At 37.9% G+C, this 267009-nt stretch overlaps 10 protein-coding genes across 20 annotated transcripts; 6 read left to right on the top strand and 4 right to left on the bottom strand.

Annotated features, from left to right (window-relative positions):
• The first annotated feature begins 31649 nt into the window (after nt 1-31649).
• Nucleotides 31650-55260, top strand: Plod (procollagen lysyl hydroxylase). 2 transcript variants are annotated; one of them, XM_069508551.1, is made up of 14 exons: nt 31650-31882; nt 32277-32425; nt 35844-36078; nt 39697-39869; nt 41017-41184; nt 41970-42166; nt 43128-43381; nt 43935-44159; nt 48534-48675; nt 49901-50083; nt 51281-51385; nt 51863-52009; nt 53129-53243; nt 54823-55260. In XM_069508551.1, exons 2-14 carry the CDS (start codon nt 32356-32358, stop codon nt 54990-54992), a joined length of 2184 nt encoding a protein of 727 aa, XP_069364652.1. In that variant the 5' UTR covers nt 31650-31882; nt 32277-32355; the 3' UTR covers nt 54993-55260. The 2 variants fall into 2 exon arrangements, with proteins under 2 accessions (XP_069364652.1, XP_069364653.1); XM_069508552.1 differs by lacking the exon at nt 31650-31882 and adding an exon at nt 31982-32163.
• On the bottom strand, nt 44377-47324 carry LOC117995466 (immunoglobulin domain-containing protein oig-4-like). Its single transcript, XM_034983477.2, has 4 exons — nt 47159-47324; nt 46891-46962; nt 45503-45652; nt 44377-44933 (listed from the first exon to the last, which is right to left on the bottom strand). The coding sequence occupies exons 1-4, from the start codon at nt 47252-47254 to the stop codon at nt 44775-44777; spliced, it is 477 nt and encodes a 158-aa protein (XP_034839368.1). The 5' UTR covers nt 47255-47324; the 3' UTR covers nt 44377-44774.
• LOC117995914 (zinc finger protein 431-like) lies at nt 48560-218639 on the bottom strand. Of its 5 annotated transcripts, none has more exons than XM_069508553.1 (16): nt 218543-218637; nt 216350-216505; nt 212822-212974; nt 212234-212342; nt 211512-211574; nt 210392-210537; nt 209075-209207; nt 205446-205540; nt 204957-205064; nt 204396-204524; nt 203242-203465; nt 202507-202608; nt 201391-201548; nt 199966-200049; nt 197559-197737; nt 189981-192691 (listed from the first exon to the last, which is right to left on the bottom strand). In XM_069508553.1, exons 1-16 carry the CDS (start codon nt 218561-218563, stop codon nt 192602-192604), a joined length of 1950 nt encoding a protein of 649 aa, XP_069364654.1. In that variant the 5' UTR covers nt 218564-218637; the 3' UTR covers nt 189981-192601. The 5 variants fall into 5 exon arrangements, with proteins under 5 accessions (XP_069364657.1, XP_069364656.1, XP_069364654.1 ...); XM_034983935.2 differs by lacking the exon at nt 218543-218637 and adding an exon at nt 216597-216685; XM_069508554.1 differs by lacking the exon at nt 189981-192691 and adding an exon at nt 192726-192794 and having other exon boundaries at nt 218543-218639.
• Nucleotides 58866-73046, bottom strand: LOC117995750 (uncharacterized). 3 transcript variants are annotated; one of them, XM_069508562.1, is made up of 5 exons: nt 72396-73046; nt 68925-68991; nt 67819-68020; nt 65704-66010; nt 60441-60577 (listed from the first exon to the last, which is right to left on the bottom strand). In XM_069508562.1, exons 1-4 carry the CDS (start codon nt 72444-72446, stop codon nt 65716-65718), a joined length of 615 nt encoding a protein of 204 aa, XP_069364663.1. In that variant the 5' UTR covers nt 72447-73046; the 3' UTR covers nt 60441-60577; nt 65704-65715. The 3 variants fall into 3 exon arrangements, with proteins under 3 accessions (XP_034839634.1, XP_069364663.1, XP_034839633.1); XM_034983742.2 differs by lacking the exon at nt 60441-60577 and having other exon boundaries at nt 63236-66010; nt 72396-73045; XM_034983743.2 differs by lacking the exons at nt 65704-66010; nt 67819-68020; nt 68925-68991; nt 72396-73046 and adding an exon at nt 62387-62947 and having other exon boundaries at nt 58866-60577.
• On the top strand, nt 76525-128891 carry SLO2 (slowpoke 2). Of its 2 annotated transcripts, XM_069508546.1 has the most exons (25): nt 76525-77397; nt 97275-97354; nt 99464-99563; nt 100756-100954; nt 103939-104013; nt 104106-104189; nt 104280-104374; nt 105200-105383; nt 105847-106074; nt 106425-106582; nt 106805-107002; nt 107091-107240; nt 107329-107744; nt 110873-111025; nt 111291-111444; nt 112620-112700; nt 115682-115759; nt 119246-119596; nt 120486-120620; nt 121507-121618; nt 121681-121881; nt 122118-122327; nt 123402-123521; nt 126735-126940; nt 127585-128891. In XM_069508546.1, the coding sequence occupies exons 1-25, from the start codon at nt 77192-77194 to the stop codon at nt 128195-128197; spliced, it is 4587 nt and encodes a 1528-aa protein (XP_069364647.1). In that variant the 5' UTR covers nt 76525-77191; the 3' UTR covers nt 128198-128891. The 2 variants fall into 2 exon arrangements, with proteins under 2 accessions (XP_069364647.1, XP_069364648.1); XM_069508547.1 differs by lacking the exon at nt 112620-112700.
• LOC117995574 (uncharacterized) lies at nt 148565-151814 on the top strand. The gene is made up of 2 exons (XM_069508787.1): nt 148565-149161; nt 150496-151814. Exons 1-2 carry the CDS (start codon nt 148868-148870, stop codon nt 151132-151134), a joined length of 933 nt encoding a protein of 310 aa, XP_069364888.1. The 5' UTR covers nt 148565-148867; the 3' UTR covers nt 151135-151814.
• LOC117995912 (uncharacterized) lies at nt 177322-180355 on the top strand. Its single transcript, XM_034983932.2, has 2 exons — nt 177322-177619; nt 179415-180355. The coding sequence occupies exons 1-2, from the start codon at nt 177352-177354 to the stop codon at nt 180092-180094; spliced, it is 948 nt and encodes a 315-aa protein (XP_034839823.1). The 5' UTR covers nt 177322-177351; the 3' UTR covers nt 180095-180355.
• Nucleotides 177931-180840, bottom strand: LOC117995911 (uncharacterized). Its single transcript, XM_034983930.2, has 2 exons — nt 180370-180840; nt 177931-179043 (listed from the first exon to the last, which is right to left on the bottom strand). The coding sequence occupies exons 1-2, from the start codon at nt 180666-180668 to the stop codon at nt 178155-178157; spliced, it is 1188 nt and encodes a 395-aa protein (XP_034839821.1). The 5' UTR covers nt 180669-180840; the 3' UTR covers nt 177931-178154.
• A 445-nt stretch (nt 218640-219084) lies between the features above and the next one.
• LOC117995748 (tetratricopeptide repeat protein 39B-like) lies at nt 219085-247479 on the top strand. 3 transcript variants are annotated; one of them, XM_069508549.1, is made up of 16 exons: nt 219085-219200; nt 223711-223902; nt 224310-224651; nt 225192-225335; nt 226094-226119; nt 227654-227755; nt 228044-228227; nt 228955-229112; nt 235104-235269; nt 238780-238941; nt 240134-240297; nt 241248-241406; nt 242562-242748; nt 243351-243544; nt 244789-244908; nt 245632-247479. In XM_069508549.1, exons 2-16 carry the CDS (start codon nt 223882-223884, stop codon nt 246416-246418), a joined length of 2916 nt encoding a protein of 971 aa, XP_069364650.1. In that variant the 5' UTR covers nt 219085-219200; nt 223711-223881; the 3' UTR covers nt 246419-247479. The 3 variants fall into 3 exon arrangements, with proteins under 3 accessions (XP_069364650.1, XP_034839630.2, XP_069364651.1); XM_034983739.2 differs by lacking the exon at nt 223711-223902 and having other exon boundaries at nt 219095-219200; XM_069508550.1 differs by lacking the exons at nt 219085-219200; nt 223711-223902 and adding an exon at nt 220349-220432.
• A 2125-nt stretch (nt 247480-249604) lies between these two features.
• On the top strand, nt 249605-253682 carry LOC117995626 (insulin-like growth factor 2 mRNA-binding protein 2). The gene is made up of 3 exons (XM_034983614.1): nt 249605-249927; nt 250538-250595; nt 253571-253682. The coding sequence occupies exons 1-3, from the start codon at nt 249723-249725 to the stop codon at nt 253680-253682; spliced, it is 375 nt and encodes a 124-aa protein (XP_034839505.1). The 5' UTR covers nt 249605-249722.
• Nucleotides 253683-267009: the final 13327 nt, after the last annotated feature.

Raw genomic sequence — 267009 nt, 5'->3', positions numbered from 1 at the left:
TAATGAGTTTATTGGAGTTTTCCAAAAAAATATTACAATCAAACTGAAGGGTTCCCAAATTTCGGAAGACGGGAAAGAGATACGTATTTTCGTTTTTTTTTAGTCAAAGGCCTTGAAATTTCCTATGGCAGCTTCAACTTCTTGTCAGCTGGATATGTCGCAGCAAACAAATTAAAATTATTATTAACTAGCTGCCCCAGCGAACTTCGTACCGCCTAACAGTATTCTTTTTCAGGATTTTTTAAAAAAAATCTCTGCGTAAGAACCATCCTTCAAGGAATATTATAGAAAAGAATTAGCGAATTCCGCTGTTCTCGAGATTTGCGATCAGCAACACATTCAGCGATTCATTTTTTAATATAGAAGATAAATTATTTGATATTAATCTTCTGACAAAAGCTATAGTACTAGACCAAATTTCCATATATCAAAAAGCATTCAAGACTTGACAAAGGTAACACGCCTTAAAATATCAGGAATAATTTAATGGCGTCCTGACGGATGGTGTTAAGATATTTTCATTTGGCTACGCGACTGCGACTTAAGAAATATGACAAAAGAACAATAATAAGTATTAAAAAAAAATGGGACCAACACATTTGAAGACAAGCAGGTTTCAAAGGATGAAACTAAGTTTGATAGTGACACAGATAGTGGGTCAATCAGTAGCTGCAGCTATCACAGAACTGTTGTGGAAAATGGAGAACTCAGGAGCCAGACAACGGCGGCTAGAGCGAATTTGATTGAAACTATGTATATATTATAATGATATTTCAAAAGAAGAAACTAAGTTTGACAGCACAGATAGTGAGTCAATCAGTAGCTGTACCTATCACAGAACTGTTGTGGGAAATGGAGAACGCAGGAGACAGACAACGGCGGCTAGAGCGAATTTGAATCAAACAATGTATTTATACTTAACGATATTTCTAAAGAAACCAAATTTGACAGCACAGATAGTGAGTCAATCAGTAGCTGTAGCTATCACAGAACTGTTGTGGGAAATGGAGAACTCAGGAGCCAGACAACGGCGGCTAGAGCGAATTTGATTGAAACTATGTATATATAATGATATCTCAAAAGAAGAAACTAAGTTTGACAGCACAGAGAGTGAGTCAATCAGTAGCTGTAGCTATCACAGAACTGTTGTGGGAAATGGAGAATGCAGGAGCCAGACAACGGCGGCTAGAGCGAATTTGATTGAAACAATGTATTTATACTAAACGATATTTCTAAAGAAGAAACTAAGTTTGACAGCACAGATAGTGAGTCAATCAGTAGCTGTAGCTATCACAGAACTATTGTGGGAATGGAGAACTCAGGAGCCAGACAACGGCGGCTAGAGCGATTTTTATTGAAACTATGTATATATACTTAACGATATTTCTAAAGAAGAAACTAAGTTTGACAGCACAGATAGTGAGTCAATCAGTAGCTGTAGCTATCACAGAACTGTTGTGGGAATGGAGAACTCAGGAGCCAGACAACGGCGGCTAGAGCGAATTTTATTGAAACTATGTATATATACTTGACGATACTTCTAAAGAAGAAACTAAGTTTGACAGCATAGATAGTGAGTCAATCAGTAGCTGTAGCTATCAGAACTGTTGTGGGAAATGGAGAACCCAGGAGCCAGACAACGGGCTAGAGCAAATTTGATTGTATATATAACGCTTTTAATGCATTAGATAGCCAAAAGACGAAAAAATGTATTGAATAAATCTCGGCAAACTTTGCTTGGTGGAAAAAAAATGTTGTCTACATTGAACAAACATTAAAAAAGAAGAATGCCTCCGCTGTTTGAAGCTTTAATACTGTTACGAGCTAGGGGTTCGTATTGAAATGCCAGTTTCCGAACAAGAACGTTTATTTACACACTGTACACTAAAAGTACACAAACACTTAGTACTAGCACTAATTAGCACTAAACACTTGTACTGACCACAAGAAACACTTAGGATCACTCTTACTTGTCACTCACTTCGATCGCTCTTAGAATTCAATCGTACTGAACTGAACTTCTTCGGGCCGGTCTGAGGCGTCGCTTATATACAGTTTCCCCACCACCGATCGAACATCCCTTTTTATTTCCGAATAAAAGGTGAACAGCCGTAATGGCCTCTAAAGATGCAGTACCGCAAAACCAAAACGCAGCAGTGCCACCGCAAGCTCAAGAACCTCTACAGCCACCTAAGGCTAGGAAGAAGCCGTTTCCGAGACCCAAAAACAAGGTCGATAAGACTGGACTACCCACACCTTTACACTTAACGAAATCTGAATCAAGTCTTACAAACGACCCTCTTTGGAAAGACTCTTTCATAATAGATGGTGAAGCCGGCGTAACCAATGAAGACGCCGTTAAAGAGTTTGAGGCGGACGCCGCAGGTTTTGTCAACATTGTAGATTTAGAATACAAAGCAATCTCAGATGTGGACAAAGCATATCCAAAAGCTATTGCCCCATCCCTCCACGCATACTACCATACAGTTATTTACTGGTACAAGATCGCGCTCATCGCGCAGAGACATGGAACAGCAAGTATGGATCAGGAGCGATTGATCCACTTCGTACGTGGATACGGAGGACTGAAGATTGCAGCAGGTGCAGCGGAATACCTTGAAGGGCTTGGCGATTTTAAAGATGCCACCGGAGTAAAACATATACTCCATGCCCCAGAGCCTTACCTCCAAGGCCACTTTGGCCAAGCGACGGCTCTGACTCATCTGAGCTACGAGATGCTTCCGGCGCCTGCAATCTTCCTTCAACGCGTGTTGGAAGATTTGCGCAAGACAACACTACGAGAAGACGAACCAGGATGGTTGCCTCACGCAATCCGTCCTGTGGCACGGAGAATACCGCCACAACAGCAGCAGGCAGAACCGGAGCCCCGGCCACGAAGAAGAAGAGCCGAGGAGTTGGCCCCTGAAGAGCGAAACCCTGACATGAGGGCTAGCGAAGAGGACCTACAACCGGTGCCCTTACCAGCTGATGTGAATCTACCTACCGTCAACCTTTTAGGATGGGGTTTGCCTAGAACGCTGGCACAAAACCAGCTTTCCGAACTACAAGGCGCCCTGCCCGATATAGAGGATTATGCCCTAGTGAATCATACATACCAAGTTCACAGAGGCATTTTTGAGCTGGTCTATCGGCGCTTAGCCGAGGTCAAAGGATATAAACTTTGTGACCCACCAGCCTCAGCGGGAGGAAGTATGGCGCAACAGGCGACCTGGCGTCCCTGTGCTCCAGCCTACGGGCGCTTCCAGCGCTCGGTCGAGACCGTAGGTCAAGTGGTATCACGAACCGAAATTCCAGTTCGTATAACCACGGCAGCTAAAGTGTTTGCATACCGCCAAGTGCGCCGTGAATTTGAAGACCCGGATGACGAAGACATTGTTATCAATAGTTGGAGTTGTTTCGAGTTTGATAGATACCGCGACGTGCCGGAGAATTGGCGCGCTAACCGCAACACACGCATACAACGAGGCACTGAAGGGCTAATCACCTATGCCCCCTTCAAGACTCAAGTGTCCTCTCGCGTAGATACCGCCGTTGAATATCTAAACAATGAGGTAGGTATTTGTCTCAAAGAACATAAACAGGCAGGTAGGCACTCCAAGCTTCGACGCTTCCAGTTATTTGTAACACTATCCCCTCCTTAGTTGTGCTCGTCCCGAGCACCACTGGTCCCTCGATAAGGTGCTAGGCGATCCACATGGACAATCTTCGGCCGTTTCCTGTCTCCTTGTTTAATGCGGTAGGTAACGTCATTAATCCTGGTGACCACCTTGTACGGACCTTCCCACCGTGCTTGTAACTTTGGAGATTTGCCCTATGCAACCACACAGAATCGCCTTCCTTAAAGCCACTTGTATTGGCATTCCGATCATAGCGTGTTTACAGTTTCTCGCTGGTCTTTAGGCTCTGCTCACGAACATGTTCATGAATCTCGTTCAACTGTTTTTGCAAGTCTGCGACATAGTCAACAGTTGGCTTCGGAGAATCAGGGGGTGTGCCAGTAAGTAAATCAACTGGTAGGCGTAGCTCTCTTCCAAAGTTAACCTTAGCGGGAGTAAATCCAGTAGTTTCATGTACCGCAGAACGATAAGACATCAAAAATAGAGGGATGTATTGATCCCAATCTCGTTGATGTTCTTCTACAACCTTAGCCAAGTGATTTTCCAACGTTTGGTTGAATCTCTCGACCATGCCGTCCGACTGCGGGTGTGCTCCGAGTCTTATGTATCCCAAGCAATTGGCACATTTCCTGGAATAGAGCTGACTCGAAGTTTCTTCCTTGGTCGCTGTGCAATTCCAGTGGCACTCCAAATCGGCAAACAACCTCCTGAATCAGTTTCTTGGCCACGGTCTTAGCTTCCTGGTTTGGGGTTGCAAATACTTCTGGCCATTTGCTAAAATAATCCTGTACCACCACAATGTATCGATTTCCGTCTTCAGTTTGTGGGAATGGTCCTGCGACGTCGATGGCGATTCTCTCCCAAGGAGCTCCGACATTGTATAGCTGGAGTTTTCCTTTTAAACGGGTTCGAGGTCCCTTTACTGAGGCACACGTAGAACATTTTCTGCACCAATCTTCAACGTCTTCACGGCAGCGCACCCAGTAGAAGCGTTCTCGTGCCTTCACTAAGGTTTTCTTAACGCCGAGGTGTCCTCCAGAGGTACCATCGTGCAACTGTCTCAACAGTGAGGCTACCTTACTCCTAGGAACCACCATCTGCAGAGTCTGTTCTTTCCCATTTGGTGATTCCCATTTTCTGTACAGGACTTCGTCCTCCAAGACGAGGCTGTCCCACTGAGCCCAATATGCCTTAGTAGTTGGGCTTGCGGCAGAGACATCGCTCCATTGTGGTTTTTGTCCTCGAATTTTCCATTCCAAGATGAGCTTCAAGTCCGTGTCTTCATTTTGTGATTTACTTATTTCTTCCTTGCTCCAAGATTCATCCAATCCTTGTGTTCTCAGTAACTTTACTTGATCCTTTGACTCCTGCCTTAAGCAGTGATGGCAATCTGGATCACATGGTCTCCTTGACAGGGCGTCTGCATTAGCGTGTGATCTTCCACTCCGATGTTCTATCACGAAATTAAACTCTTGAAGTTGTTCGATCCATCTTGCTACTTGCCCTTCGGGATTTTTAAACCGCAGGAGCCATGTGAGGGCTGCGTGATCGGTAACACAAATGGCAGACTCAGACAGTTGAACCATCAGAAGATATTCATTACCACAATTTTTCTTAAATGTCTATATCTTCAGACACTAAAGTGTGTTTTGAGAGGCAAAACCAGGTTGAGGTGCACTTTGATATGGAGAAACCACTTTCGCTACCGACAGAGGACATTATGAGTTTCTTAGGATGCCATTCGGATTAAAAAATGCACCTATAGTGTTCGTCCACATTGCCAGACTAGCGCGGTTGCGAGGACGGGCGCATTATTTCCACAGAACAGTACCGGCCAAGTTAACAAGCGACTTAATGCACGGGTGGCAGGGGCATTAAACCAGTTTTGTCGCTCGGCGTTTGCGCGTCTGCTAATGTAAGTTAGGTAAACTGACGGTAAATACCGAACGGTTTATTAGTGCTATTCAATCTAAAACGGCTATATGGCAAAGTAAACGTCAACACCACAGTAATCGCACAATAACGAGAAAATTATGGAGCAAAATAAAAGAACAATTTACTGGAAGTGAAGGTAAACTTTAATATCATCATCGTGTGCCTTCTTCGAAACGAAGTTTGGAGGTCATCATGCGAAAAGCTTCTCTATTAAAAGCCCCCTCTTAATTTTGGGTAACTAAGCCCTGTCCACCCCCTTATATCGGCCAACCATTTGCGTCTTTGGCGACCTGGAGCCCTTTTGCCTTCAATTCTTCCATCCAAAACTAATCTTGTGAATAGGAACTAAACATGTGAATAGGAACTAACTCAGTCCATAAAACACGGATTCGTGAACAATGGATGCAATGGTGCTCTTTCCCATGCGAATACTGTAAGCCAATGCTGAAGCCTGTTCCTGATGACAAACACCTGAAACAATATAGATAAAAATTTAATGCTATTGTTACAGAAAAACAATTGCGTAAGTGGAACGAAAGTGAGGGATCAGTTTCGTAAGGAAAACAAAAATTCTCTTCGCCACGTTCTGGTGACGGTGGCGACGAAATTGCGAGTACGTGGTCATACTTTCAATTTAGGCAATTTATAAACAATAATATTATTACACCAGAGGTCATGACGGGAAATCTAAATGACAGTGATTCAGAATCTCTCAACGAGTTAAGTAATGCTGAGCAACATAACCTCACTGACGTAATGAGTCCGGGTACATCGACCAACAGCAGTCACACAAACGCGTGAAAGCGTAAGTGAGATAAAGTAAAACGACCGGACTGTGCAAACACCTGTTTATTACTGAAATATTGCAGTTGCACTCGCGCGCCAGCGGCGGTGCGTCTTCGGTGTCGTAGTAGGTACATAGACAGTTGTGCATATACATCATTCCTCCGCCTTAATTTGCAAACCTAATAAATTAATAATTAAATTACAATTTGAATTAAAACTTATAATCTATCTTACGTCTGGGACGTAACTGCTTGCGAGGCGTGGGTGTGAGCGACGGTGCCATCACCGCTGCGGGCGGGGACACCGTGCCCGCCTCCCGGCTCTCCTCGGGCGGTGCCGGCGCCGCCGGGCTCTGTGGCATCTCAGGATGCGAGGGACTATCAGCGCGTGGGGGCACGCTCGCTGACCCTTGCTCACACTCGTCCTCTTCTACATTATCCTCTAAATTACTATCCTCCTCCCTCGCCACCGCCTCGTCTCCTCCGCGGCTCGCCGCACACTGCTGAGCGTGTGTGTGCTCAACAGAATCGTTAGATGATAGTCTAGGGGCAGGTGGAGAAGAAAGGGGGCAATATGTTGACATCACGTCACCTAATTCCTGGGAAGTATCTCCGGTATATCTTATAAGTTGGTCTATATGTCGGATAATATAACTAGAATTATCATTTACTTTTTGCAATTTATCCATTCTATTTCCTATTAGATCTATTATTGTACATAATTCCCAACTTTCCTTTCTTGCCCCGTAACTTCTAGCCCAAACTATATCTCCCCTTTCAAAAAATCTTTTCCTTTCACAATTAGAATTCAAATTATATTTTATTTTGTCACTCGGTAACATTAAATCCAATCTCGTTCGTAGGTTACGGCCGAACATCAACTTAGCTGGCGTTTCTCCGGTTGTACAGTGTACAGTATTTCTGTAGTTGAACAAGTATGCTAATAATTTTTCGTGTACAATATGCTGAGAAGACGACTCGCTCAATATACATTTTAACATTTTTTACAAGTGCGTACAGAGTTTTCCGCTTGCCCGTTACTCGCAGGATGGTAAATAGGTGACGTCATGTACTTGATACCATTGTTGGAACAAAACATATTAAATTCTTTACAGTTTATCTTAGCGTCGTTGTCCGAGACCACACAGTTCACAATTCCAAATGTGGAAAAAATATATTTCAATTTAGAAATTAGAGCTTGCGATGACGTTCCATTATGCATGTACAAACATTCCAACCATTTGCTGTATGCATCAACAACAACTAGGTATACGCGCTGGCCTATAGTCATATAGTCGATGTGAATAAGCTGCCAGGGCCCCGAAGCGGCCGGCCACGGCGCCGGTGGCTCCAGGGGCGGCGCGGAACGCAAGCTAGCACACAATCTGCACCCGCCTATCCAACGCTGCAGATCTGTATCCAAATTTGGCCACCAGAATCGTTCCCGCGCATTATTCTTACTTTTAATGATTCCGAGGTGGGTACTGTGCAATTCTGTTAATACGCGCGGCCTCAACGCCATTGGAATTACGACCCTATGTCCACGCAGTAGAATTCCTTGTTCGAATTGAAGGTCCGCCTTGCATTGAAAAAAAGGTAAAATAGATTTACAGTGTATTTTTCTCGGCCAGCCTTCCGACATGTATTTGCGTACCGTTTGAATGGTTTTATCCTCTTTAGTTGCTTTAATTATATCTTCTACCTTGACTGCGGGCACGGCGGCGTCTATAAATTTCATTGACACATACGAATCAAATTCCCTATCACTTTCGCCTAAAGTCTCTTTTAACGATGCACGAGAGAAAAAATCTGCAACAACATTATTCTCACTGGACGTATATTGCACTACATAATTATATGTCGAAAGAATGATCGCATATCTTTGCAAACGTAGCGCCGTAGTTACCGAAATGCCATTTTTGTTATTAAAAATCGACACTAACGGACGATGATCTGTCTTTAATATGAAAGGTTGGCTGAGGCCGTACAGATATTGATGAAACTTTTTTACTCCAAATATTATGGCCGTAGCTTCTTTATGAATTTGGCTATAATTTCGCTCACTCGCTCCTAGCGACCGAGACGCAAAGGCTATGGGTCGTTCCCGACCTTCGTGGTCGCGTTGAGCGAGTACCGCGCCCAGTCCCGCCGGGCCGGCGTCCACGATCAACACGAGCTGCGCGCCCGGCTCGAAGTGCGCTAGGACGAGCTCCGATGCCAGCTCGCGTTGTACGTGACGCACGGCCGCGCGCTGACGCTCCGTCCACTTCCACTCCGCGCCGGCGCGCAATAACTCATGCAGTGGTTCCATCACGGCGGACGCGTTCGGAATGAAACTCCTATAATAATTAACTATACCGAGGAATCTTTTTACCCCCGCGACGTTGGTCGGCTCCGGCGCATTTAATATAGCCTTCACCTTATCTACGCTAGTCTGAAGCCCGCTACTATTAATAGTGAACCCGAGATAAGTAACACTAGATTTAAAAAATTCGCATTTCTCTTTTCGTAAGCGCAATCCCGCATCATCTAGCCTACTCAAAACTTTTTGTAGTCGTTCTAAATGGACTTTTTTATTTGGTCCCGTTATACAGATGTCATCGAGCCAACAACTGACCCCTTCGATGCCCGATAGGAGTGCTTCCATTGATTTTTGAAAAATGGCTGGGGCATTTGCCAAACCATAAACCAACCTTGTATATTGAAAAAGTCCTTTTGAAGTATTAATTGTTGTTAGACTACGCGATGAGTCACTGAGCACAAATTGATTGTAAGCATTTTTTAAATCCAATTTAGAATAGTGCTTCCCCCCACCTAATTTTGCGAATACCTCCTCGATTCGAGGCAAAGGATATTTGTCAATTATTAAGTCTTTATTTAAAGTAACAGAAAAATCCCCAGCTATTCTCACCGTACCGTTTTCTTTCAAAACAGGTACGATTGGCGTTGCGTATTCGGAGTTACTAACTGGCACTAGAATGCCTAAGCCTACTAACCTCTCTAATTCCTTTTCGACCTTTTCCTTTAATGCGAATGGAACCGTACGCGCTTTAAAAAAATTTGGAGTTGTATTTTCTTTTAACACTAAATTAACCTTGAAATTGTTAAAAGTACCTAATTCATCGCGCCATAAATCAGAGAATTGTTCCAACAATGATTGTACTTCCGTATCGTCACATAAGTTGTTTACTTTCACTGTTAAAGCCAGATTAAAAGCAGACATGAAATCTCGGCCTAATAATGGCGGACCACCATCTTTAACAACAAAAAATTTAATCCTTTTGGTCTCGCCATTATACTGTACATTTGTTTCAAAATATCCTAATGGTGAGATTTTATGTCCGTTATATAAACACATTCTCAGGGCACATGGGTTTAATGCGAAACTTGTAAACTTTTCGTAGTATAATTTAGTGTTAAAAGAAAATACAACTCCAAAATTTTTTAAAGTCATCATCAGTAAGAAAATGGCATCAGATTATAGAGATGAGCTTATAGAATGTACTTTAAAAAAAATGGTATCAATTTGTGACCAGTCGGAGAAATGTGGCGACTACCATTTCTTTATGAGTCTTCCGTGGAAAAGAAAACAGAAAATAAATGAAGAGAAAGATGAAGGTTCTCTTCATTTCTTTTCTAATGTTTTCTTTTCGACGGGACATACAAACATGAGGACTAATCACTTTCGGCTCCTCAATAATTTCAAGCATCATTGGTTCAACCTTCTGGTCCAACTGTTCTTCTGCATTTGACTTGCTTGTAGAAACATTGCTAGGTGTGATGGTTATGCAGACTTGTATTGTCATTTTGTTTATTTGGCGTTGCCGTCGCTGAACTATGTCAAGGGTTTAAATTATCACCCCCAAATATAATTAAGGGCGGTAGATTGAGCAATATCTATATATAGAAGGGCAAGGCAGCCTGCGACTGGCCTGAGGGGTTATACCAAGATACTAGTGTTTCATTATAACCTCCCTGGGCCATCAGCCTGCTCAAGAGCGCTGCTCTTCACCGAGTGGAGACTGAGTCACCTGACGACCCTGGCAGTGGTGAACACCGGCCGGCGAGAACTAGTGCACGTTCGGGGCATCCCGAACATTTTATATAAAATTTAAAGTCCTGACTGACTGACTCAACGCACAGCCTAAGCCTCTGGTCCTAAAGACATGAAATTTGGAGGGTATATTCTCTGTAAAGAGTAGGTATCCACTAAGAAATTTTTCGAAATGGGGGATGAAAGTTTGTAAGAAAGTCCGTCATTTTTCAAGTTATTTGCACGAAAATTGATATTTGGGTTTTCGGTCACAAATGAATAAATAGGTTTCAGGATTTTTGGAAATGCGCCCTTAAGGGTAGTAAAATAGGGGATGAAAGTTTGTGTTGCAAAGTTTTAATTATTGTTAACTTGAAAGTAAGTAAGTAGGTTCTTTATAGGATGAAGGTATCACCTAATAAACGGTTTTCAGACAATCCCCCCTAAGAGGGTGAAATGGGGGTGGAAGGTTATATAAAAGTCCTATGTTTTTGAAGTTACAGACGTGAAAGTCGACTTTTAGGTTTAGGTATTGAGAATTTTCACGCCTGATTTTGCTTTGGTGGTCAAGAGGCTGAACTTTCAACGGATGAAAGTAAATTTGACAAAACAGATAGTGAGTAAATTAGCTATCAGAACGGTTGTGGGAAATAGAGAAGACAAGAGACAGACAACGGTGGATGGAATGAATTGTCTTGAAACTATATAATATAATGTTTTTGATGCATTAAATAGCCAAACATGAATAAAAAAATCCATTTCACTGATGAATCACAAAAAAAATTAAATTGGGCTCGGCACGCTTTGATTGGTTGGAAAAAAGTTGCCGTCTAAATTGAAAAGACATTAAAAAAGAAGAATGGCACCACTGTTATAAGACCACCTTCTTAGCTTTGATGAATTTCTGTAATCTATAGAAGCTTTCAATGTGATTCAGTTAATTTTTTTGAGATTTTACTGATAATAATGAAATGTTATAGAAAATAACTGTTTGAAGAAGAATCATCATCAGGTGACGTGAAATACCTTTTGACAAGTCATCTAACTTTAATAGATTTCTGCAATCTATAGAAATTATTATACACATATGTCTCGAGCCGATACTTTCCAACAAACCAGCAGGAAGCGACTCAGAAACCAGCTCGAAAAGATTACGCCAATTTGAAGGCATATAGACCTATTGTGGAAAGTGAGATAGGCTACTTTTAATCCGGAAAATCAAGAGTGCCTGCGGGATTTTTAACAACCTAAATCTACGCGGACGAAGTCGCGGGCATTAGCTAGTAAAAAAATAAAAATAAAGTTTCGTTTTTGTATTTAATTCTTAGCCTGAGAACCTAATTAATTTTCAAATTCAAAGTGTAGCCAAAAATAATTTGTTCATCAGTCAGAAGTTGCCAGTGAAGCGTAACGCCCAAGTTGCGACCCACAATCACACTTTCACTCAATCACATTTTTTTTATTTTTTTTTCAATACTATGTAGATTTAACAATCCCGGAGGTACATTCAACTTAAAAGTACACTTTTTGTACCTTTTTCAACCGTGACGTGAAGCAAATCAGAGGAGGTAACGGTAAAATAAGGCTATTTATACTGAGAAGGGTACTTTCATTCAACAAAATAATATTCTTACTTTGAATGTGGTAAAAACCTATCAAAAAAATATATATACTAACTACAAACTAACAGAACAGCTTTTCCCAAATTATTAATAAACTAGCTTATGCTTGCGACTTCGTCCGCGTGGACTACACAAATTTCAAACCCCTATTTCACCCCCTTAGAGGTTGAATTTTCAAAAATCCTTTCTTAGCGGATGCGTACGTCATAATAGCTATCTGCATGCCAAATTTAAGCCCGATCCGTTCAGTAGTTTGAGCTGTGCGTTGATAGATCAGTCAGTCAGTCACCTTTGCCTTTTATATATTTAGATTTGTGGACCTGCCACGACGGCAATATGCTAATCATCCAGCTGTAGTGATAGACGTGATTATTACTACACATCACTATGTGGTGTATGGACTGTTTTCGCCCATATTGTCGTTGCACAAGCGATGATGATGAAGGTATTTACGTTCAAACAGAGCATACTCAAGTTCAGACTTGTGAGAAATATGAAGAGTGAAGACCCTTTTTCTCTGGGGATTTTGATGATTTCTTTCAGGATGACGTACAGTGTAGTATGACTGCTGATCCTGCTGATTGGAGTATCCTTCAATTTAGTTTAACATAAAATATCTGATGTTGGACCGCTGGAAATTGAGATGTCCTTAACTAATGCCGATGTAAAGCGTGGAGGCGGTGGAAATGATCCCCAACCTTCGACGTGTAACACAAGAGATATCCCTTCAGGTAGTAGATAGAGACGATGCAGATATTATAATCAGAAACGTCAAAATATATACAAGTACGGACTCTTTTAATTTACGTGTACCAGTATTACCACAATCAAATATTGATAATTTGAAGCGATTAAAGCTTCTGTATCTTCGAAAGTTATCATATTATTTTGATGCCGACACCGATATTCAACAGAATTGGGAAGTTAGTGCTTTACGAAATAATCAATATGTAATCGACATACTTGTCGATGCGACTGCATAGCGTTAAAAGCAAAGAGAAGATAAAGCTTCTCAACATATAAGGCCCCTTCATGTGACGTTAGTACACACTATGAACGGCTGCAAGTATCAAGTTTTTTGGCGTGATAATTTTTCTCAATTATTTATATAATAATAGGGGTTAAAGTATGAAATTGCCGTTTTATTGTAATAGGTACTTCGAATTGACATAGAACCTTCATGGTTTGAGATTTTTGAGTGAAACTTTTTTCATACGGTCCAATGTAGTTCTTCTTTTAAAAAATGTGCAACATTCGATTATCAACTATCAGTTGTTTTTTTTATTCAGCTTAGACAATAAAGATGGATACTTCGAGAATTCGTGTGATTTTTGAATACGAGTTCCGACGCGGAACTAACGCGGCAGAAACAGCTCGCAATATTAATGTTGCGTTTGGAGAGGGGACTGCTAATGAACGCACTGTGCGATTTTGGTTTAAACGCTTTCGTGATGGAAACTTGAAGAACGAACCACGTGGAAGACCGCCCACACAGGTGAATAACAATGATTTGAAAGAGATGGTGGAAGCCGATCCGAGCCAAACTACCCAGGAATTAGCGGCATGGTTTAACTTTACCTTACCAACAATATTGACTCATTTGCGTCAAATCAATAAAATAAAAAAATATGAAAAATGGGTGCCTCATGATTTGACTGATCTGCAGAAAGAAACGCGTGTTGAAACTTGCGTTGCCTTGTTGGATCGATACAGAAATGAAGGAATATTGGATCGAATTGTGACATGTGATGAAAAATGGATTCTTTACGATAATCGTAAGCGGAAAATGCAATGGCTGACCCCAGGTCAAACGCCGCTACAGTGTCCTAAAGCAAAGCTTACCAATAAAAAGGTAATGGTAACTGTTTGGTGGTCTCAGCGTGGTGTTATTCACTATAGCTTTCTCCGATCTGGTCAAGCAATAACGGCAGATGTCTACTGCGCCGAACTCCGAACAATGATAGCGAAACTAGCAGTGAAACAGCCCCGACTTATGAATCGATCTTCACCATTATTGCTCCATGATAACGTGAGACCTCATACAGCACGAGAAACCGTTTTAACTCTACAGGAACTGCAATTAGAAACCATTCGTCACCCTCCGTATTCGCCAGACCTTGCTCCAACGGACTACCATTTGTTTCAAGATTTGGACAATTTTCTGCGTGATAAAAAGTTTTCTTCTCAGGAGGCAGTGCAAAATGCTTTCACACAGTTTGTCGAATCTATGTAGATCACCAGACTTCTATCGCAAAGGCATAAATGAGCTTCCTATTAGATGTCAGCAATGTATAGATAATAATGGTAATTATTTTGATTAAATAAATATGTTAAATTTAAAAAAAACGAATTTTTATTTTTCAGTACAAATCGGCGATTTCATACTTTAACCCCTATGAAACATCCCCTAACATGAGTTATTTAAAAAGATGCTTACGTAAAATAAAAATTCTGTGCCTATAATTTCATAGCTGTCCAAGTTTCGAAGACACTCGATCATCAATCCAATAGGTCCCCACGACGCTCGAGTAAATCCCTATGTAGCATCTTGGGCTTCCCTACAACCATTTGACCAACAACCCATGAGATGACTCCGGCCACGATCCAAATTAAGGTGATCATTTCGATGTAATTAGTACCCATAACTTACAAATTTTTCGATTACGCATAAAGTTCTATCAACTTCAAATAATTTTTAACATCAGAATTTATTGAGTCCTTTTAAACCCATTTGAATAGATAAAACGCGGTCCGTTAAAGGGTTTGATGTAGTTTGCTATAGTCAACTTTCTCTGACTTCTATACTCTCACTTTTTCATTAGCTACAGTAATCAATTTGCGGCATATCAGAGCGCGGCATCGCCACAGTCGGGCGACAAGTATCGGCGAAGCAAGATGCGCCGAACGCATATACCGCTACTGTCTATCTGGACTATATATTTGATCCTCGGTCCGATTCCAATAATAGCAGAGAAACATTGTGTAGAATACGAGCGCCAGTACTGTGCGGCCAGAGAGGTCTACGATTTCGGTAAACTATTTTTTTATCTTTTATATATTTTTAAACACAATTTAAATATGATAAAGTATTTTTTATATTTTGAGATTTTTTTTTAAATGTACTTAATTGTTTACTGAAATTGTTTTGGGCTTTGCGACTAGACTTTAATGCGATTATTTATTGCTAATGCGAAAATAAAATGTTTTTAACAAATATTTTATCTACTCCACCTGTTCGCCCCGACATTCAAGATCTCCAGATTCAAGATTCCAACATCTTGAATAATTATCGTCATATTTTAACAAATTAACACAAAACAATATTACACTTTATTCGCATGCGGTGATTACCTTTAATTAGCTCGTCATTTTATCTAAGAACTTTCGTATTTTTAATTTTGTGTTTGATGTAGATGATTAGCTGTTGGTGATCCTAATAAATGAAAAAATAATAAAAAAAAATTAAACTATACATATCCTTCCCCTTTAATCACTCTATCTATTGACGAAAACCGCATTTAAATGCTTGCGTACTTTAAAAGATCTAAGACAGAAGGACAGACGGCGGTAAGCGACTTTTTATATACGATTATTTAGAGATGTATCCGTAGATCTAGACCAGGGATGGCGAACCAATGGCACGCGTGCCATTGCTGGCACGCGACGAAATAATTTCGGCACGTCACTGATTACGAGTTTAAAGAATAAAGTATAAATTATGATTATGATGTAGCATAATACCTATGAATCTTTGAAAAGCAAACGCGCGCGAGCGTTCGGGTCCGGTGCGCGGGGTGGAGGCGGGGCGTAGTTGCTATGCTAGCGCGGGGAATGCGGCGGTGGCGCGGGGCGCGGGAACGCAGCGCGGGGGCTTGACTTGAGTAAATAATAACAAACGAGGCGCAGTGCCCGCGCAAATTGTTTGTTTACGCAAAAAATAGTTGAATTTCATTGTGAAAGTGAACTTTAAAGTTTATTTAAGTTATTATTTGCTGTAATTTAATATGGCTAGTTCAGCAAAGAAACTAAAAGTGCAAAATAGCAAGGATACTAGAGAATTTCAGACTTGGTGGACTGATAAATTCGGCGTGATTAATAAAGGTGACAAAGCAGTGTGTGTTTTATGTTCTGGCACCATGGTATGTAGAACATCTTCCGTTAAACGGCATTTTGAAACAAATCACAAATCCATTTGTCAAAAAAAGCGAAGCAGAGCAAAAGGAATTAATTGCGAGTGCTTTGAAAGACAGAAACAAACAGTCAACATCAATAAATAAATTTGTTGGCAAAAATTGTCATACAAGTGCGGCAAGTTACACGGCTGCAAATGTCATTGCTCGGCATAGTAAACCCTTTCAAGAAGGCGAGTTTTTAAAGGAAGCCTGGTTAGCATGCGCGCCTTCTCTTTTTGCTGATTTCGAGAATAAAAATAAGATAATTCAGCGCATCAAAGATACTCCTTTGTCCAGAAACACAATAAAGGAAAGAATCTTAAAATTGGCTGAAAATGTTACAGAGCAACAAAAGCTTGACATTCACTCTGCTTCATTTATATCGCTATGCCTCGACGAAAGCACTGACGTCACAAAATCTGCACGTTTAGCTGTTTTTGCTCGATACTGCGTAGGAAACGTCATTAAGGAGGAATTAATTGCGATAAAATCGTTACCAACAACTACAAAGGGCGCAGATATTTGTACGGCAGTTAAAAATTCGATAGTTGAAAAAGAAATTGATATAAAAAAAGTTGTTTCTGTAACAACTGATGGTGCTCCGAGTATGGTGGGTAAAAAAATTGGTTTCATAAGTTTATTTCAAACTGAAGTAGGACATTCGATTCTTGAATTCCACTGCATCATTCACCAACAAGCCTTATGCGCTAAGAGCGGTTTAACATCTCTTGATAATGTTATGGCAGTAGTTACGAAAATAGTCAACCTCATCTCTGCTCAGGCTTTAAACAAGCGAAAGTTCGACGCTTTGTTGGATGAAGTCAACTCCGTGTATAATGGCTTACTCATGTATAATAATGTTCGGTGGCTGAGTCGTGGGTCTGTACTTGAAAGATTTGTTGAATGCTTGGAAGAAATCAGACTGTTTCTGCAAAATGAGGGAAAAATTGAACAATACCCACAGCTTTTGGACGTCATGTGGCTTTCAAAATTGATGTTTTTTACAGACATATGCCAACACTTAAATACGTTAAATGTGAAGCTTCAAGGCACAAACAAAACAATAATCGTCATGATCGATCTCATTCGCGCCTTTGAGGCTAAACTGCAAGTTTTCAGAAACGATATTATCGCAAAAAACTACAAGTATTTTCCATACTTGAAAAAATATATCAATGAATCTGATATACATGAGACAACAAATGCAGAAAATATTACTGAGGAATTTATCTCTGTGATTGATTCTTCAATTAAGGAATTTTCAACAAGATTTTCTCAGTTCAAAGAATTATCAGAAACGGTCAAGTTTATTATGTACCCAGATGTAACGACCTTTCATACACTGAACTTCTCCCAGTTCGATTGGTTGGAAATTGAAGATTTTGAAATGCAGCTGATTGATTTCCAATCTAGTTCAATTTGGATACAAAAATTCATAGACATGAGAAAAGAATTAGAGTTAATTGAAACAGAAAGATTGACCAGTAATATAAGTAAAGATGCCAATAATAAAATTTTAGAAACCTGGAATGCGTTGCCAGAAACATTTAATTGTTTAAAGAAGCTGGCTCACGCTATTCTAACTGTATTTTCATCAACATATGCCTGCGAGTCATTGTTTTCAGAGATGAATAACATCAAAGACTCTGTTAGAAATAGACTGACTGATGAATCAAGTTCAGCATGCATTCTGCTAAAAGTAACATCGTACAACCCTAATATAAGTCAATTATCGTCCAATCTGCAACAACAGAAGTCGCACTAATTTTTAATTGCTCTTGTAATTGTATTTTTGGTAAATATAGAGCTTTGAGTTGATATTGTTTTTTTACATTATTTTTCCACTGATCACAAAGTCAAGAATATTTGATGGCACGGCTGCGACGTCATTAAATATTATTCCAGAAAATTGGCACGTATACGCATAAAGGTTCGCCATCCCTGATCTAGACAAATAAAGAATTCAAATTACATACATAATCAGGACAGCAAAAATATAAAGCAGCTTAGGAAGTCATCCAAGAAAACACCGGTTCAATAAAACATAACACAAATATTTAGACATTATTAATTGTAAAATATATATTATTTTTGCAGATAATTTCAATTATTGCGAGTGTTGTGGCCTAGAAACAATTAGGCAGTTAGTCTATTGCTGGTTCTGACTTTCTCAAACGCATCTGTCAAAACTAAATAGGGTCTTGGACTGTAGTAATAAAATGAAGTGATTTTTAGGGTTCCGTATCTTAAAAGGAAAAATGGAACCCTTTTAGGATTACAAAACGGCCTGACAATGCGATTGACCGAATATTTAAATGAGATGAATGCGCTGTCAGACCCTCAATATGCGTATCGCGCGGGACGATCCACAACTGGAATGGTGCGTGAGATACTTTCGAAGTGTTGAAGGCGCCTGAGAGGAAACAAGAAGTCGCAATACTTTTTTGCGACCTTTATAAAGCGGTTGATGTATTAGCGGATCATAAAATCTTAAAAATGAAATTTGCGCACTACGGAATAGACTGTCCTGCCTTAGACTTACTGGTAGACTTCATGAAAGATAAAAAACAGACTTGTAGGCAAAGCCGGATCCTTAGAGTCAGATAGCCTAACTTCCTACAATGGCGTTCCGCAAGGATCCTCTCTATCGAACCTCGCCTTCACTCTCTTACGAACCGATTTCCCTGCTTGGTATAGCAAACGTTAATATATTTAATACGCTGATGACATAGCTATTGTAATCATCGCGCTAACGTTGGACCACAAAGAGAATGGGTTAAAAAAAACATTCCAGACAAATGGTCTCGCTCTTAACGTCTCAAAGACCCAATTCATGCGTTTAACTTAGCTGGTCGAAACCGTCGACCTTTGTATGAGACCATTCAGGGCCAAAAAGTACAACTTTTTTAAGCTTTCAAGTTGATGACGGTCTAAGATGGTACGCACATATCGGCGACGAACGCGGGTCTGAGCCAGCGCTACCACGTTCCTTGCGAGCGGCGGGCGGCGCCCAGAAGATAACAGTACATGAACATGGAGTATTTAGAAATTATTTTTTACTTATTACTATTACAAAATCAGCTCTAGATCTCAACACTTTAAACAATGAGTAAACAAATAACTATGGAGAGGCCTTATTCTCCTATAGCAGAATAGCTTATACAAATATCTATCATATTATCGACACATTCATATCAAATAGTATGTTGTCTCTTTTTAACCAACCGACACCTGCATATGCAAAGAAAGGCAAACACATGTTTGTTGGGTACTTTTTGTCACAACATCATGTGTGACGTCATGAGCCTACCGTCGCGTGCCCGGCTTGTGACAGCGACGCCATTTTACGCGCCTAGATCTGCTGTCAAAAGATTGTTTGACTCCGAGGTTTACTCCTAACAATTTTGTGACTTTGGTCCCGTTTTGGTGATAAATGCAACAAGAAACTAGATATAGTACTGCTAATTAATGAAAAAAACATGGTTTCGTGTTGTGTTAAGCAGTGTGGTGCAAGAAAAAACAAAAATCAACCTCAATTGACCCTTCACAGGTTAGTAAAGAGATTTTACCGATTATGGCCAAAGTCTAGGTTTTTGTGTAATTTATTGATACATGATGATGATCTATTGTATAATTACTAAGACCTGTTTTAATCCTATGGCTTGTAATACCAGTATTTCCTTTATTTTGATTTGTTTTGTTTTTCTTTTTGTTTATATAGCGGATAGTGATGTGACGTTGAAGTTTATATATCGGATATTATTTTCCAATACTGGTTTTTAACTCAACAGATTTCCTGTAAATGAAATTTTGAAGAAGAAATGGTTAGAGTCTATTGGCTCTGAAAATATAAACCCACGGCATAAAAATTGGTATGTCTGCTCGATGCACTTCGACGTAACTTGTATTAACAAAACTCTTGATGTGACAAGATTACGTGACGGTGCAGTGCCTTCTTTTTCACCTGTGGTAGGTATTTTATTTCTCAACTAAGTAATTAAGCTCGATTTTTCCAAAAATGAAAAGGTAAAAAGTGGTTAATTTTTCCTTCAAGAATATTTATGTTCTTTTTCACTGCATATATTCGTTATCACAATACTTTGTATATGTAGTCTATTTTACGGTATATTTATATACTAACAATATATAGAATGTCGGCGAAGCTAAGCCCAAATGCCTAGGGTGTCTCGGACACGCACCTGAGACGATGGCACCCCTTAGTTCCCCGGTGCTCATGACTGCCGACGATGACACCGTCACCAGGATCGCAGACAGGGTAGGAGAGAAGATCCTCAAGCGGGTGAGCTTCAGGGAGCCTCTTGAAGACACACTTGAGGTTGTACTGCGACGAGTGCTTGGCAGCCATCAGTTGCCAAGTCCACATGGCCTCATGCAGCACTCATGTCCACCTCCCAGCTTCTCCCTTTCCTTCTCCTCCTCCCCCTCCTCCTCCACCCTTCCCGCTGGCACCCCTTGCCCCAGCGAGACAATCAGCCGCTTTTGGATTTGATGAAGTAATTAGAGAACTCAAAGAGCGGTTTAAGTCTCGCGATGTCAAGCGGGAAGAACACTGAAAAATCAAGTTCTCAGAAATTAGAATTATATGTGGTAAATCAGTTGAAGAACATGATAAAAATTTAGAAAATTTTATGAATGCTGTTAATAAATAAAAACAAATGTCAATTTTCACAGAAATCAATTAATATTTTAGGATATACTATTATAGATAATACTATTCAACCAGATAATGATAGATTGCAGCCATTAATAAACTTACCTCCGCCACATGATAAGCAATCACTAAAGCGGACCTTGGGAATGTTTGCACACTATGCTAAATGGATTCCGAAATTTTCAGAGAAAATTTATAAATTGTCAAAAGCAGAAAGATTTCCATTACCAAATAATTTAGTCAAATCATTTGAAGGACTTAAATCAGATATTTTGAAATCAATGGTGGTGGTTACGTAACGATTAGCGACTCTGAGTACGGCAATTCGTGTCAGACCCATTTGAAACAAGATAGTGTTGGTACATTCGAATTTTAAAGATACTAATTGTCTTCAATACCAAATGAGAGCCTGGAAAATCCTGCCAATGTTTGGAAGTACCTTTAAGTATCGACAACTATTTTCTTGTTTGCCGTCCCGATACGCGGAAGAAAGGCACAAAAACATCCTAAATGTTTCACGATAGAGCACTACAACACGTATAATGACAAAGTGTACGCTCATAGCTCTAAAGAAGCTTCGCAAGTGGTTGGAAAGGTGCAACGTGGTCATCGTCCTGCGTCTAGTCTTGGTTTGATTGAGTGTCTTATCAAGGAGTAACAAACATTTTTGTGAAAAAGGAGTAAAGTCTTCAGCCAAAGTGTATCAAGAGATTGTCTTAAAACGTGTTATGAAACCTCTCAGTAATACATTTTTTTTAAATACACCATGGACTTTTCAACCAAACTGCACCTGGTCACAAGGCACGAATTACCAAAGCCTGGCTCGAAACTAACGTTCCACCAGACTTTATAAGAGCTGAAGACTGGCCCTCATCTAGCCCAGATCACTTTTTGGACTAGAAATTATCGTCAGTTTTAGAGGACATGGCCTGCTCTAATCCACATGGTGACATTGAGTCTCTCAAGAAATCTCTAAAGCAAGCAGTAGCAAATTTTCCATGAAAGCAGCGCAGCGCGTAAATTCATAGATTCGAGATCAGTCAAAGGCCTGTATTAAAGGCCAAAGGTCGCCATTTCTCTATAAAGGAAAGTTCTCTTAAATAGTTCATACTATTCTTTTTTTCTTTAAGTTGTTGAATCATAGTTTTACTTCTATCAAAGGGTTCGCTATTAACTCTAGACGAAGCGGAAAATTCGTTAGGGGCTATGGTATTATTCGTTACAAAAAACTTTTTGACTATTGTAAAATGATGCCAATACATGAAAGAATAAAATATTTATTATTAATCGAAAACTTCTTTGATACCAACATTCAAAAACTTTATGAGCATTCAAAATTAACGCGTAGTGTAGCGAGAGGTAAATTAATCATTCCTCGAAGTAACAACGTGTACGGCAGGCACACCCTAGAATGTTAATAAACAGCTACTGTACAATTTGAAGCAAGAAATTAGCATAAAAAACAAAGAGAAATCTCAAGCAACTATTTTTTACAAAATTGAAACGGTATAAAATTGGACCAACCTGTATACAAATCTATTAAAACTGGTTTTGGTCAGTCGTAGCTCCACAAGTTACCCATATTTTACTCCGGTCGTTGTAGTTTAGTATTTATTATGCGCTGGTAAAATGTTATTCAAATCTACCCACATAGAATATGTTATTTTTATACATACACATTAATACTTGTGTAGGTATTTCATTCATTGTATATATCATGTGTTAAATAGTAGGTACAATTAGGGTTATGTTATTATTAGACTAGATTTAGGGTTTTTTTAGGTAGTTATTTAGATAGATTTGTATGTATTACAATATACAGTATTACAATACTGTTACTATTAAGGGTTGTTTAGAAGTAATAAATATTATAATATCTCGAGCGTGCACAAGGAACTCCGGTGCACGGATAAACCCGACCAGGTTTTTGCTGCATCGAAATGAAGTTTGTAATCTAGTATTTAAAAATGTATGTTTGTTTTAAATAAAAAATAAATAAAAAATATTTTTCCCACTCACTTTTATTTGGAAGGAGTTTAGGTGCTGCATTCCATCTTTTTATTGGATTACTCCTACCACTACCAGTATTAGTGTTTTTATTTATACTAATAGTATCAGATTTAGATGTGGTAGGGGCTACTAAAGGGATATCTGGTCTGGTTCTAGATATTATAGTTGAAGCAGTCGATTTTGGTGGTTGGAAATCCTTTTTGCCGTATTTTTTCATATTAAATTCTCGTAACTTGTCAAGGCGTGCCTTCTCTCTCGCAATGCGCTTCTCTCTTAGCTTATTAAGGCGATCTAACATATCGTCATCCATTTTACAGTCTAATATCTGAAAATAAATAAATAATTTTCACCGAAAAATCAGGCAGCCAAGCCAGCTATATAAGATGTTTCACAATTTTCTTTACGGCTTACGCCGTGCGGCCATGGCAGTTTGAAAAAAAAAACATCAGAACGAAACCCAGCTAACTACTGACCAATCGAATGAATTTAGGCTCATTACCAATTGCCCTGGGTGATGGAAGTGGTGAACGGCTGCCCTAAAAGAGATTTTAGTTAACTCAGGATTGTTCATAGTAACCGGGTTCCATTGAGTAACATGATGGACTATTTCAAGATCACGGCAGCATTGCTGAATAACTGTCATGTTCTGATAGGCAACAACGTGCATGCACGTGCTCCCCTTGGTATAATTCATGAACGGGTCAAAACAGTTTAGCATAACTTACTATCGCAAACAATTAGAGCTCATTTCGAGGCTATCGGAACCAATATGCCTCAATTCGATGAGTTTCCAGACTCACAGAAGAGTTACACAAGTAACACAGTCACTAAATCGGCCATAATCAATTATACAGAGTATATTAATTTTTTGTATGACTTATATCAGAACAGATAATGACCCTACAGCTTTCGGGCCATAATGACAATTGCTTCAGATCATTAGTTTTAGCCATATCTATCATTATTTTAAGTTTCCCAGCACTTTCAGAAATCAATAAAATGTATGAAAATGAGGAATCATCGAACCTGTATACCTATGCTCAGAGCAATCCTACAACTTTGGTGCCATATTAACTATTGCTCTAAATGACTAGTACCAATTTTTTTCGTTGGCCGGCACTTTCAGAAAAGGCCAAAAAATAATGATCTGTAATCTAGAAAAAATACATTTTCATTTGTAACAGAACTTATGGCCAGACTAAGTAGTTGATGCCTAGGGACTATCTTTTTTAGGATAGGTCTACTACTACTGTACCCTGTAAACTATTTTCAATCTAAACAGAAGCCCAAAAACCAAGTTTTAAAAATGACGGACTTTCATCTCCTATTTAGCCCATTAATATTTCTTAATTTTTAAGAGAAAGCCCAAACACAACAAGAGTTTCAGGGATATAACTCAAAAAATGAAGGACTTTCATACTAACTTTCATCCCCTATTTAACCCCTTTGGGGGTGGGATTTTAAAAACATGTGAAATGTACGTACTTCTTTATTTTTAACCGAAAGCCAAAATACCAACCAACCAAGTTTCGTGTGTACAAGGAAATTATTCAGAGGACTTAGGTCAGGGCAGTCGGCTTGTGATCAACATGAGTTTTTAACCAAAAACTTTTAAAAAATTATGGATCTCCTGGTGCAAGAAAAAAATTCGGTTCCGTTCGCTGTTTAATGTATAGTGTCTAAAGAAGTATATAAAAGAGGAAGTGTGTATGTCTCATGCCCACATTTTAATATGGTTAGAAGCTAAAATAAGAGCTGAGCAAATACATAGATGATGTCATTCACGCAGAATTGCCGGACCAAGAAGTTAATCCAGAGCTATTTGATGTTATACAAACCCACATGGTATACGGATCATGTGGCCCTTACAATACTCAAAACGCGTGTATGAAGAACAGTATTTGTAGTAAAAGATTTCCGAAATGTTTACTACAGTACAGAAACTGAAAATGGTTATCCGTTTTATAGACGTCTTTCACCTGAAAACAGTGAAATACAATCGACAATCCGATCACGAAATGACTCTGTTGACATCGTTATTGCAGGATAGTTTCATTTCCATCGGTAGGTACATATCAATGTTCAACTTTGTAGCAGAATGATAAAGGACAGGCATATATTTTATTTTTTGTTTTTAAATCACACAAAAGGACAACAACAGATGAAATCTAGACTTCCCAGATAATGCAAGTTAACACGAGCTTATTATAACAAAAATATTGAATACTAGCCGTTGCCCGCGAGTTTGTCCGCGTAAAATTTTTGATCTCATGAAAAACCAGTAAAATTTCTGGTTTTGTCATGAGATCAGGAATTTTCCCGCTGCAAAAGGCCTCAATTACCTACTAACTCAGTCTCACCTTAAGGCACGGAACCTTTCATATAACCTTTGAACCCCCATTTCACCCCTTTAGAAGTGGATTTTTTTAGCAGATACTTACCCCTTAAAAAGACCTTCAAAATTTCAAGTTAGCAGTAATTGAAATTTTCCCTTACAAACTTTCAACTCCTATTTTACCACCCTTTAGGGTGGATTTTCCAAAATAACGTATAGATTTTTATTATTTACAGCAAGTAACCTAAATTTCGATTTTTACGTCGCTAACTTCAAAAACATAGGAATTTCATATAACCTTCTAACCACCTCTCCATTTCAACCCTTAGGAAGGGATTTTCTCAATTCCGTTTCTTAGCTGACACGTACGTCCTAGAAAGAACTTACCTTCCAAATTTCAAGTCTGTAAGCTTCATAATTTCTGATATTTCGTGATTAGTCAGTCGGTCAGTCAGTGAGTGAGTGGTATTTCGCTTTTATATTTCACTAGTTTATTAATTAATTTGGGTTTGAAAACTTTGAAACCCAAAAATGGTCGGGTTTACAATGCAGAACTTTTCGCGAGAGCTTTTCGACATTGTATTGGTATTCTGCAATATAGAAACATTCATTCGTCCCTCAGAGTGAAGGGGATCATTTCATGGAAGATTATGTAAGAGACTTCCAACGACGTTGCCCAGATGCAAACATAAGTGCTCATTTAGACAACTTTAGTGTTTAGCCACAGCGCACGCAAAGTTCACGCAGAACTAACATTCATACTTCACACAATAGGAAAGCAACAAAATGCAGATTTACTATTTTATGAATGTCAACACTAAATTCAGTATTCTAGGGAAAATATTGTTACATTGACAAGACGTCTAGATTGATTGACTCATTAGTTTATTTATTCATTTGGGTTTGAAACCCAAAAATAGTGGGGCTTATAACACTGAGTTTATGAACAGCCACACAAAAGAACATTGACAAAATATAAAATAAGTTTTTTAGTTATTTAATGCATGCCATAACTAGCTTCAATATTATGGAAAAAGTATTAAATATTGAAGTTAATATTATGCATACACTTGCAGCACCAGAAAAGTCAAGCGAACAATGTTGATTGTTTATAATTTGAACAGAGAATATGGAACGAACATAAATTTTGACCAAGTTAAATTTCCTTTTTTCAATATTAAAAGCGAGCAATCGAAGCAGGCGGGCACGGGATGTTAAGTGATTACCTTCGCCCATGAACATTTGCAGCACCAGAACTGCCAGTGCATTGTTAGCCTTTGATGAATTTGATGATATTTTTTAGACACTCCAGGTGATACCGGCAAGACATTTTTGATAAATCTTTGAGTGGCCTAAGAAGGTTTAAACTTGTTTGTACTTGTAATGAGTCTTGTTTTGATTGACTCACTAGTTTATTTATTAATTCCAACGATATTACCCAGTTTGCACAACCAGCTATTCATAGGCGGCAATATTTTCACTCTTATTAGGATTTGAAATCCAAAATCGTAGGGTTTACAACGCAGAACTCCTCACAAAAGAACTTTTGATGCACAAATGAAACATGGACTTTTTAGTTAATTGTATGCCACGCTAGCTAACAACGCAGAACATTCATACTTTACACAGTAGAAAAACAACAAACAATGTACGTAATGTACCAAAATTGTAGTTACAAAGTAATAATAAATTAAGTTACATTGGAAATGCTTATCTCTAAACAGAGATTTACATATCTCACAAAACAACAATAACAAAATTTGAAATGTTTTTTAGTTATTTAATGCACGCCATACTAGCTTCAACATTATAGAAAAAGTATAGAATATTGAAGCTAATACACATACACTTATTATTTGTTCTTGTAAAAAAAGGAGATCAACAGAATAACCATTTGTCGTCAATGATGATATGAACAGATTTAAAAACCACACTATAGACACAAACGCCTATGACCTGTTTTGTTAAAGGAGCATTGTAGTTGCATTTTTGCTGGTTTGCATGGAGACGAGTCATTCAACTTTATCCACACCACTGCGGCTCACTTAGTTATAATGTTCTCATTTCAAAATAAATTCTAGACCATAAAACCACACTATAAACACAAACGCCTATGACTTGTTTTGTTAGAGGAGTATTGTAGTTGCATTTTTGCTTTGGTTTGCATGGAGACGAGTCATTCAACTTTATCCACACCACTGCGGCTCACTTAGTATAGTGTTCTAATTTCAAAATAAATTCTGGATCATAAAACGAACAGCCGATGACCAATAAAAGCTGCACTATGGACATCCTGACAAGAGACATTAAAAGTGTTGACGAACCTTATATGTAAAAATTATTATCCCATTCTATTTTATTTTTCGATGCACATGTTGACATTTGGTTTACAATGCAGGACAAGTACTCACTTAAAACATCAAAAACAACTGATGAAATATGGACTTATTTTAGCAGGCTATACTGCATTTTTCTCAAACTTATGTACTAATATTGATCATTGTGTAATGATTGTTGATTTTCATATTTGTTCTGTTAATATTATGTTCGTTTGAATGAAATTTAAACATTTTTAACAAGTTTTTAACAACATTGCGTCTGGCGTCTAGGGACCTCTCGATTTCAACCAATTGAAATGTTGACTAAACTGATCTTTTCTTGATGATTGAATGATTTAATTTAGGTTTGCCTATAAATTTCTACAATATGTATTGGTCAATAACAGAAACAAGAGTAAAATAACTCAACATGATTCAATATGGCGCAGCAAGACGCAAACTCGAACCGCTTGTATTATTATAATTAATACAACTCACGAGTACAAGGTATCAAATAAAACAAATCAACGAAAATGGACACGAAAACAAAAAGAAAAAACAACAATAGCTTACTTTCACTCTCAAGGGAGTTTGATAATTTTCACCGTATTCTACAAGGCTGCAACGAACGACGCCATTGTTGGATTCATAGAGTACTTTGTAATATATGAAATAGAGACCAAACTTCGAGCCTTAAATTAGAATTGCATCACAAGCGCCCCTAGATTTAAAATTTGGAACTATGGTGATTGAATCTATATCTACGTATATATGTAATACATAGGTATAGGTACTATATACAATATACGTATAATATAGGTACGTAGGTACTAGGTACCTATATTATCCTACTTTCTTATTATTATTCTAGATTTGGGTTACTTGGCTGATTTTTCAATCGTCAAATTTGATTTTGTGAGTGTTATTAATTGACGATTGGAAAAATCAGCCCTGAATAAAACAAAGTTATTTTTAAAATAATGTAGGTATATTTTCTATACTTAATGAAAACAAAATTGATCATTTACATCGTAAAATGTTTTGCTGATGACATGATTACACTATAATTTACACTAGAAGTAACTTTAATACACTAATTAATATGCACTAAAAGTTTAATACAATGAATAAAATACACTGACTTATCTACTAACAAATCCTGTCTTTAGTGTTCCACGCGCAGAACAAAGACAGTAAACAGTTGCGCTAATATCACTGTAATGAACCTGACCGCATGAACTAAAGCTCAACTTAAAGGTCTCAGGCAAATTTACATTTCGCACGTACCAAAAATCTTAGATTAGGTTATTTAATCCAAAAAATACTACACAACTCACGCGTCCGACATTTTCATTTATTGACTTTTGTTGTTTTTGTCAATGACCAGTGCTGCCAGTGTGATTTGGCAGAAATACAACTAAATAAAGATAAATTCAAAATATATTTTTGTTTTAACTTCTTAGAAAGAAGTACGAAAAAAGCTATACAAAAAATTTATACTTAACTTCTTCTTCTTTTTTTCTTCTATTCGGCTCTTTATACTGTCGTTTTGTGATTCGCAAAAATTCCGCCAATGTAAATTTAGTAGAGAAACAACGTGATAATTGTTATTTTACTTTTTATTTTCTTTTGAATACAAGTTAATTTCTTTTAATAAAAAATTAAATATAAAATAACGCTTTTTATAAAAGCTACCTACCACTTTAGTTGTTTTTTTTGAGCTGGTATAATCATGAAATGAGACATACCGCCATCTATTGACGACATTGGAAAACATACGCAGCACTACTGCCCTCTGAACTTGAATTTTTGAATTACTTGATTATAATACTGCTAAATTAAAAATACTTGTTAAATAAGTAACAATCCAGAATTTTGCGTACTACGTAATTTTGCAGTATAGTACGCAATACATTTCCCTACTTTTTGATCTAAGTTTACGCACCGTTGGATTGCAAAACGAAAGTGGAATGGAATTTGGCTTTGGGAACTGGACTGGGAAGCGGAAGTATTATAGGAGAAGATTAGAGAAGAAGATATTATAGGAACTAGGATGCATATAGGATGCACATAATACCTATCAAAGATGGAACAAAGTTACCATAGACAATACGAATAGGTACTGTAAAGGCGGGTAACATTGGAATAATAGCGAAGGTTTTTAGGATACAAGTTAAAATATCTTAAACGGAAAACTGTTTACGTTTTGCTTCGATATTTTTTTATCTTAATATATAAAAGGAAAAGGTAACTGATTGACTGACTGACTGATATATCAACGCACAGCTCAAACTATTAGACGGATTGGGCTGAAATTTGGCATGCAAATAGCTATTATGACCTAGGCATCCGCTAAGAAAGGATTTTTGAAAATTCAACCCCTGGGGGTGAAATAGGGGTTTGAAATTTGTCTAGTCCACGTGGATGAAGTCGTGAGCATAAGCTAGTTCATTATAAAAGTAAGCCCTTGACTGCGATCACGTGTTAAGCTGTTATAATGCAGTCTAAGATAGTAGTGGGCTAACTGCTCAGATTAAGAATCAAGGTAGATTTGGCATTTAAATAATAATACCTTGTTAGAGCAAGCTAGGTGTATAGAAAAGTGGATATACATATAAACACAGTTTTTTTGTCTTTGTCATAGTTTAGCTTTTTTTGTTGGGCACGTCTTAGTTTGTGCCCAACAAACCTCGAGTTTACGAGTATTTACGAGTATTTACGAGTAATTACGAGTTTTTATTTAGTTTTCTGTTTTAAATTTAGTATTGAAGGTGTGTGGAAGCCATTTATGGTGCATTGCTGTGTAAATGTTGTAGCGAACGCAAATTGTGGGACATAACCTTTCATACGTAAGTATTATTTCTTTTGTTGTTTTGTCCCTTTCGGGTATACGCTTGTGTCGGGTCTACTTGATAGTTAGTCCGAGGCTATCTTGGAAGAAGTATAGTAGTTTTTACTAAACCCGGATACTTACCATACAGTACTACCTAGGATGACTACTATGTCGATGGCTATATTACAGTGCGACAAGGCTATGTTGGCGCGTGGTGAAAATCGAAACTAACGTTGCCGTCAAGTGTCCCCTTTATTCTTGTTTGAATATTCTTCTACAGTGCGACAAGGCACTTGAATGACATTGACAGGGGGGCACTGTTGGTTGGAGAACAAGGCTTAGAATATGCTTAGCGTAGAATATGCGTAGAATAGAATATTCAAACAAGTACGTCATTATTTTTATGCTAGTTTATAATAAAGTATTGTTTATCAAATTCAAAAGTAGGAAAATACCCAATTATTACCATTGTTTAGTAGTCAATATTTGTGTTAAACGTTTTTTATGTGAAAACAAGTAAATTACTAGTGAGAAATACAATGACGCCACGAATTCTCAAAGTTTGTTTTGCAACTAAAGTTGTATTCCATGTATGTATTCTTGAAAAAAATCGGTTACACGATAAGGGACAAAAAATAGGTTAGCTGCGTCTCTGTTTATCACATTAGTAACTTTATCTGTGCTCTCTTTTTAGTGTGAATGAGAAAGCAAACGTTCCTTTATCTAGCTTTATTATTCTTAGCTACGCTATGCTTATTAGGTAGGTACAATCCTAAATGTCGATGGAGCATCCAAGCTGCAGACTATACAAATCATATTCTGTGGATCAAGGATAATAAATAATACTTGGATGAATCTCAGAACAAAGACTGTTAGAAGTAGCCCTATTGTGACACTTACTGTTAGAGCGAGATAGCTAAATGCATTTAAGCTCCTGTTAGAACGTGATAAAATGATTATGTTTTATCCTTATCACCGTGGCCACTTTTTTTTGTTTGTCAAAATGTATTTGTACGTGAGTATTTGACAAACAACGTGAAGTGTAGAAGGAATGTCATTTCACAAGTAAGAAAATCTGCTTGAGCGAGAGGGACTGAAGGGGCCACGCTAGTTGCAAACCTGTGGGATGAATACTATCTCTATGAAATAATATTTATCGTTTGCCGTCCTAAAAAGACTGACCTCCAGGGCCGTAAAAAAAATATTTCGTGTGTATCAAAGAGTATCTAATCTCTCATCACTATGGTGTCATAGATTAAGGATTATCTATGGTGTGTATTTCGTACACACCACAGACCATTTCAATCTGGATTTGAAATTTTGGAGGGATTTTATATATTTTTAATAATAAATCAATAAGTTTTACTATTATGTGAATTTCCTGTTGGATTTGATCAAGTGAATGAATTATATAAAAGTCCCATAAAAAAACTTTTTTGACTTGCAGCAGCAGAGTGTATTGTTTTAAAAAAGTTTAAAATTACGTAAATTACAAGTTATTATTACAGATTGGATCGCTTTGGTGATCGGTAAGTTTATACTTAAATATTACATTCAAAATACAGCTTTTACTGCCATATATATCTATATATATATCAGTGTCAACAGCGCGCCATCGACACCCAGACACTCGACAGTGCTGAAGTTGAAGTGCTGCATAGATTAATTGAAGTGCTGTGAATGTGATCTTATTTAATAACCATGTGTACGGTACAGTGATCTCACTTCTCAGATTGAGTTCAGAGTTCGTCTGCCGGCACGTATTTTATTACGGTCTATTATTACTACGGTCGACGCGTCGGACGTGTGTGTGAGTTATCTCGTTCTCGTAGGCCGTATAGTCGAAAGCTTATCGCCTCGGTTCGGTCGGAAGCTGTAGCACATAGTGGTGATATAAAACATTTTATTACGCTACTGTTTCAGCGCATTCCTAGTTTTATGAGCTACGGCGTCTCGTTCATTGAATTCTGTGTGGAACCCGGCTGCCGAAATATCTAGAAACATGATTGCATTTTTGCAGTTATGCTGCCTTTTTCTTTTATTTGCGAGGAATGCTGAGGGAAATTCAGAAAGTAAGTTTGTTAGAATTTTGTGATGATTTAGCAGGAACATAGTTATATATCTCGACTCTAGTATCATAAGGTCGGATGTGTACTTCCGACCAAACTCACTTTTTTACATAAAGGTAATGAGCATTTCGGGCTCTTTCTGCCAAGCTGACACCAGTATTTCTATCTCTTTTCGTTGCAAAGATAAATACATGCATAATGTCGTATCTGAACACATTCTAAAAATTTGGAGAACCATAATTATATTTTTTGACTTGCGTATGTATGCACCAAAGCAATGGAGAAAAATGATAGATGTATTTTGAGTTCGACCATTATGCTACGAAATTAGTTTATTTGTAATACTAGCTGGTACTGCAGTTACGCACTTCTGCTTCTAAAATATGTAATAATTTTGTTAGGTAAAATCACAACAGATGTTATGCTTCGAATTTTTTGTATTAATATTTGGACTGTAAATCATTTAAGACTTTTTGCCTTGTAATATAAATAATTTTGCAATAAAATTCATGGAAGTAAGTTGAAATAAAGCTTTTTGTTTGTGACTACATTAAAGTTGATGTGATTAATAGGTAAGAGATCCATCCCATTTCACCAAAATTTTGGACTAAACTGCGGGAAAAAAGTAAAGAGCCCGAATAAAGCTGAAGACATTATGAAAAAGTAGACTAGAAAATCTTTTATGACCACGAAAATCACACCATGGTAATCTAAAACTATATTATAATAATACCCCACTAAGCAAAAAACCGTGCATTTATGGTGTTTTTTATGAATCATAGTTCAAATCATCAGTTCAAAAATTTATTGCCCTAGTTTTTAAGGTAGCCTTAAAAAATTAGAGTACCTAATCAATTTTTTTCTTCTTTATCCGTCTTATAATCGACCGAATTTGATATTAATCGAGAGCAGAAATTATAAGGCACCTACAATATGTGATGATAGTGATTCTAACGAAACATACCTAATTATAGGAAGCTTGAGATTATGTTAATTTAAATATAAATGTAGTATAAATTAATTTATTAATTAAACAACTAATAAAAGTGAAAGTAAGAAAATAAAAAGCTTAACTAAAACACGAAAGAAACAGTTTAAAAAAGTATCTGTTAGAAAGAACAGTCGAAACAGAAGCAATGGAATTTTCAAGAAAGCAGAAAGTATTTTTTTATTACCAAAGTGGCAATGCCAGATTTGACTAACAGTAAATCCTTATACCTGCGTAGTTTCTGCACCTTAAAAACGATTCATGATGCTACAAGCAGTGTTGCTAATTTAATGTGGTCTGAAAACATCAGCTGCAGCGGAAGGAATAAAACAGTATCTTGTCTTATTTCATTAATCTACTAGAGAAGAAACAAAGTATTCTTGAAATTGTTGAAGAATTGACTTTGTGGTCTGAAAATTGTGTCGGTCATAATCGGAGCATGATAATCGTTATGGCTTACTTATGATTATTATAAGGATTGCCACACTAAAAAGTGATAAATCACAAGCTTTATGCTAAAATGCAACATGTACCTACGTGGAGTAAGATGTAGTCCACGCACAAATAGAAAAAAAGGGAACAGCTGAAAACAATGCAGATTACTAAACTAAGAGATTGGTCACAGTTTACATGAACATGCGAAGGAAACAAAACTTTTGATAAGTTTGATTTGGCACTACAACATATTTTTAAAGACCACATCCCTTTACAAAGGTGATAGACCTGTTTGTTATATCAAAAAAAAAAATAAGAACGGCGGGGATTTTCAGATTTCGGAATATATTACCTGGCTACAACTAACGCAATAATGCTGGGTGTTAATTTTTTATTAAAACTACTTACTTTAAAGAAGACTTTTTTGTATTTCATTAGTATGTTATAGGTACATATAAACTTAAAAATTCTTCCCCGCTTTCGCCCAATATACGACATAATGAGAAACCATTATCCACTGTAAAATATAACCAACTTTTGCAGTAGGTACCTGCTGACCCCCATTTTTACTTTACGTACCTAATCATTATAAGGAAATTCAGGCTATGTTGGCATGTTTTAGATTTCTATATTGATGTAACCGTCATGTATGCAATTCCACAAAAAATGTTTGGCCCACTGTAGGTTTCTAATTACTTTGTAATTTTTTTTCCAATTTTTGGCCGTTGTTTTTAAGTAATGGGCTTCATTTGTGAATTTGTAAATGTTATTTTCATTCATTCAGAAGTCACAAGGTTTACACGGATGCAATGGTCATACTATCGGGCGAATGCAATTATTATGTTTCAGATCTAACTAATCAGTTTCAGAAAAATCAGATAGGTACATTGTTGCTATCTCACAAAACTCCTAAATGTTTTTTGTGAGATAACTACTGTGATCTTTTGTCCGAATATTACTTATGTATAATCAGTTAAGACGTATTATGATATATTAAGTAATAGATCCGACTTTTATTTCAAATTTGTAATAGTAAAAATTGCAGCCATAAAGTCGGTTTACAACTTATGCACACACTTTTTTAGCACAGTTACGAATATTACCAGCATAAAGTCGCATATCGTCCATTTTGAAGAAATTGTGAGTTTATATTTTATTTATTAATGATAAAGTATTTCCAGTAATGGTTAATGATAGGTACAGTTAAGTGTTAAATATTACAAAAACAACTGAAATTGTATCTCTAGTAGTTTAGAAATTATGACCCGATTTCCCTAGCATTTTTGTTTTGGCTCTCCTGAAAAGTAGCAAAAATCCACATCCGACCTTATGATACTAGAGTCGAGATATATTATTTTGTACTAATTATGTACTTAGTATAACATAATGTTCTTTCTTTAGAGTTTTTGAATTAGGCACCTTAACATGATTTTGATAGCTTTAATAATATATTATGTAAAGAATCCAAGCTAACTAGCTTTTACCTGCAACTTCATCTGCATGGAGTTAAGTTGTAAAGAGTACCTTAAGAAAGTGTTTTAATAGTGCTCTATGCTCTTTAGGGATGATATACCGAACCAGTGATAAATTCTTATGACAATCCAAAAGCACTTGCAAAGGTTTATTATAAATTAGTTTATTATAAATAGTCGCGTCTGGCCTACGATGCAAGCACGAGGTCGCGCAGGTATTGTTCCGCGCAGGTGTACTGTGTACGAATGCAGCACTCATACTAATATCATTTTATACAAAAAATATTTATGTAATGTTTTACTGTATCATAAGTAAATCAATCTGTAAATAAAAGTATGATCGGTTCACTTCTCTCGAGTGCCTCTGTCTTCCATCAACTCCTACTTCCACCCTTCACTAAAGCCTCATTTCAATTACTTTACTACTACTACTTTTGGACTAATGTTGTCATAGCAATCAATTGATAGTTAAGCTAATTTTAGTTGTGTGAAATCAAGAAAAATTATTATTAAATTTTATTTCTAGAACCAGCTGTGAAGGTGTTCACCGTAGCCACAGAAGACAATCATGGCTTGCAAAGATTCCTGCGTTCTGCTAAGATATATGGCATTGACGTTGAGGTCCTGGGCATGGGTCAAAAATGGGTCGGAGGCAACATGAACCACCCGGGGGGTGGTCAGAAAGTCAGAATTCTGAAACAGAAACTCTTCTCAATGCAGAAGCTACCCAACAGGGATTCAATTATCTTGTTCACAGATAGGTATGTTAATTGCTTTAATTATTATTATTACAATACAAGATATAGCTGCAGTCTCAAACAAATATAAATAAGACCAAGGGTTTGTTTCATAACCACCAAATAAAGTTTATCTGGCCATTGTGAAACAACCCCTCATAGTTAAAGTTCCTTTGTTTTTTTGAAAATAATAGCTGTAGAAATGAAATCACTCCAGAATTAATGCAATATATTATGCTTATTAATTCATTTTATTTCAATATTTTATAAAAGTAAACAATAATATTGTACTTATATAGTTTTAAATATTGACATTTGTATTATACATATAAAATTATATTAAGCACAGGTCGCAATATAAAAATTGACAAATTATTTCATTTATATTATTAGAATGTACTTATTTATCGTGTTTACATTTTATCATTAAGCTTCTACCTATTATCTCTTATTCAAAGAAGATCAGGGGTCAACACAGACTGCTGGGTGATCTAAAAAATATTCTTATCTCTTTCATTGCCTTTGTAGAGCTGCAAATAATAATAATAATAATATTTAGTTACACAAGTGTACATTTATGTATAATACTTCGTACATAACAATGATACTCAAATGATATACCTACTTACTAAAACCTTCCTGAAAGTAAGTAGGTATTTAAATTACAATACCTAGTGAAAAATATATCTAAGACGGGTCATTGGTTTTTGAGATAATCGCGAATATACATAGATACTCAGATTAATTATAGAATAATTAATCTAAGCATAGATACATACCTACATATGGGTCAAAAACATAACCTCTTTTTTTAAATCAGTTAAAAATTTGATGTCAACAGTATACTTACCTATTCTTCGCACAGGTGGAAATTTGTAGTATACATAGGACATTACATTATATAACCTATGTTATTTCTGGATAAGGCAGCTTTTTAATGGTGAAAAAATTATTAAAATTGGTTTGGTAACATTTTGGTATGTATAGTCTAACTCTAGAGGTTATCGATAACAAATATGAACAAATCGTTCCTCTTTGTAATGGTAGTATAAACTGTAGATTAATGTGTGTCTGTTTGTTACATAACATGAAATATAACATCCCAGCAAGTTGAGGTTAGGACCGATTTGTAGATGTCCAAAAAATGATGAGCCTCTTAGTATGATACCAATGGGAGATATGAAGATGGATGATATGGGAGATGTTACTTAAGATTGAGTTGAAACGAGACAGATTTACTGTCTCGTTTCAACTCAATCTTAAGTAACGATAAGCGACTCTGAGTACGGCGGTTAAAGAATTTGTTTGAAACCCTAAGGTGACGACAACCCTGCAAACAAATAAACTCGTTAAAAACATCTGCGAAATTGAAGGACATGAAAGTTTGTCAAGTAGCAGAGAGCATGAAAAAATCTATTATGGCACTATTTCGAGAGCCTCAATAGCTCAACGGGTAAAGGAGTGGACTGAAAATCGAAAGGTCGACGGTTCAAACCCTGCTCGTTGCACTATTTTCGTACCTACTCCTAGCACAAGCTTGACGCTTAGCTGGAGAGGAAAGGGGAATATTAGTCATTTAACATAAAATTATTCTTTAAAAAAAAATGAGTTATATCATTTAACAAGAACGCGTTGTAGGTATACAACTATACAATAACGCATGTCTTGTTAGGACGTTGTAGATATGTTTTTATGTAGATAACGAGTTCATACCACGATTAATTTGATGGTTTTATGACTCCCGTCGTGACAACGACCCGTGCATTTGGGTTGAAATATCGACAAAAACGACGACGTATCTTCATTAAAATATGTCCTTAAACCACAAAATAAGCTTAAAATCATTAGTTGTAGATATGTACATAAAATGTAGGTAGGTACATCTTTTAGACACTGTTGAACTTATTTACATAATATGTACTACAAAACCGCCCAAGTGACACAGACAGACTTGCGTACCGAGGGTTCCGTACTACCGTATTTTCTCAACATTTTGCGCGATAAATCAAAAACTATTATGCACAAAAATAATTAAAAATCTGTTTTAAAATGTACAGGTAAAGGTATTATACGCCACTTTCATATGATACCCCACTTGGTATAGTAAACTTTAAAAGTTGAAGATACTAATTATTTCATTAACACATTTTTTTCGTGATGTATCTAGTTACTTAACCATAAATTCACGGTTTTAGGATTTTTCCCTTGACACCTGCTATAAGACCTACCTAGACCTACCTGTCAAATTTCATGATTCTAGGTCAATGGGAAGTACCCTGTAAGTTTCTTGACAGACAGACAGTCAACGAAGTGATCCTATAAGGCCTCCCTTTTCCTTTTGAGGTACGGAACCCTAAAAAAGTATGGAAATATACAATGCAGTTCATGATTGTTACTATACAAGAGATACTTACAGATTGCTGGAGCAATGACTTTCAATTAAGGCCAATAAATCTCGGAACTACATTATATTATTTATTACTCGCTTATTCCCGCGACTTCGTCCGCGTGGACTACTCAAAGTTCAAACCCCTGTTTTACTCCTTTAAGGATTGAATTTTCGAAAATCCTTTCTTAGCGGATGTCTACGTCATAATAGTTATCTGCATGCCAAATTTCAGCCCGAATTCCGATCCGTTCAGTAATTTGAGCTGTGAGTTGATAGATCAGTCAGTCAGTCAGCTTTTCCTTTTATATATTTAGATTAACTGAATAAAGTTACCTACGTGTTGTTCAAATAGGATAGATTTTATGTATGTATTTAAAAATAGTGAAGGCGATAAGAAAGGTCAAATCATATCATTTACATACAAAAAGCTTTCAAAGCAATCATTTACTTATATAACACTAGATGATGCCCGCGACTTCGTCCGCGTGGATATAGGCTGTTGATATCCTCTGGAACTCTCTCTCTGTTGGAACTCTTTGATTTTCCGGGGTCAAAAGTAGCCTATGTCTTTCCCCGGGATGCAAGCTATCTCTGTACCAAATTTCATCAAAACCGGTCAAACAGATAGGCCGTGAAAAGATAGCAGACAGATAGACACATTTTCGCATTTATAATATTAGTATAGATTTTAGTGTAAATCTTTGAATTTGTTAAAAAATTAATATACTTGACAAGTATTTTGGTTTCATCATCATCATGCATAGGGTTGCCAGGCGTCCGGATAAAGCCGGACATAGGTAGGCTTATTGATTGCGTGTCCGGCCAAAATAAACGGCTTGTCTGGCTTTTGTTAGGCTTTTTACATTTCGCAAACGAGCGTGGCCGAGCGCAGGCGACCCGACTGTCGGTCGCTCCCGCAGGCGGCAGTGCCGCCCGACAGCAAGATTTATGACAATAATAAAAAAAGCTTGATTTTACATACAATTTTTTTGTCGTACCTATTAGTACTAAGGCACAAAATGCTCAATAATGTAGGGTGTCCGGCCTTTCTACCCAAATGTCCAGCCAAACTGGTTGGTCTGTCCGGCTATTAGGTTTGGTGACCTGGCAACCCTAATCATGCACATGGTGGATTGAGCTTTATGATTATGATTATTTATACCTAACTATGCCAAGTTGCGTTCAAATCCGTTCAGTGCTTTCATTGCCAGCTGATCGCATTATAATTTGTTTCATGCATGTAATGTTTGCAGCTATGACGTGATATTCCTCTCGAAGTTGGATGACATCGTGGAAAAGTTCAAGAGCATGTCCGTGCGTGTTTTGTTCGCCGCTGAGCCGTTCTGTTGGCCTGACGCAAGCCTGGCGAAGAAATACCCTGACACTACTGTGATCAACCCATACTTGAACTCCGGTGGAATTATAGGTATTACTAGCTTACGCTCGCGACTTCGTCCGCGTGGACTACACAAATTTAAACCCCTATTTATTACCCGTTAGGGGTTGGATTTTCAAAAATCCTTTCTTAGCAGATGCCTACGTCATAATTTCAACACAAGTTTGGTAAATTTTTAGCTGAAATAAAAAAAAAAAATTATATGTAGGTTTAGCACGATTAGAATTCTATACTTTATTTGTAACCACTTCATAACAAACTAACTTATTATAATTTAATTTAATGTAATTACTAACCTAACTAACTCCCGCACAAAATTAAATAGATATAATGTAAATGAGTGAACACTTAATAGGCATATGTACAAACTAGAAATAAGTAGCTAAGTAAAAATGTAAAAGCTCTTTGTGTTCCATAATAAAAAAATAAAAAAAAAACTATCTGCATGCCAAATTTCAGCCCGATCCGTCCAGTAGTTTAAACTGTGCGTTGATAGATCAGTCAGTCAGTCAGTCACCTTTTCCTTTTATATATTTAGATTACTATGTTTTTTATGGTTCCGTACCTCAAACAAAAGGAATCCCTATAGGATCACTTCCTATTCTGTCTGTCCGTATGTCGTGTCTGTCAAGAAACCTATAGCTTCCCGTTAACCTAGAATTATGAAATTAGGCAGGTAGTAAATCTCATAGCACACGAAATCAAATAAGTTATTCAAATTGGGAAGGTATCATTTTTGATTGTCAAATTGTAGAATTAGTAAGATAATAATGTATATGTATTGTAATTTAATAGTTTTAAAATTAAAGCTACGAGGGGCTCTAACCCTTGAACTGCCAATGTCTTAACCACCAGGGCCTCGGCTATCACCGCTCAGTGAATGAAATGAATAAAAAAAACATTCTATTCTATTCTATTCTATTCTATTCAATAGAGGTAATATTGATCTTATTAACAGGCATCGATATAAATGACAAGATATGCCCAAGCGAACAACATTTTTCACAGTTTTGGAACCAAATAAATCAGCGCCACCTCTTAGATACTAATGAACGACCCGTTTGAAATCCAGACGTCACTTAGGTTGCATTGGTGCTAAAGCACCACTGAGTCGGTGCCAGTTTGTTTGTTCAATGGCCCTGTCCATACGAAGTAATATATAAGTCAATGTTTATAGGTTACTTGCCTGAACTGCAGAAAGTATTGGAATTTAAAGAGATTCGCGACCGCGATGACGACCAGCTTTTCTACACCGAAGCCTATTTAAATGACAAGCTGAGGCGCAGCCATCGACTAGCGCTCGACCACAAGGCCCAGATATTCCAAAACCTCAACGGTGCCTTGTGTAAGTGAAATAATCAGTACCCTTATTATGAATGTGAAAGTGTGTTTGTTTGTTGGTTTATTGGTTTGTCCTTCAATCACGTCGAAACGGTACAACGGATTGACGTGATTTTTTGCATGGGTATAGTCAAAGACCTGGAGAGTGACATAGGCTACTTTTATCCCGGAAAATCTACGAGTTCTCACGGGATTTAAAAAACCCTAAATGCACGTGAACGTGAATCAGCTGGTAAGCAAATAATACCGTGTGACCACCTCGTTGTGGAGCTGTGTCAGAGTTAACTAGAGTGATGGACTAAGAGCCAGCACGTGCCACACCTTCGTTACTTTATAAAAGCTGAAAGTTTCACTGCATACTGTCCCCCCCACACAGGGGGAACGATCAGTGACTATGCAGTCTGGATCACAGTGGCTTTGGGAGATAACAGGTAATAAAGGCGTATAAATATATATAAATAGTGGCGTGCAGGTCATAGAGGCATAAATGCACTGCTTACCCCAGTTGTAATAGCTCAATGCAAATTTTACATTATGACCTGCTAGTAAACAGGTTCCTACCTAACTAATGCCTACCCTGGGTTCAAACCCTGCGCACGCCACTGTATAAATATATATATATGTATAAATATAAATAGGCGAAATAGAAAGCTACATTATTCCTGAGTGACATAGGCTATATTATATACACGCGACCGAAGCCACGGGGATCAGCTAGTTTATAATAAAGTAATAAAAAAATTGGAGTCAAATACCCAATTTCATTCTAATCTCAAATTCCCTCCACAGCGGATGTACAGCTAATAACAAATTCGACGGATGAACCCCCATACATCAAAAACTTGCTGACCAATGAACGCCCGCTCATTGTCCACGGCAACGGACCTGCCAAGATAACTTTGAACCAATTCTCCAATTACTTGGCCAATGCCTGGTCGGTTAAAGATGGATGCCTTCTGTGCAAGGAGAAAAGGATTGAACTGAAGGTCAGTATAAGTCCGTACGAAATGACTTCTTATGCGCCATTTTAACCAGACAAAATTCGTAACATAAACAATGAAAATAAATTCAACAAAATATTAAAAAACTTTTTATTAGAAAAGGGCTACTATGCCGTAAATGATTTCCTAAACGACGAACATAAAAATAAATAATAATATCGGTCTCCCTACCAAGGTCTAAGGACCAAATTGCGACACCCAAACTGGGTATCCATAATACTTTGTACATGCTTAATATGATGTAATGAGTTATGGAAATGCAATAAATAAAAATTGAAATTGAAATTGAAATTGAAATTAACTCTAGCTAAGCAAAGCACAGCGCAGCATAGCTCAACGTTGAATGTTACATTACGCACGGTCGACGGCGACTGTTAGATATTTTTAGGGTTCCGTACCTCAAAAGGAAAAACGGAACCCTTATAGGATCACTTTGTTGTCTGTCTGTCTGTCAAGAAACCTACAGGGTACTTCCCGTTGACCTAGATCCATGAAATTTGGCAGGTAGGTGGGTTTTATAGCTGGCTTTAGGGGAAAAATCTGAAAACCGTGAATTCAGGGTTAGATCACACAAAAAAAATTAAATTGTGGTCATGAACTAATAATTAGTATTTTCAATATTCGAAATAAGATAACTATATCAAGTGGGGTATCATATGAAAAGGCTTTACTTGTGCATTCCAAAACAGATTTTTATTTATTTTATGCATCATAGTTTTTGAATTATCGTGCAAAATGTCGAAAAAATACGACAATAGTACGGAACCCGTTTCTTTTTACAATAACAATCCAACGCGTTTACGTAAGAAACCCACATTTTGAAAAATCTCACGTGAGATTGGGGCATGGGGGTTGAATAAAATCTCGCGACATCTCACCAGGGGGGGAGGGAGGGACAGAAAATTCATAAAAACACCACGTAATTTATGGACGCCCCCTTTTCTAGGAAGACGCGCTGCCGACCGTGATGTTGGCGGTATTCATCGAACAAGCGACACCTTTCATGGAGGAATTCCTCCAACAAATTATTGAAATAGACTACCCAAAAAAGAAAATACACCTGTATCTACGCAACAACGTGGAATATCACGAGGCCGACGTCGACAAGTTCTTCCGGGCTATTTCCAAGGAGTATCTTAGTGCTAAGAGGATCAAACCAGCAGATTTCATGTCCGAAGGGGAAGCTAGGAATATTGCAAAGTAAGTTTCTGATACATATAGTCTGATTTTTAATGATTTTAAGCTCAGCTGGTTTAACGACATATATCTCTACACAGTATAAAATAAAGTCGCTTCCCGCATCTGTATGTGTGTATGAACGCGTAGATCTTTTAAACTACGCAACGGATTTTAATGCGGTTTTCATCAATAGATAGAGTGATTCAAGAGGAAGGTTTATAGCTATAGTTTAATTCTCAAAAAATTAGAGATCCCTAGAGAAATTGAAGTAATGTGAATTAGGTCGGAAAGAAATCCTCTCAGTTGAGAGTTTTCGAGGCAATGACACCACATTACATTACATTATTACATTACCTACGTTGCACCCATGCGAAGCCGGTGCGGGTCGCTAGTTAATGTATATAACGGGAACATACCACGATTAATTTTTGTTTTTATTTGTCGATATTTAAACCCAATTGCATGGGTCGCGATCACGACAGGTCTAGCCGTCGTGACCACGTCAGTTCAGTAGTTACAGACTTTGAATAAACTATTATTTGACTTTGAATATACCATTAGTCGTCTTCCCCAGGGACCGTTGCGCCAACAGCGAATGCGACTACGTATTCTCGATAGACAGTGTTTCGCGCGTGGAGCCCTTGACTCTGCGCTACTTACTCTCGACGGGCTATGACGTGGTCGCACCGATGTTGGTCCGAGAGGGCCAATCTTGGTCCAACTTCTGGGGTGCAACCAACACTGCCGGATTCTACGCTCGCTCTTCTGACTACATGGACATCGTTTCCCGGAACATTATGTGAGTAGAAAGAAAGAAAAGAAAAAACGTTTATTCTCTGAAAGGTGTACCACACATCACCAGTAGTTCCTACTTCCTACCTAAGGGTTTAAATTAATGTTAAACTTACTTCCAAAATTAATCCCTTCTTGATTTAGTGAAGAACTTTGATTAGGTGCTATAGACAGACACTTTCGCATTTTTGTATATTAGTACTTATGCATAAAATGAAACAGCATTCATTTGAATGTTAAATGTATTAGTTTTCATTTATTTATAACTTTATTACAATGTAGATACAGTTGTTTTATTTTTATTAAATAGAAATGGATTCGTACAGTACCACCAGCACTTTTGTAAGTTACGCCGATGTATACAGGAAGATTTTTTTGGGTTTTGCACATTTTTTGTTGTTGTATACAAACGAAATTTAACTAACACGTATTTTTTGTTTTTTTATGAGATAGCACGAGTTCCTGTTGTTCTTGTGTTTAAAATCGTAACGTCATGCAATAAGGTCTATATTTCATTGGTGTATATTCGGTCTTAGTTGGTATTAGCTAGAGGTTTTCTGCACAAACCATTTTTGCCGATGCGACTTATAAAAGTGCTAGTACTGTAAAAGATGTGATAGATTCAATCAAAGGCAATAGAGAAATCTGTTTTGAAAGACCTGCGATCAATGGAGTACATATTGTCTGCCGTGCATTCATAGACGCCGGCGTCCATCTGGGTAGCGGGGTCGATTTCAATCTTGGACTTTACGCGATCTTCGTCAATAAGCCATTCGTGAATCTGGAATAATAATAAAGAACATATCTCTAACATTTTCAATCTGTATGAAAAAACCGGCCAAGTGCGAGTTTGACTCGCGCACTGAGAGTTCCGTACTACAATCGTATTTTTTCGACATTTTGCACGATAAATTAAAAATATTATTAATATGCATAAAAATAAAAAAATAATCGGTTTTAGAAATACGAATTAAACCCCTTTCATCTCACTTGGTATAGGTGATATCCCACTTAGTATAGATAGTTATCTTACTTTGATAATAATAATTATTATTTAACAAAATATTTTTTTTTGAGATGTAAACACAAATCAACAATTTTCGGATTTTTTCCTTTACTGCTATAAGACCTACCTACCTGCCTTTCATGATTCTAGGTCAATGGGAAAGTACCCTGTAGGTTTCTTGACAGACAGAAAGACAGACAGCTAGTTAACTATGAAGTTAAAAAAGGCTTAATTTTATCAGTAATTTTTTGCATGAAAGCATCATAAAAGACAAATGTTGAATTTAATTGGATTTTAGACCCTGTATCGATAATACTGTATTGTTGGAGGCATACAGTACTTACGTGCAAGTAATGATGTGCAAATATTTCGGTGCCGTCTTTAAACCAAGTGATGTGCGGACGAGGTGTCCCTTTCGCAGTGCACAGGAAGGCAATTTTGTGACCCAACACGTATTCAAGGTCAAAGTGTGAAGCTAGTAGAATTTTTGCGCCCTAAAAATTTCAAACATTGTTTTAATAGTTCAGTAACTTTATCGGACTAATAATGCAACCCTACATAGTCGATGTTTTTTCTCGTTTCTAATACGCACTGCTAGAATGTGGAATGGCCCTTTCGGCTTCTATAATATTGGTAACTTCAAAGTAATAGTAAATAAGCACCTTTTAGGCAGGCACATTCGTCATCCGTGAGAATACCAGCGATTATCTACGAGATATGTCATAAGCTACCATACAAAACAAAAAACCGGCCAAGTGCGAGTCAGACTCGCGCAATGAGGGTTCCGTACCACAGTCGTATTTTTCGACATTTTGCACGATAATTCAAAAACTATGATGCATAAAAATAAATAAAAATCTGTTTTAGAATGTACAGGTGAAGACCTTTCATATGATACCCCACTTGATATAGTTATCTCACTTCGAAAGTTGAAAATACTAATTATTAGTTCATGACCACAATTTTTTTTTGTGTGATGTAACCACAAATTCATGGTTTTCAGATTTTTCCCCAAATGTCAGCTATAAGATCTACCTACCTGCCAAATTTCATGATTCTAGGTCAACGGGAAGTACCCTGTAGGTTTCTTGACAGACAGACAGACAGACAACAAAGTGATCATATAAGGGTTCCGTTTTTCCTTTTGAGGTACGGAACCCTAAAAAGGAACGTATTTTCATAGACTCGGATCGGATGAGTGCATAACCGTCGTTAGCCTACATCATCTCCTATTTGGTGCCATTACAGTCGAGCGCAAGCCTATATAGTTAAAAGAAATGGGAACTGCCGCTCGTTCATGCTTTCCTTCATCGAAAGCTAAATTATTACGAGGTGGGATATCCAGCCATACTCAGAGTCGCTAATCGTTACTGAAGATTGAGATAAAACGAGACAGATTCATGTGAGAGATATAGCTCTATCTCGTTTTAACTAAACTTAAGTAACGATTAAGCGACTCTGAATACGGAATATAGTGTTGGCAGGCTTCACTTTAGATGAATATGTATTATGTAACATATCTTCCTCTTTTATGTATATTGCACAATGAATTTCAAACATTCGCAAAAGCTTTAATGTACACAGTAATAATTTAGTCCAATGTTATCTACCCTTTTCCGTAGAGAGCATTGTGAAAGGGATAGCTAATAGCCCTAGCTAGGGATAGCATTTAGATCTGTCTTAGTTTAGAGATTGTGTTTTAGAGCACCAATCGACTATTAAAATGACTTACATCGTTGTTATTGTAGTACTGGTCAGATTCCGGGTCCCTGTACTTGCCGGTGATAGGAAGTCCAATTTGTACCTGGCCAGAAAAAAAGGATTGGTAATGACATTAAAAAATGTCCTCTTCCGAGAGCCTAACATGCGCCGCACGAGAAACTTTTGTCTACGCATTTTCTCGTGTTCTTTCATAGAGATAAGACAAGTAAATGCGTAGACAAAATTTTCTCGTGGGGCGCATGTTAGGCGTGCTGGTAACTTTGTTTTTGAGAGATGACCTTAGATTTGGTTCTCGATCTGGTACGAGCGCGCCTCGCTTCGGTCTCCCAAGCTAGGAGCAACAGTGTGGCAATCAGAGCACTTTTCAGCAACATTGTGTCGAGTAAATGTCAGTGTTGAGCAGGTGCAAACCTCGCGGGAGTTTTGTAACAACTGCGCCAGCCGTCGATTGCCTAATGACATAGGTAATCGGGACCCTTGTCTCCCCTTCTGTTATTCGCTGTCATTTCCTTTACGCTTTATACATTGCGCTCTGAATTGCTTGTGGGGTCATTGATACTTAGGATAACCCAAGGACTTGAGATTTTTACTCATTAGACGCTGCTCTTAAGTTATATCACGGAGGTCGAGACAGTCCAAAATCAAATTGTTTTATACCTGGAATCATCATCATCTGTGTCAACCGATAGACGTCCACTGCTGGACTCTCTTGATTGTTTTAGAACGGGTCGAATCTTAGATAATACTCGGTATACTGTTCCACGCTAATGGATATCAACACGCGAGGAAAGTCAAGAAGTTGAGTCAATTTATTCATTCAGAGAGGGGATTAACGATATAAATGACAAGATATGCCCAAGCGAACAAAAATTTTCACGGTTTTGGAACCAAATAAATCAGCGCCACCTCTTAGATACTAATGAACGACCCGTTTGAAATCCAGACGTCACTGAGGTTGCATTGGTGCTAAAGCACCACTGAGGCGGTGCCATTTTGTTTGTTCAATGGCCCTGTCCATACGAAGTAATATATGAGTCAATGGAGGGGGAGAGGCATTGTTGATTGATTCACTTGGTTATATAAAGAAAATTGATTCTTCTATAGATAGCTCAGATGTATCCAAGTAGTTTTCCACTGATGTCTAACAAATCCAACAATTGATAATCAAAATCCATACTAATATTATAAATGCGAAAGTGTGTCTGTTTGTCTGTCTGCCTGTCTGCTAGCTTTTCACGGCCCATCCGTTCAACCGATTTTAATGAAATTAGGTACAGAGATAGCTTGCATACCGGGGAAGGTACTATCATAGGCTACTTTTTATCACGGAAAATCAAAGAGTTCCCACGGGATTTTTAAAAACCTAAATCCACGCGGTTGAAGTCGCGGACATTATCTAGTCTAAATATATAAAAGAAAAAGGTGACTGACTAACTGACTGATCTATCAACGCACAGCTCAAACTACTGGACGGATCGGGCTGAAATTTGGCATGCTATTATGACTTAGACTTCCACTAAGACAGGGTTTTTGAAAATTCAATCCCTAAGGGGATGAAATAGGGGTTTAAAATTTGTGTAGTCCAAGCGGACGAAGTCACGAGCATAAGCTAGTTTTGAATAAATGATTTGACTTTGATGGTATGTTATGCAGCGGAATCTGGAATGTACCATTCATCACCAACTGTTACCTGATGAAAATGTCGCTGTTCCGCAAGGAGTCGGCCAAGGCGGTGTCTTACATAAAGGACGATCTGGATGCAGACATGGCTTTCTGCGCTCATCTCCGTGACCAGGTAATGTCATCTTTTTGTTTCTGTAAGTAATGATTCTTTTTTCAACTAACTAGTAGGTTCTCATTTTTATTAAACAACCTAAAAATTGTATTAATTCGTAAAATTTAACTCCTCACGCGCCATTTTAACTTTATGTGTCAAATTTCGTGTCAAAAGTGCCATTTTAGTTCTTTTGTTAAAGGTGAACCCGTACTTTTGACATGACAGTTGACCCTTAGAGTTAAAATGGCGCGTGAGGGGTCATTTTGTACGGACTATACTTATAAAAATGCGTTCGTATTGCATTCAGAATTCAAAACATTAATAGCCGTTTTCACTAAACTTAGGAGTCGCCTAAATCGGATACCTAAGTATTTAGGAGATGCCTAGAGAAAAAAAAGTTTCATCAACCCTTAGGCGACGACGAACGACGTTAGGTGCCACCTAAAGTTACGACACCGATTCGCCGGTGCTTAACGCTAGGCAACTCCTAAATTGACACCTTACTTGTCAATGTAAGAGCCTCAACAGCTCAACGGGTAAAGGAGTGGACTGAAAACCGAAAGGTCGACGGTTCAAACCCCGCCCGTTGCACTATTGTCGTACCTACTCCTAGCACAAGCTTTACGCTTAGTTGGAGAGGAAAGGGGAATATTAGTCATTTAACATGGCTAATATTCTTTAAAAAAAAACTGTGTGTTTTATTCTTGAAACTACTGCCTGCGACTCGTCTGATTTCATCCGTCCACCTAGTGGGGGGTCTTCCAACGCTGCGCCTTCCGGGGCGAGGTCGCCATTCCGGCACCTCGAGACCCCGACGTCTATCGGTTTTCCGAACTATGTACCCTGCCCATTGCCACTTCAGCAACAACCCGTTGAGCTATATCGGATTCAGGAATAGAATAGAATAGAATATGTTTTTATTCAAGTAGACTTTTTACAAGCGCTTTCGAATAGTCGGGTAGTTTTAATTTACCACTGGTTCGGAATGCCGTTCCTACCGAGAAGAACCAGCAAGAAACTCGGCGGTTGCTCTTTTTAATTTTAATTTTACAATTTACAATGTTATTATACCATACTATACAAGCCATTGCAGCCCCGTGCATTGCTGGAGCGAGTCAAATCCAAACTTTTTTCAAGGCGCGCAAGAACGTGGTGTTTTGAAGTCCGTACAAGAGACCTATGTCCAGCTGTAGACGTCTATCGGTTGTTGATGAAGATATTCTAATTGTAATTGACTGTCTAGGGTATAATGATGCACGTGAGCAATGAGCAGTATCTGGGCCGGCTCGTCAACCCGGAGAGCTTCGACGTCAGCCGCACCAACCCCGACGTCTACCAAGTCATCGACAACCGGGTCGACTGGGAGCGGCGCTACTTGCACCCCCAGTACTACGACATTTTCGCTGAAGGTCACAACCATTCCATGGTAACTTTCTGTTTAACTTTCTTGTGTAGTCCCATAATCTCTAAAATTGACTTTATTGACTTTAAGTTGCTGAGTGCTGACCAAAATTATATAAGGAACACAAAAAAATATTAATTATACAGATAAAAAACAAGTAATAACAATTAAGTAGACCTAGGTCTAGGTCTAGGACTAGGACTAGGCCTACTGAGGACAATGAATGGGCAACCCCTGCACTAGTAAACACTGTATTACAGAGGGTTGCCTTAGGGAATAAACTTAGGGAGTGCGATAGGGGTACTGATTCTGATCACAACATTAGAGTATTCGCCCTACCGTATGAAAAAGACAGACACAGTTCGACACTTTTAAATTTAACTTAGACGTGTCAAACCACATGACTTTGGCTACCAGTCGCGAGCCTATTGTTTAGTTTGTTCACAAACGTAGCTTCCTTGAGTATAGCAGCAACGTATATGTAAAAAAAATTATGTCTGGATGCACGCATTAATAGACGTGAGGGTACAAACAATTCTAGCTTCATAATTATACATAGTGGGGCTGATTCTGTTGTTTTTCGCTAAACTTAATTTAGAGTATCTACATCCTTTTTAACCGACTTCAAAAAAAGGAGGAGGTTCTCAATTCGTTGGAATCTTTTTTTTTATATATATATGTTCCCTGATTACTCGAAGACGCCTGGACCGATTTTGAAAATTCTTTTTTGTTTGAAAGAGTATACTTCAAAGTTGGTCCATTTAAATTTGGTGAAGATCTGATGAACATCTTCGAAGATAGATAATGGAACTCCTCAACGGATAAGAGTAAATTGCTCGCGATCAGTGTAATAGCTTAGTAAACAGTAGATTTTTAACCAGGCATAGCATATTTTAATACCATGGGGCCACTAAAAATTGCGAAATAATTTTTTTTTACAAAAAATAAATAAAAACCGACTTCGATACACAAACACTAAAAATTGAAATATAATTTAATTTATTACCGAATATATTATAAATACAAGAGTTAACATAGTTCCATAATAATATTTTTTGGGGTCGGTGTTGTGCTCAAAATCAGTACCACTGTTCTGTTTAAAATTGCATCTTCCCATCTTCTGAAAGCCAACTCAAGTAAACTAATTGCAATCACCACTTAGTTCATTCGTTTTGTAGTTTCCATGTCAGTAGCTCTAAGTACAATAAATGGATGTTTCAGCCATGCCCTGATGTATATTGGTTCCCCATGACGACTCTCCGTTTCTGCAAGGAATGGATTGAAATTATGGAAGCATTCGGGCAATGGAGCGATGGATCTAACCAGGTAACTAATTATTCTTTAATTAAGCTACTTTTTCCGCGTGGATATGGTAGCCTGTTATGACAAGTTCAGATGGTAATCGGCTTATGCGGGGGGGGGGGGGGGGGGGCAGCTGCAGTGTGTTGATGCCTCAATAGCTCAACGGGTAAAGGAGTGGACTGAAAACCGAAAGGTCGACGGTCATTTAAAAAAAAGAAGTAAACTACAGTCTAACACAATAAAATATAAAACATGAATGATTACTATTTGATTATTATTTACTAATGGAATATATTATGAATATTGTTGTAATGTACAAACTTAATTACGTATTAGAAATAAAGGCTTTTTTATTTTTATTTATTTTATTTTAGATAAGGCTAGCTTGAAGTTTTATTGTAATATTTTCAATTTTTTAAAAAATGACGTCATTTCAATGTTAATGAGATATGGTTCCAGCGCAATAGCAATTTGCGGGACTTATAGTGGCCGTTGTTTTAGGACAAACGTCTGGAGAGCGGCTACGAAGCTGTGCCGACCAGGGACATTCATATGAGCCAAGTGGGACTGGAGAAACATTGGCTGTATATCCTCAAGACGTATGTGCGCCCTCTACAGGAGCTGGTGTTTATCGGCTATTATCACAACGTAAGTTTTACATGTTCTTCTTTTAGAGAGAGAGCCAGCGCGTGCCAGACATGCGTATTGTCCCCAACACTGGGACACGGTAATGTTATCTATACAGTAATGTAACTCTGCCGTATCTTTCAAATAAATACCTACAACAGCGCGGTACGTAAACATGCGATAGGGCTGCCCGCCTCCGGCATTTTAATTACATTTGCTTACTTTGTGTTTAAATATGTACTTGTCATATTAAATATGTACTTTAACTTATTTTTAGTGAAAAAATCGCGCAGTTATTAAAAAACAAAACACCGTCCGTTCGTCACTGCGGCACAGTCGCGACTGGCTGCACCGCGAGCGCACCGCGAGATCGAGGCGCGTAGGTATAGCTTGCGTTTCGCCCGTTTGTTTGAAGTTGGAATACTGCATACAACATTACCGTGACTGGGAAGAACGTTTGTTAGGATCATGGTGGCTTTGTGATATAACAAGTAATAAAGGTGTAAAAATCTTACGTCAAAGTATAAAGTCAATTTTTTTTATATTTCCTTCCGGAATAGTATTACAAACCACGTCATGCATTGCCAGACACTTAGTGTCGTGGCAACCCCCTGCCAGACATCCATAAACTTTTAAACTTTACTATTCCGAGGAAAATATAGGAAAATTAGACTTTGCACTTTGACGTAAGATTTTTCACACTTTCCTCCCAGTGTTGGGGACAGTACGCAGAGAAACTTTTAGCATTTATAAAATAAAGGAAGTCTGCCCGCCATTCTTCCAGGTGTTTGGCGAGCCTCAAAAAAAAAACTACAAATTAAACTTCTTCCAATTTTTATTTAGGTATGTATTGGATATACAGGGGTTAAATAAAATATATCAGAAAGCTCTCAGCACGTAATCTAACTACTTCTGGAAAGGCCTATGTCCATCTCTCTTTACAGACCCGGGCACGCACCGCTAACTTTTCGGGAGTTATGTGCGTTTTTAAATCAAAGCTCAAGCTTAATCAAGCTTTTTTATCATTTACAAAGTCATAGACTATGGCCTAATCCCTTCTCACTCTGAGACGAGACCCGTGCACAGTAGTGGGCCGGTAATGGGTCGATCATGATGATGATGAGATTAAACTGGTTCTAGCCCCCGGTGTCGCTCATGAACTTCGTCGTCCGGTACCGACCTGACGAGCAGCCGTCTCTGCGACCGCATCACGACTCCTCCACCTACACCATCAACCTCGCGCTCAACACTCCAAGTAAGCTTTTCTAAATGAACACAAATTACTGATTTATTAATTACTAGCTTTATTTATTAATTAACAGGACAGCCACGTATTTAAAGAATTGTAGTGCCATGTGTGTAAAAGTCTATAATGCAATTCCTAAATCTGTAACTGCACTACCAGTAAACAAATGCAAAAATGCATTAAAAAAGTGGCTGTCGCAAAATGTATTTTATTCTGTTGGTGAGTTTCTAGAATTTAAGCACAAGAATTAGAATGAATTTGATTAAGTTATTAATATTATTGACTGACATTTATATCTTTGACACAATATGATATTCTTATCTGATGTACTGCCTACTTTGTCAAAACATTTGTACGTCAGGGCTTCCTGACTGGATATGTTGGCAACTCTCTATTGTAAACACCTTGTCTTCCCATATTCACACAAATAAATTATTTCATTTCATTTCATTTAGCTGATGCCCGCGATTTCGTACGCGTGGATTTAGGTTTTTAAAAATCCTGTGGGAACTCCTAAATTTTCCGGGATAAAAATGTCTATGTCCTTCCTCGGATTGCAAGCTACAGCTGCCTCTGTACCAAATTTCGTCAAAATCGGTTGAAAGGTTGGGCCGTGAAAAGCTAGCAAAAAGACAGACAGACATACACACTTTCGCATTTATAATATTAGTATAGGGATTTTACTAAGAAGTGTTTGACTGATGCTTTTACTGCTTGTAAGGCGCGGTGAAAAAGGCAAATAGGCGCGGCTGGTGATGCCAGCTTATAAGTAGGGATGCCAGCCTACAATATTCTTTATATTTTACTAGCTGATCCCCGCGGCTTCGCCCGCGTAGTTTTAGGTTTTTAAAGATCCCGTATAGCCTATGTCACTCAGGAATAATGTAGCTTTCTACTGGTGAAAGAATTTTTAAAATCGGTTCAGTAGTTCTAAAGATTACCCCTACAAACAAAATTAACGGCATTACCTCTTTATCTATAATAGTATAGATATGGATATAGATGAACAAAGCAACATTCTGCATTTAACTCACCTAGCTGATCCCATATCAGTCCGCGACAGATCCGAGATGGAAATCGGGGTATAAGGCGGGGGGCGCCCCGCACACCTGCACGTCACTCGCCATATACATATACTTTCCCACATATTAATTTTCATAGCATGTAAAATGACTGACTTTAATACAAATTTCAATACCTACCTTAATTGAACCCTTTTAAGGATGCAATTTCCAAAAATCCTTTTTAGCGGGCGCCTGCCACCTAAGTCATGAAAATCATACTGACAAAATTTTAACTTTCTAATCCGTTTAGATTTGGGCTGTACCTTGGCAATCAGTCAGTCAGGACAAATCTTTTGGGTATCTTCTACGGATGAGATCTATAGAGCGCACTCTGCCTTAGCTTAGATTTAAGACAGAGTTACAACGAGACAGACCGATATCTCTCACATAAATCTGTCTCGTTTTAACTGAATCTTAAGTCTGAGCAAAGTCAAAGTGCGCTCTATAGATCAGCCTTAGTTAAGGAGATATGGGACACTGATGACGACGCTCACTAACGTCCGTGTTACTGTTTGTCGTTGCAGACGTCGACTATGAAGGCGGTGGGTGTCACTTCATCCGCTACAACTGCTCGGTAAGGGACACCAAACCCGGATGGCTACTCATGCACCCCGGGCGCTTGACGCATTTCCACGAAGGTCTTCGGGTCTCCAACGGCACAAGATACATTATGATCTCGTTCGTCGATCCGTAAGCGACTCGAGTAAAGCCTGCACCGCGAAATTAAACCGCACCATTCGCATTTTAATGGGCACGCTTAAATATCATAGATCAATGTCTTTTTTATAGTCTGATTTTTAACTCCTCGTGGGATTCTGACTTTTTAAGTGTTGCCAGAGTACAAAATAGTTTTACAAAAAAAAAGAGCAAGGGCATAAAATTGTACAGATGTTATATTCAATTTACAAATGAAAATAATAAAGGCTATGAATTCTGAGGATTAAATTTGTAAAGACTTGATATTTAATCTGCTTTAATTTCAAGTGACACGTCTGTAAGAATATCAATGCCGAAACAAGTTAATGTTGGACAAATGAAAATCAACAGGCCAGACCCATACTATTGTGATAAACTTTTTTTTACCTAAAAATGAAATATTTATAATTTCGACACTTGCATACTTATGTTGATTAGATCCCTCAATCGATTGTCGTTACCACGTTAAGGCGTCATCAACGTTTATAGCAAACTACCTAATATCATCGATGATATCTGTCTACTAGACTTAAGTGGCCCAAGGACGATGCTGAACAGGCTTACGATTATTTCATACTAGATGATGCCCGCGACTTCGTCCGCGTGGATTTAGCTTTTTAAAAATCCTGTGGGAACCCTTCATTTTCCGGGATAAAAAGTAGCCTATGTCCTTCCCCGGAATGTAAGCTATCTCTGTACCAAATTTCGTCAAAATCGGTCGAACGGTTGAGCCGTGAAAAGCTAGCAGACAGACAGACAGACACACTTTCGCATTTATAATAGATTTCGGATAAAATCGAACTTCAGTTGCTAACCTTGTTTTTTATATAAAAATTAGCTGCCCCGGCGAACTTAATCGATTCTTTTTCAGGACTTTTTTATTTTTTTCTCTCCGTAAGAACCATCGCGTATTGCATGGAATATTATAAAAAAAGAATTAGCGAAATCGGTTCAGCCGTTCTCGAGATTTGCGATGAGCAACACATTTATTGATTCATTTTTATATTATAGAAAGAAGAAGATAATCTACCCAATCATTCATATAGAATAGTAGCATATCCTTGAGCATATCGCTGTACCCAGTGCATAAATGACAACTGTCAGAATTCCATGAAATTTAAAATCATACCTATTAACCTATAATATAGTCCGTAAAAAATAACTCCTCACGCGCCACTTTAACTGTATGGGTCAACTCTCATGTCAAAAGTACGGTTTACTTTAAAATGAGGACTAAAATCGTACCTTTGACATGAAATTTGACACAAAACGTTAAAATGGCGCGTGAGGAGTTAAACCTTACGCGTTATACACAGTTTTTCTCAAGTGCGTGTTCTATTCTATAGGAAAAAAGTGCGGAAATGTTTTTCGCCGTGCAGACCTGCACAACTTTAGAAATGTAATATTAGAAAGTAATATGAATGAATTGAATATAGAATCATATAAATTTAGTAATCGTCTGTGACAAAATATTCGTGAAAATGGCGTGATGTAGAATTATGACTTGCATACGTAATTATGAATACTTACTTGGGGTTTAAGTATTTAATGAGGAAGTTTCAGAGACAGCTTCAATAAAATTTTCATAGATGTCTCTTGAATATTCCGCATAGGTCGCCACGAAAGGGGAAAAATAATACCTATATCTTTATGATCTATGCTTTAATGTTTAGGTCGTGTCAATCAATGACATAGATAAAGAGTAAGAGCTAGAGTGCACTGCAATTTTCCTTACGTTACTTCGCCACAAAATCTGTGAACTATAATAGAAATAATTAATTAATTTCGCATCCGATTTAAATTTAATAATTTAAAGCATATATGATATAGATATAGGTATTATTTTTCATCTTTAGTGGTGGTAATATATTCAGCGCCATCTATGAAATTTTTCTCGAACGTTGCCTGGAAACCTTCTCATTACCGAGCTAAAGTGAACACTCGGAATATTTCATACTTTAACCCACAATAGGCTACGTAATTCATATTTCACACAAAACGATTATAATTTATAATCGAGTGCGGACTTGCATTTATTTTATACAAGTTTTAGATAATATGTTGAAGTATTTTTCGTAAATGTTATCCATTTTTTATGTTTATATCTAGATTAATTTTATAATAATTAAACTAAAATTGCTATTAAGTACATTAAGTTTTACATTGTTAGTATTTGCTATCTCCTTTTATATGTACACTAATCGATTGTTTGATTCTTCAATATTTGATTAAGATTCAAAACTCTCCTTATTCAATTTAACCAAAGACATTTTACTAACACAATTTGATGTGCATACCTGTATTGAAATAATTAGATGAATAATACATACAGACGTAGTTTTATTTTCTTGTTCCATTGAGTATCCAGAACAACAGGATTTTTCTAGTGAACTAGAGTCAGGAAACTCGGTTAAATATAAGCTAGCCTAGGGACACACAGTACAGTGCGACAACGCTATCTTGACGCGTGGCAAAAATTGGAACTAACGTTGCCGTCAAGTGTCCCCTTTGTTCTTGTTTGAATATGTTCTACAACCAATGTGCCAAAAAAGCCTTGTCACACTATTGGTATACGTATAGTGGTATAAGTCCCGAAAGTTGCTATAGCGCTGGAACCATGTCTCATTAACATCGAATTGACGCCATTTTGACGTCAGCCGAATAAAATATACCATCAGCTCGAAACTTCTAGTGCTGACGGCACTAAATTGGCGGCTACGCGCATTAGCAATTTGCGTGACATATAGAGTTAAAGCGCCCATTACATTATCCAATTTGCAGAGCGCTAGATGAGTTAGCGTGCTAAATTTGTATAGTGTTAAGGCAGTTATACAGCTAGTGACCCAATCTAGTGCGATCGCATGGACTCTGCCGCGCTAGATCATTTCGTATACTAGCTAGCGCACTAAATTGCATGGTGTAAAGCATTCTAGCGTGCTAAACACTAGCTATGCTATGTAATCAATGTCAGTAGTTCTTCAAACTATGAAGATCCCGATCTTAAAAAAATTCTTAAATCAGATGGCTCCAATACGTTCAAGTTCATATTTGACAATTTTTGCCTCAGCAATAAATAATATATTTCTTGACCCAACCTTTTCTGCGTCTTTTTTTACTAATTATCATTAAAGTCGACACCATTGCTAAAGCAATGCCAACTTTCTGGTGTTTTGATGGTGCAATATTTGTTAAGCGCTCTTCGAAAGATGAGGTTTGGACGACGGCCACTACTACAATGAAAGGAACTAACTAGCTTTGCTAGCTAGTGTAGTGTAATGAGTGAGCTCTTTTTAAATCGCGCTGCAGAACTAGATCTAGCGCTCTGCAAATTGGATAATGTAATGGGTGTTTTAAAAACTGACAAAAAAAGTCCTGCCTAGTATAGGGTTAATATAGAAACTTTTTATTAAAACCTCTACGATACTGGCGCCTCTTGTATCAAGCATCTAGATTCTAGCGTTTTCCTCGCTGTAGTGAGATGAAAAGTTGTGTATTTCGCACGGCTGCAGATTACTACGCTAGGATTCTCTACTATCAGGCTACGCTCAGGATTCTCTACTATCAGAATTCTAACCTTAGAATCCTTCGCTGGCTCGGAATTCAATACAAACTCGCGACAAAATAACAATTTTGCACCCTTGCATAACAAATAACTATTAACGAGAATGAGATTATGAATAGAATAGAGAAGCTACAAAATGATAAGAGCCCAGGTCCCGATAATATCCCAAATAATGCAATAAAAATAGCAAAAAAGTATTTGATTACTCACTTAACGTCTCTTATTAACAAAATATTACAAGAACGAAGAGTTCCAAGCACATGGGCGCAATCTAGGATTATTCTATTATATAAGAAAGGAGATCCTACAAATGTGGGCAACTATAGACCTATCGGCTTGCTGTCAACGCTCTACAAATTATTTACTTCATGCATAGAGAAAGGATTGGAGCCCTACATCGAAGAACATCAGCCAGTAGAGCAAGCAGGCTTTTGCAAAGGATTTTGCACAATAGACTGCATATAACCACCACCCACACACACACAGACACATATACACTCACACATACATATGTTGTGAATCACCTACTAGGTATTTTTACTAGTTAATTGACTTTTATATTTTCACATTATTATATTATTGTAAAGCTTGTTTTAATAATTACACTTAAACGTACTGTTATAAATTTATAATTAATAACTATTTTAGTAATCTGTAAAAAATTGTAATCCTATTGGGCCTTATTTTCAGTCTGTTATTATGTCAAATTATATTGTATGTATCGCTGTTGATTGCAAATAAACGAATAAAATAATATACCGTAGAACAAATCATAGAGAAATATGTAGAGTATAACCAGCCTCTCTACATAGGATTTATCGATTACGCCAAAGCATTCGACTCCATTTCTCATAAAAGTATTTGGAACGCACTTAAGGGTTGCAATGTGCCAGAAATATACATAGATTTGAAATATCTATGTGCATCGACCCGCGGCCGCTCAACCGCGCCATCCGCCGCGCGCACTACCCACTGCCCACGCTCCCCGAGATAGCGCTGTACGGCGCTAAGTATTTTAGTAAACGAAACGCGCGCTCGGGGTTTTGGATGATCGAACTCGATGACCGAAACGCTGACCTGTGCACGTTCGGCACTCCGTTTGGCCGTTATCAGTTTTTGCGGTCAAATCTATTTTGAAGTTGTCCCAGTTTGTATTTTTGTTTACAGAGCAGGATAAGTTTCTTTATATAATATGATTGTATCACTTAGCATTAAGGGAATAGGAATAGAATAAATAGCGGTGGAAGAGTTTATAATGTTATTTAATGTTTTTCGATAGTAATTAAATTAGAAGTTTACACTTTGCTTAAAAATGCCGCAGCGAACGCAGCCTGAGACTTGGAAGCATTTTGATAAGTGCGCACGAGTTAAGAAAATCACTATTTGTATTTATTGTAACAAGGACTTCTCTTTTATGGGCAGTAAGTCAAATCTGAAATCACACTTACAACGTATGCACGTACCCTTACAACGAATCTATTGAGACATTTAAAATGTATGCACAGTAATGTGTTCTTAAAACAGAGGTCTGTAATCTGTTCAAACTCTAACGATGGCACTATTGGAATCATTCAGATAGGTATGACTGTATGCTCAGCTAATTAACTGAAGTTAGTAAAAAGATTTAAACTGAAGAGATGAATATAAACACTATTGGAATCAAAACGCAACGCAAAGTAAAGTTAGCACAAGCTGCCAAGGCTCATACTGTTACCATTTGGATATTTTAAGGTTCTGAGGAACTGGCTTCATAGTTTTCTACTGTCTCTTTTGTGTCCTGCGATCGGAAGTTGTTGAAACGTTTGGTAGGATAGCGGTAGTGTTTACCGAAGGCTGATTCCGCATATTTCTTATATCTTTTAAATTCCAATTCTTCCGTTTTCCATTCTTTGTCATTAACGAACGGGAGTACCATCTTTAGCCAATCGGGTACAAACTCATCCATATAAAAGAACCGTCGTCGCCAGACTTTATGGGTATCGCAATAGCTCCCACCGTTTCCTCCGATCCATTTGGGGATACTGAAATTATACAATGAATTATAATTGAATACTTAACTGTTATTTATCAAAATAATATGATAGATGAAATAGCGGCGATAGCAGGTCGAGGATGGCTAGACTCAGCTACAGAATATAGAGTCAAGTGGAAATCCTTGGAGGAGGCTTTTACCCAAAGGGGGGTCCCATACATAATAACAATTTAACATAATACCTACCTATGTAAATTATTTGTAACCATAATTTTATTTTAATCTCACTCGGTTTGAAACAATCCGTTCGCCCTTTGAAATCTGAGTGGAAAGTGGTAATTTTGCTCGCTAGCGCGCAAAGTACGAGTTGAAATTCGAACGTGACGAACTGTGGTCTATGGTTGCGAACCTACTTACTTTTTCTTTCTATTAAAATACCACGTCATAATGAAACGTTCAGCGACGCGGTTCGTCCGTACAGTCCGTACTACTTTTTTTATTTTAAGTACCATTGAATTAAACAGAATACCTACCTACTCCGTTTCAGCTTTATTGAATACACAAGTTTCAGTAGTCAAGTTCAAAATATATAAAAATGAATTACAAAAATGAATTTTAAACTAGAATTCAGTACGCACTCTAAAAAAACTACTTTTACAAAATTTACTTGTATTCAGTTTGCATAAGTTTGGTTTGTTTTGTGATAAAATAAAAGAAAATTATAAATATGAGTGATTCCAGCAGCGATAAAAATATGACTTGAACACCTGCAGAGTTACTGGACGCGGTACATAATGCCGAATTGAGTTTTCTTCCTGACAAATCGCGCGAAAAGTATCTCAAAGCGTACGATGTATTCAACGCATGGCGACATTGTAAAAGTGCAAAAACCTTATCGGAGACGGTTTTGTTATCGTACTTTATTGAATTGGCGAAAACGAAAAAACCAAGTACTCTTTGGAGTATTTTTTCCATGCTAATGCAATGCTTCCAAAGCTACAATAAAAACAAAAAAGAATATTCATTTCGAAAAATATCCCAGGCTGTTGGCGTTTTTAAAAAAAACATCAAGTGGGCACAAACCCAAAAAATCGAAAAAAATTACGGCTTCTAACATTGAAAAATTCCTGAACGAAGCATATAGGTCATATCTCACTTGCATGGATGATCTCAAACAGTATGCATCTAGTTTTAGATTCTAAACAAACAGACCTTGTGAAATTGCTGATTACTCAGAACTTTAGCAATAACATAGAGATGGAGTTTGGTATCGTGAAACATACAAATATCTTGGAATGTCAGAGGCGCTTGGTATTGAGGTAAGGACTATGAAACAGGCAGTGGAGGAACGTTTCTTTGGTTGCCTAAAAAATACTTCTCAATAGTCTTTTATCTGGTGGCAACAAGGTGCGTGCCTTTAATGGTTGGGTCATGCCTTTGCTCATATAGGTACGTACACCTTTGGCATTCTAAAATGGAATCAACTGAACTAAATGCCTTGGATCGAAAGATTCGAAAACTGCTGACTACATATCGTAAAATCGATTTTATTTATTCTCTGTGGTCTGCCCTAAGGGAATTAAGTTAACAAGTGCTTTTATGGAAATGTGCATTGAAATGAAAGTAACTTTTTATTTACACAAAATTAAATTTCGGATATGACAATCAAATCCCCATCCCCCTGTAAAAAAATATGAAATATGTTTTGATGCGTGAGATAACTCGGTACCATTCTTGGTCATTCTCCTTTACTTATCTTTCAGAAAAAAATATTATTCTTAACAGATAAAATTAATAGTATTAAGGACCCGTCGCCGTAAATTTCCTATTGAGCTTGAAATTAAACGCCAAAACTTACAGACTGAGGTGCCTGAGGGTCCAACGATAGGCATTAGTATAAAAGTAGGCAGATAATGGATTCAGATGGGGGTATGGCTTGGCGCTGGACAGGCCTGACGCCAATGCCACTACTGTCATTCCCATTTGGTACCCGTCGATCAAAACCACCAACCCTTCCCTCACATTTTCTTTATTGGGCAAGTTAACTTTGAAAGATACTTCTGCAAACATATTGAAACAATATAATATTGTATAAGGCACCTTTTTTTGGAGTTATGCTGATTCATGAGCCGTGGGTACGGGCAAAATGCTTACGTCGCAAAACTATTGTGTGGAACATATCATAGACCTAATTATCTCGGTCGTTAGCAACGCGCGCCACATACTGTGGGGAAGCGTGAAAAACAACGCAAGAGGTGAGCAATTAGTATCTTATTTACGAACTCTTACGTATAGAACCGACGGTTTGAATCTATATAATACTTTATGAATTCAAAAGAATTGAATTATTCATTCTTTTGAATCTAATAATTGTAATTGTTATTTTCTAAAACGAATGAACTTCTTCATATACACTGAAGGGGCTTTCGACAAAATCAAAATCGACAATGCTCTTGAAAGATACAAAGTGCCAAGAACACTAAGAAACTGGATCGGAGCCCTACTTGAAAATACCTCTTTTTAAGTAGGGGTCCGATCCAATCTACTAGGTAATCCTATGGATTGGAGATAGTAGGCACTATCTGCAACTTTTTACTTACTTTTTACTTTACTTAGTAGATTTAGTTACCAACCTAGTAGTTGACGAACTAGTAACATCAAACTTATTGACAGATGAACAAGAATAACGGATTTTTCACAAAGGTTATGCCGACGACTTGGCGATCCTCATAAGCAGAAAACACAAACTTATTGGAATAATGTAAGATACGCTAAGAGAAATGGCACACAAACAACGAACTAACGGTGAATCCGAAAAAGACTGCGTTAGTTATGTTTATGAATTCATTCAACTCAACACGTTTCAATTAATTTGGATCTAGATCGTCATGTCGGGAAAATATTTATAAGAATCTTAAATAACCATTTAAAATAGCAATCAAATATAAAGAGAAGTGGCTACGAAAACTGACGCCAATATTGAGGATGAAGGAAAATCCTGTGTCCTTACTTAAAATATACCTAGGTAGTAGTTGTATACACCTGCCAGTGTAGGTGAAGCCTCGCTAGTGTACCTACGTGCTTTTTCAAAATTTCGTTCTAAGCTAGGTAACCGTCTTGAAGTGTGACATGGCATAATATGAAATAGTGGTGAAGTGAAATCGTTAAAAATTTGAGATAGGACATGTTTCCAGTTGATATTTGTAATTGTAATGCGCTCGAAAGTACAAAAAATTGTAAAACAAATGCGCTGCCGTACACTTACGTTTCTTTATGCAAACAGTCGGGTCAGTGACCGCTACACTTCGTTGATATTACCTATTAGACTAATAAAATTAATTAGTTGATAAAATCAAGATTCGATTATCTATCATGTTCTAGGCCGAAGGCAGGAATTCATTTCGGGGGTAAAAAACATGAAAATCAAGGTTAATTTTTTTAACGAACCCTTGAGAAAATGTAAGTAGTAATATTTGGCCCGACTTGACGGGGTTCCTGGCCTCTAAAACTTTTGTTTCAGAAAAAGTGGTTTAAATTTCAAATAAGAAAACTATGGTGAGATTAAAGCTAAATAGAAAGCACGAGCGTAGGGAACACAAACTTTTTTGTCATTTTTTTCAGAAAAGATTTTGGTACCTAAAGTCAAGAATGAGTGTAGGTTTTTATACCCTAAAAGGAGCTACTGTCATCAATTAAAATCTAATTATAATTCTTATATCTCTGATATAGAAACTCGAAGACTTAGAAGAGAAGCTGAAACAGAATCAATTCAAGGAGTATTTGGCGCAAAGCAACTATCCGTTGCATAGTTCGCACTCTCACTTAGAAAAAAGGGTAGAACGACCGTATTCCGGCCAAAGGGATTACACGGATGCGACTGATTTTAATTCCATCCCAGTTTATCCTAGTCCAAAGCCCATGAACCAAGCATCAAACAGGAATTTTAACACACCGACGCTAGAAGTCATGCACCATGATAGCCATGATAGCCAGGATGCAACTAATTATAATTCTAACCCAGTTTACACATTATTATATTATTGTAAAGCTTGTTTTAATAATTACACTTAAACGTACTGTTATAAATTTATAATTAATAACTATTTTAGTAATCTGTAAAAAATTGTAATCCTATTGGGCCTTATTTTCAGTCTGTTATTATGTCAAATTATATTGTATGTATCGCTGTTGATTGCAAATAAACGAATAAAATAATATACCGTAGAACAAATCATAGAGAAATATGTAGAGTATAACCAGCCTCTCTACATAGGATTTATCGATTACGCCAAAGCATTCGACTCCATTTCTCATAAAAGTATTTGGAACGCACTTAAGGGTTGCAATGTGCCAGAAATATACATAGATTTGAAATATCTATGTGCATCGACCCGCGGCCGCTCAACCGCGCCATCCGCCGCGCGCACTACCCACTGCCCACGCTCCCCGAGATAGCGCTGTACGGCGCTAAGTATTTTAGTAAACGAAACGCGCGCTCGGGGTTTTGGATGATCGAACTCGATGACCGAAACGCTGACCTGTGCACGTTCGGCACTCCGTTTGGCCGTTATCAGTTTTTGCGGTCAAATCTATTTTGAAGTTGTCCCAGTTTGTATTTTTGTTTACAGAGCAGGATAAGTTTCTTTATATAATATGATTGTATCACTTAGCATTAAGGGAATAGGAATAGAATAAATAGCGGTGGAAGAGTTTATAATGTTATTTAATGTTTTTCGATAGTAATTAAATTAGAATTTTACACTTTGCTTAAAAATGCCGCAGCGAACGCAGCCTGAGACTTGGAAGCATTTTGATAAGTGTGCACGAGTTAAGAAAATCACTATTTGTATTTATTGTAACAAGGACTTCTCTTTTATGGGCAGTAAGTCAAATCTGAAATCACACTTACAACGTATGCACGTACCCTTACAACGAATCTATTGAGACATTTAAAATGTATGCACAGTAATGTGTTCTTAAAACAGAGGTCTGTAATCTGTTCAAACTCTAACGATGGCACTATTGGAATCATTCAGATAGGTATGACTGTATGCTCAGCTAATTAACTGAAGTTAGTAAAAAGATTTAAACTGAAGAGATGAATATAAACACTATTGGAATCAAAACGCAACGCAAAGTAAAGTTAGCACAAGCTGCCAAGGCTCATACTGTTACCATTTGGATATTTTAAGGTTCTGAGGAACTGGCTTCATAGTTTTCTACTGTCTCTTTTGTGTCCTGCGATCGGAAGTTGTTGAAACGTTTGGTAGGATAGCGGTAGTGTTTACCGAAGGCTGATTCCGCATATTTCTTATATCTTTTAAATTCCAATTCTTCCGTTTTCCATTCTTTGTCATTAACGAACGGGAGTACCATCTTTAGCCAATCGGGTACAAACTCATCCATATAAAAGAACCGTCGTCGCCAGACTTTATGGGTATCGCAATAGCTCCCACCGTTTCCTCCGATCCATTTGGGGATACTGAAATTATACAATGAATTATAATTGAATACTTAACTGTTATTTATCAAAATAATATGATAGATGAAATAGCGGCGATAGCAGGTCGAGGATGGCTAGACTCAGCTACAGAATATAGAGTCAAGTGGAAATCCTTGGAGGAGGCTTTTACCCAAAGGGGGTCCCATACATAATAACAATTTAACATAATACCTACCTATGTAAATTATTTGTAACCATAATTTTATTTTAATCTCACTCGGTTTGAAACAATCCGTTCGCCCTTTGAAATCTGAGTGGAAAGTGGTAATTTTGCTCGCTAGCGCGCAAAGTACGAGTTGAAATTCGAACGTGACGAACTGTGGTCTATGGTTGCGAACCTACTTACTTTTTCTTTCTATTAAAATACCACGTCATAATGAAACGTTCAGCGACGCGGTTCGTCCGTACAGTCCGTACTACTTTTTTTATTTTAAGTACCATTGAATTAAACAGAATACCTACCTACTCCGTTTCAGCTTTATTGAATACACAAGTTTCAGTAGTCAAGTTCAAAATATATAAAAATGAATTACAAAAATGAATTTTAAACTAGAATTCAGTACGCACTCTAAAAAAACTACTTTTACAAAATTTACTTGTATTCAGTTTGCATAAGTTTGGTTTGTTTTGTGATAAAATAAAAGAAAATTATAAATATGAGTGATTCCAGCAGCGATAAAAATATGACTTGAACACCTGCAGAGTTACTGGACGCGGTACATAATGCCGAATTGAGTTTTCTTCCTGACAAATCGCGCGAAAAGTATCTCAAAGCGTACGATGTATTCAACGCATGGCGACATTGTAAAAGTGCAAAAACCTTATCGGAGACGGTTTTGTTATCGTACTTTATTGAATTGGCGAAAACGAAAAAACCAAGTACTCTTTGGAGTATTTTTTCCATGCTAATGCAATGCTTCCAAAGCTACAATAAAAACAAAAAAGAATATTCATTTCGAAAAATATCCCAGGCTGTTGGCGTTTTTAAAAAAAACATCAAGTGGGCACAAACCCAAAAAATCGAAAAAAATTACGGCTTCTAACATTGAAAAATTCCTGAACGAAGCATATAGGTCATATCTCACTTGCATGGATGATCTCAAACAGTATGCATCTAGTTTTAGATTCTAAACAAACAGACCTTGTGAAATTGCTGATTACTCAGAACTTTAGCAATAACATAGAGATGGAGTTTGGTATCGTGAAACATACAAATATCTTGGAATGTCAGAGGCGCTTGGTATTGAGGTAAGGACTATGAAACAGGCAGTGGAGGAACGTTTCTTTGGTTGCCTAAAAAATACTTCTCAATAGTCTTTTATCTGGTGGCAACAAGGTGCGTGCCTTTAATGGTTGGGTCATGCCTTTGCTCATATAGGTACGTACACCTTTGGCATTCTAAAATGGAATCAACTGAACTAAATGCCTTGGATCGAAAGATTCGAAAACTGCTGACTACATATCGTAAAATCGATTTTATTTATTCTCTGTGGTCTGCCCTAAGGGAATTAAGTTAACAAGTGCTTTTATGGAAATGTGCATTGAAATGAAAGTAACTTTTTATTTACACAAAATTAAATTTCGGATATGACAATCAAATCCCCATCCCCCTGTAAAAAAATATGAAATATGTTTTGATGCGTGAGATAACTCGGTACCATTCTTGGTCATTCTCCTTTACTTATCTTTCAGAAAAAAATATTATTCTTAACAGATAAAATTAATAGTATTAAGGACCCGTCGCCGTAAATTTCCTATTGAGCTTGAAATTAAACGCCAAAACTTACAGACTGAGGTGCCTGAGGGTCCAACGATAGGCATTAGTATAAAAGTAGGCAGATAATGGATTCAGATGGGGGTATGGCTTGGCGCTGGACAGGCCTGACGCCAATGCCACTACTGTCATTCCCATTTGGTACCCGTCGATCAAAACCACCAACCCTTCCCTCACATTTTCTTTATTGGGCAAGTTAACTTTGAAAGATACTTCTGCAAACATATTGAAACAATATAATATTGTATAAGGCACCTTTTTTTGGAGTTATGCTGATTCATGAGCCGTGGGTACGGGCAAAATGCTTACGTCGCAAAACTATTGTGTGGAACATATCATAGACCTAATTATCTCGGTCGTTAGCAACGCGCGCCACATACTGTGGGGAAGCGTGAAAAACAACGCAAGAGGTGAGCAATTAGTATCTTATTTACGAACTCTTACGTATAGAACCGACGGTTTGAATCTATATAATACTTTATGAATTCAAAAGAATTGAATTATTCATTCTTTTGAATCTAATAATTGTAATTGTTATTTTCTAAAACGAATGAACTTCTTCATATACACTGAAGGGGCTTTCGACAAAATCAAAATCGACAATGCTCTTGAAAGATACAAAGTGCCAAGAACACTAAGAAACTGGATCGGAGCCCTACTTGAAAATACCTCTTTTCAAGTAGGGGTCCGATCCAATCTACTAGGTAATCCTATGGATTGGAGATAGTAGGCACTATCTGCAACTTTTTACTTACTTTTTACTTTACTTTTTACTTTACTTAGTAGATTTAGTTACCAACCTAGTAGTTGACGAACTAGTAACATCAAACTTATTGACAGATGAACAAGAATAACGGATTTTTCACAAAGGTTATGCCGACGACTTGGCGATCCTCATAAGCAGAAAACACAAACTTATTGGAATAATGTAAGATACGCTAAGAGAAATGGCACACAAACAACGAACTAACGGTGAATCCGAAAAAGACTGCGTTAGTTATGTTTATGAATTCATTCAACTCAACACGTTTCAATTAATTTGGATCTAGATCGTCATGTCGGGAAAATATTTATAAGAATCTTAAATAACCATTTAAAATAGCAATCAGATTACTATACCTGTTGTTGGAATAGAAAGATCAAGACCAAGACGAGGTCGCCAAAAATATGTACCGGGAATGGGAGCCTGAAAAACGAAACATATTTTTAAGTTATAAACTTAAAAATATTTTGTTTAAGTATCTAATTTTTGTTTTTGAAGTGAAAACTTCTTTAGTACCAAAAGAAATAGAAAAACTGACATTAAAAAGAGACAAACACACACACACACATCTATTGGATTTAGGCTGCGAGAGAATGAGATATAATACTTTATGCACTGTATATATTTTGTTGTGCTTTTTAGATTTACACAACATAAGCAACCCAAGGATGAAATTAAATGTGTGAAACATTGGAGTGGGGATTGGTGGAGAAAAAAACCTATATTCGTTATAGTTGTCTAAACGCTGCGACGAAACTTAAAGCTGAAGAAATACGATATAAATATTATACGTTTGCGTACGAAACGGTCGTATACTGATGCGATGACAGTTCTGACTATGGCGACAGGATTAAGTTTCAATAACTCGAATATCCTTCAATGTGAACTCTGCTTAAAAGGTAAGCGAACACGAACACATTTTAATAAGAGCAATACAACGAGATCATCTGAAATACAAAAGTATACACAAGATAATAGTAACACTTCTGAGCAGATAACTACAATAGAAATAGTTTCTATTTATCATCTTTAAATAAAAAAGATCAATTTGGAGATTGTATAATAGATTCTACAATAAATGAGGAATCTGACATCCAAGTAGAGAGACTTGAGATTGAAACTGTAGATGTTCAGGAGGAGCAGTCACCTGAAACAGGAGTAGAGGAGAGAACATATAGATGTGAGATGACATTACATCAATGCGAGAGAAAGCCTAAGGATTACGGAGATTATTATCTTTATAAAACTAGAGAAAGTCACAGTGATGATCCCCTCACTGTCGAAGAAGCTGTCAGCAGAAATGACAACGATAAGTGGCAGGAGGCCATTGTTGCTGAACTTAATGCCTTGAAGTAGAACGGCACCTGGAGTTTAGTCAAGCAGGATCAGTCATTACATCAACGCCAGAGAAAGTCTAAGGATTAAGTAGATTATTATCTTTATAAAACCAGAGAAAGACACAGTGATGATCCCCTCTATGTCAAAGAAAGTATCAGCAGAAATGACAACAATAAGTGGCAGGAGGCCATTGTTGCTGAACTTAATGCCTTGAAGTAGAACGGCACCTGGAGTTTAGTCAAGCAGGATCAGTCATTACATCAACGCCAGAGAAAGTCTAAGGATTAAGTAGATTATTATTTATACTATATATAGCTCAATTACCACTGACTCACTCACTCACTCACTCACTCACTCACTCACTCACTCACTGACTGACTCATTGACATAATTGTTCTCCTAGAAAGAGACAGAAAATGATATAATGATGTATGGGAGATATGTTCAGGAGTGGGATTCGAGTAGGGAAAAATTATGACATTTCAGAAAAACAAGATGGCGGCCGACGTGATTTTGTAACTTTTTTGTTTTCCAACCGATTTCGTTACAACTTGCAACAATTGAAGATATTAGTAAACAATTTTTAGAAAAAATGTAAAAAATTGGAAAAACAAGATGGCGGCCGAGATTTTCAAAAAAATGACCTGTAAAATTTTGTATGAAACTTTTTTTTTCACTTGCCGTTTCATATAGAAGACAAAAAATCATTCGGAGGGAAACATGGAGAGAGCTGATGATTGAGGGTTTCGGAGACGGGTGAAGGGCACGCTTGAGGTATTGAAGATAGGTGGGAGGTGCTCGAGCAAATGTCATTCGAAACCTTATCCAATTGCCAAAAATTTGAAAAAAAATTCAAAATTGTGAAAAAAAGATGGCCGCCATACAAATTTCATCGGCGTCCATCTTGGAGGGTATGAAAGATGCAAGAGTGGTTTCTTGGCAAAAGATGATCAAGATCCGAAGGTCTACTCGATGGATGGAAAAAAAATTCAAAATGGCGGAATTTATATTTTCATACAAAATGTATGACTTTTTTTATTTATTCAAAATGGCGATTATAAATCTCGAGAGCTGCTTTAGCAGCTCGAGCAGCGAGCAAAATACTAGTTATCTTTATAAAACCAGAGAAAGACACAGTGATGATCCCCTTTATGTCGAAGAAAGTATCAGCAGAAATGACAACAATGGCAGGAGGCCATTGATGCTGAATTTAATGCATTGAAGAAGAATGGCACCTGGAGTCTAGTCAAGCCGGATCAGTACATTAATAATTTTAACATAGTAGATTCAAAATGGGTATTTAAAATTATAAAGGAACCAGGGGGGAAAGAGAGATACAAGGCTAGACTAGTAAAGCTGTCAGCAGAAATGACAACGATAAGTGGCAGGAGTCCATTGATGCTAAACTTAATGCCTTGAAGAAGAATGGCACCTGGAGTCAAGTCAAGCCGGATAGTAGATTCAAAATGGGTTTTTAAAATTATAAAGGAACCAGGGGGGCAAGAGAGATACAAGGCTAGACTAGGAGCCCCTGAGACTTATAGAACAATTAACCGCAAAGGAACGCCATGCAATTATGCTCTATACTCTATAGAGACAGTCAATCAGCAATACAAATCGCGAAGATCCCTGTTTATCACCAAAGGACAAAACATATAGATGTGGGATGTCATTACATCAGAGAAGCATTGAATGATAACATTGTGAAAGTTGAGTACCTGCAAACTGAAGAGATGGCTGCAGATATTTTGACGAAGGCTTTACCGAGATGTAAGAACGAAGTTGTGTGTAATGTGTAAATTTTTCTCTCCGTAAGAACCATCCTCGTACTTCAAGGAATATTATAAAAAAAGAATTAGCGAAATCGGTTCAGCTGTTCTCGAGATTTGCTATCACCAACACATTTAGCGATTCATTTTTATATATAGAGATTGCTAATTAATTTAATTGTCATATATATATACATATTGTATAAAAACTCTGTAAAAATACATAAATATATTAAAAAAAAGATTATGCAACGTATATGACCGTATAGGGCTGGCAGTTACCTCGGTCATCATTCGGAGTTAGATCATCAGATCGGAGTTAGCGCAGCTAGCGTTCTGGCCCTTGCCTCGATACGGTGGTTTTATGGGCGTACCCAGGGGAGGGCAGGGGGGGCAGCTGGTTCCCCCCTGGATTTTGTTTACGTCCCTACTAAACTACTACTACTTTATCTACTTTTGTCGATAAAAGTTAAGAAAAAGAACTTTTTGTCATTTGCAAAACAATATTTTTACCAATTTTGTTTGTAAATATAATAAAAATTTCTTTTTGTTTTGTTTTTGAACTTATTTACTCACAATAAACTCGAAACATTACATAATAATAATTAATTAATTATGTGAGTCTGACTGGAAATAATAATAATTGTAATTTTCATATTTAAGTATTATTAGAAATAATTAAGGAAAAGTAACATATTAAAATAAATATTTTAAACCAACCTTTACAATTGGGAGAGCGAAAATTAACACACACAATGACTTTTTATCCATTATAAAAAAAATAAGGTGTGACCAAGCAGTTTACTTCGCGTCGCGTTTGCGTTACGATTCGAAATTTAAAGCGGTTAAGTTACATGTACTGTTATCATTGTTATGAATGAACACAATAAATCCTTAATGCCGGGAAGTTGTCAATACAAACTTGTATACTGCACAAGAATGCAATTTCCTGCCACAACGTACCTAGGTAGTTTATTAACTACATACATTGTGGATATATGAAATTCTTCAGTAAAGGCTACTGAATTGCAAGGTTTATGTAGCTTTAGCTGGTTGAAAGAGAGCAAGAGTCACTTTTAGGAGTTAATGTAATCTGCATTCACTATTTAGTGTTTTATATATATGCATATGAACATATATGCACCCTCTAATTACAGCTATCTCCGCCACCGCTCCAAATTTTTCGTAAGCCCGTTTAGTCGCACGGTAGCGCGCTCCAGGTCACCCATACCGCGCACTTTGACTGCGCTCAACGCGCTGCTGAAGGAGTCCCCTCGCTTTGACATATTTGCTGACAAATGGGCTGACCTTATGGGTCAGATCTTGCACTTTTGTGAAAATTTATAATTTTGCTTTTTAAAATATATAATTTTAACAATTTTTGTAAGTATGTTTATGTTACTTTGTACTCGTAGTTTAATAAGTGTAATTGGCTTTATGGCCGTTCTAAATAAATAATAATAATAATAATTAATTAATTATACCCGTTCTAAATAAATAATAATAAGGAAAGAAGGAAAGGAGGAAAGCAAACAAGTTATTGAGATATTAAATCAGGGCATTTGATAAATGGTAGGTATAACTAAAAGCATTTATTGATCTGATTGTCTCTATTGGCAACTAATTTGATTATGCGTTCTGAATTAACATACTTGTAAAACAAAATCATACGTATAAATAAAAATAAGTTTTACATGAAAATAAAATACAAAAACAGACTACAGAGGACAGAGGGCGGGGAGCGACTTTGTTTTATGTTTTATACCATAATATAGAGATACGAATGTTTTCATATGCCATGCTAGCTATCCCCCTCACTTGAAACTAATTACGTAGCGCAGAATGTAAACAAGCTCTGTTCGACATTTACCCTCTCATATCTTGCTATTCAAGTATGTCTGCACTGTGGCAATTAAGACTGAATAAACTAGAAAAAATTCGCTAACGAACTACTTAGTATTATAATCCAAACCCTAGTCTTGATTGCTATGAGAATTTCATAATACCTACCATATGCCTATTCAGGTAATTTCTTTTCTGACCAAAATACTTTTTTCTTTAATCCGGGCCCTACTGAGTACAAATCCTTCGACGGAACAGGCGCTTGGTTAGATAGTAGTTTTGAGTAATGAGGCCATTACATTCGCATGAGCATTAAACATTGACTTTGATGAACTCAAATCAAGTCAAACAAAGAATATGTTTACCAGCACAGCTGGTCCTCGCGGGAGAATCAGAGCCAAACCCTCCAACTGTAACATGTAAAACAATCAACATTCCATTTTTTGTTAATCCAACAGGTAATCATACGTACCAAGAAATCCAAAGCATCAAACTCAATACATCATATTTTGAGATAGTTTGACTGTCTTTCGAAGTGGTAGGTTCAGGTGAAAATCTATCTTTAGGAGAGTTTAGTTTATAGATCATGGTGTCTACACTAGTGAAAGAAGTGTAATCACTTCTCATTTAGTTTTTGAGAATTGTAAAGGTTGGTAGTTTATAACCGACTTTTTATTATTATTATTCAGATACAAGTTAGCCCTTGATTGCAATCTCACCTGGTGGTAAGTGATGATGCAGTCTAAGATGGAAGCGACTTGCAAAAAGAAGGAAATTCTCAATTCCGCGTGTATTTTTTTGGATATGTATTATGTAGGTACCGAGATATTAGATTGTATTTATGACAAAATGAGCCCGAATGTTCAATTATGGAACCATTTTGATAAATGTGTGGGAGAAAACAAACTCGCGACGTGTAGGTATTGTAAAAGAGACTTTTCCTATAGAGCTTCTACTCGTACTTCTAATGTGAGGTCACTTTTGAAACAACCACATAGGCGCGTATTCAAGCTTACTCGTACCGTCGCCATAGACACATATTGGAGCTAGCGATAGTAGTCGTCAGGGAAGCTTGGGACTTGATGATGGGATTGGTACTAGCGGTGGTGCCGTCCGGGGCATTGGTCGGGGAGGCGATGGTGCTGGTGTTGTTGTTGGCCTTGGTGGCTCAACAGCACAAGCCAATATCCGATTCTCTGATATCACTAGTACCAGTGCTGAGACGTTAGCAACTAAAGAACCAGCCCATGATGGCGACATATTTGCCGAAAAAGGTTTTCAAAGGTCAGGAGATAAGAAGATAATAGATAAAGCCCTCGTTAAGGTCGTAGTCAACCTTTCTCAATTGTGAATGATATTGGCTTCAAAGAATTTGTACACAGGTACCCTCAATCCGGGCTACGATTTACCTAGTAGAAATACAATTTCCTCGTCATTGCTGCCTGTTTTTTATGAAGACAAGAAGCAGTATTTCATAAATTTTATTAAATAACAGGCGAGAGTGTGTGCCTGTTGACTGTTGGTCTTCCAGTATAATGGTCCAATACTTATGACTAAATATGATCCTTTTGTTGGTCGAATTAAAACATTTTATTTATTTATTTATTTAATACATGGGAGTTACAGCACATTTCTTTTCTAAAGAGTTAGAATTAAAAACAGTTTTACTATAATGCGACGTACTTGATGGCAGTGACACTGGACTTAGACTTGCGGATGTGACGTATTGTTTCAATTCAGAATATCCGAATGTCGTATGTTCTCTTGTTGATATTGTCATATTATTCATGTTGTCTACATATTATAATTCAAGCAGAATAAAGCCTAATTTGTTAGGTTATTTCATGTTTTATTTATATTATGATTCGAGATTCCCTTTTGCTTATGCTTGTTAAGACATGACAACTACTACTGTAATACAATGTCTCAATGATATTTTCTATACTTTTGGAACTCCTCTTTATATACACAGTGACAGAGGATATTCTTTTCTATCGACTGAATTTACAGAATTTTTAAATTCCTTAGGAATTGCTTGCAGTAGAATAACGCCATACAACCCACGCGGAAATGGACAAGTCGACCGCTTGAATGGAACTTTATGGAAATCCATCCACCTGGCTCTTCGTTCTAAAGATATGCCTATAGAGAATTGGGAGCGAGTCTTGCCAGTGGCGCTGCATTCAATTCGTTCGCTTTTGTGTACGACTATTAACACGACTCCCTATGAACGGCTATTCAGGCACCCTCGAAGGGCCACTACGGGGGAATCTTTACCTACATGGATGGTGCCAGGACCAGTACTCTTTAAAAAAGAAATAAAAACGACCCCTATGTGGAGGAGGTAGAGTTATTATTACAAGAAAAGATGGACGGGAACCAACAGTTTCTAATCGACAAATAGCTCCACTTCCAGTATTATAAACAGCAATCCCGAGAATCAGATGATTTTGAAGAAGAATAAGTCTTTAAAGAATCAGAGATACAAATTGAAGAAAACAATCAATTTACACAAAACCAAGAGACTTCAGAAAATCCTATTACAAAAGAGCCGACAACCACAGATCAGGAACAACAACCGACAGCATCAACCCTTTCCGAAACCCTACTTTTCAGACGAGCCACACGAGAGAGACGTCAACCAACATACCTTCAAGAATATACTCGTACGTGTGTGATTTCAGGGAGGAGGGGTGAATGACGTATTATTTAAATTCAGAATATCAGAATGTCGGCTTTAAGTATTTAAAAGGCTACTAATCTGTTGCCATGTTCCGACTTTCTCTTCAAGGAGTTAGCCAATTTTGGTAGAAACATTCAACCCAGGGCCGTACAAATAAATAATATTATACCAACTCAAGTGGGAATCAACAATAGCGCCCTTTCCGTAGGGTTGGCTAAAATAGGAACCAAAAAGCAGCGACCGTGAGATGAAGAACATCGATCGGTTCTCCGCCCCCGCCCCAATTATTATCTGCGCGCACTTCACGTTAAACTTTCCTTCCTTACTTCACGAGCTTTATTTACCTCATGTATGAAACGTAGTATCTACTCATTTTTGTTTAGCTAACCCCACTAACAAAGATTTACACTCGAAGGTCAAGGCATTCTTCCCTTTAACAAATTGCAAGTTGTCCTATTTATATTAAGTCCGCGTTATTTCGACAAGCTGTGTCCCCATCCGGGGGGGACTATTTGTACCATTACTATCAACGAGTGTAATCCTCTGATTTGAAATTTGTGAATCTCTTCTTTTGTGAAAACAACATACCTAACCTACTCTTAATTTATTTAACACAAATACATAGACTTAAGTAAAAAGTTTTAAGTGGATTTATCAGTAACGCTGTGAAAATCCATTTTGTGAAGTGAAATAGTCATCGCAGTTCGAACGGGCGAAACTGAGCGGCACCACGTTCCGTCACAGCAAACTGCGGTATTCAAACCATTTTCCCTCGCGAGGGTCGCCGCTGAGAGGCCGCGAGCAGTCCGTCAAGGCAGCGTCATTGAGTCGGATCGAAAGCGGACAACGGGCGGGCGCGAGCAGCGAGTGCGGCGGTGGAGCACCCGCCGCCGGCGGCGTCCGCCCCGGCTACGGCTATGAAGCTCTCTCTGCGGCGAGCGACGGAAGCGATCAAGAGCCTGACGAAGCGCCCGAATACGCTCCCTTCGAGATGGAACTGTCAGGTGGCGGGGAATCTGCGGACGGACCGTCATCGCGTGGATCTGCTAAAGTTAACTTTCCACCCGATGTTGAATTGGACCGGCGACCTACGGGGACCTTCGGAGGAATTACTGCTGCCGCTTTTCATAGAAGCCGAGGGCGTTCTATGAGCGCCTGGAGCGACATAAGCCGTTCCAGCATCAGGTTTGAGGAACGGTGAGTAGATATGTTATTGCAGCAATATTGAAGCTTTGTTTTATTTATATTAATGATCGGAAATTCAATAATCTCGCATTCAGTAGACCTCAACATAACAAGACTAGGGTTATAGATACAGGAACATGCGCCGTAGAATTTTTTATTAGGGAGTGCTTCAGAAATAGTGTGTGCTTGTAGAAGTACGTTGATGCCAGTAGAAGGCTACTAAAAAGTAGGATAATACGTTAACTATGGGGTCTACATCGACTTACCACGATAGAAATAAATGTTTATTAGACATGGCGGATAGATCGAATAGAAGGGGCTCAGCCGACGCTGGGACATGCGCACTGTAATGCTTCGACACAGCCGTGCGATGTGAATGTAACTCTACAATCTATCTGCATAATACATCTGTTAGGCATTGTTAAGTCTGAACAACTTTATCTAGAAAGCAAAACAAACAATTACTCATTGGAAATTGACTACACCTAAAAATTGAAATGCAGTGTAAGTTAAATACAGTATGTGACAGCTGAGAAAAATGTTTCAGTTTACATCTTACGGCAGTTTCAATGTCGAAAAGTAGAGACAGCGTAGTGCAAAGAAAAACCGGTCAAGTGCAAGTCAGACTCGCGCACCAAGGGTTCCCAAAAAAATACGACGTAACAGTCGTATTTTTTCGACATTTTGCACGATAAATCAAAAACTACACTCGCCGGCACAATTAGCGGAACACAAAAAAGGAAGAATTAATGTATTTTTTCGTAGCACTGGCCGTTTACATTACTTTTTTTTAATTTTAGGTCTAATTTGAAAACGGAACATTAGTCGACAGTTATTTTTTTCATTCGTTTGTTTTAGTTTTTTATTCATACATCTCTATCGACTGCTTCGGAGTTAATTTTCTGTTTTCGTAATGTTCGTTTTCGCAAATTCGCGTTCATTATTGCAGTTTCATGAGGCGTTTATGTTTTCTCGCATGTTGATCAGTTACGAACATCTAAGTATGCCTGATTTAATGCTATCAGAAATCATTAGGGCAGATGAAATGAGGAAAAATGATCAATCCTACAGATCGATTCAGATAAGTCTTCGTCGATCGTTATCAAGGATTCATAGTAGCATCCAACGGTACAGATTGACGAATTCTCTAGCGAGGAGATGAGGACAAGGCAGGAAGGCATTTTTCCAAAACAATTTTAAAGAGCAAACACGATAACGCATCTCCTTGTCTACTTTTCAAAAGCTTCATCTATGTCGTTCTGCTCTTTTAATTAAGTCTTGTGCCAAAGCAGCGAGTGCTCATAGCTCTTCCCCGTCAAGTGACAAGGAACCTCGACAGACCAAGATCTTCATCCCTCTGTGATGTAAGGACAAGCAATATTGTCCAACAAAGAATTGACACCTATTTTTCGACCAACAATGACTATGATTGCGATCTGGTCGATACCGGAGAAGTTACAACACAGCCACCCAGTTGGCAAAAAGTGCCCTATTCTAGGGGACGAATGTGGGGGAGTGACTCCCCAACACAAGAAACCCAAACTTCGAATGTAGATACATTTTTGTATGATTTCATCAATAATAATTTAAATACCACCTAATTATTAGAGCAGCTACTTCAGATAGTGTCATTTCAAGTAGGCATGTGTACAAAATGACATCAATAACAAGAACAAACCCAACTTGACTTTAGCATTGATTAATTTAGTAAATAAACCGACGGAAGAAGTTGTAATAGGAAAGTCATCTGGTTTCAAGGATCAAGGTGTGGGACAGGGGACGTGTGACGGGATCAGCTAGGGGGCTTGTGGGTGTCGCCGCCAGCGAGAGGGATGGGAAAGGGTGGCCCGTCGGTGGGTAGGGGAGCGGCGGGCATCTCATGGCGACTCGACAACTGGCTCGAAGCTCAAATCACGTTCGGTGTTGCTAGCGCACCACGCGGCTAATCGTAGTTCCACGCGCTCACCATGCGCGCTTACCACGCGCGCTCACCACGCGTACTTTACGGGATGTATTTAACTCTTACAACTTTTAAGCTTTAACCTTCCTCTCAGCTCTCGTAGGTCCGCATAATTGTTTGTCTATTTTACATAATATATTGCTATTTCGGAACTTATTAATTAGCTGGATGGCGAGTTGTTGTTATGGACGACGAATTAGACGACGATATATTTTTCATATATGGACGCAGCGGGTTCGTATTACATTCGCTTTTCGCAATTGTTAATACTTACAGTTAATAAAAATACACTTGATTCTATATTTAAGTAGCCAGTGCACAGAATGCTGCATTATTATATTATTTTATCGGTTTACGTAGTATCTATTTAGTTATAAAAATGTCATAACCACGAGAGATGACATTGAATTTTGTTATTCATTTTGTCTTTTGGTCAAAGTATATCCCCTCCTAGTTCATGTACTAGAATGCTCTGACAGCTAGATCATGATCACTAATATAACTAATTGAGCTACTTGTTTACTAAATTGAAATTTAACGAGGTCAAGTGAAAACACAATCCACGCTATAAATGTCCATTGTGCAGCGACGCGCCATTCCAGATTTTGCGGAGGAAAATGCTTTTTGTGTAATTAAATATGCCCTTTGCCGTGGTTGTTTTGTATAAGGTGCATTCGGGTAGGTAATTACGAAAAGATTTTTGAAGAGTTGACGTTATGTTTATATTTTCATTATTCATCAACCAATCAAAATTGGTGCCGTTACTAATTTGGGTCACTTCACCTATTTAAATATATCTGCATAAAGCTCTATTTCAAAGACTTAAAAAACATCTTCGGAATTGTAAATTAAAGTGTTTTAAAACCTCATTATTTATATTTGTATGTATGCAATAACGAAGTTTGTTCGGGTAGTACTGAATAAATTTAAAAACGGGTTTTTGTACAAAAAGCCACCAAATAAGAGAAGAAGACGAAGAAGAACGGGTGTTTATTTAATTTCGGCATATTGTACATTGGTATTCGTTTTTCGTTTAGATTTACCTACCGCAAAAAATTGCGATATTGGCCTCGGACTAGCTTAAATATATGTTCATAGATATTTGTGAGATATTCAAACCTTTAGTTGAGAGGTAGGTCATTACCTGCAAATAAGAAAATAGGAAAAGATATGATTGCAAATAAGAAAAGTTGTTTGAAAAATAATAAACTTATGTGATTAAGTAATTAAATCATTAAAATCCATCATAAAACATATTCATGGTATACTTAAGTAGGTTAGCTAGTAACTTATAGGTATTAATAATGTTTCACTGTTAGAAAACTTTTCCTCTCACATTAAAACTTATACCGAAAAAATGTCCTGCAGCCTATAGATTCAAACAAGAATCTTCTTTCCACAACCAATAATATATTCGTTATTAAAGACAAAATAATGGTTCTTAACAATCAGTACAAGTAATCCATTCCATCCAAATTATTAGTACCTATCAAATGGACATTTTACCTTCTAATAAAGGTTCCAAAACATATACAAATACAATAAGTGTTAAACACAACACTAGAAATTAGAATGAAGTTAGAATGAAGCGGTGGCGTTTCTATATACATATTATTATGTCGTCATCATCATCAACCGATAGACATACACCACACCAGTGTATTACTTTTACTCTATGCACCACACGCATACGCCACGGTCTTGCGCCGCCTGAATCCAGTGGCTCCCTGTCCGACTCGTCTGATGTCGTCCGTCCACCTAGTGGGAGGGTCTTCAATCTTCATTCTCTAGTCTTGTTTCATTATTATGTAGGTACACAATAATCTAAATAATGTCATCGTGAAGAAATGATATAGGTAACATCAATTTTCTTTGGGTACATCTTGAGAGACGTGCGTTATAAATAGGCGTGGTAACAATCCTGGCACTTTAAATATATAAAAATTTCTTAAAGTCTATTCTACACAACCAATCCAAAAAACGAGTCATAGTACTAACACAGTACACACGTACAATACCCTAAACGAAAACTAGCATAGACCACGTGTGCTCAAAAAAGATAAGCAAATTCATATGAGCATTATTGATTCTTCTAAGTCGGATCACAAAGAAATGAAAATGACGAAATACCTCCAGAGGTAGTAGCCACTATTATGCAACAGTTCAAAATGGGTTTCGTGACACAGTTCTATCAATATAAACTTTGTTTAAAGCTTCTGGTACAAACATTATAAGACACTTGATTTTAAAATCGCGGCGCATCGCAAAGAAATGAAAATGACGAAATACCTCCAGAGGTAAAGCTTATGGTACAAACATTATAAGACACTTGATTTTAAAATCGCGGCGCATCGCAAAGAAATGAAAATGACGAAATACCTCCAGAGGTAGTAGCCACTATTATGCAACAGTTCAAAATGGGTTTCGTGACACAGTTCTATCAATATAAACTTTGTTTAAAGCTTCTGGTACAAACATTATAAGACACTTGATTTTAAAATCGCGGCGCATCGCAAAGAAATGAAAATGACGAAATACCTCCAGAGGTAGTAGCCACTATTATGCAACAGTTCAAAATGGGTTTCGTGACACAGTTCTATCAATATAAACTTTGTTTAAAGCTTCTGGTACAAACATTATAAGACACTTGATTTTAAAATCACGGCGCATCGCAAACAAATGAAAATGACGAAATACCTCCAGAGGTAGTAGCCACTATTATGCAACAGTTCAAAATGGGTTTCGTGACACAGTTCTATCAATATAAACTTTGTTTAAAGCTTCTGGTACAAACATTATAAGACACTTGATTTTAAAATCGCGGCGCATCGCAAAGAAATGAAAATGACGAAATACCTCCAGAGGTAGTAGCCACTATTATGCAACAGTTCATATAACATCTCAAGGCGTAAACAACAAATATTTTTGATTTTTTTTTACATAAAAATAAGAGTAATTTCTGCTGGTAAATATTTTTTCACAGCACAGCTCAAGCCACAAACTACTGGACGGATAAGACTGAAATTCGGCATGCAGATAGCTAGACGTAGGCTAGGCATCCGCTAAGAAATGATTTTAGAAAATTCAAATCCTAAGGGGGTAGAAAGAGGTTGTAAATTTGTGTAGTCCACGCGGACGAAGTCGCGAGCATAAGCTAGTTTGGGATATAAATGCTCGTACTATTTACAAAAGGTACGTTATATGTGTGAGAAGGGATACAGAACGAGACCATAAAATATGTATAAGTCGGGCGCAGGTGGATTATTTGGTCATAAAACGGGAATTGAATTATCGAATCCATTGGGCGCCACAAAATTGGAGCCTAGAAATTCCAAGTTAAATATAGAATATCAAATATAGACTATAAAAGTATCTGTTTTCTGTTGTGACCGCAGAATAAATATATAAATAGGGTCGAAAGTGGTTCACTGGTTATTTCAGTGCTTCTAATTTTTACACATCTATAACACGAACCTTAGAGGAAAATCTAAACTTTTGACAGACAATACAGAGCTGCAGAAGTAATTAGGTAAAAGCAAGATTTATTTTACATTTAGTATAAAAAAATATTGTTTTTTTAAAATAACGAAGGATATCAAATACAATCAATTTATTAGACACGACAAAAATCCAACGATGAAATAAGTTAATACTACACCTAATTATGAAACAATTTTTCCTACCACGAAAGAAATACAGATCGTGAATTGATTCACGGGTCATACCAGTGTTGCTAACTGACCTGACTTCATTAACATAAAAACCAGTGAAATATCTTAACTTGTGTAAGTGACAGAAAGACATTTGAGAATAAACAGTGCTTACTTAAAAACGCATTAAAGGAAACATATAATGTCGATATTTTTCTTCCGATTTCACAATCTTCTTCGTGCTGAGGAAAAACGAAAGAAGCAAACAAGAATAACAAAAAATAGACGAAATATGACTTCAGACACGCTCACGGCCCCCTCGAGGTTACTCGAGCGACCGCTCAGTGAACCCATCGACAGTCTGGATGAAATCGCTCTGCAGATCCCCAGGTGCCTGACAGTTCATACGCTTTACATGTAAACCCTCGCGACGTATTTTTGCTCTATAAACTGTTCAAAATTCGATTATCGTTGGCTTGTCCTGTACACACTTGGAATTCAACCACTTTTTTAAGCTTTTGAGTGCATCTCACCCACCATGCCGCTTTTGGCATCGCCAACCATCACAATAATTCTAAATTTTAGCTACTTCCTTAGTAAATTAATTTATTATATTAACACTTTGCATGACATCTATTTTATTGTTTTGTTACTATAGTAAATGGGTGTGTACTATGACGATTCTTTGCTTAGTTGTTTGTAAGTTTTATTTCATAGTGTAAAATGTTTGAATTAGATCGTAGATGAAGTAGATTCCACAAAGAAATCTCAATACGTTTATTTTATAATAGTGTGCACAACTTACTGCCTTAACAGTTATCACATTCTCTTACCCACTAACAAATTATCCTATCTTTTAAAAGCTACTTTAATTACTGTACCTAACTACCTATTACGAGTACATACTGGGAGTCTGTCTTGACTGGGTTATGGTTTGGTGGAAGTGAAGACTTGATACATTACAGTACAATTAGAATCATTTTAATACCGTGACTATTTATTCTTTGACGATCAAAAAAAAAGAAAATATGTGTAGCTTTGTAAATCGTTTACTAATCCAATATTTTTTCAAATAAGTAGGTACATAGCTATACATTATGTATATGTAGGTACAACGAGTCGTTTCATGTTAGCTAAGTAGCCATTAATCAAAGAGGATGCAATACCCTTAAGTGTCTCGTAAAGTAACCGCGTAAATTAGGTTTCTTGACCCAATTCTTTCATTCGAGAACACCACTCAATCAAGACATAATTCTTGACAAACTAAAAGGAAGAAAGGGCACTGCTCACTGAAAATCTCCAAAAAAAGAACTTCCGGTAGAGATCTGATAATTATTATAGATATATTCTATTGAGAGATGATTACTCTAAAGATACAATAAAATTATAAACTAACAATGTTTCGATTTCACATGAATATGTTTATCAGCCTTTTTTATTATCAGGTTTCAGTTCAGCTCTAAAATGCGACCCCTACAATTTTTAATTGAGAGTAGATCCATAACAATATCTTTAAAAATCTACAGCTTCTTTAAAATTCATCGGCACTGTAATAATCGAAATAACTTTTAACATCACGTAGGTATAAATTTTCTTGTTGTGATCGTTCTTTGTAAAGGATGGATCTCAAGGATGTCACTTTATGAAATTCTTCATCAATCTGATTGCTGCTGCAATCCATCGAAATTTTTCAAAAAGAACAAATTATTTAAATCATTAGCATCCAACAAAATCACACAAACTATAACCTATACCCTATTTGTATTGTTTTGAAACACTATGTGTCGCGTAAAGTAGCTAGCGAGCTACTTTACCTGTGCGCTCGTTTTGGTAAACGCATACAGTAGTGTCGTCCGTCCCTCAAATGTTGTTTATGAATAGCTTTTCTTGACTATGAAACCTCATAATGACGTTTGTGAATACGGGTGTCAGTCTGTGCTAGATAAATCAGTCAGTCAGGATAGATTAAATAGTTTTTGGTTAAGATAACATATTCACCTCAATCTCAGTAGCATTGTAAACTTTCATTTCATTGTGTATTCACTGAAATATCAGTAGGAACAGATTAATTTGCGTTGGCTAGGAGGCTCGTACGATCAAAGTCGCATCATCTGCTCCCTTGACACCTTCTAATACGGTATAAATTACAACCTTAACATCCTAATTCGCCACAGAATCTGTGTAACACGATTAGCCAGCTACGATACTGGTATGAATTTGATTTACGGTTCTTACTTCTTTCATCTTCATGATCAACCCATCGCCGGCCCACTACTGAGAACAGGTCTCCTCTCAGAATGAGAAGGGTCTGGCCCCAGTTCACCACGCTGGCCGTGTGCAAATTGACAGATTTTACACATCTTTGAGAACATTATGAAGAACTCTCAGGCATACCGGTTTCTTCACAACGATTTCCTTCGCAGAGCTGACAAAAGTTCTGTGCGTTCCCGGGATCGAATCCCCGAACCGCCGAATAGGAGGCAGACTCTTTGCCTACTTTTTAATAAACTTAATAAAATAAAGACACAAAAGAGATGTCCCTTTATGTTTACTGAAAAATCTGAGTTAAGAATCTCCTGAATGATAAAAGATCCAAATTCTCATCAGCAGATCTATTCGCCGTCTGCAAAATTTTCCGTCTAATTGAAATAATTACTTAATTCAGTATAGAGATAACAAAAATGTCACAAGAATTTCGTAAAATATTCGATTCTCATAGCCGTGTGGTGTTTAAATGGTGTCATTCTCATAACTAGGTCACAATCATAATAGTGCAAAACACGTTTGTGATGTCCTTCGGGAATGCACGACGTCAAAACATAAAATAATTATAAAATTGAGTTTCAGAAATATGTTAAATAAAGAAGAAACAACCAAGATAACGCCTAGCCACAAGTCAATAAATATACTTAGAATATTTAGAGAGATTTCCTGTCTCTTGCCTATACAAAAATTAAAGCATCAAAATCATTTCTCAGACTCATCATTTCCTTATTTCTATCCTTCAGCTATGATATCAACTTTAAATCGACTGACACCGACAATACAACATCGTTTTCTTGTGTCTGTGTCTTCCATGAAAGAAAAATAAAATTAATGATATACCTATTTACATAATTAAAAACACATTTCTTTTTTTAATATACATATTTTGAAACCATTTCAAATCTTTAAAACAGTAGCGAAATAGTATGGCGATCTGTATATCTGCAAAAATTTAGTATTGACACTCCAAAATTGGAAAATGGTTAATTTTATGCAGTGGGGCCTTAGAAGTAATTTCCCAAGGGACACTAAAAGTCAATTTAACCGATCAACTAGCGGTCAACAACAATTAATTCCAAAAAATGAATGTGCTTAGGCACTCACGCGATATTTTTATCTAAGTTATAAGTTAAAGATCACTTTAAAACCATTGGAATATACAACCAAACCAGCTTCCTATTTCAAATAAATGCATATATTAAATTCATTTCGAGTATGACTGAGTAATAATAATTAGAATCGTATATGTTTGTGAGTGTGAATTAGGTACAAAGGGATTCATAATTCATTATGTTCTCCCTGGTGTTACTAGAGTAGGTAGAGCTGTAGCGACTAGCGAGGCGGAAAAGCCACCGGGCGACCGAAAGAGGCTCAGTCTGGCACGGCCGAGGGTCGCGGCGCCCGCCTTGCCTGAATTCAATTGTGGCGTTTCGTTCGCAATGCGATCGGGTCCTCTCCATAAATACAACTCGTCTATCAATAATTAGATCTTAATGGCTGAATGTTATTACTTTGGTAGCGTTAAGTTTACATATATGATGCAAAAAGAAAATTACTATCATTTAACAATTCAATTAATCACTTTTGTAAAAGCGTAGCAGACGGTTATATACATTTCTATCATTGACAGTTGATCGACCGAAGAATTTGATGCAATGCAAAAATTCAGTGGAGCGCAAAGCGTGATGATTGAACTGAACTGTTTGATAATTGATAATCCCAGTGGTATTTTGATATAACCACGAAGCCAGGAATTGCCATGCCAGGAATAATCTGCAAGTACGGTCAATTAGAATAAAAAAAAGTTCAAAAAAAATCAAGATTGTAAATGCACACGCAATTTCCAAGTAGTATAGTAGTAATAGTAGTAATATAATATTTTCTTTATTACTTCGAAGATATAGTATAGTAATGAAATGCAGAATATGGATGCAACTAACATGTAAATTTAAAAAAAAAAACTATTGAAAATACATGCCAGTCAACTCATCACTAAATACCTCATGATGGACATCACAAATAAAATAGAAGTCATACGGACATGCAGCTGTCCAGTGTCAGGGATGGCCAGTCGACCAACATTACGTCTGCGATACGCAACAGGGCCTGGAGTCCCTACTGCGATAAATATAGGTTTCGGTACGATTCTCGAGGCATGAATTTACTTGCGCATGTGTACATCGTCTACTCGTTCTTGTGAGACTGTACGAAGACGCGCGGCAAGAGTAACCTATGCGGGAGGTATTATTATAAAATATAAATATTGTTTCAACTATGTGCTTCGTTAACAATATATAATCAGAATTAGCTTTGAGAAGATATTTATCTATATTTTCCGACTCTGCAATATTCGAATTAGGTATTTTTGTTTATATCAATTTGAGATTGGGGCACATTTTTCTAACGCTTAATGACATTTTGATTTTTAATAGATTTTCATTAAATAGAAAAACTGTGAATAGTTTTTAGTGATTGAAACATTGGCTTAATTAACAAAATGTTTTATATTATATCGTTATCGAGGGTGCACGAAAGATTCACGGACTAATGAAATCAGAAGCGTCACCCGTCGCGTTGAGTCGAGCGTATTGACAGCAGTTGACAATGAAGAGCTGTAGACTAAACAGCAAGAGAATCCAACATTGTTTTCATTGCGAAAAACTGCTTAAGTGAAAACAACAACAGTAAAAAATACATTGGATGTCGGGGCCCAAACCGTAATAACTATGACAGTGCTTTTGTTGCTGACCAATGGTGTCGCATATGTTAAAAGTGGGAAAATATTTAAAAATATTTTTTCCATATTTAATGTATTTACTTGTAACTTGTCTGGCCCACGCTCTCAACAAAATGGAGGATAAAGTTGAACTTCTTCCAGTGACGAACTAAAACAAATTAATTGCCAACACACAAAAAGTGCTTCTTAAAGTCCTATGTCACTTCTGAATCGCTTTTTCACTTATTAATATTAATATATTACTTCAAATCAAGCAAAAATAACTCGATAGGTATTATTAATAGCATCAATTATCTCGATTTAACATTCAATTTGGAGTTTGTAGAGCTAAGTAGGTTCATTGATTCGATAACCGCATTGAATGTTAGAAGACGAAACTGATTTAGTAATTTGTTTCTACATATTTCGTTTGTTTAGTCTTGTTATATTGGTACTCTCAATAATTCATTTTATAGCCAGTTGTGTAGTGTATGACTTATGAGTGAAATTAACTTTTACCTGTACCACCTATATAGCTAGTTTATAACTTCATGTACCTTTACAGTGAATTATCAATGTCAAAAATTGCAATATTATCATAGAATTAATACATAATTACCATTTCAACTAAAAAAAATTCGAGGGGCATCCATTATCAACTCAAACCTAAATACGCCGAGTACAAGTAAATCGGTTGTACCCAGTACAGACATTTGAAATATCATAGTGACATTATCATGGTATATTAAGCATGGCAGCAATCAGCAGGTATAGCTCGTACAATTGCCTCACAGGATGGGATAGCTACGACAGGATTCCGAGGTAATCTCACTTCTCAAGTAGCCCTTCTTATACTACTATCCCAAATCTCCGTGTTAGGCCGTTTGTGCACTCATCAGTATACGGTTCGTATCCGTGATTCTTCGAAGTTGCTGTCATACAAATACGTACCTACTTATTCGATTCGTATCTTTACGGAATCCGTGACGAGAGCACAAACGCCCTTAGTTTGTATGATACAATTCATTATGTGAAGTAGCTATAACTAGAACATCTTTTCTACTTAAATTATTAAAAAATAATATACAACATGCTTGCTGTGTGGTTGGTATAGAACTTGATTGTTGCTTTCTTTTTGAGTTTAGCACCTCTTAAATTATATACAACATGCTTGCTGTGTGGTTGGTATAGAACTTGATTGTTGCTTTCTTTTTGAGTTTAGCGCCTCTTAAATAATATACAACATGCTTGCTGTGTGGTTGGTATAGAACTTGATTGTTGCTTTCTTTTTGAGTTTAGCGCCTCTTAAATAATATACAACATGCTTGCTGTGTGGTTGGTATAGAACTTGATTGTTGCTTTCTTTTTGAGTTTAGCGCCTCTTAAATAATATACAACATGCTTGCTGTGTGGTTGGTATAGAACTTGATTGTTGCTTTCTTTTTGAGTTTAGCGCCTCTTAAATAATATACAACATGCTTGCTGTGTGGTTGGTATAGAACTTGATTGTTGCTTTCTTTTTGAGTTTAGCGCCTCTTAAATAATATACAACATGCTTGCTGTGTGGTTGGTATAGAACTTGATTGTTGCTTTCTTTTTGAGTTTAGCACCTCTTAAATTTCCGAGTTTTCTCTATATTGATCAGCTCCAAATCTGTTTTCAATTTGGATTAAATCCTAGATTTTGGGGTGCAAATTTATGTTCCTACAACAAATGGCTTTTTTCTTTGCCTGTAGGCCTTCTGTTTTTTATGGTTCCGTACCTGAAGTGTGCCAACGGGACCTCATTACTAACACTCCGCTGTCCGTACGTCCGTGTATCTGTCAGCGGGATGTATCTTATGAAACGTAATACTAGTTGAAATTTTCAGAGAATGTGTATTTCTATTGCCGCGATATCAACAAATAATAGGAATTTCAAAATGAGCAGCATGACAATTAAAAAAAATTAAATGGTTTTATTTCTTGTACGATGGTACGGAAACCGTCGTGTGTGAGTCAAACTCGCACTTGACCGATTTTATTATAATGTTGTTAACATTATTTCCTGTACCTATTGTTTTAAATAAATGTAAATCATGTTGCCTCTGTAAATGAAATCTCATTAAACAGAAGGCTAAAAATGTTAAAAGCGCAATATTTGTGCAGTTTTTATTTCATTTTACGTATAACATTGTCATGAACGAATAATTATTACTTAGTACGTCCATGCCTGAATGAGCTCATAGCTGACATAAGAACAACTCACTGTGCCAAAAGGTTAATATGGATGTGTCGATTGGAGAATAATAGCAAAATCCCTGGAGAAATAGAAAAAAAAGGAAAAATTTAACAATAACTTCTGGATTAAGAAGCAGTCAGCACACAAAACACGAAGTATTTTCGTTGCAACGTCATATTTCAACACAAATGAGCCCAACATAATAATTATACTACAAAATCACCCTCACGCTATTGAAATTTTTAATAGTTCATCTCAAACAGTGTTTTGATTGCTTGAGAGCAAGCGACGACGGCACTTTTGAAACTAATATTACCCAAAGTACCAATTTAAGATGAAGAAAAGAAGAAATACTATTTAGAAAGTGTATTTGAGACAGAAGAACGCATGCAACCTGTTCAAGTGAAAGAAAGTATGTGGAATACTAGCCTCTGAAAATACCACAAAATTCGAAATGCGAACGCTAAAATCAGCGGCGTGCGTAGAGTTAGACGCCACAAGGATCTTTTTTGGGTATTTTCCCTTTTGGCCATGCTTACCTCCTATGTGCACGTGGGCAGACCTAGCCTCGGCCAAACTAGTTTTCGACTGCAGCAATACAAGATATAATGAAATTAAGTGGACAATGGTGAAGCTCATCACTCCTTCCAGTCTCCTATGTTGTTTGTTGCTAGACATAGATAAAGAAAGTCCTCCTGTCCAAAGTCATGGAGCAAATCATAAACGCCCAGCTGCTGGGATATCTTGAGGAGCACCAGCTGATCAGTGATCGTCAATACGGTTTTCGCCACGGCCGATCAGCTGGTGATCTTCTTATTTATCTCACGCACCGCTGGGCGGAAGCCATTGACAGCAAGGGAGAGGCTCTGGCGGTCAGTCTTGATATTGCAAAAGCCTTTGATAGAGTTTGGCATGAGGCACTTCTATCGAAACTACCATCTTACGGACTACCAGTGAAGCTGTGTAATTGGGTCGCCAGTTTCCTTGACGGTCGCAGCATCAAGGTCGCTGTCGACGGTTTTTGCTCGGAACTCAAACCCATCAATGCTGGCGTCCCTCAGGGCTCGGTGCTATCGCCCACACTGTTCATCCTGCATATCAATGACATGTTGCATCACAACAACATCCATTGCTATGCGGATGACAGTACGGGTGATGCCCTGTACAAAGGACATACACAGCTTTCTCGCGCAGTGCTGGAGGAGTGTAGAGCCAAACTTGTGTCTGACATAGAAGCCTGCCTAGGTAAAGTGTCAGAATGGGGCGCACAAAACCTAGTGCAATTTAACCCAACTAAAACACAGGTTTGCGCGTTTTCCGCCAAGAAGTCCCCTTTTACACTGCCTCTTCTCTTTCAGAGCACTCCCCTCACACCTTCCAACAGCATTGGGATCCTTGGAGTCCACATTTCGAGCGAGGTTCAATTCCGCGATCATTTGGAAAGCAAGGCCAAATTAGCCTCCAAAAAGCTTGAGGTGCTCAACAGAGCAAAGCGGTACTTCGCGCCCGAGCATAGGCTCCTACTCTATAAGGCGCAAGTCCGCCCTCACATGGAGTACTGCTCCCACCTTTGGGCTGGAGCACCCCAGTACCAACTCCTTCCATTTGATCGGATCCAAAGGCGGGCTGTTCGACTTGTGGACGATCCCAAACTAACCGGCTCGTTGGAAAGCCTGGAGCACCGCAGAGACGTTAGCTCTCTATGCGTGTTCTATCGCCTGTATAATGGGGAGTGCTCTGAAGAGCTTTTTGACCTCATTCCACCCTCTTTTTTCTACAACCGCACCGCGCGCCACCGTAAGGAATTTCACCCTCACCATCTGGGTGTCTGGTGCACTTCGACCGTCCGCTGCGCCAGATCCTTCTTTCCACGCACGTGCAAACTGTGGAACCAACTCCCATCGGCGGTGTTCCCACTAGATTATAACATGGGGTTATTCAAGGGGCGGACCAACAAATTCCTAAAAGGCCGGCAACGCATCGGCGGCTCCTCTGGTGCTGCAAATGTTCATGGGCGGCGGTAATCACTTAACATCAGGTGACCCGCCTGCTCGCTTGCTCGCTATATCTATTAAAAAAAAAAAAAAAAAAAAAAATAGATAAAGAGATTGAAATCGATGATATTCGTTTTATAGATGTTTTGTAGATATAGACCAGTTATGGTAGTTGTAGAAAAATCAACATACTTAATATTATTATTAAGTCTAAGACTTTGTCCCCGAACTATACCCGGGCAAGGAGGCTCTGTCTCGAGGTCCGTTGTCCTGGTTTTGCCGGGATCTATCGGCGAGGGACATTCACTTACATTGAAACTTTTAGAAATGTCTGCATACAATTTATTAAAACTGAGTATAGACCAATTTTTGTGTTCAAAAAGCAAGGCAAAAGGTGATTGGAAACAGTTTCCTGTTCCCAATCACCTTTGAAGGGTGCTGTTTTAAAAAATTCTAATTAATGAAAATAAGGTGATTAAAGTGTCCATGTAAAGTTTGAATAATGTAGACATGATAATGTTTCATATCCATTCTCTAAGATTGTTTCAAAAAAAAAAAAAGTCGAATGAATTTAGAACCGTCCCGTTGGCTCGAAGCCTATATTGTGAGCCCTAGCTTAGCAAAGGGGAAAGGCAATGTCACGTACACATGACCAAACCCATTGTCTAACTAGTATTTATCACTATAGAAAATTAACTTCATGTTTAATCGTCATAATGTACGAATTCCCGAGGGCGCTTGCCCGTGCTAGCTTTGCACGCCAAGAGCTAATACCGCCAAACAAAAAATACACTTTTTATCGTCGTTAGACATACTGATAAAAGCAGCAGTTAATACCATTTTCCTTTTTTTTAAACTTCACAAGTTTTAATAATGCACAACATGATACGGTGGCCTAGTTTACTTGTTAGTTGCAGATTACTTGTAGGTTTTTATTGATTCTAATGATAGATACGTTGCGAATTTCGAAAGTTATTCTTTTAGGTAATTGAAATCAGGTTGTTAATACATGAAAAGTAGCTGGTTAAAATAATTATAGACTTTCAGTCATTCCGTTAATTTTAAATCTAAAAAATGGTTCGAAAGAAGATGTTGACAAGATTGTATAGTAGCATCGGTAACCCGATAGTAAATAAGACAAAAAGGATCAACATCGGAAAAACTGGATAATTAGGTCAGGTGGGCCCTGTTCGTTCGTTCGGTTCGTGTAGCCGTTTTCAGATATTTTGATTCACAAAAAATGCGAATGTAAAAATATACCTGTTCCAAGTCCGTTAAAAACTGTAAAGAAATTGTAACGATAAAATAATATCGAATCGGTTATCGGTAGGTTATCGGTATGCGACAGTTGCTAAGATAGGAGGCCTCTTAAATGAAACTTTGAATGAAGTCAATTTAGCACTACATTTTTATTGGTCTGAAAGTGCGTCCGACAACCGTGAAATGACAACCGTGTTGGCAAGTGTTCGCAGTTCGATGGAAAAACTGAAGTAAATACAATTATTGGAAATTCACAATGAAGATGACTCTGATGCACGAAGATACTTCTGGACTCTGTCGGAAATAGAGTGTATATATCTGTAAAGATTAACAGAAAAGAAAAATGTTTTGGCAAAAATTTAACTTTGGGCGGTCCACGTGTAACTAAAACTATTGTGTAATTGTAACGACAAAATAATATCGAAGCGGTTGGCGGTAGGTATGCAACATTAGCTAAGATAGGAGGCCTCCAAAATGAAACTTTGAATGAACTCAGTTTAACACTTTATAATTTCTATTGGTCTGAAAGTGCATCCGACAACCGTGAAATGACAACCATAAAGGTTTGAGTGAAAAACTGAAGGGAATCGGAGTAATAATAATTGGAAATTCACACCGTAGGTGACCCTGATGCACGAAGACCTTTACACCTGCACTTTATCGGAAGACAGGTGTAAAGATGAAAAGTAAAGTAAAAAGTGCTGGCAAAAATTTACTTTCAGCAGGTCTGTCGGCATTTCCACGTGTAAGAAACGTGCAGACATACAAGATACCAAGCATGGACCAGCTTATAAAATGCATATGAAGAATTAAGTTTATACAAGAAACTAACTGCGTCTACTGAGGTCATTATTTAGCATAAAGCTGGAAAATGGCATGGTAACTTACCAGCTTATAGCACTCAGCAGCTTACATACATAATATGACATGTCATAATGATCACCCAAATGACAAATTTAGTTGTATATTTTGTATGTCAAAAATAATCTAAACTGTGAAAATGTTAATCAAGTGAGATTGTAGTCAAGGGCTAGCTTTTAACTAAAAAAAAAGTAATAAATTGAAGTACTCACATGATGTTATAGTAAAAAATACTATATTGTTAACTGTGCGTAATTCAAAGAGCAAATCCCCCTTTTGTAATTCAAAATAAAAATACTGAAGATGTACCATATTTTAAGAATAATAATTTACACATAGGATTTTAATGTGAGAACTTTTACACACTAGAAAAATATACAGAAATTTTATAAGCGATCTTGCAAATAAACTGAGAGTTGTGACATCCTTGGAGTTAGCAAAATATGAAGAAAAGGAGATCAAATTATATTATAGGTAACTGGAAGAACACATATTTTATTACTTACTATGGGAAGAATACAAAACAGAATGAAAAAGGCTTCCTTATTAAATCAAAACTAATTTGTGGAATTAGAGCATTCTCGCATAGAATTGGATTATTGAAACTGATATTTTCAAAAGATCAAACAATGGTTATTCTACAAGTATATACCTATGCCTAAACAGAACAGTGACTATCAGAAGAAGAAATAATAAACACATATTACCAACTCTCCATTTTACCAGAAAACATATGTAGATTGCAAAACAATCATAATACAAGAAGACTTCACCTATTCAAGTAGAACGAAATCTTTATCCTGTACGGATCTAACTTTGCTCGTAGATTGTAATGTTTTAAGATATGTTAGATATGTAAGGCACGTCAAAAAATTTATTTGAATCTCTTGGGACGAGACCTAGTTTCCACGACAGAGGATATTTATATCTACGACATGGGTCGATCGCTTGATCCACTAGGTGCTACAGCACCTACACTACAGTGCATTTAATTCATTCGAAATCAAATTCCACACAACTAAGTTATATAGTAGCATAAATAACTCAATAGTCAATAAGACAAAAAGGATCAACTTCGGAAATAATCTGGATAATTGGGTCAGATGACCCGACTCTATCGATCAACCGCTAAAATTTTGCCACAGCGTCAAAGGTCAACAGATTTTCGTATGAGCAACCGTTTTAGGATATATCGATCCACAAAGTTGAAACAGGAGTCTTTATAGACACAAAAATAAAAACATTTAAACATACCTGTACCAAATCGGTTAACAACTATAGTGAAATCTATATATATATATATATATAAAATTTAAGTCCTGACTGACTGACTTATATATCAACGCACAGCCTAAGCCGCTGGTCCTAGAGACATGAAATTTTGAGAGTATGTTCTTTGTAAAGAGTAAATATCCACTAAGAAAGGATTTTGCGAAATTCCATCCACTAAGTGGGTTAAATGGGGGATGAAATTTGATATGAAAGTTCGTTATTTGTGAAGTTACATCGATGAAAATTAGTATTTAAGCTTTCGATTAAAAACAAAAAAATATGTATTTCACGATTTTTGAAAATTCTGCTACCAAGGGGATTAAATAGGGGATGAAAGTTCATATGAATTCCGTCATTTTTTAAGTTTTTGCATGAAAATTGGTATTTGGCCTTTCGGTCACAAATAAAGAAATACGTGTTTCAAGATTTATGGAAATTCAATTTTCACCTTGATTTTCTAAATTCCACCCGAGCGAAGCCGGGGCGGGTCAGCTAGTTGTAACGATAAAATAGAGCAAATCGGTTATCGGTAGGTACCTTGCGACAGTCGCTAATTCAGGAGGCCTCCAAAATCACACTTTGAATGAAGTCAATTTGAACACTTTATAATTATTAATTTCTATGAGTCTGAAAGTGCGTCCGGACTTTACATATATATAAAACATGTTATGATATATCCTTATATATTATGCTCCTTTATGAAAGAAATTCAAATGATATTAGGGAATTCAAATACTAACCGGGAGAAAAAGTTTAAAATATTACAAAAAGTCTTCAAACAATTGAATGCCAAAACGATAACGTTGTGCTACATAAGGGATCTTGAAGAGGGAGTGGAAAAATTGGGTTCTATAAGGGTTCCATTTTTCTATCGTGGTACGGAACCCTAAAAACTAGAAGAAAGTTTAGTTAAGGAAATGAATCAAACACTACAAAATTAGTAGCATAGCACAAGAAAACGGAGTGCGGACCCCACCTATATGGGACAACGCTAAGGCCTCGTTTACGGAGACGCGGGGCGTCGCACGTCGCGTGTGGCGTGGCGTCTCGCGGCGCGTCGAACGTTTTTTTGTTTACGGTGAGACGGCGCGTGAAGCGGCACTTAGCATCGCACGCGTAGTCACAAACATATGGCAATATACGATGTTGTTCATAGAGATGCGAGGCGGGAAGAGTGGCGGTGCCCGCCGCTGTGCCCGCGGCGGGCGCGTCTGCGTTATGCGATTTCCAAATAAAGACTGGCAGAATTACCGCCGCGAGCGCCGCCACGATGAACGCCGCGTGGGACGCGTCGATGCCATCCGCGGGCTCGGCCGCAAAAAACGCTCCATCTCAAACAAACGCGTATAAAATTGCTTCTCCGTAAACGCACTCATACAACGCCATATGTTTAAATTCAGTGCGTGCCGCGCCGCCCATCGCAACGCGCGACGCCCCGCGTCTCCGTAAACGAGGCCTAAGTCGAAGAAGAATAAGTCCAAATTGTAAGCCATAATAGTTATTGTAGGAGAGTTACGTTTCTTCTCAGATGATCGTCAGATTGATAACTAAAAGTTGCACACAAGTCATTTATTCATTGACTCCAACGAAATGCATCTGTTGTTTTGGAGACAATAAATTAAATTCTTAGAATAATTTTAAGACTGACTTGCTGTCAAATATTTTTAAAAATATTTGTGATATTGTTGCAGAGTTCGTGTGGAGTATTACGTGAACGAGAACACTTTTAAAGAAAGACTGCAATTGTATTTTATAAAGAACCAACGTTCGAGTGAGTATTACCTCTAAAATTTTCACCAACCCTGGTAAGATGTGTCTATAGATAGAGCGATTCCTTTTATCGGACATTGCCAAACCCTGATAAATAGTTATAAAACTCATATTATGTTAAAATTTTGCTATAATAAATCCATAATTATGTTTTCAAAGTTACAATTTTTTGTTAATAATAATTTACCCAGTACGGACAGGATGATTCTAAACAATATAACCTTAACATCATTTTTTAAAGAATATTAAGTAATTTCTTACATAAAAATGTAAAAACTTTAGTATTTTAGAAATTATAGTGAAAAGTCCTACATCGCGTTATCGGTTTTTCGTTGTAGTGTATAAGATGCAGTTCAACGAGCGCCAGTCCAGAGAACCGTCTCTTCTCTACACAATAAGCTATGGTTGCTGGCCGTGCCAGTATAAATCAGCCTGCACAAACGAAGAAAACTTACACAATACTGGTGAAAATATAAAGTTTAGGGCATCTAATGAGCTTTAAATCCTACCACTATTGTAGAGAATTTGTCCTCATTTTTAAGGTTTCGTGCCCGAGGGGTGCCAATGAGCCTTTTGAACGCATAAATAAAGAGAAATCGCACAAAACTGGTGAAAAAAATGTTTAGGGCTTCAAATGAGCTTTTAACTCTTTTGTAGAGCTCTGTTCCCCCAAAGGTTGCCAACGTGCCTCTTACTAAGCCTCCGCTGTCCATCCGTCCGTCCGTCTATCTATGTGTCTGTCAGCGGGCTGTATCTCATGAACCATAATAGGTTATGGGCATATAGGAGCCTCGATAGCTCAACGGTTAAAGGAGCGGACTGAAAACCAAAAGGTCACCGGTTCAAACCCCACCCACTCCTAGCACAAGCTTTACGCTTAATTGGAGGGGAAAGGGGAATATTAGTCAGCATGACTTCACACACCTTTTTTTTTTTTTTACACAAATTCAGGTATAATCATAAACTCGAAGCTTGAGTTTTTCCGTATACCGAAGCCGTTAACATTAGGTATCTATACGTCACACATATCTTATTAAAAGCTAAATAACAATACTTATAAACTAACAACATTGAACCAAATGTACGATATTTTAAAACTTATATTTAGTAGGTAAAAACGCAATTATTAAAATTATAAATGAATGTAGGTAGGCAAGTAAAAAGTTCGTTACCGCAAAGCGGAGTACCTAGTTAGGGTGTGGTTATCGTGCTACGAGCGTAAGACGCTCACTCACACTACTTCATGTATGGTATTTTAAATTCTGGTACAGGGTGATTATTTTAGAACATTATGGAGAACTCTCAGGCATGCAGGTTTCCTCACGATGTTTTCCTTCACCGTTAAAGCAAGTGATATTTAATTACTTAAAACGCACATAACTCCAAAAAGTTAGAGATGCATGCCCGGGATGGAACCCCCGACCTCCGATTAGAAAGCGGACGTCTTAGCCACTAGACTATCACAGCTATATAATATATAAAATATAACTAATAAAATGATAGATTTGATAGAATAGATCAAACTTACATGTAGAAAGTTAAAACGACCGCGATAAATTATTATACTGCATTCAATTAGAACAGACACGCGAGGACAGAAATAATTGAAATAATAAATGATTAAATTGCACGTCTATGTAGGCTATTGCTAGGCACTTCCATAGAACTTCATCACATTTGACCCGCTTTATCAAAATTAATCGTAACTTTCTTGAAATACTAGAGTACAAAATAAATATGAAAGAATATTGAAAACACACTTTTTACAACAAGTGAAAGAAATCAGAAAAATATGACATTTTTAAAATCAAGTACATGGGTGATTCTAATTTGATCAAAACATGCAACAACAATGCATCGTTCGGAATTTATTCAACAAGTTTTTCTTTGTTTTTTTTAGTTTTTGATTCATACTTTTGAAAGTGTTTATATTGTAAATCTATAAAAAAGTCATCATTATACAAGATCTAAATCTGTTGCTCGAAAATTGGCTCGTGAATAGGCCATATAGTTCTTTTTCTAATACATAATCATTTTCATAAATAATTGAAAACTAAAAAGTATTAGATCCAATTAGTGAGTTAAAATATTATATTATCTATTGTTCCAGGTTTACGCATTAGGATAGTAAATCTATTTTTCAAGATTCTAGCTTGTGTTCTCTATATATTTCGTGTTTGCGCCGATGGGGATCCCATTTCTGCCTCCTGGTAAGTAAACAAAATATTAGAGTTGAAACTCTACGGCTGTACATATGCTACACGGCGCAAATTTTGAAAGAAAACTTCTTTAGTGCCAATGTTATTTGAAACTCGATGAAACAAAAAAGCGACACTAAAAAGAGACAGACACGTATATACTCATACGATTTAGAATGGATTTAGTCTTGACGATGAAACACTAGACGACGTTCCCTTCATAATGCTATGTGTAGAAATTGACTGAAAAAAAAACATCCAGAGCGCCGGAAATCGGGACATGTGTCTATGCAGTCCGTTTCTATAGTTTAAAATTACCGGTGCTTGTGTCATCATGCTAAAGGGAATCGCCGTCACAAATTGCCGGAGGATCCAAAGATGGTTCTGTCTCTGAAAAATCTTTGAAAAATAGAGAAATTTCTGAAAAAACATTGGAAGCGCTGAGCTTTCTCTTTTCATATTATGTAATTATACTCGTATTACTATATTATAACAGACTGCTAATTGCATTTGATAAAAAATAATCAAACTAGTTTTACGTTTGTGTAAATAAATAAAATAGCTCACAAAGTAGCAACTTTTTAATTTGTAAATCTCACGTTATGATTTTGAAGATCAAACTGCGCGCTTTTGTTCAAAATTCTAGTCACGACTGCGGAGGGCTGTCGGTGCAACATATCATTAGCGTTCTTGTACGTTTAATAGCGAATGAATAAGAATAGAATTTCATTACATCATTATTTGGTCGTTTAAACGTATTAAAAGGGAACTATCGCTATGAAAAATAAATTGCATTTAAATCTCGCACAAACGACAAATTAAACGTATGACCACTGCATTTAGCAACAAAACACAATCAAATTATATGAATTAAAATGATAATAATAATAGTGGAGATTTATGAGGAGCTCTATACCACTTGGATTGTTACAGCCGATCAAAATATTAGAAATGATGGTAATCTCCATTTCGAGAGGCCGCTACGTGTATTACTTATTTAGTTGCGAAATGGCAATGCCCATTTACATTGGCATCGTGAACATAGAAATTTACTTTGCTGTTGTTTTCTGTCAAATCTCGCTTTTTAGCATGAGGCCAGATAAAATACTTTTTTAAATCATAAATATAGATATTCAATCCCTCCCTTCCTTTACAATTTTTGGAGGTCAGTAACAGCACTTTTCAATGCATTTATTTATTTCAGTTATGGATGTAAACCAGGCAATAAGACTGAATTCGAATATTCAGCTAATCTCACCGAAGAGGAGTTTCAGGAGCATCCAATCATCAACTGGGATGGAATAATATGGGTGAACCGGCCTTTGTATCTTTGGGGAGTGCAAGCGGTCTTGGCTATGATCTCATTATCTGAAGCTATTTTGCTTGTTTATCTCGGATACAAGGTGAAAACTTTTAAAACTATCATATACTTTAAGCAATTCTATTAGCCGATTTTTATGACTGGCTAGTGTGAAGATCGATATCTTTCATTCTACTTAGAATTTCAAATTCAAATTAATATTGTTGTGCCGCCATGACATAATATTATATTTCTTTCAAAAAATCAGTTATTTATTTGTTTTCTTGACGTTCAATTTTAATTTGATATCACTGGTTCTGTGACTGGAGAAATTTAAATTGGACGTTATTTTCGGATATGAGTTCCGTCGTGGCGACAACAACCAACCAACCAAGGATCAGACAGCACGTACCTAATATCACTACATGCTTGGACCAGTTTTGCAAATTAACTCACAATGCGTTTTGGGTTGAAATGTCCATCGCTTCCGTTCTCGAGACTTTGATCACAACAATGAGCCCCGTGGCCGAACGAATACGAAAGTCGACAACGATGAATTGAAACCACAGTGGAAGCAGATTCATCTCAAACCACCATATCAGCAGCAGCTTTCAATGTAAGCTTTAAAATGATACTGATTCATTTACATCAAATTGGAAAGGTCTCGGAAAGTGAGTATCGTGTAAAATTCACTAACAACAACAAAATCGCGTCGAAGCTTGCCTTCTGCATGTGATGGAAATTTGATCCTGCTGATATCCTAAAACACGGTTACACTGGTTGAACACAGAGAGGCAGTTAAACCATGTATCAAATGCAAATTTAGCCGAACGAAGCTGCTTATGAGTATATATCTGCCAAATTTCTCATCACAGCCCCTTGAGACTTGGCACAACAATTGTTTATTGCAGAGTTGTATTGTGAAGAATTGCAAATAATGTTGGTTAAGCTCATTGTCAAAATATCGAAACGTGTCAATTGCTCTAGTCCAATCTATCAATCAATCATTTGCTCTTGTTAATCTAATCTTCACGATCAGGCTAAACTACGACAAGAGCAACAACTAGAAACTCTCAGTCACCCACCACACTATTCCAATATCCTTAGATTGTTCCAGCCGATCAAAATATTGGAAATGATTGTAATCTCCATTCCGAGAGGCCGCTACGTGTATTACTTATTCAGTTGCGCAATGGCAGGGCCCGTTTACATTGGAAACGTGAAATGGAAATTCACTTTTCTTTGCTGTTGTTTTCTGATGAATCTCGCTTTATAGCATGAGGCCAGATACTAGACGTAAACAGTGTTGGAGGACCCCTAGACGCCCAGAACTTTTAAAAACATCAAGTCATCTATATATATAAAAGGAAAAGGTGACTGACTGACTGACTGACTGACTGATCTATCAACGCACAGCTCAAACTACTGAACGGATCGGGCTGAAATTTGGCATGCAGATAGCTATTATGACGTAGGCATCCGCTAAGAAAGGATTTTTGAAAATTCAACTCCTAAGGGGGTGAAATAGGGTTTTGAAATTTTGTAGTCCACGCGGACGAAGTCGCGAGCATAAGCTAGTGTAATTATAAAACTAATTCGCAAAAATCTTTGGAGCTGCACTTGATTTTGACAAAAATGTATTGAAGTGTAGCCATTGTGGATATATGACTAAGATTAAATATCACTTGATGACTCATTTGAAAAGCCACACGGGTGAAAAACCCTATTCATGCAACATTTGTAATTACAAATGTGCACAGAGCGGTGCCTTAAAATCTCACATGCGAACTCACTCGGGGGAAAAACCCTATTCAATATATAAATATATAAATATATATAAAAGGAAAAGGTGACTGACTGACTGACTGAATGACTGACTGACTGACTGATCTATCAACGCACAGCTCAAACTACTGGACGGATATAATAGAAAATAATAAAACTGTCGGAAACATATAATGAAAGATACTGTTGGCATCTTCCTGGGAAATCCCTCAGACATATTGTATCCAGTTTTTCTCATCTTGCTAACGACAAATACTTGCACAGGCATAACCAAGTAGCCAGGATAATCCATCAACAACTTGCTCTACAGTATGGCCTTGTAGATACTGAGGTGCCGTACTATAGGTATGACCCAATGTCAGTTCTTGAAAATAGCAGTGCCCTGCTTTACTGGCATCGGTCGGTTATCACAGGTATATTGTACCTAATAGACCTGATATAGTGCCAGTTGACCGTTCAGCGCGTCTAGCAATAATTGTTGATGTTACTATCCCTCATGATGATAACCTAGTGAAAGCAGAAAAGGAAAAAGTATCGAAACGGTTCACGAGATAACAGCCATGTGGAGTATTGACTAAACGATTATTGTACCGATAGTTGTATCAGACCACGGTCTTATTGCGAATAGTTTCGACCAACATCTTAAGAAGTTCAATCGCTTAACTGTTGGATCAGGGGTAAGATACAAAAGGCAGTGGTTCTTGAGACGGCACGCATTGTGAGGAGGTTCCTCACTCTGGAGCCCTGACCACTGGCAGCTTGGATCCTAGCCCGCTGCTAGTGGGATCCCTTTTGTCATATTTTTAATTAAGGCCTTTTTGTTTCTGTTATTTTATATTTCTGTTGTTTATTTTATTTTTTTGTTGTTCTTTCTGTTATTCTATCGTTTGTTGTTTCTGTTACTTTATATTTCTGTTGTATATTTTACTTTATTTTTGTTGTTCTTGTTATTTTATTTTTTGTTGTTTCTGTAACTTTAATTTTTTTTGTTGTTTCTGTTATTTTATTGTTTGTTGTTTTTTTTTAAATATGATAAAAATGAAAGAAATAAATAAATGAGAGACTAAAAAAACATCGTTAATTTTTTTAAACTAAAGTTGCTCTGATCCATTGACACTGTGATATCATTATTTTGCAAGTTTATTGAACGTGTTGCATTTGATAATAATATTAATAATACTTACGTTGCATATTATTCGCATTTTTTTTCAAATAAACTTATTTGAACTTAAAAAATTCAAAGACCGAATTGGTAAAATTTATAATTAAAATTCATAATTAACGTATATTTTTTATCTTAAGGGCAACATCTGGCAACAGGTCCTGTCTTTCCACTTCATACTGGAGATGGTGAACACGGCGCCATTTGCACTTACTGTTAAGTATTAATTGTGTTACGTTAAATTGAATTATTGAAGCAACTGTCTATTAACTAATATTCCTTGATAATGCCCCAAATTCAATTTCAGGTCCCATTCCCGCCTCTTCGCAATTTGTTTATTCCAGTATTCTTAAACTGTTGGCTTGCAAAGAGATCACTTGAAAACATGTTTGTAAGTATCAAATACATTATAACCGAAAAAAGCGATCAGCGAAAATGATAATATCAAAATAACTACTAATAATAACATATTTATTTTCAGAACGATTTACATCGCGCAATGCAAAAGTCTCAGTCGGCTCTATCTCAGCAACTAATGATTCTTTGTGTCACACTGCTATGTCTTGTCTTTACTAGGTAGGAACAATTGTTACATTGAATACGTTCGTTTAACCGTTTTGAAGCGGGCTTTTTTAAAAATCTTCTTCAATATTTTATTCTTCCATATTATTTTATTATGCGTGAGTTGTTCCAAAAAACAAATAATTGAAAATTTGTCAAAAAAGATTGTACCCCATTTAAATGATCTTCTGAACATGCTTGTAAAAGTACCTAATACAACTACGGAACCCTAAAAATGATAAAAATAAAATAAGGTTTCCAAATTATTAAGTATATGTGTATTGTAATTCAACTAGCTTATGTTCGCGTCTTCGTCCACGAACTCGCGACGACCTTCCTTCGACCAAACAAATTTCAAATCCCTATTTCACCCCCTTAGGGGTTAAATTTTCAAGAATCCTTTCTTAGCGGATGCCTACGTCATAATAGCTATCTGCATGCCAAATTTCAGCCCGATCCGTCCAGTAGTTTGAGCTGTGCGTTGATAGATCAGTTAATCAGTCAGCCAGTAAGTCAGTCAGTTAGTCACCTTTTCCTTTTATATATTTAGATTACTCTATAGCGTTCGATAGCTTAATTTCAACAATCAGTTATTATTGTATTTCATACAACTCAAGTAATCGATTCGATCTGCCAAGCATTTTTCTTTATAGAACTTAGAAAGTCATTTTCTCAGCGCGGTGCTCATTCAATTTGTAGCCTTTCAAGATTTTACCACCCCACTCAGTGCCTTTTAACGTAAAAAAATATTCATAAGATTTTTATGAAACGAATGAAGCTAATTAATTGAACATAGCAGTAATTTATAAGGTACTAACTATCCCATGAAACGTGTTTCAGCGTATGTGGTATCCAACATTTTCAACGTGCCGGTCATCGTCACTTGAATTTGTTCCAAGCGACCTACTTTGTGGTCGTCACCTTCTCAACGGTGGGATATGGCGACTTTGTTCCCGATATTTGGCCTTCACAACTGTTCATGGTTATTATGATTGGGGTTGCTCTCGTCGTCTTACCTACACAGGTACATAGGGACAAACATGCACAACAAAAGTAGCTAATGTAACACCTAGATTAAAAGTTGTTAAGGCGTATTACCCGAATTATAAATTAATACTACGAATAATAAAATAACCTACGACCAAATTCAACTCTGCGATCTGGGAATCGTCGCGATATAAAGCCACCCAAATCACCTCACGCTATAAACGCTGCTGTGCCCTTTGCAACTTTCAAACACTCCTATTTACTTCAAGAACATATGATACAGGACCACGGGCCAAAAGACCGATCTCGAAATGTTCTGATTGTGGAAAAACTTTTTTATCGCCTCATAATTTGAGAATTTATATTCGCTCCGTGCATGTTAAAGAGCTTTGTGTGTGATATGTGCGGAATAATTAACAACAGTAGAAGTGAACAGTAGTAGTATTTTTAGTCCAACTCACAGAGTACCTAATTTTCACGAAGTAATTTATCGATTACAGTTCGAACAACTTGCGTTTACTTGGATGGAAAGGCAGAAGTTGGGTGGATCTTACTCATCACACCGGGCCCAGTCAGAGAAACACGTTGTAGTTTGCTCAACGACCCTTCACGCTGATACCATCATGGATTTTCTAAATGAGTTTTATGCTCACCCATTACTGCAAGACTATTACGTGGTGTTGTTATCACCAATGGAGCTCGATACTACTATGAGGATGATCTTGCAGGTTAAGCCTTTTACCATCTTTGATTAATCTAAGCGACACAATGGAACACGCATTCTCTCACGTACTGAAATTTCTACGTGACATTGGCGAAGTGCATTGTGCTCGGTGTGGCACTACTGAAAGCCATAAAGCAAAATAAGAAGAAGAAGAAGAAGAAGAAAAATACGTGACAGAACTCTGGTCTTTAATTTCACAAAAATTATCGATTCTCTAACCGAACAAAAAAAACAATTATTTATAGAGCTACAATACATATATTGCGCCCTAAAATCTTACAAGTATTCTCACTAAATTAATTATTTATGTGCTCACAGCCAATATTACTTTAGGAAGAACTGTTGCAATTATAGGTTCCCATTTGGGCTCAACGTGTAATATACATCCAAGGTTCCTGCCTGAAAGACACGGATCTGATTCGAGCACGGATGAATGAAGCCGAGGCATGCTTTATCCTGGCCGCGAGAAATTATGCTGACAAAACAGCTGCTGACGAACATACTATTCTACGGTAAGTTATCATTTTACACCGTTTATTAATATTAGGAGAAGCATATTTTTTTTGAAGAAATTATATTTTAATTGAAGAAAGTATTTCAATCAACAAAAAAACGCACTGAATTGGGACCTTCTTTCTCTTTTCCGAAGCCAGTTAATTATTCGACAAATATATTTCTAGCATAATGAAAACACTGTTACAAGATATTTACAAAGAAACTTTGGTTATATCCAGGTCCTGGGCAGTGAAGGATTTTGCTCCGGACGTGCCACAATACGTACAGATTTTTCGCCCCGAGAACAAGCTACATGTAAAATTTGCAGAATTTGTTGTGTGTGAAGATGAGTTCAAATACGCGCTGCTTGCGAATAATTGCACTTGTCCTGGCGCCTCCACTCTCGTCACTCTTTTGCTGCATACCAGCCGGGGCCAGTTAGTATATCACTTATTTGTAGCTGCCTTATAACATTTTAGCATACACTAGTATCACGCAGTACATAATCTACATCACACTTTTTAGGGAAGGGCAACAATCGCCAGAAGAATGGCATCGCCTCTATGGAAAATGCTCTGGAAATGAAATTTATCACATTGTTCTTGGTGACAGTCGGTTTTTTGGCGAATACGAAGGAAAAAGCTTTACATATGCCAGTTTCCATTCGCACCGAAAGTACGTAAATAGCATTTCATGTACAGAAACTTTTACTATTTTCTTAAGCATAATACAGATACCATAAAAATAACCCTTATCGTTGTAGGTACGGTGTTGCTCTAGTTGGCGTTCGCCCAGCTGAACTTCCCGAATTTTATGAAGAGACTATTCTCTTAAATCCAGGCCCTCGGCACATCATGAAAAGCAGCGACACGTGTTATTACATGAGTATCACGAAGGAAGAAAATTCTGCTTTCGTAGTTTCCGATAAACAAACGGAAAGCAAAGCTAATGTTATACCTAAAGATCAAACCGCGTGTAGTCTTCTCTCTAACGAGAAGAAAATTGCGGACGCAGAAGACGGGACGGGACAGCAGAAAAAACCAGACGGTAGTAATGTGGCTCACTACGACCTCCCACAAGTGATTCTACAAGCTCCCGCGAGTTCCACACCAAAAGCATCGCCATCACGCATCAACCCAGCTAATACTGTATCATCCGCTAATTTAACTGTTGCTGGCTGTGAGTGTCACAGTTGGATTACTGCCTATAGTAGATCGGATATGATCGCCTCTTTTCTTCTCAATTCTTATGCAGGCAATCATTAGGTCTACTTTTTTTTTTTGCTTAAGTTGCTTGACGTTTGCAAAATTTACTTTCCACTAGACCGATTAATACAGGTCTACTTGGCAGTATTGGATAGATAGCTCGCTTCTTTTTATAAGGGATTTGTTAAATTCAATAATGGTGAGACTTCCTCATACGACTTGCTATAACCCGGAAAACAATTTTTTTCTTTAAATTCTACTCACCCATTTTCTTTCTTTATTTAGGATTCAATTAATCATATCGATGTTTGTAATTGATTTTATTATAAATAACTTATTGTTGATTTCCATTAATGTCCTGTTCCTGTATATGCCAAAAATGCTTGACGGGTTGATTCAATGTAAAATGTTTAGCTAAACTTTTTAGTCAACCAGCGGTATGGGACGAACGTTGGGTTGCTTATGCTGAAAGTTTTGAATGAAATTAAAACTGATTACTAAATTGTGTTAAATATGCATATGGAAGGAAAAAAAGGAGAGAACGACAGATTGCGTGAAAGAGGATATACGTGTAAAAGGGGTGGATAATACGATGACGGATTGCAGAAGTGAGTGAAAGAAAAATACATGTTGCGCCGACCCCACGTAGCGTGGCATAAGGTAAGGAAGAAGAAGAATTTGAGGATTGTGTTCGAGATTAAGGCTTGCCTAAAGAGATATCTAGAGCTTATCTGGAGGATTGGGTTTAAAGCAAAATAATCTTCTTCAGCCCAACTTTAACATCACAATTGCTGAATATAACACCATTTTTCGTATTGAAAATTTTATTTGGAAGATGGAGAGACTGGAGACTTTGATTGTACTGTGTACCTGTTGTAAGTTGGCCTGATTTTCCACACACTCATTAAGACGTTTCCTAAAAAAATCAAAGCGCATTTTGTTGAATATGGAGAAAGAGTACATCAAGCTATCTCTAAAATAGAACAATGATTTTAAAGAAAAGTGATCCTTCCATGCTTGCAGGCTTTTAAATTGTACTCACCTCAGAAAACAACCAGATAACCTTAGACTAAAGAAATACTGTACTAGATAGCTAAAGTCAAAAATAAATAGTCTCATTTGCATTTCTATATAGTGTATGGCTTTACAGAAAAATGATACCTGTGAACACTGCAATAATAAAATAATGTTAAGATAAAATAGTTGAAGGATATCCCAATTTATACTCGACTGACTGTTCACTATTCACCCAAACAATGCAGAATGCTTCTATTTGTGATTACTGTGAATCAACGTACGCGGACCGATATCTTCCCAAGGATTGAAAACAGTAAAATATGTGCCACTTATCGTGAAGCTTGCCAACGATTCACATTGGGAAACTCGCTAATGCACAGGAAACTGCTTTACCACAGCAAATATGCACGTTGATTGCAATTATATTAACAATGCGCTCGCCCTCCAAGTCAAAAGATCTGTGGGAAAAATACAAAGACTACGTGAACGAAGATATCCTTCATCGTTTGCGAATCTAACACTTAATTCTCATCAAACGTTTAATGAGGCGTTGGTTTTGATTGAGGATATAAGATTGGCAATGGCTAACAATGCACTGGTAGCATTTGGAATAGATGCCTGGAATGGATTTACAAACCAACTTTTCGATGGTGATTTGCAACAAGAAACACACTTCAATGTTGACGATTTGGCTACATTTGTTCAAATGAATTTTCTGAAATTGGTTTCTGAACAACGTAAAGCGTATGGCAGAATTATGCATACGATTATAAACCAAAGTGATGGATTTTATTTTCTAGATGCGCCCGGAGAAACTGGTAAAATCTTTCTTATTTCACTTATTTTGCAACTACACGATCACAAAAAAATATTGCACTGGCAATAGCCTGGACTTGCGACAAACCTTATAAATGGTGGTTGAACAGCACAGCACATTCAGCTCTAAAGTTGCTATTGAATATACAAATCAAATGCTTTGCAAGTACAAAAATTCTGGAATGGGTAAAGTACTCCGATCACGTCAACTCATTATATGGGACGAATGCGGTAGAAGCGCTTCATCGTACACTACAAGATTTGAGAGAGAATGAATTATTATCTGGTGGTTTTCGACAAATTCTGTCTATTATGCCAGGCTCAACAGCCACCGATGGAATGCATGTCTCAAATCATCAGACGTAACTGATACTTTAATATAATGAAGCCTGTGTGAATGAATATAATGAAGTGTGATAGAGACTAGAGATAGATATCTATATCTAGATAGAGATTAGAGAGGTCACTCTGAAGATGTCAGACTGTGAACACGACACGGTGCTGAGGTACTCAGACATCAACAATTTAAAAATTGGTGCTTTTACAATCAAACATCCTGGTGTAATGGATCTTGCAGCTGAAGATAACGAATCAACTGAAGACCCGGAACCCGTTGGTCAACAAAAAAGGAAAGAAGATAAACACTCTAAATCTAAAAACGCTAACATCAATTTCAATTGAAGTATGGTTTTGCTGAAGCCTAAAACCCGTCAGCCATCTTAATCCTAGTATATACAACTTTATGCCGCAAGTATGTTCAAGTAATCAAGTGACTTAAAGTAATCAATATCGTAACAAATTACAAAGTTCAACTTAAAAAATAGAGCATTCTGTTTTTTTTTTGTATTAAGCGCTATAACTTAGTGCATCGCATCTGTAATTAAAAATAGATGATAGAAGATTGTTAATCTAGAGCTATAGAGGTATCAAGGCTTCATATCTAATTAGCTTTTTGAACGTACCTACACATTAATCACTATAACGTCATGTTCATGGCTGTTGTTCCCATGTCATTAACACTTCTATGGTTACCAGAAATACACCCCAAGACATTATTAATTTCTCTGTAAGTTATAAGATTATATGCACACGTATTTATTTGTAGTTATTTTAAACCACAAAAGATGTGAAAAACTTTCAATAAAGACAAGATTTTGATCAACTTTTTTGACAAGACTTAAATCTCATATCACAACCAATTATAAATTTATTATTACTACGTTAACTGGTGGTGAGGAATTTTCTTCGAATAATTTTAATATTTTCCAGCTAAAATGGAAGGAGGATCGACATCGGGCTCAGAGTCTCGTACCTGCTTAAAAGATTCCCCAGCCACGGACAGTGCTACCGACAGCCATCTATTGCTTCCGCGACCTGATAATACAAATTTCTTAAGCCCGGATTTCCTAAGCTGCCGTCGAGGTAATTAAGATTTACCTAGAATACGTACTCTTGCAACTTTTGTACAGGCACCAAATCTGATTCGTTTTTTAATTCGATCAATATAAACTGTGATTGCCAAAAAACCGGTCAAGTGCGAATCGGGTGCGCACACGAAGGATTCCGTACCAACGTACAGGATTTACTTTTTAAATGGCATGGTATCCATTTTGAAATTTGCCATCTCTCGTCATCATTTGTCTGGACAACATCTCATTACTCATTATTTCTTTGAAAAAAATTACAGGCAGCAGACGTCCATCCATTTTACCTGTGCCTGACATGGTAACGAGTACCCTGAACGTAGCCACCGACAACCAGGATGAAGAAGTGGAGGCAGATGAAAGCGAGGACGAGCTCGATGATGATGTGCCTTGGCGCTCCCCCTCCGAGAAGATCGCGTAAGACAACCTCACACACCCAGCCGCCATTCCGCGATCATGCACGCACGCATCTATAACTTATCACTAAGCTGTATTTACAATTTATTTCCATGAAGATTTTTTTCTGAAACAAAAATTTGATTCTATAGATTCACATTCCGAAAATTAGCAATACAAATTGAGCAGCTGACGAACAAAACGCTGAAATTTTGAAATTACATTTTTGATCAAAATCCTTATTATTTTCTTCTATCCGAACGGTTTTGGCTCAGTAAATACAAATCTGAACTTATTCACAAGCAACTACCAAAACTACTAAATTTGAGTCCATGATTCATGGTTCCGATTACTGAATAAAAACTTTACCCCAAACAAACAAACATGCCTAAAACTAGCAGAGATTTGTTCGTGATTTCGAACAAAACGGTGTAATTACAGTAAAGTTTCAACAGCTTTCATTCTGTTTCTTGCTCCTCCCGTAAAATATAATTAGAGCAATTACCTACAACGTTTAGTTTACCAGCTCCTCAATTGCTGTTGCTGTAAATAGTTTGCGAAATGTGGATCTGAACTCATATTAACAAAATGTTGAAAATTAAAACCCGACTACGATCGTGTTAATAAACGCTGAAATATTATAGTGAAACTGAGTTTCTGTAGCTTGGGATATTTTAATAGTATACTATATTTATATTTATGAATGAACTCTTTTCCTCTTTCATTTGACATCCCACACGATATAATAAAAATTTGAAAGACCCCCACGTTTCTAGATGTTACATCCGTCAGATCGATTTTGTTAGTATAAAATGTAGCCCGGACCATAACAACGAATCAATTGACACTTCATTCACCAAAATCAGCCCAGTAGTTTAGCCGCTATAGTGGAACACACATAGATACAAACATACATACATAGACTGCCAAAATCATACCCCTTCCTTTGGCTTTGCCGTAGTCGGGTAAAAACCTAAAATATGTACAATTTTGTTTTCAGAAAAAGATTTCTAATAAGTACTAAATATAATAATTTCAGTGGAAGCTGTATTTTATATTTATGTCACCACTATTTATTAAGTTAATTAGTGATTAAGTTTTGTTAATATACTTATTTTCGTTTTGTCCATAGAGTCTTAGTGACATTTTTTAGAGGCACGTCTTAACGACTTTCCAATTTTTATTTATTGTTTTAGCCTGTACTCGTACATTCAAACCTGTAGATATACCGACCGGGTTGCAGCAGCATGCACTCTGCACAAAGTAGGTACGTCATTGTAAGTGTTCTGTTGCATCAAACGAAATTATTGCTTTGCAGTCATAGTTCACTTTTGCATCCGTTCTTTCTATAATTTTCTTGTATGCGGATTAAAATAAATAGCTACACTAAAAATTTTTGAAAACTTTACTAACATATTTTGCTTTTCCACCCGCGACTTGTGGATTATTGAAAACAGTTTTAATTAATTAGGTAGGTACCTACTCGGCTTTCACACTCGCCTTTTGAACGAAAACTTTCCTAAAAACGTTATTTTTTGCCAAGGTTTCCTATTCGACACAGAATCAAAAGTCCTGCTTTAAAGGCATAAGCACCTAATGGCAAAAGTCAAAACTGCTTCAAAGAGGCCATTTTAACATTGTTTTTTAACAACAAAGCGACAAATAAATATGTAATTGATAAAAAATATGTATACAAAACACACCATCAGAAAAATTGGCTTTATTCGGACAGAGAACAAGACGAAATTATTAACGAATACCAACAAAAGACGGTTAAAATATTTAAAACTTTCATTTTTTGTAGATTATTTAATAGTTTATACCTACCTAATAAGAAATAACAAAAACTATAACTTGGTATGAAAATCACAAAAAATACATAGTACCTAGTACATTACGAATACACTATAAAGACGTAACCATACTAAATGCGATCCCGAGTCCCGACAAAAGGAAATCGCTTCGCGTTTCATACAACCATGCGGCAGGCGTCGACGCTCGAACATAGCGCACACATCTCGTTGCGATATGCAGCTGTGACCGACTGGATTCTGAATTGAAAGTGTAACGGCTGTCGAGCAGTGTGACTAGCGAAAGTAGAGTCTGCCATTACACTGACTAAAAGTCTGCCAAACTCTTTTAATAAAATGCCTAAAATATGCCAGTTACGTTATTTTAGTTATTTTAGTAGTTTTAATTTTATTAAGTATATTATTTTATTTATGAATAAGCTTACACCTTAAGTAAACAACAAAAAAGTATATGCCTAGTGGTCCGGGTTCCGAAATACGAACTTAAAAATGATAGAAAATGTGTTAGGTACACAAATAACACCGTTTTTAATTACTTTAAAAACATACGTGGATAATAGGGGTTTTAACGAGGTTTTTTTGCAATTCACTAAAAAATAGTATAAGAGCATCAGGGAAGTAGGTACCTAACGGTAGTACTATTATAATATCTTCTGTGCTCACGGATGCATTTGGAGACATAGCTATACGCCGGATGCTCCTTTGAACTTTAACCTTTACGACTCGCTGAACTGCTCTTTGTTAAACTTCAGTTTCACTTCAATTAATAAACTGAAAACGCAATTAATTAAATAATTAATTAAATAATTAATTAAATATCTCAATGCTCTAAATTATAACGAGACTGAGGATCTTCTGATTAAAATAATATGATTGAAACAAACTAGCTAATACATATAAACAACAAATAATACACATACACACACACGCACCCACACAAACACACACACATACACACCTTAACACACGCACACACGCACTCGCATACATGCACTCCACTATCACTTGTAATAGACACCGGTATAACATGTCCGACCTTAGCTCACCAAATTGTAATAACATTTATTCAAGTTTTTAGAAATGGAGAAGGCAACCCACAGTAATACAGTGTTTACTAGTGCAGGGGTTGCCCATTCATACGTCTACTAGACCTAGGTCTACTTAATTATTACTTGTTTTTTTATCTGTATTTTATATGTAATTTAATATGTAATAATATCCAATTATTTAATTTAATTTAATTTTAATAATATATTTTAGTTAATTTGATGTCGTCAGAAAACAGAAAACAGACATTAGAGTCGATTATTAAAACCCTTATTAAAGTTATCGAAATCTTAAAAGTTAAAAAAAAATCGGATGAAAGTATAATTATATATATATTATATCTTTTGATAAAATAATTGTTCTAGTCCATTGAAACTATAGGAAACCGATACGAAGGGCACATTAGGCCATATAATATTGTTATATGGCGTACGAACTTAGAATTTTAATAAACAGAGTAACTACCTATTCAGGTAAAAATGGTTTCGGGTTGTAAGCAAATTGGTAAAATGATGTCTATTGCAATTTAGTTTCGTTCAATTTAGTCATTTTGTTCGTTATCGTAGAAAACTAAGTTATCTATTTAGTCTCCATAATTAGTAAAGAATTGGTTGGCTATTCGCATATCTCCCAAACCTACATCTTTTATAAACCATAAACATAAACTATCAGAATCAAAATTATGCAGTAAAATCTGCCCTAATGGCAGAAATCAACCATAAATGGTCACACTGCTGTCGAGCGTCGGCGGGACGCAGGCACCGCCCGCCAGCCGCGTCGGCACCGTGGGGGAGGCGCCCGGCACCGGCGCCGGCGCGGCGGTCGCGGCCGGGTTTCCCGCAGGGAGTCGAAACATACCTATAGTATACATATTAAACGTATTGGGTACAATGTAGATGCGAAAGCTGCTGGCACTGCACACTGCACTAAAAAAACTTTTTTACCATTCATCTTTTTCAATGTTTCATAGGTACTAATTTCGAAAATCAACCATAGGCCGTACAAGAAAAAAAGAAAAGAAAATATTCTCATCTCAATGCCCAAACGCATGCGCTATGACCATAATATTGTGTAGTCCGCAAAGATACCATTACATATTTGCATTTAGTTTTATGAACTAATATAAAAGTATAATGGTTTAGTTAGGTTTATGTTGGGATTTTTATCAAAATTAAACTCGAAACTACATAGGTATTAGGTACTATCTAGTAGGTATATAGTAGTATAACTGAATAAATAGCTTTAAATATTAGAAATCAACTAAACTAGAGCACGATTTCGAAAAATTTGTACATTAGAGCACAGAATGTTACCCTTCGCAAGTGTTTAGATACGAATGTGTGCATTGTGTTCGTAAACCCCTGAGCCCTGAGTATCTCCCTCTGGCGCGGCGGCTGCAGGGACGACGCCACCACCAGCTCGCTGTCTTCGCCGGCCGCCAGTGACACACGCTCTGCCTGGCGCAACGACTTCAATAGGTAAGTAAACCGTTCCTACCGTGGCTCTTTGATCACAGTTCATTTTAATATATTACATCTCATCGATTCCTCAATTTGATATTAGCATAACAAGGCTGTATAATATGCATACTCTTAATTCGTGTCTGATGTCTTCTTAAGAAGCCTGTGAAGTTTTATTCGCATCAAGGGAACATTTAATTTTTACGTAGGTACTTTCATGTAGAGCTGCAGAAAACTTATTTGCCCCACATTTTAAATAAAGGACTTCAAAAATATTTACAGGTCTAAAAGCTGTTGCTTTTTCTTAATATTGCGCTTGTTACAGAATGTAAGAAGAAACTTTACTAGCACTTTTTGTAGACGTATGAATAAGTAAATTTTTTAATACCTATACAATTTTAAACTTTTTTCATTATTATTAGAGCTCTATGAGCTCTCCTTAGACAGGGCAAAAGCCTTGACGGGCCACAGGACAAAATAATATAACCTATACTACTCGATGAACTACTCTTTATTAAACTTCATTTTGACTTCAATTTCGGATGGAAACTATAGGATAACCGATTAGATGATGACTACATGAGTGTTTGAGTGTCATGTGGCCCGTCTCTTATGCGCACTTTACGATATTTTAACGAAGATTCACGAAATATTGTTCATTATACCTACAGGGTCAAGGCATATTGACTTCTTTCGTCTAAAATATTACAAAGTATCTTTCTCCAGTATGTACCTCGTATTTGGAGCAAAATGTCGACTGCCAAAGAACTTAAAACAGCTTTTTACCGACATTTCCCCGGCCCTGATTCCTGAGGCTAGCCCGGCGTTACTGAGCCGTTCCTCGTGAATGGCTCACAGCGTTCAAAACAAACGAGGAGCGAGATACCGATCAATTCAACACAACTATCTTATTTGAAGTAGCCACAAACTAGATTGTCCTAGCGGCAACACTGGCCCTAAGGCTAGACCGGCGCGCGGCGTTGCTGAGCCATTCCTCGTTAACGGCTCACAGATAACGTTAAAAACACACGAGGAGCGAGATACCGATCAATTCAACACAACTATATTATTTGAAGTAGTCACAAACTAGAGTGTCCTAGCGGCAACACTGGCCCTAAGGCTAGACCGGCGCGCGGCGTTGCTGAGCCATTCCTCGTTAACGGCTCACAGATAACGTTCAAAACACACGAGGAGCGAGATACCGATCAATTCAACACAACTATACATAACTACAACATTTGCCTGAAAAAGAAATTACGGTCACAGGATCAATAGTGATAGAATTTCACAGTGAAACTGAGCAGAGCATGTTATCTTATTTCAATATTTACAAAGGGGTATCGATACTTGTACAATTTGTTTTGGTCTATTTATTTTTGTTAACTTTCATATTTAATTATTAAAATTTAATTAAAGTAACGGGAAGTTAACAGTACCTGTTTACTTTCCGAATTACAAAATATAAATAAATAATTTAATAGCCAATTTATATGTACTTACCTAATTCAATCAATTATTTAGTGTGCATCTGTTCTTTAGTTGTAATTACTTATGGCTCTTCTCTTAGTGATTATTTCGTTTATGAAAAGATGAATAGTGATTTAAATGATTTTGTGCCATTAATTTTAAGACCGAGGACGATCAGAAAATTTCATGGTAATTTGTTACTAACTCAGGTATGAAAGCACTTTATGCATTATGTTCAAAATAGCGCCTTTACGTCCTTGGATGATTTCGTCTGTCTAGTCTAGAGTCTTAGACTATACTCCTTGTCCAACAAGTTCAGGACTAGTAGGTATATATGCCATATAAACGTGACGGCTTTCTAAACAAAAAAACACGATAATATTCAGAGGGCAAGCAAGACAAAAAGGTCCGTAGCTACTAAGTAAGCCGGTGCTGACACTGAGCCGGTCTAAATCTCTGTCATCTGAATAAGATGAATAGGATGAATAAGACATAAAAATCGTAATATTTTTGCCATACTGGCTATAGTGCTGCTGTGCAGGATTTATGCTGTAAGAAAACTAACTCACCATGTCGGAAAGGGAGGAGCAGCCGCCCTTAGACCAACGAATAAAGAGAGAAGGTGGCCGGACCGGCAATCCGCGGTCCACCCGAACACGGAACCCTTCAGCAGTACCTGTGCTGCCCGCTGAAGTTGCCCGCTCCCACTCTCGAACCCGCGTCAAGAAAGTGACACAGGTGACCGAAGCCACACCTGGCGCAGAAGCAGCGAAACTCCCTCGGTCCGAGGACTCCTCACCGGACTCACCGACTCCGTGAGCTCCGAGAACGTGCTGTTGGCCCTATATGCGGATGACAGTGCATTCTTTGCGTCGTCTTATCATCAGATCGTCGCCATTAACAAGATGCAACGCCTGCTGGATCTATTATCGGAGTGGCTAGATAAGTGGAAAATGGCTGTCAATGTTGGGAAGACGGCTGCCCTACTGACTGGAGGTCAGAAGCCGCTACGTCAGCTTAAACTCAGAGGCCAGGATGTGGAGTGCAAGACCTCAGTGCGGTACCTGGGTTGTTAGATAGACCGGAGACTGCGCATGGCTCCCACTGTCGATCATATGGTATGTCAAGCAGCAGCAGCCCGGTCGATGCTCCATTGACTTTTCGTCTCCAAACTATCACTTAAGACCAAACTGAGAGTCTACGGGGCCTACGTCCATTCGCGCCTGACATATGCGGCCCCAGCCTGGTATGCCCTCTGCTCAGCATACCAGAAGCAGCGACTACAAACCCAGCAGAACAGATGCCTGCGTATTATCGTGGGAGCTCCGAGGTACGTCCGAAATGACGTTATTCATCGAGATACCAGGATACCGGTCGTGGAGGAGTATGTTCGTCATCTCGCACGCACAATCTCCACGGCATCGCCCCGCTTCACGCGAGACCGCCGGACGGGCGTCCTTTACCTCGCGAGGTTCTGGAGCCACCACAAGTACCTGAACCCAACGCAGGCATCAGTGGCGACGAACAGGACCGGACGACACCACCGGATTTGACACATCACGGAGAGACAATACAATAAGGTCTACGCCAAAGAAAGACAAGACCTTGGCCTACCATGCCAAAAACTATAGGATCCAGGTTACAATGTGCTTCCTGAGAGGAAATGCCCGGGCAAGGAGGCCCAGCCTTGAGGCCCGCACCCCGATTGACTTAGGTCGATCGAGAAGACCCTTCATCATCATCATAATGGACTTCGGACGTCTTAGGAAACATAATAGAAATTTTGTTTAAAGGTCAAATTTTAATATTCCAACATTTTCAATATGAAAAGGAGTTCCTAGGGAAAGAAAGCTGCAACTCAATATGCCTGAACCCTTAATTTAGTAAGTTTAATTGTCGTTCTGTAATGCACAATATTTAGTATTTTATCTTTGAAATAAGCTTCGCTTTAGCCTGAACTGTCCTAAATATATTTCCTAGTAGATCCTGGATGCTATGGATTTCCTAAATAACTTAAATTGTTTTCTTGGTCTGCAGGATTGTTAAAGGTTTCCCACCCGTGTCACCCTTTATCGGTGTAAGCCCGACTCTATGCTATCTGCTGAAAGAAAAGAAGCCGCTCTGCTGCCTTCAATTGGCACAAGTGTGTGAGCATTGTGCCTATCGAAACGCTAAGGAATACCAGTGGCAAAACAAGACGATAATCCTCGCAGCGGATTACGCATCCAATGGAATCTATAACTTTATTATTCCCCTGCGCGCCCATTTCAGATCCAAGACCTCATTGAACCCCATTATTCTTTTACTGGAACGCAGACCTGATATAGCTTTCCTGGATTCCATCTCCTACTTTCCGCTAGTCTATTGGATGCTAGGTTCTATCGATTGGTAAGTAATTAAGTGTTTAGAGATTCCTAATCTATTTAATGCCTTGAATTTAGTAATTTGCCTTTAACATAACAATATAGGCTCATATCCGCCAACTCTTGGACATAGAAAGGTGTCTTTGAGGTGCTCTTTATAATCCGTACCCTTATATAAATGCGAAGGTGTATTTGTTTGTTGGTTTGTCCTTCAATCACGTCGCAACGTAGGCTACTTTTATCCCGGAAAATCAAAGAGTTCCCACGGGATTTTTTAAAAATCTAATTACACGCGTACGAAGCTGCGGGCATCAGCTTGTGTAGATATAAAGAATTTTAGCAATTTAACTAGTGAAAATATTTTGTTTCCTGTAATTTTCTGTTTTTTTATTATTAATAAATTGTATGCATCCAAAAAAATATGTGTGAATAAGATGTAGGTGTTTGATGATGAAGATCCACCAACCTCTGAAAAATTATATTTACACCCTGTTGGAATTAAACTACCCTAAGGAAAAAATAAAATATATAATCTGAATAAGATGTAGGTGTTCAATGAATATACAAAACCGAGAATATAAAAAAGATTGCTACTGCTATTTAGTACACAAAACAATGTTTGCTAGCCTTGAAATGATCGACCACACTTAACACGACACTACCAACGCGGAGTTTTTGAAAAATATTGTTTCTATATTTTTACCATTTAATGTAGTTTTAATTGTATAAGAAATGTGAATTTGTGTAAGATCAGAATATGTTAATAAATAAAAAGATATTTTATAAAAAAAACTTTATACTATTTAATATTTTAGTATTAGTGAAAATATTTCTTTTGTTAACTACCTGAAATTTTCTGTGAAGCGAATGCATCAAATAACAAACTATAATTCGTAATATAAATTATTTTACAGTTTGGATGACCTGCTGCGTGCTGGAATAACATTAGCAGAGAATGTAGTCGTGGTGAATAAGGAATTATCCAATTCGGCCGAAGAAGACAGCCTCGCAGATTGTAACACCATAGTAGCAGTTCAGACGATGTTCAAGTAAAAACATTCACTTTTTATTTATAGGTCATACAATATGAATCATAGAAATGACATGGTGCTTATTGCGAATGCTTAATAAACTGCTAGCGAATTTAAATGTGAATGTACAAATTTAAAAAAAAAACTGTTGCTTAGCGAAAAAATGTGTACAACATTAACGACTAGAATCGAATTAAATAGCAATATACTAATCACAAAAGTTTTGTTCAGTCCCCTAACAGATATAGCCCAAAAAACAACGATTAACTACAATATTAGAGTAATTTACTATTTTGCATATTAGGTACCAATTAAACTTAGAATCCTTTATTCTGTCATTGGATTTTTTTCTCGATAGTTTCTCTTAAAAAAATCGTTAAAAACACTCTCGTGAAAAGTTTGGTACATTTTTATAGATAACAAGTTGTTATTTGCGACCTAAAATAGTTTGCCTGGATTGCATGTAATCCATGAAGTAATGCTATAATCCAAAATATACCTAAGTATTTTTTTTTAATTTATAGACTAGCGCTTGGCTGCAATCAGACCTGGTGGCAAGTGATGATGCAGCCTATGATGGAGCGCGCTTGCCTAGAAGATGCCTATTCATTCTTCTCTTGAAGGTACCCATATTTGGAGGGGACAACTGATGCTAGAAGGGTTTTCCAAATCTTAGACAGATCAATTTCAACTACTACGTATATTTATACATAAATATATATTTTAAATCTCACCAATTTACTACTGAACACTCAATTTATATAAACATCTCAATCTTGTTTCTTGCGAATATTTTCTCCTCTATTGAGATCATGGATGAAGCACTCACCTCAATAACACCCTCGGCACTGCAATACCATCAAGTTTATAAAAATTGAGAGTTCAAAATAATTATTAATTTCAGATTCTTTCCGTCAATCAAATCTATAACGGAACTATCGCAATCGTCAAATATGCGCTTCATGCAATTCAGGGCTCATGATAAATATGCGTTACATCTCTCTAAAATGGAAAAGGTTTGATGCAATTATTTAAATTACTACAGTTTTATTTATATATATGTAATATTTTAAATAAGGCCTTGATTTTACAGCGTGAAAAAGAAAGGGGATCGCATATTTCCTACATGTTCCGATTGCCCTTTGCTGCCGGCTCTGTGTTTTCCGCCTCAATGTTAGACACACTCCTATACCAGGCCTTTGTAAAAGATTATGTCATTACGTTTGTCAGATTATTGTTGGGCGTCGATCAGGCACCTGGTTCAGGATTCCTAACCTCCGTAAGTCTGTTGATTAATTCCTGCTACATAATTAGGCAAGCGAATGTAGTCACTATTTCAATATAATTAGTCACAGACCATTATTCCAATATCTCATTATTTGCTGCGCGAATTAATAACATTGATGCTGGCGATTTAAAATGTTTTCATATTGATATGTTAGTTTTTTAATCGCTATATCGATATTCTACTATGAAAGATGCTAAATAAGTAAAATGACTTTGAACTTGTGACAGATGAAAATTACGAAGGAGGATATGTGGATTCGTACGTACGGTCGGCTGTATCAAAAGTTATGTTCTACTACGTGCGAGATTCCGATTGGGATATACCGCACTCAGGATACAAGTCTAGCCGATCAGGCTCACCACGTGAGTATGTCGCCACGCACCCCGTCCGGGTGGTTCCGGGCACGCCTCGCGGGCATGCGACCATCGCGAGCATCGGTGAGTCTCTCAGACAATGCTCCTTAAATACAGTCCTTCGCCGCTGCCTACCGCCAACATTCACTATTGAACACTATTAAATTGACACACATTGCATCTGAGTAGTCCTAGTCCTTGGACTGTATTTCGGGCACAATTTTTGTACCTACTTTATTTACTTCGGGTCAGCGTTACACTTTTCATTGTGAACTGTCTACATTACATCTGAACTGACACTTGTGGCGTTTTGTAAATTAGTTTTTGCATTCTAATTTTCTATCCCGCATTCAATATTCGACTTTCTTTCCAAACATAAGTACACGAGCTTAATTTTCTATTCAATCGCAAATTTCTATGCCGAAAAGTCGGTCGTTTCGCTTTCGCTCCAAGACGGATCTGACTAAAGAGTGTTTTTATCAAAATCCTTCGCGGCTGGTCAAAATTTACAATCAAATCATTTCACACAATATTAATTACTTAAATGCACATTTATCTGTATCGAACTCGATGATCGCAATCCCGCCAAAATGTTGTTTTCTTAATTAGTGTTTTGCATGAACTGTTAGAATAGATTTGGGCAACAACATTATAGCTCACCACAACGACGTAGCGAAGGACCACCGCCAATTTAATTTGCAACAAGATTTGCTGCTAAACGCAGAAAGCATAAACACACTTCATCAGTATCCGAATAGAGACATGACCTGCATGGTTTCCTTTCAGATTTAAATATGTACTAAGTTAATGACCAATTCACTAAGCTTTGCTACTGAAAATATTACCTATAAATGCGATAGAACATAACATTTTCTAATTTCTTACTTCTCTAGCTACCACTGAACTCTCTTATGTGCATGCGTGCTTCTTATAAGCGTAGTTTACAGATTCGGTATATCACATATCACGATTTTTGATACTTTCGTATTAATCTGTATAAACCGAGTGGGACGAAACAAAAAAGTGGTATGAAATGAGCTGAGCTGAAATTAAAAATACCAAACGAAAATTTTGCTAACGATTAACATACCGAGTATGCGAACGAGCGTCCCACTAGACTTTTGTAGGCGTAGCAGAAGTGTGATAGGACAGTTGCAGCAGGCGTCAGAGGAAGCCGGGGTGGCGGGTGATGGAAACCCTGAGGGGACGGGCAGGGAGCGTACACGGCGCGGACCCACCGGCTGCCTCAGCGGATGTTACGGCGAACGCACGCCCGCGGTAAGCCTCAGCCATATCTTGCATTTCGTAGCAGACAGTCCGACAGGCAAAAGGACGAGTATAAGTTATAAATCGCTCGTTGAGTATCGGGCTACTTCTATGCCATTAACTACCACGAATTTCCTGCTGGATCGTCTGCTCCATCCTGGACTTGAATTTTATACATATCTTTAACTTCACAATATTAATCTGGGTAATAAACAGGATTCTTATCGACGTCTTCAACCTTCAGCTGATTGCAAACAGCTTTTGCTTTTTTATTATAATCATTTAATAGGCCAGGGAAAAAGAGTATTTTCGTATTTTGTACCATAAAGTTCCAACCATTTTAAAATGTATTAACTATATTGGTATCTGGCTGATTTTGATACCATTCAAAGTTGATATTAAAACGAATAAATTGAATTAAACAAATATAGTATGTAACTATTTTTAGCTGTTTTTCAGTCGTAAAATAAAAATCAAAATAAGAAATAAGAAGAAATTCAGTAACTTTTGTGATAATGTTATTAAAAAGGTAATACTGGACTCAATCAGGTAACAAACTTTGAGCCGTATGCAGTTTAGCCAAAGAAACTAATGCAGTATTAGTAATCAAGTAATGCTAGCTCAAAGTTCCCAGTCTGAAAATTTTATCTGAAAAATGCATTTAATTTTGATTGTCCTAAAAAAAGGTTTCTCAATGAGTCAACATTGGGAAAAATTGACGAGCTGGACAAGTTTCCGATGTTGATGGTAATGGTGAGACTCGAGTCGACATACCACAAAATAAATTGTAAAATGTAAAGTTATAGGAATTGCGTTTATGAGCCTTTACCGCCAAGTCATTGATTTTGATCTGTAATGATTATAACTCTTACGATTTGAAAGTAAAGAAATAAGACGAATCAGCCTACGACGCTAGACCACGCATGTTGAGTCTCATCCTCAGAAAAATGAAGAGAACTTAAGTGCCAACTGGAAATTTTAGTCGCATCGATAATACGCACCAGTTTTATTTACTTCAAACCTTTTTGAGTACCGTAAGGTCGACATCAAGAGATGAATGTCAAAACTAATCCGTTAAGAGATCAAGTCTACAATATGACAACAAGCTAATAAACCAAACGAATTCGTATTCTGCTTCTTTTTGTCCAGCGAGTGAAGGAGAGAAGGCCAAGTTTAGTGAATCCGTATAAATACGGGTGTTTTGTCGGTTTTATTTCAGTCTCATTCAAAGACTGATTTTATTGAACACCTTCGGTGTTTAGATCGTAAACTGGATAATTAGATGTTAAGATAGCAATCGCAGCAGCAATCAAATTTGGTATGACATTAGTTAAATCTCTCTTCTCTTCGCGTTGTGTCCTGTGTGTGTATGTGTGTGTGTTTTGCGAAAGTTTCAGAAGGAAAAGATAAAATTCCCTGACCTAATTGTTGACTATAGTTTAGCTCTTGGTTTGTTAGTTTGTCAGTTCCCTCATAATTGCCAAACAACTCATTAGTATTTGATAAACGATAAACGAGTAATTGTTGGTTTCTTCTTAGGTTAACCACACCATAGTTCTATCGATGCGAGTTTGTATCGTAGGTACGTGAACTAGTATTTACTATACTGGTCTGAAACGTAAGAATCATATGTGCACACAAGTATGATAATCCGCACCCAGTCTGCGCGCTCCCGTAGTGTTTCGTTCGTGCGCGTTTGTACATGTTCACACGAGTCAAATTCATCCGAAAACGCATCCCAAATTCAGTTGATTTTATTGTTTCACATACAATGTCCATAGGCTTTATAACAACAAGGTGCAAATCCAGTATTATGGTGGATGTAATAAAAAAAATCTCAGAATAAACGTATCCGGTTTGGTACCAAATCATTGACATAGGATAGTACGAAATGCTAAATTTGTAAGATACAATTGAAGAACACTTGTTGATCTTTTATTTAGGTAACTGGGTATTAATTTCTTCTCTAGACTTGATGATAACACGCCGGTGGAAAGGTATTTCATTTTGATTTATGATAACTTAATGATAATAATTAGCTCTCATAATAAAATATACTTAAATAAGTAGTTGTCATTACATAAACAATTATTTGTGTAACACTAAAACGATTTCCACATTCGTAGTTCCACAAAGTTTTTCGTAGGCGTTAGAAAATATAGTGCATACTCGTATATGCATTTAGCTGATAATATTTAGATTTAGCTATCACATCTAAGCCGGCTTTAGTCTGTAGCTATTATGGATTGCCTTTCATGCAGGGATGTGGACACGTAGCAGTGTTTAATTCTAATAAAAAGCGTAAGGTTCTAGCTGATCTTTCAAAAAACTGAACTTTCCTCGCTACTCATGTCCGCATATCCCTTCTCGAAAGAGAGCCTACAGCGTATATCAAAAGCATGTTGTCAAATATAAATAATAAGCATAGTCAAACGTTTAACATTACGTAATATGTAAATATTTAAATTTATTTTAATTAATGTGTTGATAAAAATGGATCACCGAGATACAAATTATTTCGATGATGATTATTTGATGATTTCAATAGTATCAACTCATAAAACAATACTATTACGATTTACGTGACTATTACAAATGAGGCCGGTCAACAATATATATTACATGGTCAACGCGGCAATACGGATCCAACTGGTCATACTTCAATTCTACGAATTAGTATGACTGCACTTAGTGTCAATGTATGTTTCCAGCCAAAGTTTAGAGAAATTATATTCTAATACAATTTGAGCAATTTAAATATTACATGAGCTGATGAAATTTGACAAGACATTGAACCTATTAGAGAGAGAGAGCCAGTTATTTTATAAAAGCTGAAAGTTTATCTGCTCATAACCTTTAAGGGCGTCCGGCAGAGGGTTGTCGCGACACGAGATGTCTGGCAATGCATGACGTGATTTTTAATACTATTTCGAAGAAAATATTAAAAAAATAGACTTTATACTTTGCCGTAAAAAGTTTACACCTTTGTTACCTGTTATCAGACAGATATGCTCAGACAAGCCGCAAAGCGCTGACGAGCACGAAGAAATCAAAATTATAATCTTTTGTTTTTTGAGGGAAATAAATAAATATATAAAATATCTCCCAAAGCCATGATCCAAACTTCATAGTCACATTTGGGGACAATACGCAGAGAAACTTTCAGCTTTTACAAAATAACGAAGGTCAGGCACGGGCTGGCTCTTAGTCCATATTATTTTACAGTATTCAGCGAGCTTAGCAGATGAAGCTAGAGACAATCACGCGCAGCAAATCGAACGAGCTGAAATAGCTAATCTTGTAAGATCTCGGATGGAGTCATTAAAATTGACTGGTATAGATTATGATGATGTCAGTGAGAAAAGAAACAGTCTATCTTACGTAATCATAAACCCAAGCTGCGATCTCAATTTACAGGAAGGTGATATTATGTAAGTAATTTAATTTATTTCATTTTTATTCAATTAGGTTTCCAGGCAACGTTCGAGAAAATTTTCATACATGGCGCTGAAAACTTCCACCAACATAAAGATGAAAAATAATACCTATATCTATATCATCAATGCTTTAAATTAAAATCGGATGCAAAATTAATTAATTACTTCTATTATAGTTCACAGATGTTGTGGGAAAGAAACGCAAGGAAAATTGCAGTGCACGCTAGCTCTTATTCTTCATCAGCTATGTCATTGATTGACACGACCTAAACATTAAAGCATAGATCATATAGATATAGGTATATAAACATTATTCTATTCTATTATTTTTCATATTTAGTGGTTGTAAAATTAAGCGCCCTCTATGAAAATTTTCTCGAACGTTGCCTGGAAACCTCCTCATTAAGAGATACTTTTATAGGGGAACATTGAAAACCTGACAACTTAATAGTCCTACCTGTACACGACGAAAAAGTGTAAAAAGTGACGGGGGCGGGGGAAGGGGGGGGGGAGTGTTGGGCGTTTGGGGGATTTTATATCACCTCTTTCACGTTAGGATTTTGGGTTTATAAAAGATAAGAACCTGTGTTATTTCATTTGGAATGTAATAAATGTAATTAATGTTAATTTTATTTCAGATACTTGGTACGCCCTTCACCATTCTCAGCGCAAAAAACATTCGAACGTCATAATAGTCGCCGCAAGTCCAACATCAGTTTTTGTTCTGGAGCCCTGATCCAGGCCGCAGCAGCAGGCAGCCGTCGCGGTTCTGCACTCGCTGGCCTCACGAGCCTCTCTCCTCGAGCTCCACCTCTTACTACCACCAAAGCTAACTCCTTATCTCTGCCTGACAGTCCAACCATCCTTACCGACTTTCGTGGTCGTTCTAACTCTCTTCGAGTGGTAGATGACATCTTATTACGACGTTCTAACTCTCTTCGACAAGGACTGGGGCCAGTCAATAGTCGACGCCGCAAGAGTAGCCTTGAAGAGATTGGAATTTCACATTTTAATTCGCTGCTGCAACATCAACAGCAGCAACAACTACAAGATGCGAATGCTATTAAAATTGCCCTGAATAGCAGCATAGGACTGGAAGTGACGCCGCCCGATGAAGGTCCTGTAGATCGGCTAGGAGGGCCACTAGGAGGGTATCAAGATATGGCTGTTGCGTATCCTTCGACTTCCGCGGGGTCCGGGCTATCACCACCGACACCGGATCCTCAGCATCTGCAGGGAACGATCGTATGATACCACCTCATGTGGGGACGGCGAATCAGTTCCGTAGTGAGGAACAAGTGGAACTAAGCTGCCACTCTGGCTCGGATCACTATCCTCGGAACAGTGAACACACTTTTGTCTCGTAGCGTCTCTACTGTGCACGTAGTGTCTTAACTATGAATATTCCAAACAAACTTAAGTGAATGAGTGGTTCGGAACAATACGCGATATCAATTTGTGTATTGTAAGCGGGATCAACTAGTTAACGTGTAAATGAAATATTAAGGCCTAAGGCTGTACATAGCGAGTCTCTCTTTGAACCTATTAAATTAGTAATAGTGTAAATAAAAGTAGGGTCATAACAGAAAACACTATAATAAAGTTATGTTAACGAAACACATACATGTTTACATGTAGCTATTATAATATAGTAAAAATTATTGAAACAGTAGTAAATATATTTTACTTTTATGAAACCGCAGATAAAAGAAAGAAAATTACTAAGCGTTTTAACTAAGCGTTTTAACTAAGATGGTATATTTAAGCTTTATTTAGATTAAATGAATGTATATCAATTTACATTTAATGAACTGAATTTGGGAATAGATTCAATACTCAGCGTATTAAAAGAATATCAATTATAGATATAATATGATTTGCTAACAATCTTAATTCTAAAAAGATTAATCAATAAAGTCTTTACGACCGATAAGAGTACTTATTTGACGCCCCATATATTTTAAGATAGGTATTATTAAAAATATTATCCCACCAAAAACATTTCATGTAAAGGTTGCTAAGACTCACAAGTTCATAATGCTTTCACTATTAAAAAATTATGAGATCTCTAGTAGAGCCAAGCCCCTAGCTGAGCTTCGATTTGTGCTGCCCATGGGGTTGGTCCCAAGTCCAAAGTATATAGCTCTTAAGTGCTGTTGACTGTATCACATTTATAATATTAAATAACAAATAACTCTACTTATAAGCCCTGATTCTAGAATTCTAGAATAGTTCTAAAGAATATCGGCAAAGTTCATACAAAATTTTACCTTGAATGCGTCTATGTAGGAAAAAATATTAATACCACAGGGGGTCCATTACTTAAACATAATCACCAAGATTTTTCATTTCAGGATTCATCCAAAAAAAGATATTAATATTTTTATATTTTGAGATTATGAAAGTAACTGTAGTGGTTACATACTCTTCGGTTGGTAGTATATGCAAAATTGATGCATTAATATTATCAAGTAAAAACACTTAAGAGTTGTGTGCCCAATTCGTGAGTCAGAGACTTTGACAAGTGACATTTGCAACTGCAAATGCACGAATCACGCGCATGCGCACAAAGAGTAGCAAACGAACACAGCTAAGATACTTACCTACTAAACAATGGTCCTTTATATGCCATTGGCATTAGCATTGTCTATAAAAGATGTCTTTCAGTATTTAACATGATGTACTAGTCTGTGATTATAGTTTAGTTGTTATCACGTAAACAGTTCTGATTTGACAATGGAACTAAGATCCCTATGAATCACGGATAGTTGGTAACTACCTCTTCTAGAAAGGCAATATGCAACCAATCCGGAGCAAGGCTCTCATATTTTGATAGAGCCAAAACACACGAGTTGTCGCGAACGCGAAGTAATATATAGAGTAATATATAAAAGTAGGATACATGTGGCTATAGGATAGGTACTTATAAACACGATGGTAAGTACCGAGACAGCGGTGTGAGGAATGAAGGGCCCGGGAACGAGACATGGGCTAAAAACAATAACAACCGTAACGTTGGGAAGAGCAGACGTAGATATATCAGGTGTATCAATAATCAAAGTAGAAATCAGTTAATCAGTGTTGTGATGTGTTTATAGAGATGGTAATATCAGAGGCGACTCAGTAAGTCAGTTAATCACCTATTTCTCAGATTGTTATTTCCCAATGCAGGCATGCATAATAAGTGTTTATCAGATTCTATATCGAAGCAAGAGCAAACCAAAGGCTCAGAAACCAGATGTTTGTACCACTATCAGCATCACATTTACGTGTAAGACGTAATGAACAACTCAGATATTCGTCGTGTGCCTAATGTCTAGGCCCTTGGCGACATGGTGGAGGTGCTGGGATCCCTAGTTTGGGATTTCTAGCGTAATCAAACATTAATCAGATTATATTATAATTGTATAATATGGCGATATTCCAACAATGCTCACAAGTTACACCATAAAGCTTTTTGTTTTCGTGAAAGAGAGAATATGTTTTTGCTCTCTATAATAAGTATCAGCATACGTTTTGCAATTAGTTCTACTTGGGATATTGATGTGACTCAAATAAAACAGTCTACCAATCGAATTAGCACCAAAATAAAATTCCTACGCATTGGGAACGGATTTTTTTTGGCATCAAATTACAGAGACCACTTGAAGTCGCCCGACGACGGCTTACGACTCAAAGCAGCGACGTTCTGTAAATGAAGCTTTGTTTTTTAAAATTCTCATCTCAATATTGTTTCTCTATTCATATATGTCAAGACTTGAGACAATTTTAATTGAAATAGACTTTCTATAGTAGTACCTATTTATCAAACAACAAGTTCACATACATCCTGAGAGCCACAGTAAAAGAGACATTTGTACAAGACACGGATGACCACAGTAAAAGAGAATCTCAGTTGTCTTGGGTTTCTAATCAGTTAGTCTCGTTCAACAGAAAGTACCTATTCAGTAACTAGTCAGTAAACAAACTACAGAGTCAAATCGAGTAAAAATTCTCGAACAACAAAATACATAATACGATCAGCATTATAGCACAATCAGTTTTACAATATGTTTAGTACGTTGAAATTATTACCATAATTATTGTATGATTCAGTCATCAAATCAATCAACCAACCAACCATCACCGGCTCACTACTGAGTACGGATCTCCTCAGAATCATAAATTAGTGCCGTAAAAATGTTTTCCCTTTTTGACGGCGTTGAGGCATGTTTATATTCGCAAAGTTTAAAATATAAACATCCGTTGTCTTTTGTTAATACGATATTCAGGTAAACACATGAATTGTGTAAACATGTACCAACTACAGAAAGGAGTTTATGAATGTACTTGTGAGCAGGTAGTTTGGCCCTATTGCATAGGTACGCCCATCACGGTACCTACTTAAGAAAACCATTCCCAGGGCACCAAGGGTTTGCTACGGACCACATTATGATTAAGCCCGACTTCAACAACTCTGTATTCACTATTCAGCTTGTGTGAATTTTCAAACCACGGCGAACAATACACTCATTCAGTTAGTCAATCAGTGTGTGTCAACTTTATATTATAACGAGGTACCCCAGGTGAACAGTAGAAATGGAACATTTTACAGGTAGCATGTGGAAAAAAAAAAAAAAAAAAAAAAAAAAAAAAAAAAAAAAAAAAAAAAAAAAAAAAAAAAAAACACGAAACGGAATTTCATAGATATGAGAGTTGGAACATAGAAAGTTTAATTTCACAATTTTTTGTTTATTTTGATTTAAAATATGAACAAGCGAGAACACTCGCCTCACTTCGTGTTTGAAAGAGAAAAGGCATCTTGTTGTTGTAACAAACTACTTATTGCAAGTGAGAAAATTCATTTCGCATAAAAAAATCACTCGTGAAATACCACCATTACCAGTAATATTGGAAGTTCCGTGTATCAAACAGTTGTCCATGTATCAAACAGTTGTCCATGTATCAAACAGTGGTAAATGCAAAAATTTAATAAGTAATCATTTTCTGCGAAGAATCATCTGCGAAATCAATGTGACGAAAAGTTTTACCAAATGAAAATTATTTAAAGGTGGCAGTCACTATGGTTTTTAGTGAATAGTGTACGAACAGCAGTACAATAACATCAAAGTAAAATGGATCTAACCAGCCTTGAATTGAGGTCCAAAATTTCAATGCCACTGATTTTAATCTCAACTTTTTGCTTGGAGCGTTGTTGGCCCATGGCTGTAAATGTGTAGACAAGTAGAGCCTTAAAACAAGTCATTTAAGATCCAGTTTCTACTAAGCAACCAGAATAAACAGGAATAAAATAATGTTTGCGACGAGCGTGATTTGCAACGGAGTGTCAATATTTAATTTTTTAATGTTTTTATTCGTTCATACGGCAATATTTAGTTGCGTATATTCACCTTAAAGTGAAACAAATACTTATGCGCTGCCATCTACCGCGGCTTCGAAAAGCTGCTTTGTAGCCTGCGGGGCTGACCGAGTAATCGATCGACGACAGGGACTTCGATCGCGCCCATTAGTTGTTGGTGTTGTGGTCGACAGCTAAATGTCACTCTAAAATTTCTCAATGTAATATAATATGGATGTTAAACAAATCAAATACAGAATTAAGTACCTACCTACTATAAATTAGTGTTTTATTAGTAAAGGTACATGTGGCCTAGTAATATTATAACAGCGTACACCGGTAAATTTCGAGAGTTGAAGTGACTTTGACTCGAGTCGGTGATTGGATGGGTGAACATCATTAGTGTTCCATATTAACTGTCCTTACATTTTTTTTGTGCCTTGGAGAGATCATTGAGAGACAAACCACTAGAATTTGGCGATAAATAACAGCTAACCGAGGACTCTTTGTATTGTATGAATGAAAAGAGATTGGCGCTTTTGTTACCTTTTAAAGTAATTATTTACGTGTTATGTATATTCAATATAGGTATCAACTCCTATCACAGTTTGACACGATTGAAAAGGGATGGCGCTGTTGTTATTTGTTTAAAGCAATAATATGTTTAAAAATAAATCAAAGGTGTGAACTTAAGAAACTATCAGATTCTGAAGCTAACATTTATTGAATCAGAATTAATGCGGTATGTGACAATTGGTCAAATCAGTAACTTTTTATCAATCTTCAAAGCGAGTGCTTGCTATGCGAGGTTCTTTGAAGTGCTGGAGTGTGACGTCACATCATAATGACGTACCTTTTGGTTATTTAAAATGATTATTACACTCGAGGCTAACGTGAAGGTGGATGTTGCGTGTTTTGTAGGACCATCTATTTAGTGATCACTGAGAGGTAATTTATTTTTGATGTAGTCAAATACCCAATTGGATCTTTTATTATGACCAGAGCACTAACTATAACAAACCACCACAGAAAGGAGATATCACTCCTGCAAGTACCTACCTACCACAAAAAAATATGCATTTTTTTAATAGCATTCGTTGTGATTGTAAGTGTTTCAGCTATCGACTGTGCATGCCCAGTGGTTTCGTGAGATAGAATATTACATTGTAACTACGGTAGGTTAAAAACAGTAGACCGACATATATTAGAGCTCTTTGGGTCATATCGAACCAGGGTCCATACAGGAATGTCTAGTGACGTTATCAAATGGTACCAGTTTGGGTTCTCATCAAAGGTGATTTTGTAAAACCTGTATCAATCATTATTACAATCTCAATTGTTGTTATTGGCTGAATTTGTGCAATTCTTGGTGCAACAGTGCATTGTAGCCAACAGTGAGTGTGCGTCAACCAATCAGAGGTGATTGCGATCGTTGCAATCTCAGTTGTTGTTATTGGCTGAATTTGTGTGATTCGTGGTGCAACAATAAATTGTAGCCAATAAGAGCGTGCGTCAACCAATCAGAGGTGATTGCGATCGTGACATTGTAGCTGTCATTATACCGCAATCGCGCAGCAGATTTAAACATTACATTGCTTCAAACGTGTATTGTTGAAGTTAAAATTTATTCAGAAGTAGAACAAAACATGTACAATGTAGAATTTTACTTGATTGTGGTAATAAGCGGTCGTATATAACAGAGTCTACTGCCGATTTATAAATTTACCCGTAGCTGAAAAAACATATTTATCTATGTGTATTTACATTATCAGATTGAAACACAGTTGTACAGTTATATATTCTCAAATGACGACGAATGACGACGGCGTACCCATGTAAACGTAGTGCCTTATATAATACAAGGTAGGTTAGACTAAAGTGTACGTACGCTGGAGTCTAACGAACTAACAATATGTGACAAACTATCAAACTAAAGAAAATGATAATGGCAGATGATGGTTCTTGTGGTGGCAAGATAAAATATTTTCTGCTAGGTCAAGACTACTATCAATCATTTGTGTCGCATGAAAAGAGATAGATAATTCAAATCAACTATCAGTATTAACTTACTTCAATCAAAAGCAGGCTTTGACAAAACTGAATGAGCCCGATGAGTTGTGGGACCTTGAGTCAGTAGGCATTACAGATCCACATAAGTCTACATGTGGAGAAGAACATGTGGAAAACAGTTTAATGATTCAGTTCCAAAATAAAAGATACTATGTTCAATGGCCTCGGACAGAATTTCTCACAAAACCTTTGACTATCTAGGTTTAGTACCTAGGTTGTATGGGGAAAGATAGTAACAAAGTTTTATATTTTAAAGAACATCCATATTATTCGGTATTACGCCCCAAGATTTGAAAAAGGGTGGAACAAATAATAATATTCAATATGAATTACACTGCTTTACAGACACATCCATGGAAGCAGTAGCGCGCAGCTCATAGAGGCATAAACGTACTACTTACTACTTACCATTATAGTAAGAAATCAATGCTTACTTTTATCATTATAACCTGCCGTAAAATAAGTTCATACCTAAATGCATACCCCAGGGGCCAGGGTATTCTTGAACTCCTGTGCCTACCACTGCAAGGAAGCATACGCTGCGGTAGTTTATTTACGCAGTTCTTTGAACAGCAATAATATTGTCATGGGGACAGATAGTCAAATTGTCCTAAAATGATGTAGATCAGAAAAGTTGCTTCCGACATTTGTCTCGCGTAAAATCAAGGAAATCAAACAAAACAGAGCTATACAGATTAGGTACGTGCCAAAAAAAAAAATTTCAACCAATCAGACGTAGGCACTAGGTCGGAACTTAAAGACTATTACAATGGGTAGATGGGCCAGAAATTTTGTCAGAAGATTCAGTACAATGGGCTAAGTTTGATTGTGTTCACGATCGTTCGAATGAAATACAAACACGAATTTCATTGGCTAGGGAGACAAACATAATATCTTCAGATGATATGGTCAGACCAGAAGTAAATAGAATGGAATCAACAATAGTAGAACCACAGTTAGATACAGAAATCAAAACGATTGTAGAAACTCAAACAGAATACTTCCTACAAGAATTTCAGGGTATTCCAACCAATGTATCAAAAACACTTCAATTATATAAAGACCATAATAAGGTGTAAAAGCAGGTTTAAGTACACAGATTTAACAAATAATCAAAAGGAACCCATACTTCTCCCGAAAAATTCATATCTCACGTACATCATTATAAAAGATTTACACAAAAACAAAAACTACCATGTGAGTGTTTCACATACGTTAGCCCTATTAAGACGAAATTTCTGGGTCCTTCTCAGTTTCTTCAGTTTCTTCTCCCACATGGGAGAACATAACAGTACAAAAGGTCATCAGAAAGTGTACACATTGCGTAAAATACGGTGAAGGACCTTTCAAACTACCAACCATGCCTTATCTACCAACAGAAAGAGTAGAATTGAGTTTACCATTTACATTTACGGATCTAGATTATTTTGCTGACAATGCAGCACGGCTCAAGCTTACAGCAGATGTATTATCATCTCACTACTACATAAAAAACAACGTACCTACGTTGGAAATTCATACCAGAATTAGCTCCTTGGTTCGGTGGATTTTATCAACGTCTGATAGGTCTAGTCAAACACTGTCTGAAAAGAACGTTAGACAAACAGTTAATCAGTCACAATCAGTTATGTTATGCACCATAATCAAGGAAATTAAAGCCATATTAAATACCAGACCGTTGGCAACAGTGGGTGCAGAATTAAGACACATGCTGAAACCTGCCGATTTTTTACATGTAGGTGGGCCAGTAACAGCTCAGTTATCTAATTATGAGGTTTTAGAGTCAGCGACAGTAATAAAAACTAAGCTAATTGATGGATGGAAGTCCGACAGGATATTTTATCAGAATTCTCAAAAATGTTTACCAATCAATATCTAACTAGTCTTCGGGAACGAAGTGACAAACATCGGCAACCAAGAGTATTAGTCACCAGTGCACCAAAGATAGGAGAGACCGTTCAGATCAAATCAGATGCTAGCAGAGCACACTGGAAAGTTAGCAAGATAGTAGATTTAGTCAAGGGTTCGGATAGACAGATCAGAGTAGCGAAAGTAAAACTACCAGCTGCAGACATAATATTTACCCGATCCATAAGGCATCCCCTTACGCTCAAAATTGATGACAATCAATGTACAGTATCTTCACATAACCAGTGATGTAACTTAAATAACAACATAATCATCAACAGACATAGCAAAACAACCAGCTAGAGCATCAGCAATCAATGCTAGAGATAAGCTCAAGCAGTGGACATCTCAATTATCAGTTAACTTGTTTTGGACCATGAAACAGAGTACCAGACTCTTTATTAGTATTGTAATTAAATCATTATTCAGTTAAATTAATGTGCCTGATTCCTCTCCTTTCTAGAGGGGGCGGGAGTGTCGCGAACGCGAAGTAATATATAGAGTAATATATAAAAGTAGGATACATGTGGCTATAGGATAGGTACTTATAAACACGATGGTAAGTACCGAGACAGCGGTGTGAGGAATGAAGGGCCCGGGAACGAGACATGGGCTAAAAACAATAACAACCGTAACGTTGGGAAGAGCAGACGTAGATATATCAGGTGTATCAATAATCAAAGTAGAAATCAGTTAATCAGTGTTGTGATGTGTTTATAGAGATGGTAATATCAGAGGCGACTCAGTAAGTCAGTTAATCACCTATTTCTCAGATTGTTATTTCCCAATGCAGGCATGCATAATAAGTGTTTATCAGATTCTATATCGAAGCAAGAGCAAACCAAAGGCTCAGAAACCAGATGTTTGTACCACTATCAGCATCACATTTACGTGTAAGACGTAATGAACAACTCAGATATTCGTCGTGTGCCTAATGTCTAGGCCCTTGGCGACACGAGTAGATATAGACCAGAGAGGCAGCTTGTGATTAAAGATAAACTAGAAACTGGAAAAAACTGCGAATACTACTGAAATACAAGTCTTGAAGTTGTTATTTAATTTGTAAGTATAAATTCCTTTTAACCCAATTTTTACCATGTTTTATCCTTTAAGGTTTTATCTCATTCAGATGCATATGCTATCTCTATGTTCAGATGACATTCCAATAATCTATTAAAAATCAAAAGTTTTTATTCTTCTATTAAAAATCAGATAAAAAACCTTTTTCATTTATTCTGCTTTTAATATAAACCCTCATTTAAAACAACAGCGATTATAAATACTTGTCAAGATGGCAATGGCAATAAGTGTTGCCATTAATTTTATTTTAATTACGACTTACAATATATAAGTTGTTTAATAGCTCTTGGATAATGCTCTATAAGTATAAAGAAAAGAAAATATTCAACTTTTTAGACGTCCAGTAAACTCAACACTAATATACAGTACCTACGCGGCAGAAAATAATGTACATCGACCTTTAGAAAGAGGTAGTGGTTTTGTAGAGCATCGCCTCTGTCGTCAAGACTGACAAAACGTCACATAGGTATGAGTGACAGAAACAATGCTCTACAAAACCAAAATCTCATTCTAAAGGTTGATGTACATTATTTTCTGCAGCGTACCTAAATGTAAATAAGCGCGGATGTAAGTGCGATGGTTTGGTATCTAACAAGTCTAGGTATGCACTATAGTTTTGTATTGGACATTGTGTAGAGATGTTCTGGTAAAATTACGTTGATGCATTTACGGAATATACCTAACCATAATATTATACTTGCCCATATATATTAAATGCGAAACGGAACTACGGATTGATGTAATTTTTGAGTGATATGTATATGTGTGTAGTGTAGTGAATGAGTATAGTTACACTAGAACCTAGAGCCGTAAAGCCAGTTTAAGCGCAGACAAATAAACTGTTCCCATTAACCAACTATTACATCAAAAATTGTTGTAACAAACCCTCAGTAATTATTCTTTCCTTGAGCCACGTGGGGGCGAAGCTGCGGGTAATAGTTAGCACAATAATAAATATAGTTTGTAAGCATTGATTTATAAACAGTTTTATTTATTACTTAATTAATAATAACGAAATACCTATTTTAAAGGTGACTTTTTCTAGAGTGGCAACTCTGGTAATGTTTTGTCATTATAACCAACACCGGATATGAATTTAATCAAATAATAATTTATTAATTTAATAATTTAATCTACGATAAAGTCTTACAAACTAATTCTGTGTAAAAAACTAACTAATTAAATTACTAAGTTTTGCATAGGTTACATTTCTAGACACTTCCTAAAACATTCAGGTAATCCCATGCCTATGTTCTTTAGTATTGAAGGTGTGTAGAAGTCATTTATGGTGCATTGCTGTGTGATCGGCTGTAAAAAAGCTGCGGGTGTCTTTTCGTTAGTATTGGGTGATGATGCGGTGCGATGCTTGCGGAAAGTTCCTGTCGACAGCATATGGCGCTAAATGTAGCATATGTCAAGCCTTGTACCAAAAAGCGTGTATTGGGGTCCCAGAAGTAGCACAAATTGCTCAGGGTTGGATGTGCCCGGAGTGCAAAATGAAAGTACCTAAAACTGGAAATACTGCGACACTCGGCTCGGCTCTCATCTCGACTCGGCTGTAATTTTAAAATTCTTGAAGATTTTTCTTGGTTTATAACTGTTTATTATTAACAAGGATATGTACTAGCAAGAAATAAAATGAAATCTGATGAAAAACATTGTTCCTTTTTTTAATTAATTTTTAAAGTGGCAAACACCCCTTTACCAAGAAAAAAATAAAAAAATGAATAACTCGAAAACGATACACTTTTGCATAAGCACTTTAGGGGTCGTTTGATAGCTAATGCCCTGTACTATAACCCCTTAACAGGATCGTGTCCTATTTCCCTGTAACCCTTTATATATATAAAGTCCGCGACAGGTTGAGATGTCAATATCGGTGTACGAGGCGGGGGGACGCCCCGCACACCTGCACGTCACCCGGGCTTGCCCGCACCGGGTAAGCGCGGCGGCTGTGCCGGCATGCGGGGCGTCCCCACACCGATCATCTCGACCTGTCGCGTACTATATGAATCATCTCATATAATAATATACTAGCTGATGCCAGCGACATCGTCCACGTGGATATAGGTTTTTAAAAAATCCCGTGAGAACTTTGATTTTCCGAGATAAAAAATGGCCTACGTCACTCTCCAGGTCCAACTATAGGGAACGTCGGGGCTACAATTAACAGAGGTGAATATTAACAGAGAGATTGGAACGGACTTGGCATTAACATCAACCGCGAGTACATCATTCACCTTCGATTTGCCGATGACATAGTCGTTATCGCAGATACTCTAGAAGACCTCAATACAATGCGCAATGACCTTCCGATAATCAAAAATTTAAATTCTAAATTCAACGTTTGGTATTTGGACGACGACGGAAGCCTAGGAGGTGATGTGTATACTGTAATTTCGGACCCTTTTTAAAACAAAAAAAAATATTTTGGCTCCAAATATTAAAATGTGTAGTTAACAGTAATTCTCTTTACCTTTTAGGTTCTACAATTTTTGATGCATCTATTTCTTAATATATTAATAATTCAATTACTAAATTTCAAAATTCTGCTGACTTTCTCCTTGAAGTTAGTCCACATTATGCACTTTGCGTCTTAAAATTCTGTCTTTTCGTCCCAAAATTTACGTATGTGCTCCGTTGCTGCTCCTTTGCACCCCTAGATCTTTTGACACAAGTAGACGACTTAATCAAAATTAACTTAGAATCGATTCTTAATATGCAGCTGAACGAGCAATCCTGGACCCAAGTATCCCTACCCATCCGTTATGGTGGTTTAGGGATTCGCAAAATTTCCAGTGTCGCTTTACTAGCCTTCCTATCTTCTGTCCATAGTTCAGCAAATCTCATAAGTAAAATTTTAAGGGCATCCTCTTCAAACTTTGAGATTGCTGGCTTGGAAGAAGCTAGAAACGCTTTCTTAATTGCATGCCTAGGTCAAAATTTTCCAGTTTCTCCAAATTCACAGAGGAGCTGGGACGACATAAGCTGCAAATTATGACAATCTTTTGAGCTGTAGTACAGGTTCGGCGCGTGCTAGGCGTGTGTGCCGCCGTGGCCGTGGCCGTGGGTGCGCGTGAGGCCGGCTATTGGCTTCACCCGTACCCTTCGTCAAAAACAGGAACATTTGTTTAGCCTGACACGCTCCAAATCGCAACCTGTCTACGGCTTGGGGTTTCGGTCTGCGCTCCTCATAAATGTCAAAAAGTGCAGGCTGCTTCTCGAGACATGCCGCACTTAACGATATCGTGCGACTTGGCATGTTGACGGTGGCAAGGGACCGGTCCCTTGCCACCGTCAACATGCCAAGTCTACTTGAGCCGAATGGTATTGCAAGAGTCGATGGCAAGAGAAGAGATGCCATTTTGACAGAAGCATATTTGGCAATTTGGTGTTAATCGTAATAGTTTAAAGTTTTTTTTAGAGTTTTAGAGCCTCGAAAGCTCAACTGGTATAGGAGTGGACTGAAAACCGAAAGGTCGACGGTTCAAACCCCACCCGTTGCACTATTGTCGTACCTACTCCTAGCACAAGCTTGACGCTTAATTGGAGAGTAAAGGGGAATATTAGTCATTTAACATGGCTAATATTTTTTTTTTTTTTTTTTTAAGTAAACTAAAATGGCAGAAAAATACGACTTGTGGACTGAAATCCCGGCGTGATGCGCCAACACAAGGTATACTCTTGTTTCAATATAGCATCAAACCTTCCACTTATAAGCAATGATTTGGATTGTCTTGTTTAAAATGGATGGTAACGTTATAATTATGGTAGATTTTAATGCCCGGCACACATCTTGGTACGGAAGTGTTAACAATAGCAGAGGCAACGTCTTGTTTAATTACTTAGAAAACAATGACTACAACATACATGCGCCATTAACACCAACACTAATACATTACCAAGCCGATTTCACACCCAACTTACCGGATCTTAAACTATCAAAAAATGTTGCAGATATAACCCAGCCCATAGTTTTAACGGCTTTGTCATCAAACCACATACCCGTTTGTTTTGATTTAGCAGTCTCTTTCCAACGTGTCGTTAACCGGCGGTACTTGTATAGCAAAGCCGACTGGAATTAATATCGTCAACATATGAATTAGTTATTTATGCAACGGTTGTATAAAGAGGGGCTTTAAAACACAAAAGTCGGTTTATCAGACGAGGCGAAGCCGAGTGTGATAATAGTATGACTTGAGTGTTTTAATACCTAATTATCAACAGTTGCATACAAGACTTTATCTACACCCATAATATTATGAATCTTCTATAAAAGATTCTGAAACAGCTTATTGCTAACATTAAAACACCCAATATCTTAATAACCATTAAAGCATCCAAACGAGTGTTATAATGTTGTTGGAACTGGCTGTAAACTAAATTGTTTATATTTAAATATGTTCTTATTCTTATTTTTTCTAAGACATTTTTGTTTTACATTCGATGACATATTCACTTACTTCAAATATATATCTCAAACAGGACGTCCAAGTTTTTCTTTTTACTGATATTTTTCCTATAAATTCTAAATATCCCAACACGTTATCAGCACGAAGCTCTAGAAGAGAATATTAACGGAAAAGTATCGATGGGAAAACTGGTGTTAATTGTCCATTGTTGCTATATTATTTGATTCGAACAAGAAAAATCGTATTTAGATATTTTCCTTTCCAAATGTCAAAAATAGAGAAGGATATCCCACTTGGAAATTGAAAATGATTAAATTATTTGCTACATGAGAACCTGTGGTTTCCTATTGATGGGTATCCAGAAGGAGATACGACCGCTGCATCAATGAAGGTGATTCTGTTCGTCATGCTTTCGCCCTGTGGTGGACTGTACAGTGTACATAGTTGATTGTACTGTTAATATTCCACCTAAGATGAATAGTGAAGATATTGCGTACGAGGTGCACTCTGACCGTCTGAGCAAGTATCAGCTCTGGCATAATATGGTTAGGACACTTATGTCGCATAGGCATGAATCAATTGAACCTGAAGAATCATCAGGTAGTTTAGGTCTTAGTTTTTTCTCATGTATTTTTTTTTTCTTGTTCCTGTGTGTTTATATTTTATGTTAAGTTTTTTTTGTAAGACAATTTAGTTTAAAGGGGGATGTTGGAACTGGCTGTAAACTAAATTGTTTATATTTAAATATGTTCTTATTCTTATTTTTTCTAAGACATTTTTGTTCTACATTCGATGACATATTCACTTACTTCAAATATATATCTCAAACAGGACGTCCAAGTTTTTCTTTTTACTGATATTTTTCCTATAAATTCTAAATATCCCAACAAATGTTGTACTGAATTTCATTAAAAAAGAAATGAAAACAATGAAAAAAAGTCAGCGCTATACTGCTGGTATAGATTTATGCCAGCAGTATAGCGCTGTCTCTTTTTCACAGGAGTGTTATAATGAAATTCAGTACAACATTATAACACTCGTTTGGATGCTTTAATGGTTATTAAGATATTGGGTGTTTTAATGTTGGCAATAAGCTAATTGTTTCAGAATCTTTTATAGAGGATTTAAAGCATGGGTGTAGATAAAATAATTTAAACGTCACATCACATACCATGGTAAATACTCTAGAAATTGAAAAAACCGTTACCTGTCTCACTGACCTGCTTCTTCAAGCTAGAGACATTGCAATACCATCAGTAATTGCTTGTGAATCAATTAAACCACTGCTGCGTTTCATCGAAAAGCTAATGAAAAACAGACTTGGTAGACAGGAACAGGCCCTTACAGTTGCTGCTGATAAAAAAGCTTTACGAACTCAAATCAATTTTATGAAAAAGAATATAAAGATGCGCGTTATGCAGCACAATGACAAACTGTGGGGAAGTACACAGAACAGTGCCAGGCATTTGAGTAGAAACTAAGTTTAAGTTTTCTTTAGAATAAGTAAGTGCTGTTCTGTGTTCAAATCTCAATACAAATCGTTGTGTAGCTATGATTAGTTTTTAGTCTTACTTTTATAGTTAGGTTTATCTACTTAGGTACATACATTACATTAGTTTTCCTTCGTATAACTGTATTTTGTTTTTATATCCTTTATGGTGCTGATAGTAATCCGCTTTAGACGCAGTCAGTTTGTAAAAATTATACTTGCTCGATGTAGTCTGTTCCAAGCTCCTAAAGCGGACTACGATAGATAGCAGTGCGTACACCGACGTTCGTTGGAGCATGTTGTTACCCTGAAGAACCCTCTATGCGACATGTATAATGTATATTGTAGACATGTGTCCGCTATAGCTTAACGTAACTGAAAACCGCTGCCCTGCCTAAAGCGTACCGTAGCGTTATTGTCGTAGCTAGGAACGGTTATCAGCTGTCATCTATGACGAACCACCTGACAACGCAACGCTGCCAACTGGCAACTGACAATGCATTGTTTGGTTTTTTGGTAACTAGAAACGCAATGATTATGCCTTCTCTCTCTTTTTAAGTGTTTCCTCACTGAAAGCTGAGAAGGAGCGGTTATTGGCTACCGGCTTAGTAACTAAAAACTTGATAAACCAAAGCCGACCTTATCTCTATTACGCTAAGGCTTAACTATACAAGTACTTGTCCATTACACTTTGATCTATCACTCTTATTACAGTTAGCCTTAGAGTAATAGAGATAAGGTCCTCTTTGGTTTATTAATCTTCGTGAAATGTTTTTGGTTAACTGGACTGTGGCAAACTATCCGTGCAGGCGTCCACTATAGTTTGACCTATGTAAATGATCATGATAATTAAACTTTGCTGCTATGAACTTAAGGTTGTGATTACTTCACGATATTCATGAAAGTAAAATTGGTTTTATTTTAGTGAAATATGTGCGCGCTAGCTATACAAACGGTATTGATACGGCAGCTAGCTTAGTTACTACAACGGAAACCGTCGCGCGTTGCGCATATTAAATTAGTTGAAACAAAACTCTGATACCGATATTCAGCAACGGTTATCAATATCGGTATTGAAACTAAATAACTGTTGGATAATCCTTGCCAGAAATAGCCAATAACGCCCATCTCTAGTATATTGCTGTTATGTTATGTAAGTTAATGTGTATTGTACAACAAACCCAGCCTACTTTCATATACTTGCTTTTTTGTTCGGCAAAAAAGAAATGAGATTATATTAGATACCTTAAATCGGCAGATAACTGTAAATATTTTTTTTCCATATTCTACCTATTTTATCAATGATTTGTAGCATGCAGTATAAAATAGTTTAATACTTAATATTATGCTAACCTGAATGCGATTGTATATCACTTGATGCATGATCAAAGTGGATAAATAATCATGATCATGGGCAATATCTGGAACAGATGCTGCAGTAAAAACTACGTTAATGCACAAGCTTCTCATCTTCCCCGCAGTATAATTGATCACATGATTTCTAACATTGTCGTTAAAGGCAGGCATATTTCTGTATTCTTGTGGTCTTGGATCATTCCTCTTTGAATTATAAAAGTAGCGATAAGTATTATTTACGAATATACATAAGTTTTACAAAATATTTTTTTTAAAGAAAACTGAATCTTATTTTTTTAGGAATTAATGCATAAACGACCTCTTCTTGTCGGCTTTCATATTTTACAACTTATTTGTGATTGGTGTAAATATTCCCTTGTTAAATTATATATGTCCATGAAATGCCTAAATGACTTAAATGCGATAAGATCCCAGGTTCCCCAGATGCTACTTATTCTCTGAGTAACAAAATGGGCTAGAGTAGATTTGTTGGCTTGGGCCGAGATGGCCAACTTATATGTAACTATCAGCTGCTAAAGGTACTGGTAAAGGTAAAACCATTACTCACTTTTGTTAAGGTCTGAGTGCTGATTTTCATGTATGTTTCACAGAATTCCATATGAATTTTATATAATATATCTTGCCATGTTATCAGGCTCAGGCTCCTATAATTATTGACCTGGCTGCTTACAAAACATTGCTTACATTGATTCCCGAAATACCCATTTCAATTTTTTTATTTCATTTTGATGACTTTGACTGTATTTACTGAAATCCAGGGAATGAGTACATATGGCACTAACACTGCATATGACATTATATTAGAAACCACCTTAATATTACACTGTCTTCAGATATTATATAATATAGTTTTATTTTAGGTCACATACAAGACGTATTTAAGAATCAAGATGAACCCAGAGTAATTGCACAGTTTGGTTTCAAGAAAGGTCTATGCGATTAACAGCGTCCAATATTGGCACCGTAGTTCACATGACAGACAGAAAGAACATACAATCATTTGTAGATTCTGTTATTGAACCAAAACCTTTTCACTCCGCTGCAACTGATTGGGGAAAGCAAAATGAGAAAAAGGCTATAAGTGCCTATGAGGACGCAACCTCATTATAAGATGTGGATTTTTCATCTCGTTGGATCATCTTATTTAGCTGCATCTTCTGACGGTCTTGTGTAGTCACAGACTGTTTTAGAAGTTAAGTATCCTTAATAAAGGACTCTAAAATAAATGATAGCTTACCATATTAAGAAATAAAAAACAATGATCTCAGTTTGAAAGCAAAATCAAATTAGGTACTATTACCAAATTTAAACTCAAATGTATATTACTGGTCGCGATTTCTGTGTCTTTGTCAATTGGACAACTAAAGATTATATGTATTTCTGTTCACAAAACACGATATTATAAATACTGAAATACTTCCCAAAGCTAAAGAATTTTTCGACAAGTACCTATATGGTTCCAGCTTTAGTTGAAAAATATTACAATTTAGTGATTTAGTATATCCAAACTAATTTTATATTGCACAAAAGATTTTAATAATTATTATTTAATAGTTTACTTTTATTTTTTCAATAATTTTAAAATATTCTGACTGTATGTAAACATGTTTTATATGGGTCCCTGACTTGCAATAAAATGATTTTTATTTTTTATTTTAAAAGAGCGTTTCAATCAATTTACAAACTCGGATCACCCGAATAGCGGTGAAAAGCAAAGAGATTGGTATACTCACAGTGACTTCTCCATGCATTTACAATAACATAATCTTCATTAGGCAGAACATTAATCTTCTTCTAAATATTATATAAAAGGAAAAGGTGACTGACTGACTGATCTATCAACGCACGGCTCACACTAAGAACGGATTGGGTTTAAATTTGGCATGCAGATATCTATTATAACGTAGACATCCGCTAAGAAAGGATTTTGAAAAATTCAACCCCGAAGGGGTAAAATAGGGGTTTGAAATTTGTGTAGCCCGCGCGGATGAAGTCGCAAGCATAATCTAATCTTTATATACGCAAGTAAGTGATACACACTATCGACATAGGTACCAGGAATCGTCTGCGCCGTACGCTAGTTACTGCATCATATTATCGTCTACCGAAAGTGCACAAATCCTTTTTGGGGTTGAGTATATTATTTCATAACACGATTCCGAAAAATTTCTTAAATCTATCATTCATAAATTTAAACACTGTTAAACATCATTTCGTGGTTTCGTTTCGTTCGGCAGTCCATAATGTAGTGTAGTAGTTACACTGCTTATGAAAGGTCAGGGGGTAAACAGTGGCCCAGTAGAACACAGTGCACTCATTATCTCAAAAACGCGACGTTGCCAAACCGTACTGCAAACGCGAAACAATTTGCCTTCTACTCTACCACCTCCCGCACTCCCCAGCACAGAATACATTTACTCCAGGAGAAGAAGCCCAACTACATACAAATAAAGTGCAGACCATGCACCGTTACGCCATCTATTAGTAGTTCCATAGAACTACACTTTTGGCGCGAAATTACGAACCCTGTATTTTAAAATTTTTAGAATCTTAGGCCCGCATTTCAATCGCCAAAATAATCTTTAACCGAGGAGTTTATTTCACAGTTAAAGATTATTATTTATGGCGATTGAAAAGCGGTCATAACAAAAGTGGAATAAAACAAGTAAAAACTTTTAAAAATGCTATAATTTTTAGAAATAAATTTTTATATTATACTGTGAAAAGCATACAAAGATTTAAGTTATGTTTTTACTTATTTTTTTTCTAAACTATTAGATGAAGTAAAAAAAATGTACTTTTAAAGTGTTTTATTACAAATATGTCATAATCCACAGCATACATAATGAAGAAATTACAAAAACAAGTCAAAGTTAAACCAAAGTTGGATTACAGTAATAAATCTTAATAGAATTATTATCTTTTAAACAGATTAATTATTATTAAAGATCTAATACTGAAATGTTTTTCAAACTAGGGAATGTTACATAGCAAGAACTACTTATTCAATATATCATAAATAGAATAATGAACAGAACCAAGATAGGCATATAGGCATATTTGGTAGTGGTTTGTGGAAGCACAGACAGGTCCTGAAATAAGGCAAAATACACAAAATTTTTCACATTATATTTTTTTAACTGATGATTTATAAAAAATTGCAAGAGAAACATTATATATTACATACCACTGAAATTGAATGTTGTTGCAATGTTTCTGCTGGTGAGCCAGGCACACTGCTGGTGTGCAAGCTTTTCAACACCTACTCAGTTACATTGGCAAAACAATTTTCTGCCCAAATTCGAAGTCTGAAACATTATAATAATACTATATAATAAACCAAAATATCACAAACACCAGCGTTTCTGACTTCTCTAGCCGGTTTGTAGATAAAAAGAACAGCTGGTACTTAAGGGACACGACAATATTTACCTTGCATAATTAGATGCCTTTCCGGCTCTTGGTAAAGAGTGGATAGTAAGTGTTGGGTCGAAAGCCGATGCACAGCACTTAACACGCTTTCTATATTTATCAGACATGATAAATTTAATCTTACAAACGAAAAGAGTCACAAAACAATAAGTCACTGTCCTTATTTTTCTCTAGTCTCAATCACACTGCTGCGAGTTTCTTCAAGCTAACAGGGAGAGAAAAATAGAAGCGAAAACACTAAACCACATGAAATACAACTAAAAATATACAAATTTATCACAACTGTTGGGAAAGAAAACTTTCATATTTAAACCAACAACCTAAAAACAAACGTACCATAGAGTAGATAGTTGCCAGTAGTTTATAGTTTGAAACTTTGTCTCTGACTTTGAAGTCTAGAATGAGACAAAGAATTTCTTTGTTTCATTCTAAATGCTTCCATAAAAAAGTCTGCAGTGGCCCCATACAAAGTTGCCACCCCCTGCTCCCCAGTCGACGGCGCGCTCCCGCCCGTAAGAGCCAGTCCACACGGCGCGTTGCGTCAGCGTTGCGTCGACGCAGCGCTACCACTGCGTTGTTTTACATACAAATAACCAAGGTGTTCACACGGCGCGCTGCGTCGTCGCAACGCACACATGACGGACAGCAGCCCCCGAGACGAAGCGGGAGGGGGTGTACTCGTGCGACGTCGGAGCGTCAGCGCTCAGTTGCTTGTGCGTTGACAGAGAGGATACACGGAAGCTCATTTCGTTTTACGTTTACGTTTTTGTATTTAGTTTTATTTGCAGGGTAATTAGTTTTATTTGCAGGGTAAAATGAATACCATTGAAGAAATTGACATAGATTACTTGATTACATTGATACAGGAAAGGGAAATTATATGGGACAAGTCAAACGTAGATTTTAAAAATAAAAATTTAAAAACAAAAGCCTGGGAAGACATATCAAAAGTTTTATTTCCTGATTACGAGAATTTCACAGCTGAACGAAAAAATAAAGTTGGTGAGTTCACAGTACAGATATTTATGTTTTTTTTATTTAAGAGGGCTTTCAAGATTTTCTTGCACCGCCAATTCCGCGATCAGTACAAAATTAATATCTCGACACTCTAAAATTTTAAAACTTAGGGAATTTAGATTAGCGTGAGTACTATTTTATTACTTAGCTCAAAACTAACCTAGACTACGCTGAGTAGGTATAAAATATTATTTTTTTACTGATCGCGGAATTGGCGGTGCAAGAAAATCTTGAAAACCCTCATAATACAATTATACCTTATTTAGCTGCCAAGGCAGAGTTCCTCTAGTCATAAAATAGGTCGCATATTGCTGTCTTATGACATTCGGTGCTGTCTGTTCTTCATGTACGGGTTGTATTGGGAGAAATTCATCAACACTTATAGCAAATTTATCTCTTTGTCTAAAACCATCTCGATCAGCGACAAAATTGTGTAATACACAACATGCTTTTATAATGTCAGTAGCGAAGTCATAGGACACGTCTATCGGTCTGTGAAAAATGCGCCATTTGTTAGCCATAATCCCAAAAGCGCATTCGACATATCTTCTGGCTCTGCTTAGACGGTAATTGAAAACCTTTTGTTGTAAGTCGAGATTTTGACCGCCATATGGACGCATAATATGTTTGCTCAGTCCAAAAGCTTCGTCACCCACAAATACATACGGGGTTGGTATATTGCTACCAGAGAGTGGCTGGGGTTGAGGTAGTGGTAAGTTGTTGTTAATCATTAGCTCGTACAGTTTAGAATTTTGTAATATGGTTGAATCGCATTCTTTTCCGTATGCACCGATGTCGACAAATACGAATTTGTAATTTGAATCCACAATAGCTAGCAACACAATCGAAAAAAAGGCTTTATAATTAAAAAAAAGTGAGCCACTATTTGCAGGATTACACACGCGGATATGTTTGCCGTCGATGGCACCAACACATTGAGGAAAATTTGCCTTTACATCAAAACCCCTCGCTATTGTTTGGAAACTTTCAGTTGTCAGTTCAGGGATGTTGTCTCGAAGAAGATTGGTCCATATAGCACGACAAACTCTTTGTATTATATATGCAATAGTAGATTTTCCCCGTTTGAATTTGAAATGTAAATCAGTTATTGAATTTCCACTTCCTAGGTATCTGAAAAGAAAATAATTATTATAATATGCATTTATGAGATAGATAGATACCCGAAAAAAAATACTGACATATTCAGACATCGATAGCAAATAACTTTCTCTATGTAACCAATTAATTCTGGAATCGCGAAAAAAATAGCAGCTGTTGCATACATTTTGATTCAGTAGGTATTGCTTTTTGTATGTAACAGCTGTTATATTTTCACGATTCCAGAGTCGGTCACATAGTGTTTGTTAACGATATCTGAATATGTCATTAAATTTTATCGAGAAATTCACTATGTATAAATTATTAAATCATGTTTACTATTGGTTTTGCAGGTAATGATTTAATAAAAAAATGGAGAAGTGTAAAAGATAATTACTTCAGATATTCAAAAAAATTAAAAGAAGCATCAAAATCGGGCTCGGGCGCTACGAAACTGAAGAAGTATCATTTATACAATCAACTCCTTTTTTTGAGAAAAGTGGAACAAAATGCCACCGAATCTAGCTTAGACTCGCCTAGAGAAATCAACAATGAATCTACGTCTACAAATGATGACATTACCACAGACAACACTCCGCGCTATGTTCCAGTCGCGCGCAAAAGGGCAATGCAAATGGATGAGTTTGAAAGAGAAGGACTAAAACTTCTCAAGGAGCCGGAAAATCGCCATATGTCCTTTTTCAGAGCTATATTGCCATCTATTCAAGAATTTTCCGACCGAGAAACTCTCCGTTTCCAAAGTAAAGTTATACAAATTATAGATGAAATGCGGTATGGACAAACATCATCATATGTGAGTGGCCCATCAACGTCTCACCAACCACCATATGGGTATCAAACAGCAAATTTTCAAAGTACATACATTTCTGATTTTAATAATTCAATTACATCTCCAGAAACATCTCAAGCAAGTGAAGAAACTGAATACGATTTTTCTAATTTGTAATTACTGGATGATATCTCTCTTAAATAATGTCTAAATTTAAAATTATGACAATTGCTGATTATTTGTGAGTTGATTACTCTCTTAAATAATGTCTAAATTTAAAATTATGACAATTGCTGATTATTTGTGAGTTGATTACTAATTAAACAAACCAAAAAAACTGTTATATTTTTATTACTTAAATATATTTATATAGTTACCTTAAAGTGATTCCCAGCATTTCTACTGGTTCCACTGGATTCCTCATATTAGTATAGTTTTTTCGTATGTGTGGTTCTAAGGACTTCAATAAACATTCGAAGCTGGATACACTCATTCTAAAAAAATTATAAAACTTCTTTTCGTCTAATAGCAACTCCCGATATTCTAAAAAAAAAAACTGTCCATCACGATTTCTTAATGAAATGAAAGGACTGATCCAGTACCGTCTTGTGATCTTGCGTCGATTTCGGCGGTGACGTAGTAATAGGAGCAATGCTAGACGTCTTTTCCGATCCATGATTTGCTATAGACTGACTGCGAATTTTTTTCAAAATACTTGCCGCAACTGTGCGTCGCCGCTGCGCCGACGGAACGTTGACTGCGTCATAGTAACGCTGCAGCGCCCGTGTGGCCGGCTATGCGTCAAAATATTTGCGTTGCGACGACGCAACGCAACGCAACGCGCCGTGTGGACACGCTCTAACGGTCGCACAGTGCATGGTTTTGTCCTTGGAGCCAAAAAAGGTAAGTACACGTGTTTTCATTTATTTTCTCTTTGAATCGTTGTATATTTAGTAACATTATATTGCACTGTTTCCATGTGTAAAGTAATTGTCCCTTAATAACATACGTGGTGTCTGCACACAGTGGCTAATCACTTTGTTTATTATGTCCGATACAATTTATGCTTTAACTTTTCAACTGTGATTATAATGAACAAAAAAAGAGTTAATAGAAGATCTAATATAAATATATAAAAGCGAAATACCACTCACTCACTGACTGACTGACTAATCACGAAATCTCAGGAACTATTCCTAGCCTGGCCTACAAACTTGAAATTTGGAAGGTAGGTTCTTTCTAGGACGTAGGTGTCAGCTAAGAAACGGTTTCGAAAAATTCGAGAAATTTAAGGGGGGGAGGTTACTAGATTTAAATAATAAAAATCTGTATAAGTCAATTTGGGAAATTCCCCTTAAGGGTGGTAAAGTAGGGGGGGAAAGTTTTAATAGAAAAGTTTTGACTATTGTTATTTTTACTTGAAATTTGAAAAGTAGGTTCTTTTTAGGGGGTAGGTATCAGATAATAAAGGATCTAACTAAATTCCCCCCCAAGGGGGTGAAATGGGGGTTGAAAAGTTATATGAAAATCCTATGTTTTAGAAGTTAGAGATACGAAAATTGACATTTAGGTATTCTGGGTTGCGTGCCTTAAGTTGAGACTGAGTGAGTAGCTAAGTGAGGCCTTTTGCAGCGGGAAAATTTTCAAATCTTATGAAAAACCAAAAATTTTACGCGGACGAAGTCGCGGGTAACTGCTAGTACTTATAATAATATTTTTTTGTTTTAGAATGGGCTGAACTACATTAAAAAATAGAAAAATTGGCAGGCAAGATGCAAAAGACATGAAAAAAGCTGTAGATCTTGTAAAGAACGGAATGAGTATACTCAAAGCAGCACAAGAATATAATTTAAAATCTACGCCGTCAACTTTTCACATGTAATATTAAAAAAGGAAGACTTGGATCTAATTCTCTGTTTGGAGAAAAAGAAAAAGATTGTGTAAATCATATAAAGAAATTGCAAAGCTGTGGGTTTGCGCCTACGAATAATGATTTACGCCAATTGGCTTTTCGATTCTACGGCGCGCAGTTCGCGCACATGCTGCGCGTCGACTTACGCGCCTAAAACTGCCCCGCGGGATACGCGCAGAAGTTTGGTAAACATATTCAAACTTATGACAATATATACTTAGCTTAGGACGACGAAGTCATTATTTCGGGAACACAATTTCATTAGTAGTCCATATAAAGTTTTCAATATGGACGAAACCGGTTTACAGTTAAATAACAAACCGTCTCATGCAATCAAAGGATCTAAATCAGTTCCACAATTAACTTCTGCAGAAAAAGGAGAATATTTCTTTTATTTGTTGTGGCTTCGCTGAATTGCCACCTATTGCCAATTATTAATATCACCAATTTTCAAAGGACAAAGAGGAAAGGACGAGTTCGCTAATGGAATACCTCCAGGAAGTAAAGTTTATATTAACGAGAAATCAAGTTATATTAACACTGATCTCTTTTTTAAATGCTTGAAAGAACTTTTTTGTCCCAGGAAACCTGCTGGAAAAGTGATTCTCCTATTAGATGGACACACTTCACATTGCAACTCTATACAGATGCTGGAATTAATTTGGTGAAAGTAATGACATCATTTTACTTTGCTTTCCGAGTCATACGACTTATTACTTACAACCCTTGGACAGGACATTTTTTAAATCCTTAAAATCTAATTTTAACAATGAAACTAATGCATGGATTCGTAACAACCCAAGTAGAAAGTTAGGACATCTTCAGTTTGGAACTCTATTTGGCAAAGTATGGGGCATATCTGCTAACCAAAATAATGGTGCGTCAGGATTTCGCGCTTGCCGATTATTTCCACCCGACAGAAATGCAATTTCTGAATACGTTTTTATATCTGATCCTGCCGATACAAGTGTGCTCTCAACTGATGGTGTTTTTGCAGAAAACCTGGCTCACTCGATCAAGAGTGCTAATACGGAAAACTCAGTTCCTTCTACAAGTAGAGTGAACAAAATGTCCAACCCAATTTATTCGTCAAGCGGAGTGAATAAAGAAAATCTAGAAAATCAGTCTACTCCTTTGAAATTTATAGAGAGTACCATGAAAAAAACTGGCGAGGATGACGTGGAAACTCCTTCAAAAATCTTAGATAAAGTTTACCCAGTTCCTTCCTATGGAATTATGGTTTCGAGTAAAAGAAAACAGCACGCTGAGGTGTTAGCATCTTCGTCTTTGGAAAAAAGTTAAAATTAAAATTAAGGATTTAAAGAAAAATCCGAAAAGAAAAATTCAAAGGGGAAAGTACCAAAGAAAAGACCACCATCCGAATATAAATTATGCAAAGAGGATTGAAAAAGAAAGAGATGCAAAAAGGAGTAAAGGAAACTCAGATGACTCGAGCATTGAAGACGATCATATTTCTTAACATGATAGCTCACCAGAAAGGTACATAGATTACGAAATTCTTAGAGACATTTGCGTAGTGTGTGGAGAGTATTATAACGCCACTAAGAAATGCGACTGGTTACAGTGTATTCTTTGCCAAATGTGGTTCCATGAAGACTGCAGTGAAGATCCAGCGAAATGCCTAACGTATGACGTCTGAATCTTCGCAAATTACTCGTGGGCCTAATATCTATGAGCAACTCACCTACATGTCTGGGTGAGATGCCTATTTTTATTATTATTTTTAAATATTTTTTTAACTGAAATACATATGTTGCAATATTGTTCCAAATTTAATCTATGTGGCATAAATAAACAGTGATTTAAATGGACTACACATATTTCATTTAGTATCTTACATATACAATTAAAGAATATTTTTTTAAACTATAGGCATCCCTGCCTGACTTACCGTATTTTAAAGGTTATGTCGCGAATTTTTTAAAGCCCCCATGTGTTTGTTGTAGACTAGAAGCGTACGACAGGAATAACTGTGTCGAAATTGAAGACGAACTTGAGGATGAGATTCCTGTTATTCCTGCTTTGGAAAAGTTCAGGGATGTTAATGCCAGCAGTAATTTGCCAGCTCTGTTTAAACGACACATTCAACAGTACGCAGAAAGGTTAAAAAAAACATAATATGATCTCTTCACCTTCTTTTGTAATTGACTATGATCCAGATTAACTGCCGTACTCAGAGTCGCTAATCGTTACTTAAGATTGAGTTAAAACGAGACAGATTTATGTGAGAGATATAGCTCTGTTTCGTTTTAACTAAACTTAAGTAACGATTAAGCTACTCTGAGTACGGCTGTAAATGACACATACTTATTTATTACCTATAGGTATTTATTATTTAAGGTTTCAAGTAACAACTAAAGTAAGAATTCTGTATGAAAGTAGAGGCTTGGTAACCCTTCGTGTTGCCTTTGTGGGAAACTATGCCTACTGTTTAATATTTATACATAAAACCTTTGCGGTCGAATAATACTGGCAGACTTCACACAGAATACATTAAACCAAAAAACAAACATTGACATTGTCACTACTATAAAACAGAAAAAAAAAATATGTAGTCTATTCGGTCGGGGAAAAATTAGAAAAAGCATTGTTGGAAAACTATTGCGGTTGAAGCTGGTGAAACAGTGCGGCACCAGCAAGAGCGGAAGACTTCAACAGTTGCGGGTTTGGGTGAGTTTAGGATATATACGTAGCTTATAATATTGCCATATAACGACGGCAACCATACCCATGCAGCTGCTGCAGCAGCCAGCAAGCGGAAAGCTGCAAAGCTTAAACACCTACTTTCATGCACAATGCAAAGCCCAAATGAAGAAACTCCTGTACATAGTTTTACTAAAAATGGATAATTATGGCATGATGGAGGAGAGACACTGTGAAAGTGCAGCTGAAAGTGGATTAGAAACGCACCGCAAGCATGTTTTCACAGTTCTTCATGGCATAGAAGACATAGTAAGGACAAAAACTATTATTATACACAAAGCTTGCACAGAAGAACTAATGACATTTAAGAAACCAAAAAAAGTATTTTATAATTCACAAATGTCACATAAATAGTCCAGTAAGCAGAAAAAACGTTACAGGGAACCTATAATCCAATTAAAGAGGAAGATATAATAGAAAATTACAAAGATTATGTAATTAATCTAGCTGTTGGATTTGCTGCAACTGGAAGTAGAATCCCTTATATGCAAGTAATCAAACCTGCCAATCCATATACTATTTAAATGGACCATGATTATATGCAACAAAAGTGCAAAGGATTTGCTATTGGAGAATCTTTTATTAAACAATATAAATCAATAGTACAGTACAAATCGACACGGTAAGTCACAAGAAACCAGCAAAGCCTTTTCTAGACAAGACACAATTGCAAATTACGTCTATGGTACAAAAACCCTGACGTTATGCCCTTGCTTTGGGCTCTTGCGATGTATGTTGTCGAACACACAGCTATACAATTATAAATTAGTCGGTCGAATCGCGAAGGGTCGTATCCAACAAATATTCGATTTTTAGTTTACTCCATCATCGTAATCTATGGGACATGATTTATCGTGTCACAAAAGAGCGTAATTGAAATCATAATGAACCCAGAGTTACGGACAATCGCGAAAAGCCTTATCTGCTACTCATTGCAATTTAAAAATCACGAATAGTCGTATCCGCCAGTTACGCCTTTTCTTACCTGTTCCCATGTGACATATTTTTTTCACGAAGAGGCGTAACTTATCCGATGCGATCACGCGAGTGAAACAGCGACAGATCAAGACGTGAGTGAAACAGCGACAGGTTACACAGGCATATAATATTTTGTTACGTCTTGCAAAGTTTACGGGAGTTAAAATTAGTAAAATTCTGTCTCTAAAGTGAATAAATATTTATGTAAATAGTCTTTTATATTTTGTTCTTTGTATAAAGTACACGGTAAGTTTACAGTAATGTACCTACTTCTTTTAAACGCACAGTTACGTACCAAAATTTGAATTAATATTTTAGGTTACAATTTTTTGGAAAGTTATTTACGTGTTATTGCTAGACTGTTTTGTTATCTAGGCCATAATTAAAATAATATGCATGGTACAGTGGCGGTGTTTTGACTGTTCTTTAAATTCTTTGCAGATACTTACCTACTACATTGTTTAAAATTATGCAGAATGAATACTAGAAATGCTGTCAATTTTCGATTTGTATTGACAAGGTATTCAGTTCATTTTATCAACAATTCAACCTGCGAAAATCATCTTACCTTTGAAGCTGACTTGACGTTAACAAAATCTTTAACATATGAAATTTGGAAAACTAACATGGAGCAGACTTGTAAATTTACCAACTGCACTAGCACTGTTTTTACTACATGCTTTGAATGTTCTTGTTTACTTTGTGATATTCATTTTAAGTCACTGCTTAGTGTGCAGTCATGTTCAGATCATATAATAAATACAGACCGATTAAATAACTCGCTTGCTGATTTCAATGTGACCAATATTGAGAATGTTTCAAATCATTCTGATGCAACCATGGTCTCATCTGACGCTCGCGACTCATCACCTAGTATTTTAATGCAGATTTCTAGTTTGGAACAACAACAAGTCGACAATTATTTGGCCCCAGAAGACTTTATAGTAGATGGCGTTGCCAGAGAGGGAGAAAGATCGAACCTGATAGGAAAAAAAATACAGAGAAGCCAAGTTTTTGCGACAGACAGGACTAGAACATTTTCCGCCATATACAAAGAAAGTAGTTCCTGGAAAGAAAGTTGGTCCTTTATGCAATTTAGAAAACTGCACAAAGCATGGCATAAACTGTTATCGTTTTAATGAACATGAACGCGAATATATATTTATGGATATGTAGTCAATCGCTCACCTACTAAGTATATACAGTACAAAACACTTGAAGAAGTTTGGACTGGCTTTAAACCTAGTATCAGTAAAATGAAAGTTTTTGGCTGCCGAGCTATGATGCATGTACCAAAAGAAAAGCGGCTTAAATGGGATAACAAGTCAAAGAAGCTTATATTTGTTGGTTTTTGCCTAGAATCCTAGGGTTATTGAATACTACCAGCAACCTTCTCGGCTATATGTCTCATATAGTTCCAGCAGTGGACGGTGGGGGAGAGGCTGATGTAGCATACTTTGATTTTCGAAAAGCCTTTGATTTAGTGGATAACGATGTATTGCTCAAAAAGTTAGCATCAGTCGGGTTCACCCCACATTTACTAAACTTTTTTGCGAGTTATATGAGAGATAGGCAGCAATATGTTGAATATAAAGGCCGCAAGTCCGAACCATATTTCACAAGGTCAGGTGTGAGTCAGGGCAGCAACCTAGGACCTTTGCAGTTTATTTTAATGATAAACGATCTACCGCAGGTGGTCCAGGATGCCAAATGCTTGTTATTTGCGGATGACCTCATGGCGAAAATGACTGTGTGAAGCTGCAGCAGGATATTGACAGAGTAGTGACATGGAGCCAGGACAACCTATTACAGTTTAATAGCTCAAAATGTACAGTCATCACTTTCTCTAATTTACGGACTCCTATTTGTTATAATTATACCATGGATGGGATACCAATGTCGAGAGTTTCAGAAGTCAGAGACTTAGGGGTGAAGTTAAACACTGAGATTTCGTTTCGTGATCATATTATACATTGTTGTAAAAAAGCTTACCGGAATCTGGGTTTCTTGCTTCGTACCGTTAGTAGTTTCACGAACATAGGCGCTATTACCGCATTATACAACGCGTTGGTAAGGAGCCAACTGGAAAGTAACGCAGTCATTTGGGCTCCACATGAGGCTAAATATAGTCTTATGTTGGAGCGGGTGCAGAATAAATTTATTAGGTTCTTGTACATGAGGCTTTATGGGGTTCACCCATTTTACCCATTGATGTACCTTACACTTTTTGTCTTGGGTATGGTCGGATACAATGAGATAAAGTCTAGAAGGGAATTAGCGCTTGATCTGTATATGTTTAACATAATAAGAGGCAAGCTATTTAATGCGGATGTATTAGGGCAGGTGAGTGTTAGAGTGCCAAACCGGTACGTGTAGCGGAGGCGCAGGCCGCCGCTGCTGGCGTTGCCGCGAGGGCGCACCAATTTGCTCAAAAGGTAAAAATTTATGATGATTTAGATGATACCACAAGTAGCTCTGATCATTTCAATAGCACGTCCGAAACTGTCGTTAAAATGAGAGCCCCAGAACACTTTATAGTAGATGGCGTTGCCAGAGAGGGAGAAAAATCGAACCTGTTAGGAAAAACAAATACAGAGAAGCCAAGTTTTTGTGACACACAGGACTAGAACATTTTTCGCCATATACAAAGAAAGTAGTTCCTGGAAAGAAAGTTGGTCCTTTATGCAATTTAGAAAACTGCACAAAGCATGGCATGAACTGTTATCGTTTAAATGAAATAAATGCCGACCTTATGTCACAATAAATAGCAATTTGACTCCCGTGACCCATAAGAAATTGACATCACGAAACACCCAATTCAACAACACGTTCGGACACATAGGAAACAGATGAAAACTGTATTAACTCATTTGAGAGACCGAACGGCTCTTATAGATAATCGGAGTAAGACGAGAGAACCGGAATTTGAATTTCAACCCGACCAACTTGTATTCATAAGCAAACCGGCAAAAATTAGCTCCACCGACCACGGTACATCCAAAGTCTTAGCCGGCCTTCAGATTTCATCTATACATTTAAAAAGAAACACCCAATAGCGAAACAGAATCAGACCCCCATGTCATAGGGGTCGGTCTCTTCCCAGTTTATATTAAGTTTTGTTGAAAAAAAAAACTATTTAAAGTAGATAAAATGCAGCTTCCGTCGTCCTTCTACGCTCTCACATCTGAAGAGTTGAATAAAGAACAACAGCTTAGGTATTTGAATGTGAATTAGGAAAATGCACCAAAATATTTTTCAAAGACGAGAGATGTTCATTCAAACATTTGAAATTGATCGGCAAAGTCACAGTCTAGTCATTAGACGTGTCTAAACATTTGACGTGGTCTCTTACATCAATTTAATAACTCTCAAAGTGGCCTTTTAAAATGGTTAGACACTGTAGTACCTAAAACATGAATATACTTGTACAAATAGAAGATTTGGAAACGTGCTTTAAAGCAGATTCTGCATTTGGAGTTCTAGATGTAGGTAACATCTAAAATAAAATTATATTGGTTTTTTTTTTAACTTATGTAGGTAGTATGTATGATCTGGCCGAGGTAGTTATATTCTTGAACAACTTCGGAGCTCCTGCGTGCAGGAGGAAAGCCAATTCTCAACAAGCTTAAAGACCTCTTTAATACCGTCATCAAAACTGGTACAACACCTGAAAAATGGAGTAGAAGTGTCACTATTCTCTTTTTCAAAAAAGGAGATAAGAGTCTGCTTAAGAACTACAGACCAATCTCACTTCTAAGCCATATTTATAAGCTGTTCTCGCGGGTTATTACGAATCGTCTCGCCCGAAGACTTGACGAATTTCAGCCTCCAGAGCAGGCGGGGTTTCGAAAAGGCTACAGCACCGTTGACCACATTCACACGCTACGGCAGATTATGCAGAAAACTCAGGAGTATAATCTGCCCCTCTGTTTAGCATTTGTGGACTACGAGAAAGCCTTCGATTCCATCGAGACCTGGGCTGTTCTGGACTCACTGCAACGATGCCAAGTCGACTGGCACTATATCCAAGTGTTGAGATGTTTGTATGACTCCGCCACCATGGCCGTCCAAGTCCAAGACCAACAAACGAATCCGATACCAATACGAAGAGGTGTGAGGCAGGGAGATGTAATATCACCAAAACTTTTCACCTCTGCCCTAGAAGACGTGTTTAAGGTTTTGGACTGGAAAGGTCGAGGCATAAACGTGAACGGCGAAAACATCTCACACTTGCGATTTGCGGACGACATCGTCATACTAGCAGAATCGCTGCAGGACCTTGAGGAAATGCTGATCGAGCTTAGTTGTTCTTCCAGACGCGTAGGTCTTGAGATGAACATTGACAAAACAAAAGTCATGTTTAACGAACACGTTATCTCAAGACCCGTCATCGTCGGGAATGTCAGCATCGAAGTTGTCCAAGAATATAACTACCTCTAATTTATAACATATCATATATTTTTCAAATCGCGAAAATGACAAAAATTATTGCTTACAATAAGAGAACCTCAAAGTTGCACCCTTAACCGACAAAACATCGGAATCAAGGCTCAAATGGTACGGACACGTAATGCGTAGGCCCGACGTATGTAGTGAAAAAGTGCCATATTAAAGTGCCGTGTTTCCATGGCTACAAGGAAGAGGGGTAGGGGAAGACCACCAACTACCTGGATGACAAATGTCCAAAGGGACATGACACGCCTCGGCCTCAATGACGAAGACGCGAACACGCGAACTACATGGCGCCGCATGATAAGGAAAGCCGACCCCGCGTAACGGGACAAAGTCCGCTAGGACAAAGAAGAAGAGAAGAGAACTTTAATGTAAGCTTTCCAATTGTGCAAAAGTTGAGACTGTATACCAATAGTTTTAGAAATATTAGAAACAAAAAATAGCCTTCATGTACATTACAAGTTGTTATGGGTACTAAAAAATTCTTTAGCTTTATGTTATTAGATTTATGGTCAAAACATTTTTAGCCAATTTTCTTAAACAACAAGGTTTTGGCTTGCACAAATAGATGGCTTTTATCTGCTTTTAATGTTTTCAAGAAAAAAAGAAATTAACGCGTTTCATTTTTATTTAGCGAGCAGGTACAATAATAGTGTTTTGAGCTTAAACATTATTTCTCAATAATTTAATCAAAATGTTATGATAAAACTGATGAAACTATTCCTTCCAAATTAATTTATAAAATTCTGAGGATAACAATACCTAAAATTGTCAAACAAACTAATAGTAACTATAAAATAGTTCTTTGCTTAAGTGCCCGTTTTTTTTTGCAAAAGAGTTTATAAACACGGCAATACTTCATCCATTCAGCATATCATGGCCATAATGTCCCTCTAATTTATAACATATCATATATTTTTCAAATCGCGAAAATGACAAAAATTATTGCTTACAATAAGAGAACCTCAAAGTTGCACCCATAACCGACAAAACATCGGAATCAAGGCTCAAATGGTACGGACACGTAATGCGTAGGCCCGACGTATATGTAGTGAAAAAGTGCCATATTAAAGTGCCGTGTTTCCATGGCTACAAGGAAGACAATGGGGAAAACTTCAACTGACGCCTTGGCTGGAAATAATATACAAGGCCTGCATAGCATACAAATACATCCCAATGGCCTGGAGAGAAGTGAAGGTGGTCTTTCTACCAAAACCTGAAAGGAGTGACTACACATTGCCAAAATCCTTCAGACCAATCAGCCTTACATCGTTTTTACTAAAACACTCGAAAGACTAGTTGACCGGTCTCTCAGGGACAGAACCTTAAAGCATATACCACTACATCCAAATCAACATGCTTACAGTACGGGCAAATCAACAGAAACCGCTTTACATTCTGTTGTTTCCAAAATTGAGCATGACTTAGAAAACAAACTATCGACACTAGGCATTTTTATAGATATTGAGGGAGCCTTTGACAAATCAACTTTTGATAGCATTGACAAAGCCTTGGGACAATACAAGGCGCCAAAAACTATACGCAGCTGGATAAGAGCACTGCTAGAACAGAGAATCATACAACTAGATATCAACGGAGTCACAAAAGGCATAGTGGCGAGAGGCTGTCCTCAAGGAGGTGTCCTGTCACCAATACTATGGAACCTTGTAGTTGACGACCTGATAACCAAACTAAACAAAAGTGGGTTTTATACCATTGGTTATGCAGATGATCTCACCATCCTAATTGTAGTATATTATAAATATTAAATGTGGGTATTTCAGTAATAAATTGTAATCTGTCATTTGTTGTATTGAGCAGTCCGGAATAAACCGTTGTGGCGACTCGGTGTTTTCTTTGATACATTACAGTGGCGCAGTCTAATAAATAAGTTTTCTTTGGTTTAAAGTGGTTTTAAATGTCGGGCAAGATGTCGGTTGGCAAATTAGGCGAGTTTAATCTCAGTTCGGGTACGTGAAGTACTTATATCGATCGAATAGAACAATATTTTCTTGCCAACGATGTTAAGCCTAACCTACAAGTGCCTACGTTGCACGCGTGTGTAGGTGACGCAACATATGAACTGATGGTGGATTTGTGCTCTCCAAAGAAGCCTGGGGAGATGGCATTCGGTGAATTGGTCCACCTAGTGAAAAAACACATACAGCCAACGCCATCGATTCTCGCAGAGAGATATAAATTTCGGAAACGAGTACAGGCTCAGAGTGAATCGGTGGCTCAGTTTGCGGCAGCTTTGAAACACTTAGCAAGGGATTGCGATTTCAAGGATAACCTAGAAGAGAACTTGAGAGACCAGTTTGTTTGTGGTCTACACAGCGAAACTACGCGACAAAGATTATTCTGCGAGGACAGCGTGACCTTCGCGTCGGCCTTCAAAAAGGCCGTAGCGTTGGAAGCAGCCGCGAATGACGCTGCGGCAGTCGAACAACGGACTACGGATGGCGCGGTGCATGCGGTGCACGCGCAGGGGGCGCGCCGAGCGGCCAGCGCTGCGGAGCGCACGGAGTCGCGGCGGCGGTACGAAGGTTCTGGAAGGCGGGGCAGTCATGCAAGTGGTTTAAATAATCGACAGAAGACCGGAGCTTGTTTCTGTTGTGGAAGCAGAGACCACACAAGGCTGGACTGCCGCTATCAGAATTATACTTGCAGGGTCTGCTTGAGGCATGGACACCTGCAGCGGGTATGCCCTAGTGTGGGGAGGAAAGCGGAGGGTCAAGTCCTCCGGCTGGATACAGCACATCGAGCGGAAGGGACAGAACGAAACGATGACAGTGACGACGAACGGGGCAGCACGGCTGGGTATTATGACGACGGAGGAGTCGAAGGGCCCAGCGGGCTTTACATGGTACGACTGACGGGATCCGAACCGGTAGTGGCCGAGGTAACCGTGGCGGACAGACGGCTGGCCATGCATATAGATACCGGTTCGCCTATATCGTGTATCAGTGACAGAATATATGCGGAAATGTTTTCGGAAAAATACAAATTATATAATAATAGTTATAAGCTAAAAGGCTACGATGGAAGTGATATTAAATGTGTCGGTTATATTATAGTGCCCGTTAAGTATGGTCTTATCAGTAAAAATCTTAAATTATATATAATTCATAAAGGCGCGGTGCCGTTGTTAGGCAGGGAGTGGTTAATTAAGTTGCGTATGAGTATTACGGTGCCTAAATCAGTCCTCGCTATCGGTAAAGAAAAAGGTGCCAGATTTGATAAAAATGAGTTCATAAGTAAGTACCCGGGAGTGTTCAGTGGCAAGCTGGGCCAGCTGCGCAGCCAGCGCGCCACGCTGCGCGTGCGGGAGGGGGCGCGGCCGGTGTACCGGCGCGCGCGCCCGCTGCCGCTCGCGCTGCGCGGGGACGTCGACGCGGAGCTACAGCGCATGGAATCTGCAGGTATTATAGAACCCGTACCGTCCTCAGACTGGGCCTCGTGTTTGGTAGTCGTTTTAAAGAGCAATGGCTCCCTAAAAATTTGTGGGGATTACAAAAGCACAGTAAATCCCATGCTAGAAATAGACAAATATCCGCTACCTAGGTCCGAGGTATTGTTTAATAATTTAAACGGGGGGAAAAGGTTCACGACGCAGACACGTTTATTAAATTTATTGAAAATAAATTTCCAATTAATTCGAATCAGATTAAGATAGAATCAGCAAAAGATAAATATATATCCAGAGTGTTAGAGTTTGTGAAGACGGGTTGGCCCAAGTCGGGTTTTAAAGAAGCGGACCGAGAAATGATCGCATATTGGCGGCGTCGCGACGAGCTATATGTCGAGAACGGGTGTTTGATGTGGGGCTGTCGCGTGGTCGTGCCCCTCGCGCTGCGGCCCGCGGTGTTGGCCGAGCTGCATGGCTCACATTTAGGTATGGTTAAATGCAAAGGGCTCGCTCGAAGCTTTGTATTCTGGCCCGGTCTAGATGGCGATCTGGAACGGATGTGTTCAGCGTGTCGGACGTGTGGGGACGTAGCGGATTTGCCACCAAAAGTCCCATTGGTGCCGTGGTCGTGGCCGTCAAGTCCATTTGAGCGGGTTCATATAGATTTTTTTGAATTTAAAAACGTTTCCTACTTAATTTTAGTTGACGCATATTCTAAATGGTTAGAAGTTGTACCTATGTCCACTACGACTGCATCGAATACTATCGTGAAATTAAAGGAGATATTTTCTCGTTTTGGACTTTGCAGGATCCTGGTAAGTGACAACGGTCCGCAGCTGTCTAGCGAAGAATTCTCTTCGTTTTTGAAGAATAACGGCATTAGACATATTACGTCGGCGCCATATCACCCTTCTTCCAACGGGGAAGCGGAAAACGCCGTTCGAACGGTTAAGAGGGCTCTTAAAAAAGCGGAAGTTGAAAAAATCAACATAAATAATTTTTTGCAAAGATTCCTTCTCGACTATCGTAATAGTATCCATAGTACTACCGGGGAAGCACCTGCGAGATTGATGTTCGGGCGTCACCTTAGATCGCGGCTAGACCTATTAAAATCGGGAGTCGTGGAATCGGTTTCGGATCGGTTGCAAAAAAGAGCGCTCGCAACGCGGAACGGAAAGGGGTTGGATAGAAGGGGATAAAGTATGGGCTAAAGACTTTCGTAAGAATAAAAGGTGGTGTACAGCGATAATTAAGAGTAAAAGGGGACGAAATATGTACGAGGTCGAGACTGAGGATGGTTTGCGATGGACGCGGCATGCAGATCAATTGCGTTCTAGTTCAGCAGAGACCAGTCGAGATTCGACGTCAAGTAACAGTCGTGGTCATCCTGCGGTATCTGCCCAGGCAGCGTTAGCTGACTTTAATAGCTGTCCTAGTGATGAGGCTGACGACGACGGGGGCGAGTCTCGTACTGGAACATCCCCGGTACTAAATAAACGGAACCGAAGACGGCCAGCTCGTTTCGGTTACGATAAGGTTTGAAATTAAAATTAATATTTAAAATAATTATATAAGTAGTAACCTTAGTATTTAAAATAGTTATGTAAGTAAGTTAAGCAGTGTCAATGATTATCTTTTAGTGTGGCCTACGGATTGTTTAGTTATAAGTGTACTAGGACCTAATACTGTAATTAAAATGTACCTATATTAAAGGGGGGATAGTGTAGTATATTATAAATATTAAATGTGGGTATTTCAGTAATAAATTGTAATCTGTCATTTGTTGTATTGAGCAGTCCGGAATAAACCGTTGTGGCGACTCGGTGTTTTCTTTGATACATTACACTAATCAGTGGCAAACTAGAAAACACACTATATGAAGTTATGCAACGAGCCGCCAAGAACTCTCCTTACCCCAGCAAGAACTACAGAAATTTCAACGACAAGCATGCCTCGCCATTACTGGCTGCATGAGTACCACACCAACAGCAGCTTTAGAAGTTATATTGGGCATTGCGCCCCTGCACCTACACATAAAAGAAGAAGCAACACTCGCAGTCCTAAGACTGAAAACCTCAGAGCATTGGAAGGATCAAAACACAATGCACACTAAAATTCTAGGGCAAAGCATAAACAAAGAACCACGTTTGCAGTGGAAATGCGACAGAACCAAAAAACAACATATATTAGACAAAACCTATAAGATACACTCAGAGAAGAACTCAGATCCGAAGTCAGCACAAGACGCTATAGAAGTGTACACCGACGGATCCAAAACGAAAACGGGCACAGGAGCTGGAGCCTACTGCCAAGAACTAAACATGAGAATAAGTCACGCACTCGGTAAGGATAACTCTGTCTTCCAAGCAGAGTGTGTGGGCATTATGACCGCGGCTATAGCCATGGCCAATCGACAGGTAACAAACTTTAAGATTATCATTAACTCTGATAGTCAAGCTGCTCTTAAAGCACTGGCTAGATTCTAGACGACCTTCCAACTTATACAAGACTGCCACAAGGCTCTGGAAACTCTTGCCATGACAAACGACATCACCTTAAGGTGGGTCAAAGGACATGATGGAGACCAGGGAAACGAGACGGCAGACGCACTAGCACGAAAGGCTACGACACTAAAGGTGACAGGGCCAGAACCTATCGTACCCATACCCTTCAGTGAGTATAAAACCTGGTTGCATGAACTAACACTAAAAGAACATTCTAAACTATGGGCTAACACAACAGACTGTAGGCAAGCCAATGAGGCTTTTCCTAACATAGACAAACGTCAAACTAACAAACTACTCCGCCTGGACAGAGGTAAACTTAGGAAGGTGGTGGGACTCATAACAGGGCATAGCCCACTAAACAAACACCTTTTCGTTATAGGTGTCACCGACAGTCCTCTGTGCAGGGCCTGCATGGAGGTCGATGAAACACCGACGCACGTGCTCCTGGAGCTGTGTTGCCAACCCTACTGTTTTAACAGTAGATTTACTGTTTTTGTCTTGACATCCCTGTTTTCTGTTTCAGTTCGAATTTCTACTGTTTTTAAGTGATTTATCCGAATTTCGAAATGTAAAAAAAATCCAAATCGCAATACGTTACAACCAACATGTCAAACCGGAATAACGTTTTAGAGCAAGCAATGAAGATAGTTTTTGTATCTGTGATTTTGTATGTGTGAATTTGAAATCAATAGCGGGACTGTACCATATACCTATGATTTTAATAAAAAAAATGATTCAGAAAACGTTGAAGACCGCGAAATTGAAAATGTTAATAATGAGTAATCCAGACTAATATTATAAATGCGAAAGTGTGTCTGTCTGTCTGTCTGCTGGCTTTTCACGGCCCAACCGTTCAACCGATTGTGATGAAATTTGGTACAGAGTTAGCTTATATCCCGGGGAATGACATAGGCTACTTTTTATCCCGGAAAATCAAAGAGTTCCCACGGGATTTTTCAAAAACCGAAATCCACGCGGACGAAGTCGCGGGTATCATCTAGTTTGTAATAAAATTAATATTAATATTATTAATATAATAATATTAATATTAAAAATAATTTGATTAAATCTTTGCATTTTGATTTTATTTACTTTATAATTCCCAGAAATTCCTTAAATAAAGGCAATTTGCGGTAAATCTGACAGTATCAATTCTACACTGATAAAAGGATTTCTTTGGATGTAAATAAATCCCATTTTCTAATATCCCTTTGTAGAAGCTTCTTTGAGACAAATAAATATTTGATATTATCAAATTAATTGCTGTTTGGTCTCAAATAAAAAAAAATTAAATTGTTCTTTTAAATGCTCAAAATATTTATTAAAATTTAATAAATATTATGTTTACAAATATGCCGATAGAGGGATCCATATACGTAAAAACTCAGATGACACTTTTTCTTCTATCAGTGTGTGATCAGTGTATGAACTATTGATGATTAAACGAAAGTTGACCTAAGTGAAGTTCTATCATAACAAATGTTATGTCGGGCAGTAGATTTGATGTTTTGAAATAACTATTTTACTGTTTTCTGCTGTTTTTTTAAGTTCCATTTGCTGCTTTTTGCTTCCCTGAGGTTGGCAACACTGTCCTGGAGTGCACGGGCGTAGCAGATCAACGCGAACGCCATTTAGGTTCCCCGACCTCACTCCAAGAAGCCCTCGGCAACCTGGGCGGTCTACTTGGCTTCTGGAGCGAGCTTGGATGGCTGGAGTGAAGACTTCGGCGGGGAGAGGTGATGCACGCACAACAGACGGAAACGCTTAAGTGCGGAAACCAGCCAGAATGAAGAAGAAGAAGAAGAAGAAGAGGGGTAGGGGAAGACCACCAACTACCTGGATGACAAATGTCCAAAGGGACATGAAACGCCTCGGCCTCAATGACGAAGACGCGAACACGCGAACTACATGGCGCCGCATGATAAGGAAAGCCGACCCCGCGTAACGGGACAAAGTCCGCTAGGACAAAGAAGAAGAGAAGAGAACTTTAATGTAAGCTTTCCAATTGTGCAAAAGTTGAGACTGTATACCAATAGTTTTAGAAATATTAGAAACAAAAAATAGCCTTCATGTACATAACAAGTTGTTATGGGTACTTAAAAAATTCTTTAGCTTTATGTTATTAGATTTATGGTCAAAACATTTTTAGCCAATTTTCTTAAACAACAAAGTTTTGGCTTGCACAAATAGATGGCTTGCAACATTAATGACGGAGAACATTAATTGGCTTGCAAAAATAATACGGAGACTCCGTATTAATGTTGCAAGCCAATTGAAAAACGGAGTGAACACTACGAAAGAACGCACGAAGCGTTAGTTTGAACATGGAGATCTAAAAAATGAACTCCGCGGTCGCCCGAAAACTAAAATCAACAACGACGAATTAAAGGCGATAGTTGAAGCTGACGATACTCAATCTACGGCCGAGTTAGCAGCTGCTTTGAACGATAGCCTCAAAGAAATATTGGTCCATTTGTGTCATATTCGCAAGGTAATAAAACTTGATAGATAAGTGATTGCCACACGAACTGAATGTTCAACAGCACGCCGAACGCGTTGAGGTATGCCTTGCGATGCTTAACAGACACAGAAACGAAGGGATTCGATTTCGATAATCGTAAGCGGTCAAAGTACGCTACTAGACCTTTAAAGGCATATATTTACTTTTAAAAAATTGTCAAAAATTTAAAAATATTGTCATTCAGAGATGTAGTAGACGGGAAGAAATCGATCTCAAAATCGCAACTTCATTGAAAAAATACTGGTCTTTGAAGGATATATTCAAAAGCAGTATGCCACTCCAGTTAAAAAAGAAAGAAGGACTCTACAATTCTACCTAATTTGACTTACGGGTGCCAAATATGGACTTTGAGTGCCTAAAATTGCCAAAAACTGGCTCTTTGCCAAATATCATGGTAAGAAGCATACTAGGCGTAAAGCTCCTAGATAAGATAAAAAGCGACGATATCAGGAATAAAACAAACATCACAGGCTGCTAGTTCATGTGACATGAATGAAATGGCGATGGGCAGACCACTGTATGCGTATGACAGACGAGAGGTGGAGCAAGATAGCTACCCGATGAAAAGGGCTGCACTTTGAACAACGCAGGACCCGACGGTCCTGCGACGGGACAACCAAACGCTCTGGGTAGACGACATCGTGGCAACGGCAGGTCCAGAGTGGGCCAGGAAAGCCCTAAATCAAAAGCTGTGCCAGAGCTTGGAGGAGGCCTATACCCTATCGGGGAGCGTACAAATTAAAATAGTGACAAAGTTTAAAAAAGCTATGTAACATATTTTAACATGTTAGCAATAAAGGTTTGGTAATAAATAATAATAGTTAGTGTCAAATCTTTAATTGGTTAAAAATGATTTGGCGACTAAACAGTCGTCGCCAGCCCAACTAGTGGGAAACACGGGATAGCACAGACTAAAGATTATTGAAATGTTTCATAAAAATAAAGATATTAATCCCTAGGACCCCAGAAGAGTGGGAAAAGGAGTAGAAAGAAAAAGGAAAAGGGCAAAGGACAAGACCTCATACAGGACCTCCGAAAATGGATAAATAGAAAACACGGCGAAGTCGACAAATTATCATACAGGCACTGAGCGGACACGGAGTATTTAACACATACCTACACACTGTTTAGGCCATTTTTACTTTACAAATTTTATGCCTACACACTCGAAACTATTTTTAATTATATATTTTTTACAACCTCCTACTTCTATCTATTTACATTGGCCCGGAACGAAAAAGGACCAAAACTGTGCAACGTTTTTGGAATCATAGAAAACTAATGAGGAGTCAGTCGCACCTTGACTTACGCCGCCGCAATCCGCTCGCACAATATTTAAGTGCAATTCGCTAAACCTCAAAATACAGATCGATCTGACGTGTTATCTAAATAAATTATTACTTATGGTGGAAACGAGTGTTTGAATCAGCGACTAGTGAAAGTGCATCGAAGGAAATAACTGATAAACGCAGGTGAGTCCAACAACAACACAGGGCAATCCTTTCACTCGAAAGATTTCCACCACACACCAACGGCAAAGCACCCAGCCACAACTGTTTCTATTGCGGTGAGGAGGACACACCGAACCACGAATTTTTTTGATTGCAGTACGTTATCGCCACAGACACAGAACAGTGAAGAGGGTGCAAAAATGCTACGGACAATAATGAGACAACGTGTGAGCGACGAATAGTCCAGACAAAAGGCAAATGAATCCTGACCGGACAGCCCCTTTCGTGATGATTTGCGCTTGCAGTACCGGGAAGGAAGGCAGGAGGTTTTAAACCGTAGGTCACCGAGAGAACCACGGTGAAGTAGAGCATGTCAATTGAGGATGAGGATTTCCTCCTGCCAGGAAAAAAATAGCGTTATTTTTGCTGGTTTGCATTTTGAATACCTCTTAGAGGTATTCAAAATGCAAACCAGCCTTACCGTCCTTAGAAGGTGGCGAACAGGGCAATCGCCCGGGGCCTCGCTCTTGCTCTCGTTATTTCGCGCAACAACTCTAGCAAACTTTAACCTCTCAAATAAATCAAATTTTAAAAAAAACTCAGCCTGTGTGTTCTCCGCTTTCAGACGTCTGTCTGGACGCTGAAGATGTGGAGAGGATGCCCCTTGCTAATTCGCCATCTGCGGTCATCTTATTGGATGACAATGAGGAAATACCAACACCTGAATGGTTAAAATCATCATACCTCTACTGCAGACAGACATCAGTGGTTAAATGCCTTGCGCAGTGGGTATGACTCACTAATAAGAAACAAAGTGTGGGAATTGGTAGATAGACCCAAAGGTAAGAATATTGTTAAGTGTAAATGGGTTTATATGTATAATGAAATATGACGTAACAGGTAGACAAATTTAAAGCTAGTAGTTAGCCCGTGGATTTAGTCAGAAGCAAGGCACTGATTACACGGAAATTTATTCACCTGTCTTCGACATTCGACCTTAAGAATTTTGTTTGGGATTGCCACACAGGTAGATTTAAAAATAGATCACATTGACGTCACCACAGCATTTTGAAATGGTGAACTAAAAGAACCCATCTTTATGGAACAACTTATAGGTTTTAATAAGAATGACAAGGTTTGTTTACTTAGAAAAGTATTAATGGTTTAAAACAGTCGAGTAGAATGTGGAATATTAAAATTCAGTGTTTTATTACAAAATGGATATAAGCAAAGTGTAACAGAACCCTGTATTTATGTTAAAAAGTCAAACGATCAATATGTAGTTATTGCTCTATATGTTGACGATTTCTATGTTTTTCATAACAATTGTATCGACAGTGTGCTATCATTTTTGCAGAAGCATTTTGAAATCCGTCATTTAGGTGAGCTAAAGAATTTTTTAGGTATAAATATTACTAGACATAAGGATGTAATAATCTTAGACCAAGCTGACTATATTGAGCGTTTATTGACTAGGTATGGTATGAGTGATTGTAAATCTGTCCCAACGCCACTGCCTGCAAATTGTAAACTTGATAAATCTACTAAGAAACTTTTAGAAGATGACATTTACAAGTACCGACAGCTTTTAGGCTTACTTATGTATCTCGCTGTTTGTACTCGTCCTGATATTGCGTCTGCATACAGTCTACTTAGTCAATTTATCACTTGCTTTGAGTTCTCCGCTATTTAGCTGGGACGAAAAATTATGTCCTTCACTTCAGGCCTACGCGGATGCAGATTTTGCCAATGACTTATGTGATAGAAAGTCTTACACAGGGTATGTTATTAAAATAGGACCCTGTGCAACAAACTGGGAGGCCATAAAATAGCAGTGTACAGCCCTTTCAACTACGGAGGCTGAATATGTGGCTTATGCAGAAGTATGCAAAGACATATGTTTTGTAAGGAATTTCTTACTAGAAATTTTAAGCAAACGTTTTAATGTCATTGTATACAACGACAACCAAAGTGCTCTTAAATAGTTATCAGCTAAAGAGCACTGTCACAGAAGAACCAAACATATAGATTTGCGTTATCATTTTGGTAAGGACTTGATAGGCGAATCCCTATGTGTGAGATATTTGTCAACTAATGCAATGCTCGCAGATGTTTTCACAAAATCTTTGAGTGATGTAAAACATTGTTATTTTGTAAATGGTTTAAATTTAAAAAAAGGTAAACAGACGAGTCTTTTTGTGATGATTTCACATTGTAACTATGTGGCTACACCTATGTAGTTCTATTTTGTATAATAATTTGTGACATTTAATTTAGCATGGTATGTACTTATGGGTGTTTAACTTTATATGTAAAGTACCTAATTATTCTCTGTGTTCTCTGTATGTCTCTTGACGATTGTAGAGTCTAAGGAGGAGTGTTAAAATATTTGTTTAGTCTGTGACATATGTCATTTATAGATATCCTCGTCAATACGTCATAGTTTTTAGACCTTTCTCTCCACCATAGACACTCGGCCATGAATCACGTTTTCTCTTTATTTTTATACTAATTATACTCAAAATAATATAATTACGTTTTATTATAACCTTTGCGTGCAGCTCTGTCAACACTAAAACAGATTTTTATTTATTTTTATACATCATAGTTTTTGAATTATCGTGCAAAATGTCGAAAAAATACGACTGTAGTACGGAACCCTCGCTGCGCGAGCCTGACTCGCACTTGGACAGTTTTTTTACTATTAATGAGAAGGTGAGGGAATAAATTGGTAAGAATTTAAAAAAAAAAAAATTAACTCTTCCATCTAGTTAACTCGAGTTACGTAATTCGAGTTCAACCCGAGTTACGTGAATTTTAACTCGGGTTAAACCTAGTCTCACGAATTCAGTCTACAGCACAAAGATTGTATGTCGAAATTGATTAATTTAGAGAATGATTTAAAAAGCTGTTTCACTATTGACTCCTTGGAACAGTCACAAATTGAACAAGAGTGGCAACGTTGGAGAGATATTTTAAAACAATTGCTCGCAATTGTAAATTTTTAAGCATCTCACTATTTGGCCTTCAGGGGTCATAGATAGAAGTTAACATCTGACTCAGATTGAGGGTCAAGCGGCAAGTTTATAGATTTAGTTAAGTTGATAGTCCAACTTGACCCAGTGCTGAAACTTCACCTAAAACAAGTAATGACCACTATATCGGAAAATGAAGTGAAGACTCAACGTCCCTGCTGCGCCTTACACGATAACGCTGGACCTCACACGGCACAACAGACGGTATCTAAACGACCAGAACTAGAGTTGAAATGTTTGCGTCATCCATCGTACTCACCAGACTTCTACTTTTTACCAAAATCTGGATAACATCTTGGGAGGAAAACCGTACATACACCTAGCTTCTTCAACAAGTCATTAAAAATTTAACACTGCGCTGACAGAGATGCTTTGATAGCATAGGTGCGTAATAATATTTTGATTGATAGAAATAAAAAAATTAAAAAAAACTTTAACTTTCTGTATATAAACGGCAACTTCATAGGTAAGGTCCTTATGTTAAAAGCTTGTGATATGCAACGGCTGTAAACCGAACCCGCAGTTACTAGAATCGTTAAGCCAGTAGATTGAACTGAAATTACATTTTCAACTAACGAGGACTCGTGAAAATCGCTACCAAGTCGAATTATTACATAACATGTACAATGATGAAAAAATCAAAATATATTTGCAATTCTTGAGTGGAACCCTAAAGCAATAAAAAAATTCAAAAAGAAAACTTCAGACCCATGTCTGCTTTATAACACGCTCCATGATGTAACACAAGTATCGTATACGAAAATAATAATAACAAAACCAGAATTGCAATTTGAAATGTTCCATCTCTCTATGAGTTATTCACCTAGGATATTTATTTGTAAAAGCGATGAGCTGAATCTGACCAGAATCAGTAGTAAACGAGGAAGAAAACAAGCTATAAAGAAAGGATGTGTTGATTTTTAAAATGAAAAAAAAAATGAAAATCTTTTTTTTATTCGTATAAACTTTTACAAGTGCTTACGAATAGTCGGATGCATCTACCACTGGTTCGGAATGCCTTTCCTGCCGAGAAGAACCAGCAAGAAACTCGGCGGTTGCTCTTTACAAATATTTGATATAGGTACAAAATTATGCCATGTATAAAATAGTATTTGCAGTCTTGTGCGTTGCTGGAACGAGCTACAGGTCAAATCCACGCTCTTTTATCATTTAGATAATCTTCAATTGTGTAATATGCTTTTTTCAGGAGCATATTTTTAATAGATTTTTTAAACTTGTGCAAAGGTAAGTCCAAAATAGTTTGCGGGATTTTATTATAAAAGGTAATACCAATACCCACAAACGACTTTTGGACTTTCCTGAGGCGGAAGGCAGGAGCTGCAAGTTTGTCTCTGTTTCTAGTTAGCCTATTGTGTAGATCACCAATTTTCTTGTAACTAAGAATATTTTGTCTTACAAAAATTATGTTATTATAAATATATTGAGAGGCTACAGTAAGGATATTTATTTCCTTAAATTTCTCTCGAAGGGAATCGCGTGGTCTTAAGTTATAAATTGCGCGTATTGCCCTTTTTTGTAATACAAAAATTCTCCCAATATCTGCCGCTTTACCCCATATTAAGATTCCATAAGATATAATACTATGGAAGTAAGCAAAATATACTATCTTTGCGGTTTCCACGTCAGTTAACTGCCGAATCTTTCTAACAGCGTAAGCGGCAGAGCTTAATTTGCTAGCAAGAGTTGATATATGGGTGCCCCATTGAAGCTTCGCATCTAAGGTTATCCCCAAAAATGTTGTAGTCTCAAGACTATTTTTAATGTATCGTTATTTATCATTAAATTAATGTTACTTGTGTTCTTGGTATTGGGCAGTGCGAATTCAACACACTTAGTTTTTTTGAATTTAAAAGTAAATTATTTACGGTAAACCAGTGAGTTACCTGAGATATGGCACCACTCACATCGTCAAAATTGTCTTTATTTCTATCAACTTTAAAAATCAAAGACGTATCATCAGCAAACAGTACAATATCGCAAGTATTTTGGACAAAATATGGTAAATCGTTTATGTATACCAAGAACATGAAAGGACCTAGAATAGAGCCTTGAGGAACACCCATTAGTGAGGCTGATCCGGATGACTTTACATCGTTAACACACACTGTTTGAATACGATTACCAAGATAAGACGCAATGAGACCAAGCGCAGTGTCTTTGATTCCGTAGTGGCTCAATTTAACCAGGAGAGTCTCGTGCTCAACGCAATCAAATGCCTTGGATAAGTCACAAAAAATACCAATGGCATTCTGTGAGCCTTCCCATGCACTGAATATATGCTTTAACAGCATTGCGGCCGCGTCGGTTGTTGATCGACCTTTAGTGAAACCATACTGCTCAGAATGGAGTAGTGTCGGACTATGTTAATAAACTCATAGCTAGAACCCAGAGCCGTAAGGCGAGTGAAAAATATCAAATGTAAAAAGTTTTTGCTTATGTAAAAAAATGTCATGTGTGGGTTAAGGAACTTTGTGAACTTTGTTAATTAATGAAATAAAACGAATAGAAACATCTCAATTGTGTATTTAATAACAGTATCGTAATATAAAAGTGATATAGTGCTACGCGAAACGTTCATGGTCCTAAATCGAACCGAATTCTTTGTGAAACAAACATCGGAATTCTGAAGAAAGTAAAAATTACGCTAAAGTGAGGTTACAATGGATCTTGTTCAAGTCCAGGAAGAGTTAAGGTCACAAATAGACAAACTAAGAACAAATTACAAAAAGTGTTCAAAGGAAAGATTAACTCGTCAGTACATTGAAACTAGATTGCAAGCTTTAGAGTCTAAATATAATAATTTTACCAAAAATCATGTGGAGTTGATTAGAAATAGAAGCGCTGTAACAAATGATTACTTCAGCCAGGATGTATTTGGAAATTTAGAGGAGTTTTATTTAGAATTTAAGACAGAATTAAAGGAAAAGCTTGAGAGTTTTACTGTGAGACGACAAAATGATAGTTCTTTCAATAGTAGTAGTGCCAATGGAGAAAATCATAGTATAAAATTACCTAAAATAACTTTGCCCACCTTTTCTGGGAAATATATGGAATGGCCTACGTTTCATGATCTTTTTGAGTCCCTTATTCATGAAAATTCATCATTAACTGACGTAGAGAGGTTACATTACTTGAAAACACACCTTTCTAATGAAGCGGAACAACTACTGCGGCATATACCCATTACAGCGAGCAACTATGAACAATGTTGGACACTACTAAAATCAAGATATAACAATAAGCGATACATAGCTAATAGCATATTAACTAGATTAGTGGGACAAAGGGCCGAAACACATAAGCGCGTTGCGGCGCCGCGCCGCTGAAATCGGCAGTGCGCTATAGCGGTGCGGCGCCGCAACGCACGACGTGAATTCCAGCGTTATGACGTCATACTTGTTGACAAGGATGCAGTTTGTTTCTAACACTCTTGCAAACAACACGTGTCAACCGAGAAGCAGTTTTAAAATTAAAATGTCTGACGTTGACGTCGATCTGTTTATATCTTCGGTTCAGGAACACCGTTGTTTGTGGGATACTAGTGACGAAACCTATAAAGACAAATTTATAAAACAAGAAGCATGGAAAAGCATTTGTGAGATCGTTTATGTTGATTACAAGGAAAAAAACTCAACCGAAAAATCAAAACTGGGTAAGTAGTAACATATAGTCTTAGGCAATGATATTTTAAACTAAAGATAAGTTACGTTCATAGTAATTTACGTTTTAAATCTGTTCCTGTGTTTAAATCATTACCTCCCAGCAATCCAAAACTGCACACATTTGCAAGTTTTACTGATTAGCAAACCAAAAGATATGAAATAAAACGCAATTGAAAGAGATAGCTATAATTTTAATGGTTGCACTTCAAACGTTTCTTGTGCATAGAGTAACATTTATAGTCGTAGAGTGGACACTTGATTCAAAACTATTCAAAAGTACATAGATAAGAAATAAAACATCTTACAAAAGTAAATCACATTTATTGAAAATTTTAACAGTGAAATAATTAATAATGAAAGAAAAGAAATAAAATACACATTTTTAACCGACTTCAAAAAAGGAAGAGGTTACTCAGTTCGACCGTATATATGCTTTTTTTATGTTTGTTCACAACATGTTAAATAGTTTGAATCAAATGTATTAAGGTATTATTTGTATTTTGAACTGAGTAGGTATACGAACATTCATATTTTGTTTAATTGCCAACTTAGGGCGCCAACATCACTGGAAAAGTAATTACAAAAATCATTCCGTATTAGATGTGGGCTTAAATTATTTTCATTTGCTGTGGGCAAATGCAACATTTGCAGATCAGAATCATCAAAGATAATGTCATCGGTCGCTTGTACTCCATCTCGATTCAAAACAAAGTTGTGCATTACACAACATGCCTTGATAATGTCTGTCGCAAATTCGTATTGCACATTCATAGATCGATGAAATATGCGCCATTTATTGGCTAGGATGCCAAAAGCGCACTCGACATATCTTCGGGCACGACTCAGTCGATAATTGTAAACTCTTTGTTGTACCGACAAATGTTTTCCTGAGTAAGGGCGCATGACGTTATTCGAAATTGAGAATGCTTCATCTCCTACAAAAACAAATGGAGTTTCATTTTGAGAACCTGGTAAAGGCTTTGGTACAGGAATAGGTAATTTGCGTGTCATAATCAAATCATAAAGTTTAGAGTTCTGGAAAACGGTGGAGTCACTTTCCTTGCCATACGCTCCTATATCGACAAAAATGAATCTATATCTAGAATCTACAAGAGCTAATAAAACTATTGAATTATAGCCCTTATAATTGTAAAACAGTGATCCACTGTGCGCAGGACATGTAATACGGACATGTTTACCATCAAGAGCTCCTATGCAGTTAGGAAAATTTGCTTTCTTGTCAAACTCAATAGCGACATCTTCTAGAACCTGTTTTGTTATAGGAGGTATATTTTGACTTGATAGATGTTTCCATATGGCGCGACAAACTGTCCTTACAATTTTTGCTATTGTACTTGCTCCTCGGAAGTAATTCGTATGCATGGTTTTAAAGTCACTGCCGGTTGCTAGAAATCTAAAATGAAATAATAATTAGTAGGCAAATAATAAAATAATACAAATGTAGGTATAATCAAACTCAAACCGCGCAGGTAATAGTGTTGCTAAAGGAATAGATTTTCAAAGATAGACAGGTAGTTTTTCAAAGAAGTACTCAATAAATATTTTACATTATGGTTGTTCTAGGCAAAGTCAATCAGTTTTTAACTTGCCTAAGTCAAGAAAAAGCAGAAAATTATTCTTTTTCGGCGGCCAGCCATTTATATGAAATTGGATGGACCGAAAGTACTTATGAAAGTTATATCAAATTTTATATGTAGTATAAATGGAATCTAGGGAATTTTAGTCTTTATTACTATTTTTCACTTGTGAAGTTTTTTGTTGCAGGTAATGATTTAGTCAAGAAGTGGAAGGCCATAAAAGATAATTTTGCTAAATATCAAAAAAAACTAAAAGATGCCAATCGATCAGGAGCTGGAGCTGCAAAAATTAAAGAATATCACTTGAATAAACAATTACAGTTTTTGAAAAAGGTTTCACAAAATGCAACTGATTCCAGTTTATGCGTAGCGGAAGGAGATATTGAGAATGAAATAACGGCATTGCCTCGTTATAAAAGTCAACCACGAAAACGAAAGGCAGATGATAAGGATGATATTGAAGAAGATTTATTGGCAATATTAAAAACACCGGAGAATAGACATTTGCATTTTTTCAAGGGGATTTTACCATCTCTACAATCGTTAAATGAGAATCAAACATTGATATTTCAAAGTCGGGTGCTTCAAATATTAACCGACATTCTTCAACCTTCAATTCATCAAAATACACATCACGGCTATAATCAAGAATATCAGCATCAGGGTTACAATCAAGGATATTCAACTATGAGATACGATAATACGGTTCAGAGTGGCTACCACACTTCTACTCCTGGAAGTTCGATTACTGAACAGAGGACTACCTCATCATCAAACCAACAACGTCCAATAAATTCACCATTTTTACTGGACGAAACGTCAGCTACTTCCTATGTTTCACAAGATGAGGAGTTTGATTTTTCTTAAATTGATCATTACATTTTTTAAGGCCTATTAAAGTATTCTTAAAGTAAGAAAATTGTATAATGCAAAAAGCTTAATTTGATTCTGTCTTGTTTCATTTGAACCTGGCTTTGTACCACTAGGTACCCCCAAACCATGAACACTAGTGATGCAAAATTTTTATCGACACCCCGCTAGTACCACAGGTGTATAAAGCCAGGGGTACAAATAAAACTAAACATTTGATTCCGAGTGCCATAAACATCAATAAAAAAAAATAAGAAACCTATTTGTTTTACCTTAAAGTTAAGCCCAGCATTTCCAAAGCAGTAACTGGTTTTCTTCCTTTATTTTTTTTCTTCTGTATATATTTTGATAACTCGCTTAATAGCTCTTCAAATGATGATATACTCATTCTAAAGTAGGCAACAAATTTTTTTTCGTCTATCTTTAATGCTTCGTATTTTTTAGAAAAGAACTCGCCATTTGGATTCATACCCTTACTTAATGGATGTATCCAGTATCTTCTTTGCCGTATTTTTAAGATAGAATAATGTCTTCTTAATAACAAATAAGCAATAAGTTTATTACGATCCATCGCAGAGAGACGTCTATCCACACTCAAAAATCACGAGAAAATGGTTGCCCTACCATAATGCCCTGTTTCGCGACGCCGCAACGCGGCAACGCAACTGCCGATTTTGGCGTTGCGGCGCCGCAAAAATAAGCAGTTTGCGTTATGTGTTTCGGCCCAAAAGGCATGCTCAACGGAATCCTCACACGGGGTGAAGCAAATACTAGATACAACGAGCGACTGTCTTAATGCACTTTCAAATATTGGAGTGGATGTTTCTTCTTGGGATATACTTATCATTCATCTCACTGCGCTAAAGTTAGACACTGAATCTAGAAAACAATGGGAACAGAAAATTAGTAATCATTCAGATGTTTTACCTACACTTGTGGAATTCAAATCATTTCTGGAGTCTAGATTCAGAGCGCTTGAGTTTTTAGAGCCAGTGAGAAGGGAGAACACCAAAGAGAAGGTTGAGAAACCAAAGGCATTTACGGTTACAGCTACACAATGCCCCTTCTGCTTAGAAAATCATTTATTGTATCAGTGCAAGGAATTTAGTAAGACGGGTTACACAGCACGGCGGGAATTTGTGGAAAAGAAGAGGCTTTGTTTCAATTGTTTGGGGGATAATCACCCGGTTTATCGGTGCAGAAGAAACACAGTTTGTAAGCGGTGCTCCCGTCGACATCACTCGCTTTTACACCCTGAAGGGACTACGAGCTGTGCCACTAAGGCTGCAAGCACGAGTGGCGGGCTCGACGCAGTGCCACAAGATGTTTCTATGGAACAAAGTGATACAAAGGGAAGTGAGCAGGACATTACTAAAATCGCTACACATTTTGCTAACAATTCAAACTGTTTAACTGGCCATGTAATGCTGGCTACGGCTTTAATTAAGGTTGATTGTCGTAGAAGTAGTTATACACTTAGGGCGTTACTGGATCAGGGTTCTCAGGCCTCATTCATTTCAGAGCATGCGGTACAATTATTGGGGCTCCGAAAACAACCTGTCAAGGGTTTAGTTTCAGGTCTGGGGGGAGATCAACTTAGTATGGAAATCAAATATATGGTTACTTTTAAAATACAGTCTATTCATAACTCATGTAATTTTAATATTCAAGCTTATGTTTTAACAAAATTGTCATCCACATTACCTGCATACCAGATTAAAATTACTGATTGGCCTGAAATGTTACACTTACCATTAGCTGATCCGGACTACGGAAAGCCTCAAGGAATAGATGTGTTGTTGGGGGCAGAGATTTATGGTCAAATTCTAGTTGATGGTTTGAGGAGGAATCCAGAGGGCACCTTGACTGCTCAAAATACATTGTTCGGTTGGATTCTATCTGGTCGTGTGTTAGACTCACCAGATAATTGCTTCAATAATATTATCAGTATGCACATTCAAGATGACTCTATTAATACATTACTTCGTAGGTTCTGGGAGCTCGAGACTGAGGTACCGAAGGAGCTGATGTCGAAAGAAGATGAGATGTGTGAAGCGTATTACAGTTCAAGAACTACTAGGGATGGCAGTGGTCGTTACTGTGTTAAGCTACCTTTTAGGGAAGCAGATCCAAAGAGTCAGTATGGAGAATTTAAGAGTATTGCGGAGAGAAGATTAAAGTCTTTAGAGAAGAAATTTGAGAAAAATCACTTCTTGAAGGAAGAATACACTAAAGCAATGAATGATTATATAAACTCAAATCACATGGAGCGTATTACTGAAGAGGCAGAAATAGAAAAGCCTAACTGTGTTTATTTGCCTCATCATGCGGTGATTCGGAATGACAAAACTACTTCTAAGGTTAGAATAGTTTTTGACGCTGCCTGCAAGGGAATCCATGGGAAATCATTAAACGATGACTTGTTAGTGGGTCCTAGATTACAACCAGACTTGCGCCACCTCATCATGAGGTGGAGGACTCATGTTATCTGTTTCACGGCTGATGTTATCAAGATGTATCGCCAAATTTTGGTTGATAAGGCAGACACCGACTATCAGCGCTTGTTATGGCGCGAGAAACCGGACAGTGACATAGGAATCTATAGGATGTTAAGAGTCACATTCGGAGTAGCATCAGCACCGTATCTAGCGGTTAAGACTCTTCAACAAATTGCAAAAGATGAAGGTCACGTCTTTCCCCTGGCAGCTGAAATCGTAGCAAAAGACTTTTATATGGACGACTGTCTATCGGGTTGCAAAAATGATGAGGAAGCTTTGGAAATCTATCATCAGATGGTTGGTCTTTTGCGAAAGGGAGGATTTGAGCTTCAGAAATGGATGAGTAATAGCTCTAAATTAATGGAGCTTATTCATAGTAATGCGAAAATAACTAAAAGTTTCAACACAAATGATGAAGTGGTAAAAATTTTAGGTCTCTCTTGGAATGCTACTAAGGATGTTTTTCAATACACGGTAAATTTACCGAAGCAACCCAAGTCAGTAACTAAACGAGTTATTTTATCTGATATATCTCGCCTATATGATCCATTGGGTTGGATCGCTCCGGTTGTTATTCAAGCGAAGATATATATGCAGAAGCTGTGGCTGAAAGGTCTTTCATGGGATGAGGAAGTACCACGGAGTCTTTTAGATGAATGGATTAAATACAGAACCAGCTTACCTTTATTGAACAGTTTTGAAATTTCTAGATGGATTGGTGTTTGTGACTCTGCAAGCGTCGAACTTCATGGATTCTGTGACGCCTCCAATAGTGCCTATGCAGCAGTAACTTACCTGAGAGTGGTTGATGAAGCCGGTGTTCATGACGTACAGTTAGTAGCAGCACGAACCAAGGTGGCGCCGGTGAAGCAAGTTTCGACACCACGCTTGGAGCTTTGCGGTGCGGTGTTACTTGCTAAGTTACTTTCAGAAGTGTCCACGGTGCTTAATATACCCCAAGCGAAATTGTTTCAACAATTGTTTTGGCCTGGTTGAAAGGAGAACCAAACCGTTGGAAGACATTTGTAGCCAACAGAGTCACCGAGATTTTAAATGTACTCAACAATGATCAGTGGAGCCACGTGCAGTTTGGAGATAATCCTGCAGACATGGCTTCTCGGGGTCTTACTCCAGAAGAATTGATGAGTCAACAGCAATTTTGGATGCAGGGACCTCAGTGGCTGCGGGAGGATAGTATTCCAGTTTCTAGTAATGTTACTACAGACACTCACTTGGAAGAAAAGCAAGTTAAGTCACACATGGTAACTGCGGATACAGTTCAACCTATGGCAGTGTGGGATAAATACTCTTCATTGAAGAAGTTAATCAGAGTCATAGCGTATTGTAAAAGATTTATCTCAAAATTGAGGAATAAAAATACACAATTTTCAACTCATCTTACAGCAAGGGAACTAGACGAGGCTACCACAATGTGCATAAAGCAGTGTCAAGCAAGTGCTTTTCAAGAAGAAATAACTCAATTACTTAAAGATAAATCTGTAAAGAGAACCAGTAATACCTTTTCCTTGTGTCCCCTTTTGGACAAGGACGGAGTTATGAGAGTTAGAGGACGTATTCAACAAAGTAGGGAGGATTATGACACCAAACATCCAATCATCCTACCTTATGGACATCATATATCCAAGCTTATAGTGGCCAACGCACATGAAGAGACACTGCATGGAGGTCCACAGTTAACGTTAAATTACATTCGCTCAAAGTTTTGGATTATAAATGCTAAAGGTTTAGTACGGCAACACATTAAGAAATGTCTTAGATGCACTCGATATAGTTCCTCTCACCAACATCCATTCATGGGAGAACTACCAAGTTCGAGAGTCCAACCAAGTAGGCCTTTTAGTAAGAGTGGTGTGGACTACGCCGGCCCTGTGAATATCAGGATGTCAAAGGGTAGAGGTTGCAAAAGTTATAAGGGATACATTTGCCTTTTTATTTGCATGTCTACAAAGGCGATTCATCTGGAGGCGGTTACAGATTTAACCAGTGAAGCTTTCCTGGCCGCATTTAGACGATTTGTGGCGCGCCGAGGAAATTGCCAGGAAGTTTGGAGCGATAATGGTACGAATTTTGTCAAAGCTGCCAAGGAGCTGCGTAAATTGTTTCAGGCTGAAGATTCCACGGTGATGAGTGAAGTTGCTGCGTCTCTAGCTAACAATGGCACGGAGTGGCATTTCATTCCCCCACGGGCTCCAAATTTTGGGGGATTGTGGGAGGGGGGAGTGCGCTCCACGAAGTACCATCTAAAACGGGTTCTGGATGGAAGCACTTTGACTTTTGAAGAGTTATCTACTGTTCTGGCGCAAATTGAGGCATGCCTCAATTCTCGCCCCATGTATAGGTTGCCATCAAATCAAGCAGACTCCTCGCCCCTGACTCCAGGTCATTTCTTGATTGGTGAACCCCTACTGACCGTGCCGGATCATAAATATGAAAACTGTAAAGTCAGTAATTTAAGAAGGTGGCAGATGACACAAAAAATGGTTCAGCAGTTTTGGCGAAAGTGGTCTCAGGAGTATCTTAGTACTCTACATAATAGATATAAATGGACTAAGATTATTCCCGAGCCTAATGTAGGTGACATTGTTTTAGTGAAGGAAGATGATCTCCCTCCGTCCAAATGGTTACTTGGTAGAATAGAGTCTAAACACCCTGGTCCAGATCAAATAACTAGAGTAGTAACTTTGAAGTGTAAAGGATCTAAATTTAAAAGACCTGTTTCAAAATTGTGCGTTTTGCCAGTAACAGACTAACTAAAATGAATTGTATTGTGATTGCTTGTGAAGGTTCATTGTGTTTTCATTCAATTTAGTTAAAGTTTCATGTTTTTAGATTTATCTATGTATTTTGTTGTTTTCTTATCTTCTCTTATGTATCTGATGATTGTGAATTTAAGGACACCTTAGGTGTCCTTGGTGGGCGGCATGTCGGACTATGTTAATAAACTCATAGCTAGAACCCAGAGCCGTAAGGCGAGTGAAAAATATCAAATGTAAAAAGTTTTTGCTTATGTAAAAAAATGTCATGTGTGGGTTAAGGAACTTTGTGAACTTTGTTAATTAATGAAATAAAACGAATAGAAACATCTCAATTGTGTATTTAATAACAGTATCGTAATATAAAAGTGATATAGTGCTACGCGAAACGTTCAAGTAGCTTATTTAGATTAAAATGCCGAAGCAGTTGGTTGAGCATGATTTTCTCAAATATCTTGCTCAGTGTTGGCAAAATTGAAATTGGCCTGTAATTATTTGGATCACTTCTGCAACCAGATTTAAAAAGAGGTATCAATTTACTACATTTCATGAGGTCTGGAAAGGATCCTGAATCCACAGATTCATTAAAAATTATGGCTAGATATGGCGCAATAATATCGATAATATTGCTGATTATTTTTACTGATATCCCCCATAGATCTCCTGTTTTTTTGCTTTGTAAAGATTTGAACACTTTTGTCACAAAACTTATTTGCTAACTGCAACAAAGAATACCCGAAAATTTGAAACTGCTGAAAAATGCTCTCTTCAGTCATTTTAAAACAAAACAGATTCATTGATAACTTTAGACACAAATTTTGGAAAGCCTAAGCCTTAGGATACACAGGAAACATTGATGTCGATCATCAGCAGTGTGTTATTTTATGAGGTATTGAGCATTGATACCATTATACCCTCTCGGCTGGAACGACATTTGTCAAACAAAAAAATACCACTAAGGACAAGCCGAAGGAGTATTTGCATGAAAATCTGCGAGTTTGAAGCGTGTGAATTCGATAGCACTGGATCTTTTGCGCTATATAATCAGAGAAAGGGTTTCAAGCTTCTGACGAACTATCGCTAATCATCACACACAAATTGTTGTTTTCTACAGAATTAACGACTACCTTTCTCAAAAGCAATTGATATTATTATATCAATTGCTTTTGTAGGTAGTCGTTAGTTCTGACAAAACGACAAACACGAACTATCATGGCAAACGATGATTGTTGTATGGACACAGGTGCAATGTTTGGATATTCCTATTCCTTATTCAAGAGACTCTTGTTGTTTGTGAACAAAAAACGGTAACCAAAACATTGTGGATTCCCATCATAAACTTTCAACACTTGTATAGAATGGACCTTATAGACATTTCGATTCTCAGGAACTCCCTAGTAGAAACCAATCATCCAACATCTAAATCAATGGAAAATGGTCAGAAGTTTTGTTGTTTGCCACTAAATGACTTTATAGGAACAATAAGTTTTATTTACTTCTTTGAGCTACTCGGTGACAGACAAAAAGGGAAGTCATTATTTTTTTAATTCAGATCGGACTTTTTATATTTTTTTTAGTATTTTGTTTTCACTTGTTTTAGTTTTTGACAGTAAATAATGCTACTTATTCGTTTCAACTTGCAATCATAAACGCTCAAAAATAGGAACACAGACTAGCAAAGATAATATTTGGTTTTAAACTAGTGCGATGAAACCTGATTTATATTGTTTCATTTTTCATTTCATTATTTGTTTCTTTTTAAAAATAGGAGATTGTTTCCTTTCAGTAAAATGATCTAACTTAGGGCCCCTGGAGGGCCCATAATTTTTTTTCCCCCCTGTATATAATTGTCGTAATAATGTGTAGTAATTATAATGTGTAATACAATTAAATATACTTAAATAATAAAAAAAAAAAAATTACACTGGCTCAATTATTTTACTTGAACAAACGACAACCTTAATACGAGTAGAAGACATTTGTTTTTTTTTTAGCCAAACTGGCCAATTGAAGCTCTACCTTTGAAACGCCCAATCATAAATACGAAAGAAAATCAACTTCAACAACTCCTTTTTGCAAAAAGTTTTTCTTTGTTTGTAAACTACAAAACAACTAGAACAAGCCAGGGTCTTTGGGTTGGCCGTGGGTCTTCGGTCTGTCTTTTTTTCTCGAAGCCGGGTGAGGAAGAGGGTGTCACGTCGTGGTCCAAGCCCTGCCAGGTGAAATCCGCTTGTGGAAAGCCCAGCAAGGCGACCGGTGTGGAGGGAGGACTTGCCCCACGGCATCTAGGAGTAAGTGTGGACGTACTTCTAGGGCATCTTCACTTGTTCGAAAAATAAGTAGAACACTTCAGCATCCTTGGGTTGGCCGTGGGTTTAGGGTGTGTCTAGTTCCTCTCGCGAAGCCGGGTTAGGACTTAGGGTGTCACGTCGTGGTCCCAGCCCTGCCGGATGAAATCCGCTTGTGAAAAGCCCATCTCTTCTAGGACATCTTCACTTGTTCGGACACATTAATGTGAAGGACCATCTCTCTTTAAGTTGTTCACCTTGGAAATTCATTTCAACTCAAAGGCAATTGATATAATAACGCCAGTTTCTGAACTTTGCCAAACACGAACTATCATGGCAAACGATGATTGTTGTATGGACACATGTAACGTTGCCGGGTGCAATGTTTGGATATTCCTGTTCCTTATTCAAAAGACTTAACAAAAACATTGTAGATTTCCACGACAAAACTTTGACAACACTTGTAGAGAATGAACCTTATAGACATTTCGATTCGCAGGAACTGCTTAATAGAAACCAATCATTTTAACCAACGCGAAAAATGGTCAGTACTTTTGTTGTTTGCTACTAAATGACTTTAACGGAACAATAAGTTTTATTTACTTCTTTGAGCTACTCGATGAGAGACAAAAAGGAAAGTCATTATTTTTAAATTCACTATGGAATTTTTATATTTTTTTAGTATTCTTCACTTGTTTTAGTTTTTGACAGTAAATAATGCTACTTATTCGTTTTACTTGCAATCATAAACGCTCAAAAATAGGAACACAGGCCAGCAAAGATAATATTTGGTTTTGAACTAGTGCGATGAAACCTGATTTATATTGTATTTCATTACACTGGATCAATTATTTTACTTAAACAAACGACAACCTTAATACGAGTAGAAGACTTTTTTGTAGTCTAACTAGCCAATTGAAGTTCTACCTTTGAAACTATTTTTACCTCTTTTTTTTTATTAACTCCCCATCAAAAATACGAAAGAAAATCAACTTCAACAACTCCTTTTTGCAACAAGTTTTTCTTTGTTTGTAAACTACAAAACAACTAGAACAAGCCAGGGTCCTTGGGTTGGCCGTGGGTCTTCTTTTCTCGAAGCCGGATGAGGAAGAGGGTGTCACGTCGTGGTCCAAGCCCTGCCAGGTGAAATCCGCTTGTGGAAAGCCCAGCAAGGCGACCGGTGCGGTGGGGAGGGAGAACACTCCCCAGGGCATCTAAGTGTGGACGTACTTCTAGGGCATCTTCACTTGTTCGAAAAATAAGTAGAATACTTCAGCATCCTTGGGTTGGCCGTGACGGTGTGTCTAGTTCCTCTCGCGAAGCCGGGTTAGAACTTAGGGTGTCACGTCGTGGTCCCAGCCCTGCCGGGTGAAATCCGCTTGTGAAAAGCCCAGCAAGGCGACCGGTGTGGACGGAGGACTCGCCCCAGGGCGTCTAAGTGTCTTCTAGGGCATCTTCACTTGTTCAGACACATTAATGTGAAGGACCATCTCTCTATAAGTTATTCATCTTGGAAATGCATTTCAACTCAAAGGCAATTGATATAAATAACGGCAGTTTCAGAATTTTTAGTCAAATTAGCCAATTAAACTTCTTTCAAGTGTTCAAAAGTAGACAAGACAATTCAACGAAGTTGAGAAAGACACAGTCAGTAAAATTATTATTTAAAAAAAATATTTGCTTAAATATTATATGATAACACTTACCGTTTACGAGATGCAAAAAACTTTTCCTGTTGACCACCGGAACATTTTTTTAGCAGACAGGATCGGTGGGGATGTTGACATCTTCTATATAAGGAAAAAGCTTACAGGCTGTCTGGCTGGCTGACTGACTGGCTGGCTGGCTGACTAACTGACTGACTGATTTATAAACGTACATCTCAAACTACTGGACGGATCGGGTTGAAATTTGGCATGTGGAATAGCTATTATGAAGCAGACGTCCGTTAAGGATTTTTGAAAATTCTACCCCTAAGGTGGTAAAATAGGGGTTTGAAATTTAAGTAGCCCACGCGGACGAAATAGGTGATTTGATAGACCCAGCCGCGAAAATTCAAATTTTAGTTAGTTTTTCGAAAATAGTAGACTAATCATACATCGAAGGCTTATGGTAATGAGTTTTGCGCGCATAACATTTATGCATCTACATGTTTTTCCATAAAACTTTGGTCAAAAATACTCATTTACTTCATATTTGTGCAAATCCGGGAAAATTCAGAAAATTATCTTTCAGGAACAGATATGAAGTAAATGAGTATTTTTGACCAAAGTTTTATGGAAAAACATGTAAATACATAAATGTTATGCGCGCAAAATTCATTACCATAAGCCTTCGATGTATGATTAGTCTACTATTTTCGAAAAACTAACTAAAATTTGAATTTTCGCGGCTGGGTCTATCAAATCACCTACGGATAAGTAACGTATTTTGACATTTTGAACACGTTTTTATTAATTCGCTTTTCTGACGGTCTGTTTGTTTATTTGTCTGTTCGGAACAAAACTCCCCGAAGGCTTGAAATTTTATACATAACGATAGTAAATAAAAGGTATTTAAAAAATAAGTTATTTTATTTGTTAAACGACGACAATTATTTTATTTTTTTGTTATTCTTTTGACTCAATAATAATATCGTAATTCAATTCAGACAATTTTTAAATCCGTTTCAAATATAAAATAAAATACAAATGTGTAGTTCAAAAACAATAAAATGAAATAAAATTAGGTTTAGTTAAAATGATAAGATAAAAATGAAATAAATTTATAATACAATAACTTACTTAAGTTTAATAAAAATAAAAATTTGCCCTCAACAGGAGGTTCGTACTAATTATAATGTACGAACCTCCTTTTGTGGGCAATTTAATTATTATTATTTTCAATACAGTTGGTCGTAAAATGCACTTTTTAATACAGTTCCTCAAAAAGTGGCGTATTGCAGGGACGTATAGCGTTCGGGATGTGGGCTATTACATACTCGTGCTTTTTTTTACCTTTTCCGAACACGTGCGTTCTCTTTCCCAACTGTCAAAATAATGTCTATTAAAAAGAAAAACCAACGATGAAGTTTTTACTAAAAAAAAATCATAGAAATTTTTATGATTCATGCAAATACGTATATTTCTAAAAATAAGCTACTAATTTGTTTCAATATCAGATTTAATGATTTGATTGAATGAGTTTGGTTAGGTTTCATTTCATTTTATCTCATTAAATTTCATTTTCATTTCATATCAATAAAAAACTTCTACTGAAGACTTGGCTGTATGGGCATAGTTCCCTGTTTTTTTGGAAAAAAATGAAGCAATTTTATTAAATTGCTTCTTTTTTTCGCAATTGAATTAAAAATAGTCGTTCAGTACACGTGCGGAACCGTCATTGCAAATTTTCGCGCGTGCGCCTCGGCTCGGGTAGACATTTGTCGGAACTCTTTGCAATGACAGCCTTTCCACACTTGTAATGAAATATACTATTCTATGTTAGTAAACAAGGCTCGGTAAGCTAAATTTACAACACGAGCGCGACTGTTTTACAGTTTTTTCGTTTTTAATTTGGTAAGTCTATAAAACTTCAAAAAAGTTTTCTAGCAAAGAGTTTTATCTAATTTCAAAAAGGAGCTTTTTTGTTACTAGATACGCACATTAAATAATAATTATAACGGGCTTGTTCACTTTGGGTTCAAGCACTTAAGCGAAAGACTGTAGAATAATAACAAAACTCAAGTGATTAATTAATAATTAAAATCTAACTTTGACAAAGTTTTCTAATGAGGGTTTAAATTTTTAAAATATTTTTTAATAAATCTTTTTTTAGTAGTTTATAATTTCAATCAATTGTTTTGAGCGTAAGCGCACCATGAAAATGACAATATATTGTTTACACGTAGCAATATTTAAAAATATTATCTACTAGCTGCCCCGCGAACTTCGTACCGCCCATAATGAACAGAGCAAATAAACTACTTACGGTCATGTGATATACCTACTACCTATTGTCATTCAGTTATTTATTTTTATTGTATTTTAGTTTTAAGTTTATATATTGTATTGGGTTTATACCTTTAAATAAAGAATAATAATAATAATAATAATAAGTCGATTCTTTCTCAGGATTTTTTTTAAAATTTTCTCTCCGTAAGAACCACCCCCTTACTTCAAGGAATATTATGAAAAAAGAATTAGCGAAATCGGTTCAGCTGTTCTCGAGATTTGCGATCAGCAACACATTCAGCGATTCATTTTTATATATAGGAAGAATATGGTTTAGCAAAATTGTTTCAAATAATTAAGTCTATAAATTGGAAATAAAAGGATTTTAAATGATTTAAACTTTTGGTCGTTTAATGGTATTACATACAGTTTCTTTGCCTGATGTTTGTTAAAAATAATTATTAAGTGAGTTAAGTTACCAACTCTATTCTAATTATGTTTTTCACTTAAGTGCTAGAACCCAAGGCCGACGATAATTTATTATTAATACTCAAGAATTTATGAATCTGTAATGTATCCATTGGGAATGACTAAACTGAAAAACAACTAATTTGTCAAAACAACAACTAATCAGATATAAATTAAAGTGCGTAGTTACAAAACCCGCCATCTTGAAATTTAGATTAAGTTTTTCGTTTGTAGTTTTTCTCATTTATTTTAAGTCATGAAGTAGGAAATAAAATGGAATTAACTCCGCCCAATATTTTTAGATAAGGCGGCCATTTGTGCGGAATCGGACACGTCTTTTGGTTTTTTTAGAACTCTAGTTTATTTACTTGTTTTCTCACAACTGTATTGAAAAACGTCTCAGTAAATACTCAGGCGTTAAGGTTATTACAACCTACTTACCGCCCTGGTATCACAATGTACTATTAAATGCCTTAATTGTAAAGCAGATACTCTAAATTTAGTTTAGAGAAAAATATCAGAATCGACGCCAATGTGTGGTATCTTATATGGTGTAGGTAAGAGGTGGCTGTTGCGGCGGGGCGGGCGGTGGGTAATGCCCGTGAGACCGTCTGTGTGCATGTAGGGCGGTTCCCTGCAATAGAACGTAACAATTTGCATCTCCAAAAGAGAGTTGATCTTCTTTAGACGGAATCACATCGACCACGTCGCGGTTCAGGACAGGGGAACTTGCTGATCTGTGTTATAATGTAACATCCATAATATTATCACGTATTGTACCATGTTCAAGGCAATGAATAGGGAGGATGACTACTAGTCAAATCAGCGACTATATTTTATCAAACGTCAAAACGCTCGCTTAGTAAGAGAGCTTGTATGAAATACACAGATGTGCCGTCATAAACGTTTAACGTATTTTGATGTACTTTTTTAGTTAAATCCTCAATTGAAAATAGTAATCAAACTCAAAAACTAAAAGCTGACGTGGATTTTAAAAAATTTGGAAGATCCTTTATTTAACAATTCCTAAGAAATAATTTATTTATAACATAGTAGGCGTCATGCCAATTAAAAACGTGCGAAGTCTGCCAATCCGCACTTGGCCAGCATAGCGGACTATGGCCAAAACCCTTCACATTCTGAGAGGGGACCTAATCTCAGTAGTGGGCCAGCGATGGGTTGATCATGAAGTTGATATAGCTTCTTCACATTCCCCTTCACTTTGTGAAGATGAATCTAGGATGTGGTCGGTGCAACTCCGTTTAAAGATCTATGCTCTTTTTTGAACTCCAATGTTGTCTTTACCGATCTAACGAAGGCTATCACGGTATATCGCTAGGCTTTACAAACTTATGAAAGTAATTCACAATATGGAGATGCATAGCATGCAGCTAGGCAGAATGTGAATTTTTCATAGACAACTGCAAAATCAAAAGGGAAAAATCTTAATCAGAGGAAAGGAGTTAGTATAGCGCTCTCTCCGATACAAATGATAGAGGCAAAAATCTCAGTGGGCGCTAACCATGAGTCAACAACCAATCACAAACAAAACTAGGTTTTCTAATTTTATTTATGTTTTTTAAATACATTTTCGAATTGAATTTCGAATGTTTTTTGAAAACATGTGTGAGATTGCATGACGCCCACTGAGATTTTTGCCTGTATCATTTGTATGGGATTACGTAACAGAGAGAGCGCTATATGAACTTCTTCCCGGGCAGCATAGCAACATTATTAATTTTATCATTTCCAATCTACCACCGCGCCTGCTCTAGCAACCAAGCTGATTTACGAAAGCCGAAAGAGACTTAGTCCTCGGAGATGGTAAAACGTCAAATTGTAGCCTTCCTGAATTGAAACCTTCTACCGTCGTGATTTGAAACTCGATGAAACAAAAAACCCACACTGAAAAGAGACAAACGCATACATGTATAGGATTTAGCTTGCGAGCGAATGAGATAGAATACATTATACTCTGTGGGAGCTGTGTGTTGTACCGATAGGAAGATCGTCCTCCGAGCGGGTTTCATCGTGGTCGGCGCCCCAGGAGACCCGGCCGCGGGGTGATTACGTATCTCGCGACAGGCGTAAATCTCGCGATCATTGCTGTCAAACGTCACACGTAACAGCGGCTAGAGTGAGACAGCAATAGCCACAAAGCAAAATAAGAAGAAGAAGAGAGACAGTAAATTAAATATCGCATTGCTACTGCTGTCGCGTTGCTGTCGCTACTGCAACGTTTTACGTAATCAATCCGCCGCCGGTCATTGTATCTTGGAACTTGTATACAGTGTGTTTTATACCTAAGTGGGACAGTGTGATCCAAAACCATAGGAGGTACAGGGAAACTGACTTAAAAAACTTTAGGTCATTATTTGTGAAACATTTTTGGCATAGTAAATTTTTGGTCAAGCGTGAGTTGGCCATAATAATCAATGAAATTGACTTTTTTTTTAATGCCGATCGACTCAGTTTTGATCGTTTGATGTTAGGATCGTCTCATTATATAGAAAGAAAAAAAACGGAAAAGCAGAAGTTGGTCAAATTTAAGTAAATGTTTTTTTATACAATTTGTTAGTAACTGGTAGGTAAGTAACCTAATCATACTTGGATCAATGACATCTGACGGTCGTTTTCACAAAAACGACCTAAAGTTTCCTTAAGACATTTTACCTGTATCTCCTATGGTTTTTGATTTCCCCATACTGTCCCAGTTAAAAAAAACACGCTGTATCTATCATGTCATAATCTTCTGGGATTAAAACTTCGTTAGCGATTTTCTATTTTCATTTCAGACTTTATATACCTGTGATGCCATCTAGTGAGATCGTCCAAATTGCTTTCCTTAGGAAGGCTCACATCATGTCAAAATTACGTGGCAACCCCACAATACAGTCTTTCGTGGTGTTTAGTACTATTAGATATTTTAAACCTTGTTTAATTTAGGATGATAATTTTGACAACTCGCATATAGTAATTGAGTTAGAATATAATCGTTGATGAACCTATTCGATTATCGATTATTATTCTCATAGAACTTGGAATCGATAGTTGCATGGTTATGCTGCCTATGTCAGACCAAAATACAAAACACCAATTTTTTTCTATTAAATTTAAATATAGAAAATCTGATACTTGCATTCGTCACATCCTCTCCAAGTTTAGTTTTCTGAAGGTTTCAATTCAACCGCGAGCGAACTGAACACACGTTTTTTTTTAAATTGAGTATATTAATTTATTTTACACACAACAGAAACTTTAATAATTACAAAATCAGAGAACTTTAATGGCTAAAATTTGACATTGTGTGTGTGAGTGAGTGTTTATTAAGTGCAAGTGACTCTCCAACTTCAAAGTTTTATTACTTTTATAGAGCAAACTTTGACTTTGCCCAGACTGGTAAAACGAGACGGCGGCATATCGCTGTCCGCTGACACCTCAGAACAAGGACTATTAGAAGTAGCCCTATTGTGACACTTACTGTTAGAGCGAGATAGCTAAATGCATTTAAGCTCTTATTAGAACGGGACAAAATGATTATGTTTTGTCCTTATCACCGTGGCCACTTTTTTTTGTTTACTAAAATGTATTTGTACGTGAGATTTTGGCAAACAACGTGAAGTGAGGTTATGTTGACTCAAGTATTTTAAAGAAATGATTGATTTGTTTGGTTGTTTTGTTGTTTTTGAAGTTATTGTGCAATGGTGGATTGCAGTATACTAGGCTACAATAGCCGGAGCGAACGTAAAATAGACGGAATAACATTTCACAAGTAAGTACCTCTGCTTGAGCGAGAGGGACTGGGGAGGGTCACGCTAGTTGCATATCTGGATATATCTGTGGCTGACATAAATCTGTCTCGTTTTAACTAAAACATAAGTCTGAGCCAAGTCAAAGTAGCTCTATAGATCTCAGCCAAAGAATAAGATTACTGATGTTCTCATAGACAGTTTATGGATTTAATTTGGCAAAAAATATTGCTAAATATACCCAGCAAAAACAAAAACAAACTGTAAATATTTGCAGCCCCCAGGATCACCATGCATGGAAAGAAAATGTGAGGCAACCACTAAACGACAAAGTACATGTATTCAATAATAGTGTCATAAATAAACATTAATTACTAATAACTAGCTGATGTCCGCGACTTCGTCCGCGTGGATTTAGTTTTCGAAAATCCCATGTCCTAACCGTAAGTTAAAAATAACCAATGTCTCCGATCTTTAACTATACCCATGCACAAAATTAAGTCGATTCGTATCTTTGTTAAGTACTTTAGTATACACGAGTATATACATATTGGATTTAATGTGTTTTAATATATTTTTTCGCGGAATTATCTCTTTCTAAAATATTATTTTCTAAGTACTACTATTTCTGTTATTTCTGTTAAGTTACTGTTTATAACAGTATCTTGTGGCTATTTGCCAGTTAAAGGCCTGTCAAAATCGGTTCAGCCGTTTTGGAAATTAGCCGGAACAGACAGACAGTGCGTAAATGTTGAGAAAGGACTCCCCCCATATTAGCTGAGTCAACTGTCGCGTCAAAAGTTACTTTGGATTTGACAGTTGACAAATTTGGCAAATCCTTTCTCAAAATTAACGCATCACACTATCCATATTATGAATGCGAGTTGGGTTGTTTGTTGGTTTATTTTGGATTGAGTTGGATTTTTGCATGGGTATAGTTAGAGACCTGAAGAGAGTGACATAGAGACATTTTATCCCGGAAAATCAGAGTTTCCACGAGATTTTAAAAAAATCTAAATTCACGGGGACGATTCAGCTAGTGATATACATTTAGTAAAAAGCTGTTATTTTGACATTACAGACAGACATTTAAATTTTATTTACTTATATATAGATAATAATTTGTTTTTATGTTTAAATGGGCGCGTGCGTTAAGGCGCCATCTCCACAGGCGAGGAAATCGCAACGAGTCCGACCTACTATCGGCGCGGTGACGTTAGGGGGCATCCGTAAATTACGTGAGGGTGTTTTTTTTGAATTTTCTGTCCCTCCCTCCCCCCTGGTGAGATTTTGTTCAACCCCCTCCCCCATCCCCAATCTTACGGGAGATTATTCAAAATGTGGGTTTCTTACGTAAACGCGTTGGATACTTGAACGAAATTATTTTCTTTCGAACGAATTAGTGAAAGATCTTAATCGTATTACGATTACGCTTAGGATTAAATCTTAAGCATGTAGAATCTGGATTAAATGGACCAAAATAGTACAATTTTTTTTGTTTCAATCAGAAAAAAAATTGCGTGATATTTGCCGAGACCCTCCCTCTCTCTAACGTGAGATTTGATGAGATTTGACTCGACCCCCTCCCCCCCTTAAACATCTCACGTAATTTGTGGACGCCCCCTTATCGCCCCGAGGAGATTGGCCTAGAAGAGTTGTCACAATTCTCTCGTCCGTGGAGATGGCGGGCGGTGCAATGGGCGCGTGCGTTACGGCAAAGCTCACCGCGATGATCACGGATGCACAAGTCACCTGTATAAAACGGTCGCCGCACAGTTCGCACACGTAGGGCTTGTCGCCAGTGTGGCGGCGAACGTGCAGCGTGAGATCGTTGCTCTGTGCGAACGCCTTCTCGCAATACGTACACTTGTACGGCTTCACGCCCGTGTGCACGCGCATGTGGCGAGTCAGCTTATTACTTCTTGAGAAAGCTAAATAGGTAAATAAACACCAGTGAGTGACAAGGAACCAAAAGCTTAATTTGCTATAATATATATAAAAGGAAAAAGCTGACTGACTGACTGACTGACTGATCTATCAACGCACAGCCCAAACTATTGGACGGATCAGTTTATCTATTGTTTAAACGTGCACTATAATTTAGAGTCTTTAAATGTAGAATTCATGTTCTGTCCTTTTTTAGCCATATTAAAAAGAAAAAGATGCAGATATTCTAAATTTAGTTTAGAGAAAGACAACAGAATCGGCGCCATTGGCCACCTAATTTAATTTGAGAAAAATTTCAGACTTCCTTAACATTATTTTTTGTATCTTTAAATTAACAAGGACGTTTCGCGAATAAGACGTTCTGTGCCCAAATTCTTAACCTAAAAAACCGGTCAAGCGCCAGTCGGACTCGCACACGGAGGATTCCGTACCATCGCACAATAAATAACTTTTTAATTCCACACCTAGCCCACATAGTTCAGATCCCTGGACGTTAGGTCTATCAGTGGCCATCTACGTTATTGCATTGCGCCATTTTCTGTCTGTCTGTCTGTCTGTCTGTCTTTCTGTCCGTCCATCAGTCTGTCAGTCGGTCTGTCTTTCTGTCTGTCTTTCTGTCCGTCCATCAGTCTGTCAGTCGGTCTGTCTTTCTGTCTGTCTGTCTTTCCGTGTGTCGTGCCTGTCAAGAAAACCTATAGAGTACTTCCCGTTGACCTAGAATCATGAAATTTGGCAGGTAGGTAGGTCTTATAGTACAAGTAAAGGAATAAATCCGAAAACCGTGGATTTGTGGTTACATAAGGCAAAAAAATTAAGATGTCCAAGAACAAATAATTAGTATTTTCAATTTTAAACTAAGAAAACTATACCAAGTTGGCTTTCATATGAAAGGGCTTTACCAGTACATTGTAAAACAGATTTTTAATTATTTTTATACATAATTAGTGCTTGATTTATCATGCAAAATGTCTGTGATACGGATCCCTCGGCGCGCGAGTCTGACTTACACTTGGCCGGTTTTTTTTTCTTTTCGATGCTTCCGTAGTAGCTCTTGCGTTTCTTCAAATTCCTGTTGATGCGAGCTTGCTTCTCAAGTTTTCACTATGGGCTTGAGTATTGGGTGCCACACGGGCATTGCGTTGAGGTATGGCGTTGCAACGCACCACTTCTCCCCGCCTAGTCCGTTGCGTGTGCGGTGCGGCGCCGCACGACATCGACGCTTCGTGTGACATGGTACAGCGATTTCTTTGTAGGATGACGCAGCGGCACCGCTCAGGCGCCGCACCGCCAACGCAACGCATCGTGTGGCTTCCCTTTAAACCCTGGCGTCGACTACAGCAGAAACGCGCCGAATCGAATCGAGTCGCATTTATTCCTAGTGCGTCCATCTCTGACGAGCCGAATCGAATTGTTCATTCATCGCAACTTTTCATCAAAGTAGGCCGTTTTTGCGTCATGGACGGATGGACGTCATTTTATTTCAGGAACGGCGTGTTCCTAAATGCTGGTGTGGCGGTTACCACAATAGAAACTAGATGGCGCTGTTCAATCGATGACGTAGTCCCGAACAAATGTACCGCCGATAGTAATCGCACTAACGGAGTTTTCTGCAATCTGGACTATATATAGAAGTTTCAAGACATAACCGTCGGCCCAGCTGGCGCTACCGAGCACAACCAACCGCTCGGTGGGAGATCTCCCCTTTGGTACGGTCGAGCCTGCACACCGCTCCCGTACACTGGGTACACGACATTAATATGAAAAGAAATAATTATGGTGAATTTTATTATTTATATTCAGATTTGAAAATGGATCCTGTTAAATTTTTTCAATATTTTCGTTTATCCTATGAAAAATTTCAAGTTTTGTTAGACTTACCTGGACTATTCTTCATTATTCTTTATTTAAACAAAAATATTTGAAAACGAAACCGACCTATAGAAATAAATACCTTGGCGCGCATTCGTTTCTCCGCGTCGACTGAGGTGCGCCGAATCGAATCGAATCACACCGGCGAAGAAATTCGCCTGTCGAGCAATTCGCGCGGTCGATTCGATTCGGCGCGCCGCGGCGCGTCACTGATGTACGCAGTTTCTTATATAGGAGGCGACTTTCTGCGATTCGATTCGACTCGACTCGGCGCGCCTAGTGGACGCGGGCCTTAACAGCCACATCTCGCAACTCTTTGGAAATAACTATGTTACCCACTTACCTTTACCACATTCGCGACACACGCAGGGTTTCTCTCCAGTGTGCGAGCGCCGGTGACACTGCAAATCTGACGACCGGCAAAAACCTAAAAAAAAATATTACCCGTTAGTGGGGCTGTCAACAGAAGTGAAAACTTAAAACTATGAAATAACAGTGGTTTATGATTTTCTAATTAAATGTAAATAAAAAAGTGCATACAGTTTGAGATCTCACTCGCCATTTTAGCTGTAGGTGACAATGGGCATGTCAAAAGTACGATTTTAGTTTTTAGTAGAAATTAAGGTAATGTAAAGGTAGCGATAACTCAAAATACATTTTTGCACTTAACGGCTTATTAGTTAGAAGACGGCAGAATAGCACAACAGCATAAGTTTTTCGAAACTAGTTAGTTTGTTAATGACATAAAAAAATTCAACCTGATTTTGCAATGGAAAACAGTTGTTTTCTGATTAAAAAACTGAATTATTGGGGCCGATTATTTTGTACACAATCTCTAAACTAAACTAAATTAACAGGTCTGAATTTAGTGCTCTCCTTTTCCGCAAGCAACATTATGAAAGGGATAGCAATACATTTAGACGTGCCATTTTAGTATAGTTTAGAGATTATGCACAACGGAATTAGCCACAATGCCTACCAATGCATACCTATAAGCTATACTTATATACCTATAAGCTGTGGTAGCCTAGTGGTTCGGAATAAGCTGTGGTAGCCTAGTGGTTAGGACGTCCGCCTTCCAATCGGAGGTCGGGGGTTCGATCCCGGGCATGCACCTCTAACTTTTCGGAGCTATGTGCGTTTTTAAGTAATTAAAATATCACTTGCTTTAACGGTGAAGGAAAACATCGTGAGGAAACCTGCATGCCTGAGAGTTCTCCATAATGTTCTCAAAGGTGTGTGAAGTCTACCAATCCGCACATGGCCAGCGTGGTAGACTATGCCCAAAACCCTTCTCACTCTGAGAGGAGACCCGCGCTCTGTAGTGAGCCGGTGATGGGTTGATCAATCATGATGAATGCATACCTAAGATGTGCCTAACGGTTAGGACGTCCGCCTCCTAATCGGAGGTTTCGGAAAATTTTGGAGTTACGTCATAAATATCACTTGCTTTAACGGTGAAGGAACACATCGTGAGGAACGTCCGTTTAGTCGCACGGTAGCGCGTTCCAGGTCACCCATACCGCGCACTTTGGCTGCGCTCAACGCACTGCTGAAGGAGTCCCCTCGCTGTGACATATTTTCTGACAAATGGGCTGACCTCATGGGTCAGATCTTGCATTTTTGTGAAAATTTATAATTTTGCTATTTAAAATTTATAATTTTAACAATTTTTGGTAAGTATATTTATGTTAGTTAGTACTCGTAGTTTAATTAGTGTAATTGGGCTTTATGGCCATTCTAATTAAATAAATAAATAATAACATACCTTTCCCACAGAAGTCACACTTATATGGTTTTTCTCCCGTGTGCCGGCGCATATGCACGATGTAATTGGAGGAATTCGCGAAGCTTCTTCCGCAATGTATGCAAAGAGAGCCGCCGCCTTCCGTATAAGTTTTCCCGGCATGGATGCGCAGGTGTGTCCTGTAGATATAAGTACTACTTAAGAATTGCTATACATAATCCCATACGAATGGCAGAGCCAAAAATCTCAGTGTGCGTTAACCGTTTTGTGACACAAACGAAACTATGTTTATAAATAGGCTACTTGACAATTTTTTTAAGTTGGTCTTAAATGGTTAATATTTGTCCTATTATATCAAAAAAATTAACACTATATTTTTTTGCGCCCTAAAAACCGTAAAACTTTAATTTAAAAAAATATTTTTCTTAGACAGGTGAAAACACTGTCGGCCATGTTTGGCCGATAGATTATCTGTGCTCTGACGTCATGCATTTGTAAACAACAGTATAACCCTGTGGTTATACTGTTGTTTACAAATGCATGACGTCAGAGCACAGATAATCTATCGGCCAAACATGGCCGACAGTGTTTTCACCTGTCTAAGAAAAATATTTTTTTAAATTAAAGTTTTACGGTTTTTAGGGCGCAAAAAAATATAGTGTTAATTTTTTTGATATAATAGGACAAATATTAACCATTTAAGACCAACTTAAAAAAATTGTCAAGTAGCCTATTGAATTTTGAATGCTTTTTTTGAAAACATTTTTGTGATTAGTTGGTGACTCAATATGGTTAACGCTCACTGTGATGTTTGGTCCTACATTTGTATGGGATTACGTGACACAAAGTGCTATACTAACTATAAGAGCCTCAATAGCTCAATCGGTGAAGGAGTGGACTGAAAACCGAAAGGTCGACGGTTCAAACCCCGCCCGTTGCATTATTGTCGTACCTACTCCTAGCACAAGCTTGACGCTTAGTTGGAGAGGAAAGGGGAATATTAGTCATTTAACATGGCTAATATTCTTTTTAAAAAAAAAACTTCCTTCCAAGTATAAAGTATAAAAACAATTTTCACATTAATTCAATCATCAATTTAATTAGCCAATTTAAAAAATACTTATATATAGTTCATACCTCAAATTATCTCGTCTAGTAAACTTTTTTTTGCAAATGTCACATTCAAATACTTTTGCTCCAATTTTATGTGATCTTGTGTGTCTCTCGAGTAAAGCTTTGCTGAAAAACAAAATAAAACAAAAATATGAAAACTAAAGTTTCAAAGTTACACATTGTGATACAAACATGCATAACTAGCTGATGCCCGCGACTTCGTCCGCGTGGAATTAGGTTCTTTAAAAATCCCGTGAGAACTCTTTAATTTTCCGGGATAAAAAGTTGCCTATGTCACTTTCCAGGTCTTTATCTTATACCCAAGTAAAAAATCACGTCAATCCGTTGCACCATTGCGACGTGAAGGACAAACCAACAAACAAAGACACTTTCGCATTTATAATAAGATAGACCATATCTAGTGTTCAACATAATTTGGTTAAGGCTATCATATCACGGCTAAAATACACTTGCGAAGAAAAATTTGCATGTCAGTAAAAACAGGAGTGTGGTTCTTACCACGGTGCATGATTCTGCGTATCATCACACACCGCGCACATGACATACACATACACGCACTCTCCGTATTCCCTCTCTCATAGCTCGATGGGACGGAAATCCGACACGACCGGAGAGATCTAGCCCGCTTCCATCTTAGACTGCATCATCACTGACCATTAGGTGACATTATAGTCAAGGGATAACTTGTATCTAAATAAATAAATAAAAATGTTTGCTGATCACTGTACCCATACTGACCTAGCAAAGGTCCTAGAGCAGGTCTCGCACTTGTAGTTCTGCGGCCCATGCTCGCGATCTAAGAATAGGAGGGAGACGCTCTGGCCGGTGTGGAATCGTAGTATATGTTTATTGAGAGTCACTTCGTGCGCAAATCTCATCTCGCACGAGGAGCACGCAAACAGCCGCTCGACTCGCTCACACGCTGATCGATGGCGAGAGGCGCTTTTCAATGTCGCAAACACCTGGTGAATCACAAAAGAAAATGGTGGTAAATTTGAATTCAATGAGTCAATTTTGTTTCAGTTAAATAGACATATTGAAAGTGTCTAACACGATCAAGGGCGATTTTGCCAATTACTGAATATCAGGTTTTTTAATTATTTTTATTATGATTACGGCTGAGATGTGCTACTACATTAAAAAAAGAATGTGCCTAATGCATTGTTTTAGTGGTTTAAAACCATATTCGCATTATTGCCTTTCTAATGAAACCGGATTGGCGCACTTCGATTGAATGGTTTCAAAGTCTAAAATGGACATAGTTAAAAACATTTTTTGTGTTTTAAATATTAGGAGGATTATTTTAAATTCCTAAGCATTCTTTTTGTCAATTCCATAATTTAAATAAAAAATTAATATGAATTCTTTTTGGTCGATTTCATAATTTAAAAAGGAATTCTGTCAAGTCGTAATTCCTATATAATCCTGCAACGGGGTTGAAACCATTTCAGTACAATTTCTCCCATACTTCCGAGTAGAATCAATACAAAAGAATACAATAGGAAGGAAGAGAGAAGACGTCACTTGAGTGAGAAGAAATAGTATAAACTTCTAAAGGCTTTCACAATTAAATGCGTATTCAACATTTCATATCCGTGCTTTTAACCACTGAAAAGTTCCCATGTCAGGAGCCAACCATGAGAGCAGTAGCTACGTCAACGTGAAACTTAGAAAGGGCTGTCACAATTAAATGCGTATACAACATTTGATGACCTGTGCTCTGTTTTGAGCCAGTCATGGGTTGATCATGATGATGATGATATGATTAACAATTAACATTAACACACCTTGACTTGTGCAACCCATTAATTATCTTTTATCAATGGTTGAAGTTTAACGATAACCATAACTTAACTTTAATCACCTGCCATGCAACTGAACTTTATACTGACCTTATCACAAAGATGGCAGCGGACAGAAAGCTCGGGGTGTTCCCGATCACGATGACGGTTGAACTGGTCTTCAGAGCCAAACAAGCCACCACACGAATTGCACATGAAAACCAGGCCAGGTTGACGGTGCTGCCGGTAACAGAAAACTAAATGAATCCATTCCAACTCCAACACAAAACATTCAAGTCTCATGCCTTATTTCATACATTAAACAAGATTGCCCACCGCTTTATCTGCCTGGGCTTGTTAAGCAGGTGGGCAGTGAAAAGCTAACAGACAGACAGAGTCACTTTCGCCTTTTTAATATTAGTATGAACTTGAAATTATGTTTTCCTACTAGTGATTAATGCTGTTTCATGACATTGTAACTTTAGGAATATTGTAATGTTAGGAAACCTAGCAGAAACTAAATTTTAAGAGACCTATGCCCAGCAGTGGACATCTAACAGTTTCTAACAGTTGATGATGATGATGATGATGATGATGATAATGATGATGATTTATATAATATTATGTATACCTATTATTACCTATACCTATACCTATAGGTGTATTATTTACCTCGGCAATATTTTTCTTGAATAACTCTTGTAAACGTACTTCTGTGTACAATTCATGTTTTCTTGATTCTTCCTTTTTTTCTCCCAGCTCGGTGTCTGGAGGAACTTCCTGAAAAATAAAATATTGACTGATATTATGACATCAAACTGACTATTAATATCCCATGTAACACATTAAATTTGATTTCATTTGATTCAATTCTATTGTTTTCTTTAGGTGTCCTTTTTACCTGACACAGCAAAGCCAAAAAGGAAGGATTATGATTATGGTGTCTATGTATGTTTATATATGTATGTATGTTTTAATGTAAGTAATGAAATAAGCAAGTATAGTGTGGGGCACCCTTCTGAAACATGGACCGACAGTATCAAGTGGGCAGCAGGAAGGCTGAGAATGTGGTGGCTCTCTTTACATGGTTCAGCAGTGGATGTCCACAAACTGAGGATGATAATGATGATGATGAATATTAATGAATTATTATTAACTTACCGAATTGTTATGCTGTTCAAGACATTTGTGGCGTTCAAAATTGTGCTTTGTCAAATACATCATATTACATAGCATGCAGCGCAAAACCTTTTCATCTGAAAATAATATTTAAAATTATATTCTATAGAAATTCTGATCACATCTGATGGATGGCATTCGTTATCAGAAAACAAGAGTGAATAGGCATCTTCTAGTTAAAGGCGCCCCTTAGGCCTCATCATCACAATTATAACTAGGGTTGCCAGGTGTCCGGATAAAGCCGGACATAGGTAGGCTTTTTGGTTGCGTGTCCGGCCAAAATAAACAGTGTCCGGCTTATCCTGTTTTTGTTAGGCTTTTTACATTTCGCAAACGAGCGTGGCCGAGCGCAGGCGAGTCGACTGTCGGTCGCTCCCGCAGGCGGCAGTGCCGTCTAACAACAAGATTTATGACAATAATAAAAATAGCTTGATTTTAAATACAACTTTTTTATCGTACCTATTAATACTAAGACACAAAATCCTCAATAATATAGGGTGTCCGGCCTTTCTACCCAAACTGGCTGGTCTGTCCGGCTATAAGGTTTGGCGACCTAGCAACCCTAATTATAACCATTTCACAATCGCTCGCTAAAAGGTGCTAACCTTGGGAACCCAAAATCTATTGAGTTGTAAACTATGTGCCCTGCCCATTGTCACTTCAGCTTTTCAACCCGTTGACCTATGTTGGTTACTCTGGTTCTCTCACAGATCTCCTCGTTTTTGGTTTGATCACGAAGAGAAACTCCAAGCATAGCTCTCTCTGTCACCCGCTAAGTAATTCTAAGCTTTCTTATGAGACCCATAAAATTTATATTATGCTATGCTATTTAATAGCAACCGTGTCACCAAAATATTAGGTAATTATAACTTTTTAGATCACTAGCTAATTCCCGCGACTTCGTCCGCGTGGACTACACAAATTTCAAACCCGAATTTTACGCCCTTAAGGGGTTGAATTTATAAATATCCTTTCTTAGCGGATATCTACGTCGTAATGGCTACCTGAGTAGTAGCTTAAATTTTATGAAACAAAATCCCGTAATCATATCAAAATAAAATTAGAAATCTAAAAAATGTGGCTTACCCGATTCCAATGGGATTCCAAGGGAATAAGATGGGAATCGTTAAAAAAGCCGAACAATTACAAACGGGACCGAACATCGCAGATTCATGCATGGCGGCGTAATCCCGTTAATATAAAACAACGAAGTATTTAATAACGAGAAATTATTAATAAATTGCTTACATCATTAATTAAAAACACGATATTCAGAACACGCAACAAAAAATGAATCGCCATTTCAATGCAGAATAAAGAATGCGTCATAACAAAATGGCGGAATTACTTAGCGTCCCTGCCAGAACCGGAAGTGACAGACCACAGACCAATGTTGCCAATCTATAACATAAAGAAACTAACACCGGAAATCGATAGTTCCATACCTATTTTATCGATAAATCCGATTTAACACAGTATAATAATGCACATGCGCATAGAGTAACTTTCGGCACGTAAAACAAGCTGAGTAAATAGTGATCACGGGCAACTTTACAAGTTAGAAATGTGTCAGTTTGCGACTCAACCAAAAACATTCACTTACTTTGTAATCTAAATATATAAAAGGAAAAGGTGACTGACTGACTGACTGATCTATCAACGCACAGCTCAAACTACTGGACGGATCGGGCTGAAATTTGGCATGCAAATAGCTATTATGACGTAGGTGTCCGCTAAGAAAGGATTTTTGAGAATTCAACCCCTAAGGGGGTGAAATAGGGGTTTTAAATTTGTGTAGTCCGCGCGGACGAAGTCGCGAGCATAAGCTAGTTAAGCTAGTGTTTCTGGTTACCTGGTGGATGTTGGACCCGTTAAGGCCTTAACGGGTCCAACATAAAGCGGGTAAGCGATACAAACAATTTTATCGACAAACCAATTTTTTTTAATCAACTTTGTGGAAATGGCAGTCATTTTAATTTTCATTTCGACTAAGCAAGGTATTTGCATTTATTTAGCAATTTCTCGTGATGTAGCAGACCTACCGACACAAAACTAGTTTTGTTCGATAGCTAAAAATGTACCAAACAAATTAATGTTACAAATATTGACTAATTTTGTCATTAAGATACAGAAAAAAATAGTAAACTGAAAAAACACGCCAAAAAATTAGGTTATTTTTTGTTTTTTAAGATTTTAGTGAAAACTAGGTCATTAACCTGCTTGTTTTTTTTCATGCTTTGGATAGAACAAGATATTTTCTAAAAATTAACACCAAAATGAAAGCATTTAATCAAATAGTTTAGGAGTAATGACAGTTTGAATGTAACCTTTTATGAGCATCCTGTAATATGGAATATAACCGAAATAAAAAACTATATCAATCATATGGCTTTTAATTTAGCAGAAAATTACATAATTTTTTTTATTTTATGTAGATTAAGGTAGGTTTACCTTAACCAGGGGTACCAGCCAGGTAACCTCCCCGAGTGCCTGAGTGTTGCGAGTCCCTTCCGGGGGAAGAGCAGTGCTTGGGCCGGTGTACCCTGGTAACATGGTTAACAGTTTCTCTTTATGGGATATTGTTAGCCATGGCGAATTGACCTGGCGGGGAGGGGGCGTAGTCCACGCGTCCTTCTGAGTGAGCAGAGGGCGCAGTAGACGCATCCATGAGGCATAGCCTCAGGAGCGGAGGGTGTGGATGTGGTGGGCGGTTGGTGGTGAGTGTTTCATCACCCATCCACACACTGGCTGCCCCACCGGTCTCTCGCCTGTCCAGTTTGGTGACGGGCGAGGGAGATGGTGAGGATGGGGAATGTGGAGAGGGAATGGCCCTCCCCGCGAGCCCTAGCCCTCATGAGGATCTGTGCTGTGCTGTCGCTCACAGTGTGGTCCTCGGGTTGGTTGGCGTGCTGTGGTTCCGGCATGCCTCTGACGGTGTTTGGGGACACGTAGTGCCCCATTGGTGGGTCTGCTGTGGCGGACATCTGCTGGCGGAGTAACGAGGTGTTGTTGATCCCTTGTGCTCCGTCGTTAGCGGTGGGGTGGAACTTCGGGAGGTTTTTAGTCGGTAGGAGTCCAACGTAACCACCGTGCATCCCCGACATAGCTCAACGGGTTCCGAAGCTGCAGTGGCAATGGGCAGGGCACATAGTTCGGAAAACCGATAGACGTTGGGGTCCCAATGGCTGGAAGGGCGACCTCGCACCGGAAGACGCAGTGTTGGAAGACCCCACACTAGGTGGACGGACGATATCAGACGAGTCGCAGGGAGCCCTGGATTCAGGCGGCCCAAGACCGTGGCGGTGTGGAAGTCCCTACAAGAGACCTATGTCCAGAAGTGAACGTCTATCGGTTGTTGATGATGATGATGAAATAGAATTGGCGATTTATAGCCATTCCAGGCAGTTTATGGGTATTGGCCTTTCAACAGCTAGGAGAGAGAGCGCACCACGGTGCGGTGAGTTTGCGGTGCGTTTTAAAATCCGTTGGATTTAATGTATTAAAATCTGGTGCGGAATTAATTCCGCAGTGCGAGCGCTTCTATGTAGTTCTATAGTTCGAAGATTTTGCGGGACAGTGGTGCGCGCTAGCTCTAAGATTTATATACTAACCTTTATGTTCTGGTACATGTGAAATTAAATCATCTTTGGTCCTAAAAGTGCTAATACAAAATATACACTTTTGTTTTGGATTTTTATCCTGCTTCAAATTTAATCCATTCTCTGTCAACTTATGTAAGATGGTCTGAAAAGATACAATTATTTTTCTTAAATAATATCAATATTACAAGATAATTATTATGTATAAATATATTATTAGATCAAACTAGTCGCAAGGAGCCGCTGGATTCAGGTGTCGCAAGACCGTGGTATGTGGAAGTCCCTACAAAATACCAAGGTCCTTGTAAACAATTAATTGTAACTTCTTACTACAGAAATAGCATGCATCCTGTATACTTTCTGTCCCAAACACTCAACGGAATTTTAGAAATACATGAATCCATGCAGACTAAGTCACATGTATTTCCCAGAATTACTACTACGAATTATAATGGTGAAGTATATATTATACTTTACATGGAGATATAGTGTTTTTCTTATATCACAAGAAATAATTGTGTATTAGTACAATAATTTTATGTAATATGTAGTAAAACTAGGAAAAAAGCTAGGAAACTTGAAAAAAAACCGGCCAAGTAGGAGTCAGATTCACGCACCGAGGGTTCCGTACTCGGGTATTTTTTTAGACATTTTGCATGAATCAAAAACTATTGTGCATAAAAATATTAATAAATCTGTTTTAGAATATACAAGTAAAGCCTTTCACTTGGTATAGTTGTCTTACTTTGAAAATTGAAAATACTAACAATTTTTCAAGAACAAATTTAAATTTTTTTGTGATGTACCCACTAATTCACGATTTTCGGATTTTTTCCTTTACTTGTTCTATACGACCTACCTACCTGCCGAATTTCATGGTTCTAGGTCAAAGGCAAGTACCCTATAGGTTTTCTCGACAGACACGGCAGACAAACGGACAGACGGATAGACGGACAGACAGACAGACAACGAAGTGATCCTATAAGGGTTCCTTTTTTCCTTTCGAGGTATGGAAACCTAACAATTATTCTTATTTTCTCACTGTTATTATAATTGAACAAAAGTTTGTATGTGTGTGTATATTTTGATTACTCTTTTACGCAAACACTACTGGACGGATTAAGTTGAAATTTGCAATGGGAGATAGACTATACTCTGGGTTAACACATAGGCTACTTTTAATCCCAGAAAATTAAAGGGTTCCCACGGGAGTTTTAAAAACCTATACCCACGCGAGAGAAGTTGCAGGCATCAGCAAGTTAGTAATTAGTAATTAGTAGTAATTCTGGAAGTTACCGCACCAGCGTGTATAAAGTAAGATCCACATACGCTTGTCAGTTTCTTCTTGCGGCCTCGTTTCGTTGGACCCATCAGGTCCGCGTGGATTGTCCACGCGTGCTCCGTTAGGGCGTCCACATCAGGGAAATTTTGACAGCACACTGGACAATATGAACTATTTTTCTCACTTTCATCCTCTGTGAAAAGAAATTACATTCATCCTTTATAAAAAACCGGTCAAGTACGAGTCGGACTCGCACACGAAGAGTTCCGTATCATCGTACAAGATACACCAAACACTTTTCTCTAGAACACTGTAAATTAATGACGGACTGCACCATGTGATTTGGTAAATTATTTTTTCCGTAAACACATTTTAATTTATTTTTTGTGATGTAACCACAAGCTCACGGTTTTCGGATTTTTCCCTCTATTTGTGCTATAAAACCTGCCATATTTCATAAGTTTAGGTCAACGGGAAGTATCCTATAGGTTTTTTTGACAGACACGACGGACAGACCGACCGACAGACAGACTATAACGGTTAGTTTTTCTTCTTGAAGTACGGAATCTTAAAAATGAATGATTTTTTTAATAACAGTGAACCAATTTTCGAGCAAGTGGGAGAAAATATACTGTCCATCAAAAAATCGAAACACGAAACTAAAAGATGTTGCGAGAAGTATGTATATTTTAATATCCAATTAAAATATACATACTTTCAATTTTTTATGATTTGTTTGAAAGACACCTACTGCGCAATGGCCAATGAAACATTTTATGTTACTACGTCAACAAATCCTCCAAGTTTCAACTAAATCGGACGAAGCATGTGCGCACGCAGAATACAAGGCAAACTATTAATAATATTACAATTATGTAATCATAGGGTAATCAGATTTGGGTCCAAAGTTCTGTATTTGAAGAGGTAGCATTGAGCCCAATTCTGAAAATAAAGATTTTTTTTTCTCATTTTCAACAAGTCATTATTATGTATAATATTATTGTAAATATGAAAATAACATAATATTATTATGTTAAAATATTAGTCTTTGGCCTAACGTAGAGTAAATGCACATGCATAATAATTCTATGTTACGTTCTATGCACTTAATGTTCACTCTATATTAGTAACAATTCAAATGGAATAAATAAAAGATTTACATCTTACCAAATACTACATTTTCTTTTGAATTGTCTATTTCACGCTTAACTTCCGTTTTAATAACGTTATCTGCAAACATGTAAATAAATAATTATCTTAAAGTATAGTCCATAGAAAATACGAACTCACGCGCCATTGTAGATCTATGTGTCAGTTATGTAAAAAGTACGATTCACCTTTTCACCCTATAACTAAAATCGCACTTTTGACATGACATTTTGACACAAAAAGTTAAATGGCACGTGAGAACTTAAAATGTATGCATTATATACATTTTTATTACTATGCAATAACATATATTTTTGTTTTATTTTACTGGCATGTTTGCCATAGAAATTTCTTCTGGTAATAAATAGCAAATTAATCCATACTAATATTATAAATGCGAAAGTGTGTCTGTCTGTCTTTCTGTCCGTCTGTCTGTCTGTCTGTCTGCTAGCTTTTCACGGCCCATCCGTTTAACCGATTTTGATAAAATTTGGGATAGAGATAACTTGCATCCAAGGGAAGGCTACGTTTTATCCTGGAAAATCAAAGAGTTCCTAGGGGTTTAAAAAAAAAACGAAATTCAGATGGACAAAGTCTAGTAATTTATAATAGTGACTTTTGAATTTATCAAATCATAATGCTACTAAATACTTTCTCTGCAACTTGGTACCCATTGCATGCCAAGGGCTTCTACACAATCCCCTAATACATTAATCATTATTATACTAGAACCTACTTACCTGTTTCATAAGAGTCCTCAGGCCCATCAAAGGGTATGGAGATTTCAAAATCCACCTCATATTGATTGTCTGGTATGAATTGTTCCAACTTCACATCTTTTTGAACTACCTGTATGTAATACAATACAAAACAATAATAGGCGCGTAATAACCTTACAGCATTAGGATTAAGGAGTTGGATTTTAATGGGACCATCTCGTAAACTTTCTCTATTATGTAAAAAAACTGTTTGCAAGAAAAGGTTGGATAGTCAATTTTTATTTATAGTGTTCATTAAATATTAAAAATCTGCTAGCATTTGAATAGCTTATATATACTAATTAATATGCTTTAATAGTGCTGTTAGGCGCATAGCACACTTACAGTGAGGAGTAGAGGCATGACGCTGCATCTGTTTTGATTGGTATCAAGTTTAGTTAGGTAACTTTGCTTTGTTAACGAAAATAAAACAGAGACTAAAAACCGCATCCGCCGCTTTGAAGCAACGCTGTTATACCAAAATTAACGAACCTTAAAGTTTGAAAAAAAATGCTGTTGTTTTGCTCTACTCAACTCTGTGTTTCTACTTAAAACAAAATATTAGCTTACGTCAATAGTAAAATCCTCATCAGATCCTTTTTTCAAAATCCTAGTCAATTTATCTTGAGATTTCTGTGCATGAATCTTGAAGTCATATGCTTTGGTCGCTTTCTCCTTGCAATCTTTGCATATTGTTGTTGGTAGTCCATCTTCTTGCTTTATCTATGTTAATCAACATTATACATTGCATGTAACGCATAATAGCATACAACCATAGTACATTACTGTTACTGTCCAGGCCAATCTAAAGCAATTGAGGGCCAAGAATATTGGTAGGATAAGGCGAAGCTGAGTACTTCCCCAGTGATTTTAAAAGGACATTGTGGCTGATTCCGTTGTACACAATCTCTAAACTAAACTAAAATGGCACTTCTAAATCTATTGCTATCCCTTTCATAACGTTGCTTGCGGAAAAGGATAGCACTAGATTTAGACCTGTTAATTTAGTTTAGTTTAGAGATTGTGTACAAGAGAATTGGCCCCATTGAGGCTAATTCCGTTGTGCACAATCTCTAAACTAAACTAAAATGGCACGTCTAAATCTAGTGCTATCCCTTTCATAATATTGCTTGCGGAAAAGAATAGCACTAGATTTAAAACTGTTAATTTAGTTTAGTTTAGAGATTGTGTACAACAGAATCGGCCCCAATGTTCCAGTTGAGTCTTTTTAAACTAAACGAGGCTGTGAATTGCTATTTTGGCCGAGACTAAGAAATTCAGAATTTAAAAAAGAGAAATGAATTCAAGAATACATTTAAAAATTGAACACTTTTGCAAAGTAAAATCTACTAATTCATGTACCGGTATTTCATATGCCGGTGTTTTTATCAAACATGTCCACATTATTTTCATTCGCGCCAGATTCGATCGCGACTCGCGAGTGGTGTTGTTCCATTTTTAAACTTTTGAAAAAATGTACATTGAAATTTTAATATAATGAATGTCATGAAGCACCTAACAACACTTTGTTTCAGTATACATTTTAAAGAACCTTATAGTTATCCAGCAATTTCAATTACGTCGTGGGGAAATTGCTGAAATGTTATTTTACTGCGTACTGAAAAGAGCTGATTAACTTTTTTTACTATATCTCATTGGGCAGGGTATATTTTGAGAAAACTAAAAGAAAATGCGTAACGTCGATTACGCACTGCACTTCCGTCATCAGAGTTCTATCCGTCATGCGCATGCGAATATCTACGACATATTATGTCAAAAGCTACCATACAAAACAAAAAGGAACGTATTTTCACGGTCTCGGATCGGATGAGTGCGTAACCGCCGTTATGGTCTCAGATTACGTTCGATTTGCAAACGCACAGCTTAAAAATAAATGTCCATTAATTAAACAGTAATACTATTATTATTATTATTAGTTATTGTAAAAAACTTGCAATTCACATTTCGCAATGTCACATGTCAACTGGTGTTGGCATTAATTGATCAATTTTTTAATTGATTAGATGATTAGATTTATTTTAATCAGATTAAATTAATCGTGATTAAGTTAATGCGATTAATATAGTAATCGTAATCGCCATAAATCAATTATTAATCGTTAATTTGAATAATATTTTTGACAGATTAAGGAACCTAAGTATTTTTAAAACAAGAAAAAAAACAACGCTGAGCTAGCATAATTTGCATGTTGCACTATTTGTGGTCACTAACTCTGTCCGTTTATTACATCAGTGTACATACATAGAAAAAAACATGCTCGCCGAATTGAGAACCTCCTTTTTTGGAAGTTGGTTACAAATAATTGTTGTACTTTTACAACAACATACATATATTTAACCATAAATTTTTAATCGCGATTAACGATTAAAACTAATTAATCGTAATCATGAAAATTTCAATTATGATTAATTGATTTTAATCGTTAATCAGATTAACGTTTTACCAACATTGATATCAACTATGTCAAATCTGCAAACCTGCAACTTTGCAGATGAGCAGTTTTAACTCGAAAAGTACTATTTAAATTTCAATGCCTCCCACGAAATTTGAATCCCCAAGATAAAGAGCATTCTAAAAAATCTAAATGATATTTTCGCCATATTCTTTTAAAAATACAACATTATGTCTCATAAGTCATAAATCATAACTCATATATACCTTTGTACTTTGAAAAAATTAATTTTGAAATGAAATAAACATAGAGGTTGATATTTTTAAACAGGTCTGACACAAATTTTGTAGCTTACCACAACTTACGTAGGTGGTATGGATTTATCCCAAGGGTTAAATAATAATCTCAATATATAATATAAAATGAATCGCTAAATGTGTTGCTGATCGCAAATCTCGAGAACAGCTGAACCGATTTTGCTTATTCTTTTTTTATAATTTTCCTTGAAGTACGAGGATGGTTCTCACGGCGAGAAAAATTAAAAAAATTGCCTGAATAAGAATCGACTGTTAGGCAGTATGAAGTTCGCCGGGGCAGCTAGTGAAATATGAAAATAGAACCTGATATTGTTGATTGTGGCTTGCAATTTGTGAGCATAATCACTTTCAATTAATGACTTTCAAGTTCTACTTGGTATTTCAATCACTTTGCAATAGTGTTCAGAAAGGAGACATTCCGAACCACTGGCAGAGTGGACTAGAGTGAGGGAACTTTAGGTTTGATCCTGAATTGATGATGTCAAACATTAGTGATGTGAAATCTTTCTGTTCCGTGTGTGAAATAATAATATAAAATAGATAGCATTTGATGCCTGCCAGTGATATTGAAGCCTCAGTTTTGTTACATGAATCCATACTGACTTAAAGTAACTATGTAAGTAAACTTATAACGTATTAAACATACCAGTACTAGTTGTAGAGATACATTTGACAATTCAAAAGTAGGTAGGTACTTCAGTTTATTTGAATAATACATTTAATAAGTAATAAGTTTACATAGGTATTTTAAGACGGTTTTATTCAGAACTGGGTCAAAGTATCTTTCAAAGACACACATTTTGTTTAAATTCTGTAATAGTGTATTAACCTGTGTAAATAATAATAATAATAATTATATTATAAATAGTATATATTATATAAATGTATTATATTTCTTTTTGGCTGTTATATGTATCTATTTTGTACATGGGTGTGAGAGTACCTAAATAATACAGAACAATAATGCAATAATAATAATAATAATTCTTTATTTGAAGGTCACATACAATAGACGTAAAACTAAAATAAATAAAATAAATTCTATAAAATACCTATATAACTGGTTCCACCGTGATTTTACGCGCCATTTCATAATTTTGTGTAGGTAAATACTAAATAGTAAGCCCAAAATGGCTGACACATTTCGGAAAGCTATTTCTATGTACCTATTTTTTGACGAAACTATACTTGAAAACCTTCATTTATTGAATGTTGGAGTACCTACATACATTCTAATAGAAAATAAAATAATATTTAATACATAAATCCTAAACAAAATCAAATTGGGAAAATAGATTGAAATTGCGGAAATTGAGCTAATTAGGTAGGTACTTAGTTAAAAAAGTAAATTAGGTGTTGTGTTGTTACCTTTATTCCAGTTATTGAAGCGATTATGTTGTCGAGTCTAGTATTCGATGTTTTGTAGTCGAAAACTGAAAGCAATTCAATTTCCTTCGCTAAACAAGTTCTACACAACCCTTTAATAACAGGATTAGTAGTTTGTAAGGACATTGTTGAACATGTCTGAAACAATTAATGCGATAATCATTTTTTTAGTTTTAATTTAGATTTAAGTTTATTATTGAATTCATTGTTAATTATTTTAATTACCTACCAGAATAAATACTTTTATACCATATTAAAAATGTAAAATAACCAACATAATATTTAGTAAGAATTACAGCTTCACATTTCACCACAGAGTATACGGATTACGGAAACATTTCACTGACACGGGCAGACACTAGCCACAGTCGACATTTATCGATATATCGATATTGTTTGGCCGACATATCGATACTTTGTGCGATATTTAATTCTTCGATATATCGGTATAAAATTCTAACTATGTATCTGTAAAAGGTATAAAAATCGATATTTTTTTGGACCGACATACAGTGGCACAAGGCTCTCTTGGCACTTGAATGACATTGACAGGACGCTGCTAGAGAACAAAGGCTTAGAATATTCAAACAAGAACAAAGAGGACACTTGACGGCAACGTTAGTTCCGATTTTCGCCACGCGCCAAGAACGCCTTGCCACACTGTACAGTAATGGTACAGTACAACAACGACGCTCTTTTCGCTATAGAATAACATTGACAGGGGGGCGTAGTTGTAGAACAAAGGCTGGCAGCATATAAAATCTCCTCAATTTTACGGAATATATTGAAAATGTCAATGCAGAAAATCGAGTTAGTCTTATCTAATTTTAACTGATTGAAAAATTGGGAAAGCGGTCCCTGTTTCCAAATCGAGAAAGAATAATAAAAACCATTCATAGGACTTGCAGCTTATCATGTTTAGCTGCTCAAATGCTACATTTGCCTAGTGCTAAATATAACTATGCAGACAACACTTATGCTGCATATTTATCACTATTATCAGGATATATTGTGATGCTATGTATACGGAATGGCTCTAATATTTAACAAAACAGTGAATTTCAGATTTTTTTATTTAGCAACAACGCATTTAGGGGGACAGCGTGACACTTCACAAGATGGTGGTGTTGAAAATACTTTTTTTCGGGATGTAACCACAAATTAACTATAGGTTTCTTGACAGACACGATAGACAGACACACAGACAAACATGCAGACAACGAAGTGATCCTGCAAGGGTTCCTTTTTTCTTTTGTGGAACGTAACCCTAAAGACATTTACTGACATAATCTTACAGAAAAAAGATACTTCCTCCGTAATCTTGGTCTTATGGGAGATTTTTTTAAGACACCTATAGGTACTGACGTCTTAACGTTAGCTATGATGAGTCACATTATTATTTTGTGGCCTTATTTTTGGGACCTTTTTGTAGCACGTGTTGCCAATCCATAACATGTGTAGATCAATGAATCCTGGCCATTACGATATACATAGTATTATATCGAAAAACTATCGATACTTTTTGTACATAAACATCCTGTGTGAACATCCCTACTATGGATTCAAGGCTTGGGCTAAGCACAAACAGTACTACCAACTCCCAAAAATATATCTGTATGGAACTCAGAATAATGACTGTGTATGGTACGTAGATGGAGTAATAAAGGTAGATGCAGGAACGTTTGCTTTATCATTCGCACTAAAAAGAGAGCACAGATAAAGTTACTAATGTGATAAACAGAGACACAGCTAACCTATTTTTTGTCCCTTATCGTGTAACTGGTTTTTTTTCAAGAATACATACAACTTACATACAAGAAGTTGCAAAACAAACTTTGAGAATTCATGGCGTAATTGTATTTCTCATGAGTTATTTACTTGTTTTCACATAAAAAACGTTTAATACAAATATGTTGATCGGTTAATACAAATATTGACTACTAAAAAATGGTAATAATTGTCGTGTTATTCATCGTTTAGCACGACGGCTATCGCTATCTCATACGCGGTTACACAGTAGTCAGTACTGACATCTACCTATTTACCCATGAGTTGTACGACTGAGTTACCTGTCTCTAACTCAGTCTGTAACTCAGTCTGGAGACTAGTCAGACGCGTAACTATACCTGAAAGGGACAAAACTCGGACAAAACAAAAAAAGGAAATCATACTTACGTATGAAAGGTTATGTTTCATAATTTGCGTTCGCTACAACTTTTACACAGCAATGCACCATATAAATGGCTTCTACACACCTTCAATACTAAATTTAGAACAGAAAACTAAATAAAAACTCGTAATATTCGCAATAAATTACTATCACAGAGGTTTGTTGGGCACAAACGACAACGTGCCCAACAAAAAAAAGCTAAATACGACAAAGACAAAAACTGTGTTTAAACCACCTGTTCCACCTTAAAGTGTACCAACTCAAAATTATGGATTATTGCTAACAATGATTGATTCTTAACCCCAGTTGAAATACGACATTTTACAACCTATTTATCATCTAAAATAAAATTGAGTTTCATAACTTCCCAAACAAAAAATTCAGTAATAGGTACGTTTATTTTGTCTCCTGAAAAATCACCTTTTTTGAGTTTGTCTCAGTTTAGATCTAGGTGTGCGGTATGTTGTCAGCACAGCAGAGTACATTGAATATAGTTGTCAGCTCAAGCCTCACTCACCGTTTGTTTGATATTTCTGGCAGTCTTGGCCCGGGGGCCTAATGAGAAGTAGTTTGTACTGTACACGAGTTTATTCGTAGACAGTCAGACATATACATAATCAGAGTGAGAGTATGAAAGTTTTCACGATACTACGTGTTATCTAGGTATGTGCTTTCGATAGAATTAATAGGCAAGTAGAAAAAGTTTTTATTTTTCAAAAAGTTTTCTAAAGTAGGTACCTAAATAATTGTACCTAGTTTACACACACTTACACTTATTTATACCTATTTTATTGTTAAGTATTATGTTTTTAATATTTTCAGTTCAAAATTAAAATACTCTTTGAAATGTATTTTATAGATCGATGATCTTATCTTATATCATACTAGCAGATGCCCGCGACTTCGTCCGCGTGGATTTAGGGTTTTTAAAATCCCATGGGAACTTTGATTTTCCGGGATAAAAAGTAGTAAGTAATGTTACTCTCCGTCCTATCAACTAGCTACCTATCTCTATGCCAACAATCAAGTCGATTGGTTGCTTAGTTAGGCGTAATGGAAGCACAAACAAACAAACACACTTTTCCATTTACAATATTAGTAGGTATAGATTCGTAGAGTATGTAGGTAGGTTCATATTATCTTTATCAATAGGTAGGTTCCTACATAAGTAGATTATGTAGAGACTATAGTTATAGACTAGATATCTAGGTACCTACTAGTTATGTAGGTAATAAGGTCGCATAATTATTATGTTAATAATCACCATCTCACGAACTGTTAGGTAGGGACTAGGGAGGCACTTTTATAGATACCTTTCAGTTATCTACTAAACCACTGAATGCACATTTTAATAATTTTTGTGCATGAAGCAAGTACCTAGGTATAATATTTGGGTCGAGAGCTGTAGGCAGTGGTCCGACCGCCGACGATGAACGAGAAACGAGTAGAACTAGAAACTATAAACGAGTTGGCGATCAGCAGGAAGCGAGTGTGTAGTTTTGATAGTATTGTCGCCGGGCTATAAGCGAGTGTGCAAGTGCGACGAGCGAATACTCGCGCCATTCGCCCGCGGTCGCTCAGTCTATTTACAAAGTACTTTGTGGCTCAGTCCTATGCAAACCTGCGCGCGCGTTACACGTGTTCAAGCGAGTGAGCATCGCTTAAAGAATATCGCTGAGCGAGTTTATTTTTGAAATCTCGTCGCTCAGCAACAAAACTAGTAAAGCGAGTCGTCGCTGGCAGTGTGAACACTGAACAGTCAGAGAACAACTTTTGATATAATGCATCTCGTTCGGTTAAACACGGAATGAACATTTATTGTGCGCTTCTTGAGAGAGAAAATCGCCGATAGTTAGTCGTTTTCTCGCCGGCGGTGGGACCAGTGCCTTAAGTAGGTAAGTACCTATTTGAGTGAATTTAAATTATACCATTATACCATTACCAATATACCATTTCTGCGAACAATTAATGTAAGCGCGCGTGATATATGAAATGCGTCTGCGGGAATTTTTTCCACATCACTGTCAGTCACTGAGGAGTAAACCGTAGACATTAATTATTAAGTAGCTAGGTACTAGGTACCTATGTGTTACTATCTATATCTACATCAATACTTCAATACTAATAAATAAAATTGAAGTGTCTGCCTGTAAATTCGAAATAACTACCTAACTCAAATTAAGCTCATATATATAGTTATTTGAACTGTAGGTACCATAACCGAACCACATGTTTTAAAAAAGTCTGCCTGTCTGTTTTAACCGGCTAATCTCCGGAACGGCTGAATCTATTTTGACGGGACTTTCACAGACAAGTAGAGGATTAACTAGGGAGTAACATAGGCTACTTTTTAACCGACTTTCAAAAAAGGAGGAGTTGTGTTTCTACCTATATATACACCGAAATCTCCGAGATTTCTGAACCGATTTGCGTATTTTTTCACAGTCAGTCACCTTTACTTTTATACATATATTTAGATTACATTGTTATTTGTGCACTCATTAGTTGCTTGTGCACTAATTATTCGTATTCGCTTTCGTAAAAATACGCATCGAAGTTGACGTCATACAAAACGTACATAATATGCTCGTGCACTTATTTGATTTGTGTTTTGACGGATCCGTATAAATAAGAACCAAATTAGTGCACATAGTAAGTACGTTTTTTATGACGGCCACAGGTCACTACGAATCATATTTTACGAAAACGAATACGAATGAGTGCACAAACGGCCTTATACCTGGCCGATAGTTCTGTATGATTGTGAGACTTGGACAGTTAAAGACAATACTCACAGAAAACTAGACTAGTGGTAGGAGAGCCCAAGAGGGGATTTTGGGATTTACTCGAGCGCGTCAGATTAAGGCGAGGTAAGGTAATTAGATGCAGAAAAGTGTGCATTTCATGATCAGACAATTTCAGCGTGACATAAGGAAATGGGAGAGTCACAAAGTTTCAAACATAACTTTTGGTTGTGTCCAAATCGTCAGTTTTTTGAATAAGAGCTTCTTGAGAACTTGAGGATTCACTTAACATTCCTTCTCAATATCTGACGCGCTCGATTAACTATTTTGGGTCTATCTTCTTTTTTATTTTCTTTTTTTTTTAATTTATAGACTCGCGCTTGGCTGCAATTAGACCTAATGCAGCCCAAGGTGGGAGCGCCCTCTTCTACACCTTGGTACGATCACCCCCACCGTGCTAACCGGCGGATAAATATTTTTGCGATAAAAAACACGTGGGGCGCATTATATACTATTAATTAATATCTAAAGCGCTCGAGTATTTCTTTGAGAATATTTTTTTTTTACAATTTTGAAAAACTGTACGCGCTCTCCCCACCCGTGTAAGTGGTTACATCATATAACCTTTTTTTCTCTTTAGCACCTAATCTTCACAATCCAATAGGTCCCCACAACGCTCGAGTAAATCCCTATTTAGCGTCTTGGGCTCCACTACTATAGTTGCTCCCCTGCTATAAGACACACCTACTTGCCGAATTTCATGATTCTTGGACAACGGGAAATACCCTGTAGGTTTCTTCATAGACAGACAAACAAAGTGATCCTATAAGGGTTCCGTTTTTCCTTTTGAGTTACGGAACCCTAAAAATGTTAAAACTGCCAAAAACGACTTACTTACGTGGTGTTAAAGTTAAGCTACGATATAAGAAGTATTACAGGCATGTAGGATAATATGTAAATGAGTTTTTATCGCTGTGGTGAAAGCGACCGCACACCGCTTGCCACGATCGAGGCATTTCGCACTTTCTCCGCCGCGCAGCCTTCTGCAGTCGATCTTGTATATCATCACAAGGTACCCATATTATTATAAATGCGAAAGTGTGTTTGTTTGCATATTTTTTGTAAATTGTGACGTCACGAGTGACCTTGCGTTTTCATAAATTAAGATTTTTTAGGATCTTTTCTAATCGATGTTATTTGAAAACTACTATGAGTACAAAATTATATTTATTAAAGGTAATGTTAGTATATCTCTATATATATAATAGAGTCTATCTCTAGTCTATAAAACATACAGAAAACTTATCACTAAAAAAATTATATTTACAAAAAATATACGCCGTCCAAATGGTCATTTATGGGCATTGTGCCCAAAACACTGGCGCTATTACCTCGCTGAACGGCAAGGCTCAACCGTTGAGCGAGTTAATAGTTAGTTAACTATGAGTTACTTAATAATATTTAAAAATACCTGGACGTGATAATGACCTCTAAATCTTAATTTTAAATTACCTATTGCAAATCCTGTATTTCTTGATTTAATAGTTATGTAATTACTTTAATTAAATTTAGTTTTTCAATCTAGTAAGTTTATTTATCTACCTACTAAAGTAAGAAATCGTGATACATTCGCTCGCAATATTATTCAGTATCTGGATTCTGGATGCCGATTTCCTGTAGAAGTTTTCGCTATGATTAGGTAGGTAATTATGAGTTAAAAATTTTGCGCTCGTGTCGCCAGTTGATAACCGCGACTTCGTCGGCGTGGATTTAGGTATTTAAAAATCCCGTGGGAACCCTTTAATTTTCCGGGATAAAAAGTAGCCTATGTCCTTCCCCGGGAACTTTGCGACATTGTCCCATAAAACATTGGATTCAGACTCCTCAATCCCGATGCTGTACGGAACCTGGCCACCAAAACTGATGGGATTTAGAAACTGTCGGTTATAAATTGATATTGGAGGTACCTACCGAGTAAAGACTTTTTGAACTCGAGGACCCAACTCCTCAGCCCTGATGCTGTAAGGAATTGCATTCCTAAATCCACGGGATTTCTAAATTCTTGTTTTGTTTTTACGAAATTTGGTATTTACTGAGTTACCTTGCATCCCGGGGACGGGCAACTATACAGATAGGCTATTTTATGTCCTGGAAAATCAAAAGTTCCCACATTTTTAAAAGTGCCAGCTGAATATAGTATTTATTTTTCTGTCGCTCGGTGTATTTTAATATTGTACTATATATATATATATATATATCTGAATCTGATTTTATTCGTATAAATAGCTTATGTCACGCGGACCATAATAACGAATCGATTGACACCTCATTCATCAAAATTAGTAGTTTAGGCGCCACGATGAAACACACAAAAATACAAACATACCTAGTCTTCAAAATCATAATCTTTCCTTTTGGCTTTGCCGTAGTCGGGTAAAGAGGCCACGGGGCGAGTGCGGAGCTACCTAGTAATTAAATTAGCCAGCAGCGAAGGGCAATATTGAAACGTTGACGTGTGCCAGAGCTAAACGATTTTCCGCTCCCTTTGGTCGAGCGACGTTCCGATAAACGGCTGTTGAATGTGACAGACAGACGGACGGATGAACGGACACGGTGATTCTGTAAGTGTTTTATACTTTTGAGTCTTCTTCTTTTTCGGGCGCCTTTCTGACTATAAAAAGGTTATAGAGAAAGTTGCCGGGTTTATCTTAATTTATCCTCGTCAGTCGCGAGTTGCTAGGCCAAAGTCATTGGGCGGCACTCGCGATTCCTATCCACTCCTTGATGTTGCGCAAACAGACTTTCTCTTGCGGTCATTGCGCCTCGTGCTTACTACCTGCTTATAGTACGCGACAGGTTGAGTTGGCAATCGGTGTGTGAGGCGGGGGGACGCCCGCACACCCGCACGTCACCCGCGCTACCCCCACCAGGGTAGCGTGAGGGGTGTGCCCCGCCCACTGAGTTTTTTGTATAGCTTATAATAGAGTAGGTATAGATATAAATTTTCTATATCTATTTTTTTTTGCAGAAATCGGGGAGCAGTCCACGGAAAGTGCCGTCTCCGCATGTCATGCACGTGGACCTCAATGACCCTGTAGATGATCGGTTGAACGACATATTGAAAAACTCATCAGACGATCCCCTGCAACATCCCGTAGAAGGCCACTTGCATAAATTGTTAGACGACCACGTAAATGACCACCTGAATAACTCGAAAGAGATTTTAAATGACCACTTGGACAACCCCATAAGCGAGGACTTTAGTGTTCAGTTAAATCTTCCCAGTAATGACTTCTATCGTGAAGATGCTCCACTAACCAACCCATTGGCATTGTATAATGAAATAGAAGGCGACGAGTTCGCTGATGATGTAAGCCCTAAGTTATAACTATAGTTACATATTTATAATTAACTACGTTATGCTCGCGACTTCATCCGCGTCCGCGCACAAAGTTCAAACCCCTATTTTACCCCCTTAGGGGTTGAATTCTTAGCGGATGTCTACGTCATAATAGCTATCTACATCCAAACAGTCCGATCTATCCAGCACCCGTAGTACAAGATTTTACGTCTCACCAAACCAAACCAAATTCGAGAGTCGAAATACTTCCGCGTTACAGTAAACTGGATCTTAAAAGCCTTGTTTTAAAGCTCAAGTTTGTCTACACTTCTACAGCCAGCGCTCCAAGCGGAAACATTGCGAAATTAAAATCAGTGGCATTGAATATTTGACTTCAATTCAAGGCTGTTTAGGTCCATTTTACTGTAACGCGGAAGTATTTCGACTCTCGAATTTGGTTTGGTTTGGTGAGACGTAAAATCTTGTACTACGGGTACAGTAGTTCGAGCTGTGCGTCGATTGATCAGTCAGTCTTGTTAAGTTCTAATTACACCAATAATGTCTGTATAGATGGCTCTTCATGAGCCGCCAGTTTTACAGCCGCCGCCGCCGCCGCCTAATGCTCCGACGGCGCAGTCTACACAACAACCCTTGCCTGACAGTACATATCTCGCACCACACGCTCAAATGGAAGAGGACTACTATCTTGATTCGGTAAGTTCATCTAGGTTTTATTTTACTACTTACGGATACCCGGCGTGTGCTCTACTATACTAAAAAACCGTATTCCTCTTTTTCGTCTTTAAATTCATCTTTGCATTATTGCCTTTCTAATGAAAAGTAGCTTATATCCTTCCCCGGAATGTAAGCTAGCTCTGTACCGAATTTTATCAAAATCGGTCAAACTGTTACGGCCGGTTCACACATGTCTCCGTTTTACTGTTCCGTTTTATCGTGTAGGTACGTTTTTTTTTTGTCAATGGCGTATGTAGTTGTATAAGCGACTTCACACATGGCACAGTATTCTGTATAGGTACAGTAAAAAATATCGTTCCGTAAAAAAATTACATTCCGTTTTGTCATCGAATACTGGACCGACGGAACGGAAATATACGGATACGTAGAATTTTTACGGATAGATACTGTGTGTTTTACTGCGTGTTTTACTGTGTGGTATACTGCGAGTTTTCTGTTCACATATCGCATCCAGTAATGACGGATCCGTTGAATGTTATACGGTGCCTATGTGTGACCAGAGCATAAGTTTATGCCGTATCCGTTAAAAACGTACCAGTAAAACGGACTCCCATGTGTGAACGGGCCGTTAGGCCGTGAAAAGCTAGCAGACGGACAGACAAACAGACAGACACACTTTCGCATTTATAACAATTTATTAGTATAGATATTATGGATTACACGAAAATACTCATAAAATAGGTACCTAATTCGAAATCGTTACATCTTTGTTACAGGATGAATTTGAAGACTCCGTTGACATGTAAGTCTGAACAACAAAAATCCTTTTATGTACCTACTTCATCATGATCAACCCATCGCCGGCTCACTACAGAGAACGGGTCTTCGCTCAGAACAAGAAGGGTTATGACCATCTACCACCTTACGTGCGGATTGGCAGACTTCACACACCTTTGAGAACATTATGAGGAACTCTCAGGCATGCAGGTTTCCTCACGATGTTTTCCTTCACCGTTCAAGCAAGTGATATTTCGTCACTTAAAACGCAAATAACTCCGAAAAGTTAGAGCCTATGTTCTTACTTATATTTAAAAACTAGCTGCCCTGGCGAACTTCGTTCCGCCTACCAGTCGATTCAAATTTTTTAAATTTTTCTCTCCGTAAGAACCATCCTCGTACTTCAAGGAATATTGTAAAAAAAGAATTAGTGAAATCGGTTCAGCTGTTCTCGACATTTGCGATGAGCAACACATTTGGTGATTCATTTTTATATTTCAGACTAGCTTATGCTCGCGACTTTGTCCGCGTGGACTACAAAATTTCAAAACCCTATTTCACCCCCTTAGGAGTTGAATTTTCAAAAATCCTTTCTTAGCGGATGCCTACGTCATAATAGCTATCTGCATGCCAAATTTCAGCCCGATCCGTCCAGTAGTTTGAGCTGTGCGTTGATAGATCAGTCAGTCAGTCAGTCAGTCAGTCATTCAGTCAGTCAGTCAGTCAGTCAGTCACCTTTTCCTTTTATATATATAGATTAATATAGATTAATGTTTGTCTGTGTCACTGTGTTTGTTTGCGCATCGTTCATCCGATTCAATTGAACCTATAGAGTAGGTACTTCCCGTTGACCTCGAAATTTGGTAGGTAGGTAGGTCTTATAGCACAAGTAAAGGAATATCCTAAATCCGAAAACCGTAAATTTGTGGTTACATCACAAAAAAAATGTGTCCATATGAACAAATCTAATTCAATTTTCAAAGTAAGATAACTACTATTATACCAAGTGGGGTATCATGTGAAAGGGATTTTTACCTGTACACTCTAAAACCGATTTTTATTTATTTTTATGCATAATAGTTTATGACTTATCGTACAAAATGCTGAAAAATTAAGTATCTATACTTACTTTCAATTTAATTCAATATTTTATTTAAAGGAATTTAATGTTTTACCATTCGGTCTAAATACCGCCTCTTTTGCCTTCACAAAGATCATGAAACCACTGACAGTTACTGGGTTATGTGGTAATTTCTATGAGTAGTATAAATATCTAGACAACATCTTATGAGGTCTAATATATCTGGAAAGGCTGTAAGAGTCCTGATAATCAATGCTGAAAAGAGTTATCTTTCCCCTGATATCAAATAACCATAAATGGTATTGCATACCGAACTGACTTAGTCGAGGACTTAGTCGCGGATAGATACTACATCACGATATTAAGTGGAAACTGCTACATCATGTAGTACGGAGCCCTCGTTGCGCGAGTCTAACTCGCACTTGGCCGGTTTTTATTAATATTAAATTTCACATCAATGTCAATGCTTTCTTTACAGCCAGTCTATGAATCTGCACGGCGCACTGGCGGACTGTGAAAAAGCCATCACATATTTTTTCAATAATCAGCTAGATAGTGCTATAGCTATAATGACTCCGTGGTAAGTCTTGAATAACATTACCTATACTTTGTTATCGAATCATCAATATTCTTAAACATTCGACTGCTGGACCTCCTCCAACGGGAGGGTTTGCCTATAATCACCACGCTGGGCAGACAGGTTGGTGATCGCAGTCGATGGTAGTGGTAGCACAGTGGAAGCTGCTGCCCGTCCTCCGTTATATTCCTTAGTCGCCTCGTATGACACCCGCGGGAAGAGGAGGGGTGGTGACAACTGTATTCTGATCTTCTATAAAATCTTCTGATAAAAATGCCTTATTTGTCATAGGAAAGAAACTTCACTGTACCACGCTCACGGGGCAGCGATATTCGAATTTATACCAGCCGTCCTCACGTTGGAGCCGGCACAGATACAGCGCGCGCAAGATGCGTTGCGTCAGACCTTCACGCTTTGCGCGCAGGTGCGCAGGAGTTACACGTTTGTCCAATCTATCGGCGCCATCATAAAGAAGGTAAGATTATACAATCATCGTAATTGTCCACTCCGTCCACTGCTGACACGTAGGCATTTCCTCAGCCTTCCTTATCCAGTCACTTCCCGCCACGCTCTTTCGTAGGTTATCGTACTGGAGGGCGCAACACTACGCTTATAGTTGCGGTCTCCACTCCAGAGCTTTCCAACTCCACCGACCATCGCTCCTACGGTAAGCTACGTGTGCCCATAGCCACTTCAACTTGCTGATAGTTTCAGCGACCTTGGTTCTCATGCGGATCGCTTCATGTCGAATTTTATCAAGTTCGATCGTTAGAGGTGCGTGTCTCTAGTCGAGAAATCCGGGGTTCGATCTCCGGGATCGAACCGGACTTCTCGCCTAGAAGGCCGACGTCATTACCACTAGGCTATCATCGCTTTTTTCCATTGAATATATCTGACTAGCTGATGCCCGCGACTTAGTACGCGTGGATTTAGGATTTTAAAAATCCTGTGGGAACTCTTTGATTTCCCGGGACGAAAAGTAGCCTGTGTCACTCTCCAGGTATTTAACTATACCCATGAAAAAAATCACGTCGATCCGTTGCTCCGTTGCGACGTGATTGAAGGCGACAAACCAATAAACTAACACACTTTCGCATTTATAATAAGGCTACTGATTTAGTTAGACCTCCCAGTTGGTCAATAAGTTTTCTCGGAGTGTTGGAATTTGTTCCTATCTCATAAAGTACATAATCGGCTTTCAGCCAAATTACGGTGGTTACACGGAGGAAGAGGCTCATGCTGAGCTGGTGCATGCGGAGGCGCTGCTGCTGCTGGCCTGCCTGGGGATCATCGAGAACGAGGATATGACAGGTTTCCTTCGAGCTTCGCTGCGAGTTAGGACTTCCTATAATGCTTACAGGTTTGTCCTATGATTTTTGAAGAGAAAACATCTTTAGTACCGTTTGTGAATTGTGATTGGAAACTGGATGAAACGAAAAGGCGACATTAAAAAAGACAAACACATATAGTCCGCGACAGGTTGAGATGGCAATCGGGGTATGAGGCGGGGGGACGCCCCGCACACGCGGACGTCACTTACGCTCACCCGTACCAGGTTAGCGCAGGGCCTGTACGGTGTGCGGGGCATCCCCGATTGCTATTTCAACCTGTCGTGTACTTATACATCTACAGGATTTAGCTTACAGTGACCCCTTTATTTTTTTTATCGCTGGGAAATGCGTTTTAGCCATATTACCGGGTGCAGTGGCCGAATACTGCTTTTCCCCTGGGACGCATCCAAAAGGGACCAGCGGCACCCAGGCACACTGGGAGGTTACTGGCTGGCACCCCATACAGTGTTCCCTATTATTTCACACTTTAGTTACCATAAGCCTCTAATGTCATTTGTTTAAAGCATGTGATGACTCACATGGCTGTGATAAATTATTATTATTGACATTAAACTTCTGATTAACTAGTAAAAAAACCGGCCAAGTGTGAGTCAGACTCGCGCACTGAGGGTTCCGTACTACAATCGTATTTTATCGTCATTTTGCACGATGAATCCAAAACTATTATGCCTAAAAATAAATAAAAGTCTGTTCTAGAATGTACAGGTAAAGCCCTTTCATATGATACCCCACTTGTTATAGCAATCTTACTTTGAAAGTCGATTTTTTTTTTCTACCATAAAGCACCATTATAAAATGGTAGCTTTATTGCTACTACCATCTAGCCTATGGGCTAATAAGTAATATTATTCTAGCTTAAACTTCAACTTATGATTAATTTTTAAATCTAATTTACAGTCCAGTAACTGTCCTTAGTTTATTCTAACACGTACTTACAGTTCACTATGTTCTTGTGACCTAGAAAAATAAAGTAGCACATGCACTATTACACAAACGCTGCACTTATGTACTTTTTAACACCAATTCGAACGGCTTGGTTCTTTTGAGCCTCCTTTTGATGTCCATGTTATCTAGAAGCTTCACAGCCTCCAAATTAACATGATGGCGAAGTCGATGTTGGTGAGCTTCTGCGTACTTTTGGATGATTTTGTTTACGAACTCTATCTTAAGGTCCCTGTGGAGATCGTGATTTCTTACATACCAGGGTGCATTTGTTATTTCCCTGAGTACTTTGTTCTGGAATCTCTGTATTACTTGAACATTGGTCGGTTTAGTACACCCCCAGAGTTGTATACCATACGTCCATACAGGCATTAGAACTTGCTTGTATAGCATAAGTTTATTATGTAATGAGAGCGTTGAATGCCTTCCAAGCAGCAATACATTTTTTTGTACCGTAATTCTAACTCCTCACGTTTCTTTTTAACATGAGCTTTCCATCGAAGCTTTGTGTCTAGCGTCATACCCAAGTACTTCGCTGTATTTACGTAGGGAATAAGTTGCCGATTTAGATAAATTGGGTGATATTTTGGTAACTTATTGGTAAAATCTATATGTATAGATTTCGACTCGTTTAGCTTAATTCGCCACTTTATAGTCCAATCGTTGACTTTATTTATGGCAGCTTGAACTTTTTCTACTGCTTCTTCGTGACTTTCTCCAGTTGCTATTATGGCAGTATCATCAGCGAATGTTGCAATAGTGTTATTTTCTAGTGCTGGAATATCACAGGTGTATAATAAGTACAGGACCGGACCTAAGACACTTCCTTGTGGTACCCCAGCTTTAATTTCCTTGAGTTCACAATACGCATCTTCTTGACGAACTCTAAACCACCTATTTGAGATGTATGATTCAAGAATATCAGCAAATGACTTTGGTAGCATATTTCTGAGTTTATAGATAAGCCCTTCGTGCCACACTTTATCGAAAGCTTGCGCTACGTCTAAAAAGACTGTTGAACACACTTTCTTATTTTCTAATGATTTCTCTATTATGTCAGTAATTCTGTGGACTTGATCTATCGTTGAGTGTTTTTCACGGAATCCAAATTGGTGATCTGGTATTAATTTTCTCTCCTCTAGTATAGGTTTTAGTCACTCGAGTAACAGTTTTTCAAATAATTTTGAAATAACTGGTAATAAAGAGATTGGTCTGTATGACGTTGTTTCATGGGGTGGTTTCCCCGGTTTAGCGATCATAATAACTTCAGCAACTTTCCATAACTCAGGTACATGTCTCAGTCTAAATGATGCATTTATGAGATTGGTAAGTTTCACTAAAGCTTTCCGAGGTAGGTTATTAAAATTTCTCCGGTAATGAGATCATATCCTGGATTTTTTTTTGGCTTAAATTGAACTTTATTTCTTCAGTTACTTCCTTTGGTGTCACAAGTCTGATATTTTGCAGATCATCTTGTCTTTCTTCATTCTCACTGAAATCAATTGTATGGCCCTCATTTGGTTGGAATATATCTTCCAGATGCTGAGCGAATCTATTAGCTTTTTGAATGTTATTGATAGCCCATTTTCCATTTGATTCTTTAATAGGTGGTATATGTGTGATGGGTCTTTTTAAATTACCTGTTACTTTCCAAAGAGAATACTCAGTTTCTCGGTCATTGGTCAAGCTTCGTAGGTAATCATTTAACTTAGTGTCATTATGACTTTTGATTGCTTTCTTGATTGTTTTCGCGAGTTTGTTCAGTATTCTTTTGTCTTGTGGTGATCTCGAAGCATGCCATTTTTTTCTCTGCTTTCTCTTTGTTCTAATGAGGTGTATAATTTCCTTAGGATAGGTGGTACCCTTACTCCATTTTTTTATCGATGGCGTATTATTCCAGGCTGATTTTTGTATGTCTGTTATAAATTTAGCTACTTCCATATTGAGCTGGTCTTGGCATTTTAAGGGGACCTTTAGGTTTATAGTACTGTCTAACTCTAGTTTAAAGCTTTCCCAGTCTGTATTGTTATTCACTAGAGTTATCTTGGTTTCTTTGAATGCAATGTTATGTTTATTCAATATTAACAATATTGGTGAATGGTCCGAATTCATGTCGTATTTTCCTTCAATATTTAGGTACCTTGGTGAGATGTTCTTAGATATAAAAAAGTCTACCAGATCTGGGGTTTTTTGAGGATCAGTAGGCCAATAGGTCGGCATACCTGTACTGATCACGTCGCATCCCAAGTCTTTGATCGCACTCAGCAATTCTTTACCTTTTGTTGTTGTTAGTCTAGAGCCCCAGAAAATATTTTTGGCGTTAAAATCTCCACCAATTATAAATCTGTGTCCATATTGTTTCAAGAAACTTAAGTATTCATATTTTTTTAGAGAATGCCTTGGTGGGCAGTATATGGCTACAATTGTAATTGGGTATCGTTCTGTTTTAATATTTACTGCCACTGCTTGGATTTCAAACTCTTCATATTTACTTTCTTCGTAGTGATAAATACTCTCTTTTATTATAACAGCACTACCTCCTCTGGCTGAATTATTAGGATGTAGGGCGTGATATACTTTATATCCATTAAATTTGATGTAGGATTCTTTTGTGAAATGTGTTTCGGAGATCAAACATATGTCGATATTTTCAGTATCTAGGACTACTTGTAGCTCATGTTGATGTTGGAATAGTCCATTAGAATTCCATGCCAATATTTTTTGTTCTTTTTCCATTATTTGGTTTTAAAAGGGGCTTTGTTAGTGCCATTTTCAAGTTTTCGCAGGCGATCATCGAATGATGACATAAATTTCAAGATCTCGTTTAGTTTATTTAAGGTTCCTACCTTAAATAAACTAAACGAGACGCTCGTGTTATTACTGTTAGACATTTTGTTTGAGGCTACTTGTGCATATGTTACCTTTTTACTAGGATTTTCTTTGTTAATTTCGGGAAGTCGCACATTCTTAGCAACTGGAGTTTGTTTTGTAATATCACTTGTTGCTTGAGTGTTTTGAGAAGATGGTTTTTTGTATTTCCTGTTCCTGATGGATTGCATTTCCTTGGCTACTATGCAGCCTCTATGGTTAGCTGGATGAGCTTCCCCACAGTGTACACATTTAGGTTTCTGCTCAGCTGGTTTTTTGCATTCAACACTTAGATGTTTTCCAGTGCATTTGACACATCTTGGCTCTCTGGAGCAATACTTCTGGGTGTGCCCATACGTTTGACATTTTTTACACTGTGGTATGAGCGTCGATGATCTCAGTGGATGTATTTCCACTTTGCATCCAAGAATCGAGGTGATTCCATAAATTTTGTCGATGTCTTCTCCATTTTTGAAACTTAGCAGAAACATGTTTAGTGGTTCCTTGTTTTTCCACCTTAGCTTATTGACGGCATTTTCAACCTTAAACCCTTTATTCTGAAGGTCTTCGATTATTCTATCTGGCTTACAGGTAAAATGCAGCTTTTTGGCCATGACTTTAATGGGCCTATCTTGCTTGTTTTCAAAAGAGTGCCACAGGAATTTCCCTGCAGTCAATGTTTTAGTGATTGACCGATATGTATCTTCATTGTAAGCATTTATTTTAACATTGTTGCCATTTAACATTTTAATTCGAAAAGAATCTCCAGAAAGACCTTCTGTTAATAAGTCATAGAATGACTGATAGTTTGTAACGTCATCTACTATTATTGGCGGGGCTGGTGGAATTTTCTTTTTCCTTTCCCTACTAAGACTGGTCGAGGAATCATCATGCTGATTGGTGGATGTGGACTGCTCGGGGGAGGTGTTCAATTTTCTTTTCTTCCTGCTTTTAGCTCTAATCCATTCTGTCTCTCTGGCTAATTCTTCTTCATCCGTTTGATATTCCGATGGTTGCGGTGAAGTTTCCTTGGTGGTATTATTCTGGCTCGTATCCATTGGGTTTTGTTTCGACAGAAATTTTATTTTATTCTGTAGCTCCAATATTTGCTTCTCCATAGTTGTAATAATGAGCTGAAGCTTTCTACCTTTTTCTCAGAGAATGCTTTAAAAAGCATATGCTCTGTTTCAGTTATTAATTTTATTTCTGTACCCATAGTTGCAGTATATAAGTAGTATAGCTGCGGTTTATTATTTTACAATTTATTCTGACACGACAAAACGCAAAACTAGGTCATTGTGTCGAACGCGGTCGACCGTCGGCGTCGGCGGCCGAGACGCGGCGTCAGCAGATTACGCTGCGATGCGCGTATTGCGATTAAGACACGGTTGTTTTCGACGAAAACCAAACACGGAATGATCGGAAGTCGAAACGCCACGGAAAGTCGAAAATAGCAATACATGTTCATGAACACATTTTAATTTTTTCTTGTGATGTATCCACAAATTCACGGTTATCAGATTTTTTCCCTAATGTCTGCTATAATACCTACCTACCTGCCAAATTTCATGATTCTAGGTCAACGGGAAGTACCCTGTAGGTTTCTTGATAGACCGACAGACAGACAGACAGGCAACAAAGTGATCCTATAAGGGTTCCGTTTTCCCTTTTGAGGTATGGAACCCTAAAAAAAGTAATCTATATTTATAAAAGGAAAAGGTGACTGACTGACTGATCTATCAACGTACAGCTCAAACTACTGGACGGATCACGCTGAAATTCGGCATGCAGATAGCTATTATAACGTAGGTCCGCTAAGAAAGGATTTTTTTTAATTCAACCCCTGTCGGGGTAAAATAGGGGTTTGAAGTTGGTATGAAACTGTAAGTTTTGAAGTTAGAATCGCGAAATTTTGCAATTTACACTAATCTTATCTAAATATATAAAAGGAAAAGGTGACTGACTGACTGACTGACTAACTGATCTATCAACGTACAGCTCAAACTACTGGACGGATCGGGCTGAAATTCGGTATGCTGATAGCTATTTTGACGTAGGCATCCGCTAAGAAAAGATTTTTGAAAATTCAACCCATAAGGGGGTGAAATAGGGGTTTGAAATTTGTGTAGTCCACGCGGACGAAGTCGCGAGCATAAGCTAGTGATTAATAAAAGTATTAATTTATTTAGAATGTGTGCGAAGATATTGGAAAGGAAAGCTTGGGAAGATGAATCGTCGCGGGCGCATTTCGAGAGCGGAGTTCGACTCGGACTCGCGACGTTCAACGTGATGATCGCCATGCTGCCGCCGCGGATCGTTACCTTGCTGGAGTTCGTAGGCTTTTCTGCCGATAAGGTACGGAGAATCGAATATCTGCACTTTCCTTTACCTAAAAAACCGGCCAAGTGCGTGGCGGGCCACGCGCAGTGTAGGGTTCCGTAGTCACAATCCTCGAAAAACAGATGTAACTCCTTAACCTGTGAACCCTACTTAGCCATGATAGTTTTCCTTTAAAATTGATTATATATACTACTGCTGTGAATTTTTTCACGTTCATATATACTACCATTTGTCTGATAAAGGGAGGAACACTTGACTCTAATAAAAATTTGCACTTTAAAACATCATATTTTACAAACGGATCTAGAAATCGAAAAATGATACCCCACACTATGGGGTAGACGAGAAAAAAAAGTTCATCCCCATTTTACATGTAGGGGAGCTACCCTAAATAAAATAAAAATATTTACCAAAATTTTATTTCACCACTTTGTCGGCGTGATTAATATTTATACCCATGCCAAATTACAGATTTCTAGCACTAATAGTCTCTGAGATTAACCGAGGACGGACGGACGGACAGACAGACAGACGGACGGACATGGCGAAACTGTAAGGGATCCTTGTTTACTACGGAACCCTAAAAGGCTTGTGAGGTAAAATTTGCTGAGGTGTTTCGCACGACCACGTTTCTGGGAACTGACGAGTTGACGTACCTAGTCACTTAGTACTCGGCAGGAATTATACATCGACCTTTAGAAAGAGATTTCGTAGAGCGTGGATTTGACCTGCAGCTCGTTCCAGCAACGCACAAGACTGCAAATACTATTTTATACATGGCATAATCTTGTACCTATATCAAATATTTGAAAAGAGCAACCGCCGAGTTTCTTACTGGTTCTTCTCGGCAGGAAAGGCATTCCGAACCAGTGGTAGATGCATCCGACTATTCGTAAGTACTTGTAAAAGTTTATACGAATAAAAAAGATTTTAATTTCATTTTCATTTCATTTCGTTGTCTCTGTCGTTGAGACCGACAAAACGTGACCGAAGAAGGGTTTTGGACATAGTCTACCACAGATTGGCAGATTTCACACACCTTTGAGAACATTATGGAGAACTCACAGGCATGCAGGTTTCCTCACGATGTTTTCCTTCACGGTTAAAGCAAGTGGTATATAATTACTTAATATGCACATAACTCCGAAAAGTTAGGGGTGCATGCCCGGGATCGAACCCCCGACCTCCGACTAGGAGGCGGACGTCTTAACCACTAGCCTATCTATCACAACTTGTCTGCCATTTATAGTATGGCCATGGGTATACTATAAATTTCTAGCACTATAATAGCGGCACGCTATGATGGCCGGTTTGACGTTTGTCCGCTCATGAAGTTCCGTATTAATTGATAACGACTTTGAAGGAAATAATTGTATTACTTTATTGACGATAGTGATGTGCAGAGATTCATAAATTTTATCGAATGTAGTTTTAGGTTTAGGACTCAAAATTTATTTATTAAATTGATTTCTTAAATGTATACAAGTGTAGAAAAATCAGTTTGCACCATTTAAGGGGTGAATGTACTTGTGAATATGAACAATTTTCACTATGTGGACAAACCTCTGAAATCGCAAAAAAATATCAATAAATTTTTAAAAATGGAATCTAATACGATCGTCACATAGGATCGCTGGCTAGCACAACTACTACCTCCGGCAAACTCGCGTCAATGCTCAATGCAAAACAAAGCAGTTTCGAATTGACGTTGCTTCGAAAAGTATAAACTGTCAGTGCAATGCGATTGTGATATAGTTTTGACCTGGCTTTGGATTTCAAATATTGATACTGCATTACTGTTGACCCTTGCTCGTTAATTTGGACTCTGTTCAAGCCCTTTGTTGTGGATTTCGTCGATATGACCGAACGTACGCAGAGAACTGTTCTAAATAGTCAGACACGTGAGTTCCTAATACGCCTTCGTAACTATTTCGATCGTGAAGCTCAAAATGGAGGGCCAATTTTACCTATAACGTCAGTGGTTGAACGCGTAGCTGATGCGCTTAATATTGGACAACGAACTGTTAGACGGATAACTAAAAAAAAATATGGCGAGACTGGCACAGAAGAAAATAAACTTCACACACCAAAAAAGAGAAAACGAGCAAAACCAGTCGTAGGCATCGATAGCTTTGATGCCGATGCTATCCGAAGACATGTTTACGGCTACTATTTACAGAAGGAGTATCCAACAAGAAAAAAGTTGGTGCATTCACTGAAGGAAGCTGGATTATTCTTCGGTGGGGAAAGTTCTTTAACGAAGATTTTGAAGACCATTGGATTTCGATACAAAAAATGTAACAAACGCAAAATATTGATGGAAAGATTTGATATAGCGATGGCAAGGTATACTTTTTTACGGCAAGTGAAAGAAATCAAAAATTGGCAAAATGTTGTGTTCTTGGATGAAACATGGCTTAATGCTAACCATACTGTAGGCCGTTCTTGGAACGATGACACAGCAGCATCTACTTCCAAAGTTCCTGTAGGAAAAGGATCGCGACTTATAATTTGTCACGCCGGAACCATCAACGGGTTTGTCGAAGGTTCTCTCATGGCTTTTGCGTCAAAAACCACTGGAGACTATCATGAAGACATGAATGGAGAAAAGTTTACTGAATGGTTTACCTCAATGTTGTGTATCCTCCCTGAACCATCTATTATAATTATGGACAACGCCCCATACCACTCGATGCAAATTGACAAGCCACCTGCCCAATCTCAAAAGAAAGCTGATATCGTCGCATGGCTTCGTAAAAATGGCGTAGATGCAAACATGAATATGTTAAAAGCGGAATTAGTACGTCTTTTAAAAGAAAACAAACCAACCAAGATCCGATACGTCATTGACGAAATAGCATTAGAACATGGGCACAGAGTTATACGGTTACCGCCTTACCATTGTGAGTATAATGCGATTGAGTTGGTGTGGGCTCAAATTAAGGGATATGCTGCAAGACACAATACAGAACCCCCATTTACCACAAAAAAAATGCTAAAATTATTAGAAGAAGCTTGTGAACATGTGACTAAAGGAGACTGGGAAAAGGTTGTGAATAGAACTGTTAAATTAATAAGGGAAGATTATGAAAGAGATGTGAAAATAGATAATATTATAGAAAACGAACATATAATTATTAATGTATGTGATGATAGCAGTGACGACAGTGAAAATAGTAGTATGGACGAATCTGATTAATTATGGCCTTTTGTGGCACCTTTTTCGGTATCTTTTGTATTCATATGTTTCTTGTGTGCATATAAAGTATGTATATTCATTTTCGTTCAAATATTCAGTTCGTTCAAATAAATTAAATAAACATATACATTTTTGTTTTATTAAACCTATTTAATCAGGTACAAAAACAAAACTTAATTGTTTTTTGTTCGAGAATAAATTGACATTCCACATCACTATTGTAATGTGTCAAACCGGCCATCATAGCGTGCCGCTAGTGTAATAGTCATCTATAATAGTCATCATATACATGGGTAGTAATTAACATTACTGATGACAATTTGCAGGAAAAAGGAAAAGAGGAACTGTTGAAGGCAGCTCAATCGGCCGGCCTACGGTCGGTGCTGTGCGAGCTCACGCTGCTGGTGTACCACCTCATTATTGGCCACTTCGCTGCTATCCCGCCTGACTTCAATGCCGCTGACAAAATCATTTCTAAATCTCTCAAAGTAAGTAACTATGGCCAAGAGGCGCAAATATGAAAACCTCGATGGGAGCTTCGTATTCGTGCGTTTTGGTGTGGAGACCTTGGGGCCGTGGGGCCCGGGGGCTCGAGCTCTTTTTGAGGAAATTGCGAAAAGAGTTATCGAGTCAACCGGGGACTCGAGAGCTGGCAGCTACCTTGGTCAAAGAATTAGTTTGGCCATCCAATGGGGTAGGTAATGCTGCCAGCATCTTGGGTACAATGCCTCGCTGCGGTGGTCTCGATGAGGTTTAAGATTTAATTTAATTTATTTTAGTTTTAATTTTATGTTGTTTTTTTAGATTTAAGTTTATTAATAGTTTAAGTACTTAGGATTAAAAATGTTGAATTACAAAAGATATCAGTAACTATTCAAAAAATATATTACAATAGAAACCTTCACGGGCGTCTTCAGAATACCATACCAAAGTTTCATCACAATCTGACCAATGGTTTAGCAACGCATCGAGCACAAACGTACAAACGTTGATTTTTATTTATATAGATTTTGTAGAAGCGCCAGCTACATTCTTTACTTTGAATTACCTCGCAACACTATGGTTCGTATCTATACCTAACACAGCTTACAACGCAGTTCTACGATATATTGCTAGATGGCGCTCCGTATTTTGTAACATGGTTCTTAGACATGAAAATAGATGGCGTTGACATAAAATATTATTACTGTCACGATTATCGGCGGATGGCACACATCATTCAATTAAGTTCTAAACAGTTCTTTATTTTACAATAATTACTTCTCAGTACCTATCGGATAAGTCTAGATTTACTTTTTCAAAATTAATCAGGCTGCATGTCTTCTTCTTCTTCCTCAACTTATCCCACGTTATGTGGGGTCGGCACAACAATTCATGTCCTCGTCCTCCACTCACTTCGGTCATCTGTTAACGTATTAGGTATCCACTCCTTTTACATGCATTACCACCGTGAGATTGCAGTCAAGGGCTAACTTGTATCTGAATAATCAAAAAATAAATAAAAAACACATCACAAAAAAATGTGTTCATAAACAAATAATTAATATTTTTAATTTTCAAAGTGAGATAACGATATACCAAGTGGGGTATACCATGAAACTTCTTTATATTCAGAGGAAGATTGTGAACCGTTCGTCTACGCCTTCGTGTTGGTAATTTATTTATGCTTTATCTTTGCAGAAATACCCTGACAGTGTATGGTTCCTGATGTTCAAAGCGCGAACGGAATTATTACAGGGCAAGGTTCTGGATTCCATACAAACATATCAGAAGACTTGTAGGATGAAAGACTTATGGCCACAAATGAAACATCTTGCATACTGGGAGCTCGTCTGGGCATTTGCGTGAGTTTCAGTTTTTAGGGTTCCGTACCCGAAGTGTGTCAACGGTACTATGAGTTATGACCACAGTTTTACGATTACTAAGCCTCCGCTGTCCATCCATCCGTCTGTCAGTCAGCGGGCCATTTCTCGTGAAATCTAATAGGTAAAGAGCTGAAATTTTCACAGAATGTGTATTTCTATTGCCGCGTCACGTGTAACAACGAATATCTAAAATTTCATTAATAAATTTGTAGAAGCGCCAGCTATGTGCTTTGCTTCGAACTACCTCACAACTTTATGGTTCGTATCTACACCAAATGCGTTCGACCAGTAGAATTAACAACATAATATGTAAGATGTATTGCTAGATGGCGATAGTAATATAATGATAATGTAGTTCTCAGTCATCAAACTAGATGGCGTTGACATAAAATATTTTACTTTTATTATTGTCAGGGTTCGAAGGATGCCAACGGGACCCTATTTACTAGGCCTCCGCTGTTCGTTCGTGTGTCAGTCAGCGGACTGTGTCTCGTGAATGTGGAGAGTTGACATTTTCACAGAATGTGTATTTCTATTACCTCAAAAATGTAAAAATGACAGACATAAATTATAATGCAATAGAAATGCCTATACATATTTCTATCTATTACGGAGTCCACGGACGGATTAATTTACTAACAATAATTTACAAGATGATGCCAGCGCCTTCGTCCGGGTGGACTTCGATTTTTAAAAATCCCGAGGGAACTCTTTGATTTTCTGGGATAAAAAGTAGCCTATGTCCTTCCCTGAGATGCAAGCTATCGCTGTGCCAAATTTCGTCAAAATCGGTTGAACGGATGGGCCGTGAGACAGACAGACAGACGGCGACACACTTTCGCATTTATAATATTAGTATGGATTTACTCGTAAAAGGGCATTCAATGGTTGACTATTTTGAAGGAAATATTTTCACTTTGACTTTACAGGATGCTGAGACAGTGGACAGACGCAGCCGAGTACGCAGCGTTCCTGGAACGCGACAGCAAGTGGTCTCGAACTATCTACATGTACGCTCAGGCTGCCATGTTGGTCGAGAACGGACCGCGGTCTCCTGAGGAACGCAAGTGCATCGACCACTTGCTCATGTAAGTTTGTATCTCACACTATTCAGTTTTAGGGTTCCGTACCTCAAAAAAAGGGAACCCTTATAGGGTCACTTTGTTGTCTGTCTGTCTGTCAAGTACAGGGTACTACAGGGTACTTTCGGTTGACCTAGAATCATGAAATTTGGCATGTCATCATCATCATCAATCAATAGACGTCCACTGCTGGACATAGGTCTCTTGTAGGGACTTCCACACACCACGGTCTTGCGCCGCCTGAATCCAGCGGCTCCCAGCGACTCGTCTGATGTCGTCCGTCCACCTAGTGGGGGATCTTCCAACACTGCGTCTTCCGGCGCGAGGTCACCTTGGGACCCCAACGTCATTCGGTTTTCCGAACTATGTGCCCTGGCCTTTGCCACTTCAGCTTCGCAACCCGTTGCCATGTAGGTAAGTCTTATAGCAGACACAAGGGGAAAATCTGAAAACCGTGAATTTGTGGTTACATCAACAAAAAAAAAATTGTGTTCATGAACAAATAATTAGTATTTTCAATTTTTAAAGTAAGACACTATACCAAGTGAGGTATCATGTGAAAGGGCTTTACCTGTGCTCTAAAACAGATTTTTATGCATAACAGCTTTTGATTTATCGTGCAAAATGTCGAAAAAAATACCTGTTCCAGCGCAGCGCCTTGGGATTGTGCACTAATCTCTTGATGACAATTCATTGGATGTGTTTTATAGCAGGCGTTTTTCTAACCTGACTTACCTGGAGGGAGTGTGGCAGTTTAATCAAAGAGCATATCCCTGGTCGGTTCCTACGTGTGCGTTTTAAATAATTAAATATCACTTGCTTTAACGGTGAAGGAAAACTTGTGAGGAAACCTGCATGCCGGAGAGTTCCCCATAATGTTCTCGAAGGTTTGTGACCAAACCCCTCCTCATTCTTATAGGCTCTGCAGTGAGCCAGCGATGAGTCGATCATGATGAATACATTTTTTTTGTGAAGAAAAATGTTGCCATGCCATGTTAAATGACTAATATTTCCCTTTCCTCTCCAACTAAGCGTCAGGCTCGTGCTAGGAGTAGGTACGACAATAGTGCAACGGGCGGGGTTTGAACCGTCGGCCTTTCGGTTTTCAGTCCACTCCTTTACCGGTTGAGCTATTGAGTCTCTATTTATTTTATTTTGCAGGAATGCCTCGTGCTATAGACAACGGCTCCTCGGTCGCTCTCTACCAATGGAGAAGTTCGTGTTGCGCCGCTGTGAGCGATGGTCCAAGCGCGGCTACTTAGTGCTTCCTGGTATCGAGTGGTTGTACTTATGGAACATCTTCCCCTCACTGGCGGCCGAACAGAATCATTCTGATGCGATCCTAAAGGTAAACCGGTATTTATGCCTATTCTTTTAGAGCGGTCAAGCACTGCATCCAATCCGAATCCGTGAAAATGCGTTCCGAAGTAGTCGTAGAACTATTTGTATGGTAGTTTACGGACTGGATCCGTTATCCGATTTCTCTCCATCATCCGAGTCTGCAATTCGGAAGAAATATTCGGACCCAAGTAGCCGTAGTTGTTACTGTTTGTACGCTTTCGCATTACCTTGAAAGTTTGGAGCTTGGATTTGGATCAGAGATCGGATTAGGTGCATACGCAATATACGAATTCGGTCCGAGTTTTTATATGAGTTGGAAACTCGTTCTGGTATTTAAGTTATTTAAATTCATTAAAAAAGAAATCTGTTAAAATATACGCATGCAAAAAATTACGCGCTCCATCGCGACGTGATTAAAGGACAAACCAACAAACCAATAAATTAACAAACAAACACACTTTCGCATTTATAATATGGGTAGTGATGGATCTGGTTATCATACATAACCTTTCATTTGTATCTAGTAAATAACTATATTATGTTTGGGAAAGGACTGGCATCTAGTTTAGGAGCCAGGACTCCATGAAAGTTATATTCAATTGATTTCAGATCATAGAAAGAACTGGAGCTAAAATTAAAAACTCGCTGGACAAGAAAAAGTGTAAAGCATTAGCCCAGGACACAACAGAAACTGTGGAATACGACAGTGACGATCTGGCGCTCGCGGAGTTTTTGTGGGGGAGCCTACTCGCCGCGATGGCACTTCCACGTCTAGCCCTCCAACATCTCGAAGCTGTGATGGCGTAAGTATATATATATATTTTTTTTAAGAATATTAGCCATGTTAAATGACTAATATTCCCCTTTCCTCTCCAACTAAGCGTCAGGCTTCTGCTAGGAGTAGGTACGACAATAGTGCAACGGGCCGGGTTTGAACCATCGACCTTTCGGTTTTCAGTCCGCTCCTTTACCGGTTGAGCTATTGAGGCTCTAACCTAACTAATATTGTCTTGATGCAGCTACCACTTCTTGTTCGTCGTAGCGCTCGTGGCAGAGTGGTCGTGGTCATCACGAAGTGACCACTTTGGAGCATTCGTCACTTGTCTCTGCTGGCTGATAGTCTGGTACGTACACTCGTGCAAGGCACCGCCCACCGCAGAGTAGTTCGGTCGGTCTATCGCATTGGCGACCTTCCTCGCCCTCTGGTACCCTCCACCTTGCCCTGCATTACAAGACGCTAATCTTTAACCTATTGGAGGCCCTGGGCACATTAGAATAATGGGGCCCCTGTGATCTTCACAGAGTAGGTACTATTTTCTTAGAATAGGCAAAGAATGTAGATAAGTCACGTTCTAGATTTTCGGTAATAAAATATCGGTCGGTCGGTTATAGTTTGGTGATCTGGCAGGGACTAGTGGGCCCCTATCGATCGTGGGCCTTGGGTACGTGCCCATAGTGCGCGTACCCTAAGAAAGAGAAAGGGAAAGAGGGCCCTGGTCACTCTCACACTTATGCTATTCATTATCTAAATAAGGAAAAGGTAACTGACTGACTGACTGATCTATCAATGCAAAGCTCAAACTACTGGACGGATCAGGCTGAAATTTGGCAAGCAGATAGCTATTATGACGTAGGCATCCGCTAAGAAAGTATTTTTGAAAATTCAACTCCTGAGGGGGTGAAATAGGCGATTGAAGTTTGTGTAGTCCACACGGACAAAATCGTGAGCATAAGCTAGTCTTTTCTATATTATATAAAAATGAACCGCTGAATGTGTTGCTGATCACAAATCTCGAGAAAAGCCGAACCGATTGCGCTAATTCTTTTTTCATAATATTTTCATAATATTCCTTGAAGTACGGGGATGGTTCTTACGGAGAGAAAATTTTTAAAAAATTGCCTGAAAAAGAATCTACTGTTAGGCGGTACGAAGTAGGTACGCCGGGGCAGCTAGTTATTTATAAAACAAAAAGTTCCTCCGCTGAATGTATCTGTGTATGCGCGCTAAGCTAGTGTTTAAAACGAGTTTCCATGTTTCTTGTTTCAGAATAAAAGAGAACATAAAGGAGAATACATTCCTAGTTCCCTATGCGACGGTGGAAATAGCATCTTGCTATTACCAATTTGGGGATCCATCCCGTGCTGTAGAGTTATTACAAGAGGCCAGGTAATTATTTTTTACTAGATGATGCCCGCGACTTAGTTTTATAAAAATCCTGTGGGAACTCTTCAATTTTCCGGGATAAAAAGTAGCCTATGTCTAATGTCCTCCCCAGGATGCAAGCTATCTCTGTACCAAATTTTGTCAAAATCGGTTGAACGGTTGAGCCGTGAGAAGCTAGCAGACCGACAGACAGGCACACTTTCGCATTTATAATATTAGTATGGATTCGATGACCAGTTAACCCTTGACTGCGATCTCACGTGGTGGTAAGTTATGATGCAGTCTACGATGGAAACGGGCTGACTTGGAAGGGATATGGTGGTTTTATAAACCCGTACGCCTTATCGTTTTCTATAAAGCATCGTATCAGTACGCTAAATCGCTCGGATGGACGATGCCTCCCACCAGACCAGGCCAGAGTCAATTTAACGAAATGTGACGACCTGCATGGCGCAGTGGTGAGCGCTGTGGTCTTACAAGAGGGAGATCCTGGGTTCGATTCCCGGCAGGGGCGGAATTTATATTTTCTAATGTTTGATCTGGTCTGGTGGGAGTTTCCACCCTACCGGCAAAGCCGTGCCGCCAGGCGATTTAGCGTTCGAAACCGACCGGAGGTATGGTCTTAAATGAAACTGCCCTTATAGGGCTAACTTGTGGAGGAAATAAAAAAAAACTACTACTGTACATATTGAATAATTTATTGACACTTATTTGGTTTATTTCCAGAAAAAAATACTCCGGCTATTTGCTCGAAGCACGCCTGCATTTCCGGATCCATTCAAAACTGGAGTATATACATGCTGGTATCGAGTCGAGGGAAAAGCCTGCGGAAGCGGCTAGTGTCACAGGTGCGGACATTACGGCCAGGAAAGCCAAGCCACAGCCAAGCGTGAGCGTGAACGAAGAGGCGGACTCGAGCTCGAGCTCGAATGCTAAGCTAGAGCTGAACTCGAAAACAATCGCTCGAGGCTCCAGCTCAAGCATAAGTACGCCGCGAGAGCCAGATTCTGTAAATGTGGAATTTGATCTACGCTCGAATAAAGGCATACAACCAAGAGAGCGATTTCGTGCTACACCAGAACCAGATCTGAGTTCGAATATACGAAACGTACCCGACCCAAACTCTAGTATGACAGAGCCGGACTTACTTGCGAGTATAAATTCAATGCCCGGGTCGAGTTTACCTTCGAGAATGGTGACCGAACCATCCCCGAGCATCACTGCCGAGCCGATGCCATCCACAAGTTCAGCGAGCAATTTTGCTAATCCCAGATCGGGGTGTTCAACAAAATTAAAAACTACCGCCGTACTTGAGCCGGGGACCAGCGCGACCAGCCCGGAGGATGTTTCTAGCACAAATGGAATGCCAACTCGGAGATCAGATAAGAGAGACGTTACGAGTACAAGCTTTGAAATGGATTTGATCTGTAATTTGGCTGAGCAGGAGCCGATCGCAGCTGCAAGCGCCTGTGTGGCCTCTGAGGCTAGCAACAGACGGAAAGGACGCACCTGACGAAATCGCGGGGAAGGCGAAGCTCTCGCCGCGATGCCCTTTACCCTGCCCAATAGTGATGATCCTACTAGCCACTACTTTTTATCAAACGTCAAAACGCTCGCTTAGTATGGGGGCTTGTATGAGATAAATAGTCGTGACGTCATACAAATTTGAAATGGTCAGCAAACTTCGTGGATTTCACGATTTTGGAAGGCCCTCTATTTAATAATTACTAAGTCATAATTCATATTTTTAGGGTTCCGTACCTCAAAAGGAAAAACGGAACCCTTATATCACTTTGTTGTCTCTCTGTCTGTCGGTCTGTCGGTCTGTCGGTCTGTCAAGAAACCTACAGGTTACTTCCCGTTGACCTAGAATCATGAAATTTGGCAGGTAGATAGATCTTATAGCACACATTCGGGGCAAAATCTGAAAACCTGTAGTTAAAAAATTTGTAGTTACATCACACAAAAAAAATTAAATTGTGGTTATGAACTAAAAATTAGTATTTTCAATTTTCGAAGTAAGATAACTATATCAATTGGGGCATCATATGAAAGGGCTTCACCTGTGCATTCTAAAACATATTTTTATTTATTTTTATGCAATAATTATCGTGTAAAATGTAGAAAAAATACGACTGTAGTACGGAACCCTCGTTGCTCGAGCCTGACTCGAACTTGGCCGGTTTTTTTTTAACATTCATCACCATTCTTCTTATTTTTCGTATTTTAACCCAGGACTTACAGAAGATTATATTGTGGACTCGTTCATATTTCCAGACATTATGTTCTAACTGCGACATCATCAAGCTACCCTTTTTTATTAAAAAGGCTATTCAGGTATGAAGTACTGATGATAGTAAGCAAAGGGCTAATAAGTAGGTTTTCTAATCTAAGTCTTAAATTTTAGGTACCTATAGGTAATTCTCAGTCAAAACTTGACCATATACAAATAACGGGCTAAGTATATTATGTAATATACTAAAATAAAATGTATCAAATAAATAAAACTAAAAGTTAAATAGGTAGTCGAATTTGGAATAATAATGTTGTAACAAATAAAATTGTGATATATTATATTCTATTTTTCCATACTTACACCTGAATGTGCCGAAGGGTGCGAACCTATCTATTACTAAGCCTCCGCCCGTCCGTCCGTCTGTCTGTCTGTCAGTCAGGCCGCGGGCTGTATCTCGTGAACCGTACCGTAATAGGTAGATTTCAATTCTCTAGAATTTTGAAAAATTGAAATTTTCACAGAATGTGCTGCTGTTGCCGCTGTAACAACAATTAATAATGAAAATAATTTCCTTTGTAATAAAAATAAAATTTAATTAAGTCAACGCCATCTTGTCCCATGTCTAAAGAACTACGTTCGAAAACTAACACCATACAACGCAGTTCTACAATATATTACTAGAAGGCGTTAATAGTATTTTCGAACGTAGTTCTTTGACATGGGACTAGATGGCGTTGACATAAACTATTAAGTCAACGCCATCTAGTCCCATGTTTAAGAACTACGTTCGAAAATACCAACGCCATACAACGCAGTTCTACAATATATTACTAGATGGCGTTAATAGTATTTTCTAACGTAGTTCTTTGACATGGGACTAGATGGCGTTGACATAAAATTTTAAGTCAATCTTAAATAATCCCATGTCTAAGAACTACATCGAAAATACTAACGCCATCGCAGTATTACAAGCAGTTCTACAATATATTACTAGATAGCGTTATTTCGAACGTAGTTCTTAGTTAGACATGGAACTAGATGGCGTTGATATAAAATATTAAGTCAACGCCATCTAGTCCCATGTCTAAGAACTACGTTCGAAAATACAAACGCCACACAACGCAGTTCTACTATATATTACTAGATGGCGTCAATAATATTTTCGAACGTATTTCTTAGACATGGGACTATAATTATGCCGTTAATTAATTACCTAATGGTTCTGATTTGAACCATGATATTTATCAGCGTGTTTAATAGATGGCGTTAGTAGTATTGAAATATAAAAAATAATTTAAATTATTTTTTAAGATAAAAAACAAAAAATGATTAGTGATGTCTGCACTAGACTGTTTTTTTTTTTGCTCTGGCTTTACACTAGACTGAAGTTTCAAGGTGATGGTAAATAGGTATAGGTAAATATATTTTTATTTTGGCAGACGTCAAAATGACGCTATTTCGATGAAACACGATTCCAGCGCAATAGCAATTTTCGGGACTTACATCAGTAGAAATATGAATCGAATGAGTACCTACCTATGTATTTGTATGACGGCCACTTCGAAAAATCACGGATACGAACCGATGAGTACGGATACGGATGAGTGCACAAATGCCCTGTATTTTTTAATTTTTTATTCACATACAAGTTATAGCCCATGACTGATATCTCACCTGGTGGTAAGTGATGATGCAATCTAAGATGGATGCAGCCCAACCTGGAAGGGGTATGGCAGTTGTTATTAAACCCCACAGTTTTCAGTCAGACAGTCAAAATCACTACATAAGTAGGTACCTAATATACCGCTGCTTACTACCTATACTATAGGTCCTATAGTCTGTCTAATCTATCTCTACCTATACCTAGGTAGGTACCCATTGTCCAACTTCGGTGGCGGTATCGTTATCAATTAGGCACATATAGGCCACCGCCCAAGGTTAACCACCTTTTAGCGCAAATAGACAAAAGCATTTCGGAATTCGGATCGACTACCTGAGGGACAGCCCACAGCCTACAGTGTATAAAGGGAGACAGCCGATGCCAAATCTAAGCGGTTTTGAGAGCCGGTTCTGTATTCAATCGAAAGACAAAGGAATCTAAAGCAAGGTTATTAGAGCAGTTTAACCATAGTTTAACTTTTACTGTCCTCCAGAGTCCAGACCACAAAGTATTTTCATGTATAAGTCCCGCAAATTGCTATTGCGCTGGAACTATGTCACATTAACATCGAAATGACGTCATTTTGACGTTATTTGACGTATATTTAAGTAAAAATATACCATCAGCTCGAAACTTCAGTCTAGTGCTGACGTCACTAAAATAGCGGCCACGCTTATTAGCAATTTACGGGACATATATAAAAACTTATTCATGCATAGCCTACAGCAAAACCTTTTTCATGGATCCGAAAAAAAAATGTCAAAACCAACTAGAAAAATAAAATTGACGCGTTCTGAATTCAGTTGAACTTCAAACTTCAACCACACATCACAGACAAAAGAAAACCGATCCATCGGTCTCGTATCTCGGTGCTCCGTACAAATCAGCCAAATCCAGATTTTCAATAGTTCAGGAAGCAGAATGAACGAGCAACTAAAGACCGTGTCGGCGATGAACAAGTTGTATATTGGCAACTTGCCGACTGAAGCCGACGAGGAGGCCGTGCGCCAGCTGTTCGCTGAACACACTCTGACGGTGGCTGAGATCTCCGTGAAGCGCGGGGGATACGCGTTCGTGGACTTCCCGGACCAGTCCGCTGCCGATCGCGCTATTGACAAACTGCATGGTAATTTTTGCTTTATTATCATCATCAATATCATCATACACTTAACGTGACCTGACCCGCCCGCTGTCTGTCTGTCCGTCTGTCAAGAAAATCTATAGGGTAGGGGTAAGTAAGTACTTCCGTTGACCTACCTAATCATAAAATTTGGCAGGTAAGTAGGTCTTATAGCACAAGTAATTGAAAAATCGGAAAACCGTGATTGTGGTAGGTAGGTAACATCACAAAAAAAAATGTGATCACGAAAAAATTTATTTACTAAAAATCAATTTTATAAATCTCATAATTGAATAGATGACATAGTCCGTCATTAACTTGCAGTGTTCTACATAAAAGTGTTAGCTATATTAGGTATGCAACAGGTCGATATGGCAATCCGGGAGGGAACGCCCCGCACACCCGCATAGCCCCCGCGCTAACTCAGTGCGGGGGACCGCGGGTGACATGCGGGTGTGCGGAGCGTCCCCCGCTTCATACCCAGATTGCCATCTCGACCTGTCGCGTACTATCATTTACGATGGTACGGAACCCTTCGTCTGCGAGTCGGACTCGCACTTGACCGGTTTATAAGAGAAGTGTCGCGTTTTAGTTTTGGAACTTCATCTTGTTACAGGTTACTCGTACTGTGGACTGCCCTTGATCGTCGAGCCTTCGGTTGCTAATAAGAAAATGTGAGTTAGTCAAAGTCAAAGTCAAATAAATTATTTAAAGCAGGTAGGTACTATTGTACACTTTTTGATTGTCAGTTGTTGGATTTGTAAGATGATGTGGTGGTGATAACTAATTCATCATCATGAGCAACCCATCACCGGCTCACTACAGAACACGGGTCTCCTCTCAGAGTGAGATGGGTTTTGGTCATGCTGGCCAAGTGCGGATTGGCAGATTTCATACATCTTTGAGAACATTATGGAGAACTCTCTGGCATGCAGGTTTCCTCACAATGTTTTCTTTCACCGTTAAAGCAAGTAATATTTAATTACACGCACAACGCATACGCACAAAACCCCGAGGTGCGTGCCCGGGATCGGACCCCTGATCTACGGTAATGAGGCGGACGTCCTAACTACTAGACTATCACAGCTGCCGATATAACTATTACTATTACGTAAACTTGAAACTAAAGCTAGAGCACGGCCGAAGCCTCCCCCACGAGACCAGACCAGAAATTTAGAACTTATAAAATTCCAAACCCGTGCCGGGAAACGAACCCGGGACCTTCACTAATTAGACTACAGCGCTTACCACTGCGCCAGGGAGGTCGACAGACGTCAAGTCTTTTTATATTATGTTGTACCTATTTATGTACCTAAGTATAGTTCGCGACAGGTCGACATGTCAATCGGGGTATGAGGCGGGGGGAACGTGCGCTATCCCGCACCGGGTTAGCAAGGGGGATGTGCGGATGTGCGGGCCGCCCTCGCCCTATTGCCATGCCGACCTGTCGCGACCTATATAGATGCAGTGGTTAGAACTTGTTGGTTATTAAGCCCAATAAAGTGCAACTTAAATTGATTAACTGAATGAGATGAGTCATTTGTCGATGCGGGCTACTGCTTGTTATAACTGCTAGGGTCGCCAGGTTTGCGATGCTATTGTTTTACTTCGCATGCTTCGTTAGGTATACAGCGGATTTTAGAGCGGTTACCCCCTCCTCCAACAGGGATGATGACTATCAGTCGAATCAGTAGGGCGATTGTCTAAAACCTGCATCAATCATTATTACAATCTCAATTGTTCTGATTGGCTGAATTTGTGCGATTCTACTTGCAACAATGCATTGTGGCTAATAGTGAGCGAGCATTAACCAATCAGAGATGATTGTAGACATTCGTGACATTGTAGCTGTCAAACAACCGCGGTAGCGCCCCAGCTTTTTATCAAACGTCAAAACGCTTGCTTAGAAGGGAGCTTGTATGAAATATGTGTACAGGACGCGGCCGAAAGTAATATACAGCAACCTTTAGAAAGAGATAGCAAATTTGTAGAGCACCGTCTCTGTCATTGAGACCGACAAAACATCATACAGATATGAGTGACAGAGACAATGCTCTACAAACACAAAGCCGAAATGTCATTCTAAATGCCGATGTACATTACTTAGATGAGATGTACCTACTGTACATACATTTGACTTCATAAACGTTTGACTACATTAGTACTATTATATGTATATTCTGTGGTTTGACGTAATCTGACGTACTTTTTAGTTAAATCGATAAACTAACTGCGGACGCTTAGAATAACATCTATGAATTTTACGAATTTTGGATTACCCTCTATTCAATATTTCCTAAGAAATCCTAATCCAATCACAATATCCATAATTTACAACTACTGTAGTTAAATTGTCAACTGCTCCTCCGCTTGAAAAGGACTGCTAGAGCAGTTGCCAATGATTGCTTTATTGGTTTGCTGGTTTGTCCTTCAACCACGCCGCAACAAAACAACAGATTGACGTAATTTTTTACATGTATACTTAGATATAAAAGTGACATCAGTTTTATCTCGAAAAAACCGGCCAAGTGCGAGTCAGGCTCGCGCAATGAGGGTTCCGTACTACAGTCGTATTTTTTCGACATTTTGCACGATAATTCAAAAACTATGATGCATAAAAATAAATAAAAATCTGTTTTAGAATGTACAGGTGAAGACCTTTCATATGATACCCCACTTGATATTATAGTCACTCACTTCGAAAGTTGAAAATACTAATTATTAGTTCATGACCACAATTTTTTTTGTGTGATCTAACCCTAAATTCACGGTTTTCAGATTTTTCCGCAAATGTCAGCTATAAGATCTACCTACCTGCCAAATTTCATGATTCTAGGTCAACGGGAAGTACCCTGTAGGTTTCTTGACAGACAGACAGACAGACAACAAAGTGATCCTATAAGGGTTCCGTTTTTCCTTTTGAGGTACGGAACCCTAAAAATCAAAGAGTACGCGATCCACCGACGACGCGGGCCGCGTGCCTACTCGATCTTTCTCGCCGAATTCGGGGAAGGTTGGCTTATTTACCTGCGGCAACTTATAACGACGCATTGTCCCGACGAACAATGCCGCAAAGTGTTCCATACAATCTACAACTATACTGGAAGCTATGCCCGGTGTTCTAGGCCTATCACGTGCCTAACACAGGAAGCACGTGGCGACTGCAAAATGCCACAATCAGTATCGTCGATGACTCCCTTAGAATTAGATTAAAGGATTGGTCTCCGCTGCGGCAAAGTGAGGGAACTCTCAGTTTGATCCTGAATCGACCATTATGTCAAATATTAGGCTATGGTGACGTTAAATCAAAGAAAAATAGGGCTGTACCTTAGGGATACCTGCATCAAATGTCCAGTAGGTACGCGACAGGTCGGGATGGCGAGGGAAAGCCCCGCACACTCGCACCGCCCCCGCGCTAACCCGGTGCGGGGCAGCACGGATGTGCTGGAGTGCGGAACATCCCCTGCTTCAGACCCTGATTGGCATCTCAAAGAGCTCCCTCGCGTCGCGCGCCCTTACTGACGCTAATTGCGACGCATCTTGCGGTTGACTTCAACAGCGACTATTTAGTTGGCGCGGACCATATACCTAGCTAGTAGGTACCTCCTCTTTTTTTGGGCAGTCGTGTAACAATTGTTTAATTTTGCAGAGTCAACGTGCCGAACCTGCAAAGCGCGAGCAGTGTCCAGCTGAAAGAAACCAGCGCGGACTCGTCGGTGACAGGCGGTGGCGGCGGCGGTGGCGGTGGCGGCTGGCGGTAAGTACTTACTTTCGTTCTATGATGATCGCTTCGCTTGCCACCGCGGCGACACCGGGTTAGGCTCGTGGCGACTCGTGTTCCCAAGTCGACCGGTTACCACGTCACACGTGTATAAAGAACTATAATATTATTATGATTTGTGACGGTCGCCATCGACCAAGTCGCCTATGTACATAATATAGTAATTAATATGTACATTGTTTTTGTTGGGTTTCTGGACAAGTTCGTCCGTTTTCAGTGAAGATGATTTTCTTTACCTAGATGGAGATCGGTTTTTCTTTGAATGGTACTTACCTACTTTAATTTTTATTTGTTACCGTATGGTTACCATATTTTTATATCTCATATTGATTACGTCTTGCAACCACGGCGAAGATAAAAAAATAATAGTTGTCGAAAATGCACATTTCTGCTCAATGGACAAAATTTGCAAGTACATTCTGCATTCGTTATCTTTTCTTTTTGTTACACTTTGTTTTGCTTTAACCTGCAAACCTGCATGTCTGAGAATTCTCCATAATGTTCTCGGAGGAGTGTGATGTCTGCCAATACATATTAGCAGGCTATGGCCTATATGAATCGTTGATCATCATGAAGATGATCATTGATCATTTAGGCACATAGCTTTATAAAGTTTGGTTTTCATATTATTTCTTCGTGGCGCATTTAGATTTTAGATACCAATCACTAAACACGTGCATATCGTAAGGATTTTAAGTTATAACAGAAAATTCAAGGAAGGACTCTTAATAATTAAATATACCTACTTAGCTAAAATGTTAGTGCTTCTACTAATTGCGATTTCAAAAACCAAACTCTCAACCCTATTATTAAAACTCAAACACGTGCAAGCCGAAAGGATTTCAACAGAAAATTCACGTGAAGGTACTTAGTAGGAAGGGGATCCTGATTCCTGCGTTCCAACTGTAGAGATGGACTAAGTAGGTACCTAATTCACAGATAGCATGTGAAAAATCACGTAAAAAGTCTTTTCATAATTAATTATATTAGGCTTGTGTAAATTAACGAAACAAAATCTCGCAAAGTTTGAGAACTATTTTTTTTTTCCACAAAAAAAAAAACAATTTTGCAATGTTGGTTTTTTCGTGCTTGTAAGCGCTTGGCGGATTGTCTGAACACTGCACATTCCTCTGTCGTTAACTGAACAAAGTATGCGGTTAGTTGTAGACGTAGTACCTACTACCTATGTACCTAGTTAACAATAAGAATACATGTATTTGTATATATAAAATTACTACAAAAAGATTTTATTACTAGTTGACTATACTAGTTGAATATTCTAGGTTCTAATAGTCTATTAAATTTTTAATCCCGCTTTCTTGTTTAAATTTCTCGCGGGAACTTTCATTCCTGCATGTTAGAAAGGGAAAAACATACCTATAGTAGCAAAATCGCATGACAATCGAATGCTATGTTTCGCGAAGACGAATTTTCACACTTACATTCATAAGTGCGAAAATTCTATTTTAGAAAATTTTATTTATTTATAACGAACTAGTAAATATCAGCGCTAATAATCTTAATCATAATTTCTAGATAGATTTATCAACACCTGGTTTTGGCTGACAAACAATAAAATTTGCAACATGATACTTAGGTAGATAGAACTTATCAACTCAGCGAAACAACGCAGGTATCAAATATTGTAACATGATACTTAGGTACTTACCTAGATAGAACTTATCAACTCAGCAAAACAACGCAGGTATCAAATATTGCTCAAGTTGCACGTATTAGACCACCAGTGTGTTACATCTATATGCCTAGTAAATGAAATTTAAGTGTCTGTCTGTAATATCGAAATTACTAAGTACCTTATTTTAAGCTCATATGGTTATTTGAACTGTACCATAACTGAATTAAACGTTTTAAATTTTTTTGTCTGTCTGTCTGTCTGTCTGTCTGTTCGAACGCGCTAATCTTCAGAATGGCTGAACCTGTTTTGACGGGACTTTCACAGACAAGTAGAGAATTAACCAGAGACTAACATAGGTTACTTTTTAACCGACTTTTTAAAAAAGGAGTTGTGTTTTTCTACATAACTATGTAGTAGGATGTTACACAGAAATCTTCGAGATTTCTGCCCCGATTTGCGTAATTTTTTTGATTTGATTTTGATCAATAAGCGCAATACACATTGAGCCCGCCGCGCCGGGCCGCCGACAAAGCCCGGCGACACAACCCGGCGGCCTGTATGAAAAGAATCATGTCGGCAACATGCGCCCGCGCGTGTTACCCGCCGACATGTTGGCGGCTTGGGTATGCCTGCGTTTAGTTGCCCGGCATCGACACGCGGCAATCACTGACTGCCAAATAAATTTCTCATCTCAAGCCGCCGACATGCCGCCGACCAAATTTTCCGACTTGTAATAAGTGAAGCCGCCAACTAGACCGCCGACAAAAACACCCTAAGCACGTCCTTAACGATCCCGACGATCAAATCATAACCGATTTTTCTTTTAATACAACTATCCAGTATCCATTTTTCGTCACGACAAGTACCTACGCTAGGTCTACCTGTCTACCTGTCGCGGTAGAGGTGCACGACCGGGGTGCACAGGACGGGACGCCAACCAGCCCATAATATTAGCGAGTCAGCAAGCCAAACGAACACCTGTTCGCTCACTTGCTGTAACATCAACGAACCAACGAACCAACTAAGGGACAGGGTGCAAAATAATTACCTGCCCACTCACTCGCGCCCCGTCACGTCAACTGAGTGGGACAAGTTCCCAGGTGTTGTTACGCACGTGTTTTACAAGCGACGCGCCGCAACACTTATAGATTAAGGACCTGGAGAATGACATAAGGGTACTTTTATCCCGGAAAATCTGAGTGACCACGAGACTTTTAAAAACCTAAATCTACGCGGACGAAGTCGCGGGCATCAGCTAGTGAAGAATATTATTTATAGTCAGCCAATGCATTCGTCATCAATTTGTTGGACTTCTTATTACTCAACCAAGTGCACTTACCTACTATATAATGCCACAGAATACCTATAGGTATAATTAATACTTGGTAATGCAAACAAATTTTTTGTTGTGTTAAAGATGTATAAATGAGATAATTTTTTAAGGGGGATTATTTTTGCAGGGGGTATGGATCATGTAACAGGTAATGGAGTGTAAACTGCAATCACCTCTAACTTAATAACACTCCGTGGTTTTTTATTTTATAACCCATTGGACAATTCCTGTCATAAAAACCCGCAGAGAATTCAACCTCAAGAGTACGCATATATACAAGGTTTTGCATGAAAACAAAATCGTAAAATGTTGGCGAGGGAGAGGGCCGAACTGCTTACCCTCCGACTAATTGACTGATCTATCAACGCACAGCTGAAACTACTGGACGGATCGGGCTGAAATTTGGCATGCAGATAGCTATTATGACGTAGACATCCGCCAAGAAAGGATTTTTGAAAATTCAACCCCTAAGGGGGTGAAGTAGGGGTTTGAAATTTGTGTAGTCCACGCGGACGAAGTCGCGAGCATAAGCTAGTCAAGTAACAAGTAGTACAAATTGTTGAAACTCCGCAATTCCAGGTAATACCTACACGTATGAATCGATCTGGAGCAATCTGGTCTCTGGAGCAATTATTTTGCATAATATTCCTGAAATTTTAAGGTATTGCTGAGTATTGCTAATGACGGTCTCAAGTGGAAATATGCCAGTTTATTTTGAATGCACTATACCTACTGCTTATCGGTAAAAATATTATTTTGCTGTATCTTTATTCTGTATGCTCTATGTATGCTCTAAGTATGTGGGCAGTTGACACTTCTAAACCTACCTGTACCTACTTGTTTAATTAAAAGTAGAAACTGATAGTACATAATAGTTCAATGGCTTACGCCCTGAATATAGGATAGTTTTGTGACCACAGTCGCCTAAAGCGTGGCTTATTATTTACCCCAGTTCAATGGTCCTCAAGGTAACCCGTAACCTCTTCCCCATTTCGGTTTCCTTGTAAATCATACCTATTGTAAGTTTCAAGCTTTGTATTGAAAGAACAGAAACCCCTTTAAGAACTTTATACTTTTACAATACAAGAAAGAGACAAAGACAATAGCAAACCGCAAAAGGCCCTTATGCCACCTTATGCTGTGATTTACAATGTACTATGTACTTTACCACGTGTAGGGTTGCCATTCGTCCCGATACTTTAGGACACACGAGTAGATATCCCTACTTGTATCTCTATCGAAATCTACTCCGTGTGCTTTAGGACATGTCACTGTTTTTGCAGGATCCCATTTCCCCGCATCCCGCATGCGGGATGCTCGTGTGAACGCTAGCATATTTCGCTATCAAACGGGATCCTGCAAAAAACTGGACTGCCGTGTGAAAGGGGCGTTAGTTTCCCGACGCGACATCCCGACGGGGACGAGCTATAAGTCCCGCAAATTGCTAATGCTCGTGGCCACCATTTGAGTGACGTCAGCACTAGACTGAAGTTTCGAGCTGATGGTATATTTTTATTTCGGCTGACGTCAAAATGACGTCATTTCGATGTTAATGAGACATGGTTCCAGCGCAATAGCAATACGGTAATTGACAACTAGTCAAATCAGTAACTTGTTATCAAACGTCAAAACGCGTGCTAAGTATGCGAGATTCTATGGAATACCGGTGTGTGACGACTGACGTCACAATCATTTGACGTGCTTTTTTTAGTTTAATCCAGTGATGTGGCGCTAGTATCATAAGTCTATGGTTTAATCGATAAATTTAAAATGGTTATTACACTTAAAACCAACAAAGGACGTGGATTTTACGTATTTTGGAAGATCCTCTATTTAATAATCACTGAGAAATAATTTATTTTTGATGTAGTCAAATACCCAATTGTGGCTATCTAAACACTTATCGGGGCTTATACAAAATGTTCCGACAACAGTGATATAAAATGTTCTACTAGATGCGGCGCTTCACATGTTCCAACGAACGTTGGTGTCCGATTCCTGTCAATTGTAAGCCACTTTACAGTAACACAGGTAACAGATAAGTTAGCTACCTATACTCAAATATGATAACGTGAATCTAAATCTAAATATATAAAGGGTAAAGGTGACTGACTGACTGACTGACGACCGGGACATCCATCCATATGAATACTGATACTGTAAATTCAAAAATGTCAGTCTGTCTGTCTGCTCCTGGAAACGGCTTTTTATCCCGGAATATTAAAGAGTTCCCTCCTGATTATTTAAAAAAAAAACTAAATCCATGTGGAGAAAGTTACCGTCATTAACCAATGCAAAACAAAAGCGCGAGCGAAGCGAGCGCGAAAATTTTGATATACTTATTTACAAAATGCGAAAAATGCAAAAGTTTGTCTTTATATTCTATCTATCTGTTGTCTTTTTCACGGCCTATCGTTTTAACCAAGTACCTACTATTCAGGGATAGCTTGCATCCCGGAAACAGACATAGGCTTTTTATTCCGAAAAATCAAAGAGTGCCTACGAGACTTCTGAAACCTAAATCTATGCGGACCAAGTTGCGGGCAGGCTTTGACTTATACAACACAAAAGCGCGAGCGAAGCGAGTGCGAAAATTTTGATGTGAGTTGAGTTCGGTCGCGGTGGACACACGTCATTCCGATTTCCGAACTCCGTTGACGGCGGTGATGCAGTGGGCAAACACCCTAACTGCCAAACCGGGACAATTAACTTACTGACCGGGACACCGGGACACAACACTTCAGACCGGGACTTGTCCCGCTGTACTGGGACGTATGGCAGCCCTATGCTAGATAGCTATTATGACGTAGACATCCGCTAAGAAAGGATTTTATAAAATTCAACCCGTAGGGGGTTAAATAGGGGTTTGAAATTTGAATAGTCCACGCGGACGAAGTCGCGAACATAAGCTAGTAATAATAATTTAGAGTTATCACACTAGTTTAGTTTGTTTAGTCTGCCAATCCGCACTTGGCCAACGTGGCTGACTATGGCCTAAACCCCCTAAACCCTTCTCATTATAAGAGGAGACCTGTAGCTCATTAGTGGGCTGGCGAATGGGTTGGTAATGATGATGTGACTCTTACTGCTTAAATACCAGTTTTCGAAACTATTTAATTTGTTAGGTTCGTTCGCCAATGCATTTTATGGCATTTGTTTAATTATATTGACGCAAGTAAAGAAACAAAAGTTAGGTCTACAACTCTACACACGGTCTACAAGTCAACGTAACAAATAAAAATTGAATATAAATAGAAAGAAATAAAAATAACATACTTAGATATTCAAGGGTCTCTAAAATATCAAATCCTTAAATAAATAAATAAAATAATAAATAAAATAGCATCCTTAGGTAAGTTAAATCAATGTGCATCTCAGATCACAAATTCCTTTACTTACGTTATTATTTGTTTTCCGGTTCAAATGTAGGCAAACACTTGCAAATTAAATAAGCTGTAGGTACCATGTGACTTGTGAGCTTTCCGCAGCCTGTGCTCGGAGGCAACAATGAGATCGCGGGGTGAGAACATGTAAGGGCGACCATACACGTGTAAATAATATCTGTCCCGGCTGTACTCACGTGTTACGTCTCACATTATTTATAATGGAAATCACTCACGGTAGTTTAAACGCTAAAACATACACATGTAGATTATTTCATGCACGGCTGACATAAAGCTGCATAACAAACTATAGTCGGATTTGTGATTCCGTGGAATTCTGACATTTCATAATGTTACCAGAGAGATAAAACAATTCCCACAAAAATTACAAATAAAATATAGAATTGGCTATGAATTCTAAGAATTGAATTTATAAATTAAGTTTGTTTTAAAGTTTTAATTAATATAGTAGCTAGTATATTAATTTCAAGCGACACACTTTTGTCGAAACAATTAATGTGTGAGAAAAAAAATTAACTGGCCAGACCGAGGTAGTGGTAGTACGCATGTGGACTAGAAATAGAATATTATTTTCGACACTTAATTTATTATAAGATAGTTTAGGGTAAAAATCTAACTTCAGCTGGTTTTATTTATACGAAAAATTATAACAGTGAATGGCAACCGTCAGAATTCCACTGAATCAAAAATCATACTATACCTATCTATTCAGTCTCAACGCGACCGGTTGAGCAATCACTACCTACTTTTTCCTTTTGAGGTATAAAACCCTGAAAAGAAGACGCGCAATATTTGCACTTACAACGCACGCAGCACGCGCCGTGCGAGGAGCCAGCTGATTGTCGCTCATAACAGTGCATAAGACGGAACTCGCCGCACAACGAGTACTCTCGCCGTCACTCGGCGCACCCGGTCTGCGCTGGCCCTAAGCTGCTGATCGCGAGCGCGGCTAATTGCGTCCCGCTGTCGCCGCGCGGCCCGCTTCAAAGTTTTTGAGACCCTGTAAAGAGCCGGCAACAAGTTCGAGGGGCTCGCTGCCGATGTACACGTGTTCTCGGCGGCGCGGCGTTGAGTAGTCGCAGATGTAACAGGCAATAGCGGCTGTGGCTTGCGTGCATACTTCGACGTCGCCGCGCAATATTATCTATATTGTACGCCCTTTTCCGCCGGCCCCGCTCCCCAGACGCTCCTTCGCCGCGCGGGAACCTCGCTCACATCACGAATCGCGACCCCAGCAGGGGTAACTCTTTTGTCATCTTCCAACTGAATTTAATTTGAAAGCTAGGACCGTTGCTAAACGTTGTCAGATTACTCTTGTGGCCATTGTGACGGGCCGCGCTCTTATCTAACGGTTTTGAATGTATCCTTGGATCTTTATTTGGTTGTATTACACTCGGCACCTACCTATCGCCTTGAGCTTTTATTATATTGATATATATTTAATGCTCTCACGTTCGTTACGCGAGGGGAGCCGGCTGCCAAATGTATTTGTTTATTCTGTAGCAGTTGTGGTATTAGAAAATTTTAAGTAAAACGGCGGCGCCGTGGTAGACGTCCGCCTCCTATACGGGAGGTCGGGGTCTCGATCCCTGGCACGCATCCCTATGTTTTCTCGCTTTAACTGTGAAAGTAAACATTGTGAATCGTGATCAAACCTGAGAGTTCTCCATAATGTTCTCAAAGTTGTATGAAGGGCCGGCAACGGGTCGATCATGATAATGATGATGACGGAAAACAGTATCGGGTCGTGAGTCGTGTCGTGCATCTACGTAAGCTGTTCGTAGATGCTAGACTAGAGGGTCGCGTGAAAAGCTGTGAATCGGTCGTACGGTGCACCGTAGCCTGTAGTCGTAGTAAAACGCATGCTATTATTATAGGTAGCTGTACTCCTCGTAGTAGGCGCCAAAGAGCGCGCGCGTGGAGGTTAGCCTGCCGGAGGGTGAGGAGCGGGGACGCTCGTTCGCGACCACGTGGCTCGATCGATTCGAGGACGCGGCACCTTTTCCTCTCCCCCTCCGCCGCCGCTGCCCTGCCGACCTTCCTCCTCGCGCCTACAGCCGACAACACCTAGCAGCTAGTTCGTTGCTTGAAATTTCCATTAGATTTCAATTTGTGGAAAATTTCTCCTGCTAATAACTCCAACCTACCTAAGATAAGATTTTGCATAGCTACCATAGAATCTTGAGCTTAAGTGCAGTTCGGTGCTTTCTTCATACAAACGTAGGAGGGTAATTACTACTTTATTTGATATTTTATGCTCAAAACTAAGTATTATATCAGTTTGTCTTGCCATTATCTAGGTTTATTGATATATTAAACTTTGAAAAAATATTGATTTTAAAGCTACGAGCCTCAAAAGATTCCTATTTTAACACCAAAATGACTACTTTGGGCGTAAATAAAATATAAGATTAGGGTAGGTAGTATGTAAATTCTAAAACAATTTAACATTAGACATAGTTTATTTATTCATTAGTTGAAATATCTTTATTTTGCAAACATAGGTACCTTTTTTTAGTTTTTTCTCAAAAATACTTTTCCTAAACCCTTGATTTCAGTGAAAATCATCATGCCTCTCACCTATCTCATACAATGTCAAGTGAAAAGCAAACAGGTTAGGTCGAGCGTACTGCGCCACCTTAAGACTATACGTAGCGGTTAGACTTGCAGGCAATAGTAGCCAATGTGGCTAAAAATTCTTTTTTTCCTTTTTTTCCCCTTCAACTAAGCGCATAGCTCGTGCTGGTAGTACGACAATAGTGCAACGGGCACAAACAAGGGTCGGGTTCGAACCGCCGACCTTTCAGATTTCAGTCCGCTCCTTTAACCGTTGAGCTATTGAGGCTTCAATTCTTGCTATTATGCTATTATTTTGTTGTACACAATCATAATTACTCGTCGATGGACGGACGACATCAGACGAGTCGCAGGGAACCGCTGGATTCAGGCGGCGCAAGACCGTGTCGTGTGGTAGTCCCTACCAGAGACCTATGTCCACCAGTGGACGTCTATCGGTTGATGATGATGATGATGATGGTGACACAATCAGTAAACTAAATTGACGGGTCTAAACTTAATGAAGCTATGATAGCCTAGTAGTGAGGACGTCCGCCTCCTAATCGGAAGTCGGAGGTTCGATCCCGGGCACACTCTCTAACTTTTCGGAGTTATTTCTTTTTAAGTACATAATTATAGGTATATCACTTGCTTTAACGGTGAACGAAAACATCGTGAGGAAACCTGCACTCCTGAGAATTCCCCATAATGTTCTCAAAGGTGTGTGAAATCTGCCAACCCGTACTTGGTCAGCGTGGTAGACTATGGCCAAAACCCTTTTCACTCTGAGAGAGAGACCCGTGCTCTGTAGTATGCCGGCGATGGCAATCGTGATGATGATAAAATGCAATCTTTTTCCACAAAGAATATTAAAAATGTAGTGATATTAGATATAATATAATATGTATTTAGACCTGTCATTTGTGGAAACTTTCTTCTACTGCACAACTCGTAGCATAAGCTTTTGCATAAAGCTCCCAATATGCCATAGAATTCTGAGCTTCTGCTTTGACTTTGTAGCGGTTAGGGAAGCTAGACGTACAGGCGACCTCCCTGACGCAGTGGTAAGTGCTGTGGTCTTGTTAGTGGGAGGTCCTGGGTTCGATTCCCGGCTGGGGTTACAGGAAAATAGGACACGATCCCGTTAAAGGGTTATAGTACAGGACATTAGGCTATCAAACAACCCCTCAAGCGCTTATGCGAAAGTGTAGTGCGTTTTCGAGTTATTCATTTTTTTATTTTTTTGATGATAAAGGGGTGTTTGCCACTTTGAAAATTAATAAAAAAAAGGAACAATGTATTTCATCAGATTTTTTTTTATTTCTTGCTAGTACATATCCTTGTTAACAATAAACAGTTACAAAACAAGCAAAATATTCAAGCATTTTAAAATTACAGCCAAAAACTGTACAAGTTTTTGATTTAATTCTTTGAATAACTTGCAAATTCTGTAAAAATTACTATGGCACTTATCCTGCGGACTTTTTTAATCGCCGTTATTTTTTTTTCTTTTGAGATATTCTCGATTATACTGGTTAGCATGATCGTATTTACCATTTAAGCGGCACCTACAATAATTTACGTTTACCTACTTTATATCAAACATAAAGACCGCACGATGCATTCAATCTGGAATGTTATATACGAATAAAACGTTTATTGCCTCCCCTGGGAGCGATTATACAAGGGGCGCAGGGAAAGGGAAGACGGGGAAGCGATTCGCGGCCTACGCAGGTCGCCTAGGTATTAGCTAGGTACCTATTAGTGCGTGCACCGAGCAACGTGCATCCCCTCCTGTGGATCGCTTTATGTACTTACTATCCGTACCTCCTCTCTCCTCTATCCCCGCACTTTATTTATATATACCTACCTTACCTACCTACTCAGAAGCTGGAGCTCGAATTTCCTTTACATAACAACCCGGTGCCTGGGCGTTTCTTTAGTCAAAAATGTAATAGATTACTCACCTAATTGTCATACTAATATTATAAATGCGAAAGTGTGTCTGTCTGTCTGTCTGCTAGCCTTTCACGGCCCAACCGTTCAACTGATTTTGACGAAATTTGGTATAGAGATAGCTTGAATCCCGGGGAAGGACATAGGCTACTTTTTATCCCGGAAAATTAAAGAGTTCCCACGGGATTTTTAAAAAACTAAATCCACGCGAACGAAGTCGCGGGCATCATCTAGTGATTAATAAAGAGTAAAAAAAAAAAAAAAAAAAAAGTGATTGTGGAAGGGGGCCATCTTCTAATAAGTATTATAATAATCATATACTTAAGGCTCAAGCAGCAGTGGACGTCTATCGGTTGTTGTTGATGATGATAATGATGATGATGATGATGATGATAAGGCTCCAGAGCCAAGACACAATACAATTTGTAACGACATAATATAGGCAAGTATACCTACCAACGGGTTGCGACTTTCGATTTGCGAAGCTAAAGTAGCAAACTAATATAAATCAAATTCTTACCTATTAAGTATATATTTTTTGATAGGGTCAGGGAGCCTACAAAACGGGTGGCGAGTTGCGACTTACGCTCACTCTTCTTGGGCCTCAAAAACTCAAGATGCGCTACCTAGTTACCTACCTACTCATGTGACATTAACGCACATAATATAACTCCGAAGAGTTATGCTCGGGATCGAACCCGTATTATAGGTGTGTAGATAGTAGATACCGTGTAGATACCATACTTAGATAACAGATACAGAAACTTATACTGTGGTAGACATAATATATTGTGTACTAGCTTATTCCCGCGACTTCATCCTCGTGGACTTCACAAACTTCAATCCCCTATTTTACTTCCCTAGGCGTTGAATTTTCAAAAATCCTTTCTTAGCAGATGTCTACGTCATTATCGCTATCTGCAAACCCAGCCCGAGCTGTCCAGTAGTTTGAGCTGTGCGTAGATCAGTCAGTTAGTCAGTCAGTCAGTCAGTCAGTGGCCCTACCGCGGTTGTTTGACAGCTACAATGTCACGATCGCAATTCGCAATAATCTCTGATTGGTTAATGCTCGCTCACTATTGGCCACAATGCATTGTTGCAACAAGAATTGCACAAATTCAGCCAATCAGAACAATTGAGATTGTAATAATGATTGATGCAGGTTTTAGACAATCGGCCTACGGCTTTGCTTTTTATATAGGTACATATATGTATCGATTATGTCTACCTAACGTCGAAGTCACGGAGATCAAAATATTAGTATGTAGTCCCAAATACATTAAAATTTAAAACGAAAGTACCTACTTAGGTACAATGACTTCTATGTATAGAAGTCGTAATATTATTTTTGCTAGTTCGCTATAAAAATGCCGCGATGCAAATCGTATCACGTCTTGTTGTGAGTTTGAGCATGTTTGAGGGTACGCGTAACCTGAGAAGCATATAAAACAAGCCAATGTAAAGTGCCCTATTGATAAAAGCAAGTTGATATGGAGCTGAGCGCGCAGCGGATCGGGTTACTCATTAATATAAACAAAGACATGACGGCGGACGCAGAGTGCTAGGTAAGAGCAATCCCGATTCCTGTTATCCGTAGGGCTCCTAGCTGTTACCACGCCTACCCTACCAACCCCCGCTGGCCGACCTTTTTTGTCCGTTATTGCCAGATAGGTAAGTACCTACCTATGAAATGTACGACATTCATAAGTAGGTAGGGTACTTGTTAGGCCATGTTTGTACCATCATCGTACCTATCTTGGGTCTTATTTCCGTACTTTCGAAGAGACATCATTAGGACTTTTTGTCATTTGTAACATTTTTTACACCTCAAAAAAACGACAGGTTTTGAACAGGTCTTCATATTATCTTTTCCACCAATAGACATCCACAGCTACAGGATATAGGTAGCCCTCCAGCGGCTCTCTACGTCCTGTTTCAGGACGACTGTCTGTAATGGGGGCGGTTTAGCAAAAAAATAAAAAGATTATTAAACTTTCAAAATAAGAACTTTTGAATCGGACGTCAAATGCAGAAAATCACGAAATAGTGAAGAGCTATGATTTTTAAGGATTCCGTACCCGAAGGGTGCCAACTGCCAACGGGTCTGTCTGTCTGTTAGTGGGCTGAATCTTGTGAATGTCAACTGTCTACCATTATAGGTAGAGAAATGAAATTTTCACGGAATGCGTATTTCGTTTGCCGTTATAACAACAAATAGGTAATAAAAAATATAATATAAATGGCCGCCATAAAAATTAAAAAGTTTTATTTCTTGTACTTGCACTTGTATAATCCAATTGCAGCGGGGAATTATGCTATTGCTTCGGGGAGACTAATCTCCCCGAAGCTCTTTACCGCAGCTTTGAAAGACATTGGAACGGACTTGGCAAATTAACATCAACGGCGAGTATATCACTCACCT

Source organism: Maniola hyperantus, chromosome Z (assembly GCF_902806685.2).
Source record: "Maniola hyperantus chromosome Z, iAphHyp1.2, whole genome shotgun sequence".
In the NCBI taxonomy this organism is placed as follows: Eukaryota; Metazoa; Arthropoda; class Insecta; order Lepidoptera; family Nymphalidae; genus Maniola; species Maniola hyperantus.
This window is presented reverse-complemented; position numbering and strand designations above follow the sequence as displayed.

Excerpts from the sequence above, each read along its gene's own strand:
- Plod (XM_069508551.1), top strand. The coding sequence starts at position 32,356 with ATGATTGCATTTTTGCAGTTATGCTGCCTTTTTCTTTTATTTGCGAGG. Across the intron at positions 39,870-41,016 it reads GAACTCCGGTGGAATTATAG|GTTACTTGCCTGAACTGCAG; the intron begins GTATTACTAGCT and ends CAATGTTTATAG. Across the intron at positions 43,382-43,934 it reads GAAGCTAGGAATATTGCAAA|GGACCGTTGCGCCAACAGCG; the intron begins GTAAGTTTCTGA and ends CGTCTTCCCCAG.
- LOC117995466 (XM_034983477.2), bottom strand. The coding sequence starts at position 47,254 with ATGTTGCTGAAAAGTGCTCTGATTGCCACACTGTTGCTCCTAGCTTGG. Across the intron at positions 46,963-47,158 it reads GATCGAGAACCAAATCTAAG|GTACAAATTGGACTTCCTAT; the intron begins GTCATCTCTCAA and ends TTTTCTGGCCAG. Across the intron at positions 44,934-45,502 it reads TTGCACATCATTACTTGCAC|ATTCACGAATGGCTTATTGA; the intron begins GTAAGTACTGTA and ends TTATTATTCCAG.
- LOC117995750 (XM_069508562.1), bottom strand. The coding sequence starts at position 72,446 with ATGGATAAAAAGTCATTGTGTGTGTTAATTTTCGCTCTCCCAATTGTA. Across the intron at positions 68,992-72,395 it reads TCGCTCTCCCAATTGTAAAG|GCTCCCATTCCCGGTACATA; the intron begins GTTGGTTTAAAA and ends TTCGTTTTTCAG. Across the intron at positions 68,021-68,924 it reads TCTTTCTATTCCAACAACAG|AAGTATCTTTCAAAGTTAAC; the intron begins GTATAGTAATCT and ends ATATGTTTGCAG.
- SLO2 (XM_069508546.1), top strand. The coding sequence starts at position 77,192 with ATGGAACTGTCAGGTGGCGGGGAATCTGCGGACGGACCGTCATCGCGT. Across the intron at positions 77,398-97,274 it reads AGCATCAGGTTTGAGGAACG|AGTTCGTGTGGAGTATTACG; the intron begins GTGAGTAGATAT and ends ATATTGTTGCAG. Across the intron at positions 100,955-103,938 it reads TTGTTTATCTCGGATACAAG|GGCAACATCTGGCAACAGGT; the intron begins GTGAAAACTTTT and ends TTTTATCTTAAG.
- LOC117995574 (XM_069508787.1), top strand. The coding sequence starts at position 148,868 with ATGAATACCATTGAAGAAATTGACATAGATTACTTGATTACATTGATA. Across the intron at positions 149,162-150,495 it reads AAATTAATATCTCGACACTC|ATCATGTTTACTATTGGTTT; the intron begins TAAAATTTTAAA and ends ATAAATTATTAA.
- LOC117995912 (XM_034983932.2), top strand. The coding sequence starts at position 177,352 with ATGACGTCATACTTGTTGACAAGGATGCAGTTTGTTTCTAACACTCTT. Across the intron at positions 177,620-179,414 it reads AACCGAAAAATCAAAACTGG|GTAATGATTTAGTCAAGAAG; the intron begins GTAAGTAGTAAC and ends TTTTTGTTGCAG.
- LOC117995911 (XM_034983930.2), bottom strand. The coding sequence starts at position 180,668 with ATGGATCGTAATAAACTTATTGCTTATTTGTTATTAAGAAGACATTAT. Across the intron at positions 179,044-180,369 it reads ATGCTGGGCTTAACTTTAAG|ATTTCTAGCAACCGGCAGTG; the intron begins GTAAAACAAATA and ends ATTTCATTTTAG.
- LOC117995914 (XM_069508553.1), bottom strand. The coding sequence starts at position 218,563 with ATGAAACATAACCTTTCATAC. Across the intron at positions 212,975-216,349 it reads CTTCAATAACTGGAATAAAG|ATAAAGCAAGAAGATGGACT; the intron begins GTAACAACACAA and ends TGATTAACATAG. Across the intron at positions 204,525-204,956 it reads TCAAGAAAAATATTGCCGAG|CACCGTCAACCTGGCCTGGT; the intron begins GTAAATAATACA and ends TGTTACCGGCAG.
- LOC117995748 (XM_069508549.1), top strand. The coding sequence starts at position 223,882 with ATGAACGGACACGGTGATTCT. Across the intron at positions 223,903-224,309 it reads TGAACGGACACGGTGATTCT|AAATCGGGGAGCAGTCCACG; the intron begins GTAAGTGTTTTA and ends TTTTTTTTGCAG. Across the intron at positions 235,270-238,779 it reads TAGGCTTTTCTGCCGATAAG|GAAAAAGGAAAAGAGGAACT; the intron begins GTACGGAGAATC and ends GACAATTTGCAG.
- LOC117995626 (XM_034983614.1), top strand. The coding sequence starts at position 249,723 with ATGAACGAGCAACTAAAGACCGTGTCGGCGATGAACAAGTTGTATATT. Across the intron at positions 249,928-250,537 it reads CGCTATTGACAAACTGCATG|GTTACTCGTACTGTGGACTG; the intron begins GTAATTTTTGCT and ends ATCTTGTTACAG. Across the intron at positions 250,596-253,570 it reads TCGGTTGCTAATAAGAAAAT|AGTCAACGTGCCGAACCTGC; the intron begins GTGAGTTAGTCA and ends TTAATTTTGCAG.